The 232,879-nt window shown below is 45.6% G+C and overlaps 1 protein-coding gene and 1 pseudogene across 2 annotated transcripts; one reads left to right on the top strand and one right to left on the bottom strand.

Annotated features, from left to right (window-relative positions):
* Nucleotides 1-40,259: 40,259 nt before the first annotated feature.
* Nucleotides 40,260-41,854, top strand: LOC102444505 (zinc finger BED domain-containing protein 5-like; annotated as a pseudogene).
* Nucleotides 41,855-110,639: 68,785 nt separating this feature from the next.
* Nucleotides 110,640-232,421, bottom strand: SHQ1 (SHQ1, H/ACA ribonucleoprotein assembly factor). 2 transcript variants are annotated; one of them, XM_075938646.2, is made up of 12 exons: nucleotides 232,305-232,421; nucleotides 228,496-228,680; nucleotides 226,196-226,260; nucleotides 224,608-224,730; nucleotides 222,780-222,943; nucleotides 219,245-219,357; nucleotides 217,650-217,780; nucleotides 200,305-200,459; nucleotides 197,463-197,516; nucleotides 186,648-186,771; nucleotides 167,933-168,053; nucleotides 110,640-111,681 (listed from the first exon to the last, which is right to left on the bottom strand). In XM_075938646.2, the coding sequence occupies exons 1-12, from the start codon at nucleotides 232,392-232,394 to the stop codon at nucleotides 111,036-111,038; spliced, it is 1,971 nt and encodes a 656-aa protein (XP_075794761.2). In that variant the 5' UTR covers nucleotides 232,395-232,421; the 3' UTR covers nucleotides 110,640-111,035. The 2 variants fall into 2 exon arrangements, with proteins under 2 accessions (XP_075794761.2, XP_075794762.2); XM_075938647.2 differs by lacking the exon at nucleotides 110,640-111,681 and adding an exon at nucleotides 150,582-153,440.
* Between the last annotated feature and the right edge of the window lie 458 nt (nucleotides 232,422-232,879).

The raw sequence follows: 232,879 nt of genomic DNA, 5'->3' as shown, positions 1-232,879 counted from the left end.
GGTCCAGATTGCTGGGCTGCAAAATCATGGCACGCAGAACGCGGCCGGAGGCGAGTAAGGACACAACGGTTTGGTTCAGAGACCCCAAGTTCTGGGCCCAGGCTTCTAATGCCAGTGGACCAGATTCACCCCTAGGGCCAGTGCCTTGAAGTCCAAGGGCTTACCGGTGGGATAAATCTGGCCCATTGGGGCTCAGCTGGCCTCCATCTGTGCACAGGACCCAGGGAGGCCAAGAGACTTGCCGGGCCCATGGGCAAAGTGAGGGGCGAGCCTGGCACTATGCTCCTGGAAGGGGCAGGCCTCGGGCAAAAGGGCCAGGGCTGCGGGGCTAGTTTCCCCCTGCGCCAGCCCTTCAGCACCACCTGCGGCTCAGGGTGCTGGCCACGGCCACAGCAGCACTGGTGGCAGCCAGGAGCCACAAGCCCTTTTGAATAACCAGCCCCTGAGGCAATTCCCCCTCCCCCTCCCCCTGTCCTGGCGGTGAGCCTGATGGTACGAGAGAGGCTTCTCTACCAGTTTTCTCAGCTGATTGGCCCATTTTAAGTGCAATTATGGAGTGTGGTGGGGGAGGGGGTATAACAGTTGATCATTAGGCCAGGCCTGGAAACCGCCTCCGGGGGTAACTTTCAGTCACAAGTACTAGGGCGCAGTGACCTTGATCTCCTACCCATTGCCAGTCCCTTCAGACAAGCAGTGCCCCACACAAGCTGAGCGTTACCCTAAAACGTCGGTTCTAGATTTCTTCCCATGATGTTCTGCACCCAATACACAGCCGCTGCTGGCTCTGGCCCATGGAAAACTGTCCCCTAGTTCACGAAGAAACTCTAATTGCAGCAGTTAAATGGTTAATCACACATCAGGGAGGGGCTTTTTCCTGACACAAGCTAAAATGGTTTAAGCCAAGGGTGGGGAACCTTTTTTGGGTCAGGGGCTGCTGACCCACAGAAAAATCAGTTGGGGGCCAGTCGGGGGCCGCACGCAAGTGAGAAGCAAGGGAAAAAAACCACAACAAAAACCAAACCCTCACTGACATGGTCCCCAACTGAAGAGAAAGACAACAGAGGTGGGATCTGCAAGGGAACGGGGGGCTGGAGCCCCCGCAATAAGTCCCCAATGCTTAGGGGACACCCCAAGCTTCAGGGGCCAGATGCAGACAAGCCGAGGGCCAGATCCAGCCCCCGAGCCTTTTAGGTTTCCCACCTCTGATTTAAGCAAAGGCTAAACTAATCTTTGTCTCCATTAGGGGCTTAACTAGCCCACTTCAAAATCACATTAGTGTAACCCGGACAATGTTTCTAACACAGACAAGCACTGAGTTTGAAGAGGGCCTGAAACAACTGCTCCGTAAGGTGTTAACAGCTTCTGTCCATGGGAAGGCAGGGTAAAGTGTTAACTCAGATGTCTGGAGCTGATTTAAGCCTCACTATTGTAAGCTATTTCACGGCTGATCAAAGCATAGACAAAAGGAGAGAGACAAGGAAAAGCAATATAATTCACCGCGAGTGACACTGCAGCATCTCGGGAGCATGGAAGAATGCTGTGAACTAGCGCGGAGATGCACCGGGTGGGGGAAGGAAAAAGTAAAAGCCCCAGAAACAAGTCACTTGACGTCCCTTTCCTGGGGGCTTGCTTCATTTCCAAGAACCAAGCTTGGAAGCAAAGCAAAGTGACTCAAAGCACCAGAGGCCTTTCCAGCATGAGCCAGCCGGGAGGAGACCTACCACGAGCCTTTCCCTCTTGTCTCTCCCTGCGCACTAGCATCACCTTTCCTTTCATAGCCCACCCCCAGTCATGCGACAGGCACCCTTTCCATGCTCAGTCCGCTTTGCAGCGCCTCACAAGTTCCTCTGATCTTTTAACTGCTGCTTTGCCTCCTGCCTAGGCATGAATGCTGCTCATGGCCCGCCGGTGTAGTTTGATCGTGTGGGCAATTTTTAATAAAGCAGATTTCTCATGTGGAACCAAGAGGCTTTAATTGAAGGATGTGAGGGAGCGGGAAGGTAATTGCTGCTAATGGCTCTGCACCCAGGAACCTGCTGCAAGAGGCTCTTTTTCTGACTAGCACCTTTCTCTCTGTTTCTGGGGGGGGGGGATTTTCCCAGGTAACGGACTGATTTGTAATGTGTGAGACGTTGGGGGTGGGGGGCGAATGGGGGAAGGAAAGCTGAAGCTGCATCACCTTCGATCCCACACAGTGATTCTGCTGCTGTGGGGAAAAGCCCAGGCAGGCTGCTCCTGGAAGACTTCCCACCTTGCCTCCTGGCTCGGGTGATGGCTCTTAAAGGAGCCAGCCCCGGCCGTGGCTGCAGGCAGCAATGTGCCAGCACCGAGCTTTTCTCCTGCACTCCTGAGGTGCTCAGCTTATTTTGTGGGGTGTGGTGCAGCGCTCTGGCTGGTTGGGGGAAGCTAGAGGCTCATCACAAGTGCTCCAGCCTTCCCTGCTCCTCCCCTCCCCTTTGTCCTTGGCAGAACAGTGAGCATGGGAGTGGAGTCAGAGAGGTGCAGGTCAGGCCTTCCAGCCTGCTGCATCCTGCCTGCAGTCTGGATGGCAGAGCCGGGGGCAGGCAAAGCAAGAGAGCAGCAGTGGCAGCACGACACAGAGCAGAAGAAATCCACAGCAGGCAGCGCCACCCTAGCCCCTCCATCCGAGAGAAGAGGGTGGAGCGGAGCAAACTGCCTGCCAGCAGCAGGGAAGTAAAGCAGGAGCAAGCGACCAGTGAGCCTGGTTCTCTGCTCAGCCAAGTTTCTGATTGGTGCAGCTGAGGGAGGAGGGGGAGGATGACTACATGAATCCCTGTGTCTCAGGGTGGCTACACACCAGCCCTGGCCCCTATTTACAGCAGCTTAGGCGAGGCTAACCCGTGCCAGCTGGCAACAGTCCCCGCGGGCTGGATGTCAGCTGGGGAGAACCAGCATGCAGCATGCCCTCGCCGCTCTCCGTGCCAGCGCAGCCGGGGGAGGAGGCAGATGAACGGGGAACATGAGTCCTGTGCCAGAGGAGAGCTGCTCAGAGCAGGGGGAATACTCCATGGGGCAGATCCAGCAGCTTTCCAGCCCCTTCTACTGCCAGAGTGATGGGCAGACAGCAGAGAACTAGGGGTGTTATATATGGGTTAATTGAATAGTTGATTAACCTCATAAATTCTTATCAGTTACTCAACTATTCTAGGGTCCCCGGGGGTCGGGCCGGCAGCCAGTGAGCTCTGGTCCCACTCCTGAGGAGCCCCCTGCCTCTCTGCACTGCTGCCTCTGTATCAGAGGCAGCAACGCAGGGTGCCAGGTGGGAGCTGGTCCGCAAGGGGAGCCAGTTTTAAAAAACAGCTCCCCTCATAGACTGGCTGCCTGTTGCCCCGTGTTACTGCCTCTAACGCCAAGTTAATTTCTTGCGCAAGAAAGCTCGATGGTTAAAATGGCCATCTGAGCTTTCTTGCGCAAGAGAGCCTCTACACTGGCACGGATGCTTTTGTGCAAAAGATGTCTTTTGCGCAAAAATATCTGTGCCAGTTTAGACACTCTCTTGTGCAAATACTTTTAACAGAAAAACTTTTCCGTTAAAAGTATTTGCGCAAAATCATGCCAGTCTAGATGCAGCCATTGTGAGAAGCCTGGCAGCTGGGGAGATAGGAGCTGGACTCTCATTAGGAATTGAGAATATTACACGGAATTCCTTGGACCCTCTGGGTGGATGGGGCACGGGGCTGAACAGCCATGTTCCTGTGCACACAGACAGGGCCAACCGCCCCACTCACACCCCAAATGCCCATTTTAAAGACTGCTGGGAAACTCCCTCCCTGCGCACAATGGGGTGTGTGGGATGCACGGCCTTTCCTCCTGTGTCATGAACGGGGAGCCGCTGTCGGGATGCACTGGGGACCTACCATCCACTTAATTCCCTGCGATCGCAGCGGGGGAAGTATCTGTGGACCCCGGCAACTTATTCACTCTCAGTCCTGAAGTAGCACAACTCCACTGTGCCAATCCCTGTGCGCACACAGGAATAAAAGACAATCCCTGCCCCTTTTTGTTCTAGTCAGGCAGCCCTTGCAACAGTAAGATGGGCTGACTGCAACCTGAGCAACTGGGCCCGGACTCCCAGCTCTCCCTTCGTAAGGGTAGCGGCTCCCCAGTCCTATACTAGGTTGGCCCCAGCATGAGGCAGAGCTATTAAGGTCCTGCCTGTGGAGGATCAGCTTAGCAGACCCACCACAGCCATTTGTTCCCAGCACACCCCCATGTCAAAGTCCACTGTCTATTCTAATCCATCTCCGTTCAGTACATTAGAGCAGAGCTACTCAACTCTGGCCACAATGATACTCTCAGCACATGCTGAGGGCTGCAACTTAAGTGTGGTTGCATAGACATGCACAGGGCTCGACAAATCAAGTAACCTACTCGCCCGTGGTGAGTAGGTTACAAGCCGGCACAGCCAGGCGCCGCACGAGCTGGGCATGCACAGCTCGCAGAACCGCAAGGCTGGCGAGCAGGGCTCACTGCCGCTTGGCGAACCCTGTATATGCAAATAGCTTCTTTCACACTAACAGGCATGAATACAAAGATTAAGGCTACACCACACGCAGGCCCCATTTAAGTCAGCTCTGTGATATTAATAAAATGCAATAACTACCCGATTTCCACTCATATGTCAGCACTCTTAATGAGCAATGACAGTGCAGGAATTTAACTACTAAAACGCATATCAACAGAAGACCATTCTATTGACTCCTTTTTTGTTTTGGCTCCCACCTGAGAGCCGTGTGTATCCAAACTGCACCAGGGATGGCAAACAAATGGCCATGGGTCGCATGTGGCCCGTCGGCCACGTGTTGCGTAGCCCTGCATTAGAGCCTTTCAGGAAACACTGTCATGAGGCAGCTAATGAGAGGGGAGGTTTGTGTACCAGCTCAGTGGACAACTGGGGACAATTTTTTTCCAGCATTTCACTGATTTTAACAAACACACACACACACTTGCTTGTGAGCATTTTTCAGATTCCATTATTCCGTGCTCTCCTGCCATGCTTTTTTTCCCTGCCACTCAGGCCCGCTTGTTTGCTCAGAGGGAACATGCATGCGAGAGTTGCTAAGCAGCTGCGTGGTTGCTGTTTTTTTTTTTTCTTTTTGGTTTGGGCTGATTTTTGTTAAGCTGGGAGTACATTGTTCCTGCCCATTTCCAGCAGTGGCAGCATGACCCAGGTGACAATACAGCTGCCACTCAACCCAGCACCAAACCAACTTGGCCACATTTCAGACACCTGGCATAACACAAGAAGATATAGTGACAAAAGGGGTGATCGCTTAACCTTGGACACAGCACAGAACTCATTTAAATAATGAACTAGATTTTGGCACGCCTCACAGAGAGCAGCCAAACAAAGGTAGTAAAGTGCAAATGGTCTCAGCAGAGCTGATGGTTTTTGACGGCCTGTTGTTTTGTTTCCCACCACCCTTCCTCTAAGCACCTGTGCGCTGTGCAGTGTTTCCTGACAGAGCTTCCAGGAGTGAGGGGGCCGTGTCCGAGGGTCGGTGGGGAACAGAAGCATTTCCGCCTCAAAGTGTTCCATGCCAGAAGGACATCCCTAGCCAGGCCTGCCTGCCAGCATTGTAGGGCTGGGTATCTCTAAGCCAGCTCACCTCACAGGAAGCCAGAGCAGGAACTGCACACACACACTCTCTTTGTCTTTTCCGTTCCCTGAACCCCCCTTCTTCTCCCTCCTCCCTCCCCCCCCCCCCCCCCGCCCTGGACATTTCTAGATGCAAACTAGAACCAAAACTCTGGATCTGAACAACCCTGGACCTTGGAGAAGTCTGGAGCTGGATTTACGTCTGCACTGGATTTCTGGCTCATCTTTTTTTCCTTCCCAGATCTCCTCACGTCCACTCTTCACGTCTTCTTTTCTCTAGCCCAGCAAAACGGACCTCAGTGGTTCCAGAGCCAAACTGGCGATCAGCATCACCCAAAAGGAAGACAGTGGAGTGAATTCTTTGGTCCATTTACTACACACTCTACTGTATATATCTTATATACTCTTCTGACAGCAAAGAAGCTAATAACTTAGTGCAAGTTTAATTGGTTAATATACGCAGCGGAAACATCCTGATTGGTTAATAATTAAATCAGAGCATTTTAATATGATGCGCTGCAAAGATCTACAGGATCGTGCCCCTCAGTCTGAGTACCATGGCTCTAGTCCTTACGTCACAATATGCCTCTCTGCGTCCCTGGCCCGCTTTTTTGCTCTGTAGCCTGTTGTTTCTGCTTTCTCTCATCTCCCTCCTGCCTGGGGAACCCGTCCCTCAGAGACCTACACATTGCTGTGCTTATACCTCCGGCCACTGGCGCAAGAGCCCACCACAGCCTGTTGTGATTGCTCCTTCTGCTGACCATGAGGAGCCATGAAAGAGCAACCTTAGACACCCCGCCGCCTGCAAATGGAGCACCTTGTCTTTCCAGTGGCGGGAGCCAAACTGAAACCTTCCATCTCACATTGCCACTCATTTGCCAGCCAGACTCTCTCCTTCTCCGTCTTCTGGTTTCCATGTACAATGAGCCTCTTGACTTTCAGCATTGGAGAACATGTGCCAAGTTAAGGGAGACTCAGGATAACCAAAACTGGCTGGCAATTCTACCCCCAGAACTCAGTTCAACCTTGGAGAGGCTGAGGGATTCACTGCAGTGCCTACCTATGACGTAGCCCTCTCGTCCCTTCTCTGTCCTATTCCCACAGTTCTCTTTTGGCTACGCATCATGAGACTCTGGAAGCAAGGACATAAGCTACTTCCAAAAGAAGGGGAGATTTTATTCATTGATTTAGTCCTCCCCAGGGCTTCAGTGCCACAAAGTGTTAGCACACTTCCCACGTGCATTATTTATTTCAGAGTTCAACACAGGTAACGCTAAAGCCAGCGTTGCATAAACATACGCCTCAGGCTTATCAAAAAGTGACTCAGGGAAGCTTCTGCTGCACCAAGACAAATTTTCCCCACAGTGTGAAATCCTGGCCTGAGTGATGTCAATGAGAATTTCACAGCTGACTTCATTCAGGCCAGGATTCCACCCACAATGTTTCTGCAAGTTCATTAAGGCCACGTGGATCTGGGTATCCCTTGCAGGAGACATCCCTCCTTGTGGTTAGCGATTGCTCGTTCTGATGCTCTTGACCAATGAACATTTGTTTGGTCCATCACCCTGTATGTCCCAAAACCCATTGCTAGGATTTTCTGCCATGGTCACATACTGAGGTCCAGCCAAGTTGGTCAATACCAGAGGGTTCACAGACTTTCTTTGGACTCCCTTATGAACAAATCTGCCTCCAGGCCCCAGACCTATCTTTTAGGATCTGTAATAGTCCTCGAAAGCTGAGGGTTCTGTTCCACATTGCAGAGATGTTCATTCTGCTGAAATGCTTTAAGAAGGAGGAGAAACAATACTTAGTTTCCACATTCTCCGTCAGACAGCCAACTCCAGACACCACTGATATCCAATGGTAAAGCCTCACCTCTTCTCACTGTTCAACAATGTCCCTCCATTTCCTCTTGCAATTAGAAGGCTACCCAGTAGCTGATCACCCAGATGAATACTGCTGAAATTGAAAGGTACAGAACCCTAATAAGGTTGGCACAATACCATTGAAATCATTATAATGAGAAGAATACAGAATGGCTCTCAAGACACAGCGAATGGGCTTCCTCCACTCTTCCTCCTTGAAGTGTTGCCAAAACATGAAGGAAGTTCTATCATTTTGTCTCACTAGTGTTTGCACCAAGCATTTTTGTACCCGGAAAATATAAGCAACGTTGACTATGAAAGATGTTGCAACAGCCCAGTAACAAAACACCAGGAAGTTCTGATTGCATCAGGAAGAATTCAGAACTGGCTTGTTTAATTATCTTTTTCTTAGTAATTAGAATTATTAGAGGTGTGTTTCTCCAGAGTCCTTTGCAATGGGTTCAGCCCAGTGAGGAACAGTTGGTTTCTACACATCGTAAGATGCAAACCGCTATGAGGTCACAGAAAAGCAGACAGGACTGTATATTAAATCCAGAGTTACAAAACACCATAGATCCAAATATTACATTTTTTATAATATCTGAACAAAAGTATCCTTGGCAGCTGGAGATATTTGCAAGCCCACTGGGTCATGACTTTACTGCCACACGCATCTGCTAAGGAGGCAACCAGATTCCATCTTAACCTGCATCATCAATTCTGTCCACCTTCCAGGAGAATATTCGCTAAGCTACTGAAAGCAGGAAGCCAAGTTACATTAATGTGACTGTGAAAATCCCATGTCTCTAGTTTAATAAGGGAGAGAAATTCATTCAATTTTTCCAACCCTGTATTGTTTCCAGTCTAGTACTGAAGTTTTATGGCTGAGATGAAAGCATGTATGTTCTCAAGCAGGCTGCGTGTCGGGGAGTGAGAAGGCAGATGACACTTCATCACAGAGATCTCAGGAGAGGAGTGAGAAATATCGGTGAGGACTGGTCACACTGTTGACATTTTCATCTCAAATTAAGAGCTCACTGTGAACATCTTTCAAAAGAACTATTCAATTCTCTTCTATGTGTGCTATGATGGATTGCCCCAGATAGACAGACAGTGCAGCACTATGTTTGGTAGCATTTCCTAATGCATCTTTACAAAAAAAAACCCAAAATATAGCCCCTGCCTCTGTTGATTTGGTATTGCAATGTCATCCATGCCCTTGTAGAACTACTCCCATATTCTACCGCAAAGCCCACTCAACAGGTACTGGAGTCTTACTGTTGATGGTACTTGCGAGCATGTAGCATTTCTAGACCACTTTACAAGCAGCACTTAATCTTCACTTCACCCATGGGAGGCAAATGAGTATTATGAGCCCTTTTTTACACCCGGGGAAATGTTGCATCAGCGAGGCAAAGTGACTTTGCTAAGATCTCACAGCAAGTCAGTGTCAGAGGGCAGAATTAGCACTCATCCTCTGCCAAGCTGACCCAAGCACTTACCTTGCATTGGAGCAGACCACAGAACTCCTCTAACATATGCCAGCTGGAGTGGTCCCTTAGGGATTGTTCCCGGACCCCCAATCTTCCCTTATACCTTGAGATGCCTCATCCCTGTTCCTGAGATGCCCATTGTCGGGGGAGGGGGGGCTGGCGACATCAGCCTGCTGTGGATTCTGCCTGCTTAGGGCAGCTTTGAGTATGTCTGAACAGCAAAGAAAAAAATCCCAGTACCATGCCTCAGAACCAGCTCAATTTGACTCAGGACCACAGGGAAGCAGTGTAGATCAATGGTTCTCAAACTTTTGGCTTGCGGCCCACTCCACTCAACATAGACCTTTCCATGGACCACCAGCCAACCATCCGTGATGACAAAATGGGTGCAGGAGCAGGCTGGGGATGGGGGGTCTAGGAGGGAAGAAGGGTGCAGGAGCAGGGTGGGAGGGTGTCTTGGTGAGAGGGAGATGGAAAGGCACTTTCCTGGCTCTGCACCTCCCACCGCTCCCAAGCACTGTCCCCCCTGCTCCCATTGGCCACGATTCCAGCCAATGGGAACAGTGGGGAATGCCTACAGGTGAGCACTGCTATTCCCCCCACTGGGAGGAAGGGGAGCGACAGCGACAGCGCATAGAGCTGCTTCCTTGTCCTACAAGCCAGATCCAACCCACAGGGCTCACCACCCCCCACCTCACAGTAGGAAGCCAATGCTGAAGCTCCAAAATCTTGCGGGGGGAGGGGGCGGCAGAGCACAGGGCTGGAGCACCAGCACAGGCTCCCTCCCCGCTGCAAGGGAGGGGTCAGACCTGAGCCTGCGGTAAGACAACTAGTGCTCTGTGGACAACACTTTGGTTACGTCTAAACTGGCATGATTTTCCAGAAATGCTTTTAAAGGAAAAGTTTTCCATTAAAAGCATTTTCAGAAAAGCACGTCTAGATTGGCAGGACACTTTTCCGGAAAAGCGTCAATGGCCAATCTTCCACAAAAAAGCCCTGATCGCCATTTTCGCGATCAGGGCTTTTTTATGGAAAACAGAACTATGCTGTCTACACTGGCCCTTTCGGGCAAAAGTCTTTCGGAAAAAGACTTTTGCCCGAATGGGAGCAGCATAGTTTTTCTGGAAAAGCACTGATGATTTTACATTAGATTGTCAGTGCTTTTCCGGAAATTCAAGTGGCCAGTGTAGACACAGCCTTTGAGAACCACTGATGTAGATGTTCCTGCTCCGGCTGGAAACCAGGCTCTGAGACTCTCCCCCTACTCTGGCAGATTTCAGAACTGGAACTCCAGCCTAACAGGATCAGTTAGGCCATTATTAGTAGCCCCACAGCCCACGCCCTGAGAACCCACATCCACTGACCTGGGCTCTGTGACTAGAAACCAGGCCATATAAACATATTATCTAAAGTCCCAGATCCCACCATCTTGCTTGTTAATCCAGCCTTCCCCTATGATAAGCAACTAAGAACTCTCCGTTTCACAGTCCCCTTGCTTTTCCAAGGGGTGCCTGAATTCCGCCAGGTCTCATCTCACCTCGCGGCTCTCCCGGAAGCGCGTTTGCTTTCTTTACCATCCCCAGGCTGCAAAACCCCAACCAGGAGAAAGAGACTCAGCAGGGAGAAGAAGGGATAATCACTCAGACAAGTTGCTGCAAGTTCATAAGAACATAAGAACGGCCGTACTGGGTCAGACCAAAGGTCCTTCTAGCCCAGTATTCTATCTACCGACAGTGGCCAGCACCAGGTGCCCCAGAGAGGGTGGACCGAAGACAATGATCAAGCGATTTGTCTCCTGCCATCTCTCTCCAGCCTCTGACAAACAGAGGCCAAGGACACCATTTTATCCCCTGGCTAATAGCCTTTTATGGACCTAACCTCCATGAAATTATCTAGCTTCTCTTTAAACTCTATTATAGTCCTAGCCTTCACAGCCTCCTCTGGCAAGGAGTTCCACAGGTTGACTACACGCTGTGTGAAGAAGAACTTTCTTTTAGTCATTTTAAACCTGCTACCCATTAATTTCATTTGGTGACCTCTATTTAGGGAACTAATAAATAACTTTTCTTTATCGGCCCTCTCCACACCACTTATGATTTTATAGACCTCTATCATATCCCCCCTCAGTCTCCTTTTGTCTAAACTGAAAAGTCCCAGTCGCTTTAACCTCTCCTCATATGGGACCCGTTCCAAACCCCTAATCATTTTAGTTGCCCTTTTCTGAACCCTTTCCAAGGCCAAAATATCTTTTTTGAGGTGAGGAGACCACATCTGTACACAGTATTCCAGATGTGGGCATACCATAGTTTTATACAGGGGCAGTAAGATATTCTGTGTCTTATTTTCTATCCCTTTCCTAATAATTCCTAGCATCCTATTTGCCTTTTTGACCGCCGCTGCACACTGTGTGGAAGTTTTCAGAGGACTGTCCACGATAACTCCAAGATCCCTTTCCTGATTTGTTGCAGCCAAATTAGCCCCCATCATACTGTACATATAGTTGGGGTTATTTTTCCCAATGTGCATTACTTTACACTTATCCACATTAAATTTCATTTGCCATTTTGCTGCCCAATCACTGAGTTTGGTGAGATCATCTTGGAGTCCCTCACAGTCTGCTTCTGTCTTGACTATCCTAAACAGTTTTGTATCATCTGCAAACTTTACTACCTCACTGCTTACCCCTTTCTCCAGATCATTTATGAATAAGTTGAAAAGGATTGGTCCCAGGACTGGCCCTTGGGGGACACCACTAGTTACCCCTCTCCAATCTGAAAATTTACCATTTATTCCTACCCTTTGTTTCCTCTCTTTTAACCAGTTCTCAATCCAAGAAAGGACCTTTCCTCTTATCCCATGGCCATGTAATTTACACAAGAGCCTTTGGTGAGGGACCTTGTCAAAGGCTTTCTGAAAATCCAAGTATACTATATCTACTGGATCCCCCTTATCCGCATGCTTGTTAACCCCTTCAAAGAACTCTAAGGGTATGTCTACACTACAAAGTTAATTCGAACTAACAGACGTTAGTTCGAATTAACTTTGATAGGCGCTACACATACAAACCGCTAGTTCGAACTTAATTTGAACTAGCGGAGCGCTTAATTCGAACTAGGTAAACCTCATTCTACGAGGACTAACGCCTAGTTCGAATTAAGTAGTTCAATTAAGGGCTGTGTAGCCACTTAATTCGAACTAGTGGGAGGCTAGCCCTTCCCAGCTTGCCCTGGTGGCCACTCTGGGCACCACCAGGGAAACTCGTCTGCCCCCCTCCCGGCCCCGGAGCCCTTAAAGGGGCATGGGCTGGCTACGGTGCCTGTGCCAGGTGCAAGCCTGCCAGCACCCAGCCAGCAGACCCTGCACCTGGCACGGCATGAACCAGCCGCCCGCTGCCACCCAGCCCTCTGCCTCTTCCCGGGACCAGGCTGGTGGCTACCGGGAGCCTGCCCAGGTCCACAAGAGGCAGGCGCCCACCAGGTCTAGTGCAGAGATCGTGGACCTCATCCACGACCTCCGCACTAGGCACAGGAAAGCGGCCATCTAGGGCAGGAGAGCTGCCAGCCTGGCCACCCAGGAGCAGGTTTGCATGAAAATCAGGGTGGTCCAGTCAGACCACCGACCCTGAGCCCTGAGCTTAGAATGGCCGTACTGGGTCAGACCAAAGGTCCATCTAGCCCAGTAGCCTGTCTGCCGACAGCGGCCAACACTAGGGACCCTGCAGGGGTTGGACTGAAACAATGACCAAGCCATTTGTCTCGTGCCATCCATCTCCAGCCTTCCACAAACAGAGGCCAGGGACACCATTTCTACCCCCTGGCTAATAGCACTCCATGGACCCAGCCTCCATGACTTTATCTAACTTCTCTTTAAACTCTGTTATAGTTCTAGCCTTCACCGTCTCCTGCAGCAAGGAGTTCCACAGGTTGACTATTTGCTTTGTGAAGAAGAACTTTCTGTTATTAGTTTGAAGCCTGCTACCCATTCATTTCATTTGGTGTCCTCTAGTCCTTCTATTATGGGAGCTAATAAAGAACTTTTCTTCATGCACCCTCTCCACACCATTCATGCTTTTATAGACCTCTGTCATATCCTCCCTCAGTCTCCTCTTTTCTAAGCTGAGAAGTCCCAGTCTCTTTAGCCTCTCTTCCTATGGGACCTGTTCCAAACCCCTGATCATTTTAGTTGCCCTCCCCTCTCCCACCCTCTCTCTTTCCCTCTCCCACCTCCTTTTCCCAGTCTCCCCGAGTTTTGTTCAATAAAGAGAGTTTCTATTTTTGAACACACGTGTCCTTTATTTTGTACATCAGGAAGGGGGGCTAGGGAGGGATAAGTGGAAGGAGGTGAGGGAGGAATGGGGTACGAGCCCCCGATGGGGAGGACTGGGGTGGCTCTGCGGGCTCCTCGGGGTGGAAGCTGTCCTGCAGCCCCCCGATTCACCCCCCTCCCTCGGATGGCAGCCTGCAGCAAGTGCAGCCAGGCTGATGGCTGAGTGCTGTGATGTGCCGAGTTTGGGCATTCAGGGCACTCCAAGCCAGGACTGCTTTGCTGTCCCTCATCAAGTTAGACAAGCGAGTGGGGAACCCCTGAGAACTGTCTGTCCGCTGTGGGGGTCTGGTCCCTTTAAGCACAGCCGTCGGCTAGCCTGAGACAGCAGCTCCACGCTCTAAGTCCTAATCTGATACCCTTCCGGCACTGCTTCCGGCCATCCTTAACCTCGGTTCAGGGTCCACTCAATGTGGACATGCTAGTTCGAATTAGCAAAACGCTAATTCGAACTAGGTTTTAGGTCTAGACGCACTAGTTCGAATTAGCTTAGTTCAAATTAACTAATTCGAATTAAGTTAGTTCGAATTAGTGCTGTAGTGTAGACATACCCTAATAGATTAGTAAGATAGGATTTCCCTTTACAGAAACCATGTTGACTTTTGTCCAACAAATTATGTTCTTCTACATGCTTCACAATTTTATTTTTTACTATTGTTTCGACTAATTTGCCCGGTACTGAAGTTAGACTTACCGGTCTGTAATTGCCAGGATCGCCTCTAGAGCCCTTTTTAAATATTGGTGTCACGTTGGCTACCTTCCAGTCATTAGGTACGGAAGCCAATTTAAAGGATAGGTTACAAACCACAGATGATAGCTCAGGAATTTCCCATTTGAGTTCTTTTAGAACCCTTAGATGAATGCCATCCGGTCCCGGAGATTTGTTAACATTAAGTTTTTCTATTTGTTCCAAAACCTCCTCTAATGACACTTTATTCCGGGACAGTTCCTCAGATTCACCACCCACAAAGGATGGTGCAGATTCGGGAATCTCCCCAACGTCCTCAGCCGTGAAGACTGAAGCAAAGAAATCATTTAGTTTCTCTACAATGGCTTTATCGTCCTTGATTGCTCCTTTTATAGCTTGATCATCTAGGGGACCCACAGGTTTTTTAGCAGGCTTCCTGCTTCTAATGTACTTAAAAAACATTTTGTTATTCTTTTTGAGGTTTTGGCTAGCTGTTCCTCAAAATCTTTTTTTGCTTTTCTTATTACATGTTTACACTTGATTTGACAGTGTTTATGTTCCTTTCTATTTATCTCACTAGGATTGGATGTCCACTTCTTAAAAGTATCAGAGGGGTAGCCGTGTTAGTCTGAATCTGCAAAAGCAACGATGAGTCCTGTGGCACCTTAGTCTATTAGGTGCCACAGGACTCCTCGCCACGTCTTAAAAGATACCTTTTTGTCCCTCACTGCTTCTTTTACATGGTGGTTAAGCCACGGTGACACTGTTTTAGGTCTCTTGCTATGTTTTTTAATTTGGGGTATACATTTAAGTTGGGCCTCTATTATGGTGTCTTTAAAAAGTTCGAGGCATATAAGACAACGCTTCGGAGCCTCCTCCTCGGCCTTACCGCAGCCCTGCACAGGGCTGCTCTGTGACTGCTCCGTGCAGACTTACTCCAGATTATTTTATCATTTGCTGTGCAGTCAACAAGCAACATTTGCCATGGTAACAAACTGCAGCTTGAGAGTGGCTCCCAGCAGCGCTCTGCTCTGCGCATACAAACCCTTCGTGTTTGCCTTCTGAAGTCAGAGTGGAGCTCCCTGGAACTTGATCCCCCTCCCTCCCGCTGAATCCAAGGGGCCTTTGGATTGAGCCATGGGGGCGGGGTTTGGATTTTAAGAATTACGACAGCTTTCCTCTGCTGCTTTCAGCTGTGGATGTAGCCCTCTGCAGGGAACTAGCCACTGTTTGATTTGAGCACAGCGGTGCATACCAGTGTTCCTGTTAAGATGTTCCATCCATGAGCAGAATGAGTTGTGTCTGCAACAATATTGAGGTCACGTGTGCTTGCTTGGATGTGTGCCACCGTGGCACCCAAGTTATTAATGCATAGATATATATTTTAAAATGATATGGAAGAAAGAAAACTAAAACAAGGGATAATTAACAAGGCGTGTGACTTTAAATGTTTATTTAAAATGAAGCCCAATAAAAAGAAAATTAATGCTGCAAAGTTTTCAGTAGGTTAGATTAGCCTCAAGGCTGCTCTAAATCTGCATTGTCCACAGTTCCACAGGCAGAAGTCATAGGAGGCCAAGAATAAACAGATTGCAGCACTGCTCAAACTAAGGCAGCAGCGCCCAGCGCCTCAGGCCCGTTAGAATCACTGAGTCCTAAGGAAACTGCCCCCCCTCTCCAACCCGTTGACAGGCCTGGCAGGGCGCTAGCCAAAAGTCAGGTGGTGTAGCTGCTGTTTATCAGCTCTTTTGCTGACAAAATACTTCCACCCCAAGGAGAGGCATTCACATTGTCAGCAGAAGAGTGCTCCTGCCTGTCACACACTGGTCACACAGGTACTTGCCCCCACAGAACTTTTGCCTTGGGAGGCGAGGTGTAACACCTCTGAAGGTCATAAGCTTTGTCATTAAGTGGCCAGTGTGGACATAGCCAAGCCTGCTGACAGGTAACTCAGCTGCAGCAGCTTGAAAACTGCAGCTTCTCAGAACCCCGTGCACATCCGCTGACAATAACAGAATCGCATGTACCTGAGCCATCACTGGGCCAATTCATGCTCAATATTTAGACTAATGTCTTCAGTGTGTAGTTAAAGACACTACTACGGTATCCTGGCCAGCTAAATCACCAGCTGGGGAGAACTATTTATTATCCGTGTGCATCTACCGTTAATTCATTGGGTCTTCCAAAGGAATACGCAGACTCAAAATGACATTAATGTAATACAGGATTTCTTTGACTTACTATAGCTATAGAGGAAAGTGGAATGGGTCTTCTGGACTGCATTGGGAAATACCAGAAATGGGTGCTATAAATGACACATGTAATTTATGGCAAAAGCACAAGAAGCTTATGGTAAGCTGGTAAATAATGTTTGTACCAATACTGGGAGATGAAGAATGCATTTGACAACAGCTTTAGTTGCATTTAATAGTAAAAACGTCACTGTCAGTAGTTTCACAGAGAGCACCCAGCAAGTGATAATTTCAGATTTAATTAACGTTTCGAGGAAGAATACAAAGAAGAGTTGCACGACAGTCCTGCCTGCCTGCACTGTTAGTGTTACTATTAGGAGGACTGTCATGCGGCTTCTTGTTTCTGGTTCAAAATCTAACAATCCTTCCCCTCACCCCAACACTCTTTATAAGGCTAAGAGTAATACAGAGATGTTTCTTTTAAATGGACCGTGGCTTTGCTTTGTGCAATGCTGAAGAATGTTGAGATTTTCCATATTCCACTGCTTATGATTTCTACAGCAAATCTCTTTTTCCTTCCGTTTTTAAAGATTCTTTTATTTCAGTACAAGTATGGGAGAATGAAGTCCAATATCAAGTGCATTAAGCATTCCACCAACAGCTGTAAAAGCCCTACATTTTAGTCTTCAAGGACAGTTCAAAACAGAGAGATTCCATTTCTAATGCATCACAATATAAAGTTACAGAGTAAGCTCCAAAAGTAGAGCTGTAGTAAAACAGCTCCCAAAATGTTATTTAGTGTTCATCTGTTCTTTTTTTTTAAGTGTAAACATTTATTCGCATAACCTGTTTTATCACTGTTGCTGATTCACAGCTGTGAGAGAGCAGAATCAGTCCCACTCAAGACTGAAGAAATCCTTGTTTTGCTCTCTCTATCTGATTCTATCTTTTCTCTCTCCCTGCACCAGTGTTTGAGCCCCACAGCCCTGCCCCCAGAGCAGCTGCCCGCCCACCATCCGACCGTTGCCTCAACCCCTGGGCAGCACCCCACCCACCCACAGCCCCAAGTCCCGGCGGCAGCACCCCACCCACCCGCGGCCAAAACCAAGGGGGGCAGCCACCTGCCCCCCACAACCCAAACCCCAGCGGCAGCCCCTGGAACAGCCGGCCCCCAACACAGGCCCAGCTGTCAGAGCAGTGGCCCCGGGCCTGTCCCTATCCCCACCCTCCTCGCAGCCCCAGCGGTGGGAGCAGCCCCCCACTCACCTTCCAAATCCAGCAGGAAGGTGAGGGCTGCTGCACGGCTCCGTGAAGGAGGCAGGCGGGCTTAGAATGTTTTGTGCACGGCCGCACAGGGGCGCACCTGAGAGGGGACACTGGTGCGTACCCCGATTCGGGACAGCCCTCCCACACGCGCTTGCCTTGACACCCCCAAGGCTGCAGCTGCTGAGGGAAGTTCATCGTGCGTTTCAAGGCCGTCCTGAATCGGAGCCACTGCGTCCGGGTGGCACGAGGCAATGAATGAGTCTGATCAGGCAGGACTGGGAATCAGGACCGGGGCTTTGCGTGTAACTCCGTCACCAGGCCCCACCGCCGGGGGTGGGGGACGAAGGGGGCAACTTCACAGGTGTTTCTGATATTTCGGTGACAGCCAGGAGCTGTGGCCCCTGTGAAATGCTGTAGGGCTCTGAGAGCTGGGGGACGGGCCCAGCACCATGCTCTGGGTGGTGCTAAGGGCGGACTGCCCTCGACCCCACCCCTCCTGCCCAAAGCTCTTCCATGTGCACGGAGCTGGACTCTCCCACCCCTTGCCCCCGGGCCCGCAGTGGCTGTCAGCCTGCTGCCCACCACCAATGGGATCAGTGGCCTTGGGCAAGCGTCTGAGCCTCTGCTTCCCTTCTCACACTTGGTTTATTTTGTACTGTAGGCTCTCTGGGGCAGAGACTGTGGCTCACTCTGTTTTTTTGCCTAGCAAGGCCGGGCCCTTGGCGAGGTCTTTTAGGCCCCTCTATACTAATAGTTTCCATAGGTCATCTTGGGTTTGCAAGGCTCAGTCCCTTTCTGACTCAAGCCCTTTAAACTGCCCCCGACATCCCCCACTCGTAGAATCTGATTTGACACTGAGCCCCTGTTCACTTGGCACATTTGCAGCCCTGGCCGCCAGCCTGAGCCAAGCTGCAAGTGAAGCCCAGTCCTCCTGAGTTATGCTGAGCACTGAGACTCAGAAGATGATGCTGTTCCCAGCACTGCCACAAGTTTTCTGTGTGTCCTCTGGCAAGTCATTTAACCTGCCAAATCTCATCACTCATTAAGAAAAAAGCTGCAATGTTGAACTGAAGAGATCATATTTGGGGTCAGGAAGGAATTTTCCTCCAGGGTAGATTGGCAGAGGCCCTGGAGGTTTTTTGCCTTCCTCTGTAGCATGGGGCACGGCTCACTAGCAGGAGGATTCTCTGCATCTTGGGGTCTTTAAACCATTGTTTCAAGGACTTCAATATCTGAAATATAGGTGAGAGGATTATTCTAGCAGTGGGTGAGTGAGATTCTGTGGCCTGCATCGTGCAGGGGATCAGACTAGATGAGCAAAACGGTCCCTTCTGACCTACAGTCTATGAGATCTATGAGATCAAATGACTCAGAGGCCCTGTGGCCGGTGGGGTTGAGTGGGGGGGGCGTTGCACCTTGACCAAATTCAGGGGGAACAAGCTGCCCACAGGCAGGTGAGATCTGTGATCTGTGAACCACACCATACCATACCATTATTTGCGATGCTAAACGGCACTGTTTAAACAAGCAGTGCCCTTAAGTATGGTCCACTGGAGGCCATGTCAATATTAACTTGCCTGCAGCAGAGACTAGATAAGCATTCAGCTCTAAGGAAAGGTTTCTATCATGTATAATGCATACCCATGTCATGTCTCGGCCTCACCGCTCACATGCTGTTTTAAAGTTAGCACCACTGTGCTGCTGTGCGAAAGGAACATACCTTTGCTATAAATAACTCATTTTCTTCCAGCCAATATTTTTAATTTAATTTAGGGTCAATCTCTGTAGGCCTCAATTCAGCAAAGCTCTTAAGCACATACTTGTCTTGGATAAAACGACTCCCTCCTCAGCAAAGCACTTCAGAAGATGCATATGTTCCATTACGTTGAGTGGAAGCGAAGCACAGAGAAACGCTTGAACAGGGATGGGATCACTTGTGTGCTTAAAGGTAAGCATGTGCTTAAGTGACTTGCTGACCTGGGGGATTACATGGAAATCAGTTGTTTAACTGAATGTTAACACCACTTCTTCTTCTACCTGGGGCTGTTTTTTTAATGGCTGCCATTTAACTCAGTTTCAGTTTAAAATACTAAAAGAATTGCTTCTGCATCTGGTTAACACAGGAGCCGTGTTTCTTGTCCATATGGAGAACATATTGGCTGAGCACAGCTATGAATCGACCTTTATCTTCGCTCGTGGAGAGAGACCAAATAAGTCACTTGTGGTTCTGTTGCCAGTGAGTTATCATTCTCCTGACTCAGGAAGATAAAGGTCAGACACGAGCCCAGTGAGCACGTATTCTCTGTGTACACAGAATTGTTCTCACACCTGTTGCCTCAAGATTAGTGCACACCCACGTGCTGGTTCTTTGATGACTCACATGTTAATTTCCAGCTAGCAGAATAACTACCAGACCCCAATGTGATCTGAGAGATGGGTTAGCAAATTATTTGGTCTTCTGCTTGCAGCTCCTCCTCAACTGGCTACACTTGGGTTTGTTTCAGCTTCCATGGGGGTTAAGGCAAAGCCCAAATGCCATTAAAAGGAAGACACAAGAAGGAGTCTCGTGGCACCTTAAAGACTAACAGATGCATCTGATGAAGTAGTTTTTACCCATGAAAGCTGATGTCCAAATGAATCTGGTAGTCTTTAAGGTGCCACAGGACTCCTCGTTGGTTTTGCAGATACAGACTAACATGTCGACCCTATGAGGCCCGGTATACACAAGAGTGGAAGATCGATGTAAGATAGGCCACTCTAGCTACATTCATTACGTAGCTGGAGTCAACGTATCTTAAATCTTACCCTAACTCAAAGCAAGGCCAGGGTTTGGTTGTACCAGGGCAATGGGATGTGCCTAGAATGTGATTGTTTTGCATGAAACAGAAAGGGAGGGGTGTAAGAGCAGGCACAGTTATACTCACAGGGAGCTGCTGCTGACCAGGCCACATAGTCCCTGCCACACTGGGAAGAAGCCAGCAGGTGGCCTCCTCCACCCTGGGCTGGTCTCAGGTAAAAGCTGCCAATTGGGCCATGTGTCCCCTGTCGCCCCGGGCCGGCCCCAGGGAGAAGCTGGAAGGCAGCCTGTGTTCCCCTCCAGCCCTAAGAAGAAGTCATATATTACTAGATATACATTACAAATTAAACAATAATGCTGCACCACTAACATCAGGGTTCTTCGTCTAGATAAGACCATAAGAACGGCCATACTGGGGCAGACCGAAGGCCCGTAGCCTATATCCTGGGGCCGCGCGCTACCCCACCTCCCCCTGTTGCTGGAGGGATCGTGCCTGGGCAGAAGGGATTGGGTTGGAGGTGTGACTCGAAGGCCTCCCCAGCCCTGCCTTCATGCACCACCCATGAGCTGACCCAATCCGGCCAGTCTTGTGTTCAAGAATTCCTCTAATCGGGGCAAGTCTTCCAACGGATGGATTCACTGGCTTTGACTCATTTCCTGGTTCCAGATCAGGGCCAAGCAGACACGGGCACTAGAAGATCTGAGCCCGCAATGCCAAGTCTCCCTGGCTCTCCCATCTGATCCAGGCCTTTCCACTGAGCCTGATAAACCCACAGAACTTCACAGTTCCAACTTTTGGCTTCATTCGAACGGCCAGATACAAAACGAAGCTGTTCCTTCCCTGGTGATATGGTTTGAATAGGGTGACCATCCGTCCCATTTTTACTGGGACTGTCCCTCCTCTTGGCGTCCCGACTTAAAAAAAAACAACGGGCACATTGTCCCGTATTTCCCTTACAAGGGGTGGGGGAGGAGCTGCTAGCGCTCAAGGCTTCTACCGCTAAAGCCCCAAGCACCAGTGGCTCCTCTCCTCTCCCCACCCTGCATGCTGAACTTCATCCCTGCAGTGGGGCAGGGTGGGTGGGGAGCCGCCAGCACTCGGATGAAGTTCTTAGTGATTTCAACTCTTAGCCACCACCTAGGCTGGCCAAAAGATTCCAGCTTCCACTGGAATAACAGAGAGACTCCTTATAGAGTCTGCTTTAGGACTATCCTTAGAACGGGCAGGGGGAAGAGACAGGTTGAACCAGTCTTACAGCTCACACCTGGCAAGCATAAAGCAGGCTGGCTCAAGCCCCTTCCCCCAATTCAGTTCACTCAACTCTGGAAGGGGGAGGCTTGTTTATCTGAGACCCCTTACAATGATCATGTCTCTCCTGCAAGCCCTGGTGTCATATTTTACAGTTCCTACATTTAGGGGTAGCATGGTTTGTGTCTCCAAAACAGCCAAATTAGTTACAATACACCACGTTCCATTCTAACAACCGATCCTCCATCAGCTCGGCCTGAACTGGACTTAAATAACCACACCCTGGCTTCCTTCCCCATCCCAGCATGAGCTGTATTTACATATCAACAGTTAATTATCTTGCAGGGCTAAACAACTTCAGTTAGCTGCATTGCAAGCAGTCCTTCAGTCCCTGCTTACACATGCCTGTCACTTTAGTCATACCAGTAGGAAAAAATGACACAGATGGAAACCAGCAGGATCGGACAGAATGGCCCTGATGGCCTTCAGGTTAGTCTGAATTTAGCCTGAAGGACCAGCTGGGGACCCAGCAACTCCAGAACTAGGAGGCAGGAGACGGCTTTCCTCACACCGTTTTTGAGCTTGCCTCCCAGGCTGCGCAAATCCCCGCCCCGCATAACCTGGCTGCCTCATGGTGAGAGTCACCCCTTTAAATGCAGCAGGCTGATCTCACCACAGGCTGAAAGGTGCACTGTCTCAGGCCAGGGCCGGCTCAAGCCATTCCTGCACCCCAGGCAGCGGGCGTGCGATGCATGCCTGGCTCCGCCCCCAGGCGCACGGTGCATGTGTGGCCCCGCCCCCCCAGCATGCTGTGCCCCTTAGAACTGCCATCAGGCACCGCACGGCCCCCGGGCCCTGGCACGCAGCACCTGATGGCAGCTCTAAGGGGCGCCGCACGGCCCCCGGCCCTAGGTGCATGCCCTGGGGGCAGCTCTAAGGGGTGCTGCGTGGCTGGGCACGTAGTGCCCCTTACAGCTGCCATCAGAAGTCCCCTATAGGTTGGCGCCCCGGGCAGCTGCCCAGCTAGCTCCCCCCTTAATGCGGCCCTACTCAGGCTTGCGAGAGCTTGGCGCTTGGGGACATTTCTCTGCTCCAGCTGCACCGCGTCAGCAAGCAGGCTTGGCTGTTTGTGGGCCTAGTGCACAAGGTGCCTTGCAATCTCTCACTTGATCTTTGCACTCCGACCTTTCCTTTGCCTTCTGCTCATAAATTCAGCTCACAAACAAAAGAGCCCAATGTGCCGCCATTGAAGTCAGGGAGGGCATGGCCATTGAGTTCAAAGGGGACCGATTTGGGCCAAAAGCAGCACAGCTGCCAACGGCTCCCCCTGAACAAAGCAGGGACCGGCGGGGGAGTGTCAGCCGCCCAGAAAGCATCACAAAGCCTGTGCACCCATGCCACAGTGCTGGCAAACAGCCTCACAGCCAGGAGGAGCATCCTTCCGCCTCTAACACCCCCAGGGCAGCAGTGTCCTGTGGCCTTTTCAGCTAACATGCTGCCTCTGGTGGCATAATCCTAAGTGAGTTGTCGGTTTTCAAACAGAACGCATCAGTCACTTGCCGCTCCAACAAATGGATTAAACACAATCCGGGCGGATTAAGACACACGCTGATGTTTACTGCATATTCACAGTTCAGAGCAATGAAGTCCCATGCCAAAAACCTACTCACAGAGATGGAGCCCCACTTCCCAGGCCCTTCTGAAACAGGCCTGGTGTAATACCCATGAGAATCACGACAGGCGATTCAAAGGAACAGCCTGTGTTCTACCAGGCATCCTTGTATGCAGCTTCTGTTACTTCCCTGCCTCAATCAACCCCGCTTTAATTACCCTCAAGATAATAATACCTTCCTGTGTGCAGTGTTACATAAGAGCGCCTGTGGGTGCCTTGAATTGAAGCTCAGTCAATATAATCCCAACCTATCCCTGAGAAATATATGGAGCTAGTTATTTTCCTCTCTTGCTGCCATCACCAATTTCCTTCTTCTGTTCTGATGAGGGTAGCTTGGGCCCAGAGTCCAGAGCCTCAGAGGTACTTAAGCCTCTCCCTCAGGGTACATCCAGACTGAGGGATACGTCTGGCATCCCGAAATAGCATTTTCCACACCTTGACAGCACGCCCATTATTTCGAAATGCAATCGAAATAACGGGCACGCTATTCTGACATCCCGGTAAACCTCATTCCACAAAGATTGAGGGACTTGTCGGAGTAGTGGTCTATGTCAAAATTTGGTGCCGTGTAGACAGTCTATTTCGAAATTTGGCACTCTCTCTAAATAAGCTCGAAATAAGCTATGCAATTTGCATAGTTTATTTCGAGCTAGCGCCACAGTGTGGACGTGCCCTCGGTGGGAGTTAGGTGCCTAAATAACTTTGGGGTTCTGGCCTTTGGTGGCTAAGAAATTTGGAAAGTGAACATCTTCTGCCCTTTACCGTCCGACTGCGTAACAGCAAGGTCATTCCATGCTCAGTGGCGAGCTCTGCTCCTTGTGACTCGGGGCATAAATGTCTGTTTCCTCGTAAATTGTTTATAACTAGAAGATTTACCCGGCATTGCTCAGGTCCTTAACCCCATTAATTTTTGTGTTTTGGAAATAAAATAAAAATGTCCAGGCTTCATTTAAGTCATTGCTCTGGGTTAGGGCCAGGGATGAGGGGTTCAGGGTGCAGGCTGCCTTGGGAAGAGAGGCCTACCCCAGCCCTGTCTCACCGCCACAACTTGGTGCCAGGTGAGAAGCGCCTCTCCATGGCTGCTACAGCTCCAGTGGGTACAGCCAGGGGAAGGGTGCATGTTTCCCGGCTGGGGCAGGTCCAGGTTCGTCTGCTCCCTGCACTCTCCAGCCAGAGGAAGGGCCTATTGATGAGGGGAGAGGGCAAATGGCTATTTAAAAAGACCTGGAGGCCCATGGCCGCTGTTGGAAGCGCAGCAGGGCTAAAGCAGGGATCCTCTGATATCGGCCCCAGAAGCGGCCAGCCAGCATCGTCCTTGTGGCCCCTGAGGAGGGGGGAAGTCTCTGTGCACTGTTCTCACCCTGAATGTCAACTCTGCAGCTCCCATTGGCCTAGGGGCCCTTGCCAGAGGGGTGTGTCAGTTACTTTAGGGAGCTGCCCAAGATAAGCACCAGACCCTCACCCCCTCCTGCACCCAAATTCCCTCCCAGGGCCCGAATCCTCTCCCGCACCCAAACTCCCTCCCAGGGCCCGAATCCTCTCCCGCACCCATACTCCCTCCCTCGGCCCGAATTCTCTCCCGCACCCAAACTCCCTTCCAGGGCCCGAATCCTCTCCCGCACCCAAACTCCCTTCCAGGGCCCGAATCCTCTCCCGCACCCAAACTCCCTTCCAGGGCCGGAATCCTCTCCCACACCCAAACTCCCTCCCACAGCCCAAATCCTCTCCCACACCCAAACTCCCTCCCACGGTCCGAATCCTCTCCCGCACCCAAACTCCCTCCCAGAGCCAGAATCCTCACCCGCACCCAAACTCCCTTCCAGAGCCCGAATCCTCTCCCGCACCCGAACTCCCTCCCACGGCCCAAATCCTCTCCCGCACCCAAACTCCCTTCCAGGGCTGGAATCCTCTCCCGCACTCAAACTCCCTCCCATGGTCCAAATCCTCTCCCGCACCCAAACTCCTTCCCACGGCCCGAATCCTCACCCGCACCCAAACTCCCTTCCAGTGCCGGAATCCTCTCCCGCACCCAAACTCCCTCCCAGAGCCCGAATCCTCACCCGCACCCAAACTCCCTTCCAGTGCCGGAATCCTCTCCCGCACCCAAACTCCCTCCCACGGCCCGAATCCTCTCCCGCACCCAAACTCCCTCCCACGGCCCGAATCCTCTCCCGCACCCAAACTCCCTTCCAGGGCCCGAATCCTCTCCCGCACCCAAACTCCCTTCCAGGGCCCGAATCCTCTCCCGCTCCCAAACTCCCTCCCATGGCCCGAATCCTCTCCCGCACCCAAACTCCCTCCCGAGGCCCGAATCCTCTCCCGCACCCAAACTCCCTCCCAGAGCCTGAATCCTCTCCCGCACCCAAACTCCCTCCCAGAGCCCGAATCCTCTCCCGCACCCAAACTCCCTCCCGAGGCCCGAATCCTCTCGCGCACCCAAACTCCCTCCCAGAGCCTGAATCCTCTCCCGCACCCAAACTCCCTCCCAGAGCCCGAATCCTCTCCCGCACCCAAACTCCCTTCCAGTGCCAGAATCCTCACCCGCACCGAAACTCCCTCCCAAGGCCCGAATCCTCTCCTGCACCCAAACTTCCTCCCAGGGCCCGAATCCTCTCCCGCACCCAAACTCCCTCCCATGGCCCGAATCCTCTCCCGCACCCAAACTCCCTCCCAAGGCCCGAATCCTCTCCTGCACCCAAACTTCCTCCCAGGGCCCGAATCCTCTCCCGCACCCAAACTCCCTCCCATGGCCCGAATCCTCTCCCGCACCCAAACTCCCTCCCAGGGCCCGAATCCTCTCCCGCTCCCAAACTCCCTCCGAGGGCCCGAATCCTCTCCCGCACCCAAACTCCCTCCCACAGCTTGAATCCTCTCCCGCATCCAAACTCCCTCCCACAGCCCGAATCCTCTCCCGCACCCAAACTCCCTCCTACAGCCCGAATCCTCTCCCGCACCCAAACACCCTCCCATGGCCCAAATCCTGTCCCACACCCAAACAGCCCGAATCGTCTCCCGCACCCAAACTCCCTTCTAGGGCATCTACCACCCACCCCCTGCTGCACCTAAACTCTCTCCCAGAGCCACAACTCTACTCACCCTCCCACACCTCAGTCCCCTGTCCCAGCCTGTGAACGTCAGTGAGGGGTGGAAGAGTGAGTGATGGAGGGAGGGAGGCTACAGTAACCAAAGGGCGGGGCCTCAGAGACAGGGTGAGACAGGGTGAGACATGGGCCTCAGAGACAGGGAAGGGGTAGTGAGCAGGACAAGGGCTTCTAGGTTTACACAGACAGACAGTTGGTAACACTCCTGGATGGGTAGGTAAAAGTCCTGGCTGTGCCAGAACAGCACGCCCAGCTGTGCAGCCAGCTGCTCACGGGGCACCATCAAGCGCAGGCGCAGTACCACCCAAAAAGCAGGCAGATCGTATCCGTGGCTTGTGCATGCCTGGGGGCCATTGACTGTCAAATGGCCTGTCTGCAAAGTTCTCTGATCAGGGTCCATCATGTTTCCAAATTCTACTGGTCGTTTGGATCGGATCCTATTCCCATTGAACAAAAAATGGCAAAACCCCCATTGATTTCATTGGGAGCCTGCTGGTGCTTTCTTCAGAAAATGCTCTGCAGAACAAAAATGTCAGAGTGGCTATGAGAAAACGGAGTACTTCTATTTTTTCATGGTCTTTACTTTGATTTCAGAGGGCCATCACAGTGTATGATTTGTTTTTGTGATCGTACATTGGTCCCCTGGTACCGCCATATTTTGAATCTTCTGCTCTTGTCAGCTTTGAAAGTTTCCCACATTGCTGGATAGGCACAGTTCTATGCTAAAAATAGGAACAGCCTTTCACCAGCCATGTCTGTCTGGAATTATGTATTCAACGGGCGTGATAGAGAAACGTGGAATAAAGGTTTAATGAATCACAAAATTGAATTCTTTATGGGCTAGCAGTCTATTCTATGTTTTTCTGCATAAAACAACAACTTTATGTCCTGTGTGTTGTATTCTACAAATTGGGAGCTAAACTTATCTTATAGAAAGGAAATTACAAAGGCAATCATGCGAGGTCTCTTATTAGTAATTCTTTTATCCCCCGCACGCAGTAGAATATGAATTGATTGTCAAAGATTTTTTAAGTGCCTTTGATTGAGGAGATGATCTCTGATAAGCTGCTAGAGTGAAATAAAAGCTAACAGCTGCTCCATTTAACATCAGTTTGCCTCCAGTTCTGGGGGCTTGCTAAATAACTATTTTGTATTCATCAAAACATCTGTGCTCAGCTTCCCTTGTACACACCTCCCTATTTATGCAGCAGACTTGATGCTGACAGAAGCGATGTCAGGTATTAAATCTGGGATTAGAATAAGTTTTGCAAGTAAGTCTTAAAACACAGACTTCCTTCTTCTGTGCTAGCACTGTGAACTCTTTTGTTTTCAAACTCCCCATCCAGTGCCTGACAGCAATATGGCTCTATTGTGTCTATCTTAGGAAAGTGGAGAGAGAAGTCAATGCCTGTGCTTTAAAAGAAATACAGGAAATGTCTTTATTTGCTCTTCATGGTGTTGGGTACATGAAGCAATAAAATCATTTTATGATCAGTCAACCTTGTGGACGCATGTACAAAATCTCCCACACGTTTATCTGGCTTGCAGCGTGTTAAGGGTTAAACACCAGCCAAGCCCCATAGTAGAGGTGTTTGACCACCACAGAAACTGTTTATTCTATTCTTGACAGTGCTTTTCTCCAACATCATGAGCATTATCCCTATTTTATTATTATTATTAATGATGATATTTAGCACATCCACTAATGTGCTAAGCACCTGACTACCCATGCTCCTTGTCCCTGAGAATTTGCAGTGTTTGGGGTCCATCATGGCTTTGCCCCTAGGTGTGTTTCAATCACAGTGTGACTTCTGGTTCCCCTCGTCTTTCGGTGGGTGGGGCAGTACACCGTGCCAGCCCTATGTCTGGTGTTTGCACAGTGCATTATTTTGCTGTAGCCAGCATGCCACACACCCATCACTGCACTGTCCCTTTAGCTCTGGCACTGGTAGCTGAAACAGAAGAGTAACTCAACTCCCCCTTCTAGAGAGAGAGAAGAACCATTAAGACAGTCATGGGCAGAACAAAACCTCTCTCAGAATCAATCCATGCTGGCCCCCATCACCAAGCCTACATTCCTCAGCACCTAGTAATCACGTGCATTCAGAGTACATCTGCCCAACTTTGCACCCACAATTAGTCCCACTGACACCTTGTATAAGGAGGGATTGCAGGATAACACCACCACCTAGTTCTTAGCTAGCACTTTTCTGCAATAGATTTCAATGACATAAGTGTCATTGCTCCCATTTTACAGCTGGAGAAAATGAGGCCCAGAGAAAGGATGTGACTTGCCCGAGGTCTCGCTGCAACAAAGCTAGGAATAGAACCAAGTCTTTTGTGTCCCAGAACAGTACTCTAAGGACCAGGCAACACTGCCTCCTTGGCTCTTAGATTTAATTCCTTGAGGCAGGGCCCTGCTTCTATCTTTTTGTTGCACCATACAGTCCTAGAGCACTGCAAAAATGCTCACTATAGTAAACAGCTGCACAGTAACAGTGTCCCAGTGTACCACAAGCTAATCCTTCAATAGTTTAGTATTGAGTTCAAAGTGTTGCCGAAAAGCGTGGTTGTATTTTCCCCCCTCACCAAACAAAGAAATCTTTGCAAGTGAGCATGAAGAAAAAAATGATGCAGGATCCCCTACATAACAAACATCAATATCCAGTGCATTTGCCCTCAAGCTATGCAGAGACAGACTCTTAAGCCTTCTGCATATGCTCCTGCCGTATTTATTGGCAGCCTGTATTTGACACCATCTTTGAAAGATTCTTAGAAGTTCACAGATTCTGCAGTTAGACTGAGCTAAGCCTTTTCCAAAGGAATCACTTCAAGGCTTATGCAGGAACAGAGCTAAAATGCTTTTGTATTTATTTATAGTTAGGCTGCAGCTAAGTGAGGAAAGCACAATCTTTAGCCATTTAAAAACAGATTGCGGGCTGGTGTAAATCTGTATAGGCCATTGAATTCAATGGAATTATGCCAACTTACTCCAGCTAGAAAACTGGCCCATCAGGAGCTTTTACCTGTCTTGGAGGACCTTTTAATCCATGCTTATGTAACACAGAGGCACCGAGAAAGGGAACACAAAGTCTGCTTTACAGCCTTAACTAAGAGGCAGTTGGCTTTTAGCTCAGGTAGTAGAGGATCATGGCTTTAGTCCCTAAGGTCCCAGGTTCAATCCCACTTGTGGACGAGTGGTCGGCTCTACACTTAGGTTTCTCAGGGTACATCTACACTACAGAGGAAGATCGGAGCTGTCGATCTTCCAGGATTCGAATGAGTGGTCTAGTTAAGACAGCTAATTCAAAATGAAAGAGGCACGCCGGTCGATGCTAGTAACCTTGCTTTCACAAGGAGTAAGGGAAGTCAAAGGAAGAGTGTTCTTTGACTTCCTGCAGTGTAAACAGCGCCAAAAGCCGAGTTAAGTGACTTTGACTTCAGCTACACAATTAACATAGCTGAAGTTGCGTATCTTCATTCGACTTTGTCCCGTAGTGTAGACATATGCTCAGTAATTAGTCTTAGAATTCTAAACCGCACCAAATAAGGCATTCAGGGTGAAGTATGGAATTGTTTTTTGGTCAGGAATTGCTCCACACTTGCATGACCATGCACAATGGACTAGCTCAGTGGCCAACCTTCCATGGATAACTCCTATTTTTTGAGAGGGCTTTATGCTCCGAAAGAGCAGGTTAGATAAATGTCTATCAGGGATGGTCTAGACAGTACTGGGTCCTGCCATGAGGGCAGGGGACTGGACTCGATGACCTCTCGAAGTCCCTTCCAGTTCTAGTGTTTTAGGATTCCTACGATTCTATGATTCCAGCCGGCAGAGCTCTCTGCCCATAGTCTCCTGGGATGTCCTAACAAACTTTTGTCCTTCGCGGTCCATATAGCCACTCCTATGAGCCCACTTGTCTGCCCTTCCCAGTCCTGGTGGCTCAGAGACTGTGCCTGTGACAAATGAAGTGGGAGAAAAGTTAGTTGGGATTGGTCCTGCCTTGGGCAGGGGGCTGGACTTGATGACCTCCTGAGGTCTCTTCCAGCTCTAGGATTCTATGAAAGCCAGGGGCAGAAGATGCTTTATGTCAATCCTGACCAATTCTTGCTGAGCTCCACCACAAAGAAGCCACCGAAGCCAGGCCAGTAGATGGGGGATGGCCTGCCTGCCTTCACGTGGGAGCAAAGTCAAGGTCTTGCCCTGAGGTTGAGGAATTCCCTTACTGCTCTGTGGATAATACAAGACCAGCTATCCTCATCAGACTAATGACCGGACAAGCCCAGTATACTGCCTCTGACAACCATGGCCATCCTGAAGATTTAGGGGCTCCTATATACTATTAAATGTGTGCTCCTACCCCCAACAGCAGCTGGAGGAATGGGTGATGATTTTTTAGAGAGATGATTTAACACTCTTCAGCAACACACTCATGAAATATTTTTAAAGCAAACGTTAAACGAAGGTTCTGTCGACTAACACAGTAAATTCAGAAACTGACAGTCTGTATTTGAGTTTGGGAAATGCCTGTTTAATGGCTTCCTTACCACTTGCACGGCTCTGTCCCAGGTTCAGTGTTTTGTTAATAGCTCTGGCAGGCTATATCACTTTTAAGTTAACTAGATCCTCTCCCGAGGAAGCGGAGCCACAGAACAGGGATGCGGGGGGAGGTGGACATTAAAACCCAGAGGTTCCCCACATTTTTGGGTGCCCTATAAAGCTGCAGATAGGGAAGAACTGCTCTGCTGGTGCCCAGGCTGGGTGTGTCAGAGGGAATAAACACAACTGGGCAATTTGCAGTAATCCAGGGATACTGAGAGCATAGGATTGCATCTCTGACCATCTTGGCTAACAATGATGGACCTATCCTCTGTGAATGTACCTAAAACTTTTTTGATTCCAGTTATACTTTTGGCCTTTGCAATGTCCATTGGCAATGAGTTCCTCAGGTTAACTGTGCATTTATGTGAAGAAATACTTCCTTAGGTTTTTTTAAACATGCTGCCTCTTCATTGGACAGGCTGACCCCTAGTTCTTGTATTATGTGGAGGGGTAAATAACACTTCCCTAATTCTCTTTCTTCACTCCTTTCTTGGCTTTATGGACCTCAATCATATCCCCCTTTAATGATGTCTTTTTCAAGCTAACCAGTCCCAACTTGTTTAATCTTTCCTCATATGGAAACTGTTTCATACCCCTAATCACTTTTGTTGCCCTTCTCTGTACCTTTTCCAATTATAATAGATCATTTGAAATAGGCAGCCAGATTTTCATACAGTGTTCCAGGTGGGGTAGTATCATGGACTTAGGTAGCAGCATTATGATATTTTCTGTTTTATTATCTATCCCTCTCTTAATAGTTTCTAATATTTTGTTAGCTTTTTTGACACCCACTGCACATTGAGCAGATGTTTTCAGAGAACTCTCAAGGATGATTCAAGATCTTTCTTGAGTGGCATCGGTTAATTTAAAACAGTTAATTTCATGTATAGTTGGGGTTATTTTTTCCAGGGTGTATTGGTTCACACAACATAAAATGCCAGGTGAAATTCAGTCACCGGGTTTAGTGAGATACCTTTATAAGTCTTCACTCTCAGCCTTGAACTTACCCAAAGTAATGTTGTCATCTGCAAATTTTGCCACCTGTTTATCCCCTTTTCCCAGCTCATTTATGAATATGTTGAGCAGCACAGGTCTCAGTACAGTTCCTTGGGGCTATTTACCTCTCTCCATTGTGAGAATTGACCACTTACTCCTACTCTTTGCTTCTTATCTTTTAACCAATTACTAGATCCATGAGAAGATCTTCCTTCCTAGCCCATGTCTACCATGCTTGTTTGGTGAGGGTCCTTGTCTTAAAGGCTTTCTGAAAGTGCAAGTAAACCATAATCTACCGGATCATCTTTGCTCATATGCTTGTTAACCTCCTCAAGGCATTCTAATAGATTGGTAAAGCAAAAGCAGGGTTGATTCTCTCTCACCACAGTGGGTTCAGCTATGCAGCTCACCATTCTGTTCTTCACTAGAGTTGCAACAAATTTGCCTGGTTCTGACATTGGGCTTACTGGCCTGACCTTGTCAACAGGGCCGGATTAAGAAAGGGGCCTTAGGGGTTGCAGCCAATCATTGCTGGGGGGGGGGGGGGTTCCTACAGGCAAATGTGCAGCAGTGCAGGCTGTGCAGACGTACCTGCCCTCCCTACCAAATGGAAGTGGCCCCAAGTAAGTACCCCATGCCCCAACCTCATCCATGGGTCAGATCAAAATGCTTGGTGGGCTGAATCCACCCTGATGTAGGTCAAACACAAACACAAACTGGTCTCATTCTGGGGTAAAGTCTGTTAAAGTACTCTGAGTGCTAGAGAAGTTTGGAAGATCACTACAGCTGTAGAGGTGCAAGGTTTATGAATTGCCAGGGGTTTTAAAATGAATCTAATGGCAGAAAATTAGGACTTGGTGACTCACTGAATTCTCTTGGGATCCAGAAAGAAACCTACCAGAATTTGGTACCAAGACCCAGTCTCACCATAGTTAATACCAGTTCTAGGAACATGAAACCTTCTGCATCCTCTCTCCCCAGTGGGAGCTCTCTAAAAGACACACATGTGGAAGCTCAGGCTGAATGTATGAGCAATGTAGTTATAGCAACAGGTGCTTTCATTTATGTGAGACAGTTACATAACAATCCGCTTCAAGAAGCGGAATACACGGAACAAAGGGTCTGAGCAGAAAAGACGACAAAAACAAGTGGGAATGGGCAAGGGGAAAATTGCTTTCAGGAATGGAGAAAATCTTCTAACATACCCATCTGGGAGAACTGATGAAGTAACATATCTTCCTCTGTTAGATCTTAGTGCTACCTTTCTGCTTGGCAGAAATCCCTCAAGCCTATTTCTATGCACAAGCACCTCCACATGTCTCCTGATCTCATTGACACCCCAAAGCCCCAAATCGCTGTTCTGCAGGAGCAATCCAGAGATGTACCAATGCACACGGGAGAAAGACAGCCCCAGAAAATGCATAGCACACACTGACTCCACAAGGCACACTGGCGTCTTTAATTACACTTTGCTGACTGTCTCTTACTCACAACATGCAGCCGGGCTAAAGAGCAATTCTCTTGCCTACATCTCAGAGACCCTGCTAGAAAAATCAATAGCAATTTGGCAATATTCTGGCATTTGAACAGCTGCATAGCAATGTCTCTGGAGAAGCAGAGTCTATCTGCCAGCCCCTAGATTAAGCAAAAACACTAGAAACCTTCCTATTGGCTGTAAGCAGAAATTTTTTTGCCTGCATGACACAGTATCCCAGTGAATTAGTTTAAAACAGGAAGAGTCTGATATTTGTGCACACTCATAAAGTAGATCCCACCAGCGGGAGTTGCACAGTGCATCAAGCATAGGAAATGAGAAACAAAAGAAGGCCCGTAAAATGATGGAGACCAGTCGCTCAGTAGAGCAGACGCAGACCACGGTAAGGCTGTGTCTAGACTACATCCCTCTTTCGATGGAGGGATGTAAATTAGACACTTCAAAAGTGCAAATGAAGCGGGGATTTAAATATCCCATGCTTCCTTTGCATAATCACGTCATGATGCTTTTTCAAAAAAGCGCCATTTCGAAAATGGCAAGCTTTTTTGAAAGATCCAGTACTCCTAGCACAGGATCCTAGTACAGGATCTTTCAAAAAAGCCTGCCGTTTTCAAAAGAATCACGTCTAGACCTCGGCTTTACTTTCAAAATGGCGCTTTTTCGAAAAATAAAATGAAGCGCAAGATATTTAAATCCCCGCTTCATTTGCACTTTCCAAGTGTCTAATTTACATCCCTCTGTCGAAAGAGGGTTGTAGTCTAGACACAGCCGAACAGAAGAGATGTGTCCATTCCCCAAACAACAGTCGCTACATGAATTGGAAGTGTCCGTCCATCGACCAATTTGCGTCTACATGAGGGTTAGGTCAGTATAGTTCCAGTGCTCCAGGTTGTGGAATTGTCACACTGCAGCTGTGAGGATCTAAATTGTAAGTATAGACCAGGCCTCAGCTTATTGCCCTGCCAGAACAACCCTTCGGTATACAGTGTACAGCCAGGCTCTGGGTTCACTCTCAGGGGGCCTACATACCCATCATTAGTGAGTGCAGAGATTTGTAACGCCCAACTCTGTAAGGACCAAATTCTCAACTGGTGTAAACAGGTCTGACTCCATTGAATGCAATATCAGTCAATGATAAAATAATGTATGTTATTGTGGCTTCAGGATCAGGGATGTGAAAGGTTTATCAGTTCTGGTTAGCCCGTGGGGGCTGCAGCAACTCCCCCATCCACTGCAGGTAGGGGGTTGCTCCAGCCCCAGGAGGGGGGCGGCTGCAGATGGGCTGCTCCAGTGTCCAGAGCCTGGGTGCCCCTCATGCACGTGCTGCTCCGGTGTCCAGAGCAGCCTCTGCCCATGGGGAGCCCAGGTCCCCTGTAGGCTCAGCTGGGCTGGAGCACCCCCCTCCCACCTGCACTCCCTTTAATTGGTTAACCAGTTAAACAATGTTTAACCAATTAACCAAGATTCTACATCCCTAGTCCGGTTAAGATCCTCTACTATAAAGGCATGCCTGCTTCTTTGATTTCTCTCAATCTCTACCTATTGATATAGATAGATTTACTGGACTACATTCTGGACACGTCCCCATCTGGCATTACAGCCCAAAGTTGCTCTCCGTTATGATCTCATCTGGAAACAAATCCCTAAGCGGGGGTGGGAAGAGAAAGACTGAACTCGCTTCCCATGGGTGTTGTCTGTGATAAGAGGAGAATTAAGACCACTAATCTGTTTCTATTGGGGAGGTTACATAAGGGCATTTTGGGAGCAATTGAAAGGTTAGTAAGGAACCTCTGCCAGGAAATGTATGGAGTCTCATTATCTTTTATCTTACAAATGCATAATGTGTGCAGAAATCACTAGTTAGCCTAGAAGGAAGCCTCCAGAAGAATTATACACGCCGCATGCATGCTTATCAAGAGAACAAGAGCCGGGTTCTATCAGCCAGCTGTGGGGCCCTGCAGAGATAAAGATATCCTCTGCCCAGCGCTGACTTGGGATAAATCATTCTGTCCTCTCTTTGCCCTTACGCCTAACCTCCCTTTGGCCCTTCCCATTGTCACACAATTTAGCCCCAGGAGCCAGTACAAGCGAGCACAACATCTGTGCCCTTTCTCAAGTTTCTTGATGCATTCTCACCCACAGAGGGGGGAAAGCACTTGCTTAATGTACAAAAGGAGTTAACTGAGTTCAGCTATAAATGTCTGAGTTCAGAGACAGCCTATTGAAAGGGTGGCTGCTCTCACAGACGGACCCTGACACTACACTGGCACGGGAAAGAGTGTTTGGATCAGACTGGGCTCTGGGTTAGCATTTAGGTCAGAGTTTGTGGTTCAAAACTGACCCATGGTTAGGGTCCAGATATGGGTCTGAGCACATGCTTTTCTTGCAAGATATTCTCCCCAGGTTTGAGCGAAAATTTCTGTTCTATTCTCTGCTATTCAGAGTTTTATTTCACCCTGTTCACCCTGACATCTGAGCCCCCTTTGTCCCTGACACACAGGCTGTGTGCTAAGTAAGAAAGAAAGATGCCAGCTGCCCCCTTCAGCATACACACTTTGGCAGAAACCCCAGGAGGCCAGCGCTGTGGATTTGGCAATTTCTCCATCACATTTGGCTGGAATCAAGCACAAACGCTACATCCTAACCAGAACGGGGAAACTGGAAAACATCTAACCACTCAGCACATGAGGCAGGGCCCTTTTCTTGACCTGCCCCGTTAAAATAGCAAAGGGCAGAATCCTGCACACAGGTACTGCATAAGTTCTGCTACATTACTGGGGCAGGTGTGGTCATTTAAACTCAGTGAGAGAGAGAGAGGAGCATGGCCTTCTAGTCAGGTAGAAGTAGGGGAGAGACAGATCGTTCCTACAGGAAACCCTAGGAGTGAGTGAGTCAGTCAGTCAGAGAGAGCGAGTGTGTGTGTATACTAACTGCTGAAGACACCCGAGTTAAACTTGTTGGAGTGTCCACCTAGTAGAAAGCACCGAGGAATGACATCACAGCAGTAGACAGTGACCACAAATATGTGGCTCTAATAGAAGGTTTCCTGCTCCCCAACAAGACCCTTTGGACCCGCTCCGAGCACTCATGTTCCATCGCCATCAACCATGGAGCTTCCAGGCCATGAGGCACAGGGACTGCAGGTTGGGATGGCAAAGCCTGCCATGGTCCTGCAATAGCAGGTCTGGGTACATCAGGAAGGTGACTGGCCGCTCTATCGAGAGGCTCAGGAGGGATGTGAACCAATGCTGTCTCAGCCACGCCGGTGCTATCAGGATGAGGGAGGACCTGAATTCCCTGACCCTTAGGATCACCTTGAGCACCAGGGGAAAGGGAAGAAACACAGACAGCAGACCCGGAGGCCAACGGGTGAGGCAAGCGTCTCCCAGAGACCACAAGGCTGTGGGTCACAAAGAAGCAGAAACGGGGGCACTTCCTGTTTCTGCGGGTTGCAAACAGGTCCGGGAGGGAAACCCCCACCTCTGGAAAATGTGAAGGATGACGTCCACTCTGAGGGACCATTCATGACCCGAAAAAGACCTGCTGAGCAAGTCCGGCAGGGTGTTCTGGATCTCCAGGAGGTACAAGGCCACTGGGTGAATACCCTGCTCAATGCAGAACTCCTAGAGTAGAAGGGCTTCCTGACACAGGTGAGGGGGAATGAGCACCACTCTGTTTGTTTATGGAGAACACCAACAGGACCAGGACAACCCCTGTTCCTCAGCTGGGGAAGGAATGCCCGACACGCAAGGCAAACTGCCCTCAGCTTTCTGACATTTATATGAAGGGATAGCTCTGCCCGGGACCACTTATCTCGCATCCTCAGGTCCCCGATGTGAGCTCCCCATCCAGTGTCGGACATGTCCATCACTAGCTGGAGCAACGGCAGAGGTCGAGAGAATGGGACCCCAGTACAGACCACAACCTCCTGGAGCCAACAATCAAGAGAGGCTAGGACAGCCTCTGGAACTGTCACCACCATGTCCAATGGGTGGAAGGCTGGATTGTACACCCAAGCTAGCCACAGCTGTAGAGGGTGGAGTCGGAGCCTGGCATGTGGCACCACGTGCGTGCATGCTGCCATGAATCCAAGGAGCCTCATACAGTTTCTGGCTGTTGTCATGGGAGAGACCTGGAGGCGCAGGATGGCTAAGAACCGAGCCTTGGGCAGAGAGGCCATGGCTACTGTAGACTCCAGCAGGTTACCCACAAACTCTATTGTCTGGGCAGGGACCAGGGTGGACTTTGCCTCATTCAGGAGGAGACCCAGGTCTAAAAAGATTGCCTGAACTAGGGATATATGCTCCATTACCTGGGCGGGAGAGGGTCCCCGAACCAGCCAATCGCCCAGGTAGGGGAAGACTGAACTCCATGCTTTCAGAGGAAAGTGGCTACCACCACCATGCATTTGGTAAAAACCTGGGGAGCCACAGAGAGGCCAAAAGGGAGTGCAGTGAATTAGTAATGGTCCTGGCCACCATGGAATGGAGGAAGCATCTGTGACACAGGGTGATGGATATATGAAGTAAGCGTCTTTCAAATTGAGGGCAGCATACCAGTCTCCCAGACTGAGTTTCCTGAAGTCCAGAATGGGGAAAAAGCCTCCTTTAGCCTTGGGAACCAGGAAGTAATGGGAGTAGAACTGGCTCAACCGGTGCTGAGCAGAAGCCGGTGCCCTGGGTGCAGTGGCCAGAGTGCCCTGCCTGTTGTGCACTTTCGGCGCGTGCCTTGACAGAGATCTGCCCCGCTAGGTCTCCACTTCTTCTGCGGCACAGGGGACTAAGAGCAGTGCTGGGCTGCGGTGTGCCACAGCGCCAGAGAGGCATGCGAATGTTCCAGTGCCTCCCGCACCGAGGCCAGTGCGCTCTGGGTGGCCGGTGCCGGATGGAGAGCCTCTTCCATAAGAAGGATTTTCAGCTGGCAGTCTCTCTCCGGCTTAGTATGGGGCTTAAAACTCCAGCAGATCTTACAATTGTCCATTAGATGAGCTTCTCCGAAGCACTTGAGACAGGCTTTGTGGGGTCCCCGCAGGGCATCGGCTTCAGACACCTGGTGCAAGGTTTGAAGTCTTGGGACCTGGGCATGCCCCACACGGAGCATTCGGGGACGCAGACACGAACCCCTAACTAATTACACTAACAACTATCACTAACAACTGCTAAGTATTTAATGCTAACAACTGAACTAAACTGTAACTGAGAACAAGAACTGGAACAAATGAGAACCGGGAAGGCACACTTGCAGAGCAAGCAGAGCACGTTCCAACGACTGTCACGGGCAGAAAGAAGGAACTGAGGGGGTGGAGGGCCAGCAGAGGTATATATGCACCAATATAGCGCTGCCACTCCAGGGGGTTCCCCAGCTGGCACAGCAGATACCGCTGAGGGAAAAATCTTTCCATGATCTGTGGACACGGCGCACGCACACCTACGTGGAATGGACATGAGCAATCAATTGAAGTAGTAGCCACTGCTATTGTGCGAGTTTGGGACAGATTCTCCCTCCACACGCCATCTCACTGGTAATTTTTTTGGAAAGGCGAGGGGCCTTTCATTCGTGATTTTGGCCCTGGCTCTCAAAAGCCTCAGAGTGACACTAGATCTCATTCTCTACCGTTGTTATCTCTAGCTGTAGGACCCTGTTTTGCCAGTGTCCTTAGGAAGTTGTTTCACCACTGTTATAAGACAGAGTAAAATTGGAGAGACTTCAAATGAAACAAAATGGTGGGAGCCTCCCTAATATGACGAAGTTGTGAAATGCTGTGACCCATGCCACCCAAACCCAGAAAGCTTTTTTTTTTTTTTAACATAAGCTTCATATACACACCTAGGACAGAAAACTGTATGGGCATGTCTACACTAGGAAATTATTTTGAAATAATTCCCCTTCTTTCGAAATAACAAACAGAGTGCCCACACTACCAAGCCAGTTATTCCAAAATAAGGGGCTGGTTATTTTGAAATAATATCCCCTACTTTCCTTGGGAAAGAAGCTTATTTCAAAATAGTTATTTCAGGAGTTATTATTTCAAATTTAGTTATTTCAAAGTAATTTCCTAGTGTAGAAATGCCCTATGGGTGAGAGCAAATTAAAAATCAGTGTCATCTCTACCAAATAGATGATGTCATAATCTGTAGAAAGATGTGAGGGATATGTATGGATCAGTTGATAAAAAATATTCTCACGAGGGCAATGTTCATGATGTCTAAGGCTACTGTTTTTAACTCGCAAGGCAGAGTAGGTATGCGTAATTTACATGGCATGGGTCAGACAAGCCTGGCTCCACTGGGAATTTTACATTGAAATCAGTGGACTTATCATTGCTTTGCCTGTTGCAAGCTGATGGTCTGAGGTGGGATTTCAATGGATCTTTAGTTTTAAAAAATCAGCATATATATTTTTTCCTGCATTCATTCCAAAGCAGGACACGAAAAGAAAAGAAAAGAAAAGAAAAGAAAAGAAAAGAAAAGAAAAGAAAAGAAAAGAAAAGAAAAGAAAAGGAAAGGAAAGGAAAGGAAAGGAAAGGAAAGGAAAGGAAAGGAAAGGAAAGGAAAGGAAAGGGAAAGGGAAAGGGAAAGGGAAAGGGAAAGGGAAAGGGAAAGGGAAAGGGAAAGGGAAAGGGAAAGGGAAGGAAAGGAAAGGAAAGGAAAGGAAAGAAAAGAAAAGAAAAGGAAAGAAAAGAAAAGAAAAGAAAAGAATTTCTTTCAGTGTTCCATAAATTCCTAATGGAGGAACCATCTCCATTTACCTCATCTCTCCCGATGTTGGTTTGAATTTCTCAACAAAAATGAGCTACCTAATGAAGAATTTCTCACTACTGGTGAAATTCACCCTGGTGCAGAGGGGCAACACAATAATTTTTTTAAATAATTTGTATAGATTTTTAAAATTAATATATTATGGCTGCAATTAAGAAAAGGAAGTACGATGAAGAATACATTAAGTATGGCTTTACTGTTATAGAAAAAAACCGGACAGATCATTCTCAATGCGTAGTATGCCACACAGTTCTTAGAAATGACGCCTTGAGACCTAGTCGTCTTGAGCGACACTTGACAAAGAACTTCAGCGCTTTGACAGAGGAACCAAAAGTTTTTTGCTTCTAAACTTCAAAATTTGAAATGCATGAAGCTGGACACTTCTGGGGCTTTTAATCAAGCGTTGCTCAAAGCGGTAGAAGCATCTTATGAACGGTCATTGTTCATCGCTAAAGCCAAGAAAGCTAACATAAACAGAGAAACTTTTATGAAGCCTTGCTTGTTGAAAGCAGCTGATATTGTGGTTGGTGTTGAAAGCAAGAAAAAACTATTGGAAATTTCACTTTCTGACAATTCTGTGAAACGTCGCATCGATGAGCTGGCAAAACATAACTTCAAGTAGTGCAGTCAGTGTTTGCTTCTCCTTTTTTCATATTTCAGTGTGATGATACCACTGATGTAGCACAATGCTGTCAGTTGCTTGTTTACATTAGATTCATTAACAATGGAACTGTGAAAACTGCTTTTTTTCGAAGGAATTGACGACCACATCAAAGGCTTCTGATATTATGAAAACAATTTCCAACTTTTTTGAAGAAAATAGACTTTCATGGGGAAAACTGGTTGGTGTATGCACAGACGGTGCTCTAGCAATGCTTGGTTCTCGCTCTAGATTTGTGACATTGGTGAAAGGAAAAAATCCAGCTGTAACCACAATTCACTGCCTCATACACAGATAAGCATTGGCCGCTAAAACCCTTCCAGATGACCTACGTAACTCATTGAATTTGGCCATAAAAAGTTGTCAATATTGTGAAGAACAGTGCTTTAAATACATGACTTTTTGATGGTCTTTGCATGGACTTGGGAGCAGATCATAAAACTCTTTTGTTTCACATGGAGGTACGATGGTTTTTCAAAGGTAACATGCTTTTGAGATTATTCAAACTGAAAGACGAAGTGGAAATTTTCCTCAAGCAACAGAAGAAAGAAGAGTTATATCATGCATTTACGAACCAAACGTTCCAACTTTCACTGGCATACCTCGTGAACATTTTTGAATCTTTGAACAACCTCAGTTTGAAGCAGCAAGGAAACAATGTTGCAAACATAGTGCACCACGATGCCATCAAAGCATTTACGGAAAAAATCCAGCTTTGGGAACATCGAGCACAACCGCAGACGCCTAACTTTTCGTCTTTTCTGACATTTTCATCACTTGCTGAAAATGAAGGTTTCCAAGAAGTTTGTAAAGAGGATGTGAAGAACAAAATTGTGTTTCATCTGGACTGCCTTGCTGATGAATTCATCCGCTATTTTCCTGATAACTTTTCTGGCAATCCCATTCATAAATTAGTATGAAATCCATTCAGTGTTGATGTCAATTCATTGCCAGAAGTACTGCAAGAACAAGCACTCGAAATAAAATATGATTCAAGTGTGAAAGATGGTTTTGAAACACAAGCTTGGAGGAATTTTGGATAAAATATTTCCCAATGTACTCGAAAGTTGGAGAAGAAGCGCTACGTATTAGTCTTTCATTTTCATCAGCGTACCTCTGTGAAAAAAGCCTTTCAAGTTTAGTCACATTAAAAACAAAACAAAGAAATCGACTGGATGTCTAAAATGATTTGTGTTGCAAACTTTCATCTTTCAAACCTAGGATTTCCCAACGCGTGAAGAAAATGCAGCATCATCCTTCACATTACATTCATTTTGTTTCTGCTATTTCTTATGTTAAATAACATGTTTATTAAACTTTTGTGCCAAGAAAAACTATTTGTTCATATTTTTAATTTTAAATAACAAATTGAATTTTTTGTTAAAAAAAGGGTTGGATGAGGGTAAAGAAGAGGTGGGAGAACATGAGGGTTTCTCAAAAATCAAAAGGGGGGCGTGATGCCGAAAAGTTTGGGAACCACTGACCTAGATCATCTGGTTTCTGGTGCCCTGCAAGTCCTATACTTTATCCCTCATGGGCTTGCATGAAGTAGTAAGTGTATACCCTGGGGATATGTGATTCAAATAAAATCAGATGCTCAACAAACTGGGGAGTTGTTCAACCAAGCACTTCTTTGTATGTCTGAATTCACTAGAGTATGAGAGGAACAGGGTCAATTAATAATACATTACCATAGCTTAGAACAAGAAGTGCCTTCAAAAATCCACTGAGTGAAGTGCATGAAATTTACTTCTCTTGGAACTTGGGCAAACAACTCTCTGGTAATGAGATGCTCAGGTGATAACATCATTTCATTGGACTATGCTCATGGTTTCTGTCTGTATTCTGCTGATGCAAGCAAGTTCCCCAGGCCCAAGACTCCAAAGATGCATTTCTACATAAAGCATGATTCACCTTGTCATTTACTGCAGCAGTAAACAGAAGAGAGCTAGGTTTTTACCTAGGGCACAGACAGTTTGCAAGTTAAAACCTCTCACCCCTTACTATTATGAGGCAGTGACTTGCTTAACCTGCTGCATGGCAGGGGCTGGGTGGGGAAGGTTTTGTGAGCAAATATTTAATGAGTCTTAAACAGTCCTATCTGACTTTCCCATTCACATATGTCTGCACTAACCTAAGTTACAACAAACTCAAACTTACATATAAATATCTCAAGAGGGTAGAGAGCAAACTGAAATCTGATTTTTTTTTCCCCCAGAGCTATTATTTCCCCACAGAGGACGATTTGGAGGCTTGTGGATAGAGCAGGGGTGGGCAATAATTTTTATAGGGGGGCCACTTTACCAATGCAGAGAGGCATGGCCTTGGGAGGAAGGGGTGTGCCCCAGGTGTGGTGGAGACTTTGCGTGCTCCCCTGTTGGGCAGGGGAGCACACGAGGTCTCTCGTCCCTTATCCCACCCTGCTAGGCACGAGGCGCCCACAAGGAACCACCAGCTGTTTGGAACAGGTTGGTGGTTTCCTCTGGAGCTGCGCGATCTTGGCAGGCAGAGGAAACTTCATGCGTTGTCCCACTCCCAGGCCCAATTGGGGGCAGGGAAATTCATGACGTCTCCCACCCCTACCCAGCCGGGCAGCGTGATGCTTAGAGGGAACTGCTAGCCATTTTGAACAGCTGGGGGTTCCCTCTAGTGCTGCATGCTCCAGGCAGGGGGAGGAAACTTCATGTGCTCCCCCATCCTCGGGGGCTGGATCAAACGACTTGGCAGACCAGATCCAGCCCATGGGCCATATCTTGCCCACCCCTGGGATAGAGTGAATGTTAATTTTTCCCCTGTGTCAAGGCTGTGGTTTTAAAGATCTGTGCATTGTAAATCCAGCGGCCCGATACAGTTTGGACTTATCTGGTCTAGCACCTCAGGACCTGACTGGTCCTGGATGAGGGATTTTTCCAGACCAGGGGAGGTCATTTCTGGCCCCCTTGCTACTGCCTCTCCTCCCCCACCGCTCCCCCAGGCTTCCTGGCTCCCTCTGCAGCCCAGCTGAGCTGTGCATTGGCTCTCACCCCCTGTCAAGGCTTTTTCCTCACTCTGGCACAATGAATGCAGAAGTGGGGGCCCACAAAGGTACCCCAAAACCTCATCTACCAGGCTTTGGTATAAACCTTCCCCCTAAAATCTAGATTCTGGGGATAAAAATCCGCTGCCACCATCCAAGTAATGAGAAGAAACCAGGGAAGAGATCACTTGGGAAATCTCAGCCCTAAAGCAAAAACCAGAACACAAAAATTAACCAATGCCAGGTTAATAAAAAGAAAAGAGAAAGAACTTTTATCATCACCACAATATTCTTGTTGCAAGCATAATGACTAGATGAAAGTCACAAATTAACATACTCATAGGCTACATCTAGACTGGCATGATTTTCCGCAAATGCTTTTAACGGAAAAGTTTTCCGTTAAAAGCATTTGCAGAAAAGAGCGTCTAGATTGGCACGGACGCTTTTCCACAAAAGCACTTTTTGCAGAAAAGCATCCATGCTAATCTAGACGCGCTTTTGCGCAAAAAAGCCCCGATTGCCATTTTTGCCATCAGGGCTTTTTTGCGCAAAAAATCTGATCTGTCAGATCCGCAGTTATGAACGGGGCTTTTCTCGCCCCGGAGGACGGGAGCGGCGGGATGCCCAGATACGCCAGGGAGTGCTTGAGCTGTCCCTCTGCGGGCGTGCTCCACGGCTTTGCTCCCTGTCTCCCGACCAGCAGACCAGGGAGATGGGGAGCAAAGCCTGGGAGCACGCCAGCAGTGGGACAGCCACGCCGCGCCTGGACTGTCCCGCTGCCCGCGTGCTCTGCGGCTTTGCTCCGCGTCTCCCAAGTCAGCAGACCAGGGAGACGGAGCAAAGCCGTGGAGGACTTGGGCGGTCCCGCCATCCCCGTCTCCCTGGTCTGCTGACTTGGGAGACGCGGCTCGTGCCCCCCCCCAGCAGACCAGGCTTTTCTTGCCTACCCCCAGGGTAGAGCAGCTGGGGGCTGCCGGGTTGGTCCCATAGCGCCGCTCCTGACCAACCCGGCAGCACCCCAGCTGCTCTGCCCCAGGCGTCCCGATTCAGCCGCTGCTGGTCAGTTTCAGCAGCGGCTGAATCAGGACGCCTGGGGCAGAGCAGCTGGGGTGCTGCTGGGTTCCTCCAGTAGCGCCGAGGAGCTGCGCTACTGGAGCAACCCAGCAGCACCCCAGCTGCTCTGCCCCAGGCGTCCCCAAGTCAGCCGCTGCTGAAACTGACCAGCGGCTGACTACAGGAAGCCCAAGGCAGAGTTGCTCTGCCCCAGGCTTCCTGGAATCAGCCGCTGATCAGTTTCAGCAGCAGCTGACTTGGGGACGCCTGCTGTTCTTACCTTGAATCTGTATGTAAGTCAGAACTGGCGTCCAGATTCAGCCGCTGTTGAAACTGATCAGTTTCAGCAGCGGCTGACGCCAGTTCCAACTTACATACAGATTCAACTTAAGAACAAACCTACAGTCCCCATCTTGTACGTAACCCGGGGACTGCCTGTAATTATCATACGAGCCGCTGTGATAGCTTTCCTTGAGATTTAGCTTATTCAGCAGTTTTGTTTCTATTCATCTTCCTCGGCAGGCATATGTTATTAAAAATCACATTTACCTACAAAAAATTAAAGTTCTACACAGATACCAAGTCTAATTACAGACCAAAGAAAAAGTTTGTGTCCCTTTCTATTAAGGAACGACTGGTATTTCACTACAATAGTCACAAAGGAATAGACCCATATGCTTCTAAGTCAGCAAGTTCAGGCTTTTTTAGAAAAAAAAATCTAAAAAAGAGTATGATCAACAAATTACAGGGTCGGGCAGGTGTCACGGAGAGAGACTGACATGATGATGCAGTCAGATTATTGCTAATTTGCAGCGGTGTTATGACTGGGCTGGTCCTTACATAGGAGAGATACACATTGCTACCCGTCCAAATTGCTACCCCTCCACTGCCTAAGTAACAGTCTAATTAGAATAAGGTAATATCTTTTATTGGACCCACTTCTGTAGCTTGCAGGCTCAACTCTTTCACCAGTAGGAGTTTGCCCAATACAACAGGTTACCTCACCCACTTTGTCTCTCTAGTTTGTTGCTTCGGCATAGAGGCAGCTAGATTGGGGCTATGTCTAGACTATGGGGTTTTTCCGGGATTCCAGAAAACCTCTGCCACGTCCAGGGAATGTGTCTGCTCTACCGCTTTTTTGCAGAAGAGCAGACGCACTCTTTTGGAAGCCCTGTCTTCTGCCTCCCACAAGGAAGAAGGGCTCTTCCGAAAGACGGGGGTTTTCCAAAATTTGGCCCAATGTAGATGGGCCAAATTTTGGAAAAGCCTCTTTCCAATAAAGCCCCCTAGTGTAGACATAGCCTGGGCATGCAGGATCTTCAGTCAGAGACTTTAAAGCCAGACGGGATGATGACTTCGTCTAGTCTGCCCGTCTGAGGCCATTACATTGCAGCCTAATACCTTTAGGTCACAGGGTTCACTCACCATTGGCAAGGCTCCTTATTGGCATTGCAATGCCAATTACACAATTACTTTTTTAAGGGCAGACATCCTCCTTGGCTGTTCACCCTGTGCCCCCCCTCCCTCTCCAGGACTCGTGGTGCTCTCACTTCGTGACTCTGTCCTCCGGCGAGAGGCACTGGTCAGTCCTCCCCTGGCAGGGTATCAATGTTCCACTGGATCAGCCATCCGCAAGGCGTTCCAGAGTTCTCAGATGCAAAGCCAGGTTCCGTGCCATGTTTCCAGCAACTGGCAGTGGAAACCAGGCCCACTCTCTAGTCCAGGCTCCAGCTGTGAGATCTTATGTCTAGCAACTACAGTCTGTTTGCTCCCAGACTCCACTGCTATTTCCTAGACTCTGTCCTTTCACTAACTTCTGGCCCTCTTCTCTGGGTTGAGCAGTCTGACTTCCTCTTTCCAGAGGGGGAACTGCAGACTGCGCCTGCTTTTAGCTGCCTGCCACACTGCACCCCCAGACACACCTCCCTCCACCTAAACACTGATAGCAAATGACTTCCCCTACAACCTCCTAGGCTATGTCTAGATTGCATCCCTTTTTCGTAAAAGGGATGCAAATTAGACATATCGCAATTGCTAATAAAGCGGGGATTTAAATCTCCCCCGCTTCATTAGCATAAAAATGGCTGCCGCTTTTTTTTCGGCATGGAGCTTTGCTGGAAAAAAGCACCAATCTAGATGCGGATCTTTCAGAAAATAAAGCCTTTTCCGAAAGACCCCTTATCCCAGAGGGATAAGACTTTATTTTCCGAAAGATCCACATCTAGACTGACGCTTTTTTCCGGCAAAGCTCCGTGCTGAAAAAAAGCGGCAGCCATTTTTATGCTAATGAAGCGGGGGAGGTTTAAATCCCCGCTTCACTAGCAATTGCGATACGTCTAATTTGCATCCCTTTTACGAAAAAAGGATGCAATCTAGACGTAGCCCTACTGTTTTCAGTTTCATCCCTTTATACAAGCTCCTCCCCACTGAACTTCATCTTCCATTAGCAGAGCGCTGCATGCAAACAAAACCGGTATCTGTATCAACGATCCGCAGCTATCTGCATGCACATCTGCAGATGCAGAAATGCCTGGCTATAAAACAGATATCCACGAATTTACAGCATTCTGGACAAAACAATTTTTTCTTCACTCAACACACAGTCAATCTGTGGAACTCCTTGCCTGAGGATTTGGTGAAGGCTAGAACTTTAACAGGGTTCAAAAAAGAGCTAGATAGATTCATGGAGGTTAGGTCCACCAATTGCTATTAGCCAGGATGGGTAGAAATGCTGTCCCTAGCTTCTGTTTCTCCAGAGGTGGGTGACAGGGGAGGGATCACGTGAGGATTACATGTTGTGTCCCCTCCCTTTAGGGCATCTGGTATTGGCAACTGTCAGCAGACAGGATACTGGGCTGGATGGACCATTGGTCTGATCCAGTATGGCCGTTCTTATGTCCACACTGTGGCAAGGGCCCCTTTTCCCCCTGCCACCACTGGGTAGGTCTCCTCCTCTTAGCCCCCAAGTTTGGGGTTTTGCAGCAGGTCTCAATGGTAGGGAGCCTGGCCGGGGGCCCACAGGCTCCCTCCATAGCTGCCTTTACCTAATACTGGTCAAAATTATTCTCTCCGCTTTCTCCCTCTCTGTCTCTCCACCACCTTCCTTTCATCCTCTCACTCTCCCCTCCAACAGCTGAGGCTTTTAAAGACCCTCAGACAGACAGCAGAGAAGTCAGCTGGCCCCAATTTGCCTGAGCCAGCTCCCTCCCAGCTGCATCTAATTGGGCTGCAGTTCTCTGCTTCTTCTCACTGGTTTTTTTTCCTTTTGGGCTGCCTTTTCCCTTCTCTGCAGCAGCTCCCTGGCCTGACCTTGTCACAACACCCGCATCTGTAAGCCGCAGATATCCACATCCATATCTGTAGATACAGATACCTGCAGACACAAAGTGGATTTGCAGGGCTCTATCCATTGGACTTTACTGACCCCTGGTTCTCTTCCATGGGCAGTGTATGAGGTTAATTGTCTTAACGACCTACTCTGCCTTGTGTGGGGTGGATGCCTCATCATGCCCTATTCAGGGGTGGGGAATCTCCAGTCCCCACACACGATTCATCTGAGTTAGTCATGGGTGGGCTGCCGGAGGGCTTATTTACCTGAGCGTCTGCAGGCACAGAGCCTTGCAGCTCCCAGGGGCCAGGAATTGTGGGGCTCCATGCCTGTGGATGCTCTGGTAAACAAACCCTCTGGCCGCCTGCCAGTGGTTAACCCTCGTTAACCACATGCAGCCAGCGTGCCGGAGGTTCCCTACCCATGCCCTATATTAAGCCCAAACACGTGAGTAAGAGTCAGTCCTTTGGAAACTAAACTGAGTATCACAGAAGGAGACTTAGAAGACACCAAGGTGCTAGCACTTCTCAAGGTTCCTACAGTGGCAGAAGATCCTTAATTTTAGTGATCAGTTATTTGAGTGCATGGATGACATGTCACCTTCCAAATGCCATGTCCCAGGGTTGCTGATATTCTTGTCCTTCTGCTTTTTACTATTCACTGAGGCTTTCAGTTGTGAAGATCAGTTTGCAAATGATTTCTGTGAGGTCTTTGATGTTTTCAACAGCAGGAATGGCTGTAGCATTTCAGAATTTAACAGCTTGGGGAAGCCAGTTAGAACAATTTGAACCTCAGTGACTTCCTTTGGTACAAAGATCCCTAAGAGAACCCACTTCCCCTTCTAAAATGCAGATCCTGCCTCTATGTATACTTTAAATTGACAAGCTCATGGTTTCATGTTGTTTCTTCATACAATGCACAGTCAACCTGTGGAACTCCTTGCCAGAGGATGTTGTGAAGGTCAGGAGTTTAACAGGGTTCAGAAAAGAGCTGCATGATGAATTCATGGAGGATAAGTCCATCGATGGCTATTAGTCAGATGGGCAGGAATGGTGGCCAGAAGCTGGGAATGGGCAACAGGGGATGGATCACTTGATGATTACCCGTTCTGTTCATTCCTGCTGGGGCATTTGGCATTGGCCACTGTTGGAAAACAGAATACTGGACTAGATGGACCTTTGGTCTGACACAGTGTGGCTGTTCTTAGATCCACAATGCAATGATTGCATGATGCATAATCAAAATGGAAGCTATCCAAAGGGATGATCGTGTCTGAAATTCAGCGCACATATTGTGAACACTTGCTTTCCACAGCTCACACCTCAGCCCCCAAACATCAGATTATCTTATGTCCCAAAACCATTTGTTTTGAAAAGCTCTTTCAGTTCCAGAATCACACATTTTGAACCACAGCAACAGATTTTAAATGTGACCACACAGTTACCAAGAGCATAATGGACTCAGGCCTCAGCTGGTGTGAATCCCGGGGGCGCCATTGACGGCAATCAAGCTCAGAGGGTTTATACCAGCTGCGAACCTGGCATAACATCCCTACGCCATTCGGTGGCGGAGGGAGGGGGGTTCCTTGGCTTTTCAAACTACCACAAGCCTGCACATACGGTGTGCTAGCCGGGAACTGATTATACCAGGATGGCAACATAATTAAGTTACCAGAGTGCTTTAGGCAAATACCTGGTAGCATAAGGTGCTATGTGCATTCTGGCATGAGCTTTATTTAAACACATTGGATCAATTTGAATCAATTTGACATGTACACACTTCAGGGCCAGGCCAGTTTCAAATCAATTAAACTCCTTATGACTTTATGATTAGCAACCCGAGGTTATAAAACATTAATATAAAAATCACAGTTTATAAAATGAAAAATAAAATCCCAGTGTAATGTTTCATGAAGATCACAGAAATCATTATATAAGCTTCATTAAACAAACAAGGTAAGGGTAATTAAGCTGTAAATTGAGTGCAGTAGTTAAAGAGAGAGACTATAATTAGGATGTGCTGGCCAGTTAAATAAAAATAAGGAAGTCTGACTACTAGTTCGCTTTTGTAAAATTCCAAACACCAAGGTGATCAATCTCCTTATGAACCCTTCCAAACTCAGCTCTACGTAAGAAATGTTTGTAGCAAATGACTATGAATAAACCAGCCCAATAGATTTGGAGGCACTTTGAAAATAGAAAAAAATACACATTGAAAGAAATAAAATATGTACAAAACTTGCACAAAGTACTGTGCAAAATTAACGGATAGTACATTGGCTAGAACTCATTCTCTAGATTCAGCAAAGCACTCAAATGTATTCCTATTTAACAAGTGCCTCAGCACACGCTTTCCTTGTGGCACTTGCTCATATCCCATGAACATCCCTGAGAATTCGGCACAGGCTCAATCCCTTTGCTGAACAAAGATCAACTTAAGCAAGGGGCTCAGAGCTGGGCTGAATTGTGGCCTATGTGTGAGAGTCACACATGTGCATTCAGCTGGGAGAGGACTGGTTCAAAACCTCTGCTCTGCTCTGCCCCTTTTCATTAACAAAAAGTTCCAATGGAACAAAGCTCTCCAAGAAAGCCAGATCACTGTGCTTGGTTGGCTAAGGGAATGGGAATGTATTTTCTCCCTTCTGGCTCTGTGAGAACAAAATGCAATCCACACATGATTAGGCAGCAATCACCACAATTACAACTTGGACATTTTTGTTTCAGGGAATTGTCTGTCATACAAAGCCCATTGAAGTCAAAGGACAGATTCTCCACTGACTTCAGAGGACTTTGGGTCAGACTCAGCGTTCCCTTTCAATTTTTCCATTTGAGTGCAGAATAAATTTTATGTTGTGCACTGAGGCATGTGCAGATGTGCACCACACATGCTGCCAGCTTTAGGCGCTCTGCTAATCAGGTGGGCCCAGCTTTCAGGCAACATTGATCAGACCTCAGAATGCGTATGGAGCCAATGTGTATCTCGTCTGTTTCTAACCAGTCATTCCAAGAACAGCTCAAATCCCACTCCTCTCCTGGACGATAATCTACAGCTTGTTGTCTTAGCCCTTTGTCATTTTGCTCTCACAAATTTACCATCGACACAAAACCTGTACGGTGACACTGACTAATGACAGGAAAGGGAAACACTGCCACTGGGGCCTCCGTGCATGACTGATGGCTCACTAATGTGTATACGGGGCTCGTATTTCGGCAGTGCAAAATTGTGCTCTATTCTCCCCACGCTGCCTCCACACACCGGGCCAGTAAATCTGAGCATGTAGAGCTGCAGACAAGAGGCTGACAGTCAAAAGATGTAGTTTATACTGATGCACGGCTGAATCACTGCACCTTCATGTCTTCCCAGAGGCAAAGAGTGGCAAATAGAGGGCGATTTTAAGCAGCCTGGGTACCCCGGGGTGATTAGCATGTGTGTTCATGTGGATAAATAGGCCAATTTGCTTAACACACAGTCTGGAGGGATGGAATGGCTGGGCTCACATTACTACGGCCCATTTCTTTTAGCTCGTTTTCCAGAATGGGGCAGGCTGTGTTTCCTGCACCAGACAGGACATGAGCGCCATGTGTCCATCCTCATTTCTGCTTGGCTCTCCCTTCGTGGGGCATGTCAACCTAGTTGTGGGCCAAACACCAGGGCTGTTTGTCATGTGGGAGTGGCATTGTTGAGTATAACCCTTAGAGATAGACTTGTTTTGCAAATTGATTTGCAAGCACCCTGGAATACTGGGTAAAGCTCCAGGTTCAGGCATAAACTCCACCTCTCGAGTGAGTCGAACCAAATGCCAGAGCATGCCCAAAAGATGAGAAAGTTTGCAGCAAGGCCAACCCCTGAATTCTATGGCTCAGGGGCATCTTTGGTGATTACAGGCAGTCCCCGAGTTACGCGGATCCGACTTATGTCGGATCTGCAGTTACGAACAGGGTTTTTCTCGCCCCGGAGGATGGGAGCGACGGGACACCCAGATGCGCCGCGGTCCCACCACCCGCATCCTCCGGGGCGAGAAAAGCTGCTCCGCGTCTCCCTGGTCTCCCTGGTCTGCTCCACGTCTCCGCATCTCCCTCCCCCCCAGCAGACCAGGGAGACACGGAGCAAAGCCGCGGAGCACGCGGGCAGCGGGACAGCCCAGACGCGCCGCGGCTGTCCCGCTGCCAGCGTCCTCCGAGGCTTTGCTTCCCGTCTCCCTGGTCTGCTGGTTAGCACCCCAGCTGCTCTGCCCCAGGCATCCCCAAGTCAGCCGCTGCTGAAACTGACCAGTGCTGACTACAGGAAGCCCGAGGCAGAGTTGCTCTGCCCCGGGCTTCCTGGAATCAGCCGCTGATCACTTTCAGCAGCAGCTGACTTGGGGACGCCTGGGGTTCTTAAGTTGAATCTGTATGTAAGTCAGAACTGGCGTCCAGATTCAGCCTGTTGAAACTGATCGGCGTCTGATTCCAGGAACCCCGGGGCAGAGCAACTCTGCCTCGGGCTTCCTGTAGTCAGCCGCTGGTCAGTTTCAGCAGCGGCTGAATCTGGACGCCAGTTCCGACTTACATACAGATTCAACTTAAGAACAAACCTACAGTCCCTATCTTGTACGTAACCCGGGGACTGCCCGTATTCCCCCCTCAAGAAAGCAAGACTGGAGGAGAAAAAACCCTCACAACCACAGCATAACACACAAAGGTCCCTGTTCAGGCCATGGCTACCAGAGGCACCAGCCTGGCCAAGCTGGTTTAAAGCTCAAAGCGACTCTCTTGAGAGAAGATGACCATGCTGTACCCAGCTTCCTTCGAGAGCAGACCGGACTGCCAGGTTTTCAGGGAGTCCATGCTCCGTGGCCTGGGCACGTGCAACCAGAGGTCCGCTGTTTCGCTGTCAACATATGGTTTTACTTCACACATAATGGCATCCGGTCCCCCGCCCCCTGTTTCCTTTGTGTCTGGAGAAGAATTTACAACAGACTCCAGGGAGGAGGGGGTCAGGTTAATCCATCTGTCCCATGAGAGACACAGGAGTGCAAGCCAGCAGCAGCACAAATGTGCACCACATCGATACAAGATACAACTGAACTATTTTATGGGGATTTAAACAAAAACAGGGCCCCTCATAAACCTGATCCCTACTTCATCAAGGGAGAAAACCAAGCAGCGAGACCCATCCGGCCCCAAGAGAAAGCCCTAATGGCTAAGAAAATAATCAATCACGATTTTCTTCAGCCCTAAAATAAAACCCAAATGTGGATCGTTTCAGCCTTGTGTTGTTACTTTGAACTTTTTGGCAACTGGTCCAAATCCTTTGAAGCTGGTGCACAATTCTACCTCCCTCCCAGTTCAAACGCTACACGATGCCAAGCTCCGGGCTCTGACTCAATCAGCTGGTCGACACATTTGCTCCAGCAGCACGGCTGAGTGGTAGGTGAGTCAACATATGGTGCCTCGCCGCAGCGATCCCGGGAAGGCGCCTGCCACAGGTGGGCTGCAGAGCCGGAGAGGAGGCTGAAACGAGAAAAGCCAGTTCATTCCGCCTGGTTTGTTTTGGTTTGGGAGCTATTAAATGACCATGGAGAGATGCTAACCAGAGATTCATTCACGGGGAATCTACTGGTAGGGAGAGACACATTATTAGAGGACAGTGGATTAATGAAGAGAAAGACAGAAATGATTAGCATGCCAAAGACTCAACATTACACTGAACGGCAATTTTACAGCTTGCCTACAGTTCTCTGTGTTAGGTATGTTGATGGCCCTCGGCGCTCTACTATCTTGAATGTATTAATTCTCACAATAGCCTTCTGGGCAGTGTTGTTACCCCAGCAAGGCAGCGATGGACCCCTTGCTGCACTCCTGCCTTCTTCTCATGGGAAGGATGGTTTCACCCAAAGCCTCCTCCCTTGAGTCTGCAGCCTGAGGTCTCACAGGAAGTCTGTGGTGAAGCAGGGAACTGAGCTCAGGTCTCTGAAGTCCCAGACCAGCTAGCAGGGCGTTTGCCCCGTGTAAGTCACAGGAAACCCCTCAAAAGAGGGCTTATGTGGTGTTCAGCTCTTTGCTGGCCCCTGAATCGCAGGCAGAGGGGGGATTTCACCACCTAATGACGGACAGAGCCAGTTCCCTCACACACGGCCGTATCCTCGGCAGTGCTGAATTTGTGCCACTCTCTCTGAAGTCCAAGGCTTGAAAACACCTGGCACATGCCTCCACACGCTCACTGCTCTCCAGTCGGAAGGGGGGGGGGGGCTGGTGCTTGTCAGTTCTGGCAGAGAGGTGATATCAGGACGGGGGGGTGAGGGTGTTTCAGCTTTGGGACATATCCATCGAGGGAAGGGGCGGTATGAGGGTTTGTATGCACTGTGTGTCAGTTTTTTGAGAGTCGGTGTGGAGAAGCACCTCAGTTGGGTGTGGGGGGGGGCGGTTCTGTTAGTGTATGTAGATTCTCTGTCCATTGTGGGAGCTGTGTGGGCATGACACTGTAATAAGTACAGAGTTCATCAGCTGCGTGTGTGGAGCGTTGTCAACAGTGGGAAGGATCTGCACGGTCGGTATAGCCATCTGTACCAGTTCTTTGTGGGGCTTGTGTCAGGGTCTGTACCCAGTGTGGGAGCTTGAATTAAATGGGTGGTGGGCATTTTGGGGGGCAGTGTGTTTTGAAGGGAGGAAGAATTAAATGGTCTGTGTTGGGTGGGGCACCAGATATAGTGGGTATTGGCTAACAAAACCCATTGTGTAGTTTATCAGTAAACTAGGGAAATACAACATAAATGGGCTAATATACAGTGTAAAGTGGGTGCATGATCTCAGAGAGCAGTTATCAATGGTCCACAGTCATGCTAGAAGGGCATAACAAGGGATCAGTTTTGAGACCCATTCTGTTCGATATCATCGTCAATGATTTAGATGATGGCATACAGAGTACACTTATAAAATCTGTGGATGACAGCAAGCTGAAAGGGATTGCGACTGCTTTGGAGGATAGGGTCAAAATTCAAATGAGCTGGACAAACTGGAGAAATGGTCCGAGGTAAATAGGATGAAGTTCAATAAGGACAAATGCAACATACTCCACTTAGGGAGCATCTACACAGCAGGACTTAACTCCAAATATGCTATGCAAATTGAGCTACGTCAATTGCGCAGCTTATTTCGAAATAAGCACTCTTCCTCTGACTTCCCTTACTCCTTGTACAATGAGGGTTACAGGGATCAGAATAAGAAGTCCTCCAGTTTGACAGCATTTCAACATTATTTCGAAATAACACCAGTTATTTCAAAATAAAGTTGCTGTTTAATGTACCCGTAAGGAGGAAGAGTCAGTTTCATACATACAAAATGGGAAGTGTCTGTGTAAGGAGGAGTACTGCAGAAAGGGATCTGGGGGTCATGGTAGACCACAAGCTAAATATGTGACACAGTTGTAAAAAAATCAAACATCCTTCTGGGATGTATTAATAGGACACAAGCAAGACACAAGTGAAGCAATTCTTCCACTCTGTGCCGATTAGGCCTCTACTGGAGTATTATGTCCAGTTCTGGGTGCCATATTTCAAGAAAGATGTGGAGAAATTCTAGAAGAACCAGAGAAGAGCAACAAACATGATTAAAGGTCTAGAAAATGTGAGCTATGAGGGAAGACTGAAAGAATTGTTTCATTTGGTAAAAAAAGACTGAGAGGGAACATGATAATAACTTTCAAGTACCTAAAAAAGTGTTACAAGAAGGAGGGAGAAAAATTATTCTTCTTAACATCTGAGGATAGGACAAGAAACAAATGGGCTTAAATTGCAGCAAGGGAGGTTTAGGTTAAACATTAGGAAAAACTTCCTAACTGTCAGGGTGGTTAAAGACTGGAATAAATTGCCTAGGGAGGTTGTGGAATCTCCATCATTGGAGATATCTAAGAGCAGGTTGCACAGACATCTATCAGGGATGACCTAGATTGGGCTGGGGAAACTAAGCCCGGGGGGCAGATACGGTCCCTGGGTTGCCTGGATCTGCCCCCTGAGGCTTAGGGCCTTCCCCAGCATTGGGGAGCCTGCGCTTGCACTCCATCGCCGCTGCCTCCCCGCAGCCCCCGGCCTCCTACTGATTTTTCTGTGGGTCAGTGGCCCCTGTCCCAAAAAGGATTCCTCACCCTGATCTAGATGGTGCTTGGTCCTGCTGTGAGGGCAGGGGACTGGACATAATGACTTCTCAAGAGCCCTTCTAGTTCTAGTGTTCTGTGATTGGTCTGTATTCTCTGCAATGGACAGTTTCACTTGCGCACGTGGCTTTTGCAAGCATTACAAACAGAGATGGTTGGAAAATATCCCTCCACCCTGCCCCGGCCCACCTTCACATCTATGGCACTCCCAGCCGATGGGGGTCTGGAGCACTCAAATTACTATTCCCAAGAGTCATCACACTGTTTTTTCTGAATCAACATCTTTTCGTATTTAGACAAAACTTTTTTCGTTTTCAGGTGGTTCATTTTTTGATGAAAAGTTGAAAATTTCCAGACGGCAGGTATTTTTGGCAAAATACTTTGTTCAGTTGAAAACCCATTTTTCCATGGAAAAAGGTTACTACAAAAGACTATCCGCTGACCATAACCACCACTTATTTTTTTCCAATCTGATTTCTATTGATGGGAGTGGAAGATGTTCAGCCTGCTCAGTATAAGGGCCAAAGTTTCAGTGAATAACCCCCTGCAAAATGAAAACAATAAAATAAAAATAAAAGCAAGTAACCAGGAATTACCTACAGCCCAGAATATAAAAGTAGGAAAAGTGTGACGTATTGAGTAAAAGTATTCAGAAGGATGCAATTTTACTTTCGGCTCAATAAAAGCAAACTTTTCAAATTCCTGAAAAAATAACCTAAAGGCATTTAAAAGGCAGAAAGCATCAGAATGGGAGAAAGCAGACTATTTAAATGAGCTAAAAAGCATCAGAGGTGACAAATGGCCATGTAATCTCCAGTAATGCCAACTCTAAGGATTCAAAAGTCACAAACCAGCCCTGCAAAAATCATGAGATTGGTTTAAAAGATCATAAGATTTTAAAAAATAAGAAAGTTATTACTCAGTTTATTTGCCATCTGGGTTCAGGGTCACATTTCCAAACTTTTCTCCACAACCATGAGGGCTAGAAATGCACAAATACAACACAAAACAAACAAAAAACAACAACAAATCCACGTCTCCTTCCTTCCCCCTTCTCTACCCATCCCCGCCCCTCCGCAAGCTGCTGAGATTTCCTCCTAATCAGCTAGATATAGTGGCGGAGCTTTAAGAAACACACCAAAAATTGAGAGAGTGGCAACACTGGTTCATTGCTCTATTAATAGGAAAGTTTCATGTAAGTATAAATATAGAGAGGGAAAGACTAGCCCCATTAAGAATGGTTGTAGAGAAACCGAGAGGGATGCTAAAGTCATCAAGCACTGACTTTACAAAGAACAAAGCAGCTTTCGTTTCAAATCAGATTTGGATGGACTACAGATGATTAACAAACGTGCCCATCTAAATGACAAGACTGTTAAGAAGGGTGGAAGTGCGGATAAGGGAGCAGGATCAGCCGTCATAGGTCATGAATGGCAAAGGGAGTAAGAATAGACACAGGAAACGTTTTAGGAAATGCTTTTCCAAGCTCACTTTCTGGACTTCATGAGAGCGCCTCGAAACCTGGCTTGTTGCCAACACAACACTAGTATATTTGTTAGGGAACCTGCTGGCTTGGCAGGAAATTGCAGACCAGTTAAATATTTTATATAGCTAACTGGTTTATTAAGGAGCTATTTGAGATTATCAGAGAGGGAGCACTCTGGAAAGTATAATATTGTGACTGGGAGGCAGGACACCTTAGAACTTGTTGATTTCTATGCCTCTTCAGAGCCATCTCTGCTAGTGGGGGACCGTTGCCAAGCAGATAAAAGAGGTGGAATGGATATTGTCAGCTCTAAGAACTATTGCACTGTGGACTTCATATGTGTGAAGAAGAGAAGGGCAGTGAGTCTCATAACAACAGGAGATTTGTCCCACTAGATTGAAAATAAATTTAAAAGAGCAAAAAGCAAAGAGGGTGTCTATGACATGCAAGGCCAGGAATTCACCACTGAAGCACAGCGTTGCTTCAGAACCAGGCGCTGATTTTCCATCTATGTAAAAGCAACCACACTGGTCAGGAGGGCTGTACAGAAAGCAAGATTTGCAAGTGCAGCCAATGGCAAATGGGGCAGCACAGTTAATGAGGACAAATAATGGATGCAGGTAAAGAATGCCTCAGATTAGTCACATAGCCTAACAGATGCCAATAAGCTAATGCAGACAGATGACAATGAACCTTGACACTAGGGATGCTACAGTGTGGGTAACTGGGTAACCGTGTAACTGCTGAAATTTTCAGCACCTGCAGCATGGGGTGGCAGCCAGCTTCCAGGGTGCTAGTGCATGCTGGAAGCTGGCTTTTTAAGTCCACTCCCGGCACATACTGGCTCCTGCTTGCCAGCTCCTCCCAGGGAGCCGACTGCTGCCCCGCGCTGCTGCCTCTGATACAAAAGCAAAAGCTGGCTTCTGGCGCATACCGGCTCCTGCCCCACTCCTGGGCACCCTGGGAGTGGGGTGGGAGCCTGCCTGTAACTGTTCAAGGTAACTGATAAGCCCAGGGTTATTGGTTAACTGTGTAAACACTTAGCCCGTTACATCCCTACTTGAACTAGAAATAAAATGATCAAACTCCTGTTGGGTGGAAAGGCAGTGCTAGCAACTGACCAGGAAAGCCATCGGGGTTTTGGGAGGTAAGATAAAGGAGGGAAAGTGAGAATTTTATTTCTGATTGCAGTTAGGGTGCCAGCCAGGGAAAATGGGATTTCTTCATTGGGCTCTTGTCTTGTGGCCCCCCAGGAAAAGTGACTTCAATTCTGTTTCCTCCGCTCGGAACTATGGAAAGTGGCCATATCATCTAAGTGCTGAGAAACCCACTCGTGGGACCCAGCCCACACAACTCTCTTGTAACTATCTCAAGTTTGAACAAATGAGCCACAACTTGTGGGGATTTAACATATTTTGGTCATTTTCAAAGACTCGCTGTGCTGATTTCAAGGGCTTTCTGACAGGCTTTAGATTCCTTAGCAGGGGGAGCATGCCACCAAAGAGCAGCTACTTCCTGACTCCCCCTCCTCCCTCCACTGTCCCTGCAGGTTTGATTGAGAAGACACTGACAATAATGCAAAGTGGAGGGAATATCCACATCCCCTACTCAATGCTTCTTAAATGTGCTCACTGGGGGCTTTTCTTGTGCCTACAGTCCTCTGGACGGTGATTGGAGGGGGCGGGGCAGAGCAGTGGCCCCTCCCACAGTGCTGCCAGCACTGATAGGGCCCTGTGCCCCCTCTGGAGACACAAAAGCTGGAGGATAACCAGGCAGTAGTGAGTGTCCAGTCCAGCCACAGGGCTCCGGGCTCCATCCCCAGGCAATGTCAGTTGGCTCCATTCTCCGGCCATGAGGTGGCAGGCTCTGGCCCAAGTGCACTCTCTCGCTCACACGTGCGTGTGGCAAACAGAAGGGACAGGGACAACTCTGGGGGAAATAGGAGTGTGAAACGCACTGCTGTGCATCTGGCATTGGCCATTGTCGGCGTGCACACACACACACACACACTCTCTCTCTCTCTCTCTGTCTGGTCCCTGTCTCCAGGCTTGCCGAGGAAGTCTGCTTTGAAAAGGGATTTTGCATGTTTGTTTATACCGCTTTTCACAGCAGATTTCCTTGCTAGCACGTCTTTAAATGAAAAAAAAAAATCAACCAGAAAAAGAAGAAACAACAAGAAAAAAACCAAGACAATGTCAAACACCTTATTTGGGTTTCTAGTCTGTTTAGGTCCAGACAACTGTACCTTATTTTTATTACTGAGTATTAAAAAATTCCTACATAAATAAATTCCAATGATTTGGACATGCGCATGTGCATATTTGTTTGCTTTTCCTAAGTATTCCAGGAAAAATTGTCCAAGCGGCCAGCAGCAAATGATAGCGGCAGCATTCTGAGGCTACCAAAATATCTGCTGTGAGAAATGGCTGTGACTGCACTAGAGACCTTACAGTGGCACAGCTGAACCACTGCAGCTGCACCTCTGGAAGGTCTCCTTGTAGCTGCTCTATGCTGGCAGGAGAGAGCTCTCCCGCTGGCATCATTAAACTGTCCCCAACAAGAGCTGTAGCTATGTCAGCAGGAGAGAGTCTCTCGGCAACCCAAGGCTATCCACATGGTCACTTTTGTCAGTGAAACTTACGGTGGTCAAGGTGATTTTTTTTCACACCAACAAAATTTTTACTAATGCAGACCATAGCCCCCAAGACAATTTACCCTGCAAGGCCTAGAGGGCACAGGCTGTGCGTGCCTTCCTTAGCTCCGGCATGCAGAGAGTGAGCTACTGTTCCCGTGAATGAATCCAAAAGCTGCAGGGTAAACCCTGCCAACAGTTCAAGCCAAATCAGCGGTGCATAAGCCATAGTGTGGGCTCCTGTCACAAGAGTGAATTTCATTCAGAGGTCACTTAATAACAAAACTGCAACTAGGTTTAGAGCCCTGCAACTCCACAGATGTGGATGCAGGTATCCGCAGCTCATTTTTGCGGACACAGATGCAGATACAAGTTTTGTATCCATGCAGGGCTCTAACCATATTTTGTAAGTTAAAATTGTCCCCACACTATTAAGTTGATGCTCTTGTAGCACTTTGAAGAGGCGAGGTGCTAAATCCTGTTGCTATTAGCAGAGCCCTGCAAACCTGCGGATATCCGCTTTATATCCATGAGTATCTGCATCTGTGGATGTGCATGCGAATATCTGCAGCTCATTTCTGTGGCTACGGGTGCGGATACACATTTTGTATCGATAACCCTGCACATTTTCAGATATCCACTATATATCAGCAGGTATCTGCATTCGCAGATGTGGATGCAGATATCCGCTGCTCAATTTTGCAAATACAGATGCAGGTACAAAATTTGGTATCCATGCAGGACTCTAGCTATTAGACAGGCCAGGGATACCATGGTAACTAGTCAAGCAGGAGTTCTTCTTCCTACAAGATTTTTCCCAGGGCCTGCAGTGTTGCCTAGTGGATAAAGTGCTGGACTGGGACTCACAAGATGCCCAACTCCGGCACTGGTCTGCTGGGTGACACAGAGCAAGTCACTGTGCTCGCTTCAGCTTCCCCCTCTGTAAAATGGGAATAATGATCATGCCCTACTTTGTGAAGCCCTTTGAAGTCTACTGATGAACAGCACTATAAGAGCTAGATATTAGCATTAAACTAATTGGCACATCCTAACAAGTTCAACTCCAGTTCAAACACGGCTTCGAGAACATACGAGATTGGAGCCTCTCTCATGGCTCTCTCTCTTGGATCCGTTCTCTCAATATCAGATGTGGCGAAGCCCTGACCACTCGCCATGAGCCCTGCGGTCCTGGCGGACACTGGTTGCCTCCGAGGCTCACTGTGACCCTCCAAACGGCCTCCTTCCCTTTACTGGAGGCAGGGGTCACAGCCTACTGAGCCGTACGCATCACAGGCTAGTTCACAGTTTGAGGTAAAAACCCCTCTGGAGTCCTGGTCTTCCCTCTCAGGAGGAGTGGCAAGGGGAGGGTTGGGAGGAACCCACCCACTACTCCGGGGTCCAGCTCAGAGACCCTAAGGCGGCGGCACCCTTAGGGTTTCTTATCCTCCTAGTCTGGCAACTACTTCCCTGACCCACTTTTCCCAATGATCTCTCCCAGCACCTTTCCTCTGGTACCTGGACAATCAGTCCTGTTCCTCCATAACACTCTGCCTTGCTCGCAGTCCTCAGCTCACTCACACACACAGTTTACCCTTTCACTCTCAGATCCTGGGCTCCCTATAGAGAGGCCTTATAAACAAGCCCCAAGAGGCCTTAATGGCCTGCAGGTGTTCTGATTAGCTTGCTGCTTCCACTCTTAAATAGCCCCAGGTGCCTGCCTGATTATACTGCACAAGTCTTGGCCCTGTTTACTCAGGGAAGGGGAAACTGTTTACCCAGAGCCCTGCATACCTGACCTCCAGTGGAGCGTGACAGCCAGCTGGTCTGGGTCTGTCTCACCGATAAAAAGGCAAACAGAAGGGACAGGGACAACTGTGGGGGAAATAGGAGTGTGAAACACACTGCCGTGCATCTGGCATTGGCCACTGTCGGCAGACAGATTACTGGGGTAGATGGACCCTCAGTCTGACCCAGTGTGGCAGTTCTTATGTGGTCCAGTGGCTAAGACACTAAAATAGGAGCCAGAATTAGACCTGAATTCTAATTCCATCTCTTCCACTGACCTGATCAGTGACGTTGGCCAAAAACCTTCACTGCTGTTTCTTCCCCTCCCCTCATATCTGTTATCTCTGTTTAGACCAAGGCAATAGAAACAGCGGCAGTTCACCAGGGTTAGTGGTGGGCCGCTGCTGCTACATTTACCTGCACCTCCATAGGTCTGGGCGATTGCAGCTCCCATTGGCTGTGGATTGCTATTCCTGGCCAATGGGAGCTGAGATTCCCCGTATCTGCTGAGATGCAGGTAAATACGGTGGAACATGAGCCTGCCAGGGGCTAACCCCGGCAGACTGGATCCAGCCTGCAGGTCAGTATTTGCCCACGCCTGGTTTAGACCGTAAGCCCTTAAGGGCCGTGGCTCACTCTTACCATATGTTGTTTTAACATCACTTAGTATCATGGGGCCTCAAATCTTGTTTGGGGCTATTCAGCTCTTCATTCATACAAACAATAATGATGTAATTAAGGGAGCTGGAAATACTCAAGATCACAACTGCAGGAGCCCTCTCCCCTGTGAGCTCCCAAAGGAATGTATTAAAGTCACTTGTACCAACACCAAAAGTTTGGTTACAGCAAGCTGCGGCCATATATGGCAACACTCAGGAGAAAGACAGTGATAGAAATGTAGCCGTGTTAGTCTGGGGTAGCTGAAGCAAAATGCAGGACAATGTAGCACTTTAAAGACTAACAAGAAGGTTTATTAGATGATGAGCTTTCGTGGGCCAGACCCACTTCCTCAGATCAAATAGTGGAAGAAAGTAGTCACAACCATATATACCAAAGGATACAATTAAAAAAACGAACAAATATGAAAAGGACAAATCACATTGCAGAACAGGAGGGAGATGCGGGGGGCGGGGGGAAGGAAGGAAGGTAAGTGTCTGTGAATTGATGATATTAGAGGTAGGGAGAGTGGGATGTTTGTGAGTTAATGGTATTAGAGGTGATAATTGGGGAAACTATCTTGGTAATGGGTGAGATAGTTCAAGTGTTTGTTGAGTCCTTTTTGGAAAGTGTCGAATTTTAACATGAATGACAGTTCAGAGGATTCCCTTTCAAGTGCAGATGTAAAAGGTCTTTGTAGCAGAATGCAGGTGGTTAAGTCATTGAGAGAGTGTCCTTTCTGGTTAAAATGGCAAGAAACTGTTTTTTCTTTGTGATCTTGTCTGATATCTGTTTTGTGGGCATTAATCCTTGGTATTAGTGTGGTATGTCCTGTGGTGGTTGTTAAGAATCATCTTGAGGTTAGGTGGTTGTCTATAGGAGACTATGGGTCTGTCTCCCAGAGCCTCTTTGAGTATGGTATCCTGTTCCAGTATAGGCTGTAGTTTATTGATAATGTGTTGGACAGGTTTAAGTTGGGGGTTGTAGGTGATGACAAGTGGTGTTCTATTGTTGGTTTAGAAACCATCTACTTCAGACAGACCCAAGAAAACCAACAATAGACCAACCACCACAGGACATACCACACTAATACCAACCCTGGTACCTTCCCTTGCAACAAACCCCGTTGCCAGCTTTGTCCACATATTCATTCTGCTGATACCATTATTGGACCTAACCAAGTGAGTTATAAGATCAAGAACACATATTCCTGCGCATCCAGAAATATAATCTATGCTATCATGTGCCGAAAGTGTCCGTCTGCTATGTACATTAGACAAACATCTCAGACACTTCGCCAAAGGATTAATGCCCACAAAACAGATATCAGACAAGATCACAAAGAAAAAACAGTTTCTTGCCATTTTAACCAGAAAGGACACTCTCTCAATGACTTAACCACCTGCATTCTGCTACAAAGACCTTTTACATCTGCACTTGAAAGGGAATCCTCTGAACTGTCATTCATGTTAAAATTCGACACTTTCCAAAAAGGACTCAACAAACACTTGAACTATCTCACCCATTACCAAGATAGTTTCCCCAATTATCACCTCTAATACCATTAACTCACAAACATCCCACTCTCCCTACCTCTAATATCATCAATTCACAGACACTTACCTTCCTTCCTTCCCCCCGCCCCCCGCATCTCCCTCCTGTTCTGCAATGTGATTTGTCCTTTTCATATTTGTTCGTTTTTTTAATTGTATCCTTTGGTATATATGGTTGTGACTACTTTCTTCCACTATTTGATCTGAGGAAGTGGGTCTGGCCCACGAAAGCTCATCATCTAATAAACCTTCTTGTTAGTCTTTAAAGTGCTACATTGTCCTGCATTTTGCTTCAGGAGAAAGAGAGGCATTCTGCAAGTCCCAATGAGGATCAGCAGAGAGTGAGTTTTACATGGCAGGCATGACTGTCAGCACAGCGTTTGCATCACATCCATTATCTCAGGAGAAAACAGGGAAGGAAAGCTTTACGGAGAAAGCATGAAGTATCAGCAGGCTGTATGCTGCAGGGCTCACTCACTGGACCAGCATCTTGCTGCCTGTGTTTTAGGACACAAGGAAGCTGCGGCATGATCCTTCCTTCTCTGGGCCTCTCTCTTCAGCATATGTGTTATGGACAGGGATCATGGCACGTTGGGGCTTTTAGCACGTCTGTGCGGCAGCAATTTAGAAATGCTTCCCCCACAAGGCCAGATCTTTTGGCACTTACATGGTGTTGCCCTCAACCTCCCCCCCCCCCCACAAGCTCTGGAGGCAAGGGTGTGAAGGATATTCAAGGAGCTGCTAAACAGTACTTCAGCATCAGTCTCTCATCCTGCAAAACCCAGATGTGCTCGGTCCAACGGAGCAGTAGATCATGTGGCACTGTTTCCCTGTCCACATCAGTGAGGATGTGGCCAGCTGATGCTGCAGCTAGCCACCCATGACATGTAAATGGAGTGTAACTGTTTTCAATGAAAAGTATTTTGAGCGCTGAAAAAAAAATGCCATTATTTCTGTCTGATATTGAAAGAAAAAAGAAAAGACATCACGGCTTTTGGAAATCGTCCCTTGTGCACCTTAACTTCTCTCTGCATCCAGAGATATGGAATTTAGACTGAAAATTGCCATCTGCAGAATCCATGGACCAACACTGTCATGACCACTCAATCATCTCTTATTTAGCTAATGCCCTTCATCTCTCTCCCTGCTGCACAAGTGCCATACAGAATAGAAACGGACTCTGCCAGACTCGCAAGAGGCTGATCAAAATATTTCTTCCCTCCAGTGCCAGTCAGTTGCTGCAACGTGCATCATCTCCAGTTATATTAACAGTATATTTACAAACAGCAATAACTTTGGGTTTGTACCTGTCCATTAGCTACATATTTTCCTGTGGACTCCCCAGTTACATAATACTGGTAAGTGGCCGCTGCTAAATGGTGAATGTGAAGGAATATACATCCCCAAATTATATACTCGATCATAAGCCTAATTTTTTTGTTAAAAAATGACACAGTAAAGAGCAGGAGTCATCTTATGAATGGGTCATTGCATTTTACCAATTCTTTTAAACTTGGAGGTGGGGGTCGGCAAACTTCAGGTCCTAGCCCAGTAGGGTAAACCATTAGCATTTTATGTATCTGGAGTGCCTGCAGGCGCAGAGCCTCTCAGATCCCATTGGCTGCTGTTCACTCTTCCAGGTCAACAGGAGTGGCAGGAGGTGGAAGCGAGCACATCCCTTTGCTAACGTTGCCTCCTGCAGCTCCCATTGGCTGGGAACGGCACACAGCAGCCAATGGGAGCTAAGAGGTTCCATGTCTGCAGATGCTCCAGATAAACAAAATGTCCCAGCATGCCAACAGCTTATGCTGACAAGCTAGGGCCATAAGTTTGCAAACCACGGATAGAGAGTCAGCTTATGAATGAGTCATTGAGATTTTTAACTTGGGGGCGGGTCGGCTTATGACCGAGGTTATATGGTAGGTACCTGACTGACTGCAGTTCTGTAATTCTGTAAACTGTTATAATTTTTAAATGAGTTGAAATGTAACAAAACTTTTTTTTATTATGAGAATGTTTTGTAGGATGCATCTATTATTAAGCAATCATTTGTCTAGCTTTTTTACCAGGTATGAGTGGATCTCCCCAAGCCACTATGTTGTTTTCAGCTACGTGAGAAAATAGATGTGCCCGGAGAAGTGAACTTAAGTTATTTTATGGTAATCTAACCTGGTTTTGCATTCATTTTTTGTTCTAAATTAATTTTTCTCCCTGGGAAACTCAACAGAGTAAGTTATTGATTTTTGTAAATTATTGTTATTATTGTAGGGAAGGGATTAGAACTAGTGAAAAAAAATACAAATTAAAAACCAAAGCAAGCCCCATCTACCCCCGCAAAATATTTTTTCTTGTTTCTTTCCATTGTACAAATAGTAATAGAAAAGACACAAAGAAATATTTTTTCTGGACAAATGCCACTTTACAAATCAATGAACTTAGGTCCAAGAGGAAATACCACAAGCACATGTTGCCCCCACACCTCACTCATCCTTTATACTCACTAGAAAATTAATTCCATGCATAGGTTTTTAAACATTTGCCAGGCCATTCCCCAACCTTTATATATTTTTCAGCTCAGATCATCCCTAACAAATATCCTGTTTCCTCATATTAAAGGATAGTTTTACTTTGAACAGAGACAGCAAAAACGACACTCTGAGGTATACGTCCCTCTCAGTGGGTCTACATTACATTTGCGCAGTTTAGAAGGGTTTTTTTCTGCCAACTTTGCTAACTCACCATGGGGCTTGAAAATCGAGCCGGGTTCTTTCTGACTTTTCCACTGTGATCAGTAATATTTGGAAACTGGAACTTGGGTAACAATGCTGTTGACAATGCATGAGCCAGGATGGAATTTAGTTCATTCACTCGCAGCATGGCAGAGCCAGTCCAGCTAACTGGAAAATCACAGAAAATATGAAATAAGAGCTCTCACACTCTGAGTGCATTTCCCAGACTTGAAGAACAGCTCTGTGTAAGCTCAAAAGCTTGTCTCTCTCAAACAAAAGGTAGTCCAATAAATTTCACCCACCTTATCTATCCTATAGAAATAGATTTCTGCCAGTAAATAGCAATCTATGTTATGTCTCAAGGAGTAGATCTATTAAATGAGAAGAATTTTTTGTTACATACCTAAGATCTGATTCTCATTTACATTAAGACCATTTCACATGGTGTAAAGGAGGCTTAAGCATTACAGTAGTGTAAAGGGGCCTTAAGGAGGGCATAAAATACAAGTTACATCACTTTAAGGCCTTCTTACACTGACAGAATGGGGTAAAATGACCTTAGTTCGAATGAAAATCAGGCTCTTAAAGGCCTTCTCTTCACTATGAAAAAAAAGTGTGTGCTTGACTCCCGTAAGCTAACGCCAAGTAAACTCCTAGTGTAAACAAGGCAGTTTATAGTTTTAACACAAGTTATCAAGTTAGGTCACGTCTTCGCTGACCACAAACAAACAGAGGCACAGACACCATGGCAGGTTGGCGCTGGAGCACTACTGGCAGCTCCATGGATCAGCACCTCCTGCTCCCGCAGCACCTTCCACCCAGCAGAAACTCATCGATCCCCCCTCCTCCCCTCCCGTTACCCGCACAGAATTCTCTGTCATTCACACACTCTAGGGGCACCCACCCTTTCCTGTTCATAGGGCTCAGGCTTAACCTTTTCAATATAGGCACCCACCCTCACCTTTGTGCAGGCTCAGGCGTAGCCTTATACTCTGCCGGTTTGTGGGGACTTTTGCCCGTGAAAGAGCCTTATGCAGTAATAGCCTATTTCATCTCTATTTATTATCCATCAAAAACAGAATGCACACCCCAGGCATACAGTGCTCACCACTCCCAATGAGACAGAGGAACTTGTCTTGATGGCCAGTCGGGATCAGGTTCACCTGAGGGACTCCGGTTTCAGCGCGGTGTCATTGACACAGGGTTGAGGTCTGGCAGCACTCATCTTGGAGCTAGCTCCCAAAGAATTCCTTTTGGCCCCCAGTTTATACAGTGACACGTGAATCCTGTTTAGCTAGTCTGTAGCCAATTACTTTACTAAAATGTTACTAACCAATCATAACATACTGTAACAGAATTTCCTACCCAATCAGACCCTACCACCTTAGTTGATTTGCACTTAGCAAAACGAATTAGGCAACAGAGAGAAACAATTAAAAACCAGTGATGGAAATGTAGCTGTGTTAGTCTGGTGTAGCTGAAACAAAAAACAGGACTATGTAGCACTTTTAAAGACTAACAAGATGGTTTACCTAATAAACCATCTTGTTAGTCTTTAAAGTGCTACATAGTCCTGTTTTTTGTTTCAATTAAAAATCAGACAGAGATCATACAGACAAAGGATAGGAATGTGAGGACTATTATCGTAGAATGAGGATTACACTCTCCCAACAATTGATACGCAGTTTCTTGTCGGACAAAATGCTACTAAACTAAGATTTCTTTACCCATCTTATGTTCTGTTTCTATATCTGGTGACAGTGGGTGCCATTAGGATGGAATTTCCATCTTAACAGCCTGGTGTGACACTGTTTTAATGCAATTTAGATGGAATGTGAGTATGACACTCCACACTTTACAGCTCATGGCTGCTGCGCTTTGATCTGGCTGCAGAGGAAGGCTTTAAGCCAGATATCGGCAATCTATGGTCGTGAGCCAAATATGACTCTTCTGGAGCCCCAACTCAGTCCCTCCTAGCTCCCCCCAGAGCAGGGAGCTAGTGCTGGCTCTCCAGCCTCACAGCCTCCCGCAAGACTGGAATGCCAGTGCCAGCTTCCTGCAGGCAGGGAGGGCGGGGAAGAAAGCCCTGAGCCCTGACAAGTGTGAGTCCATGCACTGCCCTTTTCCTTCCCTTGGTGCGTGGGGAACAAGTAGAACCAAAAAATGGCTCTGAGTGCGCTGCTCTTTTCCTTCCTGGGATACACTTCCAAGAGGCATCTCCTGCAAACTCTCCCTGGAGGCTTCCTTCCAGCGAATGGGAGCAGCTGGAGGCCGTGTTACATGGTGCCTGTGATGTGGCATAAAAACAAGTGCCCCCTCACCATGCCCAAACCCTGCACCCCCACTCCCTCTCCCACCAGGCTCCCTGCCCCCAGCCTGCTCCTGCCCACTGGCCAGACACCCTACCCCGTGGCCAGACACCCTGTCCCTGGCCACTCCTACCCCTGGCTAGATACCCTGCCACCTGGCCAGACACCCTGCCCCCAGCCAGACACTCTGCCCCCAGCCAGACTAAGGATGTTAAATTTAGATTAATTAACTAATCGAATAGTTGATAGGTTTTCCATCGACTATTTGATTAGTCTATAAGAGTCTATCGGGCTCTTGCTACAGTTCAAAAGCGGAAGCCCCACAGGGCGCAGGGGACCAGCAGGGGACTCCCCAACTGGCCCCGTGCTTCCTGTGGTGCCTGAGCCTTTGGAATGTAGAAGAGCCCAGGGCTCATGCACTTTTCAAAAGCAGAAGGCCCACAGGGAGCATGGGACCCTGTCAAAACATGGTGGGGCTGAGATAGCTAATTTTACCACAGAGTAAGCCAGGCAATGTCAATCACACACAGGGTATACAGCGTTGACCTTGCACAATTCCCTTGTGGTAAATGCCTGGCCTCTCAAGATAACAGTTGTACATTAGTTACCTCACCGTGAACCCCCTTTTCCCCCCGCATGTTGTTTCAGTAAGGGAGTCTACACTTGAAGTAAGGGTGTCTACACTTGAAACCCTGCAGTTGCACTGCTGTTGTGCTTCAGTGCTGATAAGCTGGGGGAAGAGAGGGATGGAATCTCCACTCAGCATAAGTAATCCACCTCCCCAAGAGGCAATAGCAAGGACACTAGGTTTTAGATCAAAGGTGGGCAATCATTTTTAATGGGGGGGCCACGCCAAGATTTTGGCAAGTGCTCAAAGGCCACATGTCTACTGAGGGAGTTTGAGGTCTCGGACAGAGGTTGAAGGCAGAAGGGAGCTTGGGGTAGGAGACTGGGGTGCAGGAGGGAGTCTGAGCGGGAGTTTGGGTGAAGGCGGGGGTTGCGATCTGGGGCAGAGGCTTGGGGTGCAGAGTCCAGGAGGGAGTATGGGTGCAGGAGAGGATTCTGGCCTGAGGGAGGGGCTCTAGTAAGGGGGTGCAGGGTCTGGGAGGGAGTTGTGACCTGAGTGAAAGAGGGTTTAGTTTAGGTGGTGACTTGGGGCAGAGGAATGGGGGGGCAGGGAGGGAGTATGGGCGCCAGAGAGGATTCTGGCCAGGGTAAGGGTGTAGGAGAGGGTGCAGGGTGTGGGAGGGAGCTGTGGCCTGGGATAAAAGGATACAGAGAATTTGGGTGGTGGCCTGGGGCAGATAGTTGGGGGGGACATGGGGTGGGGTGCCAGAGGCAGGCTCTGCCTAGGAGGCGCTTACCTAGGCAGCTCCCAGTCGGCAGCCCTGCAGGAACCTGAAAGCTGCAGTCACAGGCTGCTCCGTGTGGCTCTGCTCCAGGCAGGGTGGAGTGGGGGAGAGGAAGGAGGAGGCTTCATTGGCTGCCTCTGCCGCCAGCAAAATATTGGTCAGAAACTAGCCAATGGGAGCTGAGAGATTTTGTTGAGGGGTGGGGCAGAGCACAAAGCCTCCCTCCTTACTCCCAGAATACAGCAGCCACATTTAAAGCAGCTGCCGCTGCACAGTACTTAAGGGTCCTAGTGAGGCAGGCATGGGCTGGACTGGGTTGCTTGGCGGGCCCTCTGGCAGCCTCTTTCCCACCCCTGGTTTAGGTCTACTTAGGCCCGCTGGTAGCCTCTTTCCCACCCCTGCTCAAGGATACGGATTTTTCACACCCCAAGCAACGTACTTGGGTCAACTTCACTTTTTAGTGGCCAAAGACTCAAATGCTAGGGGGAAGCCTCATTTTTTTACTTGACCCACCATTGTGTGTGAAAACTACTAACTTACTTGTCTCCACTAGAATTTTATCTCATGCTACTAAACTCGAGAACTCACCTTTTATTTTTTTCATAGTGAAAAGAAGGCCAAAGACACTTTTTTTGTCCAAGAAGATGTGAATGACCCACTTTGTCTGGCTGGACTTTCAGCTGGACATAAGATTAAGCCATGGGGATAAGAATCTTAATATTTTTGGAAACCTGACAGGGAATGCCCCTTTGTCAAACATCAATTGTTCATCAGAGATTAGTCATGTTAAATAGCTTCCCAGCAACTCCTGCACCTGTTATGAAAGCAATCACAATTTACCTCAGATTGACGGCTCACCTCATCAGGCGCCATAGCAGGTAACCACAGGAAGCATTCATCAAACAGCAGGGCAGAAAGCAAACCTGCTCCATCCTCCATCATTCACCAAGATAAACTCAAGGGCTACATATTGGACTCGAAGTGTTGACATAGTCAATTGAAGATAGATGATGAGGGACAAGATTTTAATCGTTCAGCAAGATAATCTAAGTCAGAGAAAAATACTTCTCTAGGCTGCAAGGTTGGTAGGAGCAGTTTTACCTGTGGGTTTCATTAACTTTCCAGAGAGCTTATTCTGCCCAGTTAACCGATAATCCAATGCAATTGGTTAAGTTTTCTCAATGACATCTAATTTTAAGGGACACAGTATAACTTCTCTTTAATCACTATCCTCTAGTTTACGCTATGGGATAAGTTAGAATTAAGATACACAACTTCAGCTACGTTAATTGCATAGCTTAAGTTGAAGTTTCTTAAGGCCCTCTGAAGGAAGGAAGGAAGGAAGGAAGGAAGGAGAAGGAATCAGGCTTGATTGAAATCAGGCCCCACATTAATTAGACATGGTGATTTATCTTGTAGCACTTTCTACAGGTGTTGAATCTGCACAATATTCGACAGTCCACTAAACTGAAAGTGTACAGGGCTGTAGTCTTGACCAGCCTCCTGTACGGATGTGAATCCTGGACTCTGTACAGAAAACATATGAGATTACTGAAGCGCTTCCACACACGCAGCCTGAGGTCATTACTGCACATTCAACGGCAGGACAGGGTCACGAACTTGGAAGTCCTTGACAGAGCAGGAACCACATGCATTGAAGCCGTGATTCTGAAAGCCCAGCTTCGTTGGACAGGGCACGTTATTCAAATGGAGGAGTCAAGAATGCCTAAGCAACTCCTCTATGGCGAACTCTCCCAGGGCAAAAGGAATCAAGGTAGGCCTCACAAGAGGTATAAAGACTTGTTGCGTAAAGGACAACATTGCTCGTGCTGGATTAAAGCCAAATCCACTACAGCAGGATGCAGAAGACCGAACAGGCTGGTGTGCTCTTGTACGACACACGTATGACAACTTCAAAGAGCAGTGACACATACGCCTGATTGTGAGAGGAGAAAAGCAACAGTCGCAGCCACACCGACAGAGCCAGGACAATTCCTTTGCCCCCAGTGTGAACACCCATGCTGTTCAAGGCTTGGACTCCTCAGCCACATGCGAGTCCACAACCGATAAGCCTGTGCAAGCTCAAGACGTCATCGTCGGACACGACAGACTACCAGCAACTTTCTACAGGATATTATGCAGAGTGCTTCACAAAGGATAAATTAAATCCTGCAGTCTTTACTCAGGCAAACCTCTCATGGCTCCATTGGAGAGCTGCGTTTTCAAATGAATTCAACATCATATATGTAGGATGTTCAAATTCAGAGGAAAAGTCCCAGCTTTTCACAGGGCAGCCTGTCAGATAGATCTCAAATAACAGGCACAATTCTTCCCCACGTTACCCGCACTACCCAAATCTTTGTCTGTGGCAGCTCCCAAGGTTTGGATTGTGCTTTCCTTCACATTTCATTTTAAAAAGCGCAACAAATTAAACCTTTGCCCTGTGCAAAACAACTGTTCTAAAGATTTCTTTTTAAAAAAAGTTCTGTGTAGAAAATGTAGAAAACAATTCTTTGAATTGTTTGAAAATCTTTACTTTTGCGCTTTGCTAAAACACTTCAAAAGCTGAGCAGGTTATTTATAGGTCATGTTTAAATGTAATTTGAGGGAAGAGAGTAAAGGGAGTTCAAATATGAAATGTAAAAGCCACCGGGTTGTTGACACTGCTTCCTGTTTTCTCACACTCAACATTTTTAAAACAAACTGGGGGAAAACCATAAAAAGGTGTTGAAAACCACTCAACACCTAGTACTTTTTTTGGGGAGGGTGGCTATTATAAAAAGGTTTCATCCAGCATGTCTTCCAATAGCACATTCTTCTTGTTATTAACTACTGGTATTTGTAGTACAATGCCAAGATCCAAAATAAAATCAGGGCCCCATTCTGGTAGATATAGTACTAAGGTTTGCCAACTTGGTTATATTTAAAAATCAAATGCTCCAGCAGCACTGCCGGAATCTCCCCTGCATCACCTCTCTGCCCCCCTCCCCCCGTCCCCGAGGTCCCACCCCAACCCCACATATTCTACCCAGAACTCCACCCCTTCCCTCCACTCCTGCCCCACCTCTTCCCCTGAGGCCCACTCCTCTTCCCTCCTCCCGCTTGTCACTCATTGCCTTCCCCCTACCACCCAGGTCAGGAGGGACTTGCCTGTGGAGCTGAGGCTGGGAGATGCATCTACCTGATGAAGGTAGGATGCAGCCTCAGCTGAATAGGATCTGGACAGGTGATGACCTGGTGTCTCCCTGCCTCCCCCAGTCATAGTGACCAGACTTTGGGTATCTGTTCAGTAGTTCTGACCAGATACAGTCTTTCTGGGCGAAAACCATGTACCTGGTTACTCTCCTGTACAACACGGCAGTTAGAGATAGACCATCCCCGGAAGAGCACACACGCTACACAGACAAGACAAAGAATGAGAAGAAAACCTAAAGTCTGAAGTTGCTTGCTGACCATCACCAATAGAGGCAGGAATAGAACCCAGAACTCCTGACTCCTGTCTAATAAGGACTCAAAGGACTATTTAAAAGCGTTCCATGGTGCAGCCAATTTCCCTGGCAGAACAGGGCCTCTGCTTTGGCATTCCTAGTGGCATTGTTTGGGTGGGAGGAGAGGGTCATGCTACAATTTTTCACTCTTGGACGGCAATTTTGCTAAGTCCCTGGTAACACTTGCCAGTTGTGCACCACTAGGTTACTGATTCACAGCATGAGCCCGGGAGGCGTCAAGCCGCCTCTGTTGACATTGATCTTAGCAGGAATTGGATGTGCCCAGCACCTTGCAGACTCTATACATTTGGAAGAGCAAGGACTTCCACAGGTACGGCTGGTCATGTAACAGCATGCATTTGAAAGGGAGGGAGCAATCCGCCATGCCAAATTAGGGGCTCGGCTGTTAAGGCAGGTTTCTGGCAGCAGATTCTTTAACACTGCAGTGACAGGCGGCTAGAAACTCTGTGAAGCATTTCAAAATAATCCCTTTGAAATTCACAACCAGGTTCAGAGGTGTAAGGTTTCAAGCCTGATTCCCTGTCATAGCTACGTTCCTCTCCTCGGGCCCAGTCAATAGTCTGACCAGCCAGGGATATAGAAAAGATTTTGCTTCTCCTCAGCTTTTGAAGGGACAAGAGCCACCGTGCTCCTTCCTCAGAAGTTTGAGTGTACTCTTGTTGGCTGAAAGAACTTGCTTCACGTGCTGGCAAAGCGAACTTGCTGTGGAGCATTGAATATGCAAGGTCTGTTTTTATTTCTAAGGGGGGGGGGGGGGGAAACTAACTACAGGTTGAATCTCTCTAATCCGGCACTATCTGATCCAGCAACATCCGTGGTTTGGCATGATTTTAGTTACCTGGATGTCCACTTACAATGAGTGTAGTCAAGTTTCCTGCAGTCCAATAAAGTTTGTTTACAGCTGCCAGTTGTGGTTCTCGGTGTTCAGTGCTGTTATTTAGCTTTAAGTTAGCTCTAAATGTCTTCTAAGAACCCAGCAAGCAGTGGAAATGTTGATAATGCCATTAAGCGAAACATGGTTTTGAATTTTATGCGTTATCTACTTATTTCCTTGTGCCAATACAATAAAATTGTGTAACACTTACACTTTGTTATGAAGAGAGCTGTTAAGCCTTCTCTAGGCATAAGTTTATATAGGATGTATCAGTACAGTCATACATTCTTAAGCAGCATTGCAGGTAGTGTTCCATTTATTTGCCTCAGTGAAATGAAAATAAAAAGAGACACACTTGCTATAATATTCACCTCCTGTGGTTCGGCAAATTCTCTGGTTTGGCATTCATCAGGTCCCAAGGGTGCTGGACTGGATAGGTTCAACCTTTACTAGAATATGAAATCCAAAAAACAAAAACAAAACAAAACAAAAACCCCACACTCCAAACAAAAAGTCACCTAGCATTACTACAGTGTAAAGTTTGTGAGATCACATGCCCCAATCAGTGAATTTTAATAGCTTATGCCTTTGAACCGTCATTTGATCACAGAAGATTTTTTCCTTTCCCAAAGAATCTTAATTTGTTACTCTGCTAACATATGAGCATACGCCAGGATATGCACCGAATTTTGGGTGCAACATCTCCCACCTTCATGTCGCACTGATGTTAGGCTGGGGCAGAGATGGGATGTGAGGTGAAGGGGAGTGAAGGGTTTGTATTTAGCTTTAAAGTATTAAATTGTATAACTTGGAGCCAAGTGAAACTGAACAAAAACAATCGAGGTGAAAATTTCCAGCACATTGTGGAAAACCCCATTGGTTCAGCTGGGCGCTTCTGTTATGTTTCATAAAAGTCACACAGTGTATCAAATAGTCATTCATTCTGGGCTAAATATCTTTTTCATTTCTGAACAGCTTCAATTTTCTCCATGTCTCTAGGAATAGTATATGAGGAAATAAGGCCTCGAGGGTGGACAGATGGAGAAAAATCTCCTTTTCTCACAAAGGTGATCACTATAATCTTTCATCTCCTCAGTGCAGATGTCAGCTGCTGGTATTCCAAGATGCTGCAACTCCACCTGTGAATAGTCTTCTTGCATCCGCATTATGTGTAAACAATGCTGCTATTGGCTCATTTCCTTGACCTGATGGTCACAACTTTCAGATATAAAATGAGTAATTAAGACTCTCCGAAGGGTGGGGGGCTCTTTCAGTAGCATTGCTCCCAATCCAAAGCATGTCTCGTGGTGGCATGGATAGGATACAAACAGGGAGCTAGGGTGTTTGAGCTCTAGTTGCAACTCTGCAAAGACCTGTTGTGCAGCACGGGGGGTTGCCTACACACAGATGTTGTCCCTTTTTAACTGGTCTAGAGCACAAGCTCGTTCCCTAACCTGGATGCATTTGTACTGGTATAAAGGAACTGAGGCAAACACTACCAACTTCACACACCACAACAGAAACACTAATCCATGAACCTATCCCTGCAACAAACCCCCTGGCCAACTCTGTCCACACATCCACCCTACTGACAGCATCACGGGACCTAACCACAGCAGCCACATCATCAAAGCTCATTCACGTGCACATCTACTACTGGTTGGGGAAATACAAAGCTAGATCTCACAGCTGATTTAGGCTTTGTACTCTGCTTCCTCACAGTCTGCCTGAGGTTGGAGCTCTCACTTTTCACTCACTGCAGGAAATTTTACATTGGCGTTTGCGGTGAGTGTTGACATGGTGATAGCGAATGAAAGATGAGAGGCGGGGCAGAACTAGGCTGAGAGTCCTGGCAAGTGTTTTGAAAGTGATGAGAAGCAGCATGTGTTGGATGTGATGGAGATGGGTGAGCCCGCAGAAAGAGGACGTGGTCGGCGATAAACTACAAAAAGGATCTCCGCTGTGGCCTTCTGAATGGCTGTGAGTGGGGCAAAATTTCTCAAGGCCGGAGAGAAGGATGTTGCAGTAATCAACACGTGACATGATGACAGCCACCCGACTGAGCATTTTAGCTGTGTGGCTGGCTAGGAAAGGCTGTAGCTTCCCAAAGCAATGCTGAGAAATCTGCAAGATTTAGCCCTTGTCTACACTGGCACTTTTTGTTGCCAAAAACTGCCTTTTGGCAACAAAACAGTGAGAGCATTTGCAGTGCAATGCGACTTTTTTGTCAGGGAAAAACACTCCGTTTTGGCCACAAGAAACTTCCTCTCCTGCTTGTCCTTTCCCCTCCCTTTATTGTTGACAAAGAGCTAGCGTGGACTCCGCTGTTTGTTTTGTCCACAGAACTGGCTTCCCTCAGTATCCCCTGATGGCTCTGTTCAGTGTTTTGTAGCCCTACAGACATGTGTCCCTCCCCTTCATCTGACAGCTGAGTGAGCTGCTCCCTTTGGGGAACAAATAACGGGAATGTGTCTGTTCTGCGGCTGCCTGCCGGGGAGGGCGGGAGAGGCGGCTGTGTTGCTTTGACATTCCTCTGCTCCAGAGCTCACAGAGCTACGAGGGGATCCCAAGAAGCCAGGGGATCAGCTCTGCTTTCCCACAACACTGCACCGGGGGATGCTGACCCACCATGCTTTGCTCTGTCTGTAGACAGGGGAGCTAGCCACATGGCCACGAAATGTCGACAGTGGGAGGCAGAAAAACTGCTTTCACCCGTTTTCACTTTTGCCAACTTTTGCATGTCAACAGCACTGCCAAGTCTTCCCAGTGTAGCCACAGCCCTAAACACAGCCTGCATGTGAGCATCCAGAGAGACATCTGAATCGAAGATAATACCTAGCTTAGCAGTAGCACCGGTATAAGTATTGTGGTATAAAAAAAATCACACCTTCCACCCAACATAGTTATACTGGTATTCAAACCATGTGACCAGGCTTTCAGGAAGTCTGACCACTGACAAATCAGGGATCACAACAGTCTCCTTAAAAGGAGACTTGAGACCTTTGGATAAAAAGCACTAAGAGTACTCATGCCAAGAACAGTCCTCGACAAGTACAGATGTGACACCCTTGGTACAAAAGGATCAGCCATATAAATGGTGCCATTCATCAGGGGCACACACTGGAGCAACGTTGATGCCTGTACACAAAGCCTGCTTTGTTAGACAAGCTGTGTAGGGGCTCTTGCTTCAAAGGGGAGACAGACTCCTGCCACCTCCGAGGTCCTATAGGAAGCCCTCAGGGATGCACCAGGCTTCTTTCACTCATGCTCCCTTTTGGCCAAGAGCACTGAAAGACTGAGGCATGTTTCCAATTCCCCCTCCTCTTGGTTCTATGCATAGTCTATCACACAAATCGGCTCCCGGGTTAACTCTTCTGGGGTCTGGGGCTGTTGGAGTAGGTCCAGACTACAAGCCTCTTTCGAAAGAGAGCATCTAGACGACAGCCAGTATTTTTGAAAAAGTGAGCCGCCTTTTTCGAAAGAGAGCCCCCAGGCAGTCTGGATGCTCTCTTTCGAGAAAGCACAGCTCGCGTTCATTAACGTCTTTTTTCGAAAGAGCACGTTCGAAAAAAGGCGTTCTTCCTTGTAAAATGAGGTTTTCCACAATCAAAAAAACTGCCACGTTCTTTTGATATACTTTCGAAAGAACTCAGCGGCAGTCTAGACGCAGGGGAAAGTTTTTTTGAAAAAAAGGCCACTTTTTCCAAAAAAACCCTGTAGTCTAGACACACCCTTAGAGTGGAATCAAAATGAGGAGTGCAGAGTGTGGGAGGGCTATGGGTTAAGGCAAGGGTTATGGTACAAGGGTTGCAGGCTCTGCGGTGGGGTTGAGGATGAGGCTTTTGGAGTGCAGGAAGGAGCTCCAGACTGGGCCCCAGGGGTTTGGAGTATGGGAAGGGGGTTCAAGGCAGGAGGTTGGGGTGGGCGTGTGTGGTATGGACAGGAGTTGGGGGGGCATTCAGGGCTGGGAAAAGGTATTGCAGTGCAGGGTGATTACCTGGAGCTCCTCTTTGATGGCACTGGCCCCAGAGAGGGGAGGAGGCAGGTGCTTCTGCGTGCTGCCCTGCACTCACCTGCCGGCATCGCCTCACTCAGCTCCCATTGGCCACAAATCCCAGCCAATGGGAGCTGTGGAGGTTGAGCATGCTGGAAAGAGAGGCATGTGGACAGTTTCCTGGTGCTTGCATTTGGTCTGCCTCATGGGCCAGCAGTGTATTTGCTACTGAAAGGCAGAAACCCTCTTCCAACAAGAGACAAGTATTTGTATTATAGAATCTGAAGAAGCATGTTCAGTTTGTTCCATCTTGGGCTACCAAAAAAGGGCTACTATATTCCGGGAGCATTCACTGCCACCGTCACAGGAGGGGCTGTGTCTGAGCAAGGTGTTTCAGTGGATGTGACAAACCAATGCAGGTCCTTGGCATTCTGGCCATGCTGTTTCTCAGCCCAGTGCTACCTACTAGAAGTCCCGAGGCAGCGAAAAGGTTGCAGCTGCTTTTACCATTGTAACATCCTGCTGTAAGATTTTCACTGCCAGGGTTTATGTCAGCCAAAGGCAATGGGCAAATTTATTCCCAGGACAGTTTACAGGATGGGTTTTGTAAGGGACATCAGAGCCGTTAGATGTAGGCCCAAGGCCACACACTAATGTCTGAGCCCAGATCCCCCACCTCACCACGCTAGGTACAGAGCTACGGTCGTGCCCTCTCTTCCCCTGGATTGAATCACTCCCACGACTCTCAATTAACATTCAAGATTTCTCGCCGTAACTGGCTGATTTATTTCACTCCCCATCCAGTAATTTATGGAAATAGATTCTTGGATCAAACAAAACGCACTTCACAAAAGAGGGTCCATTCGCTGACATTTTACGGAGTAAATGAGCCGTTGTGCTCCTGGGCAGGTGGTCCCATGACTGCACCCACAGAAAGGACTTTTTTAAAAAGCTGCCTTCATTAGTATAAATCTAATTACAATATGTTATACACCTTTAAATCAGCTTCAGCCCCGGCCCCAAATGAATCCTATTCTCATCACATAATACGATGGGCCATACAGTCATCTACTCTGAAACCCTTCAATACCACCCTGGTAATATTGAGGGGTCTTAAAAAAATCAGTGCTAATGTAATTTACACATGGCTGTGGGAAGCAGAGGTGCGCGGGATGCAGGTTTCTCACCTGGCTTCCCCACGCTCAGGGGCTGGCCCCACCGCCGGCTCCACCAGCCACGTGTCCTGACCTCCAGGAAGCTCCTCCCTCTGGCCCCACCTGCTTCAGTGCCCCTTGAGGTCCTGCTGCCTGCCGTCCCTGTGGGCTCTGCAGCCTGCTGTTCATGGGGTCCAGGTCACCAGCCCTGGAGGCTGCTCCTCCAGGTTCTGCCACTGGCTCAGGGCTCTGCAGCCACCTCCAGCTGTGGTTACAGCTAGAGTTGCCAACTCCCCCGGACGGGATGCCATTTGCAGCCATGGCATCTGGGCCATCCAGCCCAGGAGAGTTGGCAACTCTAGATGTCACCCCAGCCTGCGCGTGATGACGGGGTGAGAAAAGGTTTGAGCTGGGAGGGGTTGCAACTGCTTTGGAGGATAGGGTCATAATTCAAAACCATCTGGACACAATGGAGAAATGGTCCGAGGTAAATAGGATGAAGTTCAATTAGGACAAATTCAAAGTACTCCTCCTAGGAAGGAATAATCCATTTCACACATACATACAGAATGGGAAGTGACCTTCTAGGAAGGAGTACTGCAGAAAGGGATCTAGAAGTCATAGTGGACCACAAGGCAACTATCACCTGTCCTGCACTTGATTGCTAGAATTTGTAGTGAATTCTAACCTCTTTGGGGACATGTTGAACACCTGATGTTGACACTCTGGTCATCTGAAGAAGTGGGCTGTGCCCACGAAAGCTCATGATACCATCTACATGTTTTGTTAGTCTTTAAGGTGCTGCTAGACTACTTGCAACATGAGTGCATCTGGTCTGGATGTCACTGAGACACAACCACCAAAACCCTCCAAAGCTATGGTACTCAGCCCCCACAGTTACTTTTCAGAGCAGAGCTACACATAATAGTTTGGAAGAGTTGAGAGATTCACACCTACATTGTCTTAACATCTTTATTATAATAATAATAATTTATTTGTATGAAAATGCTCAGACAAACCAGTCAAGCAGGTCACTTGCACATACAACTAGTGTGGCTGAGCATGCAGTTACCGTACTTCCAAGCACAAATTAGACAGCAATTCTGAAGCCGGGACTTTAGTCATGATCTCTGCAGAAAAAGGGAATTGCTGTTACAGAGCAATTGGTTTTTCTAGTCTGAGTATTGTGCGACTCACTCTACTCCTCTTGTTAGCAGAACCTAGAGAGTATTTTAGCTAATCTAACAGAAACTCAAAGTTAAGCTTCCCCTGTTAGCACTATGACAGATTGCAGGGAGTAACAATGAAGTGATTGAGGACCTGTACTAATCACATCAATTGATATAAATTATGATGTCAGCTGTACCATGCCGTCTGTAGGTTTACACCTCATTAGGTTTCCCAGTGCTAAATGAATCAACAGGGTTTTTAACAAATTGTCCTAGCGATAGGGCAAAAGTAACAGAAAAAGAGAAGCAGAACTTTCAGTGAACCCACTCAGTTTTCACAGAAACTGAAACTATTTCTCCAGTGTAACGTTACACATGACGAGCACCTATCTGCTCATCTCAGCCAGACAATCATTACCTGCAGTGGCTTTGAAAAAGGGTTGGATGAAAATCACGGCAGATGTTGGGAACAAATTTTGTACAAAATTATTCCCCAGTTTGTGTCACGTGATTCTCAAGGCTTCAGAATATTTCTGTGCATGAAACTTCATGGCGTCAATTCTTTTCTATTTTGCAGAACAGACTAGGGAACCAACACGGCTCTTGCAATTTCACAAATCCAGTATTTTACTCAGAAATAGGATAGTGGCCCCATCTGGCAACATTGCCTTGTGGAGAGAAGACAGGGCAGCAAATAGACAAACTTACAATAAATGTATCCTCTCACGTAGATGCAGGTCAAGCAGAACCGATTCTGACCCTAGAAGTACCATAAAGGTCTATATACCAGGACCTGAGAGCCCATAATTCCCTAAACCACAAGTAAGCCAGGGTGCAGAGTCAAGATAAAATGGCAATGCATCAGAGGCCACGACATGGACAGCAAGGTTCCCTCTAAGCTGCACAGCAGCACGGGCCCCACATCTGCTTAGTGATGCACTTTTGTGAAAGAGAGAGTCCAGACTCATTGGACACAAAAGGCCATCTGGAACCACTTCACCCAGGGCTTTAGGTCACCAGTTGCTTCCGAGTGCTGGTGCCGGAGCCTTGCAGAGATACGCACTTAAAGGGATCCCCTGGACAGCCGTCTCTCTGCTTCTGCTGCGTGCTTGCCTATTTCTCCAAGGGACAGCAAAGCTTTCGCAGTGAGTGCTGTGGTTGCCCTGTTTTTTTGGACTCCACAGATTTTCTCTTGGTGCCACGGAGCCGGAGTTGCCCCTGGGCATGCGACGGCCCCACACGGCCATGCTGCAGTTTTTGCAGCACTTTGTGCCAGCTGCCTTCCTAGTCCTGACCGAGCTGGATCCCGAGCTCATTGTGGGGACTCTCTCCCTGGGTGCGGGAGCTACACTCTGGCAACCACAACCCACCATGGAGAGGCGTTTCTGGAGGCTCAATACCAGTTCTGATTGGCGGGACCAGCTGGTCCTGGAGCAGTGGCTCCAAAACTTCCGCATGCAGAAGGCCACCTTTTTGGAGCTATGTGTCTAGCTCACCCCCGCCCTCCAGAGATGTGACACCCACCTGCGGCCTGCCATCCCCCCAGAGAAGTGGGTCGCAATCGCCCTCTGGAAGCTTGCCACCCCCGACAGTTATCGGTTGGTGGGCAACCAGTTTGGTGTAGGGAAGGCCACTATTGGGGCACTCTTCATGGAGTAAGGCACTCTGGGGCTGCAGTCTGTGGGGGTGGGGAGGGAAGAAGTCCTGGAAAAGGGGGACCCTCAAGAAAGGGAGGTTGGGGACCTTGGGTGATGGAGCGGAGGTGGAGGGAAGCCCCGTCCCCGGGGGGTCATGCCTTCCTGCCTTCACACAGCCCTGTTGCTGGGGGGGGAGGGAGTCTCATGGGGGTGGTTCCTGGGTGTTTGGGGGAGCAGGGCACCTCCCAAGGGTTCAGGCACTCCCTCTCTCATTCTGTTTTTTGTGTTTGTCTCCTTCTGCAGGTGGTGAGGGCCATCAACTCGATCCTGCTGCGGAGGGTCATCCGCCTGGGATACCTGAACCCAATCGTGGCCGGATTTGCCACCCTGGGGTTCCCCAACTGCAAGGGAGCAATTGATGGAACCCACATCCCGATCCAAGCACCAGAACATTGAGCGGCCTAATATATTAATAGGAAGGGCTACTTTTCTATGGCACTGCAGGCCCTGGATGACCACAGAGGACAGTTCACGGACATTTTGGTCAGGTGATCGGGCAGGGCACACGATGCTGGTGTGTTTCGTAACTCTAGCCTGTATGGAAAGCTGGAGGTGGGCACATTCTTCCCCCACCATGACTTTGCAGTTGGGGACGTGCAGATGCCATTGTACAGCGTGGGGGATGTGCCCTATACAGGATACCTGGACCTCAGCAGGGACCAATTTAATGCCTGCATGAACTGGGCCCAGATCCAGGTGCAGTGCGCCTTTGGCTGTCTTACAGTGCAGTTCAGGTGTCTGCTGACCCGCCTCAACATGAGGGAACACAACATCCCCGAGGTGGTCGCTGCATATTGTGTCCTCCACAACATTGTGGAGAGGAAGCAGGAGGCTCTCCTCCTGGGGTGGGGCGAGATGCCGGCCATGAGGTGAGCCTTCCAGCAGCTGAGGACAGCTGCTATCCAAAAGGCCCATCAGGCCGGGGTGCGCATCCAGGAAGTCCTGAGGGAGAGGTGTTGGAGTAAGAGGGTTATATCTTTTAATATTTACATTTTAGGTTTAATAATGTAGTAATGTAAGGTAATATATTTAACATTTTATTAATCAAGCCCTTTAGTTAAATATATATTTCTTTGTTTTAAAGTTTAGTAAGTAAAGAAATAAAGTTTTGGTATTGTGTCTATGTTAATAAAATTAGAGGAATGCCGAAGGCTGGAGTATTAATTGTTTGCTTTATAATGTCTTTTGCTTTGCCCAATATGAGACACTGTTGTTTATGCTTTTCTTTGAAGGTCCTTGTAAAAATTGTGTGTAAAAGTGTTATGAATGTGTCGAGACAGAGATGCGAAGGTTATCCTCAGAACCAGATGGCCAAGTAAGGAAGGGCGAGACATGGGTGAAGACAGACTTGTTGGCATCAGAGGAACCATCAATGCGTACCTATGCTCAAGGATTGACCAATTTGCAGACTGACGACTCTAAAGTGAAGCGAGCACCCCCAAAGGACAATTGATTACAGGATGACCTCTTGGAGATGTTTGAAATGTCAACATCAAAAAATAACAGTAACTGGTCACAGACTGACACAGTGAAATCCATAGACTTCAACAGGAAAAGAGGATTATAAAAGCAGGGTGCTTTGCTATGGGACTTTGGGTTCGTCTTTCCACCAACAAAGCCCGGCTCCCCTTCTGTGATCGATCTGGCTGCCCACTAGATTGATCCAGACTCTGGACTGGTAACTATAACATTGTCTGGCGGGACAGTGTGTATGGCGTTTGTGTGTGCAAGTGACTGAAAAGCATACTCAGCTGTTGTATTCTCAATAAATGTGGCGTACTGCCTTTTCCTCTATAAAACATCTCGCGTGCTTTGTTTAAGCATAACAGAGGTTTTCTCAAGCACCCCAATAACTCTCCCCTAGGGGCCTCTGGCTTGCAGCCCTATCCCTTCCCCATCACAACCCCTCCCTTCGCCCCTTCCCTGACCTCAGAATAATGACACCTGTTTGGTTTTGAACAAAACGAAGTCTGTATTTATCTTACCTTCAAAAAAGGTGGGCAGAGGGAGAGGGGCTCATAACCTGGAGAGGGAGGAGGGTGGCTGGATGTGCCACTTCAGATGCAGGGACCTCGTTGTAGTGGGGGTTAGGAAGATCCAGGGATCACAGGGAGGTAGGCAGGAGCGGGGGGGCTGGAGCAGGGGCAGGGATGGCAGGGAGAGGGAGCATGGGCATCACTTACAGAGGGTCCAGAGGCATTGCATGGGGGGCAGGCGAAGGGGGAATGGGCATACAAGGGGGAAGCAGGAGGGTGGAAGCCAGGAGCAGCGACAGTAGGCGCGTGGGCCATCATGCGCGACATGATGGCACACATGCTATCATACCGCTGCACGAGCTGGTCCCATGCGTGGTTCCACCACTCTGAGTCTTTATGGACCTTCTGTGACAGGGTCTGCTGCACGTCGCGCAGGACGCTGACATGCTGGTTCATGAGGTTTTCCTGGACCCTGGCACGCTTTTGGGTCCCCTGGGCTCTGGCGGCTGGCTCTGGTGTGGTGGCTCACCTCTCAGTCCCAGCTGTGGAGACCACAAAGAGGGACAGCTGCTCAGTTATCCCTGCAGACACTGTCCCTGAGGCCGTGCCCTCCACTGTGAGCAGCGGCCAACGGTGCTCGGGGCAGAGGAGGGGGATGTCCCGGAAGCAAGGCCATGTGTGGCCTGCACAGCTGGCCATGTCTCACAGGGGCCCCGAGGTGCCCAGGGGACCGTGCTGCCCGCTTCCCACTTCTCCCCCGGCCCACAGACAAGCAGGCAAGGGAAGTGTCTAGCCGCAGTGGGATCCCCTCATGGGTGTAAGAGGATCCAGGAGCAGCCTGGCCCACCCTAGTGTCCGCACACATACCCGCAGCTCGCAGCGCTGCCCATAGGAGCAGGTGCTGCCTCGCACATGCAGGCATGCCCGCATGCTGTGTGCAGCACTCCTCGGTGTGTCTGGGGTCGTGCCTGCACCCTTGTGGCTAGTCTGTTTCCAGCCATGGTAGGTGCTGGGAGGGCCTCTCCCCCGTGCAAGGACACCTGTGGCCTCTCCTGAGCCTGGCAGCAGGATCTCACCAGTGCTCAGGGGCTGCCTGCTGCGTCCGTGTGTCACACACTAACGCTGCATGTGGTTCCACGTGCACAGACTGCAGCACGGTGTCCAGCCCGAGCAGCCTGAGTGACCCTCACCCCTTGCCCCCTGTGCACCAGCCTCCCCCACCCTGTGTGTGACAAACTAACATCACTCACCTGAAGATCCCTCCCGGTGTCCGACGAGGCCTGGGAGACATCCTGGCTCACAGGCACCGGCTCCAGGGACAGGGTGACAGCGTCCATCTCCTCTTCCTCCTCCAGCTGGCCCTAGTCCTCCTGCTCCTCCTCCGCCGTGACCTCTGGCTGGGTGATGAATCTGGTGCAGCTCGTTGAAGTAGGGGTAGGGATGGGGTCCTGCACCTGAGCGCGAGCTGCGCTCTTTTGCCTGGACGTATCCCTGGCAGAGCTCCTTAACCTTACTCTAGACCTGTTCCAAGGTCCGTGGCGGGTGTTGGCCATGCGCTCACAGATGTCCACATTGCGGCGCTTGGAGCGGAGATCCTGCAAGGTGTCTTCCTCGCCACACCAGAGGAAGGACAGGATCTTTGCTCCAGACCAGGAGATGCCCACCTCTTGGTCCTCCTGGGTGGGTCCTGGGCCAGGGGAAACGCGGGGGGCTTGAGGCTGGGCCATGGGTGGCAAGGCCTGTGGCAGGGAGAACTGCGTGGTGGGGTGCTGCTCTCAGGCCGGCTTCCTGCCACAAGGCTTGTCCAGGGTGCCTGCAGCTTTAGGAGGGGCCAAGAGATAGGAGCTATAGAGTCCTGATTAATTTGGACGGAGTGTCCACCAGGGCACCTGTGTTATTTCCTGGAGGCCTCTTCTTCCAAAAAACAACCCTCCTCCCCATCCACACATGCCTTTTTCCAAAAGAGCACTTTCATAAAAAGGCTTCTTCCGCGCAGAAAGAAGGTTACTAATGCTGGGAAAACCCCTCTGTTCTTTCGATTTACTTACGAAGAACACGAGTGCAGTGTGGACGTAACGCAGGCTTTGTCGGAAAAAACTCTGTAGTGTAGACACACCCGGGCTGGGGGAGAGGCACTTCTCCCTCAGGCGGAGCAGCAGCTCCCTGCTGAGGACAGAGCAGCGAGTCTCTCCCAGCAGGTAGGGAGCAAGGAGCTGCTGCTGTAGCTGAGGCACAGAGCCCTGAGTCCCTGGGCAGAGCTGCTTAAGCAGCTGTAGGGCCATGCTGCTATGCAGCTTAGAGGGACCCTTGATGGACAGGTGAGCAAAGTGCTATTCAATCTCTCACCTGAGTAGGATACAGCCATGGCTCAAAGATGGCAGAGACTGGCTTGGCTCTGTGGGGCGGCTTTCAGTCAGCACGACAAGGAACTCCCACTGCTGTACAGGAATTGCAGGCCCCACGACGGTTTAGTCACTGCACAGTGAAACTGCAGTGTCCTACAGCTGAAGATGCAGGTGGCTGTGGGTGCCTGTATTGTAGGGATAGCAGCTGCTGTTTTGGCACCATCTCTGTTAGTGCATCACCAGGAGAGTGCTCCACTTCTGGCCCTACCCTCCCTCCTACCATCCTCCTCCACAGGGCCTGGGGACATGGCAGGTTTCCAATTCTGGGCAGTCAGAATGTGGGAAACTTGTATGGGGCTGTAGGTGCAGCAGTGAGTGTGCCTGTCAGACGGCAGTAGAAAAACCAGCCTGTTTGCCAGCCGGCTTACACAGGGTATTCAAAAGCGACATTGGCTCTTAAAACCAGTGCACAATGGGCCAAGCTGAGAGGAGAGGCTAGCGCAAGCTAGAAGCACAATGGAGTTCAATACATCTTCTTCCTCCTCAGCCCATGCTGCTGGTGTGCCGAGAACACTGCCTATCCTAGGGCATGTCTAGACTGCCCGTGGCTTTCAAAAGATGATATGCAAATTTGGCACAAATTTGCATATCTTCTTCCGATCCTGTTTCCAGAAGAGCTTTTTCGAGGAAAAAAAAAAAAGCAATCTAGACGCAGTGCTTTCGAAAAACACACACCCCTTTTTCAAAAGAACTCTTCTTCCTAAAAACAATGAAGCGTACAGGGTTCTTACAAAAAAGAGTTTTTCTCCCGAAAGAACCGCGTCTAGACTGCCTTTTTTTTTTCCCAAAAAAACTCTTCCGAAAACAGGATTGGAAAAAGATACGCAAATTCACGCTAAATTTGCATATCTTCTTTTGAAAGCTGCGGGCAGTCTAGACATGCCCCTACTGACCTGTGTTGTCTCTGTGTACATCCTATCAGGCATAACCAGATGTTCTCATTTGCCTTGTACTGGGATGGTAAACTTGTCAGGGCCAGGCCATCTTTGTGTTCTCTGCACTCAGCACAATGCAGTCCTGCTCCATGCTAGGGTATTATTAATTATAATAATTCATGTGTTACCAGAAGATTTACCTGATGTTCCTCAAGTCCTTAACTCAATTTTTGGAAAATAAAATGAAAATGTCCAGGCTTCATTTAAATCATTGCTCTGGGGTGGGGCGGGGGAGTTGAGTGTACAGGATGCCCCAGGGAGAGAGGGCTATCCCACCCCTCTCTCAGCACAGCAACTTGGGGCCAGGTGAGAAGCGCTTCTGCATGGCTGCTGCAGCTCCAGTGGGCACAGCAGGAGAGGGGTGCACATCTCCCGGCTGGGGTAGGTCCAGATTCATCTGCCCCCTGCACTCCTCAGTCAGAATGAGGAATGCAACAAACTGTGCACTTTGCCCTCGCTCCCTGACATAGGGGAACAGCCAGCAACATGCCTGTATGAATGGGGGAGAAGCTTTAGCCCCCCCATGGGCACTTGGGGGTGGGAGGCTCAGAGATGGGGCAGTCCCAGACGGGGACAGGGGTGTGTCCCCAGCCACTCCCTTTCACCTGTCTGGTGATTCTGCCTCTTTTCTGCATGGTTTTATGAGATTCAACCCCATTTTAGGCACACCCCATTTTCCTGGCACAACCCCAAACCCCTGACCTTTCTTTAAGTTACAAGAGGAAGTTGTGCACCAAATTCAATGGTCCTAGCTCTTGCCATTTATGAGGCGTTCTTGAAGAAATAGACAAACTCTCTCAAATATATATCAGATATCCATCTATAGTAGACTTCCGATAATCCGGAATCTATGGGACCTAGGTGGTGCCGGATTATCAGATATGCCGGACTATCAAGAGGTACTATAAATTGATTATATATATACTGTACATTATATACTGTATATAAAGTGTTCTTAACCCTTTTTATTGTACATACTGTATACAGTATACTGTGATGTTTTAGTTCTTTAAGCCTTTTTTACCCTTTTTGCTCAGTTCAGCTGCTGCCGCTGTTACCTTGTGACTCATTTTTTGCCAAAGCTCACTCACTAGGCTCTTGCCATTTTGATGCCGGACTATCAGGAGTGCCGGACTATTGGATGCCGGACTATTGGAGTTTTAATGTACTTAGATCTGCTTACCACACACCTTATACAGCTACCCGCATAATGCAATGGGCAGTTTTTGTTTGAATAACATCACTTATTTTGAGCGCCCCATAAGTTTTCACCATGAACACTACCAATGGTCAGACCCATTTTCCTTGGGTTGTCACAGTCAATATTTATATTTCCATACCACTCTGGGTGGTAGCAGTCCTAGTTTTATTTCTTATCTTGTCTATTTATGCAAATTGTGTGATGGTTCTGTGGTGTGGGCTAGATCTACTCTGGAGCCACAACATTCAATTCACACAGAGGGCAAGGTAAAGATTAACTCAGGTTTTTGGACGCTGCCCTGCTGTAGATGTACTTTTTGGTTCTCCCATACTCCAAACTCAGCTGAAGTGATCTCTCCCCTCCCCCCCCCTTGCCAGTAAATTTTTTAGCAGGCTGGACAGCAGCACAGCTCAGTCCCGGCTTGCACTGGGTCCTGGACCTACCCCCACTGCGGCTCTGCATTTAAAGTGTATTAGTAGGCAGACAGGCAGCCTGGCTCAATTCCAGCTCGTTTCAGGTCTGGGAGCTCAGACCCCTCCCCCCAGACAGGGGCTGCCCAGGCACTACAGAATAGTGACTATCCAATAAGAATTCATGAGGTTAATCAACTATCCAGAGCATGCTACAGGTGCAGGAGAGAATAAAGACCATGGTATAGCGTTTAAAGATTTGTATTTTTAAGACAGCCAGTTAAAAACAAAGCAGGGACTAAGCAGCTTTGTACTTATCCACTGGGAAATCAGCAGTCTGCTCGAGAGCTCTCAGAATGTCTCGTTTTCTACCTGATCTAGTGGTTGCCTCTCGGGCATCAGTATACAGCACATAGGGGGCACTTGTTCAATTGGCCAATTTTAAAGGAGGGATTTTTGGTCGTTCTATTGTCACACCACTACTAAAGCGCCCGGTGTGGCTCTGTGGCTGCATTTCTAGTCGGGATGAAGGTGCGCTTCAGAGGGGTCACTGACATAACTGTAGGGGCACAAAGCAGCCATGGAAAATTTGGAAGAAAAACTCACGAGAGAGTCAAGAGTGGGCTGACTGTGGAGCTCTTCTGGACTGTGTCCCAGTGCACTTCCAACAAGGCGAAGGAGTAGATCACATAAACAAGTGAAACGTGGACTCGCTCTCATGACAGTACCTGCTCTGCTAATGAAAGCGTCAGTCTCACATTTACACAATTAGCGGCTTTCAGAATTTTGGAATGCAGAGTAGGCACTGGTACGACAATGGTGGAGACGCAGCCTCACTGTACATTTCAACTCTGAGGCTTTTCGGGTACTTAATAGTACAGCTGGAACTTAGTCCATACAGGACCATGGTAAATAATAAGTATCAGAGTCGGTGAAGCTTATTAAAACAAGGCTGGGAAGGGGGTTGATTCTTATTTACACAGAGGCCCTGATTCGCTAGTATACCCATGTTGCACTTATTTACAGAACTGAGGATCCAGTGTGCACACGCCAGTCTTGCAAAGACTTGGTTATACAAGGGGAGGGGGAGAATCATCTCCTGAGAAAGCTGCTCATGAAGGACAAGCCGACCTCCCCTCATAGCCCGGTGCCTTCGCTGCATGGGAAATGACCTTGCAGTGATCGGAAGGACAAGAGGCAAGTGAGCACGTGAGCCCTCAGGCCACAGTTTCTGCCACATCCCTGGGTCTAATGTAGAGATGGCCTATTTCAAAAACGTTTCAATTGGATGAACTCCTCAGTTCCCAGCGGGTATGTGAGATGGGGGCTCTGCTGTACAGGAGAAGGGTGGCGCAGGGGGATAGTTACCACTGCCTGATTCAAGACCATTAAGCCCCAGCCTAAGTTTGGGAAAAAGCATGTTGCTGAAAAAAGGCTCCTCACACCAGCCGAAGACTGAGTACAGTGGAGTTCAGCTCTGTCACGCCTTTGTTACCCCCTCCTCCGTCTCTCTCACACCAAAGGCTGGAGAGCCCTGGAATGGCTAAAGCTAGGGAACTGATGGGCAATGGGCCAAATTGAGACCACAAGACACAAGAACAAACCCTGAAATCTCTTCTGTCGTGATTGTCATTATGTTTTTATTCTCTCTGGAGGCTGGGCCTTGACTCTACTTTGACCATGGACCTTGACAAAAAATAAAGGACCACCCCTGGCAAGGCCACTTGTACTGTTTAAAGTAGCTTTAGTAGACTGGAGAGTCTGGCCCGCATACCTGTGGGTCTCTTTTCCCAGCCAGAGCGGTGTGAAAGAGCCACAGATCTGCTCTACAACTAAAAATTAGGTGAACCTAGCTGTGTGAAAAATTAACCCCCCCGCCCCGCAAAGATATGTAGTTAAACCAGCTTAAGCCGAGGTGTAGACACTCCTCTTTCGACAGAAGAATTCTTCAGTCAACCCAATTACTGCCACTTGATAAGGGCGGATTTATTACAGCAATGCAAAATCCTTTCCCCTCTCTTTAGCAAGTGTCTACGCTACAGCACTAGAGAGGCATAGCCTCAGGGTCCAGGACTCAGCCTGTTTTTCTTGCTTCATTTCAAAGCCCTACCTCCAGCTGACTCAGTCCATATTGTGTTAAAATGGTTGCCTGTTCCCATATAAATCAATTTCAAATTAGGAAAGCTGACAAGCCATTAAACAAAAGAGCTCTGAGTCAGATTTCCAAACAGCAGAACTGCTGATCAAGCAATGAGCTACATAATCATTCCTCACGCTGTAGCACTTAAATAAAATACACAAATTGTTTATTCTAACAAATTCCAGTGAGATTACCTCCAAATTAAACTAGGTAGCCAAAAACATTGCTATGTGTGCTTGAAATAATTTGTTACATGCCCTTACTTCCACTTTGAAAAAGCAGGGTAGTGGTTGTTGTGTAGTTGTTTTGCTTTATTTTAAGGGATATCAGCTGCAAGCACAGGTTTAGCAATCCAATCAGAGCGCTCCAAGTGCTATCAGACCCATTTATAAACACTAATTGCTGAAGAGTCTCCGTTAATAGCATTCTGTGGCAACACAAGTGAGGAACCCAACACGGAAAAGCATGTTCTTATGTGGAAAGTCACTTCACACCTCAATTACAGCTTCTGCCAACCACTTCAGATCTGAAGTATCATGTTTTCTCTGAGGAGAGGATACCATTAGCACAATAAGCAGTTAGCACAGAGACTGTGAACTGAACAGCACCAAGGGAAATCACCTCGCAGTGGGAACTCCTGCTTAGACTTTTGTTTTTATGCTGCTTTGAAAAGCAAACAGATTAAAACACACACACAACACATTGCCAGGTTGGTACCTTTTGTACCCATAATCATTTCAATTAACCAGAAAAGCCCAATTTATTTTCAAATGTGTACTCAAGTGATAATCTGTGTGCTTATTCATTGTTATGATCAATACTGACACGTCTGAAAGTGACAATGTCATTGGTATAATGGTATGATGATTAATAATGCAAATCCCAGAGGGAGACTAGCTTTATCACAGTTGCATGCATTCCTAGCCATTACTACACCTCCAGTGCTATGATGGCTAACAGAGTTTCAGACTCAAGGGTTTAGTTTACCTGACTGCAGATTTTTGCAGCTAGGCAAGGTGATGGAAATGACCATGAGACCCGTAGGACACTGTAGAAATTTAATCCTTCATTCTGCACTGGCAATTGCTATTATGAACTACTGTGTCTGTGTGTGCTGAGTCCCACTGGGGTGTTATATGAGAATTCTGACCTCTGAGACATGGTCAAAATCTTCTGAATAGAGCAGGACTGTACAGCGTTAATATGATCAAATAAAATAAGCAAGTGATCTAGTATTGGCAGAGCATTTTTGATAGTCAAAGCCCTCTTCATAGATATCCATCCTCACACCACTGATGCAGGATGGAGAGACAAGGAAAGCAGCTGTAAGACTATTTAACCCAAAAGGGAGCACAAAGGGGCCTTGTCTACACTAATGTTTACCCTCCAAGAACTTCCCACTACATTACTGCTACTTACGTTAGTGCACATCATGTGTCAGGCCCATTCAGGATACCCAAGAAGGGATGGCACCTGCCCCAAAAGAGCACACAAGCAAATGGACAGTTGGACAAAGGGACAGAGTTTGGAGGAATGTTTTTAAATTCAAGTCAGTTGGATTCGGCTGTCGACAGCCTGGAAGAAATGGGTCTAAGAGGGACTGACATTGCACCACATTCCAACAGTATCACTGACAGAGCTATACCAGTGGGAAATTTACACAGGAAAATGTCTCTGGCCTGCTCTATACCTAAAACTGAGGTTGACCTAGTGACCTTTTTCATAGCCCTACGTCCTGCGTGGCACAGTTAGTTCAACCTAACCTCCAGTGTAAACATGAACAAGGTCAATTGAAGAATTCTCCTGTCAATCTAGCTACTGCCTCTCGAGGGAGTGGATTTAACTACAGCAATGGAAAAACCTCTTCTGCAATAAATGTGTGCCCGATAGCAAACAGCTGCAGCTAAGACATTTGGCTCCTGGACATGTGCCTCAGGGTAAGTGACTTACTTCTTATTACGACGTTAGAATAGTCGAGTAACCGCATGAATTCACAGTAGTTAGTTCACTACTCTATAGTCCCCAAGGGTGGGGCTGGCAGCCAGTGCTCTCCAGCATCACTCCCAGGGAGCTCCCTGCCATCCCACACTGCTGCCTCTGAACCAGCTCCCCTCACGGACCAGCTGCCTGCTGTATATAGAGGCAGCAGCACAGGGTGGCAGCAGCCCTGTCTGTGGAGGGTCTGAGCTTCCCACAGACAGAGGCTGCTGCGGTGGAAGGGGGTGTGGAAGGCTGCCATGAAGCAGCCTCTGTCCACAGCTGCCTGGGCTGTCCACAGACAGGGGCTGCTGCCATGAAGCAGAGTCCTTTGCCCCCCCCCCCCCCCCATTGCCTCTGATAGAGGTAGCAGCGGGCAGGCAGACTGCATCATGGAGCGGGTGCTGGGTGGGGAACCTGCTTTTAAGCCAACTCTCCTCAGCACCAGCTCCTGCTTCCCCTCCCCCTTGCTGCCTCTGAGATAGAGGCAGCAAGGGGTGGGGGGAATGCAAGTAATTGACTATTAACCAATAAACCTAGGCCTATCGGTTCATCTTCTAGTTGACTACACGCTGACATCCCTACTTCTTACCCAAGGCTAGATGGTGTGTCAGTCCGTGGCAGAGTCATAACGAGAATTCAATTGCATGCTAGCCCATTAGCCGACACTACCATTTTATGGTCCCATTTAAGCAACAAATTAATTGGTGGCCTGAATAGGAATGTGCATCTGGATTGAGGCCTGTATTAAAAAGCATCACTACATTTGCCTTAATTTCAATACAGATTCCCCGCCTAGAATATTTTGACATTATTTCTGCACTGACGCGGTTACATTCCGATTTCAAAATTAATCATTTAATTCCATGGAATTGTTTTCAGACTCAGCTGAATGGGACATGAATCTCCCAGAACTGTAAATGCGGGTCTCTGTGGTGAAACAGATTCAGCAAGATCATATTCCCCACTTTGTTTCCAAACTTCAGTTGCAATTACCTGCTCTAATTTTAAATGGGAAGTCTCAATACACTGTAATTAAGCATACAGGGGAGACAGGAGTGCTGTCTTTCAGCACCTGGCAAAGGGATTCCCCTTCCAGAGGCACCTGTTCTACATGGCAATTCCTCTCTCCATTCCCCCTCCTCTCCCCTCCATCCTCTCCCTTCTGCTCTGACGGAACAGATGGAACAATCATCCTGCTCATTCCACAGTAAGGACCCCTGCTGCTGCAGGGAGCGTTATGCGGTTGTAATACACATAATTAGCCAAGTCAATGGACAATGCAGCATATTAGCGTGGGCGGAGTTACATCAAGCAAAACATGCATTCCACTTTATCTACTACTGTAAAGAGGATGTTTCTGCCAATCACCAAAAATCCTGGACAGGAGGCAGAAACTAATTACGCATCTTACAGGTAGGGTGTCTCCTCAACCCATTTTCCCCGCAAGGACTATTTAGTGTTACAACTTACAGGGGGTTATTGTCAACTTGGCATGTGGGTGATTTATGCTTCGACGCCTCATTAACATGTATGAGTTATTCACCCAATTCTCCCACACATCAGTGAGTAATTAGAAGGCATGATGTTTACCACTGCATACCTTACCCGGGATGTCAGACTGAATTGCACAGCTACAGCTTGCAAAGATACTGCTCCAAGAGGCACTGCTGGCGTTTTCTTGGAGCGTAGGAGATTTGCTCTGTAGCTGCCAGCAAACAGAACTGCAGCTCCGTGACGTAAGCCAATCACTGAATGTCCCTCCTCTCACATATACACACTGTTTAGGGGTAACATTTATATTGGAATTGGAAAAGGTTCAGAAAAGGGCAACAAAAAAGATTAGGGGTATGGAACAGCTTCCATATAAGGAGAGATTAATAAGACTGTGACTTTTCAGCATGAAAAAGAGATGACTAACGGGAGATGATAAAGATCTATACAATCATGACTAGCGTAGAGAACATATAAAAAAAGGAAGTGGTATTTACTCTTCCTCCCAACACAAAAAAACAGGGGTCACCAAATAGAATGAATAGGCAGCAGGCTTAAAACAAACAAAATAAAAGAATTTATTCACACCTCATACAATCAACCTGTGGAACTTCTTGCTCAAGGATGGTGTGAATGCCAAGACCACAGGCTTCTTGAGCAAGAAGCTTTTTTCGGAAGAGATCTTCTGAAAAAACTTCTTGCATAAGAGAGTGTCCACACTGCAAAAGTGCATCAAAAAAGCGATGCGCTTTTTCGAAAGATAGCATCCAGGCAGTCTGGAAGCTATCTTGCATGTAAGCAGTGCTTGCTATGGACAGAATGGCCACCAGGGCACCTGTGCTTTTTCCTCTTCCCTCTTCTTCCAAAAAAACTCTCTCTTCCCTATCCACACATGCCTTTTTGTGAAAGAGCTCTTTCTCAAAAAGGCTTCTTCCTCATAGAATGAGGATTACCAATTGCACAAAAAGCCCTCAGTTCTTTCAATTTACTGTCGAAAGAACATGCTTGTAGTGTGGATGTAACTCAAGTTTTGCTGGAAAAACTGCTGTTTTCCTGACAAAACTCTGTAGTCTAGACATAGCCTAATAGGATTAAAAGAAGAGCTAGATAAATTCATGGAGTACAGGTCCATTAATGGCTATTAACCAGGTGGGCAGGAATGGTGTTCTTAGCCTCTGTTTGACAGAAGCAGGGAGCATGACAAGGGGTGGATCATTTGATGATTCCTTGTTCTTTTCTTTACCTTTGGGGCACCTGGCATTGGCCATAGTTGGAAAACAGGGTACTGGGCTAGATGGACCGTTGGTCTGACCCAGTGTGGCCGTTCTTACATTCCTGTGCTCTTAACATTCCCTCTTGGCCTGGCCAAGGTGAATGAGTCATGGTCTGCATGTGCAAGGACAAGAGAGCAGCTAGGGTCAAGGATTTCCGTACACCCCCCCTTATGGGGCTATATACCCCCCTGAATTTCCCCAACACCTCCCCAATTTTGTGAACTATGGTGCCATACAGCCCACCTTCACCCTCATGGTGTCACCCCTCATTGGTCCTGACACCCCCCTTGTAAATGTGCACACCCCCCCTAATTTCGATTCTTGGGGAGGCTACAGGCTAGGGTGACATTCAGCCCTGGTGCAGAGGGCCAACAAGCCCTATGTTTAGCCAAAGTCCTCACTATAGGAAGTAGTACATAGGGGCAAATGTCACTCCTGGGCTATGTCTACACTCGTGGCTTCTTGCGCGAGAGCCTCTTCTGCAAAAAAATGGTGGCTCATTAGGTATGCAAATGAGGCTCGGCAATATTCCACCCTTAGCCTCATTTGCATATTACTCACGCAAGAAGTCACGAGTGTAGACATAACTCTGGAGAGGAATTTTAGCTTGCAGAGGTTAGCTCTCTGTCCCCTCAATAGTTACCCTGTTAAAGAGAGTGACTCAGGCAGAGGAGCTGACAAACTCGTTAGGCCCCTGGGCAAGGGGAGAACCGACTCCATGCTCCCAAAAGGGGTGGGGCCTCAGACAAAAGGGGTGGAGCCTGGGTAGCCATCCTTCCGTGCCGCCTGGACTATGGGGTGCCCCTCCTGCGCTTGTCCCCAAAAGGCAATTTTAAGGCCCTGAGGCTTGATGCTGTTGCCATGGCAGCAGCCAGGAGTCCCAGGGTCCTTTTGAAATACCAGGCCCCAAGGCAATTGCTGCCTTTGACTCTCCCTCCCCTCCCCCTGACTCATGTGTTCTCTTGGGGTCCTAATCAGGGAGACTGGGGTTGAGGAGAATGACTGGTGGCCTTGTAACATACTGCTTGCCAAAAAGTGTCCTTTGGATGTTTACGCATTGCATTGGGAATCTGGCTTGCTTACTCTTTCTACTGGGCTTTCCCATCTTCAGATGAAAGGCCTGGTAGATGTGCCTGACATTCTGCTATTTCATGAGCCAGGGTGTTTTTTTTCCTTCAAGCAGCTAATTTGCCTAGATTGTGTTCGGTATCCAGCTGGAGTTCGTTAATTATATAAAAAAGGAAGTTAGGAAATAATACAAACCCAGAATATTTGTTATGGGAAACTGCCATGAAATTTTCACTGGTGAAATGCAGTCTCTCTGCAAACGAACCCCCATGAGATACTAAATTGCCACGGATTCTCCATACCTGTGTTACCTTTGCCTTTACCCTAGTATAAAACTAGAATTGGGAGTTGAGGGGATTGTAATTTGCCAGGTTTCACCAAGAGAACTAACTGATGAGCCCTGTGCTAGTGCCTATAACCACCCTCTAAACGAGACCTGAGGAGTTATTTCCTCTGGCAGCAGCTAGGCAAACACCACTTGGAGTTCACTTCCGCTGTTATTACTCTAGAGAAGGCCTGTCTTCAATCCTTCGCTTTTGCTTAGGCATGGTGGGAAGGCACGCTGTCAGCACCTCCTTGCTCTCTGAATGATCCAGGATTTGACTGGGACTGTTGCCTTGTCCCTTCTGAAACTCTTAAAGAGAGAACTCCATCCATATTGCGTAATCTGAGCCAACCTCTGTCTCTGAATCTGTCAACGTTGTTCGGAGAAGGTTGGCAGAGTCCAGATCAATGTTCCCTCTAATCTATTCCATCCACATGTGGAATAAATTTTGTATGCACCGAGGCATGTGCGAATATGTACCACCAGTATAAACAAAAACCTAGCTGTGGGCATCCTTCTAAATAGCTGGGCAGCATTTGAATCTCTCCTGAGTGGCCACACAAGTACACAGCTTACAGAGAATACTGCCCACAGTTCTTCCTACATGCTAGGCATTCTGTTGTCCATTTCACAGAGGAAGGATAAAGACACACAGAGAAATTGATAGTCAAAGTTTCAGAAACATCTTCTCCCTCTTCCCCCTGCTATTTTTTTTAAAGTTCTTGACTTTTTTGGCTAACTAATGAAGCTCCTTTGGTCTGACTTTGAAGAGTACTGAGCATCTGCTGGTCCAGTTGAGGTCACCTGGAGCAGCAGGGGGACAGCGCTTTCTGACAATAATCAGGCCCTACATCCCTTGGAAGCTGGAGGCCCAAAAATTGGGTCACAAAAACATCAGGGGAAAGTTCTGAAAATCTGAGTCTAGGACGGTCGTCCATGTTCAGTGAGTCCATGGCAGCACCAGGAAAAGACTGAAGGAGCCTTGGCGGGCAGGTGAGTATTAGCTATTGTTATATTACAGGTAGCATCTCTAAAATCTGGATCCATAAGGACCACGGATATTGCTGGACCAGAGAGCCCCGGCCAGCCAGAGTCAGGGGCTAGGCTGTGGTGGGGAGCGCCATCCCGGCAGGGGCCAGCGTAGTGGTGGAGCACAGCTCCAGCGGCAGCAGGGCCAGCACAGCAGGGAGCACATCCCTGCCCAGGCCAGAGGCAGCGGTACCAGCTCCTGGAAACACAACCCAGACTGGAGCCTGGGAGTGCAGCCTGGGCCGCCCGCGAGAGCACAGCCCCAGCCAGGGTCCACATGCTGGAAGTGTAGCCCTAGCCCCCAGCATAGCTCACTGGGGGCAAGCAGGCCTAGGACAGGGAACAGGGTCAACAGCCAGGAGAGGAGCCTTGACCTCCCCTGATGTGGAAAACTCTTTCAGGGCCACTTATAACCCAAGGGTGCTGGACCAGGGAGGTCCCACCTGTACAGAGGTGTACAGAGTCCCCTTCCCCACCCCACCTCCAACTGGGGCCTCATTGTGCGGAGTACAATCCCCCATATAGCAGCAGATGGACTCTGCTACCAAGAGCTTTGAGTAAACAGACAAGACTAGCAGAGGTGGGAATCTCCTCAGCCTCATTTCACACGTTTTGTGCCACAACTCCCCAGAGTCTGAGGGTCCAAGCAGAGCTCTGACAGACAAACTGGGGAGCAGCAACTACAGGAGCTAGTTGCAGCAACCTGATTCGGAGCCGCCTGGCCCAAGTGCGTGTTAGGACAGCACAGGAAGAGTCCTTATTCATCCCACTGGCAGAAGGTCGAGCAGATAAAGGACTGGAAAAGAGGAGACTGAGGGGGGATATGATAGAGGTCTATAAAATCATGAGTGGTATGGAGAGGGCAGATAAAGAAAAGTTATTAATTAGTTCCCATAATAGAAGAACTAGAGGACACCAAATGAAATTAATGAGTAACAGGTTGAGAACTAATAAAAGAAAGTTCTTCTTCACACAGCGCATAGTCAACCTGTGGAACTCCTTGCCACAGGAGGCTGTGAAGGCTAGAACTATAACAGATTTTAAAGAGAAGCTAGATAATTTCATGGAGGTTAGGTCCGTAAAAGGCTATTAGCCAGGGGATAGAAATGGTGTCCCTGGCCTCTGTTTGTCAGAGGCTGGAGATAGATGGCACAAGACAAATCACTTGATCATTGTCTTTGGTCCACCCCCTCTGGAGCACCTGGAGCTGGCCACTGTCGGCAAACAGGCTACTGGGCTAGATAGACCTTTGGTCTGACTCAGTACGGCCGTTCTTACGTTCATAGCAGAGCTCCACACTCCCATGCCCCATCCATCCCCTCCCCAAGTCCCACCTGCAGAATGTGCCTTTGCTGCCCCTGCACCAGGAGTGGAGGGGGCAGATGGCAAAGGAGGAAGCAGAGAGGTCGCTGCCAGATTTCTATAAGCAGAGGGGCCATCCTCACTGTCTCCCCCACGCTGTTTTAAGGCTGTATATGCTGTAAAAGAGGTGACCAGAGAAATGACCCTCAGTGACTTGCCTAAGGTCACACGGAAGATCAGTAGCAGAGCCAAGACTGAATTCCAGAGTCCCAGGACAGTGCCTGATTCAGGGAAGCACGCTCCCCTCTTCCGTCACAGCCACTCAATAATTCTCTCATTTCCCTTCTGAAAAGGGATTTCAATAGGGAAGTTTACTTGCAGGGAAGCGACAGACTGAGGGATGAAAGCTGTGCTATCTCCTTCATGGAGCTCTGCCAGTGTATCTTAATCCCGACCTATAATATACTGCTCCTGTCCGTGTCCTAGGCTTCTGCGGAACAGATAGTCAATAGCGCTGAACTGTGCTGTGGCTTTGGAGTATGGCAAATGTTTAATAAGACATTTCCCAGACCCAAGGAAGAGCTTTGCATTAAGCTCCAACGCTTGTCTCTCTCACCACTAGCACTTGGTCCAATAGTAGATATTAGCTCACCCACTAGGTCCATCTAGTAAGAAATAAACCAACACTACTAAGCTTTTTCTTGTGCTGCAAGCCAGGCTTCCAAACAGTCTGTGTTAATGCTCAAAGGTCTTCGCCTGTTGCCCGAGCCTCCCAAAATTAAAATCGCCTTATTTTTAGGTACCAAAGTATTTCAGCCTCAGTTTTACCATCACCCATCACCTACGTACAAACAGCTATGAGAAGGGAGAGAAACTCTGCAGTGAGAGGCACAAGAAAAAACAAGAGTTATTCACATTGTAAGACCACAGATATGGGCCCCATTTGCCAGCGTGTTGTCTGTGTACGCATGCTACAATAGGTCCGTCTTAGTAGTATAGCATAATATTTTAAGAAACACAGACGCAGAACTCTAATAGCAGCCTTTTCTGGGAGTGGGGGCAGAGCATTCATGTCAAGTGTTCGAGTGTCCAAGCAAGCCCCAAGCAATTCCCCATTCATTTTGCTCCTCTGGCTTATCTTTCCCCTGCTTTGGAGTGCATTCTTCCTTATCTTGGAAACAAATGGCCTCCACGGAGCGCTCCAAACAGCAAAGCCATTTATCTGTTTGACATGTGTTTCCCTGTTTGGTTCCCCAGCCTTGAGACAACCAGATCAAGCTTTGACAATCGCTAGCTGTGTCGATGGTGGAGAGCTGTGGCCCCCACTCACTCCAGGGGTGTGAGCTGTGAATCCATTTCTTTGCCACATTTATCATTTACAGCAGTAAAGCAAGTCTAAGCAATGCTTCCCTCATTTGGCAGGAGGTGAAGTCTATGTAACCAGACAGGAAAACAGGCTGGAAAGTTAAAGGAAGACAAACCAAACCAACAATTACAACACGAGCTACTTAATTTGAATAGTCTCAGAGGGGTAGCTGTGTTAATCTGTACCTTTAAAAACAAGTCGTCTTGTGGCACCTTAGAGACTAACAAATATATACAGTATCAGGAGCTTTCGTGGGCAAAACCCTCTTCATATTTTTGTTCGTTTCTAAGGCTACGTCTAGACTACACTGTAAAATTGAAAAAAGATAGGCAATCTGCATATCTTTTTTTTATAATTTAATTTTGAAAGAGGTTATTTCGAAATCTGGTGTGTCTACATGGCACCAAATTTTGAAATAAAGTGCTCTTTCGAGCCATCCCTTATTCCTCGTAGAACGAGGTTTACAGGGATAGCGAAAGAGCGCGTCCGCTATTTTGAAAAAATTTCCAAAATAGCGGACGCGTTTCTTGGACGTGGTGTTGCTATATTAGGATACTTCTGGTATCCGGACATAACAATGCAGTCTAGACATAGCCTAAGATGCCACAGAGCTACACATTTTTAATCTGAATAGTTTCAGACACCTTTTTGTTGGGAGCTCGCCGAGACGCAGGGCAACTGTAAAATCTTGGTTCTACAAAAAGTCAATGTGAAACTTTAATGGGCCCAGGATTTCTCCCATTGTCATTCATACAGGAGTGCAATTCTGTTCTTAAAAATGATTTGGTAAAAAGACACCAGGCTCTATAGGGCAGAGGGTCTCTCTTTTCATTCCATGTCCCGTCCACTGACTTTAGAAACAAAACCAATTTTTTCCACTCTCCGCTGGAGAGCCGGCACAGCCAAGACTCAGAAAGCTGGACTGTATTCCCTCTCCAAAAATCAACAGCAATGATTCCCAGTTACAGGGCAGTGGGGTTGGCACAAGTGTCACCCAAGAGCATAATCTGTCCTGCAGTTCCCCTTTGTCTAGCTTTAGCAGGGGGCAGCATACCAAGCAGTGGCAAAGCAGGAGTGCAACCTCCCTAGGCCTTGAGCAAGGATGCTGAAAGCCAGGGACTGCCTCCGACACAGCTAATCTGGAAACAGGGACCCTGGGTGATGACTGCTGATGGAAATGACGCAGGTTGTAACAACTGTACCAGGAACTAGGGGCAGAGAGTGGGTCCGAGTGGGGTTTTCCCCTGGAGTGACATAACAATGAGGCCTTCAAAGGTACCAAATGCAAATGACAACCATGTTTCCCTGTTGGAGGAAGCAACAGTAGGGAAGGGTAAGGGGGAGGGGCTTATTCCCAGAATAACAGGGGAATAACAGGGGAATAACAAGTCCCTGTCCAGCTGGATGGCTGCTCTAAATGATGATGGCTGCAAATAACCCTAAGCACTCACTCCAGCGGGAGGCTCGGGGCAGCTTCAGCCTTACCCCTTGTTGTGATTGCAGTCAGGAAACAGAGGTAGTATAGAAATCATCCTGGGGGTCCTATACCTTCTGAAGATTTTCCTGCACTGTTGTGATCTTCCCACGAGAGGCAGAAGTGGGTGGCTGGTACATGAACCACAGTGTTTAAATCCTCCATGATGTAAGCTAGTGTAGAATGGCTTGCTCCATAGACACAGGAGCATTGCACCTCTGGCATCTCTTAGGGTATGTCTAGACTACATGCCTCTGCTGACAGAGGCATGTAAATTAGACATGCCGACACAGTCAATGAAGCGGGGATTTAAATATCCCCCACTTCATTAGAATAAAAATGGCCACCATCTTGTGCCGGCTCAGCTGTTTGTCGGCACAAACTGGCAGTGAAGACGGGGATCGGTCAACAAGGAAAGCCTTTGCCGACCGATCCCTTATGCCTCGTGAAATGAGGTTTACAGGATCGGTCGGCATAGGCTTTTCTTGCCGACCGATCCCCGTCTTGACTGCCGCTTTGTGCCAACAAACAGCTGAGCCGGCACAAGACGGTGGCCATTTTTATTCTAATGAAGCGGGGGATATTTAAATCCCCACTTCATTGACTATGTTGGTATGTCTAATTTACATGCCTCTGTCAGCAGAGGCATGTAGTCTAGTCATACCCTGAGTGTCCCCTCCCCTGTGTAGTCATCAACTTTTAGGGTGAAATCAGACGACTGCAACCCAGGACCCGGTTTGAGAATGGAAGAATCTCCCAATCAGCCATGATTTACCTCAGCAGGCCTGAGTTATGCCAGTCGCTGCACTTCTGTTCTCTTCGGGACAATGATAGTAGTAATCAGTGAGCCGACAGCCTGAATAAAGCAAAGTGTTATTTATGGCTAACTCACACTTTTCAGAGAAAGCAGATCTTAAAGACAATAAATCAGACTCTCCACATATCTAGCTTGCCAACTAGTTAACCATCGTCCATATGGACTATCTGGAAGGATTCATTTCCTTCCGCAGACCCTCGCTCTGTGTCAGCCTGACAGTGCCCTGGACAGCCCTGACAACTCACTCCCCTTTGCAGGAAACTACTCCTTTTTCAATTATTTATCGCTCTTCGATTTGGGGATTCCCAGCTCTCCAAATCATACATCATACACTTTATTGAGCAATTTTACAACTCATGGGAAAACAGAGCCTTGCAGCTACTCGCTTGCTCCACTGTCTTTGAAGTAGATCCTTGGTCCTATCTGGGAAGCCGTTGTAAAATGCAGACCCCATGGAATTTGAGCATTTTAGACATAAAACAGACATTCTGTTACCTCCAATATAAATTAGATCAAGGGAGTCACGCAGGGAATTGTAACAACTCAATGTCCAGTAACTTCTCCCCAACCTGGTAACCCACAGCATTCATAACACTGTTACATCTCAGTACCGCTAACATTACTACACAGCAGCACCACGTCTGTCCCACCTCTTGACAAGGAGATGAGGAGGAATTTGCAGGTGGAGTGGGACTGCAAGGTCCAAAAGAGGAGAGGAGGTTTCTGTATGGAGAATGGAGCTGGGAACCTGGGGAGAGGTAATTTGGCAGAACATCAGATGAGGGTGGGGAGTGCTGGGTTTTGTGAGATGTAGACACCACAGAGCTATGCAGGGCCTTACAGGTGTGATGGCATCCCAGTGCCACAGGGCAAGGGGCTCTATGGTATGGAGTAGTGAGCACCAGCTAGCTCTCTGACCAGCTCAGTGTAACCAACTCACTGCTGTCATAATTATAATATGAGAGGGGCTATGTAAGGTATCCTATATGAACTGGTAACATCCTGGTAATTAATGTTCTTGCATGGTGTATATACCATGTAACAGGATATATGAAAAACTATGAATACGGGCTGGCAATATATGTTCTTAATATGTATGTGGCAGACAGGGCTAACAGCTCCCCTCCACCCAGGACAAAGAAATGTGGTTCTGCCAGCCTGAAAGGGTCTCCAATGTAAATTAACAACATAAGAACAGCCATACTGCATCAGACCAAAGGTCCATCCAGCCCAGTACTCTGTCTGCCGACAGTGGCCAATGTCCCAGAGTGAGTGAACTGAACAGATCAAGCGATCTCTCTCCTGCCATCCATCTCCACCCTCTGACAAACAGAAGCTAGGGACACCATTCCTTATCCATACTGGCCAATAGCCATTAATGGATTTATCCTCCATGAATTTAACTAGTTCTCTTTTAAACCCTGTTACAGTCCTAGCCTTCATACCTCCTCAGGCAAGGAGTTCCACAGATTGACTACGCGCTGTGAGAAGAACTACTTCCTTTTATTTGTTATAAACCTGCTGCCCATTAGTTTCATTTGGTGGCTCCTAGTTTGAGCAAGGAGAGACCATGGAAATATGTTTGCATAAAAGGTATACAAAGTCATCAAACTAGCCAGATGGGGAGATGGCCACTTAACTATCATGGGGGGTGGGATTAATGTCAGGGCTTCCTAACTTTGAAAACAAAGGGTGTGTTTACATTTGGACTTAACGGACAAAGCTTTTGACATTCACAGGTGCTTAACCCCTCACTCCATGAACAGCAAAGTTTTGCAACAGCAAGTGAAAGTATAAACGCTGCTTTGTCAGCAGGAACACATTCTTGCTGACAAGAAAAAAAACCCACATGGGGTGGAAGTATTTTGTTAGCAAAAGTGCTGGCAAAGAGCACCCACACAAACCGACTTTTAGGGTGCATCTAGACTGCAGGGTTTTTCCGAAAAAACGTCACTTATGTCCACACCACAATCACGGTCTTTCACAAAAATTCAAAGAATGCAGGGGGTTTTCCGACATTGGTAAACCTCATTCTATGAAGAAGACAACGAAACACGCAAAACAGAATGAGAGGGAGTGCTGGAGCCTTTGGGAGATGCCCGTCTCCCTCCTCCCCCCTGCAAACACCCCAGAAGCCACCCCCTATGAGGCCGCTCACCCAGTAGCAGGGTTGTGTGAGGGCAGGATGGCACAACTCCCCAGAGATGGGCCTTCCCCCAACCCCCACTCCACTCCCCACACTCTCCCACAGGCCTTTCCCGAGGGTCCCCCTTTTCCAGGACCCACTCTGTGCAGGGATTGCAGCCCGAGAGTGCCTTACCTCCATGAGGAGGACCCCAGCAGTGGACTTCCCTATGCCAAAGTGATGTGCCACCGACCTGTAGTTGTCGGGGGTAGCGAGATTCCACACAGCAATAGCGACCCGCTTCTCCAGGGGGGTGGCGGGCTGCAGGTGGGTGTCGTGTCTCCCGAGGGCAGGGGCAAGCCAGGCACATAGCTCCAAGAAGGTGGCCTTCCGCATGCAGAAGTTGTTGAGCCACTGCTGGTCATCCCACTGCTCCATCACCAGGCAGTCCCACCAGTCTCCAGCCTCCAAAATCTCGATCATGGATTGCGGGGGCAAGGACATTGCTCCCACATCCAGGCAGAGGGACTCACAGATGAGCTAAGAGTTGAGCTGGGGCAGGACCATCAAGATGGTTTGCTAAGCTGCTGCATAAACTGCAGCATGACAGTGTGGAGCCATCGCATGCCCAGGGACAACTCCGGCTCCATAGCAAAAAACAAAATAATGCAGTGGTGTCCAACAAAGCTGGGCACCCAGAGCGCACACTGCTAAAGCTTTGCAGTCCCTCAGACAGGTAGGCAAGCCTGCAGCAGAACCTGAGAAACAGCTGTCCAGGGGGTCCCTTTAAGCACGCGTCTCAGATCGATCATCTTCAGACTATTTGTTGTGTTTTAAGTTGCTTTTTTTTACAGTGAGAAAGCTACTTAACACAAAAGACCCTAGCTTGTTAAATTAGGTTTCAGTCTTCAAAGCATATTTTACCTTTTTTTTTTTTTTTTTTTTGGCACCTGCTTCTATCCCAATTCCTCCTGCTCATCATCACCTACATTATCTGTTCCTTGGTAATAAATTTAACAATCTTGTTTTACTACACAATCCAGGTCCATATGGAGGGTGTGTGCGCAAAGGGTGCGAATGCACCCCCCTACGGTCCTCCAAGTAAGCATAAGGCTGGGGCGGAGCGTTGCCTCAGCTTCTCTCCCCCCATGCTCCCACTGGCCAGAGGAAGGCAGAAGCAGCACACTGCCCCAACCTCCTTTGCACAGTGTCTGGCTGGGACACTCCCCATCCTCCCCCCCTCCCACCCATGAGTGAGACCCCCGGGGGTGGGGCTGGGCCACAGGGCCAGGGCAGCTGCCAGTCCCTCCCATGGTTCACCCCCCCACCCCAAAAATTCCTGCATTTGAGCTTGCAATCAGCTCAGTCCTGCATTTCAAACTAACTTGTTAACTCATCAGCCAAACTCAGAGGGTTGGTGCAGTGCTCTGTCTCTTTAAAGGAGCAATGAACTAGATAAGCTTTTGAGCGCGTTATAGTGAGAGTGAGTTGAGCATTCAAACAAGGTTTAGGGGAGATGTGCTTAGCAGACTGTTTCGTCTCCCTGCAAGGAGTAACTAGGCTAATGGAAGCCAGGGTGAGGTTACTGAGCTGCAAACAGGCTGATGGTCTCAGTGCTCTGAGCCAAAGCTGCACTGCAAACAAGGTTAGTGTGACATAACGCCTTACTGGTCTGGGTGAAACCCCAAAGTGTCCCAGAGAATTACCAGGTTCTGTATATTCCTACCTATTCCTATAAGGAATGTGCTACAATGTCACTTCGAGGAGACACTGCAGGTACTTCATTCCAGAAAGATCCCCTGAAGATTAGTGGGAAAAGGTCAAGTTCTAATGTGTCTGGACAAAGGCAGACTGGTGTAATGTCCTTAGCCAACAGGCAGGTTAATCCTTTGGAACAAAGAAAGAGATTTATTTCACCATAAAGGAGGGAGCCAGTTCCCAGAGGGAAAAAATCCTGTTTGGAGAACAGGGAAACCAGCTCTCCTTGGCAGCCTGCCACAACATGGGGGAAAAAACAAAACTGAAAGCGGCAGACACAGACTCTGACGTGTACCCTTTAACTTTTCCAGCCTGTGTTTCCTAACCCATATTTAGCTCAGGCTAATATTTAGCTCCTATTTCTGCAGGCTGTTTATAGCAAGTTTAAACATTCACCCTTTTTTTCCTACAGGCAGTCCCCGACTTACGCGGATCCGACTGGACCCCCCCCCCCAGCCGCTGGACCCCCCCCAGCAGACCAGAGAATCCCGAGCAAAGCCGCCCAGGCGGCGGGCGTCCCACTGCCTGGGCGGCTTTGCTTGTTTGCCCCAGACCAAAGCCGCCCAGGCAGCGGGACCAGGGGGACAGGAGCAAAGCCATGGAGCACGCCCGCAGCGGGACAGCCCGGGCGCGCCTGTGCTGTCCTGCTGCAGGCGTGCTCCAAGGCTTTGCTCCCCGTCTCCCTGCAGACCAGGCAGACAGACAGCAAAGCCGCTGAGCACGCCCGCAGGGGGACAGCCCAAGCACGTCCGGGCTGTCCGGCTGCGGGCGTGCTCCGCGGCTTTGCTCCTGTCCCTCGCAGCTAGTGCCCCCCCCCCCCCTCAGCAGACCAGGCTTTTCTTGCCTACCCCTGGGGTAGAGCAGCTGGGGGCTGCCGGGTTGGTCCCGCAGCGCCGCTCCGGACCAACCCGGCAGCACCCCAGCTGCTCTACCCCAGGCGTCCCCAAGTCAGCCGCTGCTGAAACTGACCAGCGGCTGACTATAAGAAGCCCGAGGCAGAGTTGCTCTGCCCCAGGCTTCCTGGAATCAGCCGCTGATCAGTTTCAGCAGCAGCTGACTTGGGGACGCCTGGGTTTCTTAAGTTGAATCTGTATGTAAGCCAGAACTGGCATTCAGATTCAGCCACGGTTGAAACTGATTAGTTTCAGCAGCGGCTGACACCAGTTCCGACTTACATACAGATTCAACTTAAGAACAAACCTACAGTCCCTATCTTGTACGTAACCCGGGGACTGCCTGTACTTGTTTTCTCTGTCATTCTTGAATGCATCTTGCTTGTATGCAGCTATAGTTTGAATTTGATTGTGAGGAGGGAGAGAAAGAAATGCTCACTTAATTGTAAATGAAGAATTTAAAGTTTTTCAATTGTGACTTTCTATGTGCTTTTGTAGTTGTAAGTGAAGGCTGAAAAGAAAGCGTGGGAAGAATAAGACTGAGATGTGCTGGAGTTTCACAATTCCCAGGAGAGCACGAAAATCCTTGTGTTCCTCATCACCAATCTGTTATCTTGTTCCAATGACAGCACATCAGCATCCGCTAATCATTCCTTTTCAAGCACTGTCACTTACCAATGATGAACTACCAGAAACTCTACCAAATTCAAATTTGTTTTTTTTCATTTCCCCCAAAATTGGATTTCAATATTACACACATGAAAGCAAATGGCCATTCAATCTACCTTTCATCCTGAAGCAACCTTTTATGGGTAAGTCATACCTGCCTGGAAGTACAGCATTTCATTTGTAAAACATTGGACTTCTCACTATTATAATATGTTCCCTCATTAATATTCTCACAACACCTCTGAGAGGCAGGCAAGTATTCTTCATATTTTACTGATGGAAAAAATGAGGTATAGGGAGGTTAAGTAACTTTTTCAGACACACACAAAATCAGTCACAGAGCTGGGACAAGAAATTATGAGTTCCTGCCTTTCATTCCTGTGCTCAGAGCACTAGACTACACTGTGTTTCCACCTCAGTGGGGCCAGCACAACATCCCTTGAATAGTAATAAGAAACAAGATTTTTCATTTTTGAAAGGGAAACAATATCTACACTTAGATACATTTCAAAAAATGGATAGACAACACAGTTAAAAAGAAATGCTGAAAGTGGTAAAGAACATAATTTATAATGGGACTGTAGAAACAGAAGCTCATACATAGCACTGATTGGAGCTCATTATGAAGAAACTCCCTTTAATCTGTACTAAGAAAAAAAGGGGGAACATTTTTATGGATGTCCAAACAAGAACTGCCAGTGCTGCTTCGATTTTTATAATGACATTTGTTATTCTTCTTAAAGTAGAGAAATTGGTAATAAAATATTTGAAATCCAAGAATGTAGTAAGAGGTAATTAAAAAAAGTCATGAACATATTTATTTATCAAATAGTTAAGATTTTTAACTGATACAACTATTTTCAGTTATATTTCATTATTTCTCTTCATTCCTCTACTAACCTCAATGAAAACTGTTCCTGAAAGTATTTACTGAAGTTACAGATTCCTGCATTTGGAGATCAAAAATGTATTTTCTGACGAATCACTGATGCACAAAATATATCTAATTATTAGGGTTTGAGAAAGTCTTGATTCCCTTCAAATCAGCCTTGTTTAAAAATTATCAACAGGGTGAAAAAAAACCCAGGAATTCTGTCACCTCCTTTTTCCACACTTGATGTAGGAATAGTATCTCATTATAGCAATGAGCTGTATTAGCTAACGGGTCAGAGTTTTTCCCAATACGCTTGTTCAGTCTTCATCTGTGCTGCCAACAAACAGCAGTAGGCTTTTCGTTGGGGAAACCTCCAAGAAATTTTCTTTTTCATCTGGATCCTCTGAAAGTCTTTGGGGTTCAACTGCATAATTTGCTCCTTTCTCTTGCAAAGCTGTGTAGCTTGCAGTAGCCAACTCTTCAGGCTGCTCTGAAAGCCTAATTGCAGTCTGCATTTTCTTTCCTAATTCCTCTATCAGTTTTCCAGGAACAGATGTAGATCGTAAAGAAGCCTTTGATTTTTCATTACTAACATCTAACGTCAAACTGTCTGTGTCTCGCCCTAATCCATTCCAGTCAATAAGTGGGGCTCTCCTCTGCTCTTGAAGTGCGTCTTGTAGAGAATTTATTTCCCCATCTTCACTGGTGGAGGGCTCTTGTTCATCTGAATCAGAGCTTTCTGTCTCAGATGATGAAGTACTGCTTGATTCTTCAGAATCACTCGTCTCCAATTCAGAGGAAGGCGGCTGTTGCTTAGAAACTGCGCTGGCAGCTTTTAACTCACTTTCTTCCTCTTGTACCAGAAGTGCAGCTGATTCCAGTTCTTCTAGTTCAAACCCTAAATGGGCCTTAGTTAGTTTGGCTTTCTGTAAAGATTCAGCAAGTGCTGCCAACTTTTTTGACCTTTAAAAAAAGAACACACATTGTTAAACTCTAGAAACAAACATTTCCAGTCTGATGATAAGCAGTGGGGAGGTAAAGATTTGTTACACTCATTTTGTTTGTAAACAACCTCCTTCTTCAGTTACAAAATAGTAACAGAAAAAGTACAGAGAACCAAGATAAAAATGATCTTTTATGCACTTGAACTTATTCTACCCTTCTAGGCTAGGAAAGCAAAGATGTACATTGGTCACCTCACCAAACTTATACAGTGGGTATGTCTAGACTGCATCCCTTTTCCGTAAAAGGGATGCAAATTAGACATATTGCAATTGCAAATGAAGCGGGGATTTAAATCCCCCCCGCTTCATTAGCATAAAAATGGCTGCCGCTTTTTTCCGGCTTGGAGCTTTGCCGGAAAAAAGCGCCAGTCTAGCCACGGATCTTTTGGAAAATAAAGCCTTTTCTGAAAGATCCCTTATCCCTCTTAAAATGAGGGATAAGGGATCTTTCGGAAAAGGCTTTATTTTTCAAAAGATCCGCGTCTAGACTGGCGCTTTTTTCCGGCAAAGCTCCGAGCCGGAAAAAAGCGACAGACATTTTTATGCTAATGAAGCGGGGGAGATTTAAATCCCCGCTTAATTTGCAATTGCGATATGTCTAATTTGCATCCCTTTTACGAAAAAGGGATACAGTTTAGACACAGCCAGTGAGTTTTTCAGAAGCACACTTTTCTTTACAAGCTTTGGAACTACGTTGTAATGAGAAACACCGATTGCAACCGTGACAATGAAGCAACAAAAAATATCTGCAGAGATATTATCTATATTTCATGTTGTAAAACTGCAGTGTTTGGCTAGTCAAGGGCTGTTATTAGCTGTTTTGAAGCAGCTTGGTAAGGTATTAACCCAGAGGGGACTAAGTCAGTTGGCTTTTTCCTACCTACAAATTTAAATATGCATAACAATTTCCTGTATTCTGTATATTTACAGAACATATTTTAGCAGGTTCTTCTTGTTGGGCTACTTGGACTATTGTTTAACTTCTACTTTTCCTTTTTATTCCCCTTAGCTCTGATGCTTTCAGAATTATTTTATATATTAAGCAACAACCTTTTGTTACCATTTCATTTTTATTCTAATAGACACAGATTACTGTTGATTAACATATCTACCTAGTAAATGAGCACCTCAAAAACAGCAATGTCAACAAACCTGCGGAAGGTGGAACTTTGGACTAGTTTTGTTCGACTGAGTGATGCAATTTTTGAAGACACAGTAATTGGATTAACTTTAATAATCTGTTTACATAGAGAGAAAACAGGAAACTTGCAAGATACCGCCCCCGCCCCCCGCAAAATTAAATCAAGTTTCATGGCTAAGAGAAATCTCTCATATCTCTGTTACAAATGTGCATCTCCTCTGTGCAAGTCCCACCATTTAGCTCTAAACATTATTCACCAGAGGCTCATTCAATCCTCTACACAAATAATTCCAAATACTGTACTCTTTCTTCTAATTGTGCCTCCTTTCCCTTTTCCTATCCAATTTCTTAAAAACCCCATGATGGATGGGAGGAGTACTGCCTGTAAAGGGTTAAACATAGAGAATCCCTGAAAAATCCAGGAATGGCAGGTAGCTGGGAGAGCCAATGGGAAGAAAGTGTTACGATTTGAACTGAAAAACAGGCTTTGCCTGTTTCAATCTTCATGTGTGAGAAGCAACAGGGGCTGTGAAAGAAATGGAATGAACATGGGAGGCAGAAATTAAATGTACAGCAATAACCATGTCTAGGAGAATAAAATATTGTTGCAACAAATGTAAGTAGACAGGGAATGTTTTAGTTAGTCATGAACAGGTTAATTTCTTTTATTTCCTGGCTTAGAATTCCTCTGTGCCTGGATCACGTGTCCCTCCACCCGTCATATACTGTAACTGAAGCTGAATCCCAGAGAAGCAATTCTCTGTGCTTTAATCTTTTTTTCTCAGTTGCTCTATAACACCTAGAAACTAAGTATGTTTTACCAAGTATATTATTTGTTTTATTAATAAAATCACCTTTTTGAAGACAGAATCATAGAACACTAGATCTGGAAGGGAGCTCGAGAGGTCATCAAGTCCACAGCACTCACAGCAGGACCAACCACCATCTAGATCATCCCTGATAGATGTCTGTCTAACCTGCCCATAAATACCTCCAGAGATGGAGATTCCACAACCACCCTATGCAATTTATTCCAGTGTTTAACCACCCTGAGGGTTAGGAAGTTTTTCCTAATGTCCAATCTAAGGGTATGTCTAAACTACATGGCTCCATTGACGGAGCCATGTAGATTTGTTTTTTTGGCAAAGGCAAATGAAGCCGCGATTTAAATGATTGCGGCTTCATTTAAATTTACATGGCTGCCGCGCTGAGCCGACAAACAGCTGATCAGCTGTTTGTCCGCTCAGCGCGCTAGTCTGGACGCTCCCCTGCCGACATCAAAGTCCTCTGTCGGCAGCCCCGGTAAACCTCATCCCACGAGGAATAACAGGGCTGCCAACAAAGGGCTTTGATGTCGGCAGGGGAGCGTCCAGACTAGTGCGCTGAGCGGACAAACAGCTGATCAGCTGTTTGTTGGCTCAGCGCGGCAGCCATGTAAATTTAAATGAAGCCGCGATCATTTAAATCGCGGCTTCATTTGCCTTTGCCTACAACCCTAATCTACATGGCTCCATCGATGGAGCCATGTAGTCTAGACACAGCCTAAATCTCCCTTGCTGCAGTTTAAGCCCATTGCTTCTTGTCCTATCCTCAGAGGCTAAGGAGAACAATTTTTCTCCCTACTTTTTGTGACAACCTTTTAGATGCTTGAAAACCGCTATCATGTCCCCTTCTCAGTCTTCTCCTTTCCAAACTCAACAAGTTCAGTTCTTTCAGCCTTTCCTCATAGCTCATGTTCTCTAGACCTTTAATCATTCTTGTTGCTCTTTTCTGGACCTTCTCCAATTTCTCCACATTTCTTGAAATGGGGGCCCAGAACTGGACACAATACTCCAACTGAGGCCTAATCAGTGCAGACTAGAGTGGAAGAATGACTTTTCGTGTTTTGCTTACAACACTCCTGTTAATGCACCCCAGAATCGTATTTGCTTTTTTTGCAACAGCATCACACTGTTGACTCATATTTAGCTTGTGGTCCGCTATGACCCCTACATCCCTTTCTGCACTACTCCTTCCTAGACAGTCATTTTCCATTCTGTATGTATGAAATGGATTGGTCCTTCCTAAGTGGAGTACTTTGCATTTCTCCTTATTAAACTTCATCCTATTGACCTCAGACCATTTCTCATTTTGTCCAGATCATTTTGAATTATGACCCTAACCTCCAAATCACTTGCAATCCCTCCCAGCTTGGTATCATCTGCAAACTTAATAAGCGTACTCACAATGCCAATATCAAAATCGTTGAAGAAGATATTGAACAGAACCGGTCCCAAAACAGACCAGAGGAACCCCACTTGTTATGCCCTTCCAGCAAGATTTTGAACCATTAACAACTACTCACTGAGAACAGTTATTCAGCCAGTTATGCACCCACCTTACAGTAGCACCATCTAAGTTGTATTTGCTTAGTTTATTGATAAGAATATAATTCAAGACCGTATCAAATGCCTTATTAATGTCTAGGTGTACTATGTCCACCACTTCTCCCTTATCTACAAGATGTGTTATCCTATCAAAGAAAGCTATCAGATTGGTTTGACATCATTTGTTCTTTACAAATCCATGCTGGCTGTTACCTATCACCTTATTTTCTTCCAGATGTTTGCAGATGAATTCCTCAATTACTTGCTCCTTTATCTTTCCTGGCACATAAGTTAAACTGACTGGTCTATAGTTTCCTGGGTTGTTCTTATTTCCCTTTTTATAGATGCCCTTTTCCAGTCTCCTGGAATCTCTCCTGTCTGCCATGATTTTTCAAAGATGATAGCTAAAGGCTCAGATACCTCCTTTATCAGCTCCTTGAGTATTCTGGGATGCATTTCATCAGGCCCTGGCGACTTGCAGAAATCTAACTTTTCTCAATAATTTTTAACTTGTTCTTTTTTTAATTTTATCTTCTTAAACCTACCCAATTCTCACTAGCATATGTTAGGCATTCTTTCATTATCAGACTTCTTGGTGAAGACTGAAACAAATAAGTCATTGAGCATCTCCGCCATTTCCAAGTTTCCTGTTATTACTTCTCCCGCCTCACTGAGCAATGGGCCTACCCTGTCCTTGGTCTTCCTCTTGCTTCTAATATATTCATAGAATGTCTTCTCGTTACCCTTTATGTCTGTAGCTAGTTTGAACTCGTTTTGTGCCTTTGCCCTTCTAATCTTGCCCCTGCATACCTGTATTATTTGCTTATATTCATCCTTTGTAATTTATCCTAGTTTCCACTTTCTATATGACTCCTTTTTGATTTTTACATCATGCAAGATCTCCTGGTTAAGCCAAGGAGGTCTTTTGCCATACTTCCTATCTTTCTTACACAGCGGAATAGTTTGCTTTGGGGCCCTTAATAATGTCCTTTTGAAAAACTGCCAACTCTCTTCAGTTAGTCTTGCTACCCATGGGACTTTGCCTACCAGCTCTCTGAGTTTACTAAAATTTGCCTTCTTGAAATCCATTGTCTCTTTTTTGCTGTTCTCCCGTCTATCATTCCTTGGAATCATGAATTCTTTCACTCAAGCTGCCTTCTACTTTGAAATTCTCAACCAGTTCCTCCCTATTTGTTAAAATCAAATCTACAACAGCTGAAATAAAAAACTGTCTTCAATGCAGTCCAAGAACTTATGGGATAGTCTGTGCCCCGCTGTGTTAATTTCACAACATATGTCTGGATAGCTGAAGTCCGCCATCACCACCAAATCCTGCACTTTGGATAATTTTGCTTGTTACCTACCAGCTCTGTGCTCTTGGGGAGCCAGGGAGTGATGCTCATCAAAAACCATCCCCCCTCTCAGGCCTCTGCTAGAATCAAAGACAAAGCAATGAAAAGGCTGTGGAAGACCCACCTAAACTGCTTCAGACAAGGGTGATACAATTAAGGAAACACCCCAGCCTCATCTGCATGGAAGATAGCACGGAGAGACATCTCTATTAGCATACAGAATGGAGACCAGCTCTTCCAAAGCAGGAACAGCACTGAACTATGGGATACTGAAAGCAGAGAAGCACTGCCTGATGGGAAATCTCTGCTCCAGATGCTAATGAACCCAAGCCTGCTCACATCCAAATTAGTCATTATCAGACCAATTCTAGTAATGGATCCTATTGACATCCAAAATACTGAAACTGCCTAGTTACTTTGTGAGCTCCTTCAAGGAATATCACCCATAATCCGGTGTGATCAGTCTCTATTGTCTTGCCTCTGTTTACCCAGAAACAAATCCAGTGTTCTCTTCAAACTATTGTCCTATAAACTATTGCCCTATAAAAACTCCTACCCATGCCCAACAAAAACTGTTCTGATTCCTGGATTTAAACTGCATCAGCTCCATTGAGACTTCTTCATCTCCTGTCTGCTCGTGCTGGGGGCTCTGCTCTGCTTGTCTCCTGCCCTCTGGACCCCCGGATACCATCACCATCTGGGAACCCCGATCAGTGCAAGCTCCACGGAGTGGTGAGGTCTCTCTCTCTCTCTTTCTCCCTGCCCCCCAGCCTCCTGACTCTGCCCTATGTAAACTGTTATGTGGTTAGCTAGCCCTAACATTTGTAATCAGTTTCAATTTAGATTTAATATTGTAACTGTTATGTGTGTTTGGCTTCCTATCACTACCCAGAAAAAATAACTTTCATTGTTAAGCTGGTTGCTTCTCTCTTTCTTTCTCTTTCACTCACTCTTCCTCAAGGGGTATTGTTTTGTCTTCCCCATTCGCTCTGCAACAACGCTTCTTGTACCCAAGCTAAAGATCCCTGTAGTGCCCAAAATCCTGTGGAGTTTCCACACGTGTGGTTCACCAGTGAATGACTGTGGTGTGAAAGTGGGGATAGAAGGCGCTGAACCTGGGGGCTTATGAGGATGGCAGCTTAAAGTGCTGTTTAATCCAGCCTACTGAGTCCAAAGGCTCATGAGGGTGCAGTGTGCCATTGCTGTTAAACCCAGTCTGCTGAGTCCAGAGACATATGAGGGGTCAGCTTGTGAGTGCTGATTACCCAGTCCTTTCAGGCGTGCTCTGTTAGTGGGCGTGAGTGTCTGTGTGTGTTGCTAAGGTGGGAAGAACCCCATCCTGATGAACCTAGTTCCTGCAGGAGAGCTCCAGTGGGAGGGGGAATTGGCAACAGGGAGAGAATTCAGCTCCATATTAGAGCACAAGTAAGCACAAGGAGCACACTGATAGAACTGTTAACCTCCCCCAGACCCATAAGAGTAACCCAAATAAATGAGCATACCCCAGAGTATTGGGCAAATCTGGTAACAGTTAGTTGTTTAAAAAAAGCCTCATCCATCTCTTCTGAGTAGGTGGTCTGCAGCAGATCCCTAGCATGACATCACCCTTGGTTTTTACTTTTAACCTAACCCAGAGACTCTCAACACGTCTCCTACATCCATCTCCACCTCAGTCCAAGTGTGTACATTTTTAATATATAAGGCAACATCTCCTCCCTGTTTACGCCACCTATCCTCCCTGAGTAAGCCGTACCCTTCTATACCAATATATTCCAGGATTCAGGTGTCCTGGAAGGTAATAGGACATCTTTGAATGTGTGTGTAAGATTGAGAGGTCAGCTATAAGAGATTATAGTTTGGTTTTTTTTCCACGATCTCTTAGAAGAAATTCCTAAGTGACATATCCTGGGTTCAAAAAGCAGTTTTGCACTGGGTGGTGGCAGCATACTACCCGAAGTCAGGGAATCTGTGACCTTGAGGAATTTTAAAAATAGAAGCCTGTAGAGGCAAAGTATTTTAAGTATCCTATCTCTTGCAGGCCCCCACCTTCTGCACTTGAAGTGCCAGAGTGGGGAACAGCCTTAACACCACCTCTTTAAGACGACAAACCTTCCTTTCTCATCTTGAATGAGTTTTAGACTGTCCCTCAGCTAACCTGCTGATACTCCTAACTTAAATACTGATTTGGCATGTAAGAAAATCTGTTGAATTAAAAAGAAAACGGCTAACCGACGTGAAATCCTAAAGTGATAATATTTTGACCAGTTTTTTTAAATGGTAGGATAAAAAAATAATCTTTAGGAAAAGTATTTGCCTATTCAGTCTATTTTGAGCCACATGTTTAGCAAATACATTACCATTAAGCCACAACTAATTCGTTTTACTTTAAGCTACAATGCCAAAAAATAGATTTAAGAATTGATCAGCTGATAATTTACCTTACACTGTAATTTTCTAAAAATGATCTTTCCTGCTTTTTAAAGTTTAAAGAAAAACATGCTGCACCCATGTAACTAATTATGACCCCCATTTCATATATGCGTTCTCTCTCCTATCACAGCAGCATGCATGAACCTGTTTTAAAACATGCTGCAGAATAAATCAGTTGTAGACATATTTTAAATGTAGTTAGTATTGTACCTAAGAATAAACTAAACAAATACACTGTTAGACTCTTTGGGTAAGGCCTACAAAAGAAGACAACAGACACGGTAGGTCAACTTTCAGCCTCAGCAAGCTCATTTAATACAGCTGTAGCCATAAAAAATATTTCAAGTATTTGAAATTCAGCACATGCTTTACCAGAAAACTGTGCCATAAATTTATAAACAGAGAGAACAAAAAGCAAGTGAATGTCTTGAAATGTGGGAAAAAAGAAAACCAGGTATAAATAGCAAATATACATCCTGTTTCTTATGGTGGAGTTCTGCCTCAGACTATCAATCAACTTTTCACCACTTCCTGCAACAGCACGTCTACTATAAATCCTGCAGTAACTGACTGGGTTTCATTTCCTCAGCCAAAACCTGCTAACCTGCAAGGCATGACACACTGACACTGGAGCAAGCAGCTGATAATGTAATACATAACTCCTTCGAGGCAAAAGTTAAAGTGCTTGTTCTCTCAGTTGAATGACTTTAAAGATCTTTATATTCTGCTTCCCAGGGGGGATAATTACTCAGTATAACATAGACTGTGCAATTTTTTTCTCCTAAAGGAATTTTATTTAAAAGGTGGGGGAGGGGAAACTTAATGCAGCTTCTTACACATTCTTTACAGAGACAGAGTAGCATTGAAAAACAAATCTTGGACTGGAATGGGTTATTTGTTAACTTTCTCTATCCAACTCAAAGAACTCCAAAATGTGTATTTATGGAGAATAATCAAAACCACATACAAGTTTAATTTTTTTTTTTAAAAAAAGCATTTACTGAAACCCACAATTAAACCTCACACTTCTCTACATAACACCTGATATCCAAAATTTTCATTAACTAATTTCCATTAACTGTTCAGTCATAACATTTTCCCCAAACTATCTCTAGCAACTTGAATTTTCCTTAAAAATACAAAGTTGCACAGGAACATAGGAACCCTGTTTCTGCCAGCCACTAGTACCAATTGCTCCACTGGAAGGTGCAAAAAAGCCCCGTACGTAGGTTTTAAAGCCTGGTTTACAACCACATTGGAAGGCCAAAGTAAGATACTTAACTCCTGCTACATGAAGTAAGTAGCTGGAGTTGACATACCTTACATCGGGTTTCTGCGCTGTTCACACAGTGAAAGGTTGACAGGAGTAAACACTCCTGTCGGCTTCCCTTATGCCTCGTGAGGAGCAGGAGTATCAGCGCTGAGAGGGGCGCCTGTTGAGTTTGATATGGCGGGTCTATACTTCAACCACTATATTGAGCCCTGGAAGATCAACAGCAGCATTGTCAATCTTTCCAGTAGCGTAGACGTGCCCTAATGGAATAACCTGCCCACCTGGCTCCATTTTTTTACTACTTGTTTTTTACACTCTACTAGGGGACTGCGCCCCGTTTGCTATGCTTAACAAACCCCCTCTCTCTGGAGGTAGGTGTCTGGCCAGAGTGGAAGGGGCAGGAGCGGGCTGGGGGTGCAGAGGCTTGGTGGAAGGAGTGAGGGGGCTCAGATAGTGGAGGGGACTCAGCACAGCCTGGGGACGGTAGAGGGTGGGCTCGGATGGCAGATAGGACTTAGCACGGCGCAGCCAGGGGTGGGGTCAGGCTCAGATGGCCGAAGGGAACCAGCGTGGCCTGGGGGATGAGATGGGAGTTGGGCTCAGATGGCAGAAGGTACTCAGTATGGTCTGGGTGGAAGAGGTCAGGCTTGGATGGTGGAGACCACCCGGTGAGGCCTGGAGGCAGGGTGGGAGGTAGTAGAGGGGACACAGCCCCAGCAGTGCAGCCCCCTGAGATGTGAAGCAGGAGCTGGACCTGGAGCAACCCGCGCCCAGAGGGGACAGTGCTGAAGTTGGAGGCAGGCAGCAGCAGCATGAAGACACAGATGATGTCACGCTGTCATCCAACAGGAATGAATATATATATATATATATATCTCCAGAGAGAGAGAGATTGATTCTTGGAAATTGTATACAAATGCAATTTTTTCATGTTACTAAATTCTTGGGCTCAAGGTTATTCTGTGGCAATGCGTTGCACAGACTAAATGTATATTGTGTAAAAAGTTCCCATTATAAGTTTCAAATTTTGCCTTTTGGTTTCATAGTAAGCCATGGCTGATGTTAAAGGAAAGGGGGAATGTTCTTTCTGATGAATGTTCTTCAGTCCCAACCACAAAAGCCCCCCACCTCTCTCTTATTGCTTAAAATTCAAGAAAGTTGTTGTCACATGCCATGCCTTGGCTTATACCATCTTATCTCTGTGTTTTTCTTCTTTCATCTCTTTAAGATCTTCTTCCCAATACTCTTTGTACTTCTTTTCATTCTTCACTTTCTGGCTTCTATCATTTGAATTCTTCCATGTCAAGTGCATCCCCTCCACAGCCCCTTCAAATCACTCCTTTAAATCAGCTAGCCAAATAATCCCTCCTTTTCCATATTCTCCACACCATCCCTCTTCTCAACTCCCAAGAGTGCTAGCACTTTAGGAATGAAATATATCTTATGTAAATTTGCAAAGTTTCAGGTAAATTAACAGTACTCTATAATTATTAAAACCTAATAATTATCTGTGCCAAGAGTTCTAGAAGAAAATATATGGTGATACGCTTCTTTTGGCTCTTTCATTTGCATTACACTGTTTAACAAAAATGTAACACTATGGCTGCAAAGAAAGGGATTATTTCTTTGAAGCAGCAAATACGTGTCCTCACCATTCTTTTCACAAATACATAATAAGCACAGAGTCCACAGGAAATGTGTGAAAGAGTTGGTGTCTGATGGGGACAGGTCAGGAAGGAATAAATGCTTTCCTACACAACAGGTATGAGATAGCACCAGAAAATAAACACTCTCTGAAAGCCTTGGTTTAATTGTTATGAACTGGTCTACTTCGACAGTAATTTAATTATCTTAACTGATTTCTATTGTGTAGTTGTCACTAAAAGAGCCATATTAATCCTTCATATTGAAAACTCTGAAAAATTTGCTGAGGGATGATGATTCCTATATTAAGTGCTAAAGGTTGAACCTTTCTAGTCTGGCACTCTCTGGTCAGGCAACATCCGTGGTCCAGCATGACTGTAGATAGTCCAATGGCCACTTATGATGGGTGTGCCCAAGTTTCCCACAATCCCATAAAGTTTGTTTACAGCCACCAATCTTGGCTACCGGTGTTTTGTGCTGCTTTTCAGTTCTAATTTACCCAAAATGTCTTCTAAGAGCCCAGTAAGCAGCTGAAGTGTTGGCAAAGCTGCTAGACAATATTGACCTCCCATGATTTGGCAAATTCTCTAGTTTGGCACTGGTCAGGACCCAAAGGTGCCAGACTAGAGAGGTTCAACCTGTACAAGGGAAAAGAGATAAAAATGACACAATAGAGCCCACTACTTTCTATTAAAAAAAATGAAGCTATTATGAGTACTCTAGCTGGATTAGTTTTTCAAAGGCCAACAATTCCCACTGTCCCTTCCTAAACTCTGCAGTTGTCTTACTGAAATGCTTTATATACATGCTTCTGTGTAGCTATTGGCTTGCTTACAGCAGATAAACCCAAGGCCACAGTTCCTGAGCTCTGGTCAAGAAGTCCTTGGCACAGCTCAGGACAAGGTGGATGCAGGTGCAGACTTGAAGATACCGTTGCACTCCCCTAATCCTGGGCCCATTTGCAGCAGCAGAGAGGCGGTTCTAAGCAATGCTCCCTCTAAATTTTCCCACCCCTGAATGGAATTAATTTTGAGATGTGCAGGAATATGAAGGTGATGTGTGCCCCCTCTCCCAGCCCTAGCACCCAGCTGCCTTGGAAACTGCGTGTCGGGGCTGGTGAGCAGAGGTGGTGCACTCTGTGTGCCTGCCCTGAACCCCTGCACAGGGCTTGTTAGGCAGTTGTGCAGCCAGGTGGCCATGTAGCTAAGAGGGAACTTAAGTTCTAAGTTGTGCTGACTGCCAGCAATCCCAAAGGTTTCTTGTGGCAGCCAGGGATCATGAAGGTCCCCCAGCTGCACCCTTGGCACTATGTTCAATGAGGGGATAGCAGCATCTGCACTATGGAGGCTCTATGACAATCAGTGATCCCCATATATAGGAGAATCCTAGAGTGGCAGTAATGTGAGCGTTCTTAGCTTTGGGCTGCGGAGTGCTGCAAAACTGCCCTAATATACCTGGGGACTAGCCCAAGGCATAACATTTCTGATGCAGTTGGACTGCATCCATTTCAGAACCCCACATCTATTAATGTTCATGATGTAATCAAACAAAAGCAAGGAAATTAAGAGTTCATACTGGCAACCTAGTCTTATTCTGCTAAGTGCAGCAGTTCACAAAATTAAAAGCCACTGGAGATGTATCTAAGAGCCACAGGATGGCCTGCAAATGAAAAAAAAGAGGGTTGTGCCTTTTCTCCCCCTTTATATAATGTACAAAGAAGGGCTTTCTCCTCTTCTCTTGTCTTACCCCTCTTTCAGGAAGAAGGCCAGAAACTGGAATAGGAGTTTGTTTAGCTCTCACTAAAGGACTAAAAGATTCTCTCTCAAATATGTTCAACAGTCTGAAAAATCCCTCTTCCTTCCACTTACTCAGATTTTGTTTTCTTGGTACATGTAATGTCTTACTTCTAGGAGTGCTCCAATCATCCATAGACTATTCCAGGAAAACTGGAGCATACAAAGTTGGAATTTCTAATGTAAAAATCAAGCAGAAACCACTTTGCACTTTCAAACCTTCTTACATACCATAAAGCTCCATTAACCCACCACCCCCAATGTCTGTTTTTCCTGTGCAAGTTCAGTTTAAAAACTCTATTATTAACTGATTGTGCTGCAACATTAGCATGATTTAAACTTGATTTTTTGCTTGCCATCCCCTTTGTTTTATGAATGGTAGATTACAACAGGACAATGAAGACAAGCAGTACAGAAACACTTGATGAGTCTGCATATGACTCAGCAATAGTCTGAATTTAATCAGCTGCATGCTTGATATTAGAGATAACTTGGAAAGGAGAGATCAAGAAAACCAAGAACTTCCTTATGTTTTCAAAAATAAGATTCTATAAATGTTAAATGGGGTTTCTGGGCTCTGTACTTTTTATAATGTTCTATATATAGCCTGCAAAAACTCCACTGTCTGTTCTGTATTTAGCAAACACATGTTCTTATCTATTATCACATAGAAACACGCACACTTTCAGATAAAAGTATGTTTATAAAAATAATTGTCACCCTTTTAAAGTCCTCTTTCTGAAGCCCTTATGTAATCACTTTCTTCAATCTGAAGTATTTCCAGCTCAGAACACCAACTACAATGTGAATTAGATTTTCTACAGCTGACAACTAGTTAGTCAGGCTTTCTCTAATGTTAAAAAGTTTTGTCATCAAAACCTGCCTTTTGGCAACAACAAAAAATGAGAGCATACACACTGCAAGGGGACTTTTGTCGGGAAAAACACCCAGTTTCAACAACAAAATATTTCCACCCCTACAAGAGGCTTCCGCCAGTATCCCACAATGCATGCCTTGATGGTTCAGCTCAGCTTTGCTTTCTGCTGTCCCACAGGCATGCACCTTTCCACTTTCAAAGTTCCAGAAAGTGTCTGACAGCTGAGTGAGGTGCTCCATTTGCGGAACAAACAAAGTGCAAATCATTGGACTGCTCCAGTTCTTCCCTGCACTAGGAACACAGCGGCAGATAGACTGCTGTGCTGCTTTTACATTCCTCTGTATGGAGAGCTCATGGAGCTATTTATGATGCCACTCCCAGCAGCTGAAGACGCTGTGGGAGAACTGAGGGGGAATCCTAAGATGTACAAGGATCAGCTCTGCCTCCCCACAACATGGCACTGTGAGCTACATACCCAAAGTGCATTGCTCTCACTGTCAATTATGGTGCCCCCAGTGTGGACATGATCCTTCAGAGGGAGCAAGTGTCAACACCCTCTAGTGAGTTTTGTTTTGTCGACTTTTGGGTGTTGACATGAAGTTTTGACGACAAAACTTGGTAAGTGTAGACATACCCTGAGATCCTGGATTTAATACAAAAGGTGTATAGTGAGGGAAGAAGATAAGAGACAGAGAAAGAGAAGGACTCCTGATAATATAGAAAGGAAATAAAGTAACTACACAGCCAAGAAACACACACCCAACCTGCATTTAAAGTTTTAACAGTAAATGTAGGTCTCATTTATGTAAGAATACTTCCTTTATTCTGGATATTCTTTGGAAGGGAAAATATCTCAAACAGACCTCAAATTCTAAGTATAGGTGAAAAACAAGAATCAAATTATTAAGATATTACTGTATATACATTCTTTGAATTGCAGAGGAATTAAGTCACGTAAAAATCTGATGGTTGATTATACAGCAGCAGGGGAAAAGTTTCTCTCTCCTATTTAGGATCTAAACAGAATTAAGTAGTTATTGGCACATACCTGTTAATTCATTTTACACTGTCAATTCATTTTACTTTTACGGAAATAATCCACTAGCAAGGAGAACTCAATCTCAGGAATTCATTCCATATGAACTAAAGAGACAGCATGGCAGTAACAGAAGCCTGACTCAGTGGAAGATAGGCCACATTGCAGAAATCACAGCACACGACACTTTCTCAAGCGAGACTGTGGGTTTACTTTGATAAATTGTACAGGTTAAACCAATAGCCCAGGGAACAGAAGTGACCATAAGTCATGAAGAGAATGGGGGAATATAGTACAGAGCTTAGAGACATGGTAAACATGCCCTGCTGTTTCCAAAACCTTTAGATCAGTATTTAAGATTAACAAATATTTTAATTCTTCAATAATGGTTAATGAAATCTCATGATTACCTTAAAATATGCTCATCCAGTATGCACACCTGTGATAATAATACCTTATTATTATGGTAATAGTGATCCTACATAAACATGAATACTAGGTTTTTAAAATATTACACATGATAATAATTAGTTGTCAAGATGCCAGATGCATTGAGAGAATGATTAACTGCAGGTTAAATTGATACTAGGCAGGTTTTTTTTAATGTCAAAGCTTTGATAAATAGACAGCAGAAACATCACAGGTCTTGTCCATACACCTGATGTAACGACTGGAAGACAAAGCTGCGATATTATTGTCATTAGATTACAATAGAGCCTTGATGTGCTACGTGCTTTCCAAATATGTATGAAGAGAGCGTCTCTGCCCCCACACAGCTTATCTTCTAAAATGACAAAAACATAGCCATGTGGAGGAAATGGATACAGCAGACATGTAAAGTAGTAGGAAAAGGAAGGGGGGGAAGAACCCTTAAGGGAAAGGGAGAGAAGGTGAAATTGGAAAAGAAAAGAATGGCTAGAGGAGAGAAGGAGGACAGAGGCCAGTATGGGGAGCAGGGTAAGAGACCAACAGCAGGAGTACAATAACGACAGGAGAAATGAGTATGAAGCTAAGCACCCATCAGCAGACAGAAAAGAATAGACTCATAGACAATCAAGGTAGGAAGAGACCTTAGGAAGCCATTTAGTCCAACCCCCTGCTCAATGCAGGACCAACTCCAGTTAAATCATCCCAGTCGGACCTTCTCAGGCTGGGTCTTAAAAATGTCTAAGGATGGAGATTCCACCACCTCCCTAGGTAACCCATTCCAGTGCTTCACCACCCTGCTCGTGAAATAGTTTTTCCTGATATCTAACCTAGATCTCCTCCACTGCAAATTGAGACCACTGCTCCTCATTCTGTCATCTGCCACCACTGAAAACAGACTGGCTCCATCTCCTTTGGAACACCCCTCTCCCCCTGCCAAGGCTGCCCATCAAGTCACTCCCACTCTTCTCTTTTGCAGACTAAATAAACCCAGCTCCCTCTCCTCATAAGACATGTGCTCCAGCCCCAAATCATTTTCATTGCCCCCCTCTGTGCTCTCTCCAATTTGCCCACATCCTTTCTGTAGTGGGAGCCCAAAACTGGGCCCAACATTCCTTACTAGCTGCAACTCCAATTGTGCTGTGGCCTTCTTGAATACACTCCTGCATGCTCAAGCAGTATTTTTATACTCCTCCCTACTTCTCTCTCCAAGTATCCACTTTGTATAAGCTCCCTTTTTGTGTTTAAGCTTACCATTTCTCTATTAAACTAAGCTGGTCACCTACCAGCTTGATTGTCACCTACCATATTCTGCACATCGGTTAACTGATTACATCCCTAGCAGTTAGGCGGCTTACTTACTGTGTGGCATATTTATGCCCTTGTGTATAAACACAGAGGGCAAGCTGGTACATCAGGCTTTGAATTCATAGCTCAGTGACATTTTGTTACTAAATGAAACAGAATAAAACTTTTTCATGTGTAGATAAAAGTGCCACCTTAGTAGTTTAAAAAACCCAGAATAAAAGAATTGTTTTACTACATCATAAGTCTGGCATGGCACAATACATGCATCTACCAACAGTGCTTTTTTATAGCTGTTAATTTATTTAGGTAGTTTTAACAGCTTTACCCAAACCCATGCCATCCAAGTATCAGGGACAAAACAATAATTGTTACAACAGTGTTTGTTTGAGAGAAAAATTACAAATCGCCAGATCTCTCTTTAACAGGGTGCAACGGGTGAGTGCAATAGTGCATTCTTACTAATTATGCTTGCTTACCTATATTACTGTGTTGTGCATGGATATTGTGAGGTGCATTGATGCTGTCATACCGGATCTCACAAATCATAGCTAATCTGAGATTACGTTTACGTTTCCTGATATTCTGGAAAATTCTGTAGCCTTGATCTGATTCTGCTACTGTTTCCCACTTTCTTCTGCTTTAACTGGAGAAAGAGCCTACCTACATTACAAAAACAACCAAGCTGGGGAGGGGGGGAGACTAGTTGCAACAATGTTGATCCCCACCCACACACAGGTGTAGCATGGTTCAAATCTGTTGTATGGACAACTCTTGAGTAGACTGTAACCAAGGTCTAATAATCAGACTAAAGCCTTGTCTTTATTTCATTATGTGGCTAGGCTGAATGTATACAACAGATGTTAACTGTGTTGTGCTGGAGTAGAGAAACAGCCCTACAGGTAATCCTCCTCCCCCAGCTCAGTTGGCTTTGTAAGGCAGATGAGTCTTTTTTAAATTAAGCCCTAAATTTAAACCTGCATTTTACATTTTTAAAGAAAAGGCAAGTAAGCCTCACAGACATGGAGGACTGTCCCATTTCATACAGCTTCCCAGGATTCCATCGCACAGGAAAATGAGTGTGTCACACTGCTAAGCAGCCAGCCTTCATGACAAGACTGCAATACCTCGATGTGCATTCAAATACAAAATGATCATCAGTGTAGTTTACTGATTTATCAAGGACGGTTATTTAAATTATCTCCACTCTACAGGAGATTTGGACACGTAAGATCCACTTTAGAGAGCACTACTGTAGCTGCATTAACAAGCTAAAGTTTTTGTGCATGCTGGATTGCAGGGCATTTCTAATCACCCAAGTGTTACACTATTATTGTATAAGTTATGAACGTTAGGGTATGTCTACACTTACCCCCTAGTTCGAACTAGGGAGGCAAATGAAGCATACCGAAGTTGCTAATGAAGCACGGGATTTAAATATCCTGCGCTTGATAAGCATATTCGCGGCCGGTCGCCATTTTAAAAAGCCAGTAGCCTGAATTAACTTGCCGCGTGTACACGCAGTAGTCCGATCCAAAACCCTTCCCTCGAATTAACTGTTACTGTTCGAATTAACCCTTCCCTCAAATTAACTCCTCATGCAATGAGAAGTAATAGTTAATTCGAGGGAAGGATTTTGGATCGGACTACCATGTCTACATGCAGCAAGTTAATTCGGGCTACCGGCTTTTTTAAATGGCGACCGGCATCGAATATGCTAATCAAGCGCGGGATATTTAAATCTCGTGCTTCATTAGCAACTTCGGTATGCTTCATTTGCCTCCCTAGTTCGAACTAGGGGGCAAGTGTAAATATACCCCTAGTGAACAAAGCGATGGAGAAATTGTTGCTCTTGGTAACGCCTTACACATTTCAGATTTTCATGCACTGTGGCAGTGAGCACATTATATATGCTTTGATTTATAGAGAAAACAGAGAAGAGAGCAGATCAGTGAGTTTGTCAGGTGAGTAGACTTAGTTCAGAACCATGCCAAGCTGCACTGCTCACCACTACCCATTATTCCTGGACAAGATGCATTGTAAATCTTAAACCTCCCCCATTCTTAATACTGTTCCCCAGCATGCTGTCATCCTCACAACTCAGATTATCTGAAAGCAGGGTGGTTCCTGTCCTGGTTTTAGTGATAGGTTGTCCCTGTGACTGAAGGAAGATGAGATGAGAGTGTGTGAATTTAGTGTTTGGCAAAGAGGATGCAATGACAAATTAACCTATAAAAGACAAGGACGTTATTTTGCTTAGCTGCCAAACGAGGAGAGACAGCAGTAGGGGCATTCATACTTCTGCATGAATCGTCAATGATGAATAGAAATCATACAGATCACTGGGCATCTGCAAAAGGTTAGCCCCTTTGCCATACTACTTCCAGTCCATGACAACCTGGGTCCCTCAGGTGCCAGCTTGCCATTGTCTTCCTCAAGTCACACTAGGGTTACACTCAGGAAGAATGAGATGTCAGCATTACCTTTCCACGAGAACTCTGATGAAAATTAATTTTCATATGACAATCTGTCTCATAGCTGGGCTCTTATGAAACAGAAGGCTCAAACAAAGTTATAATTCACCATATTATGAGAGGAAAAGAACCAGAGAGAATTTGATCCTCAAATGAAACAGATGGCAAAATAGCCAAAGGTATTTGAAAGGAAAATAAATTGTCAATCTAAAATATAGAAGACACCTTTCACCAAAAACAACATAGATGCTTCAGTAGCCAGACCTGAGATTGGAAGATATACCATTCTTTTGGGAACATCCCTTTAAGGTAATAATGAAAAAGTTGACCCCCTAGGGCAATACTATAAGTCACTACAATGACATATTTTGACATCTAACAGCAAGTACTCAGATCTCTCCAGAACTACTTAAAAACAAAGTGGATGATAGATTAAGGGTGATCTACTCTCCTTAGAAATTCAACAAACAAGTAAAAGCTCCCTTCAAATCTGGAAAAACAGTTCCAAGCTGCTAGAAAAGAAAACAGACAATGATTTAATTATTGAGACACAGAATTGGAAGAGAGAAAGAGCTCAATTAGATTTCAATAAAATATAGAAGAAAAAAGATAGCAAAAAGAGCAAGCTTGATCAGGTATTACTGTATTGAAATGAAATGAAGAGTTAAATGCTGATGATGGAGAACGCAAAAGTAGAAGCTTTACTAATATACACAAAAAACATAAAGGGCCCAACAATGGAGATTGCATGGTATTTTTTCAGAAAAAAATCCTTATAAATGGACATTTAACTTGAACAACAAGAAACACGTCAACTTACAGATACCATCCATGTTGAGCTTATTCTTTAAAAAGCACTGGACTATAAAAAAATAAAGGTAAATGTGGCTGGAGGTAAAAAATCTTTGACTCAGTTACATCTTTTTGGCCATATGCATTTTATATAAGATGCCATATTTCTATGCTGCTCTTTACAATTTCAAGTTATTCCAAATTGGTCCTTCCAGTTATAAGCTATTCAACCACTAGCACTCTAATCGAATGGTTTAAAAAGAGTAAGCACAGCATTTAGTGAACAAATATGCCCTTTACTGCTTATTGGAGCCTAAAATACTGTATATTTAGCTTGCTTGCTCTGAAATACAAAAATCACATTAGACAGTCTGTATGTCTCTATTGGAAATATATACAGACAATTTGAATCAAGCACCTTTCTTGGCTATCTGCTATAGATACTGTGATCACGATATCTTATATTTTCTTCATCCCAAAGTATTCTACAAAACAAAATGATATACCAGCACAAACTGTATGTAGATTTCATTTTATCCATAGCTAAGAATATAGCCACTTTTAGTGTGAAACATGTCCACTATTTAACAGAGCATAATATTACACAAATGGAACCCCCAAATCCCCAGAACAGCCAAGTGAAACTGGAATTGAAACTTTCAAGTAGGCAGAATGTAATTATTGAGCTGGACTGTGCCAAGTACACAAAGATTATCACCACTGCTTACAAAGAATAACAGTTGTTCTTTAATAAACACAGGAGGTCAGGATCTGTTTTACGTCCTGCCTAAAATAGGGCATGCCCCACAACTCAATGCGCTCTAAAACACCAAACAGACACCAACAAAAAGCAAATGGTGCCATTTACTGAATCACCAACACCGCTTCCAGCAGTTTTTTCCAAATCTATACCCTAAACATCCAAATAGAAGCCGAAGCCGCGTCTCTGTAAAATTCGACAGGAACACAGAATGAAGACACATGGTTAAAGGATGATATTATAAATACAAATAATATGTGAATTAACATTTTACATTTTTATTTCATTACACAAATTTCAAAATAAACCATAAACATAAAATAATATTTTACTGACCATTAAATATCACCCCAAACCAATACATCCTAATAAATCTCACCAGGGAGCTCAAGAGAGAAGGTAGCTTTCTTAAATATTACTAGCAAGCTGTGCCCCGTGCTCACTACACTCGCCTACACTCCCCCTCCCTCCCGGCCTCGTTTGCAGTTAGGGAGCATGAGAGCATGATGATGTCATTCTGTCGCCCGTCAGGAAAAACTCTGTTACATATATAGAGAGAGATGATACTATAATCAAAATGAAAATGTAATTAAAGTTTATACTACTTATTACATTATTTGCAGTAGAAGAAAAAATCAGACAAGTGTAAACATGTCAAATACAGTTATATTTATTTATCTGAACTAAGGTTAAACCAATCACTGCCTTTATGGACAAGCAGTAATTGGAGTTTTCAGCTTCCTCTGAAAGTATCAGCTCTTACAATAACCTGGGCCTAGCCAATATACATTTCCTGTGACTGCAGGGAGCAGAGATTGGTAAACTTTCATAGGAGATGAGAGGAAGGATAAATGGGGTTTGTGTTTTTTAATTGTTTCCTTAAGAGTAGCCCTTATAGATAGGAGAGTATGTTTCAACCCAACACTTCTGCTATAAAAGTAGGTGATCCATTTGAAAAATCCAATAAAAACTGAAGCATCATGTTCAAGAAGATACCGAGAAAACAAGTTCTTTCCCTGTCAACGGAGGGCTGTGTTGCATAATTTTAAACAGTTTATATTAAAAGAGATTCCTTTTCAAAGCAAGGTTTTAGAAAATGGAAACGGAACTTGCCCCTTTTCATATGAAACTCTGACTACAGTGGAACTCTCTAATGAGCTGGAGGGGCACAAGACCTGGCTTCCATTTTGAAAGTTTAGCTTCCAAAGGAGCATGAACAGGTTCGGAAATTACGAGGGAGATGAAGAGGAAGGCAGAGAAAAGGAAGTGTACTTACAACAATCTAAGCGGCACTATCATAAACCAATGGGTGGTTCAGAGTACCACACTTTGCGAAATATAAAATCTGAAATATGGTACCATTGCTTCTATTCAATAGCCTTATTTCATGTTAAAGAGTTTGTTTGTTTGTTTGTCTGAAAATGACATCTCCCTCCATTCTGAAATCCTACAGTGCTCCTTTCACATCAACTTGAGCGCCTTAGTCACTAAGCCTTAGCCAATGCATGTTAATAAAGATCAAAAAAGGATAAAGCTGTAAGATGTAACATCTTAGTTTCATTACTTGGATTTTCCTGTAAGTGGAAATAAAATGTACACATATATTAAAAAATATTAAGTACTACAGATATCAAATAACAGACCCTTCTATCTCTCTGTGGCCATCTTTATATTGGCTTTGGTCTCCGTCTTGTATCTCTGGTGTGCTTTCTAAGACAATTCTCAAACTGTGGGTCAAGATTCCAAAGTGGGCCGTGATCCCATTTTAATGGGGTGGCCACAGCTGGCTTAAGCTTGCTGGGACCCAGGGCCAAAGCCTGAGCCCCACCACCCAGAGCCAAAGCCAAAGCCTGTCTGCAGGTATAGGCCCCCTGCCTGAAGCTGAAACCCTGGGGCTTTGGGACTTCATCCCAAAGGCTAGTGGGGCTCAGGCTTTGACCCCTCCTACACCTGTGGTGGCAGAGCTTGGGTGGGTTCAGGCTTTGGCCCCTGCTGCTGGGGTTGTGTAGTCATTTTTGTTGTCAGATGGCGGTCAGCCCTGTCTGTTTGACATTTCAGACCTCCTGTTCCTGGACATATCACTTCTGGTGCTGTAACTAAAGGCCAAAGGCAGCCAAAGATGTTAGTCCCAGAAAAACACTAGTGAAGTTATAATAGTTCTGCCTGATTACTACTACCTCCTTTAATCCTGACAAATGGAAAAAAGCCTTCACCCCTCACAACCTGTTACTTCAGTAACATGCACATTTAAAATGGAGGTTTGCCAAACCTGACCACTTTATCAATCCCTGGCAGAGAGGAGGAGTCCATCCATTCCCATCCCATAACAGACTAAACTGCACAGCTACATAAGGCCTTTTTGCTACGGGTCCTTGTCCATGCCTAGGCGCCTCGGTGCTACAGTAATACAAATAATAAATAATCATACTCTTTTGCATCTCAAACGGTTGATGGTCTTTTCCCTTATTGTCTGATCTTAACAGGCGAATGTGCTGGCCATCTCATGTTTACACCTAGAACTGCTGGCCTATACTCCATGCAACTGGCCTAGAGCAGTAACTGTTGAGAGGGAGTCCCCAAGGAACAGTGGCTAATAGGCGTTAGGCCACAAACTGTAAATTATCATCTCAGCACATTATTAACAGAGAATTTTCACCCCTTTCCTTTTCTCTCTCCATCTTCGTTCACACTTGTGGTTTATGGCGGAATCGCTGCCAAAGGGGGAGAATGAGCCAGCTACTGACAAAGTTGAAAACAGAAAAGAAAGATGTTATCTGCCTGGAGAACAGCTTCCCCCTTTGATCACAGCTGCATACTCCACCTGCTTAAAAAGGCAGCAACTACACAGGCTCATCATTCCTGTTCTGTAGTCAAAACAGGAGAGTCAGCAGACATGTGCTGACTGAAAAAACACAACCCAAATCACTGAGCCCTCCAAAGGCAAACAGGAACTGCTTCCACACAACCTTGGAAAATCAAAGCCCAAGCCCTAGGGGAGAGAAGTCGGCTTTCTTCTTTCCCCCTTTTACCCATGGTAAGGTGCATTCAGACATTGCCTGGAGGAATACGAGCTAAAGAAAAGTGACGGAATAAAGAAAAAACAACAGAGATGAGAAGAGAAAAACATCAAAGGAAACTGCAGCCAGCAGCTGGGAAGAGAGATTAAATCCCTTATTAAAAAGGAATGTTTTACAGGGTTTGCTAAAACATGTATAAAGGGGAGTTTCTGGCATTATATCCAACTATTTGTCACTTTTACAAGCCTGTGGGGCAAATAGGCTGCTACTTGAAGCTTCAATTCTAGTCAGTATTTTATATTACATGGCCTGTATTTTTTATGAAGAGCCCTAGACTTACCTACTGGGACAGGTATGAATCTTAAAGAGGATACAATCTACGAAGAAGTTACTCATCTTGGTGCAGTAATGATGGTTCTTCGAGATGTGTCTCCCCGTTGGGTGCTCCACTGTTGGTGTTGGGGTCGTCCGGCGCTGCAGATCGGCATTTTCACAAGCGCGGTTCGTGCCCTTTTGATCTCTCGCACAGTTCAGCTCCCGCCAGTTCCTTGAGTCCACCCTGGTATCTGGGAGATATAATAGGAGACTCCAAAGTGGGGAGGAGAGCGGGTAGTGGAGCATGCACGGGGACACGCATTTGAAGAGCCATCGTTACTGCACCAAAGTGAGTAACTACTACTACTTCTTTGAATGGTGTTCCCATGGGAGTTCCACTGTTGGTGAGCATGTAGCAGTACTCAAGGATAAGCGGAAGGCGGGCCTTGGATTCATGGTTTGACGGCGGTTCATAGGACCTTGGAAGCTACATTAGTGTCATTCGCTTGAGCCTGCAAGATAGTGTAGTGCTTCATAAAGGTGGCATTGGTGGACCATGTGAACACTCTGAAAATGTCCTTAAAGGGAACTTCATGGAGAAAGGCTGTAGATGTAGCAACAACTCTTGTAGAGTGTGCTCTAGGTATCTGAGGAAGCGGTTTATTCCTTAAGGTATAGCATGTCATAATGCAGGAGACCGTACATTTGAAGATACGTTGTGATGACAGAGAGTGCTCCTTAGTACACTCCATTGTGGAAATGAGTAAATGGTCACACTTGTGGAAAGATCAAGTTCTGTCTATATAAAAAGCAAGGGCTCTACGCACATCCAGCAAATGAAACATCATGTCTCTAGTAATTCAATGTAGCTTAGGGTAGAAGGAAGAGAGTATGATTGGTTCATTTATATGGAAGTCCGAACACACTTTAGGAATGAAAGCAGGATGCAGATGCAATATTACACTGTCTCCATTAAAAATGGTATACAGTGGAACTACCATTAAGACTGCTAGCTCACTCACTCTGTGGGCAGAAATGATTGCCAATAGGAAGACTACCTTCAGTGTCATCAACGATAGTGAACAGGTAGCGAGGAACTCAAAGGGGGCATGGATAAGAATGTCCAGCACCATTTCAAAGTTCCACAATGGTGGCGATAACCTGCGTGGTGGGTATAAGTTAGAAAGACCTTTTATAAATCTTCCTGTTATGGGGTGTGCGAAGTCTGAGAACCTTTCTATTGGTTCATGGAAAGCAGTAATGGCTGACAAATGTACTTTTAAGGATGCAAGGGCCAATCCAGTGTCCTTGAGGGACAAGATGTACTCTAAAATGTTGTGTAGGGGTGCTGTGGTTGGGTCCAAACTTTTGTTAGAACACCAGGAAAGGAATCTATGCCATTTTTTGAGGTTAAGTTGAATGGGTGGATCACTTTCTGCTGTGCAAAAGAACCTCTTTTACTTGGTCTGAACATTGTAGTTCTTCCCAACAGAACCAACAATAAGCCATGCTGTCAGGCGTAGGACATGTGGTTGTGAGTGGAGTAAGGTCCTGAGTTAAGAGGTAGTGGTGAATTGGAAGATGATAGGGAGGCTCAGGAGACATCAGATACAGATAAGGGAACCATATCTGTTGTGTCCAAAAAGGTGCTATAAGAATAACTGTCGCCTCGTCTCTGGTAATCTTCTCTAGCACTTTGGGAATGAGCGGAGTAGGAGGGAATGCGTATAAGAGGGGGCCTTTCCAATTGAGGAGAAAGATGTCCCCTAGAGATCCAGGTCCGATGCTGGCTCTGGAACAGTAATGTCGACATTTCTTGTTTTTGTAGGATGTGAACAGGTCTATTTTCGGGACACCCCATCATCAAAAGATGGATTGAAGAACCCGAGGCTGTAGCTCCCATTCGTAGTCAGGGGCAAAGTGCCTGCTGAGGAAACCTGCTGTCATGTCCTTGATGCCTGATAAGTATGAAGCTACCAGGATGATTTTGTTTCTTATGCACCAGTTCCATAACCGAACTGCTTCGGTGCACAGAGGTATCTATCCCCTTGCTGATACAGAATCTAGTCAAGCACCTATGAACTCTAGAGTTTGTGTCGGTTGTAGAGTTGATTTTTGTGTATTTAATATAAGGCCCAGCAGCTTGAATGCTTGCCTGGTTGTTGCAATCATTCAGTGTGTCTCTATTTCTGATGGGCCTTTTACCAAGCAATCTTCTAGATAAAGAAAGATAATCATGGCCCATCTGCAAAGGTAGGCCATGACAACAGTCAGCACCTCTGAAAACACTCTGGGTGCAGAAGGCTGAATGGTAGCACCCAGTATTGGTAACGATCTGTTTCCTCTACGAAATGTAGGAATCATTGAAAATAGGTATCTTGTGGGTCGAGGGCTGCAAACCAGTATCCCTTCTCTAACGCTGGGATTATTGAGGCTATGGTAACCATTTTGAATCATTGTTTCCGAAGACATTGATTCAATCTGCAAAGGTGTAAAATAGGCCTCCAGCCTTCCATCTTCTTTGGGGTGAGAAAGTAATGGGAGTAGAACCCCTTGCCTTTGAAGTTTTTGGGAACCAATTCCACTGCTCCAAAGTTGAGCAGTTGCTGTACCTCGTTTTAGCAGATTTTTGTGAGGGGGGCCCCTGAAAAGGGTGGGGAAATGGGATGATATATTCTGATGTTAGGATTTCAAGAACTCAACTGTCTGACATGATAGCAGCCCAGCGATGACAAAAAGGCCACAAATGGTGGCGAAAGGCAGGAGTGGGATGTGATTGTTGGTTCGTGATAGGGAGATTTTGCAGACCCTCGACCAGCACAACAAACCTGCTGCTGTGCTTGTTTGCCTAGTTACTGGTATTACAGACACTCTGTGAGCTTTTCCTCTGAGGACGCTGTTTATTCCTTGCGTGTTCGAAGCCCTGTTGCTGATATCTGGAGTAAGAGAACTCCTGATGCTTTTGATATGGGGTGTATCGTTTGCAGTGGTACGGGGGAGTACGCATCCCCAGCGTGAGCAAAATTGTTCTCAAGTCATTGCTCGAATGTAAGACCTCATCGGTCTTTTCTGCAAATAACTTCTGTTTATCAAAAGGGAGGTCCCTCCACTTTCGAATGTAGCTCACGAGGGACCCTGGCAGATTGTAGCCACGAGGCTCTCCTCATAACCACCAATGTTGCAGTAGCCTAGGCTGCTGTATCAGCTATATCCAGCGCTATTTAGAGGGACATCCTGGAGGAAGCGTAACCCTTTTCAATTATAGATTTTAATATGGGCCTCTGAGTTCAGCAGGTGCTCCATAAGAGTGGTAAGCTTTGAATAACTGTCAAAGTTGTGATTGGACAATAATGCTGTATAGTTGGCTACGTGGAGGAGTAAGGTGGAGAAAGAAAAGAGCTTTCTGCGAAACAAGTCCATATGTTTGTTATCTTTCTCCGCTGTATTCTTGTATTGTGGTATTTTGGATCTGTGTTGAGCAGCGTCAACAACTAAGGAGTTAGGTTATGGATGGGAAAGTTAAAAGTCAGCTCCTTTTGGAGGAACAAAGTATTTCTTGTCAGCCTGTTTATTGGTTGGTGGTACTGAGGCTGGAGTCTGCCAGATGTCATCAGTGACTTCCATAAAAGCCTGGTCAATGGGGATTGCGATCTTTGCCTATTGCGAGGACTGAAGGTTTTTAAGAAGCCGGTGATGTTTGTCTGGTACTTCAGTTAACGGAATATCTTGGGTTGCAGCTACCCTCTTAAAGAGTTCCTGAAACTGCTTCAAGTCATCTGGAGGAGATTGGTCACCAGGTATAACCGCCTCATCGGGGGATGATGAGGACTGATCAGTTGGTGAGACATCCAGTGGGTGCTCTTCAATGTCAGATAGTTGACCCTACTCCGGTTTTGAGCAGTGAGCTGTACACGGAGGTGTGACTGCTATTTGCTGTCCATGTGATGGTTGGGGAGAAACTGTAGGAGCACGAGAAGGTGGGTGGTTGTGACAACGGGGTAACCGTAATTGGAATGATGATAATGATGACGAACCAAGATATCTTAAGGATAATAGTGGTAGATAGTATTTTGGGCTGTGTCGCCTGTACTCTGATTGCAGGGGGAAGCATATCTAGACGAAAAACCATTGCTGTAGTGAGTATGATGATGTTCTAGGAGATGTGGAGAATGTGGTGAACCTCTTGAAAAAGGAGGAGGGGAATGAAAGGTATATTTTCTATAGGGTGATAGTGACAAATGATATCTTGACCTATGGTGTCTGGTTTGGTTCTGTAGGGTCCGACCTCTATCATCCCATTAAGCGAGGTAAATAGGGAGGTGGTGGTGCAGAGGGCGGTGCCGGGGAGAAGGTCAATGGCTCTGGGCTCAGCTGTCTCATAGGGTTAGATTTCTGGTTTGATTTCTTCTGTGCCGGTGGGCTGGACAGCACATATGGTGCCAACATCGGCCATGCAGATGTCTGCAATAATGTTAATGGTGCCGAGGTTGACTGCACCGAAGTTGCCAGTGCTGATTTTGTTGGTGCCGCTGTAATAGGCATGTGTATAGGCGGTGCCGACACAGACGGTGCCGTCATAGTCGGTGCTGTGATGGCTGATATAGTCACTGGCAGTGCCGAGCAACAGTCCATTACAACCATTGATGACACCAAAGTATATTTTTGCCAGGCTTTCAGCTCTGAGGCCAATTTATGCCTGGGTGTCACAGTACCAGACGCGCCTGGTTTGTCACCCACACTTACACAGGCCAAAAGGGCTGGTGGTAGGGAACGGGCTGGTGAAGATCTTTTCTGAGCCAGAGCCGGCTGCGGAGAAATGGCTTTTCTTTTCTCCATCCGAGGTGATTGCAGAGTGGAGACCGGCTGTGATAGCTCCGCGGGTTGTAATGCCTTGTCAAAAAGGAACATGTTTAGCCTATTTTCTCTATCCTTACCTGCCCTAACAGTCAGTTTGGCACAGTGGACGCATTTTGAGGCATGTGTGCCTTGCCGAGGCACTTTACAGTCGGCATGGCATCACATCACAGCATGTGGTACACTTCCTAAAGCCAGGAGAGCCCAGTATATCTAGTGCAATAAAAGCTTCTTTTTTAAAAAAAAACTATGAACGAACTGTAACCATTTGAACTATAACTAACTATAAACACTAATTTAAGATTTTCTTTGATTCCTGACAGGGTTGTCTGAGGAGAGAGGGTTCTCTCTGTCTGCGACCGCGGATGACAAAAAAGGAACTGGCGGGAACTGTATCGTGTGAGAGATCAAAAGGGTGTGAAAGGCATGAAGCGCATGCCACACGTGTGGTTCAGCTGACTACTGCTCATGAAAACGCTGATCTGCAGTGCCAGGACGACCCAACACTAACAGTGGAGCACCCACGGAGACATACACTGCAACAATGACAGATGAGACTAAAGCTTATGAGTGTTCACACAACCTGTTAGTTACTCTTTTTAATCAAATGTTGACGACAGAACAGACCCAAGAACATGGTAAACTCTCCATCATTTTGCAGTCTATAAGTGAATATCTTTCTAAAAAATATGCAGTAGCTTAAAAAGAAGTTATGGGCATGATATAGAAATTATTGAATTGTTATCTAGAAGGTCAGACTAGATAATCATTTGTCCTTGGGTCCCCTCTGGCCTCAACAACCTGGGAGAAGCTCACTCACCAACATAATGGTGTCTACACTGTCACTTAGGCTGGCATAACTATACTGCTCACACAGATTAGTTACACCTCTAAGTAACACAGTTCTACCACAGTAATTCTATAGTACAGACCAGGGCTAAGTACTGTATTTGAAAGATTATATTTTAGCCCCTCTGAGAACTATTACAATGTCACAAAGGTTACGACTACACTGCGGCGGTATCCTGGAAAAATTCTACCACATCCAAGGAACGTGTTTGCTCTTTTGTTTTTTTTCCTTTTCAGAAGAGCAAACGTGCTCTTTCAGGGAGCCCTGTATGCCTTGTTCTATGAGGGATAAGGGCTCTGCCAAAAGAGGAGGCTTTTCCGCCATTTGGCCCCGTCTAGACAGGGCCAAATGGCAGAAAAGCCTCTTCTGGAAAAGTGATCGCAAAAAGCTATGCAAATTGCGGAGCACAAGTTGCGGAGCTTTTTTCGAATAATGCCCCCCGCCAACCTATAGTGTAGACCTAACTGAACAAAAAAATGTATGTGGGAGATTAATAAAAGCTGGTAAATTTAAAAAACAGAAAAAACAAATACAGTGAAACCTTTGTTATCCAGCACTCTGTTAACCAGAAAACTTTGTTAACCGGCATTGCCCCCAGCCACAATACTGTCACATCTTCAGGCACACTGGCCTGGCTTAGTTTACCATGATTGGCTTAACAATTTTTTATTTAAGAAGTATTGATAATCTTTAATTCCAAATAGAAAGGTGAGACCAACTGCTTCACACTACAAAACTACCAATAATAAAAACTTGAGTTTTACTGTTATTGTCTATTGGTTTTTCCTAGGTTGATGGGACCCTCAGATAACCAGAATTTTTAGATAACCAGAACGCCCTAATCACCAAGCATGCCAGATAACACAGGTTTTACTGTACCTAGTTTTTATTCAAATATCCGGAAAGTTAATTAAAAAACACATCAAGGAAAGAGAATTACAGAAATGTGTCATAATCAGGGTAATTTTTAAATAAAACATTTTTCAAAGTTTTCTAAGAAGTGTCAGCAACTAGTAAAAGATTCATTAAATTTGCAAGGTTGATGGACTGATGAATAGTTCCAAAAAAAAAAAAACTTCTAAAATATTGTTAAAACACTAGTTTAGAAATCTTTGAATATTCACATGAGAGTCATTGTACTATACTTCACAAACTTAGAAAGCATTAGATTTTATGACACCTTGGTATAGATTTTGCAAATGCTTATACATATGTTTAACTATTTCAGCAAAGCTGTGCTTGCATAAGCTGAATTCAGGGGCTCTGTACCATAAAAATGGTAAAAAGATAAATGGCTTTGTGAGTGGAAAAGCAAAGCAGGATAGAAAGGAATGGACATATGCCAGTGCTAGGTTAACCAAATAGCAAGTGTGAAAATCAGGACATTCTCTTCCTCCCCCCAAAAAAGATAGCAATTGCTTATGTAAGACACAGCCCTTAATAAAGGGACTGACCTGATGATAAAAGGAGAGAATAACAAAGTTAGAGAGAAAAGATGGACAAGGTAATATCTTTTATAGGACCAATTCCTGTTGGTGAGAAAGACAAGACTTCATGCCTCCTGGCTTGTCTTCCATACACGGTGGATCAACCCTGGAGTGATCAATGCACTGATGGTCAATTTATCAAGTCTGCTCAGATGTGATAAACTGATCTCTGAGCACTCTCCTGTTGACTCCAGTACTCCACCATGACAAGAAGAGCTGCCAGTGATAGCCTGAGTTGACAGGAGAGCAGGCCCCACAGACCTTACCACATGGAAGACACCACAATAAGTACTTCAATTTCAGCCACGCTATTCATGTAGATAGAAGAGGAGGGAGGTGTAGTGTAGACTAGGCCTCACAGAGCTCTTCTTCAGATATGGGAAAGGTTCTCCCAGTGTCACAGCAAAACACGAGAACAGATTGTTCAGCATACATAGCAGACACTCTAAGGGACCATTCAAGGTAAAGTGGTGTGTTAACCTCTGCAATCATAGGACAAAAAGAGGGGGCTAATGCATTACAGACTGTTGAAAGAAACCATAAATCCAAGGTGTCTCTTCAGTCCATGATTTTTAGTGTCTCCCAAGAATAATTAATTTAAGCTTGTGGGCTCATCTTTTAAAAGTTTTGTGCAGGTTTCCTTTGAGGGTGAGAACTGAAAGTCATCACTCTTTCTCTCACCTGTGAAAAGTATTCACCTACAGGTAATATCATGTCTTTGTCTTTTATCATTTTCCTGTGAAAGTTCATTTGAAAGTGGACAGAACATGTAAAACCATTAATATTTCTTTAAAATAAACAAAAAAAAATCAAATCAGTATCTTAGATGCCTATATACAAATGCGAGAAGTATGGGTAATAAGCAGGAAGAACTGGAATTGCTAACAAATAAATACAACTATGATATCATTGGTATTACAGAAACCTGGTGGGATGGGACGCACGATTGGAATATTGGTATGGAAGGGTACGGCTTGCTCAGGAAGGACAGACAGGGAAAAAAGGGAGGAGGGGTTGCCTTGTATATTAAAAATGTACACACTTGGACTGAAGTGGAGATGAACGTAGGAGATAGCTGTGTAGAGAGTCTCTGGGTTAAGCTAAAAGGGGTAAAAAATGAGGGTGATGTCATGCTAGGAGTCTACTACAGGCCACCTAGCCAGGTGGAAGAGGTGGATGAGGCCTTTTTAAAACAATTAACAAAACTATCCAAAGCCCAAGATTTGGTGGTGATGGAGGACTTCAACTATCCAGACATATGTTGGGAAACTAACACAGCGGGGCACAGGCTATCCAATCAGTTTCTGGACTGCATTGGAGAAAACTTTCTGTTTCAGAAGGTTGAAAAAGCTACCAGAGGAGAAGCTGTTCTGGATTTGATTTTAACAAATAGGGAGGAACTAGTTGAGAACTTGAAAGTGGAAGACAGTATGGGGGACAGTGATCATGAAATAATAGAGTTCATGATCTTAAGGAAAGGTAGAAGGGAGACCAGCACAATTGAGGTAATGGATTTCAGGAAGGCAGATTTTGATAAGCTCAGAGAACTTGTAGGTAAGGTCCCATGGGAAGCAAGACTGAAGGGAAAAACAACTGAGGAGAGTTGGAAGTATTTCAAAGGGACGTTGTTAAGGGCCCAAAAGCAAACAATTCCGCTGTGTAGGAAAGATAGAAAATATGGCAAAAGACCAGCTTGGCTTAACAAGGAGATCTTGCATGATCTCAAAATAAAAAAGGAGTCATATAAAAAATGGAAACTAGGACAAATAACAAAGGATGAATATAGGCAAGCAACACGGGAATGCAGAGGCAAGATTAGAAAGGCAAAGGCACAAAATGAGATCAAACTAGCTACAGGCATAAAGGGAAACAAGAAGACCTTTTATAAATACATTAGAAGCAAGAGGAAGACCAAGGAGAGGGTAGGCCCACTGCTCAGTGAGGAGGGAGAAGTAGTAACAGGAAACTTGGAAATGGCGGAGATGCTCAATGACTTCTTTGTTTCAGTCTTCACCGAGAAGTCTGGAGGTGTGCCTAACGTAGTGAATACAAGCAGAGAGAGGGTAAGTTTAAAAGATAGGATACACAAAGAACAAGTTATAAATCACTTAGGAAAGTTAGATGTCAGCAAGTCACCAGGTCCTGATGAAATGCATCCCAGGATACTCAAGGAGCTGATAGAGGAGGTATCTGAGCCTTTAGCTATGATCTTTGAAAAATCATGGAAGACAGGGGAGATTCCAGAGGACTGGAAAAGGGCAAATATTGTGCCCATCTATAAAAAGGGGAATAAGAACAACCCAGGAAACTACAGACCGGTCAGTTTAACGTCTGTCCCAGGGAAGATAATAGAGCAGGTAATTAAGGAAATCATATGCAAACATTTGGAAGGTAATAAAGTGATAGGGAATAGTCAGCATGGGTTTGTGAAGAACAAGTCATGCCAAACTAATCTGATAGGTTTCTTTGATAGGGTAACGAGCCTTGTGGATAAGGGAGAAGCGGTGGATGTCATATACCTAGACTTTAGTAAGGCATTTGATACGGTTTCCCATGATATTCTTATTGATAAACTAGGCAAATATAACTTAGATAGGGCCACGATAAGGTGGGTGCATAACTGGCTGGATAACCGTAGTCAGAGAGTTGTTGTTAACGGTGCTAAATCCTGCTGGAAAGGGATAACAAGTGGAGTTCTGCAAGGGTCTGTTTTGGGACCCGTACTGTTCAATATCTTCATCAATGATGTAGATATTGGGATAGAGAGTACGCTTATTAATTTTTCAGATGATACCAAACTGGGTGGGGTTGCAACTTCTTTGGAGGATAGGGACATAATTCAAAATGACCTTAGCAAGTTAGAGAAATGGTCAGAGGTAAACAGGATGAGGTTTAATAAAGAGAAATGCAAAGTGCTCCACTTAGGAAGGAACAATCAGTTCCATACATACAAGATGGGAAGCGACTGTCTAGGAAGGAGCATGGCGGAAAGGGATCTAGGGGTCATAGTGGACCACAAGTTGAATATGAGTCAACAGTGTGATGCTGTTGCAAAAAAAGCAAATATGATTCTAGGTTGTATCAACAGGTGTGTTGTAAGCAAAACTCGTGAAGTCATTCTGCTGCTCTACTCTGCACTAGTTAGGCCTCAGCTGGAGTACTGTGTCCAGTTCTGGGCGCCACATTTCAAGAAAGATGTGGAGAAATTGGAAAGGGTACAGAGAAGAGCGACAAGAATGATTAAAGGTTTAGAGAACATGACCTATGAAGCCAGGCTTCATGAACTGGTCTTGTTTAGTTTGGAAAAAAGAAGATTAAGGGGGGACATGATAGCGGTTTTCAAATATCTAAAAGGGTGTCACAAGGAGGAAGGAGAAAATTTGTTCCTCTTGGTTTCTGAGGACAGGACAAGGAGTAATGGGCTTAAAGTGCAGCAGGGGAGGTTTAGATTGGACATTAGGAAAAAATTCCTAACTGTCAGGGTGGTCAAATATTGGAATAAATTGCCAAGGGAGGTGGTGGAATCTCCCTCTCTGGAGATATTTAAGAACAGGTTAGATAGACATCTGTCAGGGATGGTGTAGGTGGAGCTCGGTCCTGCCTTGAGGGCAGGGGACTGGACTCGATGACCTCTCGAGGTCCCTTCCAATCCTAGTATTCTATGACTCTATGAAAAGGAGGCTTAAAAAGAAGTACAGTACAGGCAGTCCCCGGGTTACATGGATCCGACTTACATCGGATCCCTACTTACAAACGGGGTGAGGCAACCCTGCATTAGCTGCTTCCCCCCAGCAGACCAGGGAGACGCGAAGCTAGCGCCCCTCCCCAGCAAACCAGGGAGATGCGGAGCGGCTTTTCTCAGCAGACACCTCAGCTTGAGAATAAAGGACTGAGGGAAGTGAGGTGTGGGAGAATAAAACTGAGCTCTGGAGAAATGTTTGGCTAGAGTTTCCCCTACAATATGTACCAGTTCCGACTTACATACAAATTCAACTTAAGAACAAACCTACAGTCCCTATCTTGTACGTAACCCGGGGACTGCCTGTACTTCATAGTCTGTTTTGTTAGTCCAAGTGCTAGATTCTATTCAGGCAAACGTGATACAGAAACAAGCTGTCTGGCCAAACTGCCAACATTCCTCTGATTTTCAAGGGTATATTTCAGGGAGCATTTTTTAGCACAGAGTTTACATGTTGATTACTGGTTTTATGTGGAAATAATTAGGAGTAAGATACATATTCAAGCAAAACGCAGGACTATGTAGCACTTTAAAGACTAACAAGATGGTTTATTAGATGATGAGCTTTCGTGGGCCAGACCCACTTCCTCAGATCAAATAGTGGAAGAAAATAGTCACAACCATATATACCAAAGGATACAATTAAAAAAAATGAACACACATGAAAAGGACAAATCACATTTCAGAACAGAAGGGGGATGCGGGGGGGGGGGGGGAGGAAGGAAGGTAAGTGTCTGTGAATTGATGATATTAGAGGTGGGGAGAGTGGGATGTTTGTGAGTTAATGGTATTAGAGGTGATAATTGGGAAAGCTATCTTGGTAATGGGTAAGATAGTTCAAGTGTTTGTTCATTCCTTTTACATATTCAAAACCAACTAAACCAAGCAGCTTAGGAAATATATAAATCTTCCCTCTACTAAACAAGCAATGGACTAAAAGTTGCTTATTTCCAAGTATGCTCTCAATTCCTAGCAAACATTAGTATTTGTAGTTGAAAACAGGCAATCCACAAAGCCCAGTGTCAGGAAAGTAGAAGAGTTGAGCGATACAATCAATCAATCTCATCACCTCAATGACACGCTGTGAATGTAATTAATCCTCTGTTTATTTAGGGAACTTCACACCCTTCACATAAAGCAGCAACTCCCTGCTGGCTTCAGACAAGGTAATTATGTTGTAACAAGGACTGGGTTTCCATCATAATGAGAGGATGAAAAGGAAAAAGCTGCTAAAAACCTGTCTTTTACAGAAAGCCCACTTTTGACATAACTCAGATTGTGTTCCTGACAAAGACATCACATTGAATACTTTACTACTGTTAAAACACAGGATTCACTCAGGTGCACACCTTTTCAGGTGCTTCAGAGGGGTGGCCCAGTTACTCTGTACAGGATAAACTTAAAACACAACAAATAGCCTAGTAGCACCTTAAAGACTAACAAAACATGTAGATGGTGTCATGAGCTTTTGTGGGCGCAGCCCACTTCTTCAGATGACCAGAGTGTCAACAATCAGGTGTTCAACATGCCCTCAAACAGGTTAGAATTCACCACAAAGTGTAGCAATCAAGTGCAGGACAGGTGATAGTTGCCTAAAATCCACTATTAAATCTGTAATTTTTTCCAGTTAATTTTATCTATAATACTCCCTAGGCCAGCGGTGGCCAAGCCGCATGCGGCTCCTGAAGCCACTCCTGTGCCCCTGAAAACAGCCCCCGCCTCCTGGTGCTCTCTGGGGCAGGGGAGCCGTTCGGCACAGCCATTCAAAATGGCGTCTTCAAGATGGCAGCAGCCGGCAGGAGCCTGATGTGGCCAAAAAGCCTTTAACCACGTTTTCAGTCTTTTTTTTTTCTCGACAACTCCTCCAGTTCTTTGCGCTATATGCACAACTATTTTGGTTCTTTGCCAGTAACAGGTTGGCCACCCCTGCTATAGGCTAATAAGGGCTTTACACTGAGGAGAGACTTTATGGAAGGTACAAGTCAAGAAAAATCCCTGCATTTCAGATTAGGCAGGCTTCTTTTTCAACCAAAACAACACAAAACCAAACTGGTCCTCTGCTATATTAAAAGCTGTTGATTTGAAGAACTGAACAGCCAAAGTCCTCCTCTTCCTTTCAAGCTTCTCTTTATGGGTCTGACCATACTTTGGCTTAGCACAGGGATGGGCAAAAGCCAATCTGGCCCACACGACTATTACAGGCTCTACCCCCTAGTGCGTTGCCTACGAGCTGGAGCCATACGAGCCCTTTCAACTGCTACTATTTGATGGGCTTGTGCTTTCCCCGTGCCTGTCAGGCAACGTGTTGACTGGCAGCCATGGGGAGTGCAAAAGCCCTTTAAATAAAAGCAGTTGAAAGGGCGCAGGCACCCAGGCAATGCGCTAGTGTTGCCATAGCTGCGAGCCCTTTTAACTCCTGCTATTTAAAAGCCCTGTCCCTTCTGTCCAAGGCCTCGCCCCTTCTAGGGTGGCCTGCGACCACTTCAAAAAATTTTGGAGTGGCCCATGCTCAAAAATTATTGCCCACTCCTGGTTTAGCAGAACAGGATTGGTGCAGCTCAGGGAGGTCCTCTCACCCGATTTAATCCCAGAAGCACCATGCTGCTAACTGGGCGGAGTCTTCTTCTAGTAGCATAATGGAGATGAAATGAGACAGGCTGGGACTCAAGCTTCAGGGAGCACCGAAAGCCATGTACATTCCTCAGTCTCTGTAGCTTTTTACCATACGTAGGAGGATATTGTTTCCCTTTTAGAGCTCAGCAGCTAGTCAAAGTTTGGGGCCCCCTGGATGTGCCAGTTGGAAGCAGAAATTGACAGTTTGGTATTTTGTTTGACACAATCTTGTTTATTTAGAGGAATGCGCAAAGTCCTGCTTCTCTGAATACAGGAGAAACAAAGAAGAAAAGGAGGTTATTTAATGTATAGCCCCAAGCACAGACCCAAAGTTTTTTCCTTAGCTTTTTACAGGGTCACATAGTGTTCACGAGCTACTGCTTGGCCTCTCTGGCTACGGCAGGAAACGGGGCTCCAAGGTCAGGCTGCTCTAGCCACAGCGGGGAGGTAGGGCTCTGGGGCGAAGGCTGGGCTGCTCCAGCGGTGGTTGCATTCAGGCTGGGGTAAAGGTACCAGATCAGGCTGATTCTTCCCTGGCCAGAGCAGGCTGGAGGTCAGGCTAAGTTGGGGACGGGGTGGACCTCCTCTGGCTGGTAGGTCTCCACCTTGGACATGTTCTTTGAATGCTCACATGGAACTAGTTATAAGCTGCACAAGTGCACAGTTTACAGAGAATGTAGCCTCTGCTCTTGTCTGTTCTCAGTTTCTGTGCATTCTCCCTGCCCCACTTCGCACACCTACTAATGTTCAGCAAAATGTCTCCGCCCATTCATTACACACTCCTGGGTACACCACCTTTTTGTCTTACACGGGGGGGTTTCAGATTAACTCATCCTGACTAAACATATAAATGCCACGTTTACATAAGACACAGCTCTCACATCATCACAATTAAACCGCTCCAATGAATAGTGGTACCTATATCTGTGGGAGGGCGTCTCCCGTACAGCGCTGTCTATACTGGCACATTGCTATGAGCAACATAAGTAATACTGATAGAAGGGCTAATGTGGATATAGCCAAAATCTCAAGGACAAAATGTTCCTCTCTGATCCATACAGGGCTCCTCTCAATTGCTTTCCTTATAAACATGGTGTAACGGGGATGCTTCGGCTCCCCGCTACGGGGCCGCGCTGTCCCTGGCCCTCTGGGGGGAGGCAGCCCTCCACCTGCAACTCCAACGCTGCCGTGCCTGCAGTCAAGCGGCATTTGGCTGGACGCCAGAGGCTCCACCCCCTATGCAACCTATGCAGAGGTGGCAGGCTGCGCCGGACGGGGGAAGGAGCAGGGCCGAGGAGGAAGAGTGTAACGAGGATGCTCCAGCTCCCCGCTACAAGGCCGCGCCGTCCCCAGCCCTCTGGGGGGAGGCGGCCCTCCACCTGCGACTCCAACGCTGCCGCGCCTGCATTCGGGCGGCGTCTGGCCGGACGCCAGAGGCTCCACCCCCTACGCAACCAACGCAGCGGTGGCAGCCTGCACCGGGTGGGGGGAGGAGTGGTGCCAAGGAGGAAGAGCCGGGAAGAGGTTCGGCCATGTCCTCCCGGCTGGGGCAGACCCACCCAGACGATGCCGGGGATTGGACGCGGGGTGGCCCTGCCTCCCCGACGTCAGCTATGGAGCCTGCAGGACGGCTCAAAAGGAGGCCGCCGACAGAAGGAAGAGGAGCGAGGGATGGCTCTCAGGGGAAGAGAGGTGACTGGAGCACAGAAGCCACGGACCCTTGACCGCAAGAGGTAGGAAGCAACCCAGGGCACGGCCGTGGTGGCCCGTGGGTTGATGCGTTGCGGGGATGGAACCCCCCACCAACCGAACTGTGCGAGAAGCTCTTTCCCCCGGTTCTTAGGGCCCTGGGTCGGGACTCGGAGTGGGAGTGGGCCCGAGCCCCCCTACGCCCTGATCAGTCTCAGTACCGGCCAAGGACCTAGAAAGTACGTGTCTCGAGGCAAAGGGTACTCAGATTCTGATTACACGCTGGGAAGGGCGTTGCACCTGAAAGGTGTTAGGCATGGCCCCTTCCCGGATAGACGATGAGGGGCGCCATGACAACACGTGCGCTCCATCACACATGGAATAATACAAAGTACTTAGGCTAGTCATGATTAGAGAAGAGTGTGTCAAACTTCAGAGAAAACTTACAGCTGGGTAAATGCATAACACAACGACACACTGATAATTGCAAAGTAAAGCCCACAGGAGGGAAAAATGTAAACTATTCTTGCACTTGACAGGGTTCTAAATCAACATTCAACCCAAAAAAGGGACCTGAACATCTCTCTACACAGCTCACTGACAATATCTCTCTACACAGCTCCAGTACAGCTGTCCCCTGTGCTCACTGCCTCCAGCAGCCACTCTGCAGTATAGCATCCCTCCTCTCTGGCTCTTCCCTTTCCATGTTCTGGAAAAACAGTCCCATTCCAGGCACTTCCTGTTTTCCTGGAACAACCACACCCTGACATTGCTTTAAGTTAGGGTAAGAGGAAGCTACAAACCCCATTTGGTGACCCTAGCTCTTGCCATTTAGGAGGTGTTCTTGAACAAATTGACTCACAGATGGACGCACAAACTGACTGATGGACAGACAGACAGACAGACAGACAAAGAGACTTTTAAGATGAAAGGAGATTAAAAAAACTTCTATTCCTCAGCGAGGCTTCACCTTCAGTTTTATACTCTCCTCAGATTCCTTAAAAAAAGGTTACTTTAGTTTTTAAATTTTTCAGACATATTTATTATGCTGTAAATTATGGATAAACTATGTACAAAAGAAGTGTAACAAAAATTACTTCTAAGCAACAGGTGATAAGGTAGAAGACATTAAGTAAATATTTTTGTCTACATCTGTCCTCACTGAAGAGATGTTAGCTGGATACCAACAAGTACTAGTCTTTGTGAAAATTAAACAATCCCATGCAACTAGGAAGTGTTTGTGAGGTTAAGTTAAAATAAATACCTGTTAGGAGTTCACATCAATCTAAGTAATATACCAGGAAAAATTTCAAATTAATTGGGATTTAAGTTTATTATGTATCCACGCAAAGATGACAGGAATGCAAACAATAGTGAGGTCTAATCTGGATATTGGTCTCAAGTCAAATAAATTTCCTGGTCTCAACCTGCTTCTTTAATGGAAGTATATTTACATTACAAAACATAGCACCAAAATTAGCAGCAATAATATGTTAAAGTTTGTGACTAAGTAAAGTTTATTGAGTTGGTCCAATAGAAGATATTATCTCACTCACTTTGTCTAATATCCTGGTATCTCACAGCTACAACACTGCATACATAAAATTCAGTAAGACACTTATAAAGTAGAAGATTGCAAAACACCTGCCTGGAATATATCTACATCTCTTGGCTGGGCTCTGCTCAGGGTGGGGGGAGGGTCTGAAGGCAGATATTTTGGCTGGAGGACAGGCTCTGGGGCAGAGGGAGCAGAGAAACAGGAACTGGGTTGTCATAAGTTTTTTTAACTCTCTACTCCCTTTTGTTACACAGTTGCTGACAAGTATTTTGAAATAAATTACCACAATAATTGACGCTACTAGAATGTAAATAAAGGATACAGAATTTTAAATTTTTTGACTCTACCATGGCACCGTTTTCTTTCTATTCCCTTCTTGTGGTCCCCTGCATCATTCAATACCCACCCTCCAATTTCTAAAACAAATGAAACATGGACTCTACAGAAACCTCCATTATACAACCCTGCCTCATTTCTGAGCAGCTCCAGTTTCCTTGCCAGGTCAAAGTTTCCATCTTTCTCACATACACTCTCAGACTCAGAGTTCCAATCTCCTTGTCCCATCAGTCCCAGTCTCTCCCCACCCCAATTCCTTATCTCCAGTCTCCTTGTCCAGTCAGCTCATTTCTCTCTCCTGGCTCCTCATTCAATTTCTCTCTCTCCTCTCCCTGGCCTCCAGACATCCCTTTATCTAAAAATATCCCAGCTCCCTTCCTCAGGCTCTTAATCCAATTCAGAATTTCCCCCCACCAGGCCACAAAATTAGTCTTCGAATTATGCTTGTGAGCCCTGTCCCGCCAATGTCTATGGGATGTGAAAGAGCAGGATATGGGAGACTTTGTGGACAGGGTGCAATCTTTGGGAAGGGGCTCACCGGAGCCTAGAAGAGCAGAAAGAGATAGGTGGGGGAACCAGAGAATAGATCAAGGCTGCAGGAGCAGGTAAGAAAACCTGTTAGTGTTTCCCTGGCTTCAACAGCTGACAAAACTCCTGTGGGTCACAGCAGCAGGAGTCTCATCTCATGATGAACAGGAGGTTCTCCGAGCATCAGTGCTTTCTGCTCCCTTCTCCTACATCGGTGTGGGGAACCTAAGGCCTGGGGGTCGGATATGGCTGCTGGCTTGCCTGGATCTGTCCCCCGAGGCTCAGAGGTCCTCCCCCACATTGGGAAGCCCAGCCCCCCGCCATCTCCCTGTGAGGATGGAGCACACAAAATTTACTATCCTGGGTCCCCCCTAGGCTCTGGTGTGTGAGGCATGGGGTTGGTTTTTTTTTTTTTTTTTTTTTTTTTTGCTTCTCACTTGTGTGTGGTCCCCAACTGATTTTTCTGTGGGTCACCAGCCATTGACCAAAAAAAGTTCCCCACCCCTGTCCTACATCATTCACACAGATTCCCTTTGCTCTTAGCAGCTTCCTCCCCTCACTCACCTGATAACCTATTGTTACCTCACAGCTCTTCTGCTGTCTCCATTCCCCTATGTCCCTCACATCAGAGACCCAATGATTTTATTTTGGGGAAAAAGCACGACAAAACTGGTCTTTTAGTAAGCTTTAGTTAGGAAGTCATCCTTCCCAAATATACATCATTGCAGTCTGTAAAAGCACAAAAGGAGGGGAGGGGAGTCGCACACCAGACAAATTAAATGTAATTTTATTATGGAAATGAAAGTAATAACAAGAATGACAGCAGGGTGGTTGATAAGCTCACTTAGCAGGGGGATCAAATGAAGCGATGACATGCCATTATGACCTCAGGGGTTAAAGATGCAATTTTCCATCTGGCTGCCTCTGGCTTTTCAACATAAATGTTGACACCACCTGCTGAGGTTTACGATGAGCTGCCTTCACTATACTCTCTGTAGTTTTTGATGTACAGGTTAACATTTATATCTCTCTCTGTTTTTTTGAGCAATATGCTCCCTTCCCACTAAACAAATGGAAAGTTAAAAATCAAAAATTACTTACAATAAATATAATGTATGCAATGCAGTAACTGCGTAATAATTTAACAAGAAACCAGAAGACCTTTTTTCAGAAAATACTAGGCAAGTATTGCCTTAAAATTATGAAAGGCAAATTGAAATGCCTGTTGCATTTGCTTATGCCTTACACTGTTTTCTTATAAAGTTTAAGAAGTGTTAGTGAAAGAAAAGTAAAATGTTTAAATGTAATGTGCTTCTGAAATTGGAGCGTCTGAAAACAGAAGTTGCCAGCGTCATGATAACTGGAGTTCTCTGAAATGTGTGATTCCTATCTGTATTTCATTGAGAGTATGCATGTGCTCCGTGTATCTGAAACTGAGTTACTGAAAGAAGTGGGCTTGTTTAGTTTGGAAAAGAGAAGACTGAGGGGGGACATGACAGCCATTTTCAAGTACAGGCAGTCCCCGGGTTACGTACAAGATAGGGACTGTAGGTTTGTTCTTAAGTTGAATCTGTATGTAAGTCGGAACTGGCGTCAGCCGCTGCTGAAACTGATCAGTTTCAACCGTGGCTGAATCTGGACGCCAGTTCTGACTTACATACAGATTCAACTTAAGAACCCCAGGCATCCCCAAGTCAGCTGCTGCTAAAACTGATCAGCGGCTGATTCCAGGAAGCCCGGGGCAGGGGCTTCCTATAGTCAGCCGCTGGTCAGTTTCAGCAGCGGCTGACTTGGGGATGCCTGGGGCAGAGCAGCTGGGGTGCTGCTGGGTTGGTCCAGTAGCGCCGCCACTCCTCGGCGCTACTGGACCAACCCAGCAGCACCCAAGCTGCTCTGCCCCAGGCGTCCTGATTCAGCCGCTGCTGAATCTGACCAGCAGTGGCTGAATCAGGACGCCTGGGGCAGAACAGCTGGGGTGCTGCCTGGTTGGTCCAGTAGCGCCCAGAGCGGCGCTACGGGACCAACTGGCAGCGCCCCAGCTGCTGTACCACAGGTGTCCGGAGCAAAGCCATGGAGCACGGGGGCAGCGGGACAGCCCAGACGCGCCGTGGCTGTCCTGCTGCCCTCGGGCTCCGTGGCTTTGCTCTGCTTTGCTCCCCGTCCCCCTGGTCTGCAGACCAGGGGGACGGGGAGCAAAGCGGCGGAACACGCTGGCAGCGGACAGCCCAGACGCGTCTGGGCTGTCCACTGCCTGCGTGCTCCGCGGCTTTGCTCTGCTTTGCCCCCCCGTCCCCTTGGTCTGCAGACCAGGGGGATGGGGGGAGGGGCAAAGCAGAGCCAAGCCGCGGAGGACGCGGCCAGCTGACAGGGGGCCTGCAGACCAGGGGGACGCGGCCAGCTGACAGGGGGACTGCAGACCACGGGGACGCGGGGGGGGGGCAAAGCAGAGCCAAGCCTCGGAGCGCGTGGGCAGCGGACAACCCTGTCCGCTGCCCACGTGTTCTGCCGCTTTGCTTCCTCTCCCTGGTCTGCTGGAGACTAGGGAGAGGAACGGCCCCGTTCGTAACTGCGGATCCGACATAAGTCGGATCCGCGTAACTCGGGGACTCCCTGTATCTAAAAGGGTGTTACAAGGAGAAGAGAGAAAAATTCTTCTCCTTGACCTCTGAGGATAGGACAAGAAGCAATGGCCTTAAACAGCAGCAAGGGAGGTTTAGGTTGGACATGAGGAAAAACTTCCTGTCAGGGTGGTTAAACACTGGAATAAATTGCCTAGAGAGCTTGTGGAATCTCCATTACTGGAGACATTTAAGAGCAGGTTAGACAAACACCTGTCAGGGATGATCTAAACAGTGCTTGGTCCTGCTGTGAGGGCAGGGGACTGGAATGGATGACCTCTTGAGATCTCTTCCAGTTCTGCTTCTATGATTATCATAACCAGAGTTCTTCAAGATATGTGGTCCCCAAGTATATTCCACTGTCTGTGACTGATTAGCAGTGCTCATTGCAGGAGATGGTTCAAGGATCTCAGTTATACTGAGGGTGGACAAGCCAAAAGATGCATCAGCTGTGGATGCTTGTACCAGTGCGTAATATAAAGGTACTGGCCAAGTCCTTGGCTGCGCCTTTGCAGAATTCAATAAGTGGAACATCTCAGAGAGACCACCAACAATGCCTGGACTCTGGCAAACTGAGCCCTCATATCCTGTGAAGGAGGGATATCTGCCAATTTTCAACATTGTAGAATAGAGCCTGAGATCCATTTGAAAAATCGCTGCAAAGAAAATCCCTTCTTCTTTCATCCATTCTACCAGGGACATAAACAGTCTAGGCAATTTCCTGATCAGTCTTGTTTTCTGTATGTAGAGTGCCAAAACCCAACAAATATCCTGAGAAGAAAGTCTCTTGTCATTGCTGATGTGGGATTTCAGCAACAGGGCTGATACATTTATCACTTGGTTTACATGAGTCTGGGATGCAGTCTCAAAGAAACATTAGCCTTATAGTGGTAGAGATGTAGCCGTGTTAGTCTGGGGTAGCTGAGCTACATTAGCCTTATAGAAACTGTATTCAGTGATCACCCAAAAGGGCTCTCTCATTCCTTCCCTTCTAGCTGAGATGATGGAAAGGAGACTTATACTAATAGTTATGTCAGTGAGAAGACAACTAAGGGGTCAGACAGAGAAAGTTCTGATTAGGGCTCTCAGAAACCATGCTGTCACTGAATGATTGAAAATTAAGCAGTCGTTAATTGACAGAGTGACTGTTGATGGCTGCTGAAAGAGAATTGACAGACCAATGTTGTTAAGGAAAGTAAATAGCCTTGGACAGTAGGGATGTCAGAGTCCTTTGGAGCTGATAGAGGGTGTTGGCATCAGATGGAGAATCTTTTCCACTTGGCAGGTAGCACTGTCTAGTGGACTCCTTCCTGCTATTACTGAGAATGTTCTGGAGAACTTCTGAACAGATCCTTCTCCAGTTCTGATGCCCATACAGAGATCATGTGGTAACACAGAGGGAATCTCAATTGGGATGCCTGACTTGGCCTTTCTCCTAGACGATAAAGGCCTGAATAATCATCAGCAGACACGCTGAAAATTGTATGAGGCTGGGAGAAGCCAGAACCATCTGGGCACAACCGGGATCACCACCGTTCCATCCTGCTAGACTCTTAGGGTGTGTCTAGACTACAGAGTTTTGTCGACAAAAGTGGACTTTTGTCGACAAAACTATACCTGCATCTACACTACCGCTGAGTTCTGTCGACATAACGTCGACAGAACTCAGCAGTTTTGTCGACGCTGGTAAACCTCATTTTACGAGGCATAACGCCTTTTGTCGACAGAGTTCTGTCGACAGAAGGTGTTATTGCATCTAGGGTTGTGTCTAGACTACAGGGTTTTGTCAACAAAGCAGCTTGCTTTGTCGACAGAACTGAATGTAGTCTAGATGCTCTTTGTCGACAAAAGCTTTGTCGACAGTATCTGTCGACAAAACTTCTGTCGACAAAAGCCTGTAGTCTAGACGTACCCTTATTCAGAATCCAAGTTGAGGGGGGGAATAGTGTGAATGAATACACTAAGGATACTGAACCACACAGTTCTCAAGACCTGGAGCCGTACACTATGCACTTTTTGCTCCCTGGAGATGCAATCAGGTTGCAAAATAGAACCCCCCCCCTCCCATAGTTGAAAATGTTCTGGTAGAAAACTGTATTCACCAAGTCATGGAGTTCCCAAATGTGACCTGTAACGAAATGCCTGATGTGGCTATCTGCTAATGTACTATGATCTGTGAAGTGCACCACCAAAAAAGCAATCTGATGGTGAATTCACCAGTTCCAAAGGTTAGCAGTTTCTATGCAAATGGCGGGATTCTAAACCCCATTGTTTGGTGATGCAGAACACTTGTCACATAGCTCACCACCATCTGAATATGATTTTATATTAGTGACAAAAAATGTTTGCAGGCTTCTCACACTATTCTCAGGTCTAAGAGGTTTCTGTGTGTCCTGAAACTCCATGTTTTTGTACTGTCTGCTCATCCGGATCAGCCCCCCCATCTCAACAAAGAGGCATTCATGATCAGGGTCCCCATGGGTGGAGAGGAAGAAAATGGGACTCCAAGACACATATGTTCTCTGTGTGTCCACTGAGGCAATCTCTATCCTATACACCACTAGCAGTGGCATATAGTGTATGTCATAATGCAAAGCAAGTTGCTTTCACACTCTAGTGTGTAGCTACATGCATCAGTAAAAGGCTCTGGTAGTGGGAAGGCTGCAGGGCCAGGCACTGATAGTGGAGAGCTGCTACGAGTTTTTCTCCACTGCTTTCCTGATGCCAGAATCTTTCCTTGCATCAGGGAAAGGCTACAACAGCAGCAGAGAGCTGCCAGAGCCTTGCCCCACAGGGGAAGATTCTGGCAGCAGGGAGGTAGAGGAACAAATAGCAATATAGACAGGGAAGGCAGTTCTTGGGTGCTCAGAGAACCATGAAGGGTACCTATTCTAAAGTATGCAGGCATATCTTTATTACTAAGTAGCGTCTCACGATACGTACTACTATTTAAACTGGTTCTAGAGGAATGGGTACTTACATACTACCGTAAGGAGCGGGCAGTGTAGATATACCCCCAAATCCTGCCTTACACCTGAGAAGGAGTGCATTTAATTTGTCTATGTCCTGTCTGCTTGGCACAGACAGTGCATAGCCAAGCCTGCAGGCAATGAAGTAATAGTCTCATGAGAAAAGACACAAGTGCAAGATGCCATGTGACCTACAAGGTCTAAGCATAAACAGACAGATATCTCTGGGTATGATGCTTTTGAAATTGGTCATGAGGGAGGTATGCTTTGGTGGTAACAAAGTCCAAGGCTGTGTCAATTAACTTCAGTCTGTGTGGGAACTAAAAAGGACTTTTCTGTGTTCACTCAGATTCCTAAAGATGTCAGGAAGTTGATTAGGGAAGAAGCTGTTGTTGCTACTTCCTTCTATGTCTTCCTTATAAATTGCCAATCATCCATATAAGGGAAAAACGGAATATCTCTTGCAGGTGTGCTACTACTATCTCTGTAAATATCTCTGGTACTGAATATGGAGAACTCTATTGGTAATTGTTCCTGTCCACTATGCACATGAGGAAAATCCTGTGAGAGGGATGTGTGTGTCTACGGAAGCAGACATCCTTTAGGTCAAGAACTGTAAACCTATCATTTCTGTTCACAGATGGAATTACTGACAGCCGTGTGACCATTCTGAATCTCATTTTACAGATAAATACATTAAGCTGTCTGAGATTCAAGATGGGTCTTCATCCTCCCTTCTTTTTGGGGATGAGAAAATACCTTGAATAGAATCTCTTCTCTTAGTGTTGAGGGGATTTCAGCTCTATGACACCCAAGAGAAGTAGCAGTCTACTTTTTGACTAGATGTCGTCTCTTGAAGAGGGAAGGGAATTTTGGAAGGAGAAGGGAAGTGAATGCTATGAAACAGCTGGAATGAATGCTATCAAGGACCCATTTGAGCATTGTCATTGTCCACTATGTGTGGGGAAAAATGGGTTATGCAACCTCCAAACTGAGTGCTTGGGTTTCAGCTGAAGGATGCTACATATAGATGGATTCACAGCTCTCAAAGATACCATCAAAAGAACATTTTAGCAGGATGCTGTGGTTGAAAGGAAGAAGGAAGCAGAGTATTATGCTTGATTCTCTATGGTCTTCGTCTTTTTTTTGTGTGGTGATTTGTATCCTCTCTGATCATTAAAGGATTGAAAGGCAGCTTGGGTTTTTATATTTGCAGCCTATGGAACTTCCTTTTGAGAACTGGGGTATATTTCTCCAAGGAGTGCAGAGTACAGAATATTTCAGAGTTAGCTGCTATGGTCTTACTATCCCGGGGGAATCCTGACAAGTGGAGCCAGGACACTTTATATATGATTATTAGCATTACCACTGAACAGAATGTGGTGTCAGCTGAACTGGCTATAGCATGGAGGGAGGATCTGACAATCAGCTTCACCTTCCCCAGTAAGAGTTTAGAACTGTTCTCTATTCTCTTGAAAGAGTCTTTATGCAAATTCAGTGAACTGTGTAATTAATAGCCATATTTAGAAAGCAATGCTTGGTCATTTTGATATTCTGAATTGAAGAATGGTAGAGGTGAAGATTTTTTTATCCCCAGGTGGTCTAGTCATTTAGTCGCCTTCTTAGAGAAAGAACGTGATTGATAGTGTCTACTTCCTTCTTTGGCAGCATGCAAACATGGTGCGTTTAGGGCAGGTCATGTAAATAAACAGTCTGCTTCCGTGGCTGGTATGGAATATTTCTCTTTTGCCCCTTAGGCAAGGTAGCACATGTCGCTCATGTGTGAGACACAGCTCTGGCAGGCTCCAGAATATCATCACCTGATGAGGTGTGGTATTTTATTAGGCACAGCTCTGTAGGATGTCCGGGAGCATTGAGGTGTTTCTTGGAACTCCCTTGGAGGAAATGAATGCATCTGCCACCCTCCTTAACAGATCTTAAAATTGCCTGTTGTCATCAGGTGGAGAAGAACAATCTGAAGCAACCTCCTAGTCAGTAGAAAATGAAATCCTTCTCAGTGAGATCGCCAGTACGATTGGTTCTGTTTTTTTTTTCCTTCTTTCCTCTTGTATAGACTCTTGAGGAGGATTTAGTTCTGCTGTGGAAAGGGTATGACAGCAATTCTTGAAGGGACTGCATAGATTCTTCATGCTTTCTATTGGGCCCCAAAGTGATAAGTAATGGCACCTAGTGTAAGGGATCAAATGCTGGGTTGGGAAGGCCTAACGACAGTCCCACATTAACTCAGCCTTGTAGAACTACAAAGGCACCCAAGAAATTCTGGACCCTCTGTTGGGGTTGAGATCATGTCTCTGAGGAGGTGAGGAAAGTTCTTCAACAACATTCAACTCTCCTGAAAAAAGAAATGTAGGCTCCCCTTCTAAGGAAGGTGCCGTCAGAGCCATGTATGATGAATTCCCCCAGGACAGCAGCTTCTGGCTTGGTGCTATTCTGGAACAGATGTATATCCACAGTGGAATATCCAAAGTGGTTTTCTTTCTTTTAACCAAGTTGAAGCATTGTTTTGTGGTTTTCTTTGCTTTTTGCAGTGCTGAAAGGAACCCTTTACTTAATAATGCTAGTCCTTCTTCCCAAAGAGTCATGCCGGTGGTGTCATTTTTGCACTTCCTATGATCCAAAAACTTATCCATGCCAATTGCCAGGGAGGTTACAAGAACATCCTGATCCTTATAGGCAGGGCTTGACAAACAATGTAATCTACTCGCCTGTGGCAAGTAGATTACACCCCAGAAGAGCCAGTGCAGAGTGATCTGCGCATGTGTAGAACGATCTGCGCATGCACAGAGCGCAGCAATGTGCGGCTGGCGAGCCCTGCTTATAGGTACATTCTGGTTCACCAAAGAATGTCGTGCAAGACCCTAAACAAAAGAGGGGTCACAATGGTAATTACTAGTGTTGTAAAATATATTTACAGCTACTATGTAAGAGTTATGGACATACGCTGAAAATGCATTTTAAAGTCTGTATCAAGGGAGAGTGAACAAACAGGTTTTCTGTCAGACAAAAGATGTTTAGTCACCTGTCTCTGTCAGCATGCAAATTAAATAATGTAGCACAATGGCTACACATCTACATACAAAGTCAATAGGGGGATGCAAAATCAACAAGACAGCAGAATACAGGAAAATTAGCCACAGGGGGATCTCTGTCTACCTTGACAAAAGACGCTGAAAAAGATTTTAGCTAAAATGCAACTCAATTATATAGCTTCAGAAGGGTAGCTGAGTTAGTCTGTAACAGGAAAAACTTAAAAAACAACAAATAGTCTAGCAGCACCTTAAAGACTAACAAAACATGTAGATGGTAACATGAGCTTTCATGGGCACAACCCACTTCGGTTGACAGGAGTATTAGAAGTCCAGATCAAAGAATAAATAAGGGAAGAGGGGAGGGGGAAGGAGAAAAAAAAGAGAAAAAAAGGAGGGGTTGGTTAAATCATTAGGATGTGGAAGGTAGTGTGCGAGCCAGCCAATGTCCCTGTTCATACCATTTGCATAAGAATTAAACTTGTGAATGAAATTAAGTTCCAGCCCTTCTCTGTTCCAACCCCTTGGCTTGTGGAACTCGCCTGAAACAAATCAGTGACTTGGAGATCCATTAATGAATGGACAGACTCTATGGGAAAGAATTAATGGACACAAATCAGATATCTGAAAAGGCAATACACAAAAACCTGCTGGAGAACACTTTAATCTGACGACACCAACCAGCCAACAGAGGTGTTAATTGTTCTTATCAGCCTCTTGTAATTATTTGACCCATCTTTTCACTATCTCTTTTTTCCTCCCCTCCTTTTCTTTTTTTCCCCCTCCTCCCCCCCTTCCCTTATTTATTCTTGGATCTGGACTTCTAATACTTCTCTCATCTGAAGAAGTGCGTTGTGCCCATGAAAGCTCATGATACCATCTACATATTTTGTTAGTCTTTAAGGTGCTATTAGACCATTTGTTGTTTTTTAAGTTTTCAATTATATAGGTTAGCCTAACTAACATCTCTAGGAAGAATGTTATGATTTTACGTTATAGGTAACTGCTTTGTTTCCGTTATCCTTACACACTATCTCTTGAATCTTGTGACAAACTTCGTTTTCACAGAGCTATACAGGCAGTCCCCGGGTTACGTACAAGATAGGGACTGTTGGTTTGTTCTTAAGTTGAATCTGTATGTAAGTCGGAACTGGCGTCAGCCGCTGCTGAAACTGATCAGTTTCAACCGCGGCTGAATCTGGACGCCAGTTCTGACTTACATACAGATTCAACTTAAGAAACCCAGGCGTCCCCAAGTCAGCTGCTGCTGAAACTGATCAGCGGCTGATTCCAGGAAGCCAGGGGCAGAGCAACTCTGCCTCCGGCTTCCTGTAGTCAGCCGCTGGTCAGTTTCAGCAGCGGCTGACTTGGGGACGCCTGGGGCAGAGCAGCTGGGGTGCTGCTGGGTTGCTCCAGTAGCGCGGCTCCTCGGCGCTACTGGAGCAACCCAGCAGCACCCCAGCTGCTCTGCCCCAGGCATCCTGATTCAGCTGCTGCTGAAACTGACCAGCAGCGGCTGAATCAGGGCAGAGCAGCTGGGGTGCTGCCGGGTTAGTCCGGAGCGGCGCTGCGGGACCAACCCAGCAGCCCCCAGCTGCTCTACCCCAGGGGTAGGCAAGAAAAGCCTGGTCTGCTGGGGGGGGGGGGGGGCACTAGCTGCTCCCCCCCCCCCCAGCAGACCAGGGAGACGGGGGTGGCGGGACCGCCCAAGTCCTCCACAGCTTTGCTCCGTCTCCCTGGTCTGCTGACCTGGGAGACGCGGAGCAAAGCCATGGAGCACGCCCACAGCAGGACAGCCCAAGCGCGCCTGGGCTGTCCCACTGCGGGCGTGCTGCGAGGCTTTGCTCCCTATCTCCCTGGTCTGCTGGTCGGGAGACGGGGAGCAAAGCCGCGGAGCACGCCCGCAGGGGACAGCTCAAGCGCGCCTGGGCTGTCCCGTTGCGGGCGTGCTCCAAGGCTTTGCTCCCCGTCTCCCTGCAGACCAGGGAGACGGGGAGCAGCTTTTCTTGCCCCGGAGGACGGGGGCGGCGGACCGCGGCGCATCTGGTCGTCCCGCCGCTCCCGTCCTCCGGGGCGAGAAAAGCCCCATTCGTAATTGCGGATCCGACATAAGTCGGATCCACGTAATTCGGGGACTGCCTGTATAGCTCAGTTCTGCAGTATTAGTGATTTGTGCTGATACTATGTTGAATCATACAAACCAGTGCATACACTGTTCCCCTGGAGACAGCAGATCTAGTGTTTCTGTGACTGTTTGCTGGAGAAGAGGCTGTACAGTACAGCGGAATGCTTCAAAGTGGCTCAGGGACTGTGCGGCACTTATTGTTAACCGGAAAGGCACAATAAGGGATGACATAGCCCAGAGAGCACTGTTTGGGTGGCCAACAGGCTGATGGTGTCAGGGAACTAATGCTCAGTTAAGCACAAACAGGGAAGGTTAACAACAAAACTCACAGTCCTATGTACCCTAAGAATCCTCACAGCTTCTTCTGGGTACTCTGTTGCTGAAGCAACATCGGGTAACTGCCCGATGTTCCTAGAAATCACTAATATAAACAGACAGCCTGATAGGCAGAGATATGAAGCACATTTATCTCCAGCTCTCAATCAAGAAGTCTGCATTGCGGACATAATTCAAACTGTTTGCTCTAACTGGGTCAGATATGTTTGTCAATAGCTGGTTACAAATATGCGGTTGTACTGTGGACAAGGCCTTAAACAGGAAAGCTTTGTATAATCAGAACTCCAGAACAGATTGAACCTCTCTAGTTTGGCACAATCTGGTCCAGCAACTTCCGTGGTCTGGCATAATTTTAGTTAGTTAGATGTCCACTTATCACGAGTGTGGCCAAGTTTCCCACGGTCCCATAAAGTCTGTTTACAGCCACCAGTCCTGGCTCTCAGTGTTTTGTGCTGTTATTTAGCTCTAATTTACCCCAAGTGTCTTCTAAGAGCCCAGTAAGCAGTGGAAGTGATGGTAATGCTGCTAGACTTGGGGTGGGCAAAAGGATCCAGCCTGCAAAGCAAGTTGATCTGGCCCGCAAAGACCCTGCCACTCGCCCCACCCCTAGGCCAATCAGCGCACTTCTAAACACCACATACTCCTTGCAGGATGGGGGCAGGGTGGGAGGAGACTTTGCATGTTCCCCCTGCCCCAGGGCTAATCAGGGCTTGGGGGAGGGAGAAGCGCATGAAGTCTCCTCCCGCCCTGCAAGGGGCTCACGACTTAAAGTCAATCACCAGCTGCTGGCTCAGTTGGTGGCTGATGCTAAACATGGTGCTCCCTTGCAGGGCAGGGTCAGGGAGTGAGAGATTTCATGTGCTCCCTTTCCCCAGGCCCTGATTGACCTGGGGTAGCAGGGGGGAGCATGCAAAGTCTCCTCCCATTGCCAGGGGCACGGGCACCTAGAGAGAACAGCTGCCAGTTCTCTCTGCAGGCAGCAAAGACTTCGCATGCTCCCCCGCCCCCACACCAATCAGGGTCTGTGGGTGGGGAAGCATGGAAATGTCCTGTCCTCACCCCTTCCAGGGTGGCCCGGGGCCAGTTAAAAAATGTCTGAAGTGTCCCCTGGTCAAAAATTATTGCGCACCCTTGTGCTAGACAATACTGACCTCCCATGGTCTGGCAAATTCTCCGGTATGGCACTGGTCAGGTCCCAAGGTGCGGAATTAGAGAGGTTCAACCTGCACTCCCTTTTAGCCTTGGGATTTGACAGTGCTATAATATTTAAAACTGTCTGAAACCAGTGGCTCCCAAACTGTTGCCTGCTGGAGCAGATCCAAGGAGAACGAATGTGACTGTCTCGATTTTCACAAGTATCCAAGGAAAAAGGAGCTAAGAAACCTGTAAAGCCTGTACAAGCAGATGGAAACAAATAGAGCTCAGGCTCAACAGCTAGTTGCTTACAAATATGAGGCAAGAAAACAGGACCTGCCTTCAAAGTCTGAACCGTCAGTGGGACTGAAGCTGCCAGCCACAAGAAGCAGAGGAACACTCCGGAAGTAGGGGACAATGCATCTTAGTAATGTGTTAAGGGAAGTGTCATGGTGTATATGCACCCCATCCTATCAGAGCGAGGTGGCAGGGGTGTGTAAACACTGTTTGCTCTCGTTGGTCCATTGGTGGCCTGAGTGACTCCATCACCCCAAAGTAGGGCGGCCTCATGGCCCGAGGGTCCATATAATATCCCTTTGATCACAGGGCAGTACAGCCAAGTGGCTGCAGTCTTTACTGTAGTACTTGGATTGAAGGGCAGCACTATCAAATGGACAGAATCTTCAAGTTGCAGAGCAGCACAGCCTAATGGCCAGCGTCCATATAGTAGCTCTCTGGCCACAGGGCACTATAGCCTAGTAGCTAAAGCCTATGAAGTCGCCCATGTCACAGGGCAGCATGGCCCAATGGCCAGACTCTCTGAATTTTTGCAGTTCCTGCGATTGCTGGAGACGAAGGACTTTACAGCCCAGAGTGAGCTGAGCTGCTCCCTTTTATACTGCCCCTGCACTTGGCGCATGTCCAGTACAGCTGGAGGGCGGGACTTCCTCTGACCACAGGGCATTAACCACCCCCTTCCTGGCCCTGTGCAGTGGATGCATATCCCGTCACAAGAAGCAAAGAGCCAGTAACACAGAACAAAACAAAGAACAAAAGCAGACAGTACAATCAAGTCATTTAAAAAAGAACAATTAACAACAGCTATAAATACATCTTCTTCCTCCCATCCCTTTTCAATGTAAGCAATTGCGAGAGCTGCCACAGGAATGCTGGGTGATCACCCATGAGAGCAGAGAGGGCTCATGTGATCATTCTATTAAGATGTGGTCTCCACATTATGAAAAAGTTTGAGAATCTCTGTTAGCAGATCCGTCAATTCCTATTTCTGAGTCTCCTATGTATTATCTGGACTCATATGTGAACCTAACAAATTCCTGCAACATTTGTTAGTGAAAAGCATTAAGGCTCTGATTCAAGAAAAGATCTCTGTTCAGCATCATGTGCTTAATTTCAAGCGTACGGTTCAGTATTATCCTGGATAGAAATGGACATACGCACATGGTTAAATGCTTTCCTGATTCGGGACCTAAAAATAGGAGATTGATTCTGCAGTTCCTCTGTCTCTTGCTCTCCTAATGACAGGCAACTATTGTGCCATATCATAATGATAGTAAGATAGCTTAATTGCTTCTTTCCAGAGGATGTCAGTTCTGCTTAACTGATACCTAATGCATGTGTCTTGCAGTAAATGTATTAATCTATAAGTACCCTACATTTTCCTCCGCTGCATTTGAAGAAAGGCTAAGTTCCAATGACTGGCTTTCTAAATGCTATATTCACTGACATGGACAGCAGCAATACTTTTCTCCTAGGACTCATTTATTCGTGAAAGATGCATAAAAAAAACCTTCTGTCTTCATTTATTGTACTTTCTCGACTAAAGCTTCAGTCTGCTTATGAATTCTCTAGTAGCTCTCTAAATTGGCCTAATTGAATAAATGAAAACATACTGAATTGCCAATATTTTGATATACTGGGATTAAACAGTTTTATACCATAGATTTCTGCCACCCCCATTCTTCATAGTGGGAGCAAAATTAATTATTTAAAATGTACTAAAGAGCAAAAGAATAAACAATCAAGTAATACATAGAATTTAATAATAAGCAGTTGTGAATTGCAGAGTTATTATTCATTGAGAGATTCCGGTGATGTCAAACCACATGTATTTTAATAAAATAAAAATTAAATTCCTTTTCATATTTCCCTTCCTGCTCCAATACCTGCTGTGAAATATTTTTGAGCATGTCATCTAAGATAATCTGCTTTTTGGAACTGGTGGATTTAGAGGATTCATAATTTCTTGTGGATCTCTCAGTGTTAAATTAGAGTCTGCTAACAAGTCATCAAACTACACCAAGATGATACTATATTATACTGTATATTGTACATCAATTACCATTCCTTCAGGAGCAAGATCTTCACAGAATGGTTTTAACCTATCCACGTATGGTACTTTTACAACCAGGTCTGTACCAGGGCATTCTGGGCTTCGGAGACCATGGTACCTACACCGTTGCTTGGGGTAAGGGCTTTTGGGTAGTAAACATTGCATTGACGGGTGGAAGACAAGCTGGACCTGTGCTAAAAACCTCATTCTAAACGCTGAAACAAACTGGTACAACCTATAAATGTAAAACATCTGAGTCAGCTGTTTTGTGCAGATGAAATATTCCATGTGTGTTGTTAGCTCAAGACATCCAGTTCAGGATTTCTGAGTTGCCACATACTTTTTTCAAAAAGTACTTGGAGACTTTTCAGGCCCAGAGTGGGGAGTAAAGGGGAACAGCTCCCAGCTCCTGGAAGAGGCAAAGACTAAAGTGGAAGGGATGAGGTTGGGGACTAGCCTTCCCCAGCAAGCCTTTCAGCACTTGTGGATGTGCACGTCCCATAGTTCCAGCAGTGATTAAAGCTCCCGGGGCTTCAGCTGCTGGCATGGTCAAAGTAGCAGTGGCAGTGGCCTAGTGCCCCGGGCTCTTTTAACTCGTTCGGCTTTGGAGCTGCTGCTCCCCTTCCCTCCCCTTCCTATCAGTGGCCCTGTGTGCAGTTATATGAACAGTCCTATAAAATTGCCACTTTGCACCTCCCTTACGTATTAGTCATCTGCAAACAAATGGAATTTATGTTCTTATTCAAAAGCAAACCTTCCTTTCTTCTTCTGATACCAACATTATTAAAAAAAAATAAATTATGCCTTTTTCTGTCGTGCGTGAACAGCATGTTAGATAAGTTCAATACATAAAAGCAATTTATGATTCTAAAAAAGGATTTTTTTTTTTCATTTTGAGTCTACAAATTATCAACACTTGTTCCTGGATAAAATATGCTAAAAGATCTCTCAGAATAGAAACAGATTTAAAACTTACTTGATTTTTTGAATCCAAATACAATAGTCTGTAATGTAGAGATCATTAAGGATGTAGGCAGGGTCATTTTCTCGAAAAATCTTGTGAATGTCCAGCAGACACTTCAAAACAGCACTTTTACCTGGAAAAGCATTTATATTTTTTGAAAAAATAAATACAAATCTAAATCATTACAATCTTACACCTGCAATAAACATTTCATTGCAACACTTTATATCTGTGGCAGCAATCTTACTACTTTTTTCTGTTGAGTTAGTGCCTCAATCATTTGATTGGAATTCTTCACTCATTTGTCTATTAATTTATAAAAAAAATATAGGGAGTAGAGATTTAGGTCCCACTTACACAAGTTCTCTTCCACTGGTCTTCCTCTGCTTGCACACAGCCTCACTGAAATCCATGTAAATGTGCCAATTTGGAGTAGGGATGTTAGAAAGCGTTTTGGGGATTTTTTTGGTAGTAAATGTGAACATGTTTACATAGGGGGCTGGCACCACAGGAATTAGTGTGTGGGGGGAGCTAGCTTTTAAGCATGCTTCCTACAAGCACCGGCTCCTGTGGGGCCGCCAGCCTCCCCACCCCCACATTACTGTCTCAGAGGCAGCAGCATGGGGAGAGGGGAGTTGGCTCCCGAGGAGTCTGCTTAAAAGCCAACTCCCCACTAGCACCAGCTCCCAATTGCTCCCCGCCACTTGCGCTGCCTCTGATACAGAAGCAGCAGCGCAGGAGGATCCCTGCACGTAACCGTGAAGGTTAATCGATGAACCCAGGCTCATCGGTTATCCATTTAAATATGTATATTAACACATCCCTAATTTGAAGTCCATTGCAGGATCTGATCCTTAGTCCTCAGTGTTTCCTGCTGCTGTCAGTGATAGACTGGTTGGCAGCTCAAACCTCTGGGATAAAAAGAGCTTATCATACAGTCCTAATAACTAAAAAAATATAAATCCATTTTTAAAATGACTGGATAAATCTCTGGAAAATGAACATTTAGCAGCAAAAATACATTTTCTTATTTCATAACCAAAGGAGACTTGTTCTGCTCCATTCTTCTTTCATGGGTCCCTCTTTCTACAAAGCGAATGTTTAGCTACAAGCATTTCCTAATGATTTAGAACTTCTTCACATCCTTTTTTTTTTCAAAAGCCTCAAAACCACTAAGACTTAAGAATTAGTGAGAACACTTTTTAAATGTATATTTTTACTAGGCAGTGAAAATAAGCAGGACTAATAAACAAAAATAAAGTGTGCAGAGGGGAATCTAGCAGTCTCCTCTGTTTGGGTCAGCTTCGCCTAGATTATTTTTTTAATCTTAAATAAAAATTAAGATATTCAAGAAATCAACTCAGAACTCCCCCTGCTGTCCAGCCAGGAGATTTAATCAGAGAAGTGCCCCAGACTGAGTGCGTTTATGCCAGTTTCCAGGACAAATAAGGGGGAAATGGGAAAGTTGTTGTTCAAGAGGGTATAAATCAGTGGCAGATGTGAAGAAACTGAAGAAATGTTGCACTGGTGGAGAACTACTCAAATAGAAAACTGAAGAGAGAATCAGATGCAAATTAAGATGCATAAGCAAGGGGCTGAGCTATAACTTCTAAACTTTATCATCCTTAATATCTGACAAGACAGACTATTCCGAGTTGAAAAGCAGCAGCCTCATTTTCTTAAAAATTGACAATGGAGTAAAAACCTTGTTAGCTGTCAAACTGCCACCCAGAACAGCTTACAGAGTATGTGTATATATAATGTTATATATATATTGTGTGTATATATATTATGTATAAAACCAGTTTTAAAAGTTTTCAGGACAAATAAGGGGCAAGGAAAGGACCGGGTTAGAGGGTCTCTCTTTCTAATGCCCCGTAATTCCTTGATTCTATTCACTGACATTCATGGGGGTTTGGTGGCTTATCTGACAGGTCCTCTGCTGCAGCAAACAGCAGACTGTTGCATAAAAAAGCCTCTGCCTGAGCTTACTTGATTTATATACAAGGATTTTCTAAAGCTACACCAAACTGTAAGGTCTAAGGTTTGAAACTGCAACTTATTGTGATCTTTGTCAAACTTTGTAATCTGTGTAATGCTCAGAAATTTACAGTAAACTGCAACTGCGTAATCTTTGTAACTCTCAGCCACCTTGCTTGTAACTTTCCCTAAGGGTACGTCTAGACTACATGCCTCTGGCGACAGAGGCATGTAGATTAGGCTACCCGACATAGTAAAATGAAGCGGCGATTTAAATAATCGCCGCTTCATTTAAATTTACATGGCTGCCGCGCTGAGCCGACAAACAGCTGATCAGCTGTTTGTCGTCTCAGCGCGATAGTCTGGACGCGCGGGTGTCGACATCAAAGGTATTTGTCGACCACCCAGGTAAACCTCATCTCAGGAGGCATACCTGGGTGGTCGACAAATACCTTTGATGTCGACACCCGCACGTCCAGACTATCGCGCTGAGCCGACAAACAGCTGATCAGCTGTTTGTCGGCTCAGCGCGGCAGCCATGTAAATTTAAATGAAGTGGCGATTATTTAAATCGCCGTTTCATTTTACTATGTCGGGTAGCCTAATCTACATGCCTCTGTCGCCGGAGGCATGTAGTCTAGACGTACCCTAAGATGCATTCTCCCCTGGATGAATGGAGAGAGAGCCTGAGTGTGAGTATGTTTGAAGAAGGCTTGGAACAATGTAGCACATTTCAATGAGTCATCACAGTCTGGGCATGCTCCTTGCTGGATAAAGGGAAGTCTGGGCATGCTCCCTGATGACAAGGTGAATGCGTCACAGGGGCCATTCAGACACAATATAAGGAGAGGGAGCACATATGAAACTCTCTTCCTTTCCTTCCCCTGCTCCTGAGAAGCTCCTCTCCAGTGTCTCTCCTGACCAGCTTCCTCAACCATGATGAGCAGATAGACCCTCCAGGATCCACATGCCTTGGCTCCTTCTGCAACCCATATGTCTGTGTAAGTGTGTGAGTGCCTGACGGCAGGAATGAATGGGTGTGAATGAATGGAGGGTGTGTGTGTGTGTGAGCGAGAGAGTGAGTTCTATCCTCTTTAGTTTAAATCTTTGGTGCCTGCTTACTCCTCTTTAGTTTTACCTAGTGGAAATAAACCCATACTAGTGTAACCCTGGGTGGTCTCCAGTGAGAATATTTTTGGGGTAACACAGACCAACTTAACAATTCCAAAGCACTGTCTAGTGTCCCTCTACACTAAATAGAAAAGGAGTTTCTCATTTCATTGCTACAACAATTTCACAAAGTCAGGATCCATCCAGTATACTAAGGGACATGGAGGGGAAATACGTTTTGTTAAAGTTCTACTCTGTTTAGTTAAGACACAATGGATGTTGTCACAGATTTCATTTTCATCACATTGTCCCTCATGTTGCACATTGTTTACACTGGTACAAAGAAAAAGAGGGAACACACTGTGTGAGTGCGACAAGTGATAATTCAGTAGGGCAGTGGTTTTCAACCTATTCATTTTGTAGAACCCATAGGGGCTCACAGACTATATCAAGTATCTCCAAAACACCCTGCATCTCAATTTGAAGTTTTTAGGGTTCCACAAATGAAAAAAAAAGGCTGAAAACCACTGCTGTAGGGTTGTAGAGATAGGCACCCCAACTCAACAGGGAATTGGGAGGAGGACAAAAGAACGGAACCGCCCCATGGACACCAATTAAGAGATTCAAAGATCCTTCAGGGTACACTTGGAGAGACTGCTCATTGTGGGCATACACAGTTCTTATCCAGGCCTGAAGACACCAAAAGCATACAGTCTACCTAAGGGTGGCATAAATGTATAAATGTATAAGCTATCACATAGGAACTGCAGGCAAGCCTTTGCTGTGGTTTGAGAGCTCCCTTGCAGCAGTTCTCAAAGTGGGGTCTTCAAGGGTACTCCGGGGAGTACGAGTCATGTCTGTGGCATCCAGGCCTGCTGCTCAACTCCCCTTCCCTCCCAATGACTCCTGCACAAGGTGGAATAGCTGTTCAGCAGCCTGCAGGAAGTGCTGCAAGGGAGGGGAGGAACAGGGATGGGGCACAGTCAGGTGAAGGGGAGAAAAGAGACAGAAAAGAGTAGGAGGCAGGGTGGGTCTTGCAATTTTTGGTACTGTGCAAAGAGGTGAGGATACCCCAAATGAAAGCTGAAGAAGGAAAATCTATTTACAAAGTAATGACAAGTGTTAAAGAACATGCACAGGATCAACGTGAGTGTTTGTGAACTAAAGTTTTTTGTTTGTTTGTTTCATCTTAGGTATTTGCTGCACCAAAAATTTTCCTGTCATACAATGATCACAGAAACAAACCTAAGCATGCTAAATGGAATTCACTTTAAGGCATCTTAAATAATGGAAATATTAATCAGTAACAATTTACTTTATTTGTAAAGTTACGGTATTACATTGTATTGAGCAGTTCATAAACTGCTTTAAACAAACAGATGTTTCCTGACTGTTTAAAAGTTAGTGGAACAGAATAAAACATAAATACCTAAAAAGATCCTAACCCTGTAAGAGAATTGAAAATAATGATTTATAAATATTTATGAAATGTTATTATATTAAACATAAAAAGTGTTGTAAGAGCCAGTACATTTGCTCATGGATTGCTGGACTCCATAGGAGTTCACTGCTAGGACTGCCTACAACAGAAATCCCACAATTTTCAACTCATGGAGTTTCAGGGGGACTTTTTCCCCACCCATGACTTAAATGATTTTACGTATAATTTGGCCTCTACGTCAATCATTTGATACAACAGAAATAAAGTCACTGTAATCTAGCTTTTTCATAGGCTCAATGGCTCATGCATTAAAAATAAAACATTTATGAAATAACAGAAAACTATAAAATCCATTCAGCTATTTTTTATCTCCTCAATCTGATTTTTTTTCTCCCTACAGCATCATATCAAGTAAATTAACTTCTCTTCCCAATGGCATTTCTATATATTTCTTCACACACTTGCAAGCTGCAAAATGAGTTTGCATCTAAAGAAAAAAACTGAACTTTGTTATCTGATTCTTAAAGGTATTAAAGGATAGCATGAAATTGAATATATGAGGACTATAAAACATGGTACCAAGACCTTATGTTTATACCAACTTAGTCATCAGATTCTGAGATATATAATCTCAAGAATATTTAAGCCAAGACAGCTATATTAAAAATTCAATGAAACTTTATGCCAAACACCACATAATATACGTACACACATATATATGCATGTGTTTGGTGAGGTTTATTTATATTATATATATATATATATATATATATATATATATGCACACACACAAACATGAATGAATGAATGCAAATGAACATTAGAATATTTTGGATCAATTTAAAAGTTCATTTCAAAGTGTCAAATGCAATATATAGCGTGACTGGAACAAGAACTACTGTGCAATTCTGAATCTTCAAAGATCCTTGTTGGCAAATATAATCCTTGACTTGTTGGCAAACATAGTAATTTTACAGTTATGTGTTTTATAATTTGATGGCAGGTTCAATCAATCACCTGTCTGTTGGTCCTATAACAGAGTCCACTGAAAGTAAACCAGACAAAGTTTATACTTGTTTCATAACAGAGGGTGGCTACAGATGGCCACCACTCTGTTACGGAACAAGCAGAAATCTCTAGGTACTAACATCTATCAAGAAAACATAAGAAGTTGAGAACTACAAATCAATCTTTTTTATATGTAATTAGACATTAAATTATTTATTATTCATATGTATGCTGAAAAAAACAGAACATTCTTTAACCTCACAGAAAGGAGTACAATGGTTTATATCTTTACAAGCAGCTAATAAATGTAAAATACACAAATTAGCATTACCTAGTCTAGGGATGTTAGCGTGTAGTCGCTTAAAAGATTAGCCGATAAGCCTGAGCTTATTGGTTAATCATAATGACGACATGCAGCCCCTCTCTTGTTGCCACTGTATCAGAAGTGCTGCCTGCCCCATCCCCTGCTGCCTCCTACAGATGCAGCAGTGGGGGTGGGGGGGAAGGGGAGAGGTGGCTGTCCATTCTGCTGCCTCTGTGGGAGAACGGGGTGGGAAGGGGAGGGAGACAGGCAGTTCCACAGAAGCCAGCAAGCACAGAGAACTGGCTTAAAAGCCAGATCCCCGTGCATGTTGACTCCCACATGCCCCCCACCCTGCATTGCTACCTCTGATAGAGAGGCAGCATCAGCGCAGGGGGAGAGAGGGCTGGTAGACACAGGAAGCAGCTTTCAAGCCAGCTCCCCACACGTATCAGCTCCCACAGAGTTGCCTCCCTCCCCGCGCGGGCAAGTGGGAACCTGTGCTCGTGGGGAGCTGATTTTTAACACCCCTCCCCCTAAGCACTGTCTCCTGCTGCCCCACGAGTGTAAATACGTAACAGAAAAAAAAAACACCAACAGTTACACCTTACAAAAATACATAGTAATTAACATCCCTAATCTAGTCATATAAATACTGACAGAAATAATATACATCTCCTATATTTTGAAAAAAATTATATGATGCCTACAGGTTTACTGGAGAGGAAAAATAATGTTTATATAAATATACCAAAGCTACAAATGATTAATTTGAGCTTAATCCTCAGTTTTTATATACTTATTTATTTTTGATGCAATTTTATAGCTTGTATGTACCAATAACTCAGAAATCAGAAGTTTATCAAATCCAATATAAATCGAGTTTGTACATGTATTCAGATAACTTAGATATGACAGAATATTGCAATCCAAGTATTCAAACTTAAATAGTTTTGTTGCAAAAGCATTTAAAAACATTCAAAGCATTGATCATCCTGAGAAATCTTTCTAGCAGTCTTAATACAAATTAACCTACTGGGCTTCTCTTATGACTAATGAAGAACTGATCTAAATGAATGTCTCACCTACTTTATCAACCAGCTCAAAACAATCAATATTTTGATTAAGGGCAAACTCTCAATGTAGCCCTGCATCTTCAAAGCAAATTCACTCTCAGTTTTCCTTTATGAGTTACCTGTCCAACATTCATAGTGTTATATTCTGTTAAAGTGCTACTATTCTTCAGCCTTTGCAAAGTGTACATCTAGTACACAGAGTCTCAGACTTTAGGTTATGCATTTTGTGTACGTTATCAAACAAACACATCAAACACTATCACAGCTGCAATTAAATTCTTTGCCCACATATCCTATACAAATGTAAATTCCAAATATATTAGTATACTATGCTCTAGCTGCTTTTATCTTCATCTAGGAAAAGGGCTCAACTGATTACTCACTTGCTGAAAGTTAAGCACATGCTTAAGTGTTTTGCTGGATTCAGGTCAAGAGGAATGGTTTTATGGGTAAGATTAGCTTCCTACTGATGAAAACAAGTCACATTTACCTGTACATTTGCATACATTATAAAGCCTGAAGTTGGCAGTTCAGTGCAACCAATACTCCAAAAATAAATATGGTAAAATATAAACATCCAACCCATCATAAAATATATATAAAATAATATTGTACTTACTTTTATTATGCTTTCAGTAGTATATACAACATACTAGGCATTATATAAAAACAAAGACAGGCCCCAAAGACCTTCTAAGATTTTCCATGGAATTTTAAGAAATAAACATTTTGTTGTGTGTTACTTGTAGTATGCCTTTTAGATAGCACAAGCACAAAACTTTACGTTAATGTGGTTTGACCGTCCATCTCCTTTTTCAAATTCATACACAGGTTCATACTTATTTTATTCTGTTTTCTGATAAAATATGTAGCTACTAAATACACTTAACATTAGTTATATTCTTACACATTTTTTAGTTTAAGGCCTTATATACACTACTTTCTAAATGACAGTAGCAAGAAATAACTTAAGCACACAGATATTGGCATTTTCATCTGTGTTGATATTAGGGTTGTAAGCGACTACTCGCTCCCCTCCCATCCCACTGCCTCTGTATTAGAGGCAGCAAGGGGCGGGGGAAGCAGGAGTTGGTCCTGGGGAGAACCGTCTTTTAAACCCGTTCCCCCCCCCCCCAGCATCGTCTCTGCGATGCAGTGGGGGAGGGACAGAGGAGGCAAAGATGTAGCAATCTGGGAACCAGCACAAACTGGGACTGCTCAGTCCCGGCTCGCGCTGAGTTCCGGATCTACCCACACGGTGGCTCTGCCTTTTAAATGTAGTAGGAGCCACCTGGCTCTTACTACATTTAAAATGCAGACATAGCAGTTCCAGAGCCAGTTTGCACTGGCTGCAGGAGTTACCCCTACTGTGGCTCTGAGAAGCACCTCCCCTTATCACCTAACCATGTACTCGATACAAACTGTATTGACTACACGATTAGCCAAATACCCACTCCTTAACATTCTTAGTTGATACTAATCATCTTTGTCTATACCACCATCACCATATTAACTATTTTGCCCTTCCACCCAACAAATTAAGACTATTTTCCTCTTCCAAATTAATCCATTAGAATATATGTAGTTTCTCAAGTAATGGCTTATATAAAGTGCAGTTTGTCTTTTTACCAATGAAAATATATACTGAAATGGGCAAGCATTTACTTTCTTGTGCCTTGCATGCACAAACTGAGCTCTTGAAATTCCACCCACAACTCTGATAATCAACCAACCAATACAGCCAATCACATCTCTTCCTGCAATGGTCTCCTAGGTAACTTATACAGCACAAGAAATTCATGGCATACAGCTAAATGAAACTAAACCTGTTGTACTTCCATTTTTTTCAATGCTTTTCAACAGTTAAGTGTTAAAATGACAAAAGTTTCGATAGCTCACAGGATATATGACAGCTGAGGCCCTACCAAATTCACTGTCCATTTTGGTACTTTCTTGGTTCACAGGATTTAAAAAATAGTAAATTTCATAGTTTAAGCAATTTACATTTGAAATTTCACAGTGTTGTAATTGCAAGGGTCTAGACACAAAAAGGACTTGTGGGGGTTGCAAGGTTATTTTAAGGATGGCTATGGTACTACTACCTTTACTCCTACACTACTTTTAGTGGTGGCACTGCCTTCAGAGCTGGGCAAATGGAAAGCGGCAGCTGCTGGCCTGCACTGCTGCTGGCAGTATGCTGCCCTTCAGAGCTGGCCACCAGCCACTATTCTCTGGCTGCCCACTACTCTGAATGCTGTGCAGAAATAAGGGAGGTGATATCATGACTCCCCTGCAACTCCCTTTTGGATCAGGACCCCCAGCTTCAGGAATACTGATGTTCCCTCCCCGCCCACCCATGGGCGGCTGGTGAAGGCAGAGCTGGGGGAGGAAAGCCCCCAACCCTGCCCCTACTGCCCAGGCCACACCCTCCATCATGCGTAGGGCGGGCAGCACATGGCCCGAGCCTCTCCAGGCCCAGAGCATGGGAAGAGTGGGCGGCCCGCAGCCCCCAGACTTCCTAGTACCAGAGAACGGGGAGAGCAGGTGGTGTGTGACCCCCAGGCTCTCCAGCCCCAGAGCATGGGGAGGGCGGGTGGCATGTAGCCCCCAGCATCCACAGCAGTAGAGCACAGGGAGGGTGGGCAATGCGCAGCCCCCCGCCTCCCCAGCCCCGGAGCACGGGGAGAGAGGGCGCTCAGGGGTAGTAACACTCTGCCTCCAGAACACCTACAGTAGATATTCTGGGGGGGGCAGAGTGTGGGCGGGGCCAGTCTGGTAGTTTGGAAAGGCAATGCCTTCCCCGCCTAGAATACCAGCCACTTATGCCTCCACCCCCTATGAAATCTGTGTAGTAGATGGTAAAAGCATACAAAAGAACAGATTTCATATGAGGAGACCACATTTCATTGGCCAGGATGCATTTTTCAGGGCTGTGAATTTGGTAGGGCCCTAATGAGAGGGCACACAAGTATTCTTGCTCCAAATTATTCACTTAAGGCTTTATAGTTTTCTACAGGGACTGAACATGCTTCGCACCTTTGAAGTCAGAATGTTTAGAATCCACTCAGGTTTGATCATGACAAGACTGCTTCTGTTGCGCAATGACTTATATGGGAGTGACTCTGGTTTGTTCTTAATGAACATATCTATTGCTTTTATTATGAACACGGCACCATAGGTGTAGTTAACAATCCAACGGTCACATTTTCTACTGGTGTTCTAATTGAATTTAAGCTAGTTGCAGCAATTCACACAGACAAAGAATTTGGCCTTGCGTCAGTCATATAATGAAAGGGATGATATCATCCGATTATGCCCTATAATTTTTTATTGGCATTTTTCTCTTCTGCTCAGATTGTCTGTTTGCTCCAACTATCTTCTGATGCTTCCTCCCTCACACTCTCTTCATCTACCTGACTCTGTACATCCCTTTTTGCCCCCCTCATCATTTCTCTTCAAATGCTCCTCTCTCTTTTTCCTTCTGCTTCCATTTAGCTAAAACCCTCCTAACCAAACCATAGAAAAAAAATCATGGCATGACATGATGTTCACATGTCATCACATAATGCACTCTTTGCTATGTTATTACTTCTTTCTCCTACCCTTTGTCTGTCTTGTCTAGTTCAATTGTCTGGAGCAGGGAATGCCTCCTGCTGCGTGTGTACAGTGCGTAGCATACTGGAGTCCCATTCCTGGTTGATCCCTAGACACTGGCATAATAAACAATAAATAGCATCAATCCTCTAATTTCTATTTCAAGAATAACATTACAACACAGCTGTACTTCACAGATCATAGGGTTTTTTTCTCCTTTCTGGTGATGATGGGTCCAGCAACAAAAGTTGAAAAATGTACTGGCTTCCTCCAGTACTCATATTAATCCACCAAAGCAATCATGCCGTCTCTGTTACCAAAATGTTTTTAATTTTTTTTGTTGAGTCACTAAATTTTCATTCTGTAAAACTTCCCTTGCACCACAAAATTAAATTTGAAAATTACATAATCTCTATTTTGAGTCCTTCCCCAAGTGAGGCCAAGTGCACACGGCAAAAGCTGTAGATGGCACTAGAGTACCCAACCTAGCTTGAATGAAACTGACATGGGAACAGTAGAGAAGATAGCACAGCATGGGTTCAGATCAAGTAGTAGAAACCCAGCATAATCCTTGCCTAGTTAGTTACTTAGGCTCACTAGCCTGTGGTGAAGCCCATACTGCGCTGTCTTCACCATTCTCAATACTCACATCAACTGGATTCAAGCTGGCTCCCATAAGTTAGCTCACATGCAGCTTTGCTGTGTAGACAACCTCCGACAGACTGCCTGAATGCTACACTATGTCTAGTATCATAAGCACTTAATTTTTCCCGCACTCAAGCAATGCTATACCTATCCTATGGAGTTAATTGGAAAGGATGCTTAATACCTTCCCTGCTTAACTTCGCTGTCTGATTTTCATGTTGTCAGTGGTAAACTGAACAAGCAGCACTTTTCTTTTGGACGCTATCCCAGAATTAATATAGCAGATATTGATCTAGGAGAGTGTAATAGCAGTATAATTTTCCAGATATTAGAAAGTTACTCACCTTGTGTTGCAATGACAGTTCTTTGAGATGTCTGTCCCTGTGGGTGCGCCACTGTTGGTGTTGGGCTTGTCCCGGCACCGCAGATCAGAGACTTTTCCAGCAGTATCTGGCTGGGCTACACATGTGCAACAGGGGGTGCGCACCGTTGCCACCTTTGGAGCTCTCACACACGGCCCGACTCCCCTCAGTGTCTTCTGAGGCAAAGTTCTGGCTATGCCCCGTGGGGGTCTCACTAATGGCGGATAATATTAACCTCAGAGACTCACTGTGGGCCTATACACAACCCCTTTCTCTTTACAGGAGGCAGGGTCCACAGCTTAGTTAGTTATACTCAACACAGGCTAGTCCATGGTTTTGGGGTGAAAACCCCTTGATAGTCCTGGTTTCCCTTCTTGGGACAGGTTCTATGTTGATGTGGGGGAACTGTCTCACTCTGGTGCCTCTTAACCAGCTCTCATCACACATACAGCTTCTTGCTCCTCTCTTTCTCCTTCTGGTCTGTCCCTGTTTGTCTTCCACCTCTCCTTACCTAGGGGAGGCCTTTTAAACCAACTCCATTGGCTGTAATGGGCTGCAGGGAGCCCTTTTTTCCTTTATTGAGTGACTTGCCTGAGGGAGCAATCTAGTTAAGTAGCCCCAGGTGTTTTTATGCCTTCATTTTATTGCAGCAGGCTCTAGTAGTTTACTCTGGAAAGAGTAAACCACTGATCCAGTGCTCTGTATACCTGCCTTCCACCAGATTGTGGAAGGCTGCTGGCTTAGGTCTGTCACACTTTATATACTCCCACTTTCATGAAATTGTTCTGAAGACGAGAGGAGGAAGGATGGGTCATGGAGCACCCCTGGGGACACACATCTCTAAGAACTGTCGCTACTGCACAAGGTGAGTAACTTCCTTTTCTTCTTTGAGTGATGTCCCCACGGGTGCTCCACTGTTAGTGACTATATAGTGGTACCACAATATGATACGTGGGCTCCGGATTATGTATTATGAATAGATGTGAGTACTGCATTAGACACTGCTGAGTTCACCTCCTATCATGAAGAGATCATGTAATGCTTCATGAAAGTGTGGTTGGATGACCAAGTGGCTGCTGAACAGATGTCTATAAGAGAAACTCCCTTCAGGAAGGCAACTGATGTAGTTACTGCCTAGATGGAGTGCACCCTGGGAGGCATAGGAAGTGGCCTGTTAAGCAGAGAGTACCATTGGGTGATGCAGGATGATACAAATTTGAAGATATATTGTAATAAATAGCGTTCCCTGAAAACAGTCTGCTAACAAGAGGAATAGGATGTGTGATTTTCAGAAAGGCCGTGTATAGTCAATATAGAACGATAGTGCCCTCCAAACATCACGGGTGTGCAAAGCAGCCTCTTCATGGGAGGCCTGAGGCTTTGGATAGAAGGTAGGACGATAGGCTCACTGATGTGGAATTCTGAGCAGACTTTCAGCAGGAAAAAGGGATGCGGTTGGAGGACCACCCTTCCTTATGGACTACATTGTTGGGTGGGGTTGCCTGTAAGAGCGTCGATTTCATTGACTCGTCTCGCAGTTGTGATTGCTATTAACTAAGAATGGGCACTTGGCCAAGGGCTCAAACAGTGATCTAGTTAGCGTGTTGAGTATGAAAATCTAAGTCCCAAATGAGAGGTAAAGGTCTACATAGTGGTTTCAGGTTTTGCAATCCTCTAAAAAACCTAGAAATCGGGTGGGCAAATAAGGAGAAACTGTCAATTGGAGGGTGAAAAGCTGCCAGCGCAGCTAAGTCTCTGAGGGTGTGTGTAAGCTACATGGCTCTGTCGATGAAGCCATGTAGATTAGGCTGATCGGCAGAGGGAAATGAAGCCGCAATTTAAATAATCGCGGCTTCATTTAAATTTAAATGGCTGCCGCGCTCTGCCGACCAGCTGATGATCATCTGTTTGTCGGCAGATCGGGGAAGTCTGGACACGCCACTGTCGACAAGGAAGCCTTTGTCGACCGGCACAGGTATGCCTTTTGAAACCAGGTTTACCTGCGCCAGTCAACAAAGGCTTCCTCGTCAACAGTGGCACATCCAGACTGCCCCGATCTGCTGACAAACAGCTGATCATCAGCTGGTCGGCAGAGCGCGGCAGCCATTTAAATTTAAATGAAGCCGCGATTATTTAAATCTCGGCTTCATTTCCCTCTGCTGATCAGCCTAATCTGAATGGCTCCATCGACAGAGCCATGTAGTTTAGACACACCATGAGCGAAGACACTGATAGATCTTGTCATTTCAGACGCAGAACGTAGTGCAAGACTGTATGAAGAGGAACGGCAGTTGCCTGAGTGCCAATGGTGTTACATCATGCTGTAAAACACCTACACTTGTAGAGGAAAGTATTATGGGTGCTCTGCCATCTACTCTAAAGCAGGACACTTTTTACCTGTTGTGAGCTTGTTTTCTCCACTTCCAAGAACCAGACAGAAGCCAAGACATCAGGTGTAACGTTTCTGGTTGGGGGTGGAGAAGGGAGCCTGTGTTCTGAGAGAGAAGGTCTGCGTGAGTAGGAAGCAAGTAAGGAGGTCAAAGAGACATCCAATATAGATAGGAAAAACAAGTTTGCCTGGCCCACATGGGGACCAAAAGGATTACCGGGGCACTGTCCAACTTGATCTTCCAGATAACCCTTGGTCTGAGTGGGATTGGGGGGAATGTGTAGTAGGGTCGAGCTTCCCACGTGATGAGGAAGGCATCACCTAGTGAGGCTGGTCCTATTGCAGCTCTGGAACAATATTGGGGGCACTTAGTGTTCTGATATGTTGCAATTAAATCCACTGTCTTAATCCCCCAGCGTCAAAATAGGTCCTGTAGAACCAATGTATGAAGTGCCCTCATGGTCCTCCACAAAGCGATGGCTGAGAACATCCGCTATTGTATTTCTGATCCCCAGAAGATATGATACAACCAGGTTGTTGTTGTGGATGTACCAGTTCCATAGGTGAACAGCCCCTGCACAGAGGAATGTAGAATGGGCGCCCCCTTGTCGACGGATATAAAACATGGTGGTGACATTGTGTACAGCAGAACCCCAAATGTGCTGAAGGAATTATCTGCAAGAATTGCTCACAGCGCAGAGCTCTAGAAGATTGATATGCAAGCAAGATTCATGAGCTGACCATCTGCCCCGGGCAAAGTGGTGCTGCATCTGTGTGCCTATACTGCTTCTCTGGAACCTCCAACAGAGCAACCACTTAACTGGTGGCAACTCTCTTGAAAAGCTCCTGAAATTGTTTCAGGTCATCGGTTGAAGGTGTATCATCTGGGATAAAAGCCGCATCGGGTAAAGACAATAATTTATCAGTTGGGGAAAGGCCTCGCTGGTCAGGGTCAACATCAATAATCTGCTCTTCCTGCATCTCCAAGTCCTCCGATGGATAAAGGGGACTATGAGGAGGAAAGGCTGGTGCTTATCTATGGGCCAGAGTTAATGGTGCCGCCAAGCAGTGCCTCGATAGTGTCCTGTAGTGGCATGAGGACCAGTGTGTAGAGCACTGAGGGTGACAAGACCAGTCAGGGTACCACGGACGATGGTGCGAAGGTCACAATCGATGTCTGTCATAGGGAGTGTTTGGTCTTGTTGGGGAAGAGTGTTGAGAAGAAAAAACACTCCTGCGGTCGTCTTTGTAATTGCTGTAGTGTAACAGTGTCGGTGAATGGGGAGAACATGGGACCCGTAATGGAGAGCAAGAGATTTGTCTCTGGGAGTCATCGTATGGTGACCTCGAGCATTGTCTCGAGGTCGGTTCCAGCACTTGGTAGTCATGTTTACATGCAGGGCGGTGCCAACTGAGTGAGGATGCCTGCGGTGCAGATGAACATGATGCCAGTGGAGGCTGCATCTGTGCCAATGGTGAGGGCACCTGTTCCGGGCTAGGTGAGCGAGGCAGGGGCCTAGCCAATTTTGCCCTTGCTTTTCCCAGTGCCAGCAGTGCCGAGGATTTATGTGTCTCCTGGATGTCATCCACTCCGAGTGCTACAAGAACCGGTGCTGAGGGCAGTGTGGTCCATGGTTTCAGTTCTGCAACTGAAGTGGTACAGGGGTGCCCGATGCTGGAAGTGCCTGGCTTGTCTCCCAGGCTGACTCTGGGAGGTAGGGAATGAGATGGGAAGACTCTCTTTTTTTGCTGGCAATTTAGCAGGAGAGGGAGAGCACACTGATTTCTTTCATTTACTGGGAGTTTCCTGCTGAGTACTCACATCCTTGGTTGTTTGAGGCTTAAGGGCCCTATCAAATAATAAATTATAATAAATAAATAATAAATAGGCTGCAACAATGCACACATTTTTGCGGGATGTGCGCCTCTCCCAAGCACTGAATACAAGACCTGTGGCCATCCAAAGCCGGCCTTGTCACATTTCTTAAACCCTGGTGAGCCAGGCAGTGCTGGCTTCCATAAAACTCCATTTTATTTTTTTTAAAGGACTTGGCTCTGTCTCACCAGTCTCAAGTCTATGAATGCAGTTTTTCCTTTTTCTTTTTTTAAATGAAGGGTCATCATCAGACTCACTTTCAGTGCGTTGCGTCTCAGTGGCATTAATGGCCTTACTATTTCTTTCTTTCTTTCTTTCTCTTTCTTTTGCTAGCAACTAAAACATTGTTTCCTGTTCTTTGTACCTTTAAGTAATTTACTCAAACACAAATCTTATCTACAGGTATGTGAAGAGGAGACAGATCGAGCTCCATCCGTGACCGATCACCGTACAAAGGAACTGGGAGGAATTGGGCCACACACACACAAACTCCAAAGGTGTGAATGACGCACAGCCTGGCCAGATACTGCTAGAAAAGTCTCCGATCTGCTGCACCGGGACGAGCCCAACACCAACAGTGGAGCACTCACAGGGATATCAATCGAAGAAGAACATTATAATTTATGGGTCCTGCAGCTTTCACACATCATGAAAAATAATGTTAATAAAATTATGTTAATCAACATGGGTGTGTATAACTGTACAGTTGAAACTGACTTAACTGTTTTGAACTAGGATCTATAATATTGTGTTGCTAGGAGATTTACTTCCAGATATCAAAATGATGACAGCCCTACTCCTAAAGTGTGAAAAAAAATCAAAGGTTCAAATATGTAGCGCAGTCAGCTTTTAATTCATCAAGTTAAATCAATTAAAACCTAACCACATGACATTCCACTACTATATGTTTTGTTTACACAGTATTATTTGGTTGCTATTTAATGGTGCCTGGTTTTGTGTAGGTAAAGGCAGAGGCAGTGCACTAAAAGACAAGTTTATAGATTTCTTCCTCTCCCCCTAGGATATAATTATGACTTTGAACGTGATAAAGAACATTTTATGATGCATACTGCATTATTTTGATGCTTTCCACATCACAATGCTGTTTTCTCAGCCCTTTCTGCGTCACTGATAAAAAAAAACCAGAATCCTAGAACTGGAAGGGATCTCAAGAGGTATCGAGTCCAGTCCCCTGCCCTCACAATTCAGAATTTATTCCAGCTAGGGATGTAAGCGACCCAACAGTCATGGCTCATGCAGATGCTATGCCTCTGCATTTTAAACATAGTAAGAGCCTTGTGGCTCTTACTACATTTAAAATGCAGAACCGTAGTGTGGGTGGCTCTGCAGAGCGGTCCTATCAACTAATCGTATAGTTGATACAAGTCAATTAGCTCAGTAACCTCAATTTAACATCCTTAATTCCACTTTAGTTCTGTATAAATACATTTATACCATAGGAGTGCTCCATTAATCTGTCCATGTTTAAAATCTCTAGCCATGACTTCATAAAAAAAATCTGTGTTTCTTATCTTATCATTCTATCATTGCACCTAATAAACAGTTCCCCTCTACCATATTTCCTAAACCCATAAAGGAAGTGGCCACCGGGAGGCTTAAAAAAAAAAAACTACCCCAGATAAAAAAAACCAAAACTGTTCCTCAAAAACTAGTCCACCTATATGTCAGTATTAATCCGATACAAGTGACAGACTATTTTTGGAATTAAAGTGCTTCAAATCTCTAGTATAGGTTCAACCTCTCTAGTTTGGCACCCTCAGGACCTGACCGGTGCTGAACCTGAGAATTTGCTGAACCATGGGAGATCAATGTTGTCTAGCAGCATTACCAACACTTCCACTGCTTACTGGGCTCTTACAAGGCATTTGGGGTAAATTAGAGCTAAATAACTGCATAGAACACAGAATGCCAGGACTGGTGGCTGTAAACAAACTTTACTGGATTGCAGGAAACTTGGCCACACCCATGATAAGTGAACATCCAGCTAACTAAAACCATGCCAAACCACAGATGTTGCTGAACCAGAGTACCAGTCTGAAGAGATTCAACCTATATTATTATTTGAAGGAGGAAAAAATGTAATAACTAAGGGGACCAAAAATTAGTCTAAAATGAGCAGAAACCCTACCTCTGGGAAACTAGCCAGGTAAGAAAATGAACTTCACAGTGAATGTATTTTCAGAACAATTCTTAGCACCATTCACAAATGTTAATTTAATAAAATAACTTCCAAATCACGGATCAAAGTGAAGAAGCTGCTCTGGTTATCCAGATTGTTTAGTGCATGTATATGTATTCCAGTTGGGGACTCCATGTCAGGATCAGCTGAACAGAATTTAACAGAATGGCAATCACAACCAAACATAGGAGATAATTCAAAACTGCCTGTGGAGCCTGATTCACAGCTCATTTAAGCTAATAGGAGTCCTTTCATTTATTTCAGCAGGTTTTGCATGTAACACAGGAAGAGCTAACAAACTACAGGTATTCATCTAATTTTTTATCATGATTCACCATGAGAAATACAATGTAATTATAATAAAAGTAAACTATAATACTTAAAAATAGGGCACAATACAAAAAGTGTAACACCTAATTATATGACACTAGCTTCATAACTAGGTTTTTGCCAATAAAAGGAAACCTTTTCCACCTCTAACATATGCATATGCACGCACACACATAAAATTACCTACACAGTATGTGAATGCACACCAGCAATGGTGTAAATTCCAGTGCACAGCTGCATATCAAGCACTGTTCATGCTTACCCTGTTGACATACACAAACTGTTCCTTAGTGCATGCTTCCACAGTCACACAATATTAGATCAACATGCATTAAGGAACTTTTAGTGCATCAGCAAGGTCCAAACTTCATTGCATATAACTAATTAACATTTAGAAAAAAATTCAGTATCTCACCTAGTTGCAATATCATGGCTGTATCACTGAAGGCTCGTGTCACTAATCTGAAATGTCTGTAGAGTGGATAACATAAAACTCTTCTTCCAAAGGATACCAGGATTTCAGGAATACTAGTGAAACTCTGTGTAGCAATGAAATTGAATAATTAATTTATATAATTATAATTATTTATAATTAAATAAAAATGCACATAGTAATTTATTTTTTAAAAGACATAATAGCTATACCCGTAAAATCGCGAGTATAATGCGCACTTTTCCCCCTTTTTTAGGGTCATATCCAGGGTGCACATTATAAATAGGGGGTTATCTTGTCAAGTTTTAAACTCATCCTGAGCAGGCGTGAGCTGGGGGGGGGGAGCAGGCGGGCCAACAGGCGCGAGCTCGGCGCATGGACAGCTAGGCAGGGGAAGTCCCCACGGCAATCACGAGCTCGGCGTGTGAACAGCTGGGCAGGGGGCAGGTTTCCTTCCCGTTCCTTCCCTCCCGTTCTCCTGTAGAATGGGTGCGGATATAGATAGGAGTTCGTTTTTTTCATGATTTTACGAGTCTAAAGTCAGGGTACGCACTATACATTGGTGCGCATTATACTCGCGTTTTTACGGTACTCAAAAATATGTCAGATATGAAAACAATAGGTTAATTTTAAATAGAAACAAGACCCAGCACTTCCAACTTGCATGGTACAATTATAGAAGTCTGATACATTTTAGTGGTTTTTAATTGAAAAATATTGAATTCAGGGGCATATTACAATAAAACATTTTACTGAAATCTTTGCCATTCTTCACATTACAGAAATATTGCTGTCCTGTAACATTATGTTAAAGAGAACTATACAAAGTTTTTAATTTTTATTTATTTTTAAAAGGCATGATAACAAAATACATATATACATGCACAAGAACTCTAAAAATGATATATGCCTTTGCCTTTTAGCAAAATTATGGATATTGAAGATAGAGATAAATATATCTCCTCAGGGAAGGCATCTTATTGTCCTTCTTTATGAGTGAAGAAGACCTCTAATTTACTCGGGCCACAGGCATTACTGAATTATTGAAGATTTTCTCTAGAGTGATTTCCTTTCTGTCTTTCATTTTTCAAAAGATAAAACTTTCTATTTATTAATTTAAAAAAAAGAGCTTTTTCATTCTGAATTTGCAATGGATTAAAATTAATAAAAACCACGACTGCTGACCACTCAGCACTTTTCATATGAATATTACAAACTTTTTTTCCCTTTTAATAGTTTGATAAGCATTTTAATTATTTATCTATTGTTAGTCATTACCTTTAGATAATGAAGTGTGCATATTTCATGCACAGCAAAATATCAGTTCAAATCTCACAGGCAACACTGTTTACAGATTGATGTAAACCAGCGGGTCTCACATTTTTTGGCCCATGGACCACCTGGCTCATTGTAAACCTTTCTGCAGACCACCAGTTTCTAATGGAAACTCATTGTTAATTATATAGTTACGCTTTAGCCATTTTGCTAGTGCTGCAGCAGCTGGGGAGAATGATTTAATTTAAATGATTAAACAAGATTAAGGGTGCATCTAGACTGGCATGATACTGCGCAAAAGCAGTTGCTTTTGTACAAAATCTTGCCACCTATCTACACTGGCTGCAAGTATTTGCGCAAGAACACTGACTTTGTAATGTACAAAATCAGTGGTTCTTGCGCAAATACTCCGACGCTCCCGCTCAGGGATAAGCCCTCTTGCGCAAGTATTTTTGCGCAAGAGGGCCAGTGTCGACAGCCACGTTAATTTCTTGCATAAGAAAGCCCGGTGGCTAAAATGGCCATCGGAGCTTTCTTGCGCAAGAAAGCGTCTACACTGGCACGGATGCTTTTACGCAAAAGCAAATCTTTTGTGCAAAGTCACATGCCAGTGTAGACACTCTCTTGCGCAAATACTTTTAACGGAAAAACTTTTCCGTTAAAAGTATTTGCGCAAAATCATGCCAGTCTAGACGCAACCTCAGTGTTTTAACTTTCTCATATTAGTTTTTCAAACTTCATTTTAAATAAAGTAAAATATTAATTTATGACTAACACAAAAGGTTTCAATGTTCTGTGTTAATGGCAGGGGTGGGGAACCTTTTTTGGATTGGGGCCATTGACTCACAGAAGTATCCATTAAGGACCACACAAGTGAGAAACAAACAACAAAAAACCCTCCAAAAAACCCCAAACCTCACTGATGTGGCCCCCAACTGAAACATATCATTCCTCTGGTGCTCCAGCCCCATGGGGTGAGGGGAAAGGACAGGGAGGACTGAGGTTCAGGGCTTCCCATACACCAGATTTACATTTCTGAGCTTCTGGAGTTGGTGAATTTTGTGGACCCGTTTAGGTTCTGGGTTGGGGAAAGGAGGGTTTTAGTGTGCGGGACAAGGCTGCCAGCTAGTGGGATATGGATGCAGGATCTGCATAGGAGGTGAGGTGGAGGAGGATGCAAGGTCTGGGTCACAGGTAGGGTACAGAAGCAGGCTGGGAGTAGGGTGTCTGACTAGAAGGGAGGGTGTAGGAGTAAGCTGGGTGTGCGGGATCTCGGTGGGAGAGTGAGTAAGGGGGATTGCAGCGCGGGGGTTTGGGTATGGGGGGTTCATACATGGCTTCGGACCCCCGTTGCTCCCAAGCACCACCTCCCGCTGCTCCCACTGCTTCCTGACAGCACATCACTGTGCTGCGGTTCATGGGATTATGGGGGGGAGAGGCAGCTCAGTCCCACTCCTTCTCCACACAGCAGGAAGCCCTCGCAGCCGCTCCAGCCTCGCAGACATAGAACCACAGAAGAGGAGGGCTGGAAGAGACCCTAGGAGGTGAGCTTAGGGCGCAGGGGTAGGAGCATGCTGCTGTCCCCAGAGTAATCTGGCTGGGAAAAGCCCAGGGCCCTGCAGCTCCACAGGTGAGGGCTAATCTGCAGCACAGTTCCTTTCCACCTGCCACATGTGTGAAGCTCAATTCCCTGCATCTCCGCAAACTCCCAAACAAGCCTGCCGCATGGGGACCCACGCCTGCCAAATGCACCAGATCTTGCAAATAACCCGGTGCACCCCTCTCCCCACCCACCATTCCTCACTGCCTTTTTGCAAGGAAGATGCTCCCCCCCAGGGTTAGACCCACCAGCCAGCACATGCAAAGGAATCCAAATTGAAAGCAAAAGGAATGGAAACTTTCCAACCCCCCTGCTGAGCGCTGTTTGCAAGCCAGGGACTACAGCCTACTCACTGTGCCCGCTGGAGAAAAGCCAACGGGCAGTGAGAGCCTGCCCCAAGTTCGCCCGCTGCACTAAGCCAGCACACAGCGCTCCTGCCCTCAGCTTTTGCCTCCTGCATGGCCCAGCCAGTGCTCCAGCCCCCTGGCATTTCCTTCTTTTCCCCCCACATCAAGTCCCTTAATGAGCTGATGGGAGAAATCTGAGCAGAGCCCTGCACTGCCAGAGCTAAACCCATAGAGCAGTTCAAGGAAATCCTTCTTGCTCTCAACCCCCATGCTGCAGGAAACACCCCCTACCAGGCTCCACTTGCAGCCTCTTCCTGTTTGAGCCCCTTCCTCCCCAACCCCCTCTAAGAGATGGGAAATCCCCACTCCCTTTGCACCTCCAGAGTTCTGTGCACAAAGCCGGAGCAAGTTCCCAGATGCATGGGGAAAGAAGAGGGGTTGAGTTTAAGTTGCAGACCACCTGTAAGACAGCTGCAGATCACTAGTAGTCCACAGACCACACTTTTGAGAATCACTGATGTAAACATGACTTGTCCAGCAGATTGAGAGTTTGTCTTCACATACAGCACTACAGCACCTCCACCACCATAGTTAATCCATCTCCCTGAGCCTTGTCTACACTAACAGGAAGATCGCCACTGCCACGATCAATCTACTGGAGTTCAATGTAGCAAGTCTAGTTATGACTCACTAAACCAAACTCAGAAGGCACTCCTGCCTGCATCCAGTACTCCTGCATCTGCTGCTGTCAGCCTCCCGCTATGGGGACGCCACCAGGCTTGGTTTAAGATAAAATGACTCAAGCTGTGTATTCTAAGTAGCATATCTTCATCTGAGCTTCTAGATCTAGTGTAGACATGGCCTGAGAGGTAGTAGCTCCATTGGGAGGAGAAGCTCTCCCATTGACACCATGAAGTCTACACAGGAAGTGAGATTAGGCTTTATAATTACTTCACTGAGGAGTGTGGATTTTTCACCCTCACCAACATAGTTAAATCAATATAGGTCCATAGTGTAGACCAGTGGTCTCCAACCTTTTTACACCCAAGATCACTTTTTAAATCTCAGAACAGGCGAAGATCTACCGCCCCGCCCCTTCCTTGAAGCCCCTCCCCTTCCTTAAAGCCCCACCCCTTCATTGAAGCCCCGCCCTCTCTATTCTCCTGCTGTCCATCACTTGCTATCCCCAGCCCTTACTTACACACTGATAAACAGGTTATTTTTAAATTATGCAATACATACAATTAAAATCACGTGTTTACAGTTATGAAATAAATGGTCTGTTTTTTATTCATGCTATTTAAATCTAAAATGAAGCATTTATAGTTATACATTTTGTGGGGACAGAGTACTGTGGCTGGGGGCAGGGGAGAGGGAACAAAAGGGTGCTGGGAGGGCAGAGGACAGGGTTCTGCAGCAGGGGACAGAGTGCCAGTGGGGACAGAGTTCGGGGAGTGGGGACAGGAGTGGGGACAACATTCTGTAGTTGAGGACAGGGGAGTGAGGACAGGGGAGTGGGATGCCAGTGGAGGCAGAGAGTCCCCTGCATCTCCCTCCTCCCAGCATTCCCCCCCCCCGAAACCAGCGCGTGCCTGCCTCGGGGCCGAACCCCCCCCGGGAAGCCCTGCGCGCGCGCCTGCCCAGGGAACCGACCCCCTCACCCGCGCAGGGAAGCCCCTCACGCGCGTGCCTGCCCCGGGGCCGAAGCCCCGCGCGCGCGCCTGCCCTGGGGCCAACCCCCCCGTGCAGGAAAGCCATGCGCCTGCCCCGGGGCCAACTCCCCCTCCACGCAGGGAAGCCCTGCATGCGCCTGCCCCGGGGCCAATCCCCCCATGCAGGAAAGTCTTGCGCACGCCTGCCCAGGGGGCCGACCCCCCCCCACCCATGCAGGGAAGCCCCGCGGGCGCTTGTCCCGGCGCCAATCCCCTCCCCATGCCAGGAAGCCCCGGGGCCAAACACCCGCGCACTGGAAGCCGACATTACCTCCGTCTTCTCTCGAGGTAAGTAGTGGGGCTTCTGGGGGGTGGGAGGGAAATGGGGGCGGGGCTGACAGGACGCCTCGCGAGTGACTGGTCGAGGCCTCGAGATCGACCAGTAGCTCGCAAGCGACCGGTTGGTGACCACGGGTGTAGACCTAGAGGTTGTTATTAAACAATTAGCCAATAGCCCGTCATAAGACGGGATTTGCAGGTATCTCCTCAACGTCCTATTCCCATTCTATCTCAAACTTCTCTCCTCAACCCCCAGTCTCTCGTTCCATCTCTCTCTCTCTCTCTCTCCTCCTCCTGCCTCCCCCTCTCTCTCTCAGCTCTCCTCCGCCTTCTGCCTCTCTCTCCATCTCTGTTTCTCTTCTCCCCCTCCTGCCTCTCACTCTCTCTCTCCTCTTCTCCACCATAGGCAGAGAACAGGCAGAAAAGCATACATGAGAGGATCCCTCCAACTGAGGAGAAAGGCATCCCCCAAAGAGTGGCGGCCTAGGTCCGCTCTGCAACAGAAGCGGTGGCATTTCCTGTTGCTGGCGGTGGCAAATAGGTCTATTCGAGGAGTGCCCCAATAGAGAAAATGGTCTCTGTTCATTTCCCATTCGTGGTCTATTGTGAAATTCCTGCTGAGGGAATCCACCATCGTGTTGCTGATGCCAGGTAAACAGGACACCACAAGGGTAGTGCTGTTGGCAATGCACCAATTCCACAGTTGGGTTGCTTCCGTGCACAGTGATAGGGATCGTGCATCGCCCTGACGATTTATACATAGTTGCTATACTGTCTGTGAAGACACCCACCTTTGGAGTTGCGGAGCTGTCTGCAAAAAGGTCTGCAGGCGTTGGCAACAGCCCTCAATTCCAGGAGATTTATATGTAGTAGAGACTCCTGTGATGACCAACAGCCTTGGACAGATAGGTTGGCAATGTGAACGCCCCAGCCGATGAGGGAGGCATCTGAGGTCATGTGGCAAAGAGGGGGCGGCTGATGAAATGGAGTGCCCGAAAGTAAGTTGTTGTCTACTATCCACCAGAGGAGGGAAGACCTGACCGTGGACAGGACGGTTAGCCACATGCTTATGTGGTGCTTGATAGGATAATATATTGTGATCAGCCAGTGCTGTAACGACCAGAATTATAACCTGGCGTGGGGAACAAAGTATGTCGTGGAGGCCATATGACCCACCAGTTTGAGTACTGTAATAACTTGTATTGAGCGTTTGTACAGAAGTTCATCTAATAGGTCTTGTATTGCCCGAAATCTGGTCATGGGTAGATATGCCCTTGCTGTAACTGAGTCGAGGCGAGCACCTATAAACTCTAGGTTCTGAGTAGGGATCAGGGTGGATTTGTCCTCATTGAGAAGGAGACCTAGGAGAAGGAAAGTTTTGATCGTGATTGGCACCATTTCTGAGGTTTCTGGGACTGAGCATCCCTTTATGAGACAATCGTCCAGGTAGGGATATATGACAACGCCACTGAATCGAAGGTGAGCAGCCACCACTGCAAATGTCTTCATGAAGACTTTCAGTGCTGTTGCGAGGTCGAAGGGCAGCACTCGGTACTGAAAGTGGTCTGTGCCGATCATGAAGCGCAGAAATGTTCTGTGAGCAGGATGAACTGTCACGTGGAAATAAGCATCTTTTAGGTTGAGAGGAGCAAACCAGTCGCCCTGCTCCAGCGATGGTAGAATGGAGATTACGGTCACCATCTTGAAGCATTGGTTTTGGATATATTTGTTCAGCTGTCTAAGATCTAGTATAGATCTCCATCTGCCGGTTTTTTCTGTACCAGGAAGTAGTGGGAGTAGAATCCTCTCCCTTGGAATTGAGATGAAACGTTCTCTACTGCTCCTATGTGGAGGAAATGGGAAATTTTGGCCCATAATAGGTCTTTGTGAGAGGGGTCCTTGAAGAGGGACTGGGATGGGGGGTTGTGGGTGGAAGGGAGCGGAATGGAACGACATACCCAGAGCGGATTATTTCTAGAACCCATTTGTCGGAGGTGATGTTGGCCCATTGGTTGTAGAAGGGCCTCAAACAATGGTGAAAGATGTGAATGAGGCTGGAGGGGCTGCGTGCTTGCTCTCGATCGTGTCAAACGTGCTGCTTGTTGCCGGGCTGAGTTTGCATGCGGTTATTTTTATTCCAGCATCTCATTGGTCATTGACGTTGATTATGACGCAGCTGATCGAACTGTTGATGTTGCGGTTGCCAGTGTTGTCTGGAATGGAAATAATCGTAGTGTCTTTGGAATGGTGTATAAATCTTTGTCCTATATGGTGGGGTGTACATTCCGAGTGATCGCAATGTTGTTCTAGTGTCCTTGCTAGAATGCAAAACTGTAAGTCTGTCTTTTCACCGAACAATGCGTCTTTCTCAAATGGCAAATCTTCAAGTTTTGCTTGAAGCTCCTTGGGACTCCCGCGGATTGAAGGAACGAGGCCCTGCGCATGACTACAGCAGTGGCAGTGGTGAGGGCTGCAATGTCTGCCGCATCCATGGCAATCTGGAGACTGGCTCAAGTGGCAGCATAACTCTCCTGAACCACGGATTTAAGAAGAGGCCTCTTAGATTCTGGAAGGCCTCCCATCAGGGCTGTCAGCTTTGCATAGTTATCAAAGTTATGATTTGATAAATGCGCGAGGTAGTTGGCGATCCTGAGGTAGTTGTTAGCAAAGTTGAAGAGGTGTACACTTTTCTCCCAAATAAATCGAGCCTTTTTGACTCTCTGTCTGCTGCATTGGGTTTATACTGCGGAAAGCCATGATGATCTCCTTCTTAATGGTGGAGGCAGAGATAGTGAGGGAGCCGATGAAAATGCAGGAGGCGGCAAAGCTGGGGAAGGACTATGAATGTGGTGGGTCTTTGCCAGAGCTTTGGCTAGTGCTGTCCATTCCGGTCCCAAAGATGGTGCCGCGTGCTCCGGTACCAATGCCGGTGACTATCGGTGATGTGTTGCACCCGAATCATGATGAGTCCGTGCCGATGTCGGTGCCGATTGCACCCTTGGTGAGACCGGTACTGGCATCGGTGCCAAGGGTTCACGAGTCGGTGCCGGTTGTCCTCGGTCCCGCGATCCGGTTCATGCTGTAAAGTCATGCGCTGAGGTCGGTGCCGTTTGCTCCCGTGCCGAGGCTGTCAGTTCCTCTGGTGAGGAGCTTGAGTTGGAGAAAGTAGAGGCGGCCCATAACGGTGCCGACTGTGCCTGGGGTTCTGTCGGCAGAGACGGTGCCAATGACTTCGGTGCTGAAGCTTCCAGTTCCATCACTGGAGAGGTCGCAGCCGCCTAGCGAGAAATGCCAGGCAAATTTTTAGGTGCCTTGGAAGCTGAACAGGCACTTGAAGCAGAAGTGTCCGACTTAGACCCCGAGGTAGTTCTGCTGTGAGGAGTCAAAGGTAGCGATCTACTTGGGGAGGGCCTGGGCCTCTTCGGAGGAGCCCTGGATGGAGAGGAGGTGCTCCGTTTCTGCGGCTGCTGAGCAGGCAGAGGTGGAGAGGCTGAACCAGCAGGTTGGAATGCCTTATCAAAAAGAATCACGCGAAGCCTCATTTTGCGGTCATGGCGAGCCCTGATTGTGAGTTTTGAGCAATGTACACATTTTTGCGGTACATAGCTCTCGCCAAGGAAGTGGATACACACCGCGCAGCCATCGGAGGCAGGCATGGCATTGCAGCATAGAGAGCATTTTTTAAAACCAGGAGATCCCGACATTTTTTATATTTACGTTGCTCCTTTCCCTTTTCTCTCACTTCTTTCTTTCTTTAGAATGAAAACTTAACGGTCTATATGGTAACAGGAAAAACTTTTTTGAACAAGAAGGAGAGACAATTCGCTCCATCTGCAGCTTGAGGCGGTTGAGAGGAACTGGATAAGACCAGATCGCGCAGTGCGAGAGAGCGCAAACGCCGCAAGATGCGCCCCTTCCCCACGCATGCGCGGTCCGACTGACTATGGCTTTGAACATCTCCGTCCTGCAGTGCCAGGGAGCCAGCACCTATAGTGGAGCATCCACGGGGACATCACTCGAAGAAGAAACATAAGTTATAAATGTCAAATGTTGTGGTGATACTTGTAGGGGTCAATTGCAGAAGAACTCTGTACGTGTGAAGTATAGGGATGAGTAACCCCCCGATATTTCCAAACTGCCACAAACAAGGTAGAGACACAGTATTTAAAGCTGCACCAGATCACAGCAATATGGATGGGCTTTGGGTACCAGTGCCTTGGAAGCTGAGACAGTCTCCCACTTCATCCACAACCGAAACGGGTTCCCCAGCTAGCAGAAGGGATGTAAGAAATGCCGCTTTTCCTATCATGTTGTTCTTTTAGTTAAGAGGCACAGCTGATAGCGGTCAGGAAATAAACTGCTTGTGTTTGACAGATACCTGCACAGCATGTCTTTGTACTTTGAGAGCCCAGTGTCAGACCTCAGACTTACTCCTGCCTGCAACAATACTCTCATTCAATATCATTATGGATCACTAGTTTTGCAAATTTATCTGGGAGAAACATGAAGGCAGAATTACAGAACTGCTTTAAAATAATATATGATCAGTATGCCCTCAAACAAAAAATATACTTGTTTGTGAGAATTAAGTGTAAAAACTATAACAATTAGAATAATCCTTTCTAAAACTAATTGCCCAGTAAAATAAAGTCACTTGCCAATTTTTGCAGTTATTTTTTAAGATACTTTTCAAAGCTTCTGATTGACAGTTGCTGTCTTACTATCCAAAGCTGCTTTCAGTCAGAAGATTATCTCTGGCTTTTGTTCCAACAGCTGGAGTTTTATACCATTATTTTCTAGTTGTATGAATGTGGTTGTACTTAATATGCATACTTGACAAATATTTTAGTACAGGGGTTCTCAAACTTTGTGATACCACGACCCCCCTCTAAGTTGCTCGTGACCCCCTGGGGGGTCAGGACCCAGTTTGAGAAACGTGGTTTTAGTATATTACAGTATCAAACTGGTAAAGGAACTACTGTTTTTTTATAACAAGAAGAAAAATCCTAGTTTAATCAGACCATAGCTTTGCTAGAATATCCTTACTATTGATATATCACAAAACCCATCCAACCAGATAAGTTTTATTAATTCAAGGGGAAATGTTTATGTGGTAAGAATGATATATTTGATACTTCTGCAGAGTGACAATCCAGTCCATGAGAGAAAGAAAAAGCACCTGATTTTGTTCTGACTTATTTATCAGATGCAGGCATCTTGCCAAAGAATTTGCTTCTCTTTCTCAATGCTGCTGTTAGTCATATACACCAGTGTTCCATCTAATAGACAATACAGTTTGCTCCTGGGGTGGTGAGAGTGATACCAAAACTTTACCAAATCTCTGTGCAGTACAAAAATATATCATTTACAATAAGCTAAGCCTGAAAGTATACGATGCACTTCCTGAAAGATACATTTAAAATAATTCTGAAGTCTATTTTGGAAGTTAAAACACGTAATTAAATACAGCAAAAGGACATTGAGACATTCAATACATCTCTAATTATGAATGAGCAGAATGTAGCACACAGTAATAACGGTATTTTAACCACCCACACACTACAGTTCTTAAAACTCGCCTTACCTCGAACCAGCACAAAGTTGCACTCAGTTTTCTGATATTCCATGCTGACTCAACCTGATTTTTGGAGAGAGTAAGAAGGTGATAGCATAAACCAAATATTATTTAATTCAACATTAAAAATTACTGGTGAACTATTTTCTAATATTCTTTCATTAGTAATTTAAATGTTTAAAACTGAAAAGGTTAATATTTATTAATATAATAGTGGAACGTGCGTACTGAAATGATTGGGAATATCTTGCTCACGCACAAAGCCTTTAAAACACAACAGCAATTACAGAAAAACTGTACTGTAGTAGGATTTTGTCTCTTAGTAAATACACTTTCCTCCAAGCAAACAGCACCTTGAATGTCTGCCCAATGAATCAACACAGCTCAGATTGAAATGCCTTTTTTTTCCTCTGAAAACTGTTCAAGGTTTTTGGCTTCCAAAGGGAGAGCTTAAGCCAGCAATGCATGTACAGTGTGGTTCTTCTTAAAGCATGGCAGATTCATCGGATTTGTAAGGTATTATGCTCCAGAGAAATGAGAAGGAGACAGGAATTCCAGGATTATAATCCTGGCTCTGATGCAGATTTGATTTGTGACCTCGGACAAATCATTAACTTCTGCATCTCTTGGTTTCCTTATTTGAAAAAAAAAATCAGTACAACATTTACCCCTCTATCTCACAGGGCTATTGTAAGGATAAGTTGACGTGTTTGCAGAGAACACTGAAATTATGAAGTGCTATATGAAAACAAATTTTATTATTATACTGTTGAAGTGTACAGACCTGCAAAGTTCTGCACACAACTCTAATGTCTATCCTTAAGGATTCACTCCAATCAGGAGACAGCAGAGCTATTCCTCTCAGGGATGGGCAATATGTGACCCAGAAGCCGGCTCCGGCCCTCGGACTGCATCTGGGCGCTTCCTATTTAAATATATATCTTGCTGCCCGTGCCACTGAATTTCCAGGCTGTGGCTCAGGCAGCAGGATCCTATTTAAATGGCTCATGGCTGCAGGTTGCGGCACTACCCTGGGCAGGGGCCAGAGTCACAAGACTTTAAATAGTCACAGCAACCCCAGGTGGCTGCCAGGCAATGCAGTAGTGGTGGGGCTGGGAGCCGTGAGCTGTTTGCTGTGTTTCAAAGCCTCCAGATCCAGACAACTCTTTGGGGAGGCTAGTGCCCAGAACCGACCTTTCTGTCCCAGGCCCCGTCCCTTCCGGCATGGAGCTGGCCCTTGACCATGTACCAAAATGTATTAAGTGGCCCCCTTGCAAAAATTATTGCCCAACCCTGTTTTATCTGTTCCATTCTGGTAGCTAAATATGGGGAAGTAACAGCCCTCATAGAGTATTAAGCCTGGTCTGCAGGGCGTCTTCCTGGCCAAAGTACAGCTGAACGCTGCCTACTCTCTCAATCTGTGGCATAGGGGGATGAAGGAAAAGTTCTCTGGAGAAGGGGAGAGAACACAGCTGGAGACTATGGGGCTTATGGCCCACAGGAGGCTATAAAAAATACAGTAAAACTCCAGTGGTCCGGCATCCAATGGTCTGGCACCATCTGGAACCCGGAAGTGCTCCGGGCAGCCGGACAACTGGAGCTGCTCTGCCCCCAGCTTTCCCGAGTCAGTCGCTGGTCAGTTTCAGCAACAGCTGACTTGGGGACGCCTGGGGCAGAGCAGTTGGGGCGCTGCCGGGTTGGTCCCGCAGCGCCGAGGGGCGCATCCCCCCCACTCCACACCAGACACCTCATAGTTCCCCCTTCCGATAGTCTGGCATATCTGATGATCCGGCACCCCCTGGGTCCTAAAGGTGCCAGATTATTGGAAGTTTACTGAAGAATGTAAGTAAAGGGAGACTTATGGTTACTCTTATATGGGGAAGGTCTAGAATACCAGAGGTGCAAAGGTGGCTTAAAGAGACCTTTCTCCACAACTTATGGTGAGGGAGGGGGAACAGAATATTCAGAATTGGGGCCAAAGTTTTCTGTAGATGTTTTGAAGCTTTCAAAAGTTTTTCTTGAGTTTCTTTACCGAACTTTTCATTATATGTTTTCCCATGCATAGCACTGCACTCTAAGAGGCATTTTAAAACAAAAACAGAGTTGCTTTAAAGCAGTGTTTCTTAAACTTTTTAAGACTGAGGAACACCAAACAATATTTTTTTTATGGGGAACATCTGCGGGCTGGGAGGGCAGTCGCAGCGGGAGCTGTCTACGGGCTCCGAAAGGGACGAGGGAGCAGAATTCTTTCTGTTCTCTCTGCGGAACACTTCTGACTGCCTCATGGCACACGGGTGTGCCGTGGAACACAATTTAAGAAACACTGTTTTAAAGCGTCAAAGCTATGTAATTTCCTCAACTGAAGCAATTCAAAACAGCAACTTCTCTGGAACTCTAGAACCCTATCCTTCCTCCGACATACCCACCATGACAGTGAACATTACCAAACACTGCTATTACAAATAATTCTCTTGTAAAAATATCCAGAAAAAAACATTAAGAAAACCAGTATCAAACAGCTGTTCTTTCACGTAGTCCCTATCAGGATAATCAAGTCATAGCATAGCAGTGACCTATGAAAAAACCTGAAAGTGATTCATTTGTTTTTATATCTCCTGCACCACACCCTTTCTTTCCCTTTCACTCCCACAGCTAAATGGAGCACTAGTATGACAATTATTTGGAATGATACCAATTCTAAGTAGCTGCTTGATAGGCTAATCTAGAAATACAACATTTAATTCTGGAACAAAGTCCAGTTTAAAAGCCACACCTTCTCGATGGCAAGTCAAGGTCTTGTACACAGGCTTCCGAGCCACTTCTAAAGTTTCATTAAGGAAAAAATACTTACGTTCTTGTCTCCTTCATTAATACAAATTTCATAGCAGTATGCCAGAAGGATATCAATTAAACTGAAATACACTTGATGATGGGCTCTTTTATCCAGCAGGTAAGATGTATTTGTGAATTTTCTCAGCTGGTCTTTCTCTTCTTCTGACAAGGAGACTAGGGGGGAGGAGGGGAGACGTAAAAGGACAACAGATGACAAATTAAAACCAAAAGGTTCCTTTTACCAAGAAGTACACTTCTTCCACAATCTCATGAAACCAAACTGGTTACCAATCACATATTAAAAACATTACATATCTCTGAGAGAAAAAAGCCTAAATCATTCTTATCAGTCCTTTATTAAACACTTATTTACTTGATTTCCAGCTTATCTACATGGGAAAGTTAGTGTGCAGTAAGCCAGGTATAAATTGAAAGTGTACCAGTAGCTACTCCGCTCTAACTCCGTGTGGACACTCTTAGGATGCACTAAGAGTGCCCTCAGGTGGCTTAGCTTAGTACACTTCCAAAGCATATTAAGCAAATGAGCACAAAAACTCTATCAGTGCCAACACTGGGGATGTTAAAATTAGATTAATCAACTAATCAAAGAGTTGATGGAATTTCCATTAAATATTCAATTAACTGATAAGGGCGCTTCCGCTTTGAAATGTAGCAAGAGCCTGCCTGGCGGCTGCTACATTTCATCAGTGCAAGTGCCACGCTGTGCGTTCCATCTTCGAACTATACCAGAGCCCCAGGAGGGATTCTTGTGCATTTCAAAGATTGAAACAGCACCTGGAGCCCAGGCTCCATGCAGTGCTTCCGCTCTGAAATGTACAAAAGCCCCAGTGGGGACTCTTGTACATTTTAAAGGTGGAACGCCGCTGCTGCGCTCCTGCTCCCTCCCACGAAGCTGGACTGGGGGAACCGGCTCTTAAGCCGGCTCCCCCTATCCCCTTCTCCACAAGCTTCCTCTTTCTGATAGAGGCAGCAAGGGTGAGGACGCAACTAGTGGGTCGACTATCGGCTAAGCTTTTGCTTACTGGATAGTCGACTAGTTGATTAGCCAACCCTAGCCAACACAGGGAGTTAGTGTGGAGTAGTGAGTACATACCAGCTTTTGCTGGTCCCGCCCCCACGTACACACCTTCATAAGCTCTTACAATTCCAAAGGCATCAACCATACAAATAACTCTGTGTGGGCAGATCCTTGTACCCATATCTAAAACCACCCTGAAAATGTCAGGGCTCAGTGGGGTTGCAGAGATATCCTGTACAAAACTCTGCAAAATTGGCCAGGGCCGATTTTCAGTGACTGAAAAGTTCTGAACTTCTTACCAAGGAAACAAATTATTAGCATTCCCAGAGCAGTGGCAGGATACAGAAAACACATTCTCTGTTCTCACTGAAAAGAAAAGATCCCTCCTCCCCCTCAAAAAACAAAAAAACACAAGAGTAATTCTGTGTGTCTGACTCTAGTCAAGTGTGATTTTAGACCCGAATTTCTACTTGAACACAGTTTAGAAGCTGTCCTGGTTTATTGGCTGACAATCTCTTTCTAATGTTGAATGAAGATCAAGAGTGAAATCCTGTCCCTATGTCCATTACACCATTCATTTCAATGGGAGTCAGCATGTCACCCCATTGTTCATGCTTATATTTTTTCTGTCTGTTGCTTTTGATACTGGTGCCCACAACAGGTCTGCAGACCTTCATGGGAACAGATGGGATTGGCTCTAGGACAGCTATTCTCCTTTCTTTTTTACATTACCCAGGGGACCAGACTGGGTAATTGCCCTTCTGAGCCAAGGATATTCTGTCATAAATGTTCTATTTTCCTTCTTCCTGTTTACCATGGGGCGGAGGGGGGGAGGCGGCTATAAAGGTAGTTTAAAGGGAAGGTATGGTATACCTGCTTTCAGCATATTGTCAATGCCCTGCTCTCTGTTCAACTATTGGAGAAATCTGACATCTGAAAACTAGAGCTTCTGGAGGTTGACATTAGCTAAGGGCAGCCAGTAGACTAAACTGAGGAAAGACTGAGTTAATGGAGTTAATTAACAGTAAGTACCTGAAGTTATTGCATACCGGAAGAAGTACTCCAAACAGTGACCAAAATTATATTAGTGCATATGAACAAGGGAGCAAGCCTGCCATTTGCAAGTCAGGTTCACAATCTCAGTGCCTTTTTTGTTCCCCTGCTGCTTTCAGATGTCAGGTAGCAGCAACTGCCGAGCTCTCTTTCCATCACATGTAATTGTCAAGAAGGTCATGGCCCTTTCTTTCAGATACAGACATCAGCGGAGCCAACTGTCTCTTTACAGTTTAAGGCTGGATTACAGCAATGTGCTTCACATGAGGCTGTATCTTAAACCCGTTCAGAATTTCTAGCTAGTGAAGAATGATCTGCCTGCTTATTAAGCATACTAAGAAGCTGCCTAGTTACTATATTATCAGTAGAAAGCACATTACACTCATGCTGCATCATTTGAATTGTCTTCCATTTTAGCTCTTGCTTTTGAATTCTAAAGAACTAAAATTATTTCAGTTTCAGCTATTTGAGGGGTCTTGTTATTCCTTATGTATTAATCTTGCAGTTGCAACTTTCTGAGATGCTCAAGCTTACAACCATTAGGTTTAAACAAAGGATGTTTTGGTGGCCAAGCGCTGTCTGGAATTCTGGAACTGACTTCCACCTTTACTCTGACATCACTCAGATTTAATTATATTACTTTCCCATACTCTTCCACAGTGCAGGAAAAGAAGCTAATCTGTGTTGAAGGGAGCAGGAGCTCAATGGGTTGGAAATTCCTGTTATGATCATTTTAATTAAGTTTTGATTGTACGTATTATTTTGCAACTAGAACACTGTTACAGGTACTTTTAAAAGCATGAATAAATATAACATATCCACTGTTCAGTTTTATTCCAAGAATAGATATGAATAACCCCATTTTACTGCGCTACTAACAATCTTAAAATGTCATGTAAAAAAAAAATCACATGTTCTGATTAGCTGCTGAAAGCAGAATACTAAGAACACGTCTGGGTCCTTCTTGGAGATAGATGCAAACCAATATAATTTAGTGATCTGATATATTATATTAGCCATTTATTATATCACTTAAAGATTTTTACTGCTAGATTTGCCATTCAGGAAAAATTTCTACCTGAATCCAAAATTGGCACAATCTCTAGTGTACACATAGAAAATTAGTCCCACATATAAAATAACCTAAACTTATCTGCTAATTTCTGCTCTCTCACGAGACTTGTTTTCTAACGGAATCCGAAGAGAGTGGTGTATAACATCTTTTCTGATTACTGCATAAATGAAATGCAAAAGGACTCGGGAATAGTCCTTAAACTACAGAAGAGACAGATGACTGATTAGAAGTGATCCTTGTACAAATTTCTGACTATGTCAACAAGAAATCTCTTTAAAGCCAAATTAAGAAGGCAAAGAACCTGATCTAAAAATGCTTCATTAAGACTATCTAGAAATTTTATGTCAGCATTTGAGGAGTGGTGCTGGTGGTGGTGTGGCAGTGTGTTGTTTAGAGTTTTTCTTCAGTTACCTAATCTAGAAAATATTAAGCACATTTCTTTAGGATTATTAGAGTATTTCTCATAATTACACTGCATAAACAAATTTATCTTTTATGTATAAACCCCTTTTCTTTAACAAATCATGTCACATTTCTCCAACAATTCCATTAAATCCAGGAAATGTGTGTTTATACTAGAATATTGCTCACAGTTTTATACAATTCACAACTTCATGGCTACAAACAATCTTCCCCATAAGACAGAAAGTGTTCTTGCTTGGCTCAAGAGTTTATCTAAACATACCAAAAATACTACAAATGTAAATGGACACCAAAGACTCCAGCACATATGCACATTCTCAAGGCATCAGACTGAAAATGGGAAAAAAATGTACTTGTTTCTTTTTGAAGATCTTTATTGTCTTTATCCGCCTCAAAAGCATTACATGGTTTCATTTTAGTTCATAGTAAACATCTTTGAGAACTAAACATTTCTTTGGAATGAAGCCAACTTACTTCCAAGTTCCCAGAAATTCAAGCTCATCATATCTTGTGAAAGTTGATCTCTTTCTGTTGCTATGGTTTAGTGACAAATAACAATTTAGCAAGAATGATGGCAGTTCAACCTTATTCTCCATCAGTACAGAATGATTTAGCATCCCTCCCTTATATCACATATACACTGAAGGAGCCAGATTCCAAAACTTTCAAAGGGATTTGCCTATAAACTCTTGTTGACTTTTTCAAAGAATTATCTGGCTCATTTACACTAACTTATTAAAACATTGCCCATGTGGGTTTATAGATAAGTTTGGAAAACAACTGATTTCTGAAAGAACATAACATGAAAACATTTGCATTTTGCTACATTAGGGTGGGTTCTAATGTGATATCAGAAACTATCCCATCAGGGTGTCCACACTTAAAAGTAACGTCAAATTGGAAAAAACCTCAAGTCATATTCAAATTTCAACTAGCTTCCAACAGAGAAACCTCAAAAAAGGTTATTCTAAGATCTATTCCATTCATGTATAAAAGGAAATTTCACCCTACTGAGGCCAACATAAAAAAGCATAAACTATGCCAAAACGGAAAACAGAAAAGACGAGCACCTATGAGAGACTCTAGCGGTATGTCTAGATGGCCTGCAGCAGCAAGTTTCAGAGCCTTGGTCAACAGGCTTAAGCTACCACATTAACAGCTGTGAAGATACCAGAGTACAAGTTCTAGGGCGAACTGCAAACTCTGCTCTCCTCTTCCCTGCTCGCCATCCCTGCTCCTTAGGATTCAGAGCCTGAGCTGAAATGTCTACACAGTTATTGTTAGTGTGGAAACCCAAGTTCCACAAGCCTGAGTCTATGGAACTCAGACATTAGTTGCTGCAGTCTGCCATAAACTGTGTCGATCGGGGTCTTAAACTCCTGGCTCACGGGCCATATAAGGGCTGGAGCATATTTGCAAACCTGTTCACCAAGCTCCGCCCCTCCCCATTACCACCTCACCCTCTCTCCCCTACAGCATCCTGTCTTCAAGGGACTCAGCCTTGGAGATTACCAGGGGAGCCTGAAGCACGGTGACATCAATGGTCAGGCGCCCCTCCCATGCCCCACACAGCGGCAACAGCACTCCAGCTTATAATGGAGCCCAGGACGGATATAGCTAGAGAGAAAAACTGCAACTGAAAACCATTCTGATCAAAACTACAGAAAGAAAAGTAACATCAATGCCAACACAAACCCAATACATGGAAACACCAGAAAATCCTCAAGTAATAATCAATCTTCCCCAAAAGATAACCAGATCGGACACCCAGAGCCTTGGATACAAAAAGACACACTGCTTGACTTCACTACTTTCAAGACACTGTATGAATTATATAAAATCCCAAAAGATATGGGAGGCCCCCTGCTGGTGGCAAAGCGCTTATGTAAAGTGTTTAAGTATGTGTAATTACATGGAAATCAAACAAGCTTCAATATATAGTGAATAGTAAAAGGCTGTATTGTAAAGGTTTCAATTTACCTCTAAAACATGTCAAGGTTTAAAAACCTCCAAGGGAATTATTAGTCACAAACAATACATATACAAGATATGTCAGGAATTACCAACCTGAGACAACAGAATTTACCGATGTACATTGTCAAAGAGCCACAGTAAAAAGTAATGATTTTTACACACACACACACACACAGACACACACACTTGTGTTTGTATAAATGCGGACACACAATCATCATATAATTTGCTAATGTATATTGTAAATTATAATGAAAACTTACCCTTTTACTTAGTGGGACTGCTGGCAATCCTTGTTTTCCACAATTCGCTTGAAGTTTGATTTGTGTTCAGTTGTGCTTACGCATAGCAGTTCTCTTTAGGGGCTGTCTGCCAAAACAGATTGGTGCTGGGATTTCATACGTCTGAGTGCTGAGAAAACACACTCACAAAGATAAATCGAGGCAAACACTGAGATTAATGTTAAGCATCTCTGACGTTGGGGTATTTATCCTTTGGAATAGATTTCCAGAAAGTAGGGTTCCGCTTGGTCTTCTGAACAGATTTCCATCTGTCAACTTCCAAAAGTTCTATTATTTCCATCTGCAATATGGCTAACAGGGGATTCAGACAAATCAGCTTCAGCACTAAAAGGATCAATCGGAAATCTGATTAGAGGTCTTTACCGCAAGAAATCTTAGAAACTTTCCTCAAAGCTGTCCTTAGGCTCTTTAATCATGCTTGCATATCTAGTTGTGCTCCATTTTAGGGGTTCTGCTTCATATTCTTTTGATCTAGTTTGAAGTTGTGTCATTGAGGGAAAATGTGTCAGCTCTTCCTTAAGCATTTGTCTGTGAAACAAATGCAGTTTGTTCATGAATGCAAAGATGCTTTGCACTAGATCAGACAGCAACCAAATCTTTCCTTATAAGTCCACATTTAGTTTATCCAAATGCAGCAGCATGTCTGCAAGAAATATATCCTTTCTTATCCTAGTCAAATCTAGAACGCACCCAGGATCTGTGAGCTCAGGGTATATTCTATGCTTATCTTCTTCATAAGCAATCCTACTGGTTCCAGGAGCTCAAAAAAACCAGGAAATAATATCACCTATTGACACCCAACTAAATGCACAAGGAAATGGCAAATTAGCAGGGGAGCTGTCTTCATCTAGTTCTTCAATTAGATTTGTAAAGTGTCTGTAACTGAGGGCATATGAACAAATGAAATTCATAATGTGAAAGAAGGTTTCATTGTATGATCAAATTTGAGATTTTTGGATATCAGTTGCTCTCAATAAATAATTCAGTGAAATGCCCAAAATTTGGGAATGCTCGTGTCAGATTTACAAAGTCCCTACTAAACCATTTGCAGATCCCCACATGGATGGAGCCCCACCCACTGAATTGGCAACGAGCTTCTGTAAGTGCAAGTGTTCTATCGCAACTACCAACATCAATGCCTCTTTTAGATCTCCTCCACAAGTTCCATCCTTTATCAAGGATATCGTCCCTTACAACAAAGTCATCAGACACAGTGCAGATAAATATTGATAAATGAGGTTTATCTTGTACATCGCACAACTCATCCACAGCATGTTCAAATACATAAGAATTGCAGCTGTTCTTGCAACTTTAGCAATGTCACGGTTCTGGCTATAGATTCTGCATTCTATAGTGTCACGGTGTGAAAGCTGACGGCCAGAAATTTTCTTCTGTAGATTCTCGTTCTCTGGTGACAGGATTAAAATCAGTGAGGCGCTTTTTTATGAACTCGCTTTCAGAATAGAGCTTTTTCACATGGGTTATGTGCCAGGCCTCATAATAGGAAGCTAATGTTATAGTCTGCCATCAATTGGCATGTCGGGCTTCCAAATCCATTTTATTTTCCAAAGTTTCCAGTTTTAAAGTGGAGAGTTCAGAGTCTTGTGGAAATCCTTGATCCATATGTGCATGGCTCCAAGTCTGCAGATTTGAACTGGGATACACGTCTGGAAAAGACAACAGATGGCCTTTTCATGTTCAACGAAAAAGTACTTGATCTCCAACTCCTGTTGAAAGCCTCAATTTTCTTCATTTTTTTCCCATTCTTGCTTTTAGATGGTGCACAAAAAATGAACAAAAATGTCCACAGCAGCACAGTGTTCACACTCCCACTTTTGAGTCCAAACTGAGCAATGCATTCACCACACGCAGTCCCATAACATCAGATGTGATATGACATAATGGATATGGATGCTAGTCACCATTTGCTTGTGAAAAGATTCAAGGAGACACAGGCATTGACTTAGCAGCTCTGCCCAGACCGTCCCCCCATTGCCACTCCTTCCCAAGTCCTCACCCCACCTTTACCCACCCCTCCTCCAAGAATGCCAGATCCTCAGTCCTGCAGCCTCCTCCTAGTGTCTCCTACACACCATGAAACAGCTGATCATGGCAGGTGAGAGGTGCAAAGAGGAATGAGGAGGTGCTCACAGGTGGGGTCACTGATGGATGGGAGCCACTAGAGGAAGCTGGGCTGATAGGGCTGCACTACAGGGAATAGTTAGTTGTTTGAACCTTCTTCTCCTAAAATCATAAAGCAGCATTGACAGTTATTCATTAATGCTACTACAGCTTTTCTAGGTTTTTGAATAAAAGGTGTTACATAACTGCAGGGTGTTGTGCACCTAACTAGTGGTTTGATTCCACAGTTGCTGAACACTTCCCTTGGAACTGTCCCTCGCCGTGTAGGATTGCAGTAAAACCTTAACATTACATTTGCACTTTTCCCTCACTGAGATGCTACAGCATTCATTATATTGGTAAAGTCAGTAACACCTCTGATTCACGCTGGTACTATAAAACAGTATTGGGGTAAAGTCAGCAAAGATTTATGCACCAGTTTTCAAAAATGTATGATATTATATAGTAACATGCATTACTATGATGATTTCAATTATGCTCAGACACTCTACTCTGTATCCCAGATCCATAAGTACTTAGATATTGTACAGACAGACACTAAGAGAGTCTCCTCCCTAAGGTTTTTCAATAACATACTGTATTGGAAATCTAACACACAAAATGCATTGAGTTAAATAAACATCTTTGTTCACCTCCAGCCTCTCTGAATGCTACTGACAAACTCATCTTTCTTTCCCCATCACTCTAAACACATCATGCTCTTTACAGTCCCTTTCAAGGCCATCCTGAGGCATACGCAGCTGCATAGGGCACTGTTGTAGTGCTCCAGATTTAATGATGCCCTATTCCGCATATGCTTAGGAACAGCAACTCCGCTTCCCGCCCCATGAACTCAGCACGGGCTGCAGCGATCTCCATCCCCTGACCACCCTGACCCATCCCAGCCTGCACCCAGCCCCCGATCAACAGGTAAAGGCTTGGGATGGAGGACTCAGAAGGAACAGAGGACAGGCATACAGCCAGTAGCTGGAAAGAAGTGGCAGTTTCTCCTTCAAAAAGCTATTTTTCTCTGGCCAACAATGCAGCTGCCCTCTGCTCGTCCCACCCGCTGCTGCAACTGCAGGTGAGCCTCCCTCCCTGCCCTGCTCCAGGGTTGCAAACTCCCCCAGACTGGACGCCACTGCAGCAAATGGTGTCCTGTCCAGGAGAATTGGCAACCCCATGGCCTGCACAGCTTCTGCCCCTGAGGCCCTTCCCCCCCACAGGTGGGGGTCCGTGTGCTATTGCTGGACTGTGTAGTAGAGACATCTCATCATTTCACACTCTTTATCTCAATTTCACGTTTCTGCTCCTGCCTACACGTACATCCCTGAATATTCATCACTCTCCTGTTTTCTACTAAATCCATCTCCCTACATCCTTTGTCCTCTCTCCCACAAGCACTTCCATGCCCTCCCCTGTGAATCTCAACTTCTCTCTTCCTCCAAGACCGTCCCAAAACTATTTTCTCCATGGTCCATGAAAAACAAATCTGTAACTCCCTATAAGCTATATATAAAAAAGATATAACCCTTTCTTCTGCTCTTTTATGTTTGTGCCATCTTCTTAGACTGTAATATTTTGGGACAGGAGACTGTATTTCATATGTTAGTAAAGAATATCTCAAATTTTGGGGTAATTCCTAAATAATAACTTTTCGCATATGAAAAGTATTAGCTGAAAGACAGACCAGTGCCATTAATATCACCTGTGCAGTGAATGCAAGGAAGACTTCAGAACACAGGAAGACAGCCACACCACTGTCGACCTATGAAACACCAGCTAACTAATTATTTGGAAATTTATGGGCTTATGGAAAGGCTTTTTAAAAGAAAACTGTTGCTGTTCTTAAAAAAGGAATCACACAGTCCTGGTCACTGGTAAGCATGATGGATTACTGAAAATAAAATAAATGATCCCTGGAGCACATAAATGCTATATTAAATACATATGTCAGCCTGAGTCTTTGAAGACTTTTATATTGCCTAAAAAGGAATTTTACTGTTTAGTATTTTGAAACAGAGTAAAAATGAACTTTAACCAAACTGAATGTGACTGTTCTAAAATGTAAAAGTCTCTCATCTGGCATCTGTACAAACAAGACTCTAAAAAATGTGACCCTCGCAGTGGTTTCCCCCTTATAAGGATGAAAAGTTTCCCCCTTATAAGAACAGATACATAATTAATAAGGATTTTTGAAGGATTATTTGACTTGAACTAGACACTGTGAGTATGAACAAAAATCTGAACCTTTCAGAGTAAGAAAATGATACTTATGCCACAAAAAACAATGAAGATGAAGCCTAGTCTCTAACGTTTCATTGGTATCCCAAGCATTTTGCAGCAAAAGCAGTTTTTCAGTCATCTTAAGGTATGAGGACTGTCATTCCAACCGAGAAGAAAAATCAGGAAGAAAAAAATGAACTGGAGATGCAAAGATTATAATAAACATTAAATACACAAGGGACAAAAGAAAGAAAAAACTTAGGACAATGAAACAGCAAATTAGAGGAAGATAAAAAATACGGTGGGCATAAAAGCTGGAGGAAGAGACAGAAAAGGTTAATTAAAAGTAGATTCAAGGTAAGAACAGAAAACAGCTAAAGGCATTAAACATTAATGATACTAGCCTATCCAAAAAATCCAATAATGAAACATTAAGAGAACTGATGAAGTAAAAAATGAAACAATGGAAAATAAGCAAGGAGGAAAGTATGGGCAGTAATCAAACAAATAAAATCTTCAGTTAATTGCAATACCAATCAAAAAGTAAAAAAGATATCTGTATTTCTATTTACTCCTTCCAGTCAAAAACAGAAGTAATCAAGTGTTTTGTTGTACGTAACTGTTTATGACTAAAATCCCCTCAAGATAAATTAGTAAAAGCAGTACACAACAAAAGTTCAGCTGCTCTGTAGTTTGACATTTTCGATTGAAAAGTAAATTAAATATCACACTGACTTATGCCATCTTTCCATGAACTTCTATTAGCTTACACAGTATTTTACCACCCTTTGTTCATTTACAGGTATTCCTTTTACAGATGCAATACACTTTCCAATTTTGTCAGTTTTCGTCCATTCTCCCAGCAACATCCTACTATTGGACAGCCAGCTACCAATTTCCTGCAAATGCTATTAAATCCTAGACAGCATAGATTATCCAGAAACACAAGTGAGAGGTAGTATAGAATCATAGAATACTAGAACTGGAAGGGACCTTGAGAGGTCATTGAGTCCAGCCTTCTGCCCTCCCAGCAGGACCAAGCACCATCTAGACCATCCCTAATAGATGTCTATGTAACCTGCTCTTAAATATCTTAAGTATCTCGAGAGACAGAGATTCCACAACCTCCATAGGCAATTTATTTCAGCGTTAAACTATCCTGACAGTTAGGAAGTGTTTCCTAATGTCCAGGGCTCGACAATCGGGGCAAAAACCACTCGCCAGCCTCGCACCATGCATATGCGGACCACTGGTGAACGGGCCGACTGGCTGAAATCTACTCACCACGAGCGAGTAGATAAGCGTATTTGTCGAGCCCTGCTAATGTCCAACCTAAACCTCCATCGCTGCAGTTGTCCTATCGTCAGCGGCCAAGGAGAACAATTTTTCCTCACTCCTCCTTGTAACACCTTTTCAGATATTTGAAAATCGCTATCATGTCTCCTCTCAGTCTTCTCCTTTCCAAACTAAACAAGCCCAATTCTTTCAATCTTCCCTCATTGCTCATGTTCTCTGGACCTTTAATCATTCTTGCTGCTCTTCTCCAGACCTTCTCCAATTTCTGCATATCTTCCTTAAAATGTGGTGCCCAGAACTGGACATAACATTCCAACTGAGGGCTAATCAGCGCAGAGTAGAGCAGAAGAATGACTTCTCATGTCTTGCTCACAACACTCCTTTTAATGAATCCCAGAATCATGTTTGCTTTTTTTTGCAACAGTGTCACGCTGTAGACTCATGTTTAGCTTGTGGTTCACTACGACTCCTAAATCCCTTTCTGCATTACTCCTTCCTAGACAGTCGCTTCCCGTTCGGTATGTGTGAAACGGATTGTTCCTTCCTAAGTGAAGTACTTTACATTTGTCCTTCTTTAACTTAATCCTATTTGCCTCAGACCATTTCTCTAGTTTCTCAAGATCATTTAGAATTATGACTCTAACCTCCAAAGCAGTTCCGACCCCTCTGCAAACTTAATAAGCGTACTCTCTATGCCGTCATCTAAATTGTTGATTAAGATATTTAACAGAACTGATCCCAAAACAGACTCCTGTGAGACCCCGTTTGTTATGCCCTTCCAGCATGATTGTGAACCATTAACTACTCTCTCAGAATGGTTATCCAGCGAGTTATGCATCTACCTTACAGTAACTCCATCTAAGTTGTACTTGCCTAGTTTATTGATAAGATAAGCAATGGGAGGAGTGATATGACATGGGGCAAGTCTACACGACAAAATTACCGTATATACTCGAGTATAAGCCGACCCGAATATAAGCCGAGGCACCTAATTTTACCACAAAGAACTGGGAAAAAATATTGACTCGAGTATAAGCCTAGGGTAGGAAATGAGGCAGCTACTGGTAAATGTAAAAAATGAAGATAGATACCAATAAAATTACATGAATATTTATTTCAAAGAAAAACAATAACCTAGCTCTGTAAGTGGAAAAGGGGGTCAACAAAAACAATATGGTTCTGCAGGCACGGCCACAGCTCAGCCCCCGCCGCCCCCACGTTCCGGCCCCCTCGCCTGCCAACGAGCCCCCTCTAAACGAGCCAGCGGGGGGGGGGGGGCTGTGAGAGACCAGAGCCGGGCATCGATGGGCCAATGAGCCAGCGGGGGGGCGGGGCTGTGCGAGACCCGGGCCAGGCGTCGATGGGCCAATGAGCCAGCGGGGGGGGGGGGAGGCTGTGCGAGACCCGGGCCGGGCGTCGATGGGCCAGTGAGCCAGCGGGGGGAGCGGGTGCCAGTGCTGGCTGGATTTTACCACGGGAGGGGACGGGAGGGGAGGGGAGGGGGAGCAGGGAGCAGCGGCTGGTCCTTGTGCACCTGCCCCAGAATCGGGCCCAAGCTCGTGATCAGGGCTCCCGGGCGCTTCCAGAACAGACGCCCACGGTGCCGAGTCGGCTCCTGGCCCAGCTGTTCCCGAGCTCAGCGCTGCACCCGAGCGTCATGGCGAACAGCCCCAAACGCCCTTCCTCCCACGCGGCAAAGGCCCATGGTGCCGGGCAGGCAGGGGCTGGGGGGCCAGGAGGGCAGGGGCTGGGGGGCCGAGGGGGCAGGGACTGGGTGGGCCAGGAGGGCAGGGGCTCGGGGGGACAAGGGGACAGGGGGGCCGGGAGGGCCAGGAGGGCAGGGGCTGGGGGGACGAGGAGACAGGGGCTGGGGGGGACAAGGGGACAGGGGGGCTGAGAGGGTCAGGAGGGCAGGGGCCGGAAGGGCCAGGAGGGCAAGGGCTGGGGGGCCGGAGCTCCGGGCTCACGCGTCTAGACCCAGCCGGCGGCAGAGACGCGCTGAGCCCGCCCGCGAGCAGGAGGCTGACTCAAGTATAAGCCGAGGGGGGCATTTTTCAGCACAAAAACTGTGCTGAAAAACTCGGCTTATACTCGAGTATATACGGTAAGTCAACCTAAGTAAGCTGATGTAGTCGCAGTAGCTATTAAATCCTTGTGCATGTCTACATTATGTTTCTTGCATCAGCGGTGTGCATCTCCAACTAACTGTGCTTGCATCAATGCAGACAGCAGTGCACTGTGGGCAGCTATCTCACTGGGCAACTCATCACTATCTAGCAGAGAGTGTGTTGAAAAGAGTATGCAATGCTTAACAGGAGCAAACAATTCGCACCAAGGTCCTGGGACAGAACTTTTAGACACGAGGCCACACTCCTGGGACTGTGTGCAAAGGTCGCCCAAGCCTTCTGGCGCAACAACTCTACAACAAGAGCTACACTGATGGTGGAGAAGTAAGCAGAGATTGTTGGGTAAAAGCAGGCAACACCAGACTGATTCCCAACTGATCGGTAGCAATCTGGACAAGGGAAATCCATTGTGAGAGTTACTGTGATGCAAATGTGCAGCACCATCAATTCCATCCTGCTACATAGGACTGTAATTCTGGGCAATATTCAGGACAGAGTGGATGGCTTTATAGCAACAGGGTTTGTGAATGGTGATGGGGCAACAGATGGCACACAAACCCCTATTTTGGTACCAGTCTTCCTTGTTAAAGAGTGTATCAACAGAAAGGGCTACTTTTCTATGGCACTGCAAGTCCGGTAGATCTCTGAGGACATTTTACGGACATCAGCAAAGCACGGTCAGAGAAGATGCATGATACATGCATCTTTAAAAACACAGGCCTGTTCAGAAAACTGTCAACAAGGACTTTCTTTCCAGACCAGAGGATTACAACTGGGAATGTTGAAATGCCTAAATGATCATGGGAAACCCAGCCTACGTCTTATTTCCATGGCTCATGAATTCATGTCTCAAGAACCTTAAAAGCAGGAAGGAGCACTTCCATCACAAGCTCAGCAAATACAGAATGAAAGTTGAATGTGCTTTTGGCTTCTTGAAAGGCATCTGGTGCGGTCTGCACATGAGATGAGACCTCAGTGAAAAAAATATCCCCTGGTTATAGATGCCTGATGTGTGCTTTATAACATCTGTGAAGCGAAGTGGGAGACATTTCTGTGAAGGTGGAGGACGGAGGTGGAACAGCTGTGTTGATTTTTAACAACTAGATACCATGATTATACAAAGAACTCGACCCAACTATGTCTACCTCAATGCTCTGCCTCTCACAGAAGTAGAGTTATTTAATCAGCATTGCAGTGAGATACATTGGCAGGAGCAATATTTTAGTATAGATGCTTACACAGTTAGGTCAAAGTGAGCTGCCTTGCAATGACCTAACTCTATAAAGTAGACTAGGTCAGTTAACTAACCTTACTAGCTTTTACTGTTCTCTTCCAGATATGCCTTTATCTACCAAGTTATCTAGGTTATCATAAACATGTTGAGTCCCCAACTTATAGTTCCATTTCTCATCCATAATTTTGTGCATTTGATATTAATCTAGATTCTCTTTCACTTAATATCTTAGAAAAATAAAAATAAGTGAGCAACCACACAAGCCTCTCACCACTAAGAAATATAATATTGTTATTATTTGCTATATATGACCTACAGCAAAAGTTTCTCAAAGTAATTGAAAAAAGCACCAAGCCATCTCTTATTTTCAGGCAACACTACAATTGCTGTCACCCTGTATTCCACAAATCAAAACAGATTGCCATTATCTCACAAAAAAATCAAGGTCTGTCTTCACTCCCTATCCAGCCACTGGCACAAACTCAACATCTATTTTTACACTGTTGATAGTTACAACAAAAAAGTCATAAAACATTGACTAACATCTTTGAAGCAACAATTCACTCAGTTGGCATACAAACTCCCAAAAAAAACCACATTTAAAAAAAAACACCAGACAAAGGAGACTTTGATATTTTACTGGACTGACAAGGTAAGGGGCAAGAACTTTTAACACACATGCAAGCCCTTCTTTCAAAGGACTTACAAAGAAAATGCTAAATTAAAAAAAAAACATTGCCAAGAATGGAGATGCAGGCCCATTTTTAAAACCTCTTCAAGATGAAAAAAAATGATTAATTTACTCTTATGCCACAATAGATATTTAGAATTAAAGTATGATGTGGCTAACTCAAATTTCCACTCAGTCACTTATTCAAAGAGAAAGAAAGAAAGAAAGAAAGAAAGAAAGAAAGAAAGAAAGAAAGAAAGAAAGAAAGAAAGAAAGAAAGAAAGAAGGAAAGAAAGAAAGAAAGGAAGAAAGAAAGGAAGGAAGGAAGGAAGGAAGGAAGGAAGGAAGGAAGGAAGGAAGGAAGGAAGGAAGGAAGGAAGGAAGGAAGGAAAGAAAGAAAGAAAGAAGGAAAGAAAGAAAGAAAGAAGGAAAGAAAGAAAGAAAGAAAGAAAGAAAGAAAGAAAGAAAGAAAGAAAGAAAGAAAGAAAGAAAGAAAGAAAGAAAGAAAGAAAGAAAGAAAGAAAGAAAGAAAGAAAGAAAGAAAGAAAGAAAGAAAGAAAGAAAGAAGAAAGAAAGAAAGAAAGAAAGAAAGAAAGAAAGAAAGAAACTGCTACTTTTTTTTGTTTCCAAGTGTCTCTTACTTTCAATGTCTTTAGTCCACTGTGGCTCCAATTTACATGATGTGTGTGAACAATACCTCATTGCAATGGCTGTATAAAGATAAATCAAAGAATGCACAAGGGCTGTTGCAACACACACAGATTCTCTTCTATTTCCTATGTAAAAGCTCAGAACACAAGGAACTAGAACCTAGAAACACTAAGTAATATTTATACAGATGGAGCCCATGCTTGGACGAATTATAATTTAATATGGCAAATGCTGCATTGCTGAGTCATCTAGGAGACAATAGAACAATCAAAGAACATGTATAAAGGTAACAGAATCAACTATAAATCCACCATACACAAAAAAAATCTCATACAGATACCCATTGATAGTACAGTCACAAGTTCATCCTTCTTCTGAAGCTGAAACACATCTGACAGGCTATAAAAAAAGGAAAGGAAAGAAGCCCCTAGGGCCCACAAAAATATATGTGGAATAACCACCTGTGAAACAAGTTTCTAAAGATGATTTATATATTGTATAGAAATACTGGTTGGTTTTAAGACAATTTTATGCAAATGATTCTGAACAATGAGACTTACAGCAGTGTCTGAATCAGTTACAAGAAGATACAAAAAATCAATGACTACTGTATTTTCGAAAAAGGAAATCTCTGTTATCAGAAAAGCAATGATTTATAAAAACCTGAAAAATGAGAGATACTAATAATACATGGGGCACTCCCACCTTCTAGCTAATGCAATGTCCAAACAAAGCCGGTTTTAATTTGAATTTAGATTTCATGATTGTCAATTGTTGAGAGGTTTCCATGAGGTCCTTAATATTTGTAGCGAAGTCTTAAAAGGAAGCTGCGTCTTCACAGACCACTGATGCATCTATTATAATCTTTGAGAACAGATGCATCTGTGTAGTTTGTTCAGAAGATATATTTGCATAGTAACAAATTGCACAAAACTCTCTTAGTTCATATATAAAAGGAGAAATGCCCAATATCTCCTATCCAAAAAAGACACTCAGCTCTTCCAAACCACCCATTATAATCATCCTTCAAATAAATAATGACAAAGGATGGTATTAATATGACATAATTGGCAATGGCTAGCTAGAACCATGACTTTTCATCTTCAAGACAGTTTTCTGGAACGTAATGTGGAACAGAAGCAATGAAAATTAAACAAAACGTATACACTCTTACCAAATGATGTCTGACTAACATGTTCCTGATTACTTTTTCCCTGGGAAGCCATCTTTTTTGCATAAGCGTCAACCCACCAGGGCTTGTACTTCAAAACATGCTGAATGACTTCATCTTCAAAGAGGTCAGCACTGCAGAAAGAGTTGCTCTGTTATTTATTTCAATGTATAGTAACATATATAAACCCACCAATCCCAGACTCTATAGAGGCATTTGCCCTACACTAAAAACACAATCATATTAAAAACAAACCCAACCAAAATCAGTTTCTGGCCCCAACATCAGAAAATAATTAACCAAAGATTAGATGAAAACCTAAACAATACACCTCCTTTTGCCTTCTTTTTAACAACCCCAAAGCATGTGGAAATAGATGCACAATGTAGCAAGTCCTGAAGGTTAGCAAATTTGGACTGTTTTGGACCAGTTAGGAGGAAATAGTTTCCAAAATTGATAGCTCTTATTGACGTGCCAAGTCTCTGCCCAATTTCTGTGCTCATTCTCAGGACAAAGAGCTCATTAACAAGGGAATGGGATATGAGCAACAAACAGAAGGTGGCTTACACAAAAATGATATTACAGATCTCAGAGAAACACTCTAGAATCCATCTAAAAAGAGATGCTCATGGATCAGGATGGGCTGACTGCCACTGTCACTCAGGAGAAAACAAAGCTACGATGTCTACAGCCTAAAATGCTGGCAAGGATAGGTTACCCTGATGTTTGAGAGGCCAACTATGAAATAATATTCTGTAACTTGCAGCAGCACCAACCCTGCTTTCATGCAGACTGGCCTTTGAGTTTAAAGAGCAGCAAAGCAAGCCTGAAGTGTATGAGCCATGTCTTGTGTTATCACACCTGGGAATACTGTTTGAAGTTTAGTGTTATAAAACTAGGGATGTTAAATATGGATTAACTGAATAGTCACTTAACCTCATTAATTCTTATTTGTTACTCAACTATTCTGTAGACCCCATGGGTGGGACTGACAGCCAGTGTGCTCTAGCCCCACTCCCGAGGAGCCCCCTGCCACTCCACATTGCTGCCTCTGTATTAGAGGCAGCAGCACGGAGTGCCAGGGGGGAGCTGGTCTGTGAGTGGAGCCAGTTTAAAAACCAGCTCCCCTCGCAGACCTGTGTCCCTGCATTAGGCAGCAGCACAGGGTGGCAGCAGCCTGTCTGGAGAGAGAGGTCTGAGCTCCCGGACCCAGTGTGAGCCGGAACTGAGCCAGGCTGCTTGCCTGCCTGGTTCCTAATACTCTTTAAATGCAGAGCCACAGCAGGAGAAGGTCCCAAACCTGACATAAGCCGGGCTGCTGGCCAGTCTATTAAAAAATTTACCGTGGAGGGTTTGGGGGGGAGGCAGGTGAAGAATGCGGGTAGTCGATAGCATTAACCAATAAGCTTTTGCTCATCGGTTAATCAGTTAATCGACAACACTATTACATCACTATATGAGACCAAGGCAAACAAAAAGTAAGCCCGTTTTTTTTTTTCCAAAAGAGATTATAAAATCCATCGTCTATTAGAGAGCAAAATATATTTATTTTAGCTGATGTAAATTCACTTGATCAGGAGAAATAAAGAAGTACCTACAGATAATGATCAGAATCAAATTTGGCAACCTCAGTCTCTAGTCGTTTCTGTCTACGTTCAGCTGCAGGCGTTAAGTCAGGATCCTTAACGTCAATAACGTCACTGAGTTCATCCTGGAAATGTGACAAGAAAAACAGTAAATGAGAGTTTAGAAGCAGTGCTGAACAGTTTACACTAGGGTGAGCTATAAGGATGATAGGAGCCACTACCAACTCTCCCTTACTGAAAAACAGGCCATAATTGCATAATTTGTTTTTATGCACAAATAGTGGAATTACATTTATTTTGTTTTTTAAGACATCAGCCTGAAGTGGAAACAGTAAACAAGGAAATAAAAAAGTTCTTCTCGGGATCCCCTATATGTTACAATTCTACTGTTTTTTTAATCAGAACATATCGGATGTTGAGTTCATTTTGCTTGTATTTTTAAAAAATGGCCAAATGCTGTCAGTGTTTAAAACACTATAAAATCTGCTTCTGCTCCTCTCTTGGTTACAAAAAAAGAGATGCATTCTTTTTCATTAATGCCTCAAACCTTCAATGCTTAATGAAAGCTACTGCTAACAAGGAGCACTTCTCAAACGCTGGGACAAAACCCTAAAGTGGGTCATGAGCCATTTTAGGCTACATCTAAACTACACCCCTCTGTCGGCAGAGAGATGTAAATTAGACGTATCGAAAGTGCAAATAAAGCTAGGATTTAAATATCCCATGCTTCATTTGCATAATGGTGGCCGCCGCTTTTTCCCGAAATGGGGCTTTTCGGAAAAAAACGGCAGTTTAGACAGGGCATTTTTGACAGAAATGCCCCGTTTTGAAAGATCCTGTACTCCTCAAAAAATGAAAAAAAGCGGTGGCCACCGCTATACAAATGAAGCGCAGGATATTTAAATCCTGGCTTCATTTGCACTTTCGATACGTGCACACCCAACAGAGGGGTGTAGTTTAGACATACCCTTAGTGGGGTCGCCAATGCTGGCTTAGGCTTGCTGAGGCCCGTGACCAAAGCTGAAGCCCGAGCCCCACCACCCAGCGCCCAAACGTGACAGCTTCAGCCAGACTTAGTTCACAGGCCTCCTGCCCGGGGCTGAAGCCTTTGGGTTTTAATTCTGGCCCCCTCTCCTGGGGGCATGTAGTAATATATTTTGTCATAAGGGGGTCACAGTGCAATGAAGTTTGAGAATCCCTGCAATAAAGATACAGACAACAATGAAGCATTATTGTTCTTGAAATTTTAGGGCCTCTCCTACAATATGCTGCATATCCCCAACTCCAATGACTTCAACAGTCCTGCCATCTCAAGTGCAGTGTGTTCATACACAAATTGACATTAATATTGAAGTGGGAAATCATCAGTTAATGTGGAATTTCACTGTAAATCACACATTGATAAGACAGTAATATGGGTATAATAAGCATTTCTGTAGGAATTCCATGGCAAAAGACCAATTAATATACATGCTATTAGAACATGAAAGCTTTCCTCCTGATATTACTTCACTTTTCTATTGTAAGACATAATTCACGCAGTAACCACATTATATGGTCTTGGTCTTACAGTTAGAGTTAATAGACCCAGCTAGTACTTCTACCTCTTGGTATCATGCACATAAACAAAACATTAGTAAATCATCTATAAATTACAACAATAATAAATGCTGCATATTTGTGATATCTGCATGTAATCCTTATTCTCTGAGGGCTTGGAATAAGTTAGAGATGAACACAAACAGTCAAGAAACAACAAAACCATTTCATGTATAGTAGCGATGCAGATTTAAGCCTACAATTTAAGACCTGATTCCAGCAAATTGTTCCACACATGTAGATCCCTGTACCTGAGCAGATTCCACTGACTTTACAAAGTTTACCCAAGCAGAACAACTTGGAGGACCGGGGTCAAAGCAGGCATGTAAAACCCTGTTTAATTAGTTAACCGGTTAAATGATATGTTTAACCGGTTCACCATTTAAACAGGCTAGCGGGAGGTTGCTCCAGGCGGGATAGAGCACCCCTGCCTGTGGTATGCCTGGATCAGGCTGCTCCGGCCGGGCTGGTATGCCCACCCCTCACCTGCAGCAGGCGCTGTGGGACTGAAGCAGACACCTGCACTCAGTGGTGGGTGATGATTGATTCCAACCTATTCCAGAATTTAAACTGCCCTTATACTTACAAAGTTGTTTTCTAATATCTAATCCAAATCACCCTTGTTTAACATGAAGACAACTTCCGGCTTCATTTCAGTGGACATAAAGAATAGATGATCACCATATTCTCTATAGTAATCTTTAAGATATTTGAAGACTTACCAGATCCCCTCCCTCAATTTTCTTTTCTCAGGACTACACTGGGCAAGGTTTTGTAACCTTTCCATAAAAGTCAAAGGGGTAGCCAAGTTAGTCTGTAACAGGAAAAACTTAAAAAACAGCAAACAGTCTGGTAGCACTTTAAAGACTAACAAAACATGTTGATGGTATCATGAGCTTTCGTGGGCACAGCCCTTCTTCTTGGTGTCATGAAGAACTGGGCTGTGCTCACAAAAGCTCACGATAGCATCAACATGTTTTGTTAGTCTTTAAAGTGCTACCAGACCATTTGTTGTTTTTTAAGTTTTTTCCATAAAAGTCAGGTTTTCTAAACCTTTTATCACTTTTGTAGCTCTTCTCTATACTCCCTCTAATTTGCTCACACCTTTTTTAAATTGTGAAACCCCAAATTGGACACAATGCTGAATGGAGTGGAGCAATGATATCCTGTGTCTTACCTATAGCGCTCTATGGGGGTATTAACAGGAATATCAGCCATTTTTGCAACTGTATCATATTGTCAGCTCAATTTGGGGATCAATTTGTGATCCACTACACCTTCCACATCCCTTTCAGCAGTACTACTGCCTATCCAATTATTCCCCATTTTGTAGTTGTGCAATTGATTTGTTCTTCTCAAAGTGCAGTACTCTTCTCATATTTACTAAATGTCACTGTATTGTTTTCAGATCAACTCTCCAACTTATCCAAGTTATTTTGAATTCTAATCTTGTCCTCCAAAGGGCTTGTAACACCTCCCAGCTTGGTGTCACCTATAAATTTAAAAAGCATACCCTCTACTCTAGTAACCAAGCCATTAGTGAAAACACAATAGTAGCAGAAACAGGAAGCAATGCCTGTGGAAACTCACTAGATATGTCCTGCCACTTTAACCACAAAACATGGAGAAGTACCTTTTGAGTATAGTCTTTCAACCTGTTATGTACCCACCTTACAATATTCTCATCTAGACCACATTTCATGAGTTTGCTTATGAGAATATTAGATAGGACTGTGTCAAAAACCTTACTAAATATCAAGATATACAATATCTTCTGCTTCCCACTTTCCCCTACGTCAGTAACCCTGTCAAAGGAAGAAATTAGGTTGCTAAATTTACCACGTGAAACATTATTGCACTGACTTCACGTCCAGTTAAAATCAGAATGCCAGGCCATACCTAACACTAAAAGTGGCTGCTATAAAGTTTATAAAGAATAATAACACACCTGTAATCGTCGGAAAACTCCTGATTTTAAATTTCCAAACCCATAACAGCATTGTAAAGGTGAAGTGCTTTCTGTAGACTGATCATAAGGGGTCTGTTCAATTTCCCAGTCAAATTCTTCCTCTTCCTCTTCCTCTTCCTCCTCAGCTAGCTCAGCTGAGGTGCCTAGAAATGTTTTGTATCATACAAAGAAAAGGATCTCAAAGTTACACTTTGACTAAATTACCAGCTAATAAAAAGATTACTCTGAATCTATGAACCAGACTTTTTTTGCTTGACTAATGTTTTAAACAATTAGAAAAGCTGTTCTAGGATCTGAGCATCCTATAATTTCTACAGAAAGGAAGGAAAATGGAAGCTCAACAAAGGGTTTTGTAACATTAACAGATTTCTGCAATAGAAAAGTCTGTATTAATATATCTCCTGCTGACTAGATTTCTTTTGTCTTCAAAATGGCAATATCGATCTTGGCAACAAATACAAATGATGGTTACAGAGTTCAATGCCATTTGTAAAAGCCATATAAACTACTGGAGGTGAATTTAGTAGTTGTACAAATAAGTATCATTTAGGTACCCAACGGATAAGTAGATATTCACTGTGTGAATATGTGTGGCCCAAATGCCTATATACAATGTAGATCCATATTCTTCTTAGCTAGTGAAAGCCTGTTGGTAAATTCTCAATGTCAATACACACATCAGGAGTGCAAAACACCAAGTGGTGATGTTAGTTCTGAGGAAATTCTAACATCACATGCATGTGCAGAATTCATGTCCCTCACAGAATTTTTGTTTTGGTCTGCAGAAAATACATTCTGGCAGAGAGGTGCTACAGTTGGGCTTTCACTGACCACGGGCTGCTGTGGCACCAGCTTCCCAGCTCCCACCCCTGAAGCATCAGGCCAGGCTCCCAGCTAGGGATGTAAAAGAGTAGTTGATTATTTGACTAGTCACATTTCCCCCCAGCACACTGCCTTTATATCAGAGGCAGAAAAGGAGGGGGAGAAAGAAGCAGGAGCCGGTGCTGGGAAGAGCCAGCTTAAAAGCCGGTTCCCCCTAGCACCATCTCTGCGGTGCATGGGGTGCAAGGGAGACAGACACACAGCAGTTCAGACACGGTGCGAGCCAGCTCTGCTCAGTCCCAAGTCGCAGAACTATCCCACTGCATCTCTGCCTTTAAAATGTATTAAGAGCCAGGTGGCTATTACTACATTTAAAAGGCAGAATCACAGTGGTCTTGGGAGCCAGAACGAGGTGGGACTGCTCAGTCCCAGCTTGTGCCAGCTCCAAGAGCTACCCCCGCTGCAGCTCTGCAGAGCACTAATAGTGTAGTCAATACAAATTGTATCAACTATACAATTAGTCAAATGCCCACTCCTTAACATCCTTATTTCCCCCACCCCATCCCACCCCGGAATTGAGCCAGTCTCCCTCTTCCCCCCCACCTCTGCAGTGTGTGGGGACTCTCTGATCCTAAAACATCCATGGTCCATTGCTGAACCAGATAATCCTGGTTAATAGACATGCAACCTATACTATAATTTATAACGGACCAGATATTTTGGCATAAAAGCAGCAGGAGAATCTTAAAACGCTACACATCATACAAACTCTATGGGGGAACAAAATATTAATAAGTATTAGATATTTTGAAAGAATTCAAATATAACTCTTATAAAATACTTTCTCAAAGCATGTAAACATGTAACGCACATCATATAAGGGAAGTTTTCTTGCTTATAAATTCACCTCACAAACTCAAACAAAGAATCATACAAGTTAAAACTTTTAAAATATATTGTATTTACCAATGTCAAATAATCATACCTATCTCTTCCACTAATGGTTTAACTGATCTTGCTTTCTTCTGTGCTAACAGAGCTGTTAGCATGTCCAACCCATCAAAATACTGACCGGGAGTCTCTTTAGGCAGTTGAACTGTAAAAACACCTTGAAAGAAAAATTAGAATTTGGGTTAGATGTATAACCATTTAAAAGGAACAGTGTGTAAAACCAACATCCAACCATTTTTCCAAATTAAAGCTAAATATCTAGGAAGTTATTTGGGTGTATTTCATCCAGGATACATGCAACTAAAATTTTCAGTGTGTTCATCTCTATGCATTTTTAGAGTCAACCTGGCTATATATATATTCACAAAAATGAGATAATTTTTTCAAAAAAACGACAAAAGCTGCATCACTATCGTTTATGGTGTTATCTTGACATAGCTCATAATGAAAATAGATTAAGTACATTTTTATTTTTAAACCTTTTTCCCCTAATATAATCAACCATGAGATTAAAGAAAGACACATTGAATATTCTGATGAATATTTTGTGTCACGTATATAAACATCCCTTTGGAAGTAGCAGATTGTATCTTAATAAGCCAAGGTCTTAGTTACAAAACATATTCTTGTGGGGTTGTTTTGTTAATTGAATAAATTGTTGAACCAGATAGTTTACAATTTTAAACCCCAATGGTGCAGTCATTTTCACACTGGCAGATATTGTACTTACATCTGCACAAAGTCCCACAGCAATCAATGGGCAATGCACAGAGCTCAACACAGATCTAATTACTAAAGCCAGGCATTAAATGAGGGATAGGGAACTTTTTTGGGGTCTGGGGCCACTGACCCACAGGAAAAAAAAATCAGTAAAGGATCACACACAAGAAGCAAAAAAACCCCAAAAAACCCTCACAAACGTGGCCCCCAACTAAGGAGAAAGACACTCCCCACATTCCCCTTGCTGACCGGAGCCTAGGGGGGCCAGCTTAGTAGGTTTGTGTGTGCTCCAGCCCTGCGGGGGGTGCGGTACAGGGGGGCTAGAGCACCAACACAGATTCCCCAAAGCTGGAGGGGCTCTGAGCCTCAGAGGCCAGACTCAGGGGCCCTGGGCCTGAGGTTCCCCAGCCCTGCATTAAATTGTGTAAGGGCTGGATGGGCTACTGATCTTGGTTCAGTGACTTATATCGTTATGTCACATTTGAAGAAACCATATACCCAGACCTTCCTTTAATAGGAACATTATGATCTATAGCCATGAAGAATTTATTCTTCAATAAAGAAAGCTCTATTATGAGAGCCCTGTCTCTCCTGGTTGGTCACACAATGTCCTTTCAGTATATGAACACCAGGATCTGGCTCTACATGTCAGATAGGAACACAGTATGGAAATGTTATTACCTTCCTTATTTTTAGTTAATATTTGTTTTGGTAAAATATGTAAAATAAAATACTCTGATCTACAGATTTTAAAATGTATCCAAAACCAGGAGGAATTCCAATTAAACATGCTTTGTTGAAACTAAACTAAAAATTCTGTATAATTACAATACAGAAAAAGGCACATTGGTAGAGCTCATGTCATGTTTTAATAATAAAAAAAGAACATTATTAACTAATACCTTTGTCCACATTGTAAGATGCTTTTTCTCTTCCATCTTCTACAATTCTTCCAGGAAGAGTTAGCCTATGGACAAAGATGACATGTCTTATCAAATGCCTGATTTTATCATTCAGACTAATAGCACAATCAAAAAAACTGTATGGCACATCCCGCAAGTAGTACAGGGGATTTAACTACATGACTCGCATTGATTTTAATGGAGATTATGCAGTTAAAGCCCTATGTTCTACTTTGAAAGTTTACCCCCATATATTAATGAAATAGATCAGCATATGAGAGAATTTGATGCTCCTGTTTTCCCATTACAGAGAAGACAGCCTCAACACTATATGAAACAGGTAAAGGATTTTGCTATATCAAGAAATGAAGAGAGATGACCCAAAAGGGAAAGAAAATCTAAAACAACAGAAGAATTTTTTAACTGATATACTACTGTCCACGCACCTAATCAACCCCATTTATGGTATATGAACATGTACAAGAGATAAGAACTGGTGCTTGATGTTTCCATACCAAGAGAAAGAAGGCCACATTAAGTGAGACCAACGGTCCGTGTAGCCCAGTATTGTGTCTTCCAAAGGTGGACAATGCCAGGTGCCGCAGAAGGAACGAACAGAATTGGTAACCAACAAGTGATCCACCCCGTCACCCATTCCCAGCTTCTGACAAACAGAGGCTAGGGACACCATTTCTTCCCATTAAGAACGTAAAATCCCATTTAATTAGTTAACTAGTTAAATGATGTTTCCAGGGACAAGCGGGGAGCGGGGGAGGCTGGAGGGGTCCCCCCAACCACAGAGAGGGGCTTCTCCAGCTGGGCTAGAGTGTCCCTATCTGCAGCAAGGCTGGGCCGGGCCCGCCATAGAGAGGGGATGTTCCAGCCAAGCTGGAGTGCCTCTGCCCCAGTGTGCCAGGCTGGGCCCAATGTGGATGAGGGCTGCTCTAGCCAGAGTAGAGCAGCCTCCTGACCACGGCTGGCCCCGCAGGGCTGGAGCAGCCGCCATTGGTTACCCTCCCAAAACCGAAACCCATTGGAGTCGTGCTGGCGTACCCTCTAAGCCACTCCTGACTCTGCCACTCAGATGGGCAGCCCCTAAGAGCTCCAGAGGCAGCCCTTAAATAAGCTGCTGTTTCTGGGCAGACCTAGGTCACTTGTCTGCCTGATTTTCCCACCAAAACACCAAAAGAGCCCTGAGGGGAGGAGAGAGAAGGGTGGCCAAGATGGAGCCCATGTTGTTGTGTGGACTTTTACAAAATGGCATACACATGTTATTGATTACTGGAACTTTCCCCCTACACCCTGCCCTAGGTAGGCTCTGCAGGGCTGGTGCAGCCCCCTGCCCTAGGCAGGCCCCACAGGGCTGGAGCAGCCCCCATTGGTTAACCATAACTAGTAAATCATTAACATCTCTACTGCCCATCCTGGTTAATAGCCATTGATGGACCTAAATTCATGGAGGATATCTAGTTTTTTTTTAATCCTGTTCCTGTTCAAGTTCTGGTCTTCACAACATCCTCTGGCAAGGAGTTCCACACACTGACTGTGCACTGTGTGAAGAAATACTTTCTTTTATTTTAAACCTGCTGCCTATACATTTCATTTGGTGACCCCTAGTTCTTGTGTTATGGGAACAAGTAAATAACTTTTCCTTATTTACTTTCTCCATACCAGTAATGATTTTATAGACCTCTATTGTATCCCCCCTTATTTGTCCCTTTTTCAAGCTGAGAAGTCCTAGTCTTATTAATCTCTCCTCATATGGCAGACTTTGCATACCCCTAATCATTTTTGTTGCCCTTTTCTGATTTTCTTTCCAGTGCCAAGATATCTTTTTTGAGAAAGTGACCACCTCTGCATGTAATATTCAAGATGTGGCCATACCATGAATTTATATAGAGGCAATAAAATGTTCTCTATTCCTTTTTCATGATTCTGAAAAAGGAAAGAGTCATTAAAATTAGAAGATACTAATACAGACCAAGGGTTGTCAAACTTTTCCAGTGTGGATGACCTCTTATTACTGAAATTGTTTCATGGACCTTCTATGCCATTCACGACTGCATTAGTTGTCCTACATGAAAAAGTAATACCTGTAAAGTATTTAAAATATTGTATCTTCTTTACATGTGATTTAGGAGCTGGAAACAAGAAGATAACCAGCACCATATAACCAGACAGCTCTCTGCAGACCACAGGATAGAAAATACAATGTTCTGTGAGACAAAGAAAAAATTCATTCTCTTTTCAGTATTTTTCGTTTATGAAGTTCAAGGTTTTAAAATCGCTACATTACTTGCCTGAGAAAGTAAGGCTTAGCATAAAATTTAAAATCCTTTCCCTCGAAATATATATCAAACTCAGAAACTCTGGCATAAGGTACACTGATTGTTATAGTCAGAAAATCTGGATCCTGGCTCAGTTCAAATGCTGGAGTTATCATGATGAATTCATCTGGACAAGCAACCACAATCCCTGATAAGTCCTATTGAAAAAAGGATAAAAAGAAAAAAAGATAGTCTTAATAAAAGAAAAGAGCTACAAAAACACCATGAAGCAAGAACATTTAAGCTTGGAGGTGAATGTGGTATCTCCTATACACCCATGAACAGAACACCTAAGAACAAAAGAACTGTTTACATTTTCATTTTCATTGTCAAGAATTGTAAAATGTAATACATTTGGTTCCTATTTATAGCGCTTTAATCAAGTCAAGAAGATTAAAATACTTATGGTGTTTAAGTATCAATCATATTCAGTATATAAACCTCACAGTGCTAAGTTCTGATTAATTAACTACTTCTAATAATCACGTTAATGGAGAAACAACAAAGAGTTTTTCATTTTAAAAAGAAAAGACATTCCAGCTATTTGTTGTTGGTCGGTTGGTTGGCTGTTTGCTTTTTTATACACTTATACAATGTGAAAAACCCTGAGCCCTAACCACTTCATGATTAAAACATGGTGGAAGTAGTACAGTCCATTACATATGAAGATGGTGGTAACTGACCAATTTATTGATGCTTCCACTATATAACTAATTATTATAATCAGACTTGGATATAATTCAATATACAATATAGGGATGTTAAAATTAGATTAATCGACTATTTGATTAGTTGTTAAGGGCGCATCCACTTGGAAATGTAGCAAGAGCCCACCCAGCTATTGCTACGTTTCAAAGAGCAGCATTCCACATCTGAAATGTAGAAGACCCCCAGCAGGGTCTCTTGTGCATCTCAAAGACTGAAATGCCCATGTGGAGCCTGGGGCCAGTGGGGAGTCTACCGCTGACCCCAGGCTTCATGTGGGGGCTTCCACTTTGAAATGTACAAGAGCCCTAGTAGGGACGCGTGTACATTTAAAAGGTGGAAGGCCGCCGCTGCGCCCCGCCTCCTCCCACGAAACTGAAGGAAATCGGCTTTTAAGCCGGCTTTTGCCAGTACCCTTCTCTTCCTCCCCTCACTCTTTGCTGCCACTTTCTGATAGCCCTGGAGGGGGCTCTTGTATATTTCAAAGGCAGAAGTGCACTTCTATTCCAAAGTTCAAAATTAGCATGCCCCTTCCGAAGAAGGGGCCAGTGTAGACGTAGCCCTGCAGACAAGAAAATACCATGGATCTGAATACATGCTAGATATTTCATTTCTCCTCTTTGCAACTTCCCTCACTTTAAATACCATATATTGCAGTATTTCTCAACCTTTTCTTTTAATAAAGTACTCCTTTTAAAAAAATATATATATAAGTACCCCTAGTACCTACAGTTTTTAGATACACAATTTTTTTTCTACCATTGCAGCACATTTATTTAAACAACTTAATCATAGCTGGGTGGGTGATGAAATTTTGAGGTGTAAAAAGTACAAAAATAATAAAGCGCTGTAAAACTGAAAACAAAAATTCAGTTTTCTCCAAATTTCAGTTGTGTTAATGTACTGCCCAGACTTCTCTCGAGTACCCCATGGCTACGTCTACACTGGCATGATTTTCCGAAAATGCTTTTAAAGGAAAGTTTTCCGTTAAAAGCATTTTCGGAAAAATCGTGTCTAGATTGGCAGGATGCTTTTCCGCAAAAACACTTTTTGCGGAAAAGCGTCCGTGGCCAATCTAGATGTGGTTTTTCGCAAAAAAGCCCCGATCACCATTTTCGCGATCGGGGCTTTTTTGCGGAAAACAGTACTATGCTGTCTACACTGGTCCTTTTGCGCAAAAGTCTTTCGGAAAAAGACTTATTCCCGAACAGGAGCAACATAGTATTTCCGGAAAAGCACTGATGATTTTACATGAGATCGTCAGTGCTTTTCCGGAAATTCAAGCGGCCAGTGTAGACAGCTGGAAAGTTTTTCCACAAAATCAGATGATTTTGCGGAAAAACTTGCCAGTCTAGACACAGCCCATGAGTACTCGTACCACTGGTTGAGAAACACTGCTATATAATACCTGTCTGAGGAGTGCGTTAGCTCAAAGATAAGGATCCATCAGGTCTAGTTCATTTCCCACCAATGTAGGATTGGCTTCTACAATGAGTTTATTCTGTGCTTTGTCCAAGCAAGTTCAAAATCTGTAACACCACTGCGTTTCCAGTGCATTATGGTGAAATACCTCTGTACCTTATATGGGATGGGGTTCACACAGAGAAAAAGGCTTTTTTAAATTCTCACCCTTATCATTATGACATGATTTTTCAGTTTCCGCACTTAATTGACAGTCAGTTGCTGGGATGCATTGTAAATGTGCTTTTAAATTAAAACCTTGGGTTTGCACACACAGAGAAGCCAGGCTACTTCAACTAGACCCTACAGTTGGAACTGTACAACCCCCATTGTGTGGATGCCACTACGCCACTATAGCTATTCCCCTATGTGAGACTAGGTATACCAGGACATGCAATTTTCTAAGTGTCATCTGCATCCATGCTAGTGGATGGGGTGAAGCTTCACTGGACTAAAGCCACTTCACAATTCTGTGATCACACCTCAGGGTTGTGCCTGTACAACATTATTATTCAAAGCAATGAGGGGAGTAAGGCAGCGAAATCCCCACCTTGCTGCTTCACACTAAAAATGGAATTTCTATTGGCTACTGGACAGGCACTTCCACATTCCTCCTCTGAAATGTACAAAAGCCCCAGTAGGGTCTCTTGTGTATTTCAAAGCCATAGAGCCCTGGGTCAGGAGGGGTCTCCCCAGCTGACCCAGGTTCCACACAGCATTTCCAAGGGGCAGAGCCATGAAGCACTGCATCAGCGGAGGACTCCAGGTTCTGGGGAAATGCCACGTGGAACCGGGAGTCAGCTGGGGAGTCCCCATCTGACCCAGGGCTGCACAGCACTTGGGCATTTTAAAGAGGCAGCACCACACAGATGAGACGCATATCAGCTGTGCAGAGGCTGCCCCTTTGAAAGGCTGCCTTGAGGTTGCAAAGTGCAGCATGGCACAGCTGATCCACAGCTCAGCTGTGCAGCCCTGCTGCTTTGCCACCTCCATATCAGAGAGGCATGGGGGGGGGAGGGCAATCAACTATTCTAGGGACTATCGGATAAGCAAATGCTTATCAGCAGGGCTCGCCCCCCTCGCCAGCCGCACCGTTCTGCACATGCACCAATTGCTCTGCGCCGGCTCTGCTGGGTCATAATCTACTCAAGACGGTGACTAGATGACACGATTTGTGGAGCCCTGCTTGTCCGATAGTCGAGCAGCCCTTAACAGCCTTACTTCACCCCGACGCCTCAAGGCTCCCCAGCGGGCGAGGAGCGGGAGCTGCGTGGGGGGGGGGGGCGCCAAGCACGGGGCGGGTGCTGAGGGGGGAGACGGGACACGCGGCGGGGGGGGGGGGTCTCAGCTCCCGCTGGTGTGTAGGGCCCCGGTGCACTGCAGGGAGGGGGGAGAAAGGGCAGGACGCTGATCACGGGGGGGGGCGGGGGGGAGTCGAGTGGGCCTGTCCAGCGGGAGGGGCAGTCCGGGGGGGGCGGGGCGGTGAGAGTCGATCTGTCTCTGCGGGGGGGGGTGAGGATGGGGGGGGTCTGTGTGTCCGCCTGTGTGTGGCGGGAAGTGGGGGGGGGGGGGGGCAGCGCGCACCCGCCCCCAGCCCTGCCCGAGCCGCCACTTACTGCGGCGGCGCCTCCTCGCCCGCACGTGGGCCCCGGCTGCGAGCTGCCCGCCCGTGACCCGGAAACACTTGGCGAGGGGCGGGGGAACATGGCCAAGGAGCGCGGGTAGGGGGCGGGACTAGTGGAAACTCCTCCCCCTCTGAGGGACTGGGGCCGCCCCGCCCCCTGCGCCTTTCTCCCAGGGGGCTCCGCCCCGACTTACTGCGCTGCTGCTCGGCGCCGCCCGCGCCGGAAACAGGACAACGTGGAGCTGCCTGGCTAACCTGGGCAGCCGGGTTCGCTGCTGCCCCAGCGCACAGGGGCTGCAGTGGCCCCGCCAGTGGGATTCAGAGCCGGCTCCTCAGTTCGCTGCCCAGGCTCCCCTGCCACTAGGACAAGGCTAAACTTGGCCGCTTTCAGCAACTAGGTGGCTGGCACCCACCTTCCCCCTGACACCAGCCACCCTTTCCCCCTCCCCTGGGTGCCACGGGGCTGTCTGTAATATGCTTTGAGCCGGCATGGAAAGTACCATCATTAGTCCATTAACAAAAAACAGCATTACAGCACTTGGCTGCAAAGTGAAGCACCCAAAAATG

Source organism: Pelodiscus sinensis, chromosome 11, assembly GCF_052426305.1.
Source record: "Pelodiscus sinensis isolate ZL-2025 chromosome 11, ASM5242630v1, whole genome shotgun sequence".
NCBI classification, from domain to species: domain Eukaryota; kingdom Metazoa; phylum Chordata; order Testudines; family Trionychidae; genus Pelodiscus; species Pelodiscus sinensis.
This window is presented reverse-complemented; position numbering and strand designations above follow the sequence as displayed.

Bases quoted from the DNA above. Each gene is read 5' to 3' on its own strand.
- SHQ1 (XM_075938646.2), bottom strand. From the start codon at position 232,394: ATGTTCCCCCGCCCCTCGCCAAGTGTTTCCGGGTCACGGGCGGGCAGC. The intron at 217,781-219,244 runs GTAGGTACTTCT...CTCTTTCTGCAG, and splicing joins TTTGATTCTGATCATTATCT to TGCTGACCTCTTTGAAGATG. The intron at 200,460-217,649 runs GTAAGAGTGTAT...CCTCCCCCCTAG, and splicing joins TGTTAGTCAGACATCATTTG to TCTCCTTGTCAGAAGAAGAG.